We start from the raw sequence: 288,358 nt of genomic DNA, 5'->3' as shown, positions 1-288,358 counted from the left end.
TTCACTGACCTTTGGTGTGGCGGACTTGTGTGGGTGTCTGAATTTTGGCGGATTCCAAAATGTGGGTCATAATAGCTGTGGCGGGATTCCGCGGCCGCGGCGGTGTGCTGGCGGTCTTCTGCACGGCGGTATGCGGCTTTTACCGCTAATGTTGTAATGAGGGCCATAGTTACTTGAAATAACTCAGTCGATAACAGCTGAATTTCTGTGTACTTGAGTGTGTAAATTCTGAACCTAACTATAGCGTCCCTGTAACCTTTGTTTTTTTAGTGAATATATATATATATATATATATATATATATATATATATATATATATATATATATGTGTGTGTGTGTGTGTGTATGTATATGCATCCCATTTAAGGGGCCACACAGCGGCTCTCAGACAAAAAGGTGGCACAATCAGGTGCAGTTCCGTAATTTTATTTTTATTCTTCTTTTTTCATGTCAAAGTGCACAGGTGATGCCATTTACCAAACATGACATATATGTATATGTAATTATACACTTAACATGTTCATAGGTCATTGCATAGTGTGAGAAAACAAGGCTGATTGCAGAAGCCCCCTAACATTTTGCCCTAATTTTTCACTTTTGCTGGTGTTTTCCTGACTCTGATTGTGCCCTGGCTACTGCTAACCAGTCCCAGGGCCTGTGCTCTGTATAAAATAAGTATGCAAATTAGGGTAATTATAATTGGCTAAGTCAACCTACCTTTAAGTCCCTAGTATATGATAGGGCATGTAACTTTAGTGACCCCAGCATAGGTGGTGCACCCATAGCTGCACTGCTGAGGTGCCCAGTGTCATTTTAAAGGCAGGCCTGCCGTGCTGGCTCCTTTTAAATTAAAGTTACATGCAAATTCGACTTTGGAATTAAAAGTAGTTCCAAAGTCTTAAACTACCTTATTTTTACATATAAGTAACCCCTAGAGCTGGGTGCCATATAACTATAAGCAGGGACCTTATACAAATAGTTTTATAAGCCTTGATGAGGTAGAACAGCCAAATTAGTTTTTCCCTCATTGTAGTGAATGGCCTGCATAGGCCAAAATGGGGAGACTGTATTTTAATTTATAAAGTCCCCTTAAGTGTCATATACTTCAAATTTGGTATCAAATTACTTGTTATAATAAATCCCACAACTTACAATTGTTGGATTTAATATAACTTGTTCAGGTAAAGAGTTTTAAACTCTACCTAACATGTTGCCAACTCCAGCCCTGTAATGCTCTGCTCTAATTGGCCAGCCTATGGCAGTGTGGCCAGGCTGCCTTGATGAGGTGTGAAGTAGCCTGGGCTGAGCACAAAGTAATGTGCCTGGGGGATGAGAACTTCCCTCAGCAGATGGAGAGGCTGGAAGTGGGAGGGCTGCCCAACTGGTCTTCAAAGGCAGGGAAGGACATTTAGAGCAACCCAGCACCTCCCTCACATCCTGCAAACCCAGACAATTAGGTAGATTAGATGAGGCCTGATTAGATTAGTAGAGGGCAGGAGAAGAGTGTGTTTAGGATTTTTAGCCACACCCGTGGGTGGGCTCAACCAGCTGTAACCTCCAAAAATCACTTTCAGCCATGATGGATTTTTGAGGAATGTTGCTCCATGGGATTGATTTTTGCCACACTTCCCAGGAAGTGGTCATCACAGGGGGAAGGACCCTGTACCTGATTGGAGAACCAGGAACCCCCCTTTTTTTCACCCAGGAGCAAGGATAAAACTGGCAGACCTGCACCCACACCTCAGATCCCTATCAGATTCCAACAAGGAAGAACTACAGGAGAAGAAGGACTACCCTGCTTGATCCCTGACCTGCACCTGGACACTGCACTCTGGGGGACTGCACCAGCTGCACACTTGGGCTCCACCACAAGAAGGACTTTGCCTGGTTTCAACTGGTTCAAGGAGGAACTCCCTGTTTGCTACAGGTGAAACATTGCTAACCAGAATCCCCTGCACCAACTCCTGAAGAAACTGACCAGCTGACCACTGTTCAGTGGCTGTATTGGAGTTTGTGCCAGGTGCATTCTGGGAGATGTAGTCCGTACCCTCAATGAGCATCTCAGAGCTTCTAGAACCTTGGGGTGAGCTGTGGACCTCAGAAGAACATTAAAGGAACATCTGGGAGAAAATCCAGAAGTTTGGAGAAGTTTGGAGCACTTTTGGAAAAAAGCTCCTTAAAGGGACTGACCCGCCGCAGCAACTCTATCTGGCTTGCCTCAACTGCGACCAGGCCTGACTTGCAGGTTCATCCCAGTAAAGAGAATCTCCCAAAAAGTGACTAAGTCCAAATGTAGAAAGTTGACCAGGGACGTCGGATCAAGATTCAGGTTTGCCCCGGTCGAAGGATTTCCACCTCGAAAAAATTACTAAGTCCGAAGGTAAAAATCTCTACTGAGGGATCCCGCAACGCGTATCTGAGGAAGAGTTCCAGGAGGTCGTATTGGACTGGCGACTTGGTCCCGCAGAAGAAAATCTTCATGAAAACGACTAAGTACGAAGGTAAACTTTTGATGGAGGCTTCCCCGCGGGCTGTAGCCGAGCAGGGCTCCATCGTGGTTGGCCTTAAACTTTGACTTTGCCCCGGTCGAGGTGGGACCAGATGACCAGATTGCCACTAATACCTATATATTTATTACTTTAGTCCTTCTGTAGAAGGAGGTAAAAGGTAAAAAAAAAGAAAAAAAACACTCTCTCCAATGCACTGTTCTGTCTCACCCTATAAATCTATCAATCTATCCTCTATCTTCACTCTCTGACTGATTCCAAATCTTATCCTATTACTATGATCTCCAAAATAACCCTTCCTAGACTCTAACCTCCTCTATTATTCCTGATTCACCCCAAACCTCAGTTCACTACTAAGATCTCCCAAACAGCCCTTCTAAATTCTCCCTCATATATCTCTCTTTTGACTCATCCCAAACTTCATTTTACTACTATGATCTCCCTAATTCCTTTCTACAGACTCTTCCATCCTCTATCTCTCCTTTACTCAGCCCAAACATCATCTTACTACTATGATCTCCTAAATAACACTTCCTGGACTCTTCCCTCTTCCATCCCCCCATTATTCTATTCAATCCAGACTTAAATGTCCACAGCTCAAAATAACTTGCATTTCCCTAGACTAATTCTAATACTATACTCATGTTTCCCTATAATAATCCACCACTAATCCTTATGGGTTCTTGAATAGCATGCTACTTGCCAAAAAGCACTTTGACGCATTGTCAGGGGTAGTAAGTGCTATAAAAATACAATAACAATAAGAACTATCAAAACTGTGACCAAATGGTTTGTGAACATGGTCCCTATATGCAGGAGATAAAGATGCACATAACCATAATTTTGAAAGGCTTGAAGTTGATGAAAATTGAAAGATTTTGAAATGTTTTGATGACACATATCTGTAGGAGGCTGGCCCTCTATGTAGTGTGCAAAGCTAGTCACACCGTGCAGGGTGTCCAGCCAACGACAATTTGGTTTACAGAGACACAAACTAGATCGCCTAATGCTCTCATTTTTATGGTAGCTTGGTCTATTTTGCGGAAGTGCACAGCATTTGTTGTACTCACAGTATCAGTCATGCAACTCACACATTCAAAGGAATAACTCAAGACCAATTTTTAAAAATACCTCAGATTTTTATATAATTTTTAAGACCAAGATTATCAAAATTGGTTAAGTATATTTTGTGATATGGATTTTTGATGGTTAAGAAAAATAGGCCCTCATTATGACATTGGTGGTAAGTCCTGCTTACCGCTTTGCTGACTGCTGACAACATACCGCTGGTGGGGTAGATTACCACTACCCATATTATGACACACACATAGCAATCCGTCACTGTACAGCCACACACACAAGTCCGCCAGCCCAAAGGTCAGTGATAAGCTGGCGGTAGCAAAACCCACACCGTTACGCCAACAGAACTACACCCACAACATTATGACCCATGAATCACCACGTCGGACATTCAACCGCGGTAAACGATTGGCGGTACATACCGTCAAGCTCAAAATACACACACACATACAAAACAACACTACATTGAACAATTCAAACTACGCACACATACACACACCACACCTACACACCCACACACCCACACCACAATAAAACACAAACCCACATTACCCACAACCCCTTATGACTACAAACAATTGCCAACTGAGAGATAGACCAAGAGCACCCACAGAACCAGGAGCTAAGGGTCATGGTGGAGGAAATCATCCGGGTAGAGCCACAGCTATTCGGATCACAGGTGCAGCAGACATCCATCGCTAGGAAGATGGAGCTATGGCAGAGAATCGTGGACAGGGTCAACGCCGTGGGACAGCACCCCAGAACAAGGTATGATATCAGGAAGAGGTGGAACGACCTACGGGGGAAGGTGCATTCCATGGTAGCAAGACACCAAATAGCAGTACAGAGGACTGGCGGTGGACTCCCACCTCCTCCCCCACAACTAACAACATGGGAGGAGCAAGTCTTGGCAATCATGCACCATGCCACCACTACAGGGACCCCAGGACCCCCCACAAACAGAGGACGATCAGGGACCTGGGGTAAGTGGCAGTGGGCACACGGTTCAGGGGACAGAGGCACAGTGCAACAGGGAAGATGGGAGGACTGCTGTGCGACAAGGGGAGGACAGGTCCAGGGAACCGACTCTCCAGGAGGCACTTGCAAGGATCCTGGGAGCATACCACCATTCCCAGGAGACGATGGGCTAGAAACTGGACAAGTTGCAGGAGACCCAGTGGCTGCAGGAGGGACAATACCTGGGGATCAGGGAGGACTTGAAGGACAGCAACACCAACCTGGTGTCCATTGCAGGGGTGCTGGCAGACATGGCCAACACCTTGAGGGAGGCAGTGGCACACCACCGGGCCCCTATCACTAGCCACACTGATGAACAGCCATCCACCTCCGCTCCTACTAGTGGACAGGAGGCCCCGCCACAGGACCAACAGGCCACCAGCACCTCTCCCCCTGCAGAAGGAGAACCACCCAGCAAATGGTCCCTGAGATCCAGGCAGAAGCCAGAGACTATTGCCAAGACCCCGACAGGAAATAAGGCTCTCCTGATTGTCACCCTTGTGTGCCACTCTGTCACCCTGTCCACCTTGAACTGCCAATGCTCCCATTCCTATGCCCCCATTGGACAATGCACCTGTGATACAAACAGACTGAACTCTATCCTGGACATTCCTCCACCATCACCCCAGGCCATTGCACATCCCCCTCTACTTATTGGCACTTAAATAAACACATTTTTTTAAAGTATGGAGTCTGGCAAATGATTGAACTATGTATTTGTTTAACAAGCTTTAAACACTGCAATACAACTGTACAGTAATGAATACATAGGAACGACCTGTAGTTGGCTGCAGTCAACACACCAGGAGCCAGAGTGGGCACAGGTATCTGAAAACAGAGATCCCAAAGGGTACAGTAAGTGGCCATAGAAGTGGGAAAATCAGCCTGCCATGTACAACGTCAAACACAAAACTGTAATTGTAAAGTGAAGTTACAGTGTCTTACCTGTGTGTCACTGGAAGTGTTGTCATATTATTGCACTTCTGTTGTCCTCATCCTCTGCCTCCTCATCTTCACTGTCCACAGGGTCCACTGCTGCCACACGGCCCTCTCCAGCCTCATCCTCCTGCAGTAAAGGCACATGGCGCATCAAGGCAAGGTTATGAAACATACAGCATGCCACGATGATCTGGCAGACCTTGTTGGGTGAGTAGTACAGGTATCTACGTCTTAGATGGAGGCAACAAAACCTGGTCTTCAAGAGGCCAAAGGTCCTCTCGATAATCCTTCTTGTCCACCGATGTGCCTCATTATAGCATTCCTCTGTCCTTGTCCTGGCATTCCTCACAGGGGTCAGTAGCCATGAGAGGCTGGGGTGACCAGAATCACCTGCAAATATCAAGGGACAACTGTTAGACACACTCTAACCCTTAGGGCCCACTCCATACCCATACACCAACACCTACTGGGTAGGAATCAGGGCTCACCTATTAGCCACACCCAGTGCCTCTGGAGTTGAGCCATCACATATGTGTTGCTGCTATTGCTCAGGCTATATGCATCATGCACAGACCCAGTATACTATGTATTGACATGGGAGATGTACTGGTCCGCCAGGCACACCATCTGCACATTCATCGAGTGAAAGCTCTTTCGATTCCTGAACACCTGTTCATTTCTCCGGGGAGGGGGGGAGACAAATGCAATATGTGCACTATCAATAGCCCAATAATGTTGGGGACATGTCCCATTGCATAGAAGTCAGCTTTCACTGTGGCCAAATCCTCCACCTGGCGGAATACGGTGTAGCTGCACATGTGTTTTATCAGGGCAGACAATACTCTAGTCAGCACTATTGAGAACATTGGCTGTGACATTCCTGCTGCCAAGCCCACTGTCACTTGGAAGGATCCAGTTGCCAAGAAATGGAGCACAGATAGGACTTGCACAAGAGGGGGGATCCCGGTGGGCTGACGGATAGCAGATATCAGTTAAGTCTCCAATTGGGCACACAGGTCTGTGATTGTGACCCTGTCAAGTATTTAGGTGAGGATGATGTGCCTGTCCTCCATAGTTGGCAAGTCCACCAGGGGTCTGTACATGGGGGGAGTCTCCATCTCCAATTCATCCGCAGCGGTTGCAATCTAGGGGGCAAAACGGTGAGCAACTGGTCAGTATTTCACATTTCCAAACACTACACTGCATTGCATGTTGTGACTGTAACAGTATCTTGTTGTATAGGCCCAAATGGTGCATATGTGTACTGTGACGCAGTTAAGTGACATGGACTGCCCCCCCTGAAATGGCATCTGCCTGTCCTGAATGGAGGGACATGTGGAAACGAGGTAATTCCACTGACGTTGTGCGCCGTTGCGGGATGTGGTCGAGTACCTCTGTGCAACTCCTCATTGATTAACCTTTGGCCCTATGGGTTACAGTGGCCAATGGTGATGTATGCTGGCGGTGTGGGTATGCACCGCTGCAGAAGTGACCGCCATTTTCTGTTCACTCACTTGCTACCTGACCTTCAACAGGAGAGGACCTACATTGCAAGTGCTGCTGTGACCTGTCTCTAGAACCGATCATGGTTAGTGTCACTGGGGAAAGGGCCCCTGCCTTCAACGCTGCGGAGTTGGAGAGACTGGTGAATGGGGTCCTACCCCAGTACCGAATGCTGTATGGCACTCCAGACCAACAGGTGAGTACACTGTGAGCACGATGCATGGGGCATGAATGCATGGAGTGCTGTGTGTGAGGGCCTCTTGTAAGAGGGGGTTGGTGGAAGGGTCCTGGGCAGCGTGCTGCATGTATGGTGGGCAATGTCTATGCGTAAGGGGATGTGAGGGCTATGGTGGGACATGAGTGTAACAGGCCGGATGGTCTGACTGATACCTTTTTCTACAGGTATATCTCTGCAGGTCAGCACCCATCAGAAAAAGGGTATATGGCGAGCCATCGCCAAGGACGTGTGGACCCTGGGGGTCTATGGCGTGCGGAGCACCCACTGTCGCAAAGGGTGGGAGAACCTGAGCCGATGGGCACAGAAGATGGCAGAGGCCCAGCTGGGGATGGCCTCCTAATGAGGGAGGGGTTCCTGTCGAACCCTGACCCCTCTGATGGCTCGAGTACTGGCAGTGGCCTATCTGGAGATGGATGGGCGCTTTAGGGCATCACAGCAGCCACAAGGGGGTAAGTATAGTTCCCCAATATACTACTTGCTCGTGGTGGGGTGGTCTCTGGGTGGGGGATGTGGGCCTGTGGGTGCCTCTAGGCCAGGCCAGACATTGCAGGGTAGGTCCCATGTTGGGCAAGGTATGATGTGAACCACCTCCAACCAAGCTAGTAGGCATCCATTACTGTGAGTCTCATGTATGATGCTATTGGCATCAGGTATTGCTGTCCATGGCCTGGTGACTAGCATTGTGACTGTTAGTGCATTGTGTAGTGCGTAGGGCTGTTCCCTGTGTGTGTCGTGTACGCCAATGGTGGTGTTGTGTGCGCCATTGACCAAGTGTATCCTTTGTCTCCCCCCCTTTTTTTTTGTCACCCTGTCATTCTGTGCTTTACCATCATCTGGTGGAGGAGCAGAGGCACCGGCGACGGAAGAAGCTACAACACACATGGCCCAGGAGGCCGAATCCGCCGACGGTGAGATCACTAGTGGGACGGAGGGCGAGGGGAGCTCCACAGCAGAGAGGGGAGGGGACAGTTCGGACAGTGATACCTCCTCTGATGGAAGCTCCCTGGTGGTGGTGGACACCTCTGTGGCCACCCCAACTACAGGTACAGCCACCACCCCCGTCCCAGCACCGCCCTCCCAGCAGCCCCTCAGCGTGTTTCCCATGCCCGCTCACCCAGGAGGGTGGGTATCTCCTTTGCCCAGGCACCTCAGGCCCTGCCCCAGTTAACCCTGCTGCCCTGAGTGAGGAGGCTATTGACCTCCTGCGATCCATCCTTGTTGGGCAGTCAACCATTGTGAATGGCATCCAGGGGCTGCCAGCCCATTTGTAACAAACAAATGCATTCCTGGAGGGCATTCACTCTGGCATGGCTGCCCAACAGAGATCAATCCAGGCTCTGGCCTCCTCTCTGATGGCAGCTATTTTCCCTGTTTCTAGCCTCCCCCTCCAATCTTCTCTACCCAGTCCCATTCCCCTCACGCCCAACTGATCCCAAGAACACAGGCAGACCAGCATGCACCCAGGACAACACACAGGAGTGGCTCAGGCAAACACAAGCACCACACATCATCCCACAGGCACTCACAGAAACACCATCCAGATGCAGACATACCAACATCCACTGCCTCCACTGTGGCCCCCTCCTCCTCGTCCTCCATCTCCCACCCAGTACAGTCTCCACTCACACCTGCATGCCCTACATACTCATCCACGACCTCCATCACCAGCACGCCTTTCAGTACACACCCCTCACTGGCAGTCACCACCCCCACATCCATGCACACGTCCCCTGTGTCCTCTCCCACTGTGTCTGTGCCCCCTCCTCCCAAAGTACACAAATGCAAGCACTCAGACACCCAACAGCCATCCACCTCACAACAGCATCCAGCCCATGCACCTGCACCCAAACACAACAGACAGATACCTCCTACAACCACTTCCTCTTCCTCCAATCCCAAAACTTCACCCTCTTTCTGCCCCAATGTCCCTAAGAAGCTTTTCTTCTCCACAGTTGACCTCTTCCCTACCACTCCCCCTCCCCACCCTACATGTTTGGCCAGGGTGGTCAGAACCCAGGCAAGCACCCTAGCCACCTAGTCCTCGGCTACAGTAGTGCTGACTGCTACTGCAGGTGGGAGAGGATCCCGGGTACAAGCTCCCAGGCACTGAAAGTGTGCCTGCACCAGGTGCATCAAGAAAGGCACCACCAGCAGCATCTAGGAAGGGCAAGGAGGCACCAGCAACTGCAACAGGGAAGGGCAAGGAGGTACCATCAGCAGCATCTAGAAAGGACAAGGAGGCACCAGCAGTAGTGTCAAGGAAAGGCAAGGAGGCACCACCAGCTGCAACAGGGAAGGGCAAGGGGCCTGCAGGCAGGAAGGAAAGGAGGCCTGGTGCTGGCACTCATTCGGAGCCCCCATCACCAACCATGGTGTTTCTGCCATCCGAGGCTGCAAGGGAAGGGCTGGAGCCTCCCCCCACCACTGCCAGCACCGCTACCAGCACCACTGCCAGCAGCAACCCCAGTTGGCAGCCATCTGAGGCTGCAGGGGATGGGCTGGAGCATTTCCCCACCACTGCCAGCGCTGCCACCAGCCCCGCCACTGCCACCACTGCAAGCAGCAGCAGCCTATTGGGCAGCCGTCCGAGGCTGCAAGGGATGGGCTGGAGCATCCCCCCACCACTGCCAGCAGAACCACCAGCAGCGCCACCAGCACTGCCACCAGCACCACTGCCAGCAGCAGAAGCCCCAGGGGGCAGCCATCCAAGGCTGCAGGGGATGGGCTGGAGCCTCCCCCCACCACTGCCAGCACCGCCACCAGCCCCGCCACTGCCACCACTGCCAGCAGGAGCAGCCTCAGAGGGCAGCCGTCTGAGGCTGCAGGAGATGGGCCGGAGTCTCCCAACACCATTTCCAGCACCGCCACCAGCACTACTGCCAGCAGCAGCAGCCCCAGGGGGCAGCCATCCAAGGCTGCAGGGGATGGGCTGGAGCCTCCCCCCACCACTGCCAGCACCGCCACCAGCCCCGTCTCTGCCACCACTGCCAGCAGCAGCCCCAGTGGGCAGCCGTCCAAGGCTGCAGGGGATGGGCTGGAGCCTCTCCCCACCACTGCCAGCCCTGCCACCAGCGCCACTGCCGGCAGCAGCAGCCCCGTCCGAGGCTGCAGGGGATGGGCTGGAGCCTCCGCCCACCACTGCCAGCACAGCCACCAGCACCACTGCCACCAGCAGCAGCCCCAGTTGGCAGCCGTCCGAGGCTGCAGGGGATGGGCTGGAGCCTCTCCTCACCACTGCCAGCCCCGACACCAGCCCTGCCACTGCCTCCTCTGAGCAGCCGTCACCGCCGGCGGGCAGTGTGTAGTCCTGCCTCCATGGGCTGTTGTGCATCCTGGCTCCTGCACATCCTGTGGGTGTGACACCCAGGTGAGAGACTGTGACCTTGCACTCCCCAAGATCTGCATCACAGGGCACAATGCCCCCTCCAGAACCTGTGGAAGAAGCCATCCACTCACTCCATCCTTCCTAGGATGAAGCACACTGGGCACAAGGCCCCCTCCAGAACCAGTGGAAGAAACCATCCACTCACCCCATCCTTCCCAGGATGAAGCACACTGGGCCCAAGACCCCCTCCAGAACCAGTGGAAGAAGCCATCCACTCACCCCATCCTTCACAGGTAGAAGCACACTGGGCACGATGCCCCCTCCAGATTCAGTGGATAAGCCATCCACTTGAGAGACTGTGGCTTTGCACTCCCCAGGACCAAGCAGTGGGCGAACCACCCACTTGAGAGACTGTGGCCTTGCACTCCCCAAGACCAAGCAGTGGGCAAACAACCCACTTGAGAGACTGTGGCCTTGCACTCCCCAGGGCCAAGCAGTGGGCAAACCACCCACTTGAGAGTCTGTGGCCTTGCACTCCCCCGGACCAGGCAGTGGGCAAACCACCCACTTTAGAGACTGTGGCCTTGCACTCCCCAGGACATCGCACAGGGCATGTAGCCCCCTACATGACCAGTGGTTTTGTACCATCTTCTGGCTGAGGTGCCCCCCACATTCTCGGTCCCCCTGAGGTGCCTATGTATTTTCGACCTGATGCCCCTGCAGTGCTCTCTCCGTCTTGTTGCAGGAGTGAGGTTGGGCCTTGGCCTATGTGATGTGGCCCTTTGGCCCAGGGACATTGAGAACTGCGCAGTGTCCCTACATTTGTAAATATGTATGTACGTTTTTATTTTGATGCACTTATTCATGTTATTTCATCAAATTACACTCACTTTTTTCCAATCATTTTGTCCTTGCATTATTCCTGAGGGGTACAGGTTCAATATGTTATGTTACTGCATCTGCTTGTGTGTATGGTGTTGGGGGTGGGGGTAATGCGTGTTGCGTGTGTGTGTGTGTCACTCTCTTTTTTCTCCCCCCTCCCTTGTGTGATAGGCGGCAGTACTCACCGTGGTCGTCTTTGCCGGAATTGGTGTTCATAATGCAGGAAAAGGTAAACAAGGATCGAAATAAGTTTGTGGAGGGGAGCCCAAGACAGCCACCTCCATTTTGTGAGCCTCAGCATCTTCCCTGTGTCCTAATACAGCCCAGCGTTCAAGGATTGCAAAAAGACCTAGGTAAGGAGCCCCCAGATTTTTCAGGGTAAATAGTATCATTTGTTCAAAAGTGTTTATTTCAACTACCTGTGTCTGTTTTACTGTGGACTCTCTGTGTTTCAGGCAGCCTGGCCTCTTTTAAAGTGGTGGTTTCTTTTATTCATTTTTGGCGTGACTGTGTGAATTGCCTTGCTAGTTTGTGGCACATAAACCCACCCCCTTTTTTTCTTCTAAGTAAAAAGGCTACATACATCTTGCAAAGTGTGTTTTTAGGAGTCTGTTTTAATCTCTTTCTGTGATTTAAATTGTGTTTAGAAACTGTCTGCCCCCCCTGTTTTTTGCCTTTAAAAAAGCCTGCTTTCAGAGTGTGCGTCCAGCAGTATTCCAGTGTTTGTTTTTTAAACAATCTCTCCCTTACCTGGAAAGTAGACTCTGCTAGCTTGGAAGTGTGGATTCAGCCTGTCTGTATCCAAGGAAGACTCTGAATAGAGCAGCAGCTGCCTTTCTCCCTGCCCACAGGGACTGGACTTCAGATAACCTGCTCCTTATGTAAGTTCCTATTGGTTGTTGCATATGTTGTTGTGATAGGTTGTTGGGAGATGGTCTTTCCATTGGTTGCTGGCTCCAGAGCTGAGGTTATGATTGGTGGATAGGGCTGAGAATCTGATAGGCTGTTGTTCTAGGGCTGAGTCTGATTAGATGTTGATTCTAGGGCTATGATTGGTGGATAGGGCTGAGATTCTGATTGGCTGTTGGTAGTAGGGCTGTGATTGGTGGATAGGGCTTGTAATCTGATTGGTTGTTGGTTTTAGTGCTGGGGCTGTGATTGGTGGTAAGGAATAGGGCTATGATTGGTGATTAGGGTTGGGTCTCCCATTAGTGGTTTGAATCAGGGCTAGAAATTGGATTGGCTAGGGTTAGGACCAGCTTCTTATTGGCCAGTAGGGGTATTTAAGCCTAGGACTCAGGGCGCCTCAGCCCGGGCGTCGAGACGAGGGGCAGAGAGGACAAGGGCAGTTACCTGTTTGGGCCTGTTCGGGACAGCTAGGGACTAGGGACTAGAACCAGAAATGCTGCCCAATTCTCCATTGACCAGGAATGGTTTTAGGCCCAACACATCCCTCAACATGCAAACACATATTCTGCAAAGACATACAACTCATGCATCACAAACTGACCACAGACAGATTGCAATGTCCCATCACCCAACCCAAAACCATTTATACAACACATATACACATTTCCTCCACAACTACAACAGTCAAACACCTTCATTCTCACAGCAAACACTACTCTGTCCACTCCCACTAACACAACCGGCCATCACCCACACAACACAAAACTACAGTATACATTTCTCCCAGTCCCAGCCTTCCAGATACACACTCCCTGTTCATACTAACCAACAACACTATCCGCTGTTTGCTCCACACAGACTACCTGTCATCATAACAATGCCCAAACCCTGCCTTCAAACACATCATCTACAAACACTCTTCCCTTCTCTTCACCAATTACACACAACCATACAATCCCCACATTTCACTCCACCACACATATTACCTCTTCCAGTCATCACATCTAACACTAGCTCCCCTGAGACCCATCCATCACCTTTTACACACCTCGTACATTCATCTCCAAAAGACATCAACACCCCATCTAACACTCAAATTCCACTCACCAGCACTAACTCACATACAAATCCCTCACCAAAAACCATTACACCAATATCCCCTCTCACTATTCCACAAAAACAATACAGACCACACACATCAACACGTCAAATCAACACAAACTTACATTACACTTATCGTCATACCCACTCCCAACCTCAGGACTACACAAAGAATACAAATTCCATCCTATCTTCACCCCTACTTTTTCACTCTTCACAAACACCTACCAGAAGCACCCCAACCCAGCAACGTTCATTCACTCGCCTCTCCCCATTGCACAATTTAGAGCCTTACATCATGATCCACATGCTCCTCCACCACCCCTAACCCATCCACACTAAACAAACGCAAACAAAATAAAAAACATGCCACTCTTAGCTACCTCACATCCCCTTGTCTATTACATAATAAGACTACCCTACAAAAAACAGTACACTCTTCATGGCTCTCTCAGCCACCAAGTCCACCCCCCACACACACAGACTCAACAAAATGCCTCCTCAACCTTCTGGAAGAGGAACACTATATTGAAAAACAAGGCTATTGTGAGCCTCAAACAGTTATCACAACTAGCAACACTCCTGCTTCAAGCTCATATTAAACTACTTACCCTTCTCCTAAACAAAACAACACTACCACTAACACACCTTTTCTAAACTGCCAGCTCATAAATGCTCGATCACTCTCAAAAAACAAGCATCACATCTACGACCTGCTCACAGACACACAACCTGACGTACTATTCATAACTGAATCCTGGTTGGGAGATGACATGGCCACAGTGTTGCACGAAGCCGTTCCTCCAGGCTATCAAACCATCACACAAAACCGTATAGGCAAGAGAAGAGGTGGACTAGCTATTATATTCAAACAGGCAATGAACCTCAATAAAACAGACAACATCTCCATACAAGGTTCTGAAGTCCTCCTTACCAGATGCCACCCCACTCCAACTTCCTCCTGTAACTTTCTCCTCCTTTACAGACCTCCACCTAACAACTCCACATTCCCAGATGTTTTTCTAGACACAGTCTCAAACCTTATTACACTATATTCCAACCTATGCATTCTTGGGAATCTAAACATTTGGTGTGAAAAACCCAATATGCCCCATCCAAAAGCTATCACCACTGGCCTAGTCGCATTGAACCTACATCAGATTGTACACAATACCACACACATCGCTGGATACGTCCTAGATGTTATTTTTGCCAAGCCTCAACTAGTTACTATTCATAGCATCACGCCAATCACTTGCTCAGAGCACCATTTGATAACTTTCCGACATTCAACTCCACAAATCAGTACACCCCACAACTACTTACATACATACACCTATTGACCATGGAGCAAACTCAATTTGGATGACGTAGAAACACAACTAACAGCCAACACAGATCTAGATACAATTAATTATGTGCCAAAACTTTATGAGTAGCTACAGGAAGCTTTTGATATCCTAATACCACTCAGAAAAACTAAACACGACAAAAGAAAACCAACACCTTGGAGAAACACAGAACTTAAAAAGATAAAGCAACAAATCAGAAAGTTGCAGCGGATCTGGCTCAAAACAAACAACAGTCAAGACAAACTGCAGCTACACAAACTTAACAGAATATACCAATCAACAATCAAAAAAGCTAAAAAAAGGTACTACTCAGACAGTATTCAAAATGCTCAATCTACAACCAAGGAATTGTATAAAATTCTCAATGAATTTCGAAAACCTTCATGTATGGAAGGAAGTCATCCCACTACTCAAGATTTCACAAACAAATTGGCAACTCACTACACAACCAAGGCAGACACATTGGACTCCTATTTAAAACAGAAGAAACCCATCAGCACCAACCCCTTTCCTAAAATACCCTCTAAGAATAAATCAACCCAACCTCTGCAGTCCTTCAAATAAATATCCCAAGGTGAATTTATGGACTTGTTCAAAGCAAGCAGACCTTCTGGTTGCCCTTCTGACCCTTGCCCACCACAAATCTTCAAGAACATTCTTCTATCTACTTCTGCTGCCATACCTGTAAGAAGAATCATCAACAACTCTTTAACTACAGGAACTTTTCCTGTAGACCTGAAAAAGGCATACATACGACCGTTATTAAAGAAAACAAACCTAGACCCGCAAGACCCCAACAACTACAGACCAATCACAAATGGACCTTTCCTGGGCAAATTGATAGAAAGAGCAGCATTCGCCCAGATGTCACAATTCAATGAAGACAATTCTATACTTTCAGACTTCCAAACTGGATTCTGCCCAGGAAGAAGCACTGAATCAGCACTTATAGCAATCTGAGATGATCTTAAAAACACAGTCGACCGCAATGGAGTTGCTGCACTACTTCTCTTGGACCTCTCAGCTGCCTTTGATACGGTTGACCATAACACCCTAATTCAAAGACTCCACGAAGCCGGCATACAAGGGATTGCTCTCGACTGGATTACTTCCTATCTTCAAAAAAGATCAAATATCATCCACTTGCCCCCCTTCTCGCGCAAACCCTACCTCACAAAAGCAGGGGTCCCCCAAGGATCAATCATCTCACCTTTGCTTTTCAACATCTACATGATATCTTTACCGGAACTGATCAATGATTTCCATCTCACATGCTACAACTATGCAGATGACACACAAATACTACTTAAATTAGAATGCCCCAAAAACATTGAAAACTCACAAATCTTCAGTTGCCTCAGAGCCGTTGATCAGTGGGGGACCTGGAGCCATCTCAAACTAAATACCTCCAAAACAGAAATACTCATATGTGGTGACTGGAAACGTTATGGCCCTCTGCGCGTCTGGCCTGATGATCTCGGACCACCTCCTCAATTATCCAAGGAAGTTAAAAACCTTGGAATCACCATGGACTCCAAGTTAACTATGAATGCCCAAGTGGACAAATTAGCACGAACAAGCTTCATCACCTTGAAGACTTTACGACGCATCTTCCCCCACCTCGGATTTCCACACAAGGTGCACGCTACTATCTCGCTTGTACTATCCAAACTGGATTATGCCAATGGCCTCTACCATGGATCATCTCTATCTATTATGAAAAAACTACAATGTATCCAGAATTCCGCAGCCAGGCTACTATTACATGTAAAGCTGCAAGCCCACATCTCCCCTGCCTTGAGAGCACTACACTGGCTACCCGTTGTCAGAAGATGCACTTTCAAGCTGCTTTGTGTAGGAGGCTGGACTGGCTTGTAGTGAGTACCAAGGGGTACTTACACCATACACCAGGCCCAGGTATCCCTTATTAGTGTATAGGGTGTCTAGCAGCTTAGGCTGATAGATAATGGTAGCTTAGCAGAGCAGCTTAGGCTGAACTAGGAGACGTGTGAAGCTACTACAGTACCACAAGTGTCACTTGCACAATATCATAAGAAAACACAATACACAGTTATACTAAAAATAAAGGTACTTTATTTTTATGACAATATGCCAAAGTATCTCAGTGTGTACCCTCAGAATGAGGATAGCAAATATACACAAGTTATATGTACACAGTACCAAAAATATGCAGTATAGTCTTAGAAAACAGTGCAAACAATGTATAGTTACAATAGGATGCAATGGAGACACATAGGGATAGGGGCAACACAAACCATATACTCCAAAAGTGGAATGCGAACCACGAATGGACCCCAAACCTATGTGACCTTGTAGAGGGTCGCTGGGACTATTAGAAAATAGTAAGGGTTAGAAAAATAGCCCACCCCAAGACCCTGAAAAGTGAGTGCAAAGTGCACTAAAGTTCCCCCAAAGACAAAGAAGTCGTGATAGAGGAATAATGCAGGAAAGACACAAACCAACAATGCAACAACGGTGGATTTCCAATCTAGGGTACCTGTGGAACAAGGGGACCAAGTCCAAAAGTCACAAGCAAGTCGGAGATGGGCAGATGCCCAGGAAATGCCAGCTGTGGGTGCAAAGAAGCTTCTACTGGACAGAAGAAGCTGAGGATTCTGCAGGAACGAAAAGGGCTAGAGACTTCCCCTTTGGTGGACGGATTCCTCTCGCCGTGGAGAGTCATACAGAAGTGTTTTCCCGCCGAAAGAACGCCAACAAGCTTTGCTAGCTGCAAATCGTGCAGTTAGCATTTTTGGTCTGTGGCCCAGGAGGGACCAGGAGGTCGCAAATTGGACCAGGAGGTAGAGGGGACATCGAGCAAGACAAGGAGCCCCCTCAGCAGCAGGTAGCACCTGGACAAGTGCCAGAAACAGGCACTACGAGGATGTGTGAAATGGTGCTCACCCGAAGTTACACAAAGGAGTCCCACGTCGCCGGAGACCAACTTAGAAAGTCATGCAATGCAGGTTAGAGTGCCGTAGACTCAGGCTTGGCTGTGCACAAAGGATTTCCACCGGAAGTGCACAGGGGCCGGAGAAGTTGCAAAAGTCGCGGTTACCAACAATGCAGTCTGGCGTGGGGAGGCAAGGACTTACCTCCACCAAACTTGGACTGAAGAGTCACTGGACTGTGGGAGTCACTTGGACAGAGTTGCTGGATTCAAGGGACCTCGCTCGTCGTGCTGAGAAGAGACCCAAGGGACCGGTTATGCAGCTTTTTGGTGCCTGCGGTTGCAGGGGGAAGATTCCGTCGACCCACGGGAGATTTCTTCGGAGCTTCTAGTGCAGAGAGGAGGCAGACTACCCCCACAGCATGCACCACCAGGAAAACAGTCAAGAAGGCGGCAGGATCAGCGTTACAGAGTTGCAGTAGTCGTCTTTGCTACTATGTTGCAGTTTTGCCGGCTTCCAGCGCGGTCAGCAGTCGATTCCTTGGCAGAAGGTGAAGAGAGAGATGCAGAGGAACTCTGATGAGCTCTTGCATTCGTTATCTAAAGTTTCCCCAGAGACAGAGACCCTAAATAGCCAGAAAAGAGGGTTTGGCTACCTAGGAGAGAGGATAGGCTAGCAACACCTGAAGGAGCCTATCAGAAGGAGTCTCTGACGTCACCTGGTGGCACTGGCCACTCAGAGCAGTCCAGTGTGCCAGCAGCACCTCTGTTTCCTAGATGGCAGAGGTCTGGAGCACACTGGAGGAGCTCTGGACACCTCCCAGGGGAGGTGCAGGTCAGGGGAGTGGTCACTCCCCTTTCCTTTGTCCAGTTTCGCGCCAGAGCAGGGCTAAGGGGTCCCTGAAACGGTGTAGACTGGCTTATGCAGAAATGGGCACCAAATGTGCCCATGAAAGCATTTCCAGAGGCTGGGGGAGGCTACTCCTCCCCTGCCTTCACACCATTTTCCAAAGGGAGAGGGTGTAACACCCTCTCTCAGAGGAAGTCCTTTGTTCTGCCATCCTGGGACAAGCCTGGCTTGACCCCAGGGGGGCAGAAACCTGTCTGAGGGGTTGGCAGCAGCAGCAGCTGCAGTGAAACCCCAGGAAAGGCAGTTTGGCAGTACTAGGGTCTGTGCTACAGACCACTGGGATCATGGGATTGTGCCAACTATGCCAGGATGGCATAGAGGGGGCAATTCCATGATCATAGACATGTTACATGGCCATATTCGGAGTTACCATTGTGAAGCTACATATAGGTAGTGACCTATATGTAGTGCACGCGTGTAATGGTGTCCCTGCACTCACAAAGTCTGGGGAATTGGCCCTGAACAATGTGGGGGCACCTTGGCTAGTGCCAGGGTGCCCTCACACTAAGTAACTTTGCACCTAACCTTTACCAGGTAAAGGTTAGACATATAGGTGACTTATAAGTTACTTAAGTGCAGTGTAAAATGGCTGTGAAATAACGTGGACGTTATTTCACTCAGGCTGCAGTGGCAGACCTGTGTAAGAATTGTCAGAGCTCCCTATGGGTGGCAAAAGAAATGCTGCAGCCCATAGGGATCTCCTGGAACCCCAATACCCTGGGTACCTCAGTACCATATACTAGGGAATTATAAGGGTGTTCCAGTATGCCAATGTAAATTGGTAAAATTGGTCACTAGCCTGTTAGTGACAATTTAAAAGAAATGAGAGAGCATAACCACTGAGGTTCTGGTTAGCAGAGCCTCAGTGAGACAGTTAGGCACCACACAGGGAACACATACATATAGGCCACAAACTTATGAGGACTGGGGTCCTGACTAGCAGGGTCCCAGTGACACATAACAAACATACTGAAAACATACGGTTTTCACTATGAGCACTGGGCCCTGGCTAGCAGGATCCCAGTGAGACAGTAAAAACACCCTGACATACACTCACAAACAGGCCAAAAGTGGGGGTAACAAGGCTAGAAAGAGGCTACTTTCTCACACTTTGTATCATCCACAAAGCTATACATGGAACAGGACCGCTTTTTATCAGAAACAAAATAACAAAGTACATCCAACAAAGAAACCTCCGCTCAAGATTGGCACCTCGCCTTAGAACACCACCATACAAGAAAAAGACTATAGGTGGTACATCCTTCTCCGTTCAAGCAGCCAAACTATGGAATTCATTACCCCCAACTATAAGAGCCACAGATAACTTTCTTGTCTTCAGAAAACTACTCAAGAGGTGGCTCTTTCCTTCATAACCACCATATTTAAACAACTATGGACTGCATATGCCTATGTTGATAAAATCCTTTTCTGATTATGTGTATATTTCTAATTATGTATAGTTCTTTAGAAAATATGTATCACTACTATGTCATAACAATAAAATACACACACACTCTTTAAACCTGTTTGACTAAGTATATTTACCCATGGTTCTAATTATGTATTGTATGTACATATATGTGTGTGCATATGTGTGTGTAATCATGTGTGTTTGTATATGTGTGTGTATGTATATATGTATATATATATATATATATATATATATATGTATGTATGTATGTATGTGTATATGTTGTTTCTGTGCTTGGCATGTTCGTGGGTCATTGCATGGCACCTGGGTGGGTTGTCATACTAGATATCTATGAATCCCTGCTCTCATCTTATCACACTTATCTACCCATCATCATATGTCATGTCTCTATCAAACTATCCTCCATTCCTACTCTAACTCATCCCAAATCCTTTCTACTACTTACATCTCCTAAACAACTCTGCCTAAACTCTTCCCTCCGCTTCCACATCTAACTCACCAAACCTCACTCTACTACCATGACCTCCCACACAACCCTACTAAATTCTCCCTCATTTATCTCACCCTGCTACTATGCTCTCCCAAACCCTTCCACAGACTCTTCCATCCTCCATCCCCCTTTACTCATCCCAAGCCTTTGGGTTGAGTAAATGAGGGATATACTCCCAATTAACACTTCTGGATTTCTTTCCTCCTCCACCCCTCCATTACTCCAGTCAGTCTAACTAACAAACTCTCATATCCGTGGCTCAAATTAACTCATAATAATACTATAACTGTACTCATATTTCCCGATACTAATCCATCACTAATTCTTGTTGGGTTCCAGAGTAGCATGCTACTCACCGAAAAGCGATTCAACGCCTCGTCAGGGGTAGTAAGCGCTATATAAATACTATTACAATACAATACAATATGTACAACTCGGGCTCCATGGCGGTGTAGTTGTTCCTTGAGTCTCCAGAGGTGAGTCCTTTGACCTCTGTGTTCTGTTTCCACCATGCTTTTGATGTCGTTGGTACCGCCCCGGAAAAGGTGGCAGATAGGCCTGTCATAATAGTGTGGGAGGAACATTGTCTTCCCCCTGGCTGTTGGCAGTTACCGCCGTGGTGCTTGTTGATACTGCTGTGGCGGTCGGTGTGTTAAATTGGCTGTCTGTCTGAGCGGTTTCTGCCGTGGTCATCATTCCATTTTTGTTACCACCTGCCTGTTGGCGGTATTACCGCCGTTTTATCACCGAATGCCAGGGTTGTAATGAGGGCCATAGTCTTTTTGTACGTAATTACGCACCACAGGATTCACAGGATTCACAGGATACAATAGAAAATCACCTTTAAAAATACATATGAAATCACACAGATGCTTTACCAAGTTCTTCTTTTGCAGGGTGGTCGGGGTCGTCGGTGGGCACACTGTGCCAGCTGGAGAAGATCGGGCGGTTCCGGGTTCTGGCAGGAGCAGCGGTGAAAAGTCTCTGGAGCACAGCCCCTAAGGGTGACCACTTAGAAAAGGTCTGTGCAGGTAATTTTAGAGGTGGTCCCTTGGTATCACCTTGAAGTGTCAAGATCGCAAGGGGTAAAGGACCCTTAGGGCACAGCAGGTTTTTTGTTGCAGGGAACAGGGCAGCCGGGTGCAGAGCAGATCAGTGAGTCAGGAGCTATGTGCAAAGATGCCCTCTGGATCTGGAGGTAAGTCACTTCAAGGGTCGTTTGCAGAAAAACAGGGGCACTCTGGCTGGAGGTCCAGGGTGTTCCTGAAATCCCTTGACTGGGTCTTCCTACTGATACTTTTTCAGCCACAGGGGAGCTGGTTTTCCTGGTGTCCAACATCAGCTGACCAGTACCCAGGGTATTGGTACAGTTCGACCACTGGAGGGCAAAGTGCCACCAAACTTGGCACACTTGTAGGATTTTTCCTCACAGTTGTTGGTGTGTTGCCGATTCCAGCTGCAACTTCCATTTTGAGAGTTAATGGCCAGTCAGTGAAGTGACCCTCACTGGGATGCTGGTTTCTTCTTTGCTGCAGAGTGGTACCTCCACTCTGGAGGGAGTTTTTGGGTGATTGGCAAAGCCTGGGGGTTCTCTGGGGTTCTTGAGTTCACTCCAGATGTCCAGCAGCTCCACAGCAGCGATTGTCGGGTCTTGGGTGCAGCTGGCAATGTTTGTCGTCTTTTCTTTGTGCAGCAGGTCCACAGTTCTCATGCCTTGGGTCTTCTTGGTGCTGGTCTTCTTTGTGTCCTTTGAATCTGATTATATGGTCTAGGGGTACCCACTAAGTACTGTATTCAGTGGCCGTTTTAGGGGGAACCTTGTAGTATCCAAAGGGACACCGACCTTTGGATGGCTACACCCACTATAGTGACCACTTCCTGTGGGAAGGGTTACTTCCATAACCCTGACTGGCTATTGTCTTTCCATCTAAGATGGAGGAAAATTAACTGGAGTGTCCACCTCGCAGGCAACATCTTAGGGGTGGTGCATGCCAGGTGGGGCCACTCCCCCTACTCTTTGTGTGGTTTCCCGCCTTTGCTCCATCCAGAAGTGGGGGTATACAAAGGGGCTGACCATATGCTGGTAGCAGTAGGCCTGGGGGTCAAGTTTCAAAGGCAGTAAGCCCTTTGAAGCGCATTGCCAGGACAGTGCTTATTCCTGAGGGAGGGATTGTTAGCACCTTCACAAAGGAAAGGCATTGTTCTTCAAACCAGGGAGACAAGGCTCTCCCCCAAGGTTTTTAGATTAGGTATCTGGAGGTGGCAGGCTGGAAAGAACCAGTCAGCAACCAGGCCAGGATAGTTAGCTTTTGCAGGGGCACCTCTAAGGTGACCCATGGGTACATTTAGGGATAAATCCAAAACTGGTACCAGTTTGGATTTATCATTCTGAGTTGTTTGAAACCAAACAACCCAAGGTTCAGAGTGGCCATTATCTAGCTGGAAAACTCATGTTGACCAGTGTGCAGCACATGTATTAAAATGGCAGCTCTATTCATTCACTAAGTCCCAGGTTTGGCACGGACACAGTGTGGGCATATTGTTCATGCAGTTATGCCCTCACATATAATATGGTGCACACTGCCTTAGGGCAGTAAGGCCTGCCAGAGGAGCGTCTTACCTATGGTAAACTAAGTGTATGGTGGACATGACACACAGATAGTATGCCATGCTGTGTTTGTGTTTTAGGTTTGCACCAGGACACTTAGCCTGCAATGGCAGTGCTGGGCGCATCTGGGTGCATGGCCCCAGAGGGGGGCACAAACAAATTAAATACCCCATGCCCAGGGTACTTAAGTTCCCTTTTACTAGGGACTTATAGTGGTAGCTAAGGGTGTATCCAATTGTGCCAATGCATCACAACAGTTTTAGGGAAAGAGCTCTGGCCCAGGGAACCTTATTAGCATGGGCCCTGGGCACTACAATGTCTAGGCTACATCACATATCAGGCAAAAAGGTGGGACTAACAATGTAAAAAAAGAGGCAATATCTCAAACTACCCTCCCCCGCCCAAAACAAAAGAGGATGTGACTACCCTTTCCCTAGAGAGTCTTCATAATCTAAGCGGAAGAACCTGGAAAGGCCATCAGCATTGGCATGGGCAGTTCTATGTATGTGTCCCACTTGAATGTGCGTCCCCTGTAGGGCACTGGACCACCTAAGCAGTTTGGGGCTTTTTACCCTTCATCTGTTGTAGCCATCTGAGAGGCCTGTGGTCAGTCTGAACTATAAAGTGAGAGCCAAACAGGCCTCAGCTTCTTCAGGGCTAAAATCACAGAAAAGGATTCACTCTCTATGGCACTCCAGTTTTGTTCCCTAGGGAGTAGTCAATTGCTTATAAAAGCAACTGTCTGGTCATGTCTATCATTATTTTTGTGAGGAAGGACCGATCCTATCCCAATTTCAGAAGCATCTGTTTGGACTATGAATTGCCTGGAGTAGTCTGGTACTTGTAGGGCTGGAGCACAGCACATTGCTTCTTTCAAAGTGTCAAAGGCCTGTTGACAACTCACTGTCCAGTTAACCTTTTTGGGCATTTTCTTGGAGGTTAGTTCTGTGAGGGGGCACTATCGTGTGATAATCCTTCACAAATCTCTATAGAACCCAGTCAAGTTAAGGAATGCCCTGACTTGTGTCTAGGTTGTGGGAGCTCCCCAAGCCAGAATTGTCTGAATCTTGAGTTGGAGTGGTTGCACTTTGCCTCCACTAACCTGGTGACCCAAGTAAACAACTTTTCCGTGCCCTATCTGGCACTTACTGGCCTTGATAGTGAGGCCTGACTTCTGCAGAGCTATGTCATCCAGATAAACTGCCCTGGAAGGTTCCAGTCCAGCAAGAACTTGGTTCACCAACCTCTGGAAGGTGGCAAGTGTATTCTTTAGTCCAAAGGGCATAACATTGATCTGATAATATCCACTAGGAGTAGCAAATGCGAACCTCTCTTTTGCTCCTGGTGTCCGACCAATCTGCCAGCACCCAGATGTTAAATCAAATGTACTCAGATAGTTGGCTGCCCCTAGCCTGTCTATGAGCTCATTGACTCTTTGAATTGGGTGTGCATCAGTTTTTGACACAGAGTTGAGGCCCCTGTAGTCCACAGAGAACCTTCTTTCCTTTGTCTCTCCTTTGGACTGAGGCTTGGGGACTAAGACCACTGGGCTAGCCCAGGGACTCTCAGAGGGTTCAATGACACCCAAATTCATATTATTTTTAACTTCTGCCTAGATGCTCTCTCTGACAAGGTCTGACTGTCTATAAATCTTGTTCTTGACAGGCAAGTTGTTACCAGTGTCTTCATCATTGGTACACCAGTTTGTCTTTCCAGGGGTCAGAGAAAACAACTCAGCATACTAGTTGAGGACTTGCGTGTAATCAGCTTGCTGTTGATCTGTGAGGGTGTCTGACAAGACTACTCCATCCAAAGAACCATCTTGTGGGTTGGTGGAGAGGAGATCAGGGAGAGGCTCATTCTCATCCTCCTGTCCCTCATCTGTAACCAGGAGCATGGTCACATCAGCTCTGTCATAGAAGGGTTTTAGGAGGTTTAACATGGATTATTCTTTTGGGATTTTTGCAATTACCCAGGTCAGCTAAATAAGTGACCTCCCTTTTTCTTTCAAGTATGGGATAGGGCCCAGACCATTTGTCCTGGAGGGCCCTTGGAACAATAGGTTTCAACACCCAAACTTTCTGCTCTGGCTGGAACTCTACCATAGCAGCTTTATGGTCATACAAGAGATTTTGAAGCGCCTGGCTGGCCTGAAGATTTTTGCTGGTTTTCTCCATGTACTCAGCCATTCTTGAACGTAGGCCAAGCACATCATCCACAATGTCTTGCTCGGGCTCTTTGAGAGGCTTCTCCCAGCCTTCCCTAACAAGACTTAATGGTCCCCTAAAAGAGTGCCCAAACAAAAGTTCAAATGGAGACAAACCTACTCCCTTTTGTGGATTTTCCCGGTATGCAAACAGCAGGCAAGGAAGCAGGACATCCCATCTCTTTCTGAGCTTTTCAGGGGGTCCTCCAATCATGCCTTTTAGGGTCTGGTTAAATCTCTCAAACAGCCCATTTGTTTGTGGAAGGTATGGGGTGGTGAACTTATAGGTCACCCCACATTCCTGCCACATGCATTTCAAGTATGCAGACATGAAGTTTGAACCTCTGACTGATACTACCTCCTTAGGGAACCCTACCCTGGTGAAGATACCCAGGAGGGCTTTGGCAAATGCAAGTGCACTAATGGTCCTATGAGGTATAGCCTCAGGATACCTAGTGGCATGATCCACTACCACTAGTATATATCTGTGTCCTGGTGCTGTTTGGGGGTCAAGGGGGCCAACAATGTCGACCCCTACCCTTTCAAAGGGTACCCCGACCACTGGTAGTGGCATTAAGGGGCCTTTTTAGTGCCCACCTGCTTTGCCACTGGCCTGGCAGATGGGGCAGGACTAACAAAAGTCCCTCACTTTTTGGGACATTCCTGGCCAATAAAAGTGGTTAACTAACCTACTCTGAGTTTTGTTTTGACCCAGATGCCCTGCTAGGGGGATGTCATAGGCTAGAGTTAGGAGGAATTCTCTGAACTTCTGGGGTACTACCACCCTCTTGGTTACACCAAGCTTAAGGTCTCTGGCCTCAATGTACAGGAACCTTTCCTCCCAATAAAACCTGCGGGTACCCCTGACATTCCCTAACTCTTCCTGTGGAGCTTGCTGCCTCCGGCCTTCAAGAGAGGGTCAGATCCTCTGCCCGTGGCACAGATCTTCCCTGGAGGGTCCCCTAGTCCCAAGAGATCTGGCTGGTAAGGCCCAAGCTCTTCAGGCTCAGTTCCCTCCAAGAAGTTTGACTCTTCCTCCTGAGAAGAGGGGTCCTGATTTGGGATCTGTTTTGAAGCTGGTCCCCCAGTCTTCTTGCCTTTTCTCTTGGGAGGCTGGTCCACTATTTCAGTATCCAGCTCTCCTTTTTCTCTCTGAAGTTTTCTTTGTCCCCTTGTCTTAACACATGTCCACTCAGGGATCCCTAGCATTGCTGCATGGGTCTTCAGATCTACATCAGCCCGGAGGGACTGTTCCAGGACATTTCCAAGCAGGCAATCTACTGGGATGGATGAGGACACAACCACTTCTTTTTGCCCTACTACTTCCCCTCCCCAATCAAAGGTTACCATAGCCATAGGATGGAACTTTGTCTCATTGTCAACATTTTTGACAGGATAAGACACCCTTATCAGGAACTGATTTGAGTGGACCAAGTGCTGAGTTACCATGGCAACACTAGCTCCTGTGTCCTTCTTGGCTTCTACTTTCTCCCCTATAATTTTTCATATTACTTGGCCAGGCAGCACAGGATAATTATACCCCACCCTCAGTGACTAATGTTGCCTCTGTGGGGTCACTGACATGGTAAGGCCACACCTCTAACCGCATCTGGAGATTGGCAACTACATGTACTGTAGATTGACTAGAGGCATTCATTTTGTTCTTACAGCCAGAGTCTCCAGTTTGGTGCCCTTTAGTTTTGTAGTCATGGCACCAAGCCTTGCTGGGACCAAAGTGTGTACCTTTGTACCCACTCCTGAACCGTGAGGAGTCTCTGGGCCCACCCTCCTGTGCAGGTTTTTGGGGGCCTTGAGAAGACTCATTGTTGTTTTATTTTAGCTCCCATCTTTCCCTGGGAGAGGGGGGCTTTTTGGGCTCTTTCTGTTGGTCTCCCCCACCAGTAGTAGTCTTGGTCACGCTTGTTTTGTCCCAGTGGTCTGCCTTCCTTCCAAATTAATGAGGGGAAAAGGGACCTCGGTCTACCAGATGTTGATGTAGTCTATCATTAAAACAATTACTTAGCAGATGCTCTTTCATGAACAGGTTATACAGCGCATCATACTCTTGTACCTTGTTTCCAGCTAACCAACCACCCAGCATTTTTACTAAATAGTCCACAAAGTCTACTCAGGTTTGGCTCTTGGTTTTCCGAGCCTCCCTGAACCTTATTCTGAACTCTTCAGTTGTAAATCCAAAGCCCTCAATCAGGGTACCCTTCATGAGGTCATAGGATTTATAATCTGCCTCATTCAGTGTCAGGAGCCTATCCCTGCACTTTCCTGAGAATAACTCCCACAACAGTGTGCCTCAATGCTTTTTTCTCAATTTCCCACCCAATACAGGCTCTTTCAAAGGCAGAAAACCATTTAACTATATCAGCCCCTTCAGTGAAGGGAGGGCCAACTCCTTTTGGTAGTTTGGTGTTGAAAGATTTCTCCCTCAACACTTGTATGCTGCCACCAGAGATGGGTCCTAGGCCCAACTCTCTTCTCTGTTTCTCTGTTTTCAAGAGCTGACTCTCTAAGGCCAGTCTCTTGGTCAGCCTGGCAATTCCCAGGTCTGTTTCTGTGGGTCCTCCAGGGAGTCTAGTGGAAGAGGAGATACCCTCATCCCCATTATCCACAGGATGTTCTCTCACCCAACACAGATGAATCATCTTCTCTATCATCTGGGGGATTATCTTTTTTATACCGGGCCACCAGAACTTAAGTTTCTCTGCACTGGGGCTTTTTCCAGTATGAATTTTCTACAGCCTGGAGAGAATTCTTAATTGGTCATAGCAATATGCCTCATAAGGTTCCAGGTCGAACTCCTTGGTCTTGGTCTCTGCATCTGTCATTTTTGCTTTACTAAATTTGAGACCTGTTAGAAATTTAGAATCCCCTTTTTGGATAGGCCAACTAAATAAAGAACGTTTAAAACTTTTTGCTAAAGTTGTAGGTACCTAACAAGGGCCCTAACAGTTACTCTAAAAATTTTCAAAAAAATGTTTAGTCAATTAAAAATCTAAAATAATTAACGAAAGGCAATTTGGAGAGTTATCCATGTGCTCACAAAATTGACAAGGTGGTATCCACAAATGCAAATTCTTTATCCCACTGCTCATCTACCAAATGTAGGAAGCTGGCACTCTATGTAGTGTGCAAAGCTAGGCACATTATGTAGGGGGTCCAGGCAACCACACATTGGTTTACAGAGATAAAAACTAGATGATCTAATGCTTTAATTTTTATGGTAGCTTGGTCGAGCAGTTAGGCCAATCTTGGATAAGTGCAAAGCATTTGTGGTACTCACAGTATCAATCATGCAACTCACACATAAGAAGGAATAACTTGAGACCATTTTATAACAATACTTCAGATTTTTATATAATTTTTAAGACCAAGATTTTCAAAATTGGTTAAGTACTTTTTGAGATATGGATTTTTGAAGTTTAAGAAAAATAGTCTTTTTGTGCATGATTGCGCACAATAGGCCTCAATGGAAAGTCACCTTTAAAAATACATATAAAGTCACACAGTTGCTTTACCAAGTTCTTCTTTAGCAGGTTGGTTGAGGTCGTTGGTGGGCACACTGTGCCAACTGGGGAAGTTCAGGCGGCTCCTGGTTCTGGCAGGAGCAGCGGTGAAAAGTCTCTGGAGCTGGAGCAAGGCCCCTGAGGGTCTGTGCAGGTAAGTTTAGAGGTGGTTCCTTGGGGTCCCCTTGGAGTGTCGAGGTTGCAGGGGGTGAAGGACCCTTAGGGCACAGCAGGTTCTTCGTTGCAGGGCACAGGACGGCCAGGTGCAGAGCGAATCGGCGAGCCAGGAGCTGTGCGCAAAGATGCTCTCTGGATCTGGAGGTAAGTCACTTCAAGTGTCATTTGCAGGACAACGGGGACACTCTGGCTGGAGGTCCAGGGTGTTCCTTAAGTCCCTTGACTTGGGCTTCTTCCTGGTTCTTTTTCAGCCCTGAGCAGGCTGGTTTTCCTGGTGCCCGACATCAGCTGACCATTACCAATGGTATTGGTACGCTTCGACCCCTGGAGGATGCAATGCCACCAAACATAACACACTTGCAGGGTTTGTCCTCATGGTCATTGGTGTATCATTGAGACCAGCTGTGATTTCCAGTTCAGGAGTTAGTGGCCAGCCAGGGAAGTGACCCTCACTGGGTTGCTGATTTATTCTTTGTTGCAGAATGGTACCTCCACTCTGGAGGGAATTCTTGGGTGACTGGTGAAGCCTGGAGGTTCTCTGGGGTTGTTGAGGTCAGTGCAGTTGTCCAGCAGCTCTGCAGCCGCAATTGCCGGGTCCTGGGTGCAGCAGGTAGGGTTTGGCACCTTTTCTTTGTGCAGCAGGCCCACAGTTTTTGTGCCTTGGGTCTTCTTGGTGCAGGTCTTTGTGTCATTCAGATCTGATTATCTGGTCCAGGGGTGCCCACTAAATACTGAATTTAGTGGGTGTTTTAGTGGGAAACTGGTAGTTGTCCAAGGGACACTTACCTTTGGGTGGCTACACCCACTATAGTGACCACTTCCTGTGGGAAGGCTCCCTTCCCTGACCCTGATTGGCTATTTTCCTTCCATCTAAGATAGAGGAAAATGAACTGGAGTGTCCACCTCACAGGCAACACCTTAGGGGTGGTGTATGCCAGGTGGGGCCACTCCCCCTACTCTTTGTGTGTTTTCCTACTCTTGCTTCCACCAAAAGTGGGGGTTTGCAAAGGGGCTGACTTTCTGCTGCTAGCAGTAGGCCTGGGGGTCGAGTTTCAAAGGTGATAAGCTCTTTGAAGCTCTCTGCCAGGGCAATGCACATTCCTAAGGGAAGGTTTGATAGCACCTCCACCCAGTAAGGACATTGTTCTACAAACCAGAGAGACAGGGCACTCTCCCAAGGTTTGTAGATTGGGTTTCTGGAGGTGGCAGGCTTGATAGAGCCAGTCAGCAACCATGCCAGGGTAGTTAGCTTTTGCAGGGGACACCTTTAAGTTGACCCCTGGGTACATTTAGGGATACATTCAATACTGGTACCAGTTTGGATTTATCATTCTGAGTTGTTTGATACCAAACAACCCAGGGTTCAGAGTGGCCATCATGTAGCTGGGAAACTCGTGTTGACCAGTGTCTAGCACATGTATTAAAATGGCTCCTCTGTTCACTCACTATGCCCCAGGTTTGGCACGGACACAGTGGGGGCATATTGCTGATGTGGTTATGCCCTCACATATAATATGGCACACCCTGCCTTAGGGCTGTAAGGCCTGCCAGAGGGGTGTCTTACCTATAGTAAATTCAATGTATGGTGGACATAGCACACATGTAGTGTGTCATGTTGTGTTTGTGTTTTAGGTTTGCACCAGGACACTCAGTCTGCAATGGCAGTGCTGTGTGCATCTGCATGCATGGCCTAAGAGGGTGGCACAATCAGTGCTGCTTCCCTCAGGGGCCTCCCAATAGTACTCCATGCCCTGGGTACCTAAGTACCCTTTTACCAGGGACTTATAGTGGTAGCTAAGGGTGTATCCAATTGTGCCAATGCATCACAACCGTTTTAAGGAAAGAGCTCTGCCCCAGGGAACCTGATTAGCAGGGGCCCTGGGCACTACAATTTCTAGGCTACATCATACATCATGCAAGTGTGGGGTAACCATGTCAAAAAGGGGCCATTTCTCAGAACATCATGATCAGTTATATTTATAAATATGCAATAAAACTATTGTATATGTCTTTACAGCATCTTCAAGAGCAGGTGAAGGGGACATTACCCAAGAAGGCAGGGGAGCAGCTGGGCACTCTGTTTCGCATGGTGAAATCTCTGACCCCAAAGGACACAGTGGCATTGAGGGTAACAGGACTAGAATGAAGGCCACCAGCTGCTCATCATCATCTTCAGGTACCTCCACAAGTGATCAGTCCCTAGTGATGGTGGACCCTACAGGAACTGTGCCAATATCATCTGTGTCCCCATACAAAGACAGATCTCTACCCACACTCTTTCTCCCCCTATTGGCCAAACCCAACCCACTAAAAAGGCTGGGTTCTTCTTTGCCACAGGCACCTCACCCCCTACTCCTGTCCCCTTGGCTGCGGTGAGTGAGGAGGCTATTGACCTCTTACACAACATCTATGTAGGCCAGACTGTGATTGTGTATAGCAACCAGGGCCATAGTTGCAAAACGCAACAAATGTTTGCATTTCTGGATGCCATTCACAGCTCAATGTCTAGCAAGCAACATCACTTCCAAAAATAGCCCCCTCACTGACCGCAGCATCCCACCCAACTCAACCTTATGCCCCAACTCTTGGTCCTTTTCTCACCCCAAATCCCAGCTCCCACCCCAATCACAAGCACAATCACTTCTATACAGGTACCCATTCCAACAGACACAAGTAGCACACTCACACACACACACACAAAGGTACATAAAAACAAATACACAAACAAACACAAACAAACACAAAGGGGAGCTTGCATGAGCCCCCTATCCCTGAGCCTGTATAGGCCCCAGGAACCTCATTCCCATGGCTGAAACAATTATACCACTTATAATGAAAGATGGTGTGTGAATGAGGTCCCATGGGCCCATTTTGACATGGGGAGGCGGTTGCACATCCCCTTATCATTTATAATAAAGTAAGGTCCCAAGGGCTAAATGGGATTGCATGCCCACCTTCCTTTTAAAAACATCTTCTGGCCCCAGGGAGAAGGTCCCCGGTGCCCAAAGTATGTTGGGGATGGGGCGGTGTGCCTCTTCCCTTTTATAAAAGGCCCTGGAAGATGGAATTCCCGAGGCCCAAAGTGGTTCGGTAGGGGGCTGCCAGCCCACTTCCCAAAAGAAAGTCCCCTGGGGAAGCAGTTTCTGATGCCTCAAGTGGCTTGGGGTCAGGGGATACACCAACAGATTAGATGCAGGGCCTGGCCTGTGGCTAGGCCCGATGTCCAACCCACCACGACAAATGGCCAATGGCTACGCACAGCATGGGTTTGGCTGGCCATGGGAGTTGGGCTCATGGCCTGGCCACAGGCCAAGTCCTGCAGCCAACTCAACGCCATGCATGGCTGAACGTAACTATAACTTGCACATCTCGATGCACAGCTAATAACCCATTATATTACATCACTTGTGACATTTTACATCACATCATTGATGTCATTACTGAAACATTTAAAATAACATCATTGATGAGAAGACTATGGATGGTGGGGGCACAAATTATAACTACTTTAGGGTAGATTTTACAGTTACTGGGGATACATATAACTGGTAAATATCAGTGTTTTTCTTTAGTTTAAAATGTTTTCAGCAAACTGTGATATCACTTTAACCTTGTAAGCTTTGTTTTTTTAGTGAATATATATCCATATATCTAAATGCACTCTGAAAATACACAGCTATAACTCACTCATGGCTCGGCCTTGCACAGATTTCTCATCATTAATCTCCCTGAAAATGTCGTAGAGATATTATCAATGATGTCATAGAAGAAGTCAAGGGTGATGTAATATGTAGGGTTATTTGCAGTGCATGGCAAGAGTGTGCTATATTTACCCTAGGGTACAAAGTTATAGTTACTTGAGATAACTATAGCTTATGAATTGCAGTGGTTTTGTACATGTAAAATGACATAATGACATTTCATGACTGACATCTTCACCTAACTATAACGTCACTTTAACCTTTATTTTTTTCAGTGAATTTCCAGGTTTCTTTTTAACCTAAAACAATATTTTATTACCATACATAAAGCCAACCTCCCACCAAACAGGCTTAGCTGTGTGCGGCGAGGGGTAGGCTGCAGGGTCCGCACCCAAATCCGCTCTCCGATCACGTCACGTCCTCCTCACTTTCACATCAGACACTAAACCCTGTTTAAAAAGAAAGCTGCTTTATCATCTCTCTTGAGAAATCACCAATAATTTTAGTCAAATGTTTCAATAATGCCCACAACGCCATATATATTAATAATGATTGATTGAAGAATATTTAATAAAGTTTTATTAAAATACATATTTGTGACTCTTTCCTTTTACATAGTTTTTATAATTACATTTTGTGGGTGAAAATGCAAAAATACACTATTTTTAAGGAAGAAATTGTATAAATATGTCCTGGAGTCTGCCTTTTAACATTTTTCAGCCCAAACAATGCAGTCATAAAAACAACCACAAAAGGGCAGTGCATTTTACGTTATTCATCTTCAGACCAAATAAACTGCAACCCTACATCCAGCCCCTAGAAGGTGCTGCATGCCCAGCCACAGAGCAAATGTTCTAGCCTGAGAAGTGATTTAAAAGATAAAACACATCATCCTGTGGTCAAGGTTTCAATGACCCAGGAGACTTACTGTTTTTTTTCCTAATGTTGCTAAGGGGCTGAGGAACTCCCAGTATGAAGAGTTTAATACAAACTCTTCTATCTCTGCCTTTCCTTCACTCTCTGCCCTTTCCCAAACCTTTTAGACTATAAGGGACTCTGAAACATGCTTTCCAAACTCTCCTCTCTTCCTATGTAATTCATCTAACGAGCTGTCACACAAGTCCACCACTTCCAATACCATCACACATCTTTCCTTTACTAATACACTTCAATTAATCTTGTCATGGATATCAACCACTATATAACTACAAGTTACAGTTACAATTGCAAACATAGGGGGTCATTCTGACCTCGGCGGTAAAAGGCGATTACCGCCGGTCAGAAGACCGCCATAACACCGCCGCGGTCGCGGTAAGCCGCCACGGTCATTCTGACCCGCTACTTGAAAACCTCCAAAAACCCGACATCCACAAAAGTCCGCCACACCAAAGCTCAGCGAAAAAATGGCGATGACCAAACCTCCACCGTCACGCCAACAGAAATACGCCCATGTCATTACGACCCACGAATCCACGCGGCGGTCTTTCAACCACGGTATTCCATTGGCGGTACACACCGCCGCGGTCAAAATACACACACCCTTACAAAACACAACCACATTGGACAATTTGAAATACACACACCTGATACACATACAAACAACACTCCCACACACCCAACACAATATAAAACACACACCCACATCACCCACAAACCCCTACGACCACAATTGCGAATCAAGGACAGAGAGAGACAGCACTGCTTAGAGTAGACCATCACACAGAGGCAAATCACAACATCACCCACACAATTACCACGCACAAAACACCATACACCACCACACACATTACACTCATCCACACCACCCCATGGCACCCCAAAGACACCCCAGGTTCTCTGACGCAGAACTCAGGGTCATGGTGGAGGAAATAGTACGTGTAGAGCCCCAGCTCTTCAGGGCACAGGTGCAGCAAACCAGCATTGCCAGGAAGATGGAGCTATGGCAAAGAATAGTGGACAGGGTCAACGCGGTGGGACAGCATCCACGCAATCGGGAGGACATCAGGAAGCGGTGGAACGACCTACGGGGGAAGGTGCGTTTCATGGTATCAAGGCACAACATCGCGGTGAAGAAGACTGGTTGCGGACCCCCACCTACTCCTCCACAATTTACAGCATGGGAGGAGGAAGTCTTGCACATCCTGCATCCTGACGGCCTCGCAGGAGTATCTGGAGGAATGGACTCTGGTAAGTCAAATCTTAACTACTACTTCCCACCCCCATCCCACCTGCATGCCAGCACATACCCCCACCCTCACCCCCACCCCCATCACACCAACTCCTTGCAAATGTCTCACCATCACAACCCACCCATCCCAACACCAAGCCCTGCATGCGACCACAAAGCATGGACACCCATCACCAAAGCATGCCCACTGCACACACACATAACCCCCACAAGCCACCCTCACAAAAGCCCCCACAAGGGAATGCCTGCACTTGGGTACACGGACACCCACCCATCACACGAAATGCCACACACAGAAGCTATAACCATACCTTAATACCCCTGCAGGACCCGAACGCCACCACACCGCCACGGAGGGTCCAGAGATGTCCATCCCACCCCCAGAACAGGCCCCCAGCGATGACAGCAGCTCTGTCTCCCTGGACCCAGATGACCAGCCTGGCCCATCGGGGACCTCTGGACAGTCAGTTCCCCACAGACAGCCACAGGCTACAGCAGACCTAACCCCCTCTGGGAACACCAGCACAGCTCCCACCCAGCGGGCCCATGCCTCTGTCACCAGGACACGTCAATCAGCGGTGTGTCCGCCACTACAGGGCATCCAGGTTGACCCACCACCCCAACAACAACAGGGACCTGGGAGCAGTGGTAGTGGGCACACCGTCCAGGGGACAGAGGCCCAGGGAAACAGGGGAACTGGGAGGGCTGCTGTGCGACAGGGGGGGGACAGGCCCAGGGAACCCACTCTCCAAGAGGCCCTCTCCTCCATCATGGGAGCATACCACCACTCCCAGGAGACGATGGCGACGGTACTGGCCAGGTTCCAGGAGATCCAGGCACAGCAGGAGGAACGGTACATGGGGTTCAGAGATGAACTGAGGAACATTGGTTCCGCAATGGGGACCATCGTCCTGGCCCTTAACCAGATAGTCACCACATTGCGGGACCATGTGGCACCCCAAAGGGCCCCTGTCACTAGCCAGGACCAGGAACGGCCTACCACCTCCGCCGGCGCTAGTGGACAGGAGGCGCCCACACAACGACAGGCCACCAGAACCCCACCTCCTGCTGAAGAACAACCACCCCGCAAGCGAAACCTGAGATCTCACAAGAAGACAGAGTAGGATGCCAAGACCCCCGCCAGCATAAGATACCCCCTGATGTCATCACACTGTCCCACATTGTCACCCTGTCCAACCTTAAACTGCCCCTGCTCCATCCTTCCACAGCCATATGGACAATGCACCTATGAAACTGAGAACTGGACTCTGCCATGGACATTACTCCACCCCCACCCATCACCGTCTTACAATCATGTACCTATATGTAGCACTTGAAATAAATCACTTATTGCACTTAAAATAAAAGGAGTCTGCTTGTATTTTTCACAAATGTATTACACATGACGGTGCAATTATGTTCAGTTACATTGTGATGACAACATACCAATGTCAATAAGCTTTAGTCCATGGCCAAACAAAGCAGTAGTCACGCAGTCGGTCATACAGCTCTGAAAAGGGAAGGGAAAGTCACAATTCAGTTAAAAGGAACTGGGGGGAAACACAGACAGTAGAGACGCAGGAGGCCTTAAGTAAATGTGAAATGGCGTGGCTGATTCTTACCTGTGTGCTACTGAAAATATTGTTGTATGACTGTATCCCTGTTGTCCGTGTCGTCCCCGTCGTCTTCCTCCTCTTCACTCTCCACAGGCTCCACAGCTGATACAACACCACCATCTGGACCATCCTCCTGCACAAAAGGCACCTGGCGTTGCAAAGCAAGATTGTGAAGCATACAGCAGGCCACGATGATATGGCACACCTTCTTCGGTGAGTACATTAGGGATCCACCTGTCATATGCAGGCACCTAAACCTGGCTTTCAGGAGGCCGAAGGTCCTTTCTATGATCCTCCTAGTTCGCCCATGGGCCTCATCGTACCGTTCCTCTGCCCTGGTCCGGGGATTCCTCACTGGGGTCAATAGCCAGGAGAGGTTGGGGTAACCAGAGTCACCCAATAACCACACACGGTGTCTCTGTAGCTGTTCCATCATATAAGGGATGCTGCTATTTCGCATAACATACGCGTCATGCACTGACCCAGGGCACTTGGCATTTACATGGGAGATGTACTGGTCAGCCAAACAGACCACCTGGACATTCATCGAATGATAACTTTTTCTGTTTGTGTACACCTGCTCACTTTCTGTGGGGGGAACCAAAGCCACATGTGTCCCATCAATGGCACCAATGATGTTGGGGATATGTCCAAGGGCATAGAAATCACCCTTCACTGTAGCCAAATCATCCTCCTCAGAGAAAACAATGTAGCTCCGCATGTATTTCATCAGGGCAGACAACACTCTGGATAAAACCTTAGAAAACATAGGCTGAGACATCCCTGATGACATGGCCACTGTTGTCTGAAAAGACCCACTTGCCAAAAAATGGAGTACTGACAGAACCTGCACCAGAGGGGGAATCCCTGTGGGTTGGCAGATGGGGGACATCAGGTCTGGCTCCAGCTGGGCACACAGTTCATGTATAGTGGCTCTGTCAAGTCTGTATCTAAGTATAATATGTCGTTCTTCCATTGTCGACAGGTCCACCAGCGGTCGGTACACGGGAGGATTCATCCTTCTCCTCGCAAGTCCCAGCGGACGGTGCCTAGGAAGGACAACATGGATCAGAAAGTCAAGCAAACCACAGGTTCGTTCACACAGCTTGCACAGTAAAAGAATCGCAATCCATTGAAAGGCTTGTATGAGTGGCAATGCACGGCCTAGGCCTGTGTGACGCAGTTGAAATTATGCCATGTGGGCCCTGGAAATGGCGGCTGCCTGACCTGTGAAGTGTGACAGTGGGATGTTAGGTCAATGCGCTGGCGTGGCACACCGTGGCGGTAGGCGGTCGAAGACCGCGGGACGAAGCCGCATTGGTTAACATTGAACCCTATGGGTTTCAGGAGCCAAAGACGATGTGCGCCGGCGGTCGCGGTACGCACCGCCGCGGTACGCACCGCCGCGGGCGTGACCGCCATTTTCTAACTGCTTAATCACTCGAGACCTGATCATCCACAGGAGAGGACCTATACTGCAAGTGCTGCTGTGACCTCGGTCTGGGAGATACTATGGCTGCTGCGACTGGGGAAAGGGCCCCTGCCTTCACATCTGAGAAATTGGAGAAACTTGTTGATGGTGTCCTCCCCCAGTATGCGCTACTCTACGGTCCTCCAGACCAACAGGTTAATACACAGGGTGCACGTTGAATGGGCTATGCCTGTGTTGAGTGGGGTGGATGTAAGATGGTGGGGAGGGGAGCGAATGAGGAGTGCAATGCACGACAGATGAGAACATGTGCCACATGGCAAGGTTGGGGAGGGGGGGCCACTCACATCGACCATGCAGAAAAGTGATGATATTTCCTTTCCCACCCTGTACATGTCACATAGGTCAGCGCCCATCAGAAGATCGACATTTGGCGTGCCATCGCCAAGGACGTCCGGGCCCTGGGGGTCCACAACAGAAGGGGCACCCACTGCCGAAAGAGGTGGGAGGACAGAGTCTCTGCTGGGGATGGGGTGCCAGCCGCCAATTGACCCCCCTGATGTCCCGGATCCTGGCGGTGGCCTACCCCGATTTGGATGGGCGCGTGAGGACATCACAGCAGACACAAGGGGGTGAGTATCAGCACATTCTGCTATCTTTGCGCTCAGTGGAGGTGTCTGGGTGGGGGAGGAGGGCTGTGGGTAACTCTAGCCCAGAGCGCTTTCTGTAGGCTAGTCCCCTCCGTCAGGCATGGCCCTGTGCCCCCGCCCCCCACCTCTGTAGGGTGCCAGGTACAGCTATCCATGGTCATGCATCACCCATGTGTGCATTTATCGTCCATAGACCTGTAGGCCTTGTCACAAGAACGGAGTAGTGTACCCCGATTGCGCGGCCTAGTGCAGGGGGCTTCTGTGTCTGTCCTCTCCGACAACGGTGTTGCCAATGCATGCACTCAACCTGTCTTCATTTCTCCCCCCCACCCATTTTCTTTTTCTTCCTGGGCATGTGTGCATTAGCATCATCAGGCGGAGGAGAATTGGCATCGGCGCACGAGGGAGCTGCATCTCACATGGCCCCGGAGGGCCATGCAACAGACTCCGAGTACACCAGTGAGACGGAGGGCGAGGGGAGCTCCACAACGGGGACCCGTGGAGATGTCAGCGACACCGACACGTCCTCGGAAGGGAGCTCCCTTGCGGTGGCGGCAACATCCGTGCCCACCACCACAACAGGTACAGCCGCCACCCAGCGCACCAGCCCCGCCCTCCCAGCAGCCCCTCAGCCTTCGCTCCGTGCCCGCTCACCCAGGAAGGTGGGCATCTCCTTCGCCCCATGAACCTCAGGCCCTGCCCCAGTTACCCCTGCTGCCCTCAGTGAGGAGGTCATTGACCTCCTCCAGACCATCATTGTTGGGCAGTCTACCCTTTTGAATGCCATCCAGGGTGTAGAAAGGGAGGTGCATCGGAGCAATGCATACCTGGAGGGCATTCATTCGGGTCAGGCTGCCCATCAGCGATCGTTCAATGCTCTGGCCTCAGCACTGACGGCAGCCATTGTCCCTGTCTCCAGCCTCCCTCTTCTAACTGCCTCCACCCAGTCCCAGTCTCCTGTTCCTCAGCCTATCCCATCCACACCATCTGACCAGCCTGCACACACCTCAACACCCAAGGGCAGCTCATCCAGTCATAAGCACCACAGATCCCACAAGCATTCACCCAAGCAACATCCAGATGCAGACATGGCAACAGTCACTACCACCTCTGTGTCCCCCTCCTCCTCGTCTCCCTCCTCCCTCCCTGTGACATCTCGACTCACACCTGCATGCACACCACCATCAGCCAGTACTTCCATCACCAGCACACCCTCCAGTACAGTCCGCACACGTGCAGTCACCTCCCCCACTGCCATTTACACGTCCCCTGTGTCCTCTCCCAGTGTGTCTGTCACCCCCTCTTCCAAACCACACAAACGCAGGCAGCCACCCACCCAACAGCCATCCACCTCACAACAGCCTCCGTCACAAGCACCTGCACCCAAAGACAGCAAACTTGACTCTCCTACAACCACATCCTCTTCCTCCACTCCCATACCCACTGCACCTACCCTTCCCATTGCTCCTAAAAAACTTTTCCTCTCCAAAATTAACCTCTTTGCATCACCTGACCCACCCCCTCCATCTGGTAAGAGTCCAAAGAGCACCTCAGCCACCACCAGCCCTGCATCTAGTATGACCATAGTGCAGGGCTATTGGAGTCCACCAGCTCCTAGGGCAGGAACATCGGCCAGCACCAAGGGGACAGCCAGCCCACCCCCTGGGAAGAGGACAAAAAAAATTAAGGGCCGGCGCGAGAAGCCTGAGACGGCTGCCACCAAGGACAGTGGCCTTGCCCCGTCACCTGCCACATCATCAAAGGGAGGCAAGGGCCAGAGAGCTGCAGCGAAGGAGGGCAAGGGCAGCAGGGCGGAGAAGTCATGCAGCAGGCGAGCGGATCAGGAGGGCCCCACCAGCCCCATACCGGGTTTGACGGACGACACCCACGGGCCCAAGACTCCATCACAGGAGGGCCCCGCAACCGCAAGGTCGGAGGACGACTAAGCGGGGAGTCTTGGCCAGGTCTGGCTCCCTTGAAAGACAGGACAAGCACAGCTGAACAGGACCCCGCCAAGACAGGCACCGCTGAACAGGCCCCGCCGTGACAAGCACTGCTGAACAGGGCCCTTCAAGACAGGCACCGCTGAACAGGCCCCGCCGTGACAAGCACCGCTGAACAGGCCCCGCCGTGACAAGCACTGCTGAACAGGGCCCTTCAAGACAGGCACCGCTGAACAGGCCCCGCCAAGACAGGCACCGCTGAACAGGGCCCCGCCAAGACAGGCACCGCTGAACAGGCCCCGCCGTGACAAGCACCGCTGAACAGGGCCCATTAAGACAGGTACCGCTGAACAGGCCCCGCCGTGACAAGCACCGCTGAACAGGCCCCGCCAAGACAGGCACCGCTGAACAGGGCCCTGAAAGACAGGCACCGCTGAACAGGCCCGCCGCGACAAGCACCGCTGAACAGGCCCCGCCGTGACAAGCACCGCTGAACAGGGCCCTTCAAGACAGGCACCCCTGAACAGGCCCCGCCGTGACGAGCACCGCTCCGCTGGGCCCTTCCTGTCAAGCACCGCTCCGTTGGGCCTTTCCTGTCAAGCACCGCTCCGCTGGGCCCTTCCTGTCAAGCACCGCTCCGCTGGGCCCCGCCGTCTCAAGCACCGCTCCGCTGGGCCCTTCCTGTCAAGCACCGCTCCACTGGGCCCTTCCTGTCAAGCACCGCTCCGTTGGGCCCTTCCTGTGAAGCACCGCTCCGCTGGGCCCCGCCGTCTCTGAACTGCTCCGTTGGGCCCTTCCTGTCAAGCACCGCTCCGCTGGGCCCTTCCTGTCAAGCACCGCTCAGTTGGGCCCTTCCTGTCAAGCACCGCTCCGCTGGGCCCTTCCTGTCAAGCACCGCTCCGCTGGGCCCTTCCTGTCAAGCACCGCTCCGTTGGGCCTTTCCTGTCAAGCACCGCTCCACTGCGCCCCGCCATCTCTGAACTGCTCCGTTGGGCCCTTCCTGTCAAGCACCGCTCCGCTGGGCCCTTCCTGTCAAGCACCGCTCCGCTGGGCCACGCCGTCTCAAGCACCGCTCCGCTGGGCCCTTCCTGTCAAGCACCGCTCCGCTGGGCCCCGCCGTCTCAAGCACCGCTCCGCTGGGCCCCGCCGTCTCAAGCCCCACTGGTCCATTGACAGTGCCGGTTCTGTGTCGAGCAGGTGTTCACGAAGCACTCTGGGCACCATGCCTCCTCCAATACCAGTGGAGTCGGTTATCCATCTGATGGACTGTGGCTTTGCACTCCCCAGGATGGCACAGTGGGCAACCCTCCCACTGTAGAGACTTGAGAGACTGTGGCTTTGCACTCCCCAGGATGGCACAGTGGGCAACCCTCCCACTGTAGAGACTTGAGAGACTGTGGCTTTGCACTCCCCAGGATGGCACAGTGGGCAACCCTCCCACTTGTGAGACTTGAGAGACTGTGGCTTTGCACTCCCCAGGATTGAACAGTGGGCAACCCTCCCACTGTAGAGACTTGTGAGACTGTGGCTTTGCACTCCCCAGGATGGTACAGTGGGCATGGAGGCCCCTCGTGGATCTGGCGTCATGGACTCATGTGGCTGAGGTGCCCTCCTTTCCCTTCCCCCTGAGGTGCCTGTTGTTTTATCATCTGATGCCCCTGCAGTGTTCTCTCCAATGGTATCCGGTCTCCTGTGTGGGCTTTGCCCATGTATTTGTACACATTGGCCCACGGACTATGGAAATGTAACTACCTGTGCTGGACTTATTGACTATGTTTATAATTTTCACAATGTTCAAAATTTATTTTGTATATTTCATATTGCATATTTACCATGACTTCAATGAACCTATTTTATACATAAATTTTAAAGATCATTTTAATTATGTCTTTGCATTCTCCCGGGGGGTTTGGGGGGTGTCACTTTGACTTGTTGCTCTGCATTGGTGTGTAGATAGTTGGGGGGGTTGGGGGGGGGGGGGGTGTGTCGCGTATGTGTGTGGCCGTAACCTTTTCTCGTCCCCCCTCCCCTGTGTCGTAGGTGCAGTACTCACCGTTGTCGTCTGCGCCGGCGTTCGGACTCGTGGTAGAAGAGCAGGTAGACAATAGCTGGTAGGATGTTTAATTCGGGTTCCATGCTGTCCAGATTCCTCGTGGAGTGTATAGAGGTGAGCGTTTTCCCGTTCGTAGTCTGTTTCTGCCATGTTTTTATCGGCGGGGCTCCCGCCCCGGAAAAGGTGGCGGATTGGTGAGTTGTGATAGGGTGGGCGGTACATTGTCTGCCGCCTGCCTGTTGGCGGTGACCGCCGCGCTGTTTGTCTGTCCCGCCGTGGCGGTCGGAGTGTTAAAGTGGCGGGCTGTGTTGGCGGTTACCGCCAGGGTCAGAATACCATTTTTTTGACTGCCTGCCTGTTGGCAGGTTGGCCGCCGCTTTAGCACCGACCGTCAGGGTTGGAATCACCCCCATAATGTGAAATACATCATGAGAGGATCTCCTTGCCCCCATCCCTACTTCAAGCAGGACATGCTTAAAAAATAAAGCCATCTATGAACTGTCATGCAACTACCAATGGTTGAAGATAAATGCCTCGAAGTCCCTCTCTGTATATTGTGTGTTGTATAGTATATTGTATATTGTTTAATGTATATTGTGGTTAATGATAACAGTGAGTCTTGCGAGAAAGATAAAGCTCTAATTAGCAAAACCTAAAAAAATCCGCCTACATGCAGAGAGAAATAAGTTCCATATCATCTTTTGAAGGGATATTTAGATAGCTAACGATGAAGGGATATTTAGATAGCTAACGAGAGAGAGACGTTCCCTTGCCTTTTGGCAATACCAAATCTCTTCACATTCCTTCGTTCGCTCTCGACTATCTTTCCTTGAGTATTATTTACTGAGATTTTCTTCTTTGTTCTTTCTGAATTCAAAACAAACCTTTATGAGTCAAAGTCAGCATACTTATCCGACGGCCCTAAACTACCTTAGAGTGTTAATTATCCTACCATAGTTTGGAGGGTACAGTGAGACAGGATGGTGGAAGCATTTCTCATGATTTTAGATTAGCAGTGCAAGGTATGCGTCTTTACCACGTGGTTGGAGGCAATATTCTGCTCAATGGCCCCCCAGACCTTACCCAGGCACTCCTGAAAGGCAATTGTAATCAAGGATATGAAGGATTTGGTGTCACTATATTGACAATGTTTTTTATCTGGGTAAAAGACAGGAAGAGTGCTGAAGACTTCATTAACTGACTCAATTATTAAAGCAAAATTCTCAAATATATTCACATGATCTCTAATATTGACTTACCCTTTCTGGATGTCAGGATCTTTGGTAACAATATTCACATTGAAACAGGTGTGTTCTAAAGTGCAACAGATAAACATAGCCTTCTGTCCTTTAACAGTTTTCACCCATGTTCCCTACATAAATAAAAATCTATCGCTCAAACAGTTCCTAAGGTTATCCTGCAAATGTTCTTCGGATGATAATAATGATGAGGCCCTTTTTTAAATGGACCCTTAGGGAAAACAGAGATTGATTGACCTGCATAACAACATACAACACATATCAAACAAAATAATGGAAATTCTGAACAAACATTGGCTAATTCTGGTGTTAAAAAAACTATATTTGGAAAAAATGTATGTTTTGCTTTAAAAAAAGCTTGAATCTACGAGATCTATTAGTGAATATTAGGACTTACAGACAGCATCCTAAAATCAATACAACCTTATGGGACTTACCCCCATGTTACATTACACTATGGGCCTCAATACGACTTTGGCGGTCTCAGGACCGCCATTTTGGCGGGTGTACCACTAACAGGCTGGCAGAGAAGCCTGCCAAATTATGACCATGGCGGTAATTCCAACACGATACAGCCAAAGCACCACCAGCACCGCCACTGCGGTCTGAGCGCAAAGGACGACAGAAGGCACCTGCAGGCCGGTGGATAGCCACATTACAAAGCAGCACACTGCCAACGTTTCCGCCGCAGCAACGTTTCGATGGTGGAGCGCCGGTTGCACCACCACAGAAACCCAGGCAGAAACGAACTGCATAAAAGGAGACACTCACCTTCAGGATGCCATACTTGCCACCATGGAACCAGAACTAGATGTCATCCCGCTGCTCCTGCTCGCACAAAGACTATAGTATCTTCACCGCCACTGACAACAGCAATCATAAGTACACACACTTACCTGTAGCTGTTGTATATTGTCAATGTTTGTAAACACACTCAAAATTCCATCGAAAGGGGGTGCGAGGAAGACAACCACATGCTACTACACACTGACATGCACACACACACAACCACACAAACAACTGCATAGAAACAGTACACACATTACGGCCAACACACACACATTTCAAAAACCCACACGTATGCATGGGAACACAGCACAGCCCCAGTCACACACAATAACACACAACACCACAACACGTCACACCACAACCACACCATTGTCAATAGGATGGCAAGCACTCACAATAGGCACTCTTCAGAGACACATCACACATACAACACAACCTACAAACCAACAGGCAACGAACACACACAATCACAAAACTATACAATTTACCAATTGACAAACAAATCACACATAGTACATCATATCTATCATACCATTCACTAAACACGCACACGCACACAGTCAAAACACACTAAGCCACACAACACAACAACAAGCACATGTCAACACAAACACCACTCAATAGCATGACAACAAAATGTTTGGAATAGACACATGTCCATGACACAACACACACCCTATCACTGGGGAACAAAAACACTGAACACAACCTCACATACTGCCCAAACAATACAGATAGCAGAAGCACCACATGTATACAAATACTGACACACACGCAATGTAAGCCAGAAACAACTTCATACTAGGAAAAGAAATGCATGACAAAGATGTAACTACTAAACCAACAGGTTGGTTTAAAATGTATTAAGCAGTCAGAAATGGAAAACTCAAAGGCCAATCCAGATCCAAAAGTCTGTATGCATACAGTGCACATATGTGTGTCCTGAGCTTGACTCCTGACTGCCATGTAACCTCCACAGATAGGGGCCTCAAGGGGACAGGCAGGCACCTCAGAGATTTTCTAGAGTGGGAGCGTGGGGGGTGGGCTTTGGTTTGGGAGGGGGGCCTTTGGGATGTGGGTTGGGAGGGGGTTTAGATTTAGGGTTAGGGGAGGGTTGGCTTTTTTGAGAGGGGTAGACTTCTTGGCAGAGGGAGGGGCATGGGTACTTGGGGAAGCCTTGGAGGTGAAAAGTAAAGACTTGGGGATGGAAACAGAATGTTTAGGGGTCCCACTGGTGGAGAGGAGTAGGGAAAAGGGCAAACTCCAAAAGCATAGGTTTTTTAACACACGGAGATGGTCATGGCAAAAGGGTTTGGGTGTGGATGGAGAGGGAGTGGTTGTAAGAGGTGTTGGTGTGGATGTCTTGGGTGCATGGTTGTGGGAGTTATGCTTGAGGGTGCTGTGTGTCTGTTAGGTGGGTTAGTGAGGGCGTTTATGTGTCATGGGATGAGGGGGAGTGGATGTTCTAGGGGATGCCGTGGTGGGTGGCTGACTGTCTGTTGGGGTGGAGGCTACAGGTACGGTGGATCTGCTGCATGTAGGAGTGTCAGTGATTGTGATGTCGGCAAGTGTGATGACTGGGGTGGATGTCTGAAGGTCTGCTCTAGTGCTGTCCGTCTGTAGGATAGGTGTAGTGTCTGGATCTGTGAGTGTTGGTGTGGTGTCTGCAGGTGTAGCAGGTGTGCTGTCTGTGATGCTGGGGGTGGTGGGGTGTCAGGGCAGGTTGTGACTGTTGCCATGTGTGCATCTGAATGTTGCTTGTGTGCATGCTGGTGGTGTGTCTTGTGGTGCTCATGTCTGTCTAAGCTACCTTTGGATGTTGAGGTGGATACATGTCTGTCTGTTTTTGTGCTTTAGCTGCGTCTAGGAAGAGGGGTTGGTATTTGGTAGAGGAAGGTGGAGGGAGTATGGTAGACAAAGAGTGACTGGCTGCCATCAGTGTAGCGGCCAGAGCCTGAAAGGATCTCTGTAGGCCAGCCAGTGCACTGTGTATGCCCTCCAGTAACAAATTACTCTGCTGGATTTAAGTTGCCAGTCCCATGATGGCATTCATGATGGTCGACTGACCCACAGAGATGGACCTCAGGAGGTCAATAGCCTCCTCACTGAGGCAGCAAGGCTAACAGGGGCTAGGGCAGCGGTGCCTGTGGCAAAGCAGACGCCCACCCTCTTGGGTGAGTGGGCACGGCCAACTGGGTGGGGAGCTACAGGGAGGGCGGTGGTAGAAAGGGGTGTGGTGGACAGGTATGGTGCTGGGGTGGTCCCAGATGGGCCCACCACCACCAGGGAGTGTCCACTAGAGGAAGATTCTGAAGATGATGATGTGGATCCTTTCTCCCCGGTGGCAGTCCCCTCGTTTTCTGGGCCACTGGGTCCCTTGGTGTCAGTGGTATCATGACTTGAGGTCACGGGGCCAGCAGCGTCTCCACTCAGCTGTGCCCTGTCTCCTTACCTGCTGATGCTGATGCTGGAAAACTGAAAGAGAGGTATGTTCATCTTATTATTTTCAAACACTAAGTTTACACTGTACACATCAATCACATTACAACCAATTGTACTACACCTCCAGATAGAACCAGGTTAGTGACAACATCATGTTACAACTAGATACCATCTACACCCCTACATTACAACAATGTCACAAGCCAGCTAAGCCACCTATTGCACACCTACTATGCCATCATATCAGTAGAGCTCTCACAATAACCATTCCAGGACAACCTGACTTGCCAACATGAACCTGAGTCCCTATCCACAGCACCATAGTCAACCAACAACCAAGCAATGGGAAATAGTGGTAACATTCATTTCAACATATCACATACACAAAATCCACACATACCTAATACTACATTATTAGCTGATGTGATGTACCAGGAAAGGAATCTCGTCATATGCCAGCACATGACAGCATGTTGCATAGAAGCCAAAACCATTTCATGTCACAGAGTCCACAAACTTCACAATTGACATTTGCAAACATGCAAAAACTATATTTGCTTTTTAATAAGTTTGAGTAAGATAGAGTCTAAAAACATGTTACCAACGCATGCCCCAATAGTCATGTAGGAAAGGATGATACATACTTTATGGAGCTACTCACCTTAGTCATTCTTCACCTGTAAACAAAGTCATGTACACTTATAGGGGCCAATTTAGCCCACAGGATTTACCCACAGACAACCCTATGTACCACACCAACACCTTAAATACAGTGTACGCCTATCATGTGCATAAAGGCCACATACATTACGACTAATCATGATGAATGGCAACATCAATAGTCTATCATGCAAGTGGCAACATCACTATTAAAACTTCAGACATGCGGAATCTTACATCTCTACATGATCATTACAATGCCACAACACACTTCTGAGCTTAACATAATAGAGAAATACACCTTGAGGCAAGTCAAATTTCTGACTACAGATACCATTCCAACAACATGTGATGGTGACCTACCACACCTGTAATACAATTAAGTCAGTACAAACAGTAGGATTCCATACAAAAAGCCTTCAAAACATAGCCACAATAGCAAAAGTAAGTATTTTAAGTTGCATCACAATGTTGGTATATGGCTGATCCTAACAATGTACACATGATGTTTGCAAAAGCCAGTGTAGATTGTACCTATTTCTAAGATGCTGTGGCCTATTTAGCATGCCCACAACACATTGGAATAGGAAATTGCTATGTAGCCACTTACCATCCAAAGAACATGTACATGGTACGAATATTCTGAGCTCTCATATCAATGACATGGGTTTCACTAGGAGTATAGTTATACTACCATGGTTTAGTACATGCAGGATGTCCATTCTGATGAAAAATCACAGGTGCCAATGTTTAGTCCTCGCTTACCAATGGGGACACCTCCTAACAGGTCTGTGTAAGTGTAGCACGTGTGGCATGTCAAATGTCAGATTGAGATCACAGCCTCACAGTAAGTTGACACTCATTGGGAACCTCAGGAATAATAGGCATGTTCTCAACTGTCAGACTCACTGTTGCACATAGAGATGGATCAAGGGGCATTTGAATGGACAGAGGGCAAAGACCAGGACAACTTACCATTAGGATATTCGGAGTATGGATCTGTAGGTGGCAAGAAACAACCAGCAAGGTATTAAGAGCAGTATAGAGGTATTCATATGACACAGTCACATGTGCATCATCAATGCTACTGCACAGAAGGGATGACATAGGTGAGCAATGTGTCCTATACACAATACAATGTGCACACCTATGTACCAATGTAGAGGGCTCTACATCTAGGTGTTCCTAGGAGACATTTTACTTTTTGCACTTACCACTTTCCATTGTCACAGATTAAACTCTTTCACATCATACTCAGACCTTGCAGAGGAATGTAAATTCGTGTAGTAAGTATTCACCCATTTGTGGCTGCTGTGCTGCCCTCAAATGCCCATCTAACTCAGGATAGGCCACTGCTAAAATGAAGGCCACTGGGGAGGATCAAGGTTCGATGGGCACCCCTCCTTCCTTGGGAGGACATCCCCAGATGGGCCTCAGCAGTCTAATAGGCCCAGTGTCTCAGGTCCTCCTACCACTTTCTACAGTGGGTGCTCCACCGGCCCTGGACCCCCAGAGTCTGCACTTTCTTGGCGGTGGCACACCAGATCCCATTTTTCTGATGGGTGTTGACCTACATGGATGGCACAGATAAGAGGAGAAAGTCATGTACACATGCTCCACCCCAAAACAAGTATAGTGAGAGATCAAGTTAGTGCAAATAGCCAAACATACCCTTCATCACACTTCAAACTCTTTTTCAAGTCACCCTCTGAAGTCAGGCCCTATGTGAAGTGGAGTTAGGCATACAACATGCATACCCAGTACCAGTATTTTGCTAGAAACATATGACCAGACCACAAGTATGTCCTTAAAATGGCACATCTCTAGTATTTGTCACACCAACATTGATGTTAATGCTTTAATGTTCATATGTGGATCAGGCACATACATCCCACACTACCTACTTTGTATCAGGGGTAACAGTCTTTCTATGCACATGACACATCTCCATCTACCCACACATGATAGCTCAATCCTTCATTCCTGGACATTTCATCTACTTCATCATACACTCTACCTTTCACCCATTGGTATTGCATTGGACTCACCTGCTCCTCTGGTGCACCATATAGCTGTTCATACAGGGGTAGGACCTCTTCCACAAGCTTGTCCAGCTCTTCCGGAGAGAAGGCAGGGGCCATACCTGCTGCAGGACGTGTCATGATGGCTCCCAGAGGCAGTACACAGCAGTTCAGGATGTGGAGGTCTTCCTGGCAGCAGTGTCAGGAGTCAAGTGAGGGATTATGCAGATGTCGGTCACGTCCACCACGTAAAGGACCGTCACTACTGGCAGACATCGCCAATGGCCAAAGTCTGCTAAAGGCAGCAGTGTGTTCCAAAGGCAATGTCCATCGAGGTTGTAATTGCCTACCGCCATGATGACATCGCCCTGCGGAATTAGGTCACTTTCTGATGTCCAGTGTAGCAGGTCAGGCATCTGCCATTTTAGGGCTCATATATGTACAGTATGACAAAGTTATGAAAGTTGCATTATTCACTGAAAATGTAAATCTATGAAAATGTGTTAAGTGCCTGCTTACTGTTTACAACTATCAATGTGCGTGTCATTAGCAGAGGAAGTGAAATGAGGTATTGGGTTATGTTCATAAAACAATGTTGTCATCATACAAATGACAATCTGAAGATCATATAGGTGCAACTAATATGTGGTACATGTCAACTAGGTTGATGTAACTTGCACCGTCAGTGACATGCATCTCCATTTAGAGAACATGCAACGGTTTAGGGGATTTGAATTCAGTACACTTTCACATTTTGCCTAGCTATGTGCTGGATACCACATATTCACTGTTTCTTGTGACATGATTTAGATATATGTGTGACGTAGTTGTGAACATACTTATGATGTATAGATTGAGTCATTCACATACATTGTCGTGTTGTCCCACACAATTATCCTGCCCTGAGGAGAGCAAGACAACCTCCAGTGCACCGTCCATTAACAGACCTGCCCACCATGGAGGAGCGACATGTAATCCAAATATATAGCATGGATAGGCCTACAATTATAGATATATCTCATCAGTTGGAGCCAGATCTGATGCCTGCCATTTGAAATCCCAATTGCATACCTCCCATCGTTCAAGTCATGTCAGTGCTGCTCTTCCTGGACAATGGGTCCTTTCAGAATACAGTGGCCCCAATTGCAGGGATATCTCAGCCCATGTTCAGTCTGGGTTTGAAGGTTGTACTGTCTGCATTGTTAAAACACCTAGACAGCTACGTCAGATTTCCCCAACTTGAGGATTTGGCCCACGTGATGGCAGGTGTCTATGCTTTGGGACACATTCCACATGTGGTTGGAGCCATAGATGGCACCCATGTAGTCTTGGTTCCCTCAGATACTAATGAACAGGTATGTAGGAACAGGAAAAACGTCCAGTCCACAAACATCCAAGTGGTCTGTTTGGCTGACCTATACATTTCACATGTTTGTGCAAGGTATCCAGGATCAGTCCATTATTCCGTCATCATGCGGAACAGCAATATCCCCTTGCATATGACACAACTATACACATACACAGCCTGGCTGATTGGTAAGTCTTGTATGTCATGTGTGTCTGTACCTTTTTTTAGAGCTACCATTTATGTGGATGTCCAAGATTAAAGTTTGGATTGGTGTGACTAAAACTTACAGGGGATTCTGTCTACCCAAGCCGTCCTTGGTTATTGACACCAGTGAGGTACCCAACCACACCTGGAGAAGTCTGCTCAATGAGGCCCACGGAAGGACAAGGCGTGTTGTGGAGCAGACCTTTGGGCTACTGAAGGTAAGGTTTTGCAGCATAGACAAATCTGGAGGAGCCCACCTCTACTCACCCTACAAGGTATGTCAAATAATTGTTGCCTGCTGCATGCTCCACAACCTTGTTGTGAGAGAACAGGGCTGCTTGCAGAGGCCCCCTAACTTTTTGCCCCCATTTTCCAATTTTTGCCGGTGTTTTCCTGACTCTGATCGTGCCCTGGGTACTGCTAACCAGTCCCAGGGCCTGTGCTCTGTGTAAACTCAGTATGCAAATTAGGCTAATTATAATTGGCTAAGTCAACATACCTATAAGTCGCTAGTATATGGTAGGGCATGTAGGTTTAGGGAACCCAGCATAGGTAGTGCACCCATAGGTGCACTGCTGCGGTGCCCAGTGTCATTTTAAAGGCAGGCCTGACTTGCTGACTGCTTTTAAATTAAAGTTACATGCAAATTCGACCGGAATGAAAAGTAGTTCCAAAGTCTTAAACTACCTTATTTTGACATATACCATCACCCCTAAGGTGTGCCCTATGTGCTTCTAGGGATGGGTGCCATGTAACTATAAGCAGGGACCTTATAAAAATAGTTTTATAAGCCCTGGTGAGGTAAAACAGCCAAATTTGTGTTTTCCTCATTGTAGTGAATGGCCTCCATAGGCTAGAATGGGGAGACTTTATTTTAATTTTAAAAGTCCCCTTAAGTAACAGATACCAGAAGTTTGGTATCAAATTAATTTTTATAATAAATCCCACAACTTCAAGTTGTTGGATTTAATATAACTTGTTCAGGTGAAGAGTTTTAAACTTTACCTGAAAAGTTGCCAACTTCAGCCCTGCAGTGTTTTTGCTGCTGTGCTCTGATTGGCCAGCCTCTGGCAGCCTGGCCAGGCTGCCTTGATGAGGTGTGAAGTGGCCTGGCTCCACACAAAGAGATGTGCCTGGGGGAGGAGGTCTCCCCTCAGCAGATGGTGAAGCAGGAAGGGGGAGGGCTGCCAAATTGGTCTTCAAATCAGAAAAGGACATTTGGAGCAACCCAGTAACACCCTCACATCTTGGAAACCCAGACAATTAGGTGCCCCCCTTGATTAGATTAGGAGAGGGCAGGAGAGGGGTGTGTTTAGGATTATTAGCCACACCAGTGGGTGGGCTCAGCCAGATGTAACCACCAATAATCACTTTCAGCAATGATGGATTTGTGGAGGAATGTTGCTCCCTGGGATTGATTTTTGCCACACTTCCCAGGAAGTGGTCATCACAGGGGGAAGGACCCTGCACCTGATTGGAGAACCAGAGCCCCCTGTTTTTCAACCAGGAGCAGGGATACAACTGGCAGACCTGCACCCACACCTCAGATCCCTATCAGATTCCAACAAGGAAGAACTACAGGAGAAGAAGGACTACCCTGCTGGACCCCTGACCTGCACCTGACACTGCACTCTGGAGGACTGCACCAGCTGCACACTTGGGCTTCACCACTAAAAAGACTATACCTGTGTTCTGCTTCTTCAAGAAGGGACTCCTGTTTGCTACAGGTACAAAGCAGCTGCCCAGAGTCCCCTGCATCAAGTCCTGCAGGCAGAGCCCAGCTGACCAGCGTCCAGTGGCCATTTGAGGATTCTGACCAGGTGCATTCTGGGAATTGTAGCCCCAACTCCCAAGGAGCAACTTAGAGCTTCTGGAACCTTGGATCCAGTTGTGGACACTTCAAGGACACAAAAAGGACCTCTGGACGAAGATCCAGAAGTTTGGAGACGTTTGGAGCAACTTCATAAATTGAAGAGGTGCATTGTGGGAGTTGTAGTCCCAGACCCCAGGAGGCACACCAAAGCCTCTGAACCCTTGGCTGGTGCTGTGGACCACTTTCCTGAATCAAACAGTTCTGAAAGTAAGTGTGACAGTGTTACCTCGTGGGTGGCCTGAACTCTGGACTTTGTTCCTTTCCAGTGTGACCTTTTTTAACCCTTTGAACGATAGTTGCTTCTATGTGCTAGAAAGTATTAATTCTTTAAAAATTCATATCTCCGGTTCCCCTTATCCGATTTTATTCGCTTTGGTGTCATTTTAAAGATAAAAATATAATCTATTTTTATAAATTGATTTTGGATTTTTAAACTGTTTCTTGTGTTTTATTTAATTACTGTTTTTTGATTATTTGAATGCTTTACACTTTGTCTCCTAAGTTAAGCCTTGTCGCTCGTTGCCAAGCTACCAAGGGTTGAGCTAGGTTTAATTTACTGAGACCTGACTGGACGTAAGTGGAGGTTGGTGGCCTATTGCTAAGTTTAGGTACCTACCTGCCCTTACCAATAACCCATTTTCCAACACTTGTCCTGAGACATCAGATACCATTCATACCAGATGAGGGGGAGTCAGCAGATTCTGTGGGTGGAAATGCTGATTTGCTAAGTGAGGATGAGCATGATGAAGATGAAGCTGGAGACATCCGGGCAGATGTCATCAATCAGTACTTCAGCTGACTCAATGTGATGTGACGTTGCAATAGAGATTCCATAGGGTATTATTGAGGTTATGCATGCCATGTAATGTTCTTTTTACCACCATCAGTGTGGTCTTAAGTGGCTCCAAAGCCCATGACTCAGATATGCATGCAGAATGTTACTTGGAGTTGTGTACAGAACTGTTATGTATGTAGTCTATTGTTTAGAAAATCCACAATCAAAGTCACGTTTGTAGTTATGAATAAACAATGTGATGTATGTGTTCCTCTCTGGCCTATACCTTATCTTTGTCAATCACAAATTTGCAGATTGGCTGGTTGGCTCATCCTCATTTGGCAATCTCAGACAGTGTCACAGGTAGATGGGATTTCAAGACTGACGTGTGAGAGGATGTTTCTGACCATCTGGTCCACCTTGATTTTTCGCTTTTTGACTGCCTGTTTTTTTACTTTTGACTTTTCACTGTGAGGGAACCTACTAGTTGGGGACCCAACCACAGTAAACTCATGGTAAAATGGATTGTTCATTTTTACCTATGGTGCTGCCTTGCTAAGGAAAGGCCACTGTGGCCCAATAAGAGTAGGAGGCCCCGGGCTGGTTACACGTGATCATGTGTACACATATGTGTGCACCCATGTGAGGGATGCATGGGGAGGATTCCTAACGCGTGCAGCCTAAGAACTGTGCTTAGGTAGCCTGGCTTAGAAGGAACTATGCAGAGTGGGTGGTGACCTGGAGTAGGCCTCATGAGATGGGTGTACACCTGTTAGGTTTAATCAGTGTGCTTACTGTCTTTTTACTGTAGGGACACTCCAGTAAATGTTAACGTCAGGTTGCTTACTGTCTTTTCACTATAGGGACACTCTATTAAGTGTACATGGGAAAGAGTGGCCTAGGGCATAACTCAGGTCCCCTAGGGCCCACAGAGACCAGAGTCACACCAATGTACACTGTACACTGTAACTGTAAAATAATTATGTAGTAGGTTACAAAAGCATAGTTGTACAATTTATGGGTCATCTAAGCATGTCATCTTTCTCTGACTCAGCTCAGCATCAGGGTCAATTACTGCTCTATTCAGCTGCCTAAGCAGGGTGTTGCATCAATTGGACAGCTGTCAGTCCCTGACAGGAAATGGGCAGAGAGGAATGTCAGGGAGGAGGGGCTGAGTTTCAGAGCACATGTGGCCCTAGCTCCTGGACGATGCCATTTTGAGCTGTCCCAGAAGACTGTGCAGAAAGGAGGGGACAGGGGCAAGGAAGTGATGTGGCACATTTATATAGGCCAGAGGTGCAGGCCTGCTAGACACTTCTGCCCCCACTTAACAGGTCCTGCACAGGGGAGAGCTCTCTGTCTTGGCTGTGCTTCACTGCTGGACACTGAGAATGCAGATGGGCATCATGAGCAACTGGAAGGGAGGAATATCCCCCTGACTCACCCCTGGGGCAGGGACTCTGCCCCTGAAGGACTTCAGGCCCAGTGAGGTGCATGCCAGGGCCAGGTTAGCTGCCCCCCTTACTCCGTCTGAGGACTAGTTGGGGGAAAGGCTGGGCTAGTTCAAGGAGAGCGCCCTGCCCAGAAGAAAAGGAGTGCACCCAGAAGAAAGGCTGGTGCAGGGACTGGCTACCTACAATCTGGGACCTTCTAGGCCAAGAGGCCTAACAAAACGGCCCCTGGTGGAAATGTCTCATCACCAGGAGCAAAACGACACCAGAATCATCAAAATCAGCACTTGAGTGCCTGAGATATCCCAAAGAGAATGTAGGTGACCTTTGACCTATTTCTCAGCGAGCAGCAAAGCGCATGAGGCTCCGCCGCTGCTCTGGTCAATGCCCTCGAGGTGGGCCAGGGCCCATGGGCTGCCCCCAAAAAGAAGCAAAGCCAGGGGACTCCATTAAGACCCCGGTGAAGATGAACTGGGAGGGCCACGGATCCCATCTCGGGCCCCATAGAGAAAAAGGTGGAGAGCACCGTAACGCTCCCTGTGAAAATGTCAGACGGGGCCCCAAACCCTATCCCAGGGCCCCGCCAAGAAGAACTGTTGGGGGGCGCCATTGCTTCCCTCGCGATGATGGCCGCAGGCTGAGGGAGAGCAGGCGGCCAAAGACCAACCTGTGGAGCGCCTTAGTGCTCCCATGAAGATCCCGGGCCCCACCAGATGACAAAGTTGGGGGGACACTGTTGTGCCCCCGTGAAAATAGCCAGTGGAACCCCAGACCACATCCCGGAGCCCCGACGATGTAGAGCCGAGGGGGGAGTGTGACGGCCAAACCAGCCACCGCAGCTGCACACATCTGCCCACAGCAGCGAGGAGACCCCTAATGAAGGCCCGGCTCCTGTGGCAGCACCTGGAGGTGCTGGCTGTGCGGAGAGCGGCGGGAGCAGCCGGGGTAGCTCCCCAACATTTCTCACCTGACGGGAGTGTCCAGGTGGGACCGGACCTCCCCCACCACAAAGGCAGTCTGGGTTGGACTCCCCACTCCGCCCTCCATTGAGGAGACCACATGACGGGGTGGCCGAATGGGACTGAACAACCCCCAAACACAAGGGCAGCCGGGGGTTGTCTCCCCGTACTGCTCTCCAATGACGAAACCCCCCCTAGTTACAGCGCTCCAACCGATGTAAACGGACCTCTACCGAGAACAGCAGGAGAGCCACTCATTACTCATGCATATGACCCACAAGGCCTTGCGAGGCCCAACATCTTTCTGAGCTATGTGCTCAGGTCGGGGTGGCCCCAGGAAGATGGGGTCACCACCAACCAAGTGCCTATTGCCAGGGGGAGCTGCAGGGACAGTGCAGCATCCCTGCAACACAAAGGTTGTGTCCCCACCCTAGGTTGGGTGGGACAAAGGAATCATAACCCCCCAAGGGTTCCAACAAAATATAAAGTGCAAGTCTTTCCAAGCTTTTGTTCTTTGCTTGTGGGACTGCATTCTTTAGAGGTGTAGGATGATATTATACCATGTTAATCAAGGATAACCAAAACATAATCTGAGAGTAATCTAAAAGTAGTCTAATCATAATTCTAATTTTTAAATTATTTAAATATGTCTTTATAGATTCCTCATTGATGCTGATTTGAGTAATGAGACTAATAGTTATCTCTTTGCAAAATAGATGCACTTATTTACCAGTTTTAGGTGCTTTCACTCTAAATTACAGTCAAATAATGTATTGGAATACCAGGGATTGTTTTGCCATGGGAGTTGTTGGATTATATTTCCCCTGGGGGAGACAGGAGTAATTGCACGTCATTTAGGAGTAATTCCAAAAATGTGTGTATATTTGTAAACTGTGCATACTATTAAGTAGTGTGTGTGTAATTAATGTACTTTTACTTTATCAAAAGAAAAAGAAAAAGCAGAGACTGGGCACTCATTTATTGAGTGTCATGCTTGTGTCCTCGTGAATGGGGATTACTAACCCACACCACCTCCCTTGAGTAAGCCCTGGACTGCTTTGCAACGCTACCCTATGAGAGTCAAGTGCTACAATGGGGTCTTTGGTTCCCAGTGGTAGTCGTGTGTGGACCCATTGCTTGTGCAGGCCACACAACTAATGACCCACTTTTCAACAACATGAGAAGTGGAAATGGATTAAACCAGGTACTGTTTAGCACGAGCTTTGTGGTGTGTGGGTTCTATGCCCAGACTGTCAAGACAGTGGGTTAGAAGTGTTCTTTTCCACATAAAATACCTGTTTGGTGTAGGAGGTGGCTCAAATGGTGCCATGTGTGTGTCCATTTGTGTCTAACACATGTAATAATATGGTATCCAGAACCTCTGCCATCATTATGGTTTGTGTTGTATGTGACCTAACTTGTGCAAAGCTGGCAGTGTGTTTCCTCATTGCAGGCCAATGTGCATGTGTCTGAAGACTGACATAGGCGTGTGGCAAGCCTACGGATATCTGACCATGGTAAGTGAAAGGTTCCATGACTGAGTAGATTAGTACTGACCTCTGTCTGTTTCTTGGAGTATTGTCATTTGGAAGGATAGGGTATGGGTATGTGATAAGGTTTTAGCTGATGATACATTGAACCAATCTGTCTGCCTCCTGGGATGGTGATAGACTGACATGTACCTAACTTCTGTGTTCTGTGGGTTGGTAGTGAATGACACTAAGCTGAAACACTGAAGTCCACAGCATGACTTCACAATGTGCCAATTGCCATTCTTAAAATAAATATGTAGAGATGTACAATCCAGGTGATTTGTGTCATCTCTATGTTACAGTTCCAATGCAATATGTATCCTGGTTGTCCAGTACATGTGTGATGACCACAACAAAGGAATAAACGTGGAGAGCAACATTTTGGTATAATGGTTGTCATACATGACAGTTGTATATGGTTGATACATCACACTTACATATGATCTATGGTTAAGGGGTATTTATTGGGTAGTACACAACAAAATGAGTGATTTGAAACAGAAATAACAAAAAGTTAACAGTGAAGGGTTCAGTCATGGTGGATGAAATCATTAGGGTGGCTGCCACACCATTTGGAAACACAAGTCCCGTGTCCTTGCACCATAGGGAAATAGAATTAGGTATTAGAACATTGAAGATGGTGTATCAGTGACACACAAGGTAAACCAATCAGTAGAGGTTCACTTCCTGGCAGTGGGTTTAGTCTTGGCATCTGCTCCTCCTGGATGTCTGGGAGGATGTCCACATTTACGGGGAGGTTCTTCTGCTACAGAGGGTGCGGTGTTTGAGGCATTCCCATCCCCTGGCATGGCCTCAATTCCACTAGCAGCCACAGATGTCAAGGGACCTGATGTTGAGTGCCAAACCTATTCGGGGTAGTGTTCATGTCCCTCAGCACCCCAGCAATGGAAGGCAGGATGTCATTTTGGGCCTGCCATTGCTGCATGGCTTCCTGATAGTTGTCCCTCTGCAGCTGTTGGATCTCCCCCTGTGAGAGACTGGCACCTTGTTGCAGTACCCCCTTCTTTTTGCCTGGTTTCTGAAAGCAACTTGGACTGGAGTGCACTAGGATCCTGCTAACAAGGATCCAAGTGCCAGTGTTCTTTCCCTAACACATAGTAAAAGTAATTGGATACACCTTTAGCTACCACTATAAATCCCTAGTAAAAGGTACTTAGGTACCCAGGGCATGGGGTACTATGGGTAAGCCCCTGAGGGCAGCAGCACAGATTATGCCACCGTCAAGGGTCATGCATCCAGATGCACCCGGCACTGCCAGATCAGGCTGAGTGTCCTGATTCAATCCTAAAATACAAACTCGACATGGCACACTCCCTTGGTGTCCTGTCCACCCTACACTGCATATGTTAGGGGTAAGTCACCCCTCTAGCAGGCCTTCCAGCCCTAAGGCAGGGTGCACCATACTATATGCATGAGCAATATACCCCCACTGTGTCCTGGCCAAACCTGGGACATAGTGAGTGAACAGAGCAGCCATTTTTAATATATGTGCTGGACACTGGTCAATACAAGTTTCCCAGCTACATAATGGCTACTCTGAACCCTGGGTTGTTTGGTATCAAACAACTCAGAATGATAAATCCAAACCGGTACCAGTACTGGATTTATTATAAAATGTACCCAGGGGTCACTTCAGAGGTGCCCCCTGCAAAGACTAAGGGGCATATTTATACTCTGTTTGCGCCGGATTTGCGTTGTTTTTTTTTACGCAAATCCGACGCAAAACTAACTCCATATTTATACTTTGGCGTTTGACGCGTCGAGCGCCAAAGATCTTGGAGTTTGCGTCATTTTTTAGCGTGGACACCTTCTTTGCGTTAATGATATGCAAGGTAGGCGTTCCCTACAAAAAAATTACTCTGAGGCATGTGCGCCGAATTTATACTCCCGGGCAAAAATGACGCCCGGGAGTGGGCAGGTAAAAAAAAATGACGTCCAGCCGTGTTTGCGTCATTTTTTAACACCTGCTCAGGGCAGGCGTTAAGGGACCTGTGGGCTCGGAAGGAGCCCAGAGGTGCCCTCTCATGCCCCCAGAGACACCCCCTGCCACCCTTGCCCACCCCAGGAGGACGCCCAAGGATGGAGGGACCCATCCCAGGGAACTTAAGGTAAGTTCAGGTAAGTATTTTATTTTTATTTTTTTGTGGCATAGGGAGGCCTGATTTGTGCCCCCCTACATGCCACTATGCCCAATGACCATGCCCAGGGGACATAAGTCCCCTGGGCATGGCCATTGGGTAAGGGGGCATAACTCCTGTCTTTGCTAAGACAGGAGTCATTTCAATGGGGGTTGGGAGTCAAAAAAAACGGCGCAAATCGGGTTGAGGTGACAATTTTGCCTCAGCCTGACTTGCCCCATTTTTTGACGCCCAAGCTCCATATTCCCCTACGCCGGCGCTGCCTGGTGTAAGTCATTTTTTTTTACGCACACCAGGCAGCTCCGCCGGCTAACGCCGGCTAACGTCATTGAATAAATACGGCGCCCGCATGGCGCTTCAGAATGGCGATAGCCGGCGTTAAGTTTTTTGACGCACAACTGCGTTGGCGCAGTTGTGCGTCGAAAAGTATAAATATGGCCCTAACTATCCTGGCATGGTTGCTGACTGGTTCCAGCAAGCCTGCCACATCCAGACAGCCAATATACAAACCGGTGGGAGAGCCCTGTCTTTCTGGTTTCTAAAAGAATGCCCTTCCTCGGTGAGGGAGCTAACACCCCCTCCCTCAGGAATGTGCACTGACCTGGCAGTGAGCTTCAAAGGGCTACCACCCTTGAAACTCGATCCCGATGCCTGCTGCTAGCAGCAGATGGCCTCCCCCTATTCAAACCCCAACTTTTGGAGTGAGCAAAGATAGGAAACCACACAAAGGATAGGAGGGGTGGCCTCACTGAGCTTGCATCACCCCTGGTGCAAGAATCAACAAGCCAGTGAGAGTCACTTCACTGACTGGCCAATATCTCGGTGACCAGAAGATGAAGCTGGACCCGACAACAAATGAACAACTGCCCGGATATAACCTACAAGTGTGCCAAATTTGGTGGCAATCCACCCTCCAGAAGTTGAGTTACGTTAATACCCTGGGTAGTGGTCAGCTGACATCGGACAACCAGAAAACCAACTCCCTCAGAGCTGAAAGAGTATCGGGAGGAATCCCCAGTCAAGGAACTTCAGTAACACCCCAGATCTTACACCAGAGTGCCTCCATTGTCCTGTAAGCATCCCTCAAAGAGACTCACCTCCAGCTCCAAAGGACTCCATTGTGCACATCTCCAGGATCTCCAACTCGCCCTGCACCTAGCCACTCTGAGCCTTGCCTCATGGGATCTGCTGTGTGCCCCGGCCCTCAACCCCTTGCGACCTCAACAGCCCAAGCGTCCCCCCAGGCACCAACTTTAAATATGCAAACCAGCTCGTTTTCCAAAGTGGCCGATCCAGGTGGCCCTGTGCCTGTGCCAAGAGGTTTTCCAACGCTGCTCCCGTTAGAACTGGGAGCCGCCCGAGGCTCTCCAGCTGGTACACGGCGCCCACCAACTACCTTGACCGCCCTGCCAAAGAAGAGACTGATAACCCAACTGTACGATTTTTAATGCATTTTTAAAAGTGACTGCCTATTGATTCCGATGGTGGGTAATTACGCACAGAAAGACAAACTCTATTAAAACTTTGAAAAATCATATCTCAAAAAGTACTTAACATATCTTAAAGATAGTGGTCTTAAAATGTATGTAAAAGTCTGAAGTATTTTGATAAATTCTGGTCTCGAGCTATTCATTCAGTGTGTGTGTGGTGCATGATTGGATTTTGTGAGTAAAGCAAATACTTAGTACATCTCCTGGATTAGCCTAACTGCTCGACCAGCTACCTTAAAAATTGGAGCATTAGGTGGTCTCATTTTTATCTCTGGAAACCAACGTGCGGTTGCCTAGACCCCTTGCAAAGTCTGTCTACTTTTGCACACTACTTAGAGGGCCAGCCTCTGACATTTGGGGGCATATTTATACTCTGTTTGCACCGAATTAGTGTCATTTTTTTTTACTCTAATTCGGTGCAAAACTAACTCCATATTTATACTTTGGTGCTAGACCCCTCTAGCGCCAAATTTATGGAGTTAAAGTCATTTTTTGAAAGTGGAGACCTACCTTGCCTTAATGAGATGCAAGGTAGGAGTTCCCGTGCAAAAAAATGACTCTGGTCAGAATAATTTATTTTAACTCAAACATGCCTAACGTGATTTTTTTTTAAGCTAGCCTACCCTTTGCACCGGCTTGCACCATTCCATAAATATGGTGACCAGCTAGTGCTAAAAAATGGTGCAAGCCGGTGCAAAACGTTTTGGTGCAAAACTGCGTTAGTGCAGTTTTGCACCAAAAAGTATAAATAAGGCCCTTGGTGTATCAGCTGTAGGATAAAAACTTTGAATTTGCTGATACCACTTTTTCAATTGTGTGAACACATGAATAGCGCTCTAAATTGTCTTTAGGTAAATGTTTTTGATATTTCTAATTGACTACCAGTGTTTACAAATTTTTAAAAGTGATTGTTAGGGCCCTGGTTAGGTCCCTACAACTTTAGAAAAAGTTTAAGGGGGTCATTACAACATTGGCGGTAAAAGCCGCTTACCGCCGTGCAGAAGACCGCCAACACACCGCCGCGGCTGCGGAATTCTGCCACAGCTTTTACGACCCACATCCCGAAATCCGACAAAATTCAGAAACCCACACAAGTCTGCCACACCAAAGGTCAGTGATAAACTGGTGAAAACAAAACCTCCACCGTCACGCCAACATAAATACACCCATGCTATCACGACCCACGAATCCACGCAGCGGTCTTTCAAGCTAGGTATTCCATTGGCGGTACACACCGCCGCGCTCAAAATATACACACTCTTACAAAACACAGCCACATTGGACAATTAAAAATACACACACCTGATACACATGCACACACCACTCCCACACACCCAATACAATATAAAACACACACCCACATCTCCCACAAACCCCTACGACCAAAAATTCAGAAAGAAGGCCAGAGAGAGACACCACCATCCACAAACTAGCAGCCACAGGCACACAACACCATCAACCACACTACTTCCACGCACAAAACACCACACACCACTACATATCACCACATGTATCACCACATACACCACCCCACACATCACCTACACCACCCCATGGCACGGCAAAGACACCCCAGGTTCTCTGAGGAGGAGCTCAGGGTCATGGTGAAGGAAATCGTACGGGTAGAGCCACAGCTATTTGGATCACAGGTGCAGCACACCTCCATAGCTAGGAAGATGGAGCTATGGCGAAGAATTGTCGACAGGGTCAACGCAGTGGGACAGCACCCAAGAAATCGGGACAACATCAGGAAGAGGGGGAACGACCTATGGGGGAAGGTGCGTTCCGTGGTCTCAAGACACAACATCGCGGTACAGCGGACTGGCGGCGGACCCCCACCCCCTCCCCCACAACTAACAACATGGGAGGAGCAAGTCTTGACTATTCTGCATCCTGAGGGCCTCGCAGTAGTCGGTGGAGGAATGGACTCTGGTAAGTCAAATCTTAACTATCATATCCCCCACCCTACCTGCATGGTATCACAGACCCCCACCCTCGCCCCCTCCCCTATCACTCCAACTCCTCACAAATATACTAATAACACAAACCACCTATCCCAACACCAAGCCCTGCATGACACAACAAAGCATGGACACCCATCACTAAAGCATGCCCACTGCACATACCCATAACACCCTCCTCAACCATCATCACACAAGCCCCCACACAGGAATGCTAGCACTGGGGTACACGCTCACCCACCCATTACCCACCATGACACACACAGATGCAATAATCATGCTTTTTTACCCCTGCAGGACCACTACCCAGCGTCACTAGACAGGAGGGTCCAGACATCTCCACCCCACGCCTCGGGACAGTCGGTTCCCCACACCCAGTCACAGGTCACCACAGACCTTCCACCCTCTGGTAACACCAGCACAGCACCCACCCAGCGGGCCCATACCTCCGTCCCCAGGACACGTCAATCAGCTGTGTGTCCACCACTACAGGGAACCCAGGATAACCCACCACCCCAACAACAACAGGGACCTGGGGGCAGTAGTAGTGGGCACCCGGTCCAGGGGACGGAGGCACAGGAACACAGGGGAACTCGGAGGGCTGCTGTGCGACAGGGGGCGGACAGGCCTAGGGAACCCACTCTCCATGAGGCCCTCTCCTCCATCATGGGGGCATACCACCACTCCCAGGAGACGATGGCAACGGTACTGGCCAAGTTTCAGGAGACCCTGCGGCTGCAGGAGGAACAGTATTTGGGGTTCAGGGAGGAACTCAGAACCATCAGCTCTGCCCTGGGCACCATCGTAGGGGTGCTGAAGGAGATACTTAACACCAGGAGGGACACTGTGGCACTGCAAGGGGCCCCTGACACTAGCATGGACGATGAAGTGCCCACCACCTCAGCCGGCGCTAGTGGACAGGACGCCCCGCCACAGGACCACCACACCAGCACCCCACCCCCTGCAGACGGAGAACCACCCCGCAAACGGTCCCTGAGATCCAGGAACAAGACAGAGCACAATGCCAAGACCCCCACCAAGAAATGAGACCACCCTGATTGTCATCCTACTGTGCCACTTTGTAACCCTGTCCATATTGGAACTGCCCCAGCTCCACTTCCTATGCCCATATGGGCAATGCACCTGTGAGACTAATAGACTGGACTCTGCCATGGACATTCCTCCACCATCCCCCTCACCATTTTACAACCCCCCTCCAATATTGAGCACTTCAATAAACACCCTTGAACCAGAAAACAATCTGGAGTCAGTCTGTGATTTTGAAAATGTGTATTAGCAATGACAGTGACAAAATGTGTTTTCAAATGTAATGTCAACATACCTATGCCACACATCTCAAGTCCATGAGGAATCTAAGCAGATGACACACGTTGTAAACCACACCTGTGAAACCGTAAGGGAAATGTACAACTCAGTTACCATATACTGGCTGAAATCGACAGACAGGATAGAGGTAGAAGTGTGAAAGTACTTGTAGTAGGCAGGAATGTGTTCTCACCTGTGTGTCACTGGAAATATTGCTGGATAGCTGGGTCCCTGTTGTCAATGTCTTCTTCCTCTGCTTCCTCCTCATCACTGTCCACAGGCTCCACAGCTGCCACAACACCGTCATCTGGACCATCCTCCTGCAGAAAAGGCACCTGCCGTCGCAAAGCCAAGTTGTGAAGCATACAGCAGGCCACGATGATCTTGCCCACCTTCCTTGGTGAGTAGAATAGGGAACCACCTGTCATATGGAGTCACCTGAACCTGGCCTTCAGGAGGCCGAAGGTGCGTTCGATCACCCTCCTAGTCTGCCCATGGGCCTCATTGTAGCGTTCCTCTGTTCTGGTCCTGGGATTCCTCACTGGGGTCAGTAGCAGTGACAGGTTGGGGTATCCAGAGTCCCCTAATAGCCACACCCGGTGCCTCTGGAGTTGACCCATCACATAAGGGATGCTGCTATTCCGCAGGATGTAGGCGTCATGCACAGAGCCTGGGAACATAGCATTTACCTGGGAGATGTACTGGTCTGCCAAACATACCATCTGTACATTCATCGAATGATAACTCTTCCGGTTCCTGTACACCTGTTCACTCCTGTGGGGGGGGACCAGAGCTACATGGGTCCCATCAATGGCACCTATGATGTTGGGGATATGTCCAAGGGCATAGAAGTCACCTTTAACTGTAGGCAAATCCTCCACCTGATGGAAAACAATGTAGCTCCGCATGTGTTTCAGCAGGGCAGACAACACTCTGGACAACACGTTGGAAAACATAGGCTGGGACATCCCTGATGCCATGGCCACTGTTGTTTGAAATGACCTACTTGCAAGGAAATGGAGCACTTATAGCACCTGCACTTGAGGGGGATTCCTGTGGGATGGTGGATTGCTGACATCAGGTCTGGCTCCAACTGGACATACAGTTCCTGGATTGTGGCACGGTCAAACCTGTAGGTGATGATCAAATGTCTTTCCTCCATTGTTGACAGGTCCACCAGCAGTCGGTACACTGGAGGATTCCGCCATCTCCTCACATGTCCCAGCGGACGGTGCCTAGGAATGACAACAGCGACCACACAGTCAAACAACTCAGAGGTATGTACCCACAGTCTACACAGAACACCATTCATACACAAAATCTGGCCTGTATTTGTGTTGTGCGACAAGGCCTAGGTCTGTGTGACGCAGTTGGTAATGAGGCCATGTGGGCCCCTGAAATGGCAGCTGCCTGACCTCTAAAGTGGGACAATGGGATGTGAGGTAACTGTGCTGGCGTTGTACACCGTTGCGGTAGGCGGTCGAAGACTACGGCGCAATGCTGCATTGGTTAACATTGGACCCTATGGGTCCCAGGGGCCAATGACGATGTACGCCGGCGGTGATGGTACACACCGCCGCGGACGTGACCGCCATTTTCTATCTGTTCAATCACTCGATACCTGATCTTCGACAGGAGAGGACCTACACTGCAAGTGCTGCTGTGACCTCGGTCTGGAAGCGACAATGGCTCATGCGTCTGGGGAAAGGGCCCCTGCCTTCACTGCAGAGGAGTTGGAGAAGCTCGTGGACGGGGTCCTCCCCCAGTACACGCTACTCTACGGTCGTCCAGACCAACAGGTAAGTACACAGGGAGCACGTTGTATGGGCTATGCCTGTGTGGAGAGGGCTGGTTGTAAGAATGAAGGGGGCACAGTTCTGGGTGCATGAAGGACTGTGAATGCATGTGCCACATGGCAAGGGTAGGGATGTGGGCCACTCACTTCGACGGTGCAGTTGGTAATGACTTCTCTTCTTCCTCTATACATGTCATGTAGGTCAGCGACCACCAGAAGAAGGATATTTGGCGTGCCATTGCCAAGGACGTCCGAACCCTTGGGGTCCACCACTGATGGAGCACCCACTGCCGGAAAAGATGGGAGGACATTCGCCGCTGGAGCAAGAAGATGGCGGAGGCTCAGCTGGGGATGGCCTCCCAACGTGGGAGGGTGCCCGTCGAACCTTGACCCCACTGATGTTCCGGATCCTGGCGGTGGCCTACCCTGAGTTGGATGGGCACTTGAGGGCATCACAGTAGACACAGGTGGGTGAGTACAACATCATTCAGCGGACTTTGCGCGCAGTGAAGGTGTCTGGGTGTGGGAGGAGGGCTGTGGGTTTCCCTAGGCCAGGGCGAGTTCCGTAGGCTAGGCCCCTCCGTAATGCAGGCCATGTGGCACCCCGCCCCACCTCTGTAGAGTGCCAAGTACAGGTATACATGCCCCTGTGTCATCTATGTGTGCAGATGTCGACCATAGCCATGTAGGACATATCCCAAGAATTGCATCTGTAGAGCCCAACAGCGCGACGTAGTGCAGGGGGCTGCTGTGTCTGTATTGTCCGCTAACAGTAACCCATGCACTCAACCTGTCTTTCTTCTGTTATCCCCCCCTTTTTGTGGTCTCCCTGTTCTTGTGTGCATCAGCATCATCAGGCGAAGGTACAGTGGCACCGGAGCACGAGGGAGCTGCATCCCACATGGCCATGGAGGGCCACACCACAGACTCGGATCACACTAGTGGGACGGAGGGCGAGGGGAGCTTCACGGAAGGGACAGGATCAGCAACCAGCGACACGGACTCGTCCTCCGATGGGAGCCCCCCCTACCAGCACCGCCCTCCCAGCAGCCCCTCAGCCTTCGCCCCGTGCCCGCTCACCCAGGAGGGTGGGCATCACCTTCGCCCCAGGCACCTCAGCCCCTGCCCCTGTCACCTCTGCTGCCCTCAGTGAGGAGGCCATTTACCTCCTCAGGTCCCTCACTGTTGGGCAGTCTACCATTTTGAATGCCATCCAGGGTGTAGAAAGGGAATTGCAAAACACAAATGCATTCCTGGAGGGCATTCATTCTGGTCAGGCTGCCCTTCATCGAACCCTGCAAACTCTGGCCGCAGCACTGATGGCAGCCATTGTCCCTGTGTCTAGCCTCCCCCTCCAACTTCCTCCACCCAGACCAAATCCCCTGTACCCCAGCCTATCTCAAGCACACCATCAGACCAGCCTGCACACACCTCACCACACAAGGGAAGCTCATGCAAACATAAGCACCACACATCCCACAGGCACTCATGCAAGCATCACACACATACAGACACACCAACACCACTGTGTCCCCCTCCTCCTCGTCTCCCTCCTCCCTCCCAGTCTTGTCTACACTCTCACGTGCAGTCACCACCCCCACTCCCATTTACACGTCCCCTGTGTCCTCTCCCAATGTGTCTGTGATGCCCCCTCCGAAGATACACAAACGCAGGCACACACCCACCCAACAGCCATCCACCTCACAACAGCCTTCAGCACATGCACCTTCACCCAAAGTCACCAAACGTACACCTCCTACAACCACTACCTCTTCCTCCACTCCCAAACCCCCTCCAGCTGCCCGTCCCAGTGTTCCTCAGAAACTTTTCCTGGCCAACCTTGACCTCTTTCCCACCCCCCTCCAACTCATAGGTCCCGTACTAGCACCTCAGCCAAAAAATCACTGGGACCAGTGGTGCCTGTTACACGTATGTGGAGTGCACCAGCCACCAGGCCAGCCAGTGTGACACGGAGACACAGCACAGCCAGTCCCCCCGTGAAGCACCAGAAGTTGGACAGTGCCCGGCGGGGGAGGGGGAAGACTCCAGCCAGCAAAGCCCCTCACAAGGGTCCCGGGGGTAGTGTCGACTCAGCTGTGACTCCTCCCAAGGTGGGGAAGGGGCAGAAGAAATCTCCAAAGTCTGGGAGGCGCAGCACGACGGAGAAGACCGCCATCATCCCCGCTGCCTAGGAGGCCACCGCCAGCCCAATCGTCACTGGCCAGGAGGCCACCGCCGGAGTCACTGTCCAGGAGGCCAGCCCAATCGTCACTGGCCAGGAGGCCACCGCCAGAGTCACTGCCCAGGAGGCCAGCCCAATCGTCACTGACCAGGAGGCCACCGCCAGAGTCACTGCCCAGGAGGCCAGCCCAATCCTCACTGGCCAGGAGGCCACCGCCAGAGTCACTGCCCAGGAGGCCAGCCCAATCCTCACTGGCCAGGAGGCCACCGCCAGAGTCACTGCCCAGGAGGCCAGCCCAATCGTCACTGCCCAGGAGGCCAGCCCAATCGTCACTGGCCAGGAGGCCACCACCAGAGTCACTGCCCAGGAGGCCAGCCCAATCGTCACTGGCCAGGAGGCTACCACCAGAGTCTCTGCCCAGGAGGCCAGCCCAATCGTCACTGGCCAGGAGGGCCCCGCAAGCCACAGCCCAGCTGACCCATGAAAGACCGCCAGCCACAGGCCTGCTGGGCAATGAAGGACCGCCTTAGCAAGCACCGCTGAACAGGCCGGGGACCGCTGAACAAGTCAAAGGCCGCCATGGCAAGCACCGCTGAACAGGGCAAGCACCGCTGAACAAGGCAAAGACCGCCATGGCAAGCACCGCTGAACAGGGCAAGCACCGCTGAACAGGGCAAAGACCGCCATGGAATGCACCGCTGAACACGGCAAGCACCGGTGAACAGGTCAGAAACTGCCAACTCAAGCACCGCTGAACAGGGCAAAGACCGCCATGGAATGCACCGCTGAACAGGGCAAGGACTGCTGAACAGGGCAAAGACCACCATGGAATGCACTGCTGAACAGGGCAAGCACCGCTGAACAGGTCAGAAACTGCCAACTCAAGCACCGCTGAACAGGGCAAAGACCGCCATGGAATGCACCGCTGAACAGGGCAAGCACCGCTGAACAGGTCAGAAACTGCCAACTCAAGCACCGCTGAACAGGGCAAAGACTGCCAAGGCAAGCACTGATAGCCCATTAGTGGCATGGTCAGTGACACAACTGGGATCGTCACGGGTGAGTGCTGCACTCTGGGCACCAGTCCCCCTCCAGAACCAGTGGAGACATGCATCCACTCCGTCTGTCCTGCACAGGATGAAGCACTCTGGGCACCAGTCCCCCTCCAGAACCAGTGGAGACATGCATCCACTCCATCTGTCCTGCACAGGATGAAGCACTCTGGGCACCAGTCCCCCTCCAGAACCAGTGGAGACTGTTATCCACTTGAGAGACTGTGGCTTTGCACTCCCCAGGATGGTACAGTGGGCAACCCACCCACTGTAGAGACTTGAGAGACTGTGGCTTTGCACTCCCCAGGGTGGTACAGTGGGCAACCCACCCACTGTAGAGACTTGAGAGACTGTGGCTTTTGCACTCCCCAGGAAGGTACAGTGGGCAAACCACCCACTGTAGAGACTTGAGAAACTGTGGCTTTGCACTCCCCAGGATACATCAATGGGCATGGAGCTCCCTCGTGGATCTGGCGTGGTGCATCCTCCGGCTGAGGCCTTCCCTTCCCCCTGAGGTGCCTGTTGTATTTCTATCTGATGCCCCTGCAGTGTTCTCTCCGTTTTGATCAGGTATCTAGTGTGGGCCTCGCCCATGCATTTTGGGCCCAGTGGTCCACGGACAATGAATGGTGCACTACCTGCACTACTAATCGTGGTGTATATTTTGTTTAATGTGTATATATATATGTATATATTTGGTTACTGTATTTTGATATATTACAATGGTTCAACTCATTTCCTTTTGTCTTTGCATTCTTCCGGGGGGGTCGGGGGTTGTAATGACCACCTAAGTCTTTACTTTAGTTGGTTGTCCAAAAAGGGGAATTCTAAATTCTAAAAAAGGTCCCAACTTTAGTAAGATAAAAATGGCTGATACAGGGGTCAGAACCCAGGAGCTCAAACTGGAACCTTATGAGGCAAATACCTATGACCAATTAAGGGGCTCTTCAGACTGTACAAGATTCAAAATGGAAACAGCCACAAAACAGAGAAACGTAGGTTTCTGGTGGCCCAGTATGAAAAAGATCATCCCCAGCTGAGAATGATGATGCATCTGAGGATGAGGAAGATCCTGTGGAGAATGGGGATGAGGGTAGCTCCTCTTCACGCAGCAGCTCTAGAGCACCCACAGACACAGACCTGGATATTGCCAGGCTGACCAAGAGACTGGCATTAATGAGGCAGCTCTTAGAAATAGAGAAACAAAGAAAAGAGTTGGGCCTAAGACCCATCTCTGGGCGCAGCATACTAATAAATAGGGAGGAAGAGAAACCTTTCAACCTAAGACTCCCAAAATGTCTTGTTCCCCCTACCAAGAAGGAGATGATATCCAAAAATGGTTCATTGCCTTTGAGAGAGTCTGCATAGGGAGGGTTGTCCAAAAGAAGCACTGGAACACTCTATTATTGGAATTATTCTCAGGAAAGTGCAGGGATAGACTCCTGATACTGAGTGAAACAGGTGCTAAATCCTATGACCTCATGAAGGGTATCCTAATTGAGGGATTTGGATTCACCACTGAGGAATACCGCATAAAATTTAGGGGGACTCAAAAATCCTAGAGTCAGTCCTGGGTAGAATTTGTGGACTTCTCAGTAAAGATGCTACGTGGTTGGTTAGAAGGCAACAAGGTACATGATTTTGAAGGGCTGTACAATTTAATGATGAAAGAACACCTTTTGAGTAATTGTGTCCCTGAAACGTTGCACCAGTACCTAGCAGATTTGGGGCCAGTCTCCCCCCAAGAGTTTGGGAGGAAGGCTGACCATTGGGAGAGAACTAGGGTGTCTAAAACTAGAACCTGAGGGGATGACCAAAAGAAAGAGTCAGAGAAGCCCCCCCCCCCCAAAAGAAAAAATGGAGCACCCTAGAAATAAAGAGAAGAAGTCCTTAGGCCCCCAAACATCTGTCCAGGAGGGTGGCCCAAAGACACCACTCAAAACAAAGGTGGGTACCAGGGAAAAAACTGGGATGCCACTAAGGCATGGTGCCACAACTGTCAAAAGACAGGGCACCACATCAAGGACACTTCTTGTCCCAAAAACAGCTCCACTAGTAAACCCCAAGGGGTAACCATTGTAGCCATTTGGGATGCCTCCTCAGATGACGAGGTCCTCATAGCCTTTAACTTGACAGTGGATCTACAGGTGAGTTGCAGATTCCGGAGGGGAGAAGCCACTTCTATCACCTACTGGTGAATGGAATCCCAACCACTGCCCTGAGAGACACCTGTGCCAGTCACACAATTGTGCATGAGAGGCTGGTGCTCTCAAACCAGTATGTCCCAGGAGAGACTTCCAGGGTAGGGGTTATCCCAGGGAAAGTCACTGATAGGCCAGTAGCGGTAGTGCCTATAGAGATAGATAGGTCCCTTAGTTGGAGAAGGGTGGTTGTCAGTACAGACCTCCCCCTTGACTGTCTCCTTGGAAATGAGCACCCAGAGTCTGGTCACAGCCCAAAAGAGAAACTGGTCCAGTGGTAGTCCTCTTCCAAGTATTCTGGAGGTGCTTCCCCTGCAGTGAGTGCTAGTAGGCCCCACAAGAAAAAGGCAAGGCAAAAGAAAAGGAAAGGTGGGCAACCTTTAACTAAGGCACCAGAGAGCCAAGGGGTTTCTACTCCATTAGGGAAGAACTCCACTGTTGGAACTGGTGAAGCCCAGCTTTAACCTCAACAAAACCTGACTAGCCTGAGGTGGTAGCTCCTCAGCTGGCAGAAAAGAGATCGGAAGTAGGGTGTTCTCTGCAGAATGTAGAGATCCCCCACTCCCTTACAGCAGATAGGCACCCTGAACCCAAAGAAGCCCGTAAGTTAGCCCTGTCCAATTTAGATATGGCGCTAAAGGTGTGGTTCCGGGCACTGACAGCTGTCAGTTGCCTCTGCTGGGTGTTAGCCTTTAGGGCTGCACTGTCCTTGGCATGGTGGTCTGACCCCATACCAAATAGTAAGTTAGGCCCCCTGTCCCAGTTGGTCATGGTGGGGTTACTCCAGTTATGGGTAGCCTCTTTGGGTAAGCTAGGGGTTGCCCTGGCTAAGATAGGGATAGCAGAGTGGACACCTCTGACCCCAAGACAGAAGGGAAAAGTGCAGACACTGGTGGTACAGGTATAACACATTTCAGATTGGGTCCTATAGCTGATGAGGTGAGTCAGTTCCCCAGAGGGAATGACCTGGACAGAAGGATGTAAGGCAGAGTAGGCCCTGCAACTAACCAGCCTTTGTCCCTTCTCTTCCTCACCTGACAGACTAGGAAGCCTCTCCCAGATGTTGGCTGAGTCTCCTGGCCTGTGGGCTCCGGGGGGGGGGGGGGGGAGTTGTGTGAGAGACTGGCACCTTGTTGCAGTACCCCCTTCCACACTTTTTGCCTGGTTTCTGAATGATACTTGGACTGGAGTGCACTGGGATCCTGCTAACCAGGTTCCCAGTGCCTGTGTGCTTTGCCTAAAACATTGTAAAAGTAATTGGATACACCTTTACGTACAACTATAAGTCCCTAGTAAAAGGTACTTAGGTACCCAGGGCATGGGGTACTATGGGTAAGCCCCTGGGACCAGCAGCACTGATTGTGCCACCCTCAAGGGCCATGCATTTAGATGCACCCCGCACTGCAATAGCAGGCTGAGTGTCCTGGTTCAAACCTAAAATACAAACTCAACATGGCACACTCCCTGTGTGACCTGTCCACCCTACACTGCATATGTTATGGGTAAGTCACCCCTCTGGCAGACCTTCCAGCCTTACGGCAGGGTGTACATACTATATGTACGGGCATAATTGCATGAACAATATACCCCCACTGTGTCCTTGCCAAACCTGGGACATAGTGAGTGAACAGAGCAGCCATTTTTAATATACGTGCTGGACACTGCTCAATACGAGTTTCCCAGCTATATAATGGCTACTCTGAACTCTAGGTTGTTTGGTAACAAACAACTCAGAATGATAAATCCAAACCAGTACCAGTACTGGATTTATTATAAAATGTACCCAGGGGTCACCTAGGAGGTGACCCCTGCAAAAACAAACTATCCTGGAATGGTTGCTGACTGGTCCCAGCAAGCCTGCCACATCCAGCCAGCCAATATACAAACCTGGGGTAGAGCCCTCTCTCTCTGGTTTGTAAAACAATGCCCTTCAAGGAGGAGGAGTTAACACCCCCTCCCTTAGGAATGTGCACTGCCCTGGCAGTGAGCTTCATAGGGCTACCACCCTTGAAACTCGATCCCCATGCCTGCTGCTAGCAGCAGATGGCCTCTCCCTTTGCAAGCCCCCACTTTTGGAGGGATCAAAGGTGAGAAACCACACAAAGAGTAGGAGGGATGGCCTCACTGAGCATGCACCACCCCTAGGGGCCTGCAGGCAAAGTGGACCCTCCATTTCATTTTCCTCCATGTTGAATGGCAGGAAAATAGCCAATAAGGTTTAGAGAAGTGACCATTCCCACAGGAAGTGGTCACTGTAGTGGGTGTAGCCACCCAAAGGTAAGTGTCCCATTGGACACCACCAGGTTCCCCCTAAAACGCCCACTAAATTCAATATTTAGTGGGCTCTCCTAGACCAAGAAATTGGATTTGAAAAGACAAAGAAGACCAGCACCAAAGAAGATTCAAAGCAAGAGAACTGTGGACCTGCTGCACAAGAAAAGGCATCAAACCCTGCCTGCTGCACCCAGGACCCGAAAATCACTGCTGCAGAGGATCTGGACACTAGACCAACCCCAAGAAACCCAGTGGGCCTCCAGGCTTCAAAAATCACCCCATATCTCCCTTCTGAGTGGAGGCATCAATCACAACCCAGGCAAGAACCAACAAGCCAGTAAGGGTTACTGCACTGACAGGTTGATATCTCTGTGACTGGAAGTTGCAGCCAGACCGAACAACACACCGACAACTTCCCCGATGTAACCTACAAGTGTGCCAAGTTTGGTAGCACTGCGCCTTCTAGTGGCCGAGGTACATTAATACCCTGGGAACTGGTCAGCTGACATCAGACAATTCCCTTGGAGCTGAAAAAGAATCAGGAGGAAGCCCCAGTCAAGGGACTTCAGTAACACCCTGGATCTCCCACCAGTGGGGCCCCATTGTCCTGTAAGCAGCCCTCAAAGAGACTCACCTCCAGCTCCAAAGGACGCCTTTGTGCACAGCTCCTGGATCTCCAGCATTAGGTGGTCTAATTTTTATATCTGGAAAATCAACATGCAGTTGCCTGGATCACGTGCATAGTGTGGCTAGTTTTGCATACTACATAGAGGGCCAGCCTCTGACATCCCCATCATGGTCAGTACCTAGACCATCATGCCTTGGGAATTTTGTTAGGCTCCCGAGACTTGGGAAGTGGTGTCCTGGTCAGCTGTATACCTTGGAGCCCCCATCCTCTGGCCCACAACATCCCTCCCTTGCACCCTACCCCCACATACCTGTGCCCCTGGCACTCTGTGCCCACACCCATTGGTGGCAGGACCATCATTGTCAGTTGTGACATTAGAAGACTCAGGTACCTGTTCTGGGGGGCACACACTAGAAGAGACTGTCCTTGGGACACAGGTTTGGGGGTGAATGGTTGAATGTGATGTAGTTGCAGGGTGAGGCTGACAGTTGTTGACTGACCAGGTATCCCTGATGGGCCTGCTTTGTCCTCAATGTATAGACATTTAGGGATGTTTTCCTCACTGAGGCCTTCATCCAGAGGGGTAGTGTCAGTATCTGGTGTCATTTCCATGTTGGGGATGACAAGGTTACCTGTAGGAGAAGTGGAACACACATTTGCTGTAAGTGATGCAACAAGTGATATATACATTACACAACTAAACATGGTATGTGAAATGCACACATTGCCTTTACATGATCCCCTGAAATAACAATGCCATCTGCTATTTAAACTGGGTTAGCGCAATGTGGGACACAGCGATTTGCAATTGCATACAGGGTGCTCCAAGCTCTTGGAGTATGTTGGAGTTTAGATGGCTGCTAATACCCTCATATATTGTCTAGATAAAAGCATGACAATGTACATTTATCTCCTAGTAAGGTGTATGGCATCACTGAGTCAACTAGAAGCTGAACAATGCACAATAGTGTGAGAGCTGACATACAATATAGGAGTTACTATTTGACCTGGGCCTTTGACTGGATGTACTGCAAGTGCATCCAGTTTGCCATTTAGTTGTCCCCAACAGGTGAGTATGCAAATTATTAGGGAGGTTTTCCCACAGGCCAGTTAGGTATGGGGCACAGCTGTAGCTGTGATTTGCTTGTAATGGTACTGGTAGTGAGACATTGTATAGCTGTCATTTCCATGAACTGTTAAATGGTGGACCATTCAGGATGGATTAGTTTGATTGTTAGTTTCATATGCAAGATATTTCAAATTTAGTGCACTGTTCTGATTTTGTTAATGGTGGAACAGTGCCTTCTGGTAGTGGTAGGGTTGTTAGTTCCCAGGACCTCACATGTCCTTCTCAAATACTATGGCCCAAGGTGAGCTTGCTTGACATTTAGACAGAGGAGTGGTGGGTGGTTTGGTCATTGGGGTGGGAAAAGGTGATGAGTGAGCATGCAAGACAAAACTGTTTAGAGAGATGAATTTAATTGTTTCTTACCCAACTCCACTCCCCTAGGTATTCCTGTCAGACCCTCGGATGTAGGATTTCCAAGACCTTCTCCTTCCATGATGTGAACTGTGAGGGAAGAGGTGGGGGCCCACCGTCAGTCTTCAGGACAGCCAGCTGGTGTCTGGATGCAATGGAACATGTCTTCCCCCTGAATGTCGTTCCACCTCTTTCTGATGTCCTCCCTTGTGCCTGGGTAACTGCCTACAGCATTCACCCTGTTGACTATCCTTTGCCACAACTCAATTTTCCTGGCTACTTATGTTTGCTGGACCTGTGATCCGAATAGATATCACTCTACCCTGAGAATTTCGTCCACCATGACCCTCAACTCATCATCAGTGATGGACATGGTAGTGGTGCTATAGATGGTGAGGTAGTGAAAAAAGGTTGAAAAATGTTAGTGATGAGGTGTGGGTGCTGTGATGTGAGTGAGTGACAGTTGTTGTGTTTTGAGTGGGCTGGAAAATTGTGTGTTGTGTATGTTGTGCAAGTGTGGGATGAGTGCTGAATGAACTGTGTAGGGGTGCCTATTGTTTGTTTTACTAGTTACAAATTTTGGGGCTACTCTGTGGCTGTGAGTGTCATTCTGGTTGTAAATGATTGTGGGTTGTGTAGGGGTGTGTTTTATAGTGTAGTATGTGGGTGTGTCGGGTGTGTGAATGTGTGTCAGGTGTGGGTTATTCAAACTATCCAATGTGTTGTAGTTTTCTGACTGATTTGAGTTCAGACCGCCGTGGTTCGAACTGCCAGTGGTTTCCGCCATGGGGGAACCGCTCTCGTGATTTGTGGATCATAATTAGATCGGTTGATTGGTGGTGCTGGTGGTCGAACTATCTTTTTTCAGTCCAACAGTGTTCTGGCGGTTTTGGGAAATTGGCTGTTTTTTGGCAGTCTGAGGTGTGTGCCTCCTAATACTGCGGTCTGATGACGGCCAACATGGCGGTCGCAACGCGGTGCTCTTACTGTCAGAACGCCAGCGTCATAATGAGGCCCTATCTGTAGGCAATTGCAGTTTGTTACTTGACAAAGTGAATAGAAATGGTTATGTGGATCTAGCGGCACCATGGACACTAGATGTAATTTCACAAATGCTATTTGTTTAGTCACATGGCATTGAGTTTAAGGTATATAGGGATTAATAGCGAAAATATGATGAGTGAAAATAAAAGGATTTTGAGATACAGGAAAACCACAACATGACTTGTAAATCACTCCCTAGAAATACAACACACTGATAATGACCTGCACTGGACAGTAATCGACAAATCATCGACATAAACCTATAAATTACTCCTAAACCTGCTCTCAGGTAGAGAACAAAGAGGGATGAATAGATTAGGAACCCGTACCAGCTCTAAATGTGGGCATACTTTGAAATTTACTGAACTCACAAAGGCGTTGATATTAACACAACCCACAACAACTAACCCACTTTAAGAAAGTGACTATGGGATACATGTATCTATCTCATCTCTGATGCTGAAAAATTGGATTAATTGTCTTAAGCAATGAAAATGCAACTATTGTCCACCCATGGTCATTAAATGACCCCTGCATGTTTCAAATATATATTAAATACATAGCATATCCTGCTCAAAATCTCATACTTGATTTACCTGATTAAGTATAATTTTGCCACTTTGAAGAGTCTAAAACCTAGAAACTCAGCTTTGGCAAGATACTAGTAAAAATAATTGTTTACACATTCGTCTACCTGACAGGGTAATGAAATCTGAACTTTTCTGATCTTCAGAAATTGATGTTTGGAGGACTTTTGCTCTCTATACTGCTGCCACACTGGTTCCCTCAAAATATGCCTGAGTACTTACAGAGCTCCAAATCACATTCACCATTGGTTATCAACACATCACCACGGGAACTGAGCCATGGAAATTCATGACGCTTCATTCTTGAGTCTTGATGTCTAAAAGTCACTTTCATAAGCCAGCAGCTTGCTGCACCACTTACCTTTAACACCTCAGCATCTTTTCATACTCAGTATCTTTAGGAGGCACAGAAACAAACAGAATTAAGAGACCCCTACTTACTTTCATCACTTGATGATGTAAGTATAGGAATTAATTAATTTTGATTGGTATTATAATGGTTACTAAGTCTGGCAAGAAGCGTTCAAGCCAAACAAAAGTGCTTGGTCCATTTTGCTGCTACATTCTACTGCCCTTCATGCTCTGTTGGGCTGCAACTGCTCCTCCTGCCTACCCCATGTGGTCTGTTGTAAAGTTCCTTCCTCTGCTTTCTCTTGTCTGTGTCCAGCTCCTACCTATCCCTTCTGTCCACTATGGTTCTTTGTGCATGCCTCTGCTCCCTCCCTCTTGCCCACCATGGTCGCTGTGCTGTCACTAACTCCCTCCCGCTTGCCATGCATGGCCTTCCGTGCTGCCACAGCCTCTCCCACCTTCCCTGTGTGGTCAGCTTGCTGCCATTGACCCCCTTCTACCTTCCCTCCATTGTCTGGGTGTATGCCATTGGGTCTCACTGTTGCCCTCCATGGTGTGTATTGCTTCCAATGACTATCCAGTTTGCCCTCCATGGTCAGCTTGCTTTTTCAGCCCTGCTCCACTGCACCCTGCTCTCCATTTTCCATGCACAGGCCTCTATCCCCTCCCTTATCTGGTCTGTTTTTGTGCCCCTCCCTCATGTCCTTCATGGTCCGTTATGCTGCAACTGTCCCTCCTTTCTGTCCGTTACAGTCAGCTTGTCACCCTTGCCTCTTTTTCCTCTGCTCTCTGTTGTGTATGTGCATGGCCATGTCCTCTCCCTATTGCTTTCCATGGTCTGTTGTGCTGTACTTCTGTCCCATTTGCACCATGTAGTATATTTGTGCTGCTGTAACTCCTAACGCTTGTCCTGTAAGGTCAGTTTTGTGCCCCTGCCCATATCTCTCCTACCCTCTGTTATCCGAGTCCATATCCCTAACCCATTCCTTCTGCCCTCAGTGGTGCAATGTACCATACTTTTCAACATTTTGAACTTGGTAAGAGGGAGATGTAAAAAAAAAAACCTGGGGAATTGATTTTCCCTATTGACTTACACTGAAAAAGATTTCAGGCAGGAAACAGATAAAATAAAGACAATTTGGGCCTAAAAGAATTGGGGGTCTCCTGCCTCAATTGTGTCTGTTGGTATGTATGGTTGAACTGCCACTGCCTCTGCTTTCTACCCTCGATGGTCTATCATATTGCCACAGTCTCTCTTGCAGGGTTGGTTTGTTTCTACTACTCCCCTTTCTCTACCCTCTGTGGTCTGTTTTGCTGCCACTGCCCCTCCCACCTACGCAGCGTGGTCAACTTGTTGCCTCTGCACCTTCTTCCCCTGCCCTCAATTATCCAAGTCCATGCCCTAACACCGGCCTCCACACATTATTGTAATGAACAACTCGATAATTATAATTCTATATTTATTACAAAGGTGTTGCACGCCTGACATCATCTTGATGTCATCAAAACTGTAATACCTAAACCATTTTCTTTAGGAATTATAAGAATGGGACAGTCTTATTCCCATAGCAATAATGGTTAGTCCACTAAAAAACTAACATGAGGACATATTTTCTGAGTTCTCTAATAGCAAAAAAGCACTTTTACATTATTTGCTATCTTGATTTTGTTTATCCAGCTGATCATTTGATTATGTATTACACATAAGGGGAGAGAATGTGGCGTTATGGCCAGAGCTGCAGAATTTACAAGTGGGGAACCAGGTGTGAGCTTTGGCATCAGTTTTATATCCAATGATGCTGGGTAAATCACTTAGGCCCTCATTATGACATTAGTGGTGACTGTTAAAGTGGCGTTAATACCGCCAACAGGCTGGCAGTAATCACCGTCAAACCATGACCATGGTGGTGATAACTCCCATAGACAGCCAATGTAGCACATCGACCACCAGGGCATTAACACCATGCACCACGGTGGTAGCCACCAACAGCCAGACGGAAGACAAGCTACAGCCCACCATATTAAGACACAGGAAACCGCCACGATTTCCAGGGTGATACCAACCCAACGCCATCAAAAGCCTGGCAGAAACAGAAGATGAAAGACTCACCAACAGGTACACAGAGGAGACCACTGCCGCCATGGAACTGGAACTGCAAGTCTTTTCAATGCTCATCTATACCATACTCCACCTGGAACACCAACGCAGATGAAGATGACGACGGTGAGTACAGCCGCCTAGCACACAAATGAGGGAGGGAGGAAAAGGACTGTGACACACACACGTATAACTCACACCAGACACACGCACACCATACACACAACCAGATGCAGGCATAAACCAATGTCACATGACACACATCATAATAATGCAAGGACAACAGTAATGAAGTACGGAGAATGTATTGTATGGGAATAGAAAGAACTGAACCAATTGGTAAACAAGAGATATGTACAAATGTACACAAAGGGCCAATGCCCAGTCCAAAGTACTAAGGGCTCACATGGGCACATGGCCAAAGGGCACAGTCCAAGCCCCAACTCGTTTCCTGACGACATCCTAATAGAACTGTGCAGGGACATCATTATTTAAGTGGGCAGGCACCTCATGGGGAAGGTGGGCATGGGGCACCGCAGCCGAATACGGGAACTCGCCCACTGGTTCTGGAGGGGGCTCCATGCCCATTCCTCTCTGCTGGGGAGTGTAAGTTCACAGTCTCTCAGGTGGGTGACTTGCCCACTGCTTCTGGAGGGGGCCCCATGCCCATTTCTCACTGCTGGGGAGTGCAAGGTCACAGTCTCTCAGGTGGGTTACATGCCCACTGGTACTGGAGGGGGCTCCATGCCCATTCCTCTCTGCTGGGGAGTGCAAGGTCACAGTCTCTCAGGTGGGTGACATGCCCACTGGTTCTGGAGGGGGCTCCATGCCCATTTCTCTCTGCTGGAGAGTGCAAGGTCACAGTCTCTCAGGTGGGTGACATGCCCACTGGTACTGGAGGGGGCTCCATGCCCATTCCTCTCTGCTGGGGGAGTGCAAGGTCACAGTCTCTCAGGTGGGTGACTTGTCCACTGCTTCTGGAGGGGCCTCCATGCCCATTTCTCTCTGCTGGGGAGTGCAAGGTCACAGTCTCTCAGGTGGGTTACATGCCCACTGGTACTGGAGGGGGTCCATGCCCTTTCCTCTCTGCTGGGGAGTGCAAGTTCACAGTCTCTCAGGTGGGTGAATTGCCCACTGCTTCTGGAGGGGGCCCAATGCCCATTTCTCTCTGCTGGGGAGTGCAAGGTCACAGTCTCTCAGGTGGGTGACTTGCCCACTGATTCTGGAGGGGGCCCTTTGTACAGCAGTCCCTGGAGGGTGGCCTACATGATCTCTGCACTGTCTCATCTGGAGGTGAGGGCTGCACTGTGTCAGCAGGTGAAGGTGCCTCCTGGGCAGCCTCTGCTAGACGTGAGGGCTGCACTGTCTCAGCAGGTGAAGGTGCCTCCTGGGCAGCCTCTGAAGGAGGAGTGGGCTGCCCTGCCTCAGCTGGCGGTGAGGGCAACGTGACCACTGGTGGTGGTGGTGTCACCCTGACAGCTTCTGCTGGAGTTGACGGCTTCTTCCCCTTCATGGCAGGAATTGAGGGCTTCTTCCCCTTCATGGCAGGAGGTGTGGGATCCTTACCCTTCCTGGCAGGAGTCGAGGGCTTCTTCCCTATCATGGCAGGAGGTGCGGGCACCTTCCCCTTCCTGGCAGGAGTCAAGGGCTTCTTCCCCATCATGGCATGAGGTGTGGGTTCCTTTCCCTTCATGGCAGGAGTTGAGGACTTCTTCCCCTTCATGGCAGGAGGTGTGGGATCCTTACCCTTCCTGGCTGGTGGAGTGGTATCCCTCACAGTCTTGCCTATACGACTAGGAGGTGCCTCCACTGTCGGCGTGGACTGTTTGGCTGAGGTGCTGGGCTGGGTCATTGGGACCCTGCTCTTACGGGCAGGATGGGGGGAGGGGAAGGGAGAGGGAAGAGGTCAAGTTGGGAAAGGAAAAGCTTCTTAGGGACAATGGGGCGGAAAGAAGGAGGAGGGATGGGAGTGGAGGTTAAGGGAGTGCTTGTTGGAGGTGTATGTCTGCTGGACTTAGGTGCAGGTGCATGGGCAGTGTGCGTGTGTGAGGTAGATGGCTGTTGGGTGTCTGAGTGCTTGCGTTTGTGTCCTTTCGGAGAGGGGACAGACAAGGTGGGAGAGGACACAGGGGACGCGTGGATGGATGTTGTGGAGGTGTCTGCTAGTGAGGTGTGTGTGCTGCTTGATGTGGTGATGCTGGTGGTGGATGTTGATGCAGTGCATGCAGGTGTGAGTGTAGACGTGACTAGGAGGGAGGTGGAGGAGGAGGAGGAGTGGGAGACAGTGGAGGTGGTGGATGTGGTTGTGTCTGCAACTGTCTGGTGATTGCATGAGTGCTTGTGGGATGAAGTGTGGTGCCTGTGTTTGATTGTGCCACTCATGTGTGTTGTCTTGTGTACATGATCGTCTGTATGTGTGCATGGGATGGGTTGGGGTTCAGTAGACTGGGACTGGGAAGTGGTAGTTGGAGGGGGATCAGTAGGAACAGGGACAATGGCTGCCATCAGAGAGGAGGCCAGAGCCTGAATCGATCTCGGTTGGGGTGCTAATCCACTGTAGATGCCCTCCAGGAATGCATTGCATTGCTGAATCTGGGATGTCAGCCCCTGCATGGCATTCACAATGGTTGACTGCCCTACAGAGATGGATCTCAGGAGGTCAATAGCCTCCTCACTCAGGGCAGCAGGGCTCACTTGGCAGGGCCTGAGGTGCCTGGAGCAAAGGAGATCCCCACCCTCCTGGACGAGCGGGCACAGGCAACTCCCTGAGAGGCTACTGGGAGGGCGGTGCTGGTACAGGGGTGGTGACTGTACCTGCAGCTGGGGTGGTCACAGAGGTGTCCGCCACCACGAGAAAGTTTCTATCGGAGGAGGAATCCGAGTCTGTGTTGTCACTTCCTGTCTCTGCTGCGGTGCTCTCCTCGCCCTCCGTCCCACTGGTTCCTTCGGCGTCGGTGGACTCTGCTTCCTGGGTCCTGTGGGATGCAGCTCCCTCTGTCGCTGGTGCCCCTGCTCCTCTGCCAAATTATGCTAATGAACACATGGACAGGATGACAGAAGAAAAAGGGGGAGAGAGAGAAAGGAAACACTGGGTCAATTACTGCACCAACACCACAGTTGGCATAAAGAGCACCGTCACACACAGGGCTCAGGATTGAGCACTATGCATTGCACTGCCATTGATTTGGCTTAATGCCACAGATAGATGAGGGCCAAACACTGCCAACTGCACACCTCCTGGGACCCACAAATCCCTGAATGACATGGAATGCTAACAAGCTAGGTTACCTCCATTTGCCATACACCCATTACCGTTGATCTGGATCACGCTGCAATGTCTGACCTGGAATTAAAGGACACCCACTAACTCACACCCACCACCCGGATCCCATGCCACCTACCAATCATTGTTGTAATGGCCACTGTACTCACCCCTTTGTGGCTGCTGTGATGCCCTCAAGCTCTCATCCAGCTTTGGGTAGGCCACTGCCAGTATGCGGGCCATCAGGGGGGTCAGTTTCCGACGGACACCCCTTCCTTCTTGGGAGGCCATCCCCAGCTGGGCCTCCGTGGTCTTCCGTGCCCAGCGGCTCAGGTCCTCCCACTGTTTCCGACAGTGGGTGCTCTGTCTGCCATAGACCCCCAGGGTCCACACGTCCTTGGCGATGGCACGCCATAATCCTTTCTTTTGATGGGCGCTGACCTGCAGAGGTAACAGACAGGAGGACACCATTATAAATACAATCTAACCTGTCACACATATGGCCCACAAATCTGGTTTCTAACGCCATTGGCACACACATCGCCTGGTGCCCACCATGAGACATTTCCACCCCTCCCCGATGACACGATGCTTGCACACACAACTCCATGCATCTTTCCCATATGCACCGTGACGAAGGTGTACTCACCTGTTGGTCTGGAGGCCCATACTGCAGTCCATACTGGGGTAGGACCCCATCCACCAATCGCTTCAACTCCTCTGCATTGAAGGCAGAGGCCATTTCCCTGGTCACACGGGTTATGGTAGGTTCCAGACACAGGTCACAGCAGCACAGGCAGAGTAGGTGTTCTCCTGTTGAAGGTCAGGAAACAAGTAAGGAATCTGATGGAAAATGGTCATCATATCTGCGGCGGTGTACACCTTCACCACTGGCGCTGATCCCCATTGGCCACTGTACTCCTTAGAGCCCCATATTAGCCAATGAGGAATTACACGGTGGTGCAAGACCGCCTTCCCCGACAATGCCCAGCGTCTGCGGAGTTACCTCACTTCCACCTGTTCCTACATACAGGACAGGCGGTTGCCATTTCATTGTGGTGGACAATGATCATATCAACGTTAACTGCGTCACTGCCTAGATTTGCACATACCTCGCCAATCCCACTGTCCCATCACATAAATGCACTATGTGCACTGAGGTGGTGGTTCCATTGTTCTAATTGTGACAGCCTACTCACTCTTGTGTCCCTTAGATACCTACCGCTGCGGATGAATAGGAGGAGGAGACAACCCTCCTGTGTACAGACCCCTTGTGGACTTGGCTACACTGGATGACAGGCACATTATACTCACCTATAGCCTGGGCATGGCCACAATCACAGAGCTGTGTGCCCAATTGGAGCCTGACCTGATCTCAGCTATCCGTCATCCTACTGGGATCCCCCCTCTTGAGCAAAAGCTATGAGTGCTCCATTTCCTGGCAAATGGTTCTTTCCAAGTGACAGTGGACTTGGCAGCAGGAATGTCATAGCCAATGTTTTCAATCATGCTGGCAAGAGTTTTGTCTGCCCTGGTGAAATACATGTGCAGCTACATAGCTTTCCCCCAGGTGGGAGATTTGGCCACTGTGAAGGCCGGATTCTATGCAATGGTACAGATCCCCAATATTATTGGGGAGATTGACGGGACACATATAGCGTTTGTCCCCCCCCCCCCCACCAGAATGAGCAGGTGTTCAGGAATCAGAAGAGATTCTACTCAATGAATGTGCAAATGGTGTGCCTGGCGGACCAGTACATCTCCCATGTCACTGCCAAGTATCATGGGTCGGTGCATGACACCTTTGTCCTGAGGAATAGCAGCATCCCAAATGTGATGGCCCTACTACAGAGGCTTATAGGTAAGCCAGGGTCCCCACCCCCGTGTGTCAGTGTATGCCTTCAGGTGCCATCCCCATAGCATTATGTAAGGCTAAATGTTGTCCCTCAAAACTTGCAGGTGACTCTGGCTACCCAAACCTATCATGGCTCTTGACCCCTGTGAGGAATGCCAGAACAGGGGCTGAGAATCGCTACAATGAGGCACATGGGCGAACCAGAAGAATCATTGAGAGGACCTTCGGCCTCCTGAATGCCAGGTTAAGGTGCCTCCATCTGACAGGTGGATCCCTGTGCTACTCATCCGGGAAGGTCTGCCAGATTGTACTGGCATGCTGCATTTGCACAACCTGGCCCTCAGACGGCATGTAACTTTTCTGTAGGGGGAGGAGACTGGAGATGCCCCTGTGGCAGCAGTGGATCCTGAGGACACTGAGGATGAGGAGGCATAGGATGAGGATGAGGACAACAGAACATCAGTTATACGTCAATACTTCCAATGGCACACAGGTGAGACAGTGCAACTGACCATTCCTCTGACTATTGATGTTTTCTGTGTGGCTGTAGTATGATGGCATTAACTTTCATTGTATCTCAACTTACTGTCACCTATGGCTTGTCATTTTACAGATGTTGGTGATATGACAACAGTGTCCTGTTCAGATGTCTACAGACAGCTACAGGTCATTATTTGTATGCTCTCACAGTGTTCAGATCATCTGCACTAGATGTGACTGTTTCCATAAATGCACATTTTCAACACATAAAATACTAGTAGTCAAGTTGTGTTCAAGGGTGTTTATTGTACTGCTATAAAATTGAGAGAAAAGTGCAATGGAATGGGGCGATGGCACAGGAAAGTCCAGGGTATTGTTCCAGTCTGTTTGAAGCACAGGTCCAGTGTCCACGGGGCCATAGGAAGGGGAGCAAAGGCAGTTCGGAGTGGACAAGGTGACACTGTGGGACACAAGGGGGAGAGTCTAATTTCCTGGCGGTGGTCTCGGTCTTCGCAAGTGTCTCTGGCTTCTGTCTGGTTCGCAGACAACCTTTGTGGGGAGGTTCACCTTCTGCAGGGGGAGGGGTGCTGGTGGCCTGTGGCAGGCCTCCTGTCCACTAGCTGAAGTGGAAGTGGAGAGCTGGTCAATGGACTTGCTATTGGTAGAGACCCGCTGCTCTGCTGTTGCTTCCCTCATAAGGTTGGCCATGCCTGCCAGCACCCCTGCTATGGAGACCAAGGTGGTGTTGATGGCCTGCAAGTCCTCCCTGATCCCCTAATACTGTTCCTCCTGCAGCCGCAGGTTCTCCCGCACATTGTCAAGGATCTGGGCCATCGTGTCCTGGGAATGTTGGTAGGCTCCCATGATCATGGTAAGTGCCTCCTTGAGAGTCCCAGTGCCCCTCTTGCCCTGTGCCTATGCCCCCTGAACAGTGTGCCCACTGCCACTGACCCCAGGTCCCTGATTGTCTTGCGCTTGAGGTGTAGACTGTGATCCCTGTACAGGTGGGCACACTGCTGATTGACGTGTTCTGGGGACAGAGGTGTGGGGACGCTGGGTGGGTGCTGTGGTGTTGGATAGTGATGGGAGAGGCTCTGTTGTGGACTATGAGTGGGCTGGGGTGACCGACTGCCTAGTGGTCCCTGATGGGTCAGGTTGTTGATTGAGATCTAGAAGTCTAGAGTCACTGTCATCACTGGGGGCATCTTCTGTTGGGGGACTGGATAGTTGTGGCGCCTCCTCTCTGGGGCACATGCGGGGATGAAAGTGATGTATTATGCTTCATGTGACATATTGTACACCCCTATCTTCCCCTTTTTTGTTGCTGTTGCCCTGCCACCTTTGATTGTGTATGTTGATGTATTGTGGGATTATTAGTTACCCCATGCTGTGCATGATTCAGTGATGGATGTCCATGCAGGGCTGGGAGGGCTGTCCATGCATTGGTGTGGCATGCAGGATTTGGCATTGGGGTTAGTCAGATGTGTAGGTGCAGTGTGTGGGATGGAGTGAAGTGATGGGAGTGAGGGTGTGGGGGTGGGATGGCATGCAGGTATGGGGGGTGATAAGTAGTAAATGTTGACTCACCAGTGTCCAGTCCTCCGACTACTCCAGTGAGTCCCTCAGGATACAGGATTGCCAAGACTTGCTCCTCCCATGCTGTGAGCTGTGGGGGAGGAGGTGTGGGTCCACCGCCAGTTCTCTATATGACGAGCTGGTACCTTGCTGCCACAGAACGCACCTTCCCCCGTAGGTCATTCCATCTCTTCCTGATGTCGTCCCTTGTTCTTGGGTGCTGACCCACGGCGTTCACCCTGTCCACGATTCTCCTCCATAACTCCTTCTTCCTGGCAATGGATATTTGCTCTACCTGTGCTCCAAACAGCTGTGGCTCTACCCTGACTATTTTCGCCACCATGACCCTTAACTCCTCGTCTGTGAAACGGGGGTGCTTTAGTAGGGACATGGGTGTTGTGTGGTGTGTGTTTTTAAGAGTTTGTTGAGTAATGTGGTGGGGTGTGTGATGTGGGGTGTGTGAGGGATGTACGGGTGTATGTGGTGTGTGTGTCCAGTTGTCTCAGTGGTCTTGGTTTCAGTCTGGTGGCAATAATTGGTGTTCGTAAAGGGTTGTGGGTAATGTGGGAGTGTGTTTTATAGCGCTACGGGTGGATGGGTGTAGTGGGTGTATGAGTGTCAGGTGTGTGTTTTTGTATTGGCCAATGAAGTGTTGTTTTGTATTTGGGTGTCCATTCTGTGCACGGCGGTATGTACCGCCAATGATTTAGTGCCATTGAATGTCCCCCATGGTGATTCGTTGGTCATAATGTGGTAGGTGTTGTTTTGTTGGCATAACGGTATGGGTATTGGTACCACCACTTTAATACTGACCTCTGGGCTGGCGGATTTGTGTATGTAGTGCTATTCTGTTGGATTGGTGTGCGTGCATTCTAGTTGCTCATAAGAATACTGTAGTAAACTGCTGATCATCAGATAGTTAACTGGCAGTCTGCTGTTGGTGTTGAAAATGTATGTTTCAGTCTACATGTCAAAACATTTTAATGAAATAGAAGAGGAAGATAATTGAGAGCTCACTTAAAACGCATCCTAATTTTTCTTTCTATACCACTAATACCTAATTTCTATAACAAAATGAAACCCTTCATTTTGTTCCTATCTAAATTAAATGTTTTAAATTTTACTAGTTTGATTCAATCAAGATGGCTACCGGTGTGTCACACTTTTGTCATAAGCAAGACTGTTAGTGCTCTAGTTGTTCTTTGAAACACTGCAGTCGACTGCAGTAGAACGCAAGGCAATCAGCTGACATGGTGCTTTTGTTGGATGTACATGTTTAACTGAGAACGTCAGACTTCATTCTCATATGGCTGAGAACGATAGTGTGAAAAATATGCTCTCATTTTAGCTTCTGGAGCACTTTCCATCACCTCTCTGGGAGAGTCATGAAAAAAACAAGTTTTCTCTCAAACATGGTTCATGAAATCCCAGCAGGGTAAAATCACCATAGAACACACCACAATTCCTAAAATGAATAAGGTACCATCAACAAAGGATTTAAAATGTAATTAAAATGTGTTATCACCCCTTATATATTCTCCTGTTTGTGACTCTCAGAACCTGCCATTCACTAAAATGCATTTCAAAGGGATGCTATCATGTATATTGGTCCAGAGATGGCTGCCAGCACTTCCTGTTTAAAGTGCTGACAGCCAATCAGATCTCACCATGAGATCTGTGCTTAGGCTCAGCCCAGATATGCAAATTTGGATTTCCTTGGGGGGTAATGTAATAATGACCTCCACTTTTTCTTGGCCTCCGCTTGACAGATCACCCCAAAGCTTTCCATGCACAAGAATTACAGGTACACTTTTTGGGAACATTTTGAGAAGATTTGTCAAATGATGCCGAAGATATAGGCAGTCTTGGAACTGCCATGTTGGCGGAGGTCATACCGCCAGCGGCCTGGCGGTAAACCCGCCATATTATGACTATGGTGGTCTTCCCAAAAGAATACAACCAATACACCTCCAGTACCGCTAGTGTGGTCAGGCCATTGAGGACTGCGGTAGGCACCTTTAGACCGGCGGGGACCATGTATCTGCCAGACATCTTACTAGATTGCACACCACCAGGGTTTCCACAGCGGGCGCACCCCCACCAAAAGCCCGGCGGAAACGAATACTATAAAAGGAAACTCTCATCTTCAGGAACATAGAGCTGACCGGAGCCGCCATGGAACCAGAACTCAAAGTCCTCCCACTTCTCGTACAACGACTCCAGATCAAGCAACAAAGACAACAACTGTAAGTACACACACCTAGCACACACTGGAGGGAAATGCATTAGTACACACCCACACACAACACACACAGCCGGGATGCCTTAAGACGGGCACACATACACGTACCCGCACACCAATACAAACACACAGACCTCAACCCACACACATTCTACACACATGCACACACAACGGCCAATACACATGTGACATACACAGACCAACCCGCACACACACAACACTGTCAAACTCATGCATAAACAACACCACCGACTCACACAACCACATCCAACCACAACAAATGCTTCGCCAACCACTTCCACTGCACACCTCCACATCACAACACATAAACAAAGCAACAGGTACCAATACCACACAACCAACACTAACACGCATCCATTCAAGGAATGTGTTGTCACACCACGTCCACACCACACACAATGCATAGGGCATAACCAACACCACACACATGAACGCACACACAACAACTACACAATGGCACACAACACCAACATAACACATTGTACTATGAACAATACATAATGTAGCTACACACGTGCATGTGACTACACAATCATATCACACACACAATACACACCCATCACAGTGGGACTGATGCCAGGTCCTCACACACACATGAAGGCCATGCACAACAGAACGCACAACCAACACACATACATGTCACATACACAAACTAAGGATCACAAACAGAAATCCGACATGGAAAAAGAAAGGTAGGACAAGTACTGTTCGATGGATCTCAACATCTAGTTGGCTCAGATGTATTCAATATTCAAAATAAATAGTAATATATTACTATATTCAATAATAGGCCATTGACCAGTCCAATGTTTGAGGTGCCAAAGACACATTAGTCACCTCACTGCTCCCCAATTTGACTCCTAGCAGCAAAATGACCTCCACAGGGTAAGGGAATCAAGGAGGCAGCAAGGCACCTCTGTGGTGAGGGGGGAGGGGTTGGAGGGTGTGTTTGGGCTTGGGAGGGGGTTCCTTGGGTTTGGCCTTCCAAGGGGGGTCCTTGGGTTTGGGTTTGGCCGTGGGGTCCTTGGGACTTCCTTGGGAGGGGGGCTTTGGCCTTGGGAGGGTTGAATTTTTAGCAAGGGGAGGCAGGAGAGGACTTTGAGGTGGAATGGTTGGACTTGGAGAGGGACACAATGCTCTCCGCGGTCTCATGGGGTAGGAGAGGGTAGGGAACAGGGAAAACTCAAAGAGGAAACATTTCTTAGGCACACAGGGGCTGTCAAGGGAAAAGGGTTTGAGAGTGGAGGGAGTAGGAGTGGTGGTAAGATGTGTCTTTGTGGTTGTCATGGGTGAAGGTGCGTGCGTGGAATGCTTTTGTGTGCTGGGTGTCTGTTGGGTGGGTGAGTGTGGGGGTTTATGTGTCTTGGGAAGGGGGAGGAGGTGCTGGGAGATGCCATGATGGATGGGTGAGTGTCTGTTGGAGTGGTGTCTGTAGGTATGGTACGTGTGCTGCATGTGGGGGTGTCAGTGGTTGTGGTGAGTGTGGATGTGGTGACTGGGGTGGATGTCTGAGGGTCTGCTATTGTGGTGACTGTTGGTAAGATAGGACTGGTGACTGGATCTGCAAATGATGATGTGCTCCCTCAGGAGTGTCAGGTGTACTGTCTGTGAAGGGGGGCACTGGGGGAGTCTGCGCAGGGAGTGGATGTTGTTGTGTATGCAGGTGGTGTCTGTGTGCATGCCTGAGGTGGGTCTTGTGGTGCTTGTGTTTGTCAGTGCCAACCATGTCTGTTGAGGTGGATGTATGCCTGTGTGAATGTGTGCTCTGGATGGGTGTGGGGAGAGGGGTTTGGGATTGGGATTGGGAAGAGGTAGTGGAAGGGTGATGGTTGACAAAGGGACACTGGCTGCCTTCAGTGAGGTCAGAGCCTGAAATGGTCTCTGCAGGCCAGCCATGGCACTGTGAATGGCTTCCAGGAACACATTGCTCTGTTGCAATTGAGGTGCCAGTCCCTGATGGCATTCACAATGGTTGACTGACCCACAGAGATGAACATCAGGAGGTCAATAACCTCCTCACTGATAGCAGAAGGGCTGACTGGAGAAGGGGCAGAGGTGCCTGCGGCGAAAGAGATGCCCACCCTCCTGGGTGAGCGGGCACAGGCAACTGGGTGGGGAGCTATATAGGGGGCAGTTGTAATAAGGGGGGGTGGTGGACAAAGATAGTGCAAGGGTGTTCCCAGATGGGTCCACCACCGCCAGGGAGTGTCCACTGGAGGAGGACTCCAAAGAAGAGGTTTTGGATTCGGTCTCCCCGGCGGCACTCCCCTCACCCTCCATCCCACTGGGTCCCTCTTTGTTGGTGCCACCTTCCTGGGTCCTGTGGGCTGCTGCTGCACCACTCGTCTGTGTTCCTTCTCCTCTGCCAGACGATTCTGATGCAAACAATGAGAGAGAGCGAGAGAGAGCGAGAGAGAGTGAGAGAGAGAGAGAGGGGGGGGGGGAGGGAGAGAGTGAGCTAGGCGGCAAAATGGTTAACATACACCTCCCATTGACACAGCTAAACATGTACATCTGTCACAATACATATCATGGCTAGGTAATCTCATTTGCAAATACAAATTACCTACATCATGTCATGACATGTCACTACCACCCACACCTGTCTGCCAACCCTCACACCTACAGCAATACCTAATTAGGACTAATTTACTAGACTCATCCCCCTGATGCCAACCTATGCCCTCTTAAGCTGGCACAACATGCCCTGGATGCACTATAATCACCATGCCTGATTACACACCTTACCTTTCCATAGCTCTAGCACCCATTGGATGTGCAGCTGACACAACAATACACTGCAGTCCCCTACAGTGACAACCACTGATTACTCCATGTCCACTGTCTAATGTCCAGTACAGTGAAGACAACTCCAAACACTGAACACACAACACCTACTTGACCTTACACATGGTTGCCCACTCAGTATAGTGAGGCCATCATAGAGGACAACGCAGATTTGGCCTATACCAGTCAGAAACCCAAACACTTCAAATCAGATGTGTCATGCAATACCCAAACCACTCCCAAAATGCTACAACCTAATATCCAAGCCAAGGTGGAAGAGTCACAGGCCTCAGAAGTGCCCCCAACTATCCATGTCAACATGATGTAGACAGTCAGTCAGCAATACAGCAGAGGACAAGCTAGGTCTTTGTTATACATTCCATATACACACCATGGAGACACATCAGGGATCTCCCAGGGCATTTACCACCACCAGTACCAACCCATACTTTGGAAGGACACATCCCCACAAGTATGACCCCCAGGAATGTTAGAACTGTACAATCAGACCTCATCAAATCTACATGTAGCAGTGCCCCAGGTTACCTACCTACACATACCCTACAGTCTGCAGTTCACCTATATGCATAGTCAGCTCTTAGGCCAGTACTCCTGTCCCATGAAGGGCAGTGCAGTGGTGGAACTGTAATGGTTTCCCCACAATCTATTTATACCAGTTACAGTACATGATCTACACAGTCCCAAGGATTGAAGGAGAGACGCACAGTCACATATACAGGTTGGCTACACAGATGGGACTGGACTGATACCTCGCAGCCACTGATGGAGATGGCTGGAGCTGGTCATACACAATGCTTAGGATACTACAGACACACGCATCCATCGTAGGGCCAGGATGGAGTCACACATATCCATGTCATTTGTGCATCTCCACATTACAGACTTGGAGAGGTATGGAACAGGGATATGAAAATCCACTGACAGTAGAGCATGGGAATACAACTAAGATACTCAGCAAAGGTGCCTATTGCCCATTTCCAAATTTTGATGCACATGTAGCATTTGGCAGCACTTAGGTACCCAATCCCAATTAAGGCCAGCCAAGTCACAGGATACAGTCAGTGCTCACCACCTTGTGGCTGCTGTGCTGCCCTCAAACACCAATCCACCTCAGGGTAGGCCATCACCAAAATGCAGGCCATAGGGGGGTCAGGGTCCAACGAGCACCCATCCCTCATTGGAAGAGACATCCCCAGCTGGGCCTCCTCTGTCTTCCTGGCCTAGTGTCTCAGGACTTCCCACCGCTTGTGACAATGGGTGCTCCGATAGACATGGACCCCCAGGGTCTGCCCTTGCTTGGCAATGGCATACCATATCCCCTTCTTTTGTTGGATGTTGACCTGCATGAGTGACAAAGACAGAAGGGAAAAGTCATGCATACTGCCACCATACCAACAGCAGTGGACTATAAACATCAGACCACCTAAATGCCCACACATACCCATGCTCACACATACCCATGCTCACGGTTCACACTCCTAAACTCCATGCTCCCTGCATGCATCTACTCCCTGACGGCACACGTACGCCATTCACACACCCCTATCACACATGACTATGGCATTGTCTCACTTGCTCCTCTGGTGCCCCAAAAATCTGTCCATACAGGGGGAGGACCTCATCCACCAGCCTCTCTAGTTCTTCCGGTGTGAAGGCGGGGGCCGATCTCCTGCAAGACATGGCATGATGGCTCTCAGAGACAGTACACAGCAGCTCAGCTCGTGGAGGTCTTGCTTGCTAGAGTGTCAGAAGTCAAGTGAGCTAGGTTATGGAAAATGGTGGTCATGGCTGCCGCATACAGGACTGTCACCGCCGGTGGTGATCGCCATTGGCCCCAGTTTCCCATAGGCAGCAATGTTACCCAATGAGAAGTTGCACGCCGGTTGAGACCGCCTACCGCCATGATGACATACGCCGGTGGAATTAGGTCACTACGACCTGTCCAGTGCTGCAGGCCAGGCGGCTCCATTTTAGGCACATATCATGCCATTAGGCAGAAAAATAAGTGTGCCATACACCTTATACGGTAGGCCAAAGTGGTTTCATCATGTTTTGGCACATACGTGTGAGATGCATGACACATTGACCTTATGTGGCTGGTTGTCTAATGACCAGCATGTCCAGATACTCGTTGCCTGATTGGCGGTGTCACCATCTAGGAACATAGCATGACTACATACATGCTCAGTGCAGGACAGGGCAGTGATGTCATGTATATCAGACACTACTGATCAGGGCAGCAATGTGCATGAAGGGAGAAGACCATACTGCTTCAGCATGCCCAATATAGTCCCTATATTGTATGTGCCAGTAGTGTGCACCATGTCGACAGTGTTAGGTGCATGTAGTTTTGATATTTTCTGCTAACATGTGGTGTGCATATCACATTGTACAATCTCTCCTATCCATCCTAGATACCATGTCCTGAGGAGAATGGGACATGCACCAGTGTACCGTCCACAAGTGGACCTTGCAACCCTGAAGGAGAGGCACATAATTCAGACCTATCATCTGAATTATCAGACCATCATGGAACTGTGTACATAGTTGGAGCCAGATCTATTGCCTGCCGTACGTAATCCTTATGCCATCCCTCACACAGTTCAAGTCCTGTCAGTGCTACGTTTTCTTACCACAGGTGTCCTTTCAGATTACAGTGGGCTTGGCAGCAGGGATGTGACAGCCCATGTTCAGTCTTGTGTTGAAGGATGTACTGTGGGCTTTATTGAAACACATAGACAGCTACATCAGCTTCCCCCAACAAGGGGATTTGGCCTATGTGAAGTCAGACTTCTATGATATGGGACACATACCTCATGTGATAGAGGCCATAAATGGCACCCATATAGCCTTGGTCCCTCCCATTGTCAATGAAAAGGTGTATAGGAACCGGCAAAAACTACCACTCCATCAATGTGCAGGTGGTATGTCTGGCAGACAAGTACATTTCAAAAGTGAGAGCCAAGTTTCCTGGATCTGTGCATGACTTCTACATTCTGAGAAACAGCAATGTCCCCCACATGATGGCAGGTCTACAGAGGGAGAGGGTTTGGCTCATAGGTAAGTATGCATTTGGATGGATGTCCCAGTTATGGCACCTGTCATCACATTCTTGCCTGTGGCTTTACCTATCCTGTAACAGGTTCTATTTCTGTGCACACAGGTGACTCTGGCCATCCTAACCTTCCCTGGCTGTTGACACCAGTCAGGTACCCTGCCACTGAAGGGAAACACCGTTTCAATGAGGCCCATGTTAGAACAAGGCACGTTATAGAAAGGACATTTGGCCTCCTGAAGGTCAGATTCAGCTGCCTGCACATATCTGAGGTGCTCTACTCTACACTCCCCAAAAGGTATGCCAGATCATAGTAGCCTGCTGCATGTTCCACAATATAGCCCTGAGATGTCAGATACCTTTACTATCTGATGAAGAGGAGGCAGCTGGACCAATGGCTGGTGATGCTGGAATGGAAAGTTATGAGGAGGCAGATGAGGTAGGTGCATCGGACCCAAGGGTTGAGCTCATCACTCAGTACTTCCAGTAACATAAAGGTATGCTGTCTGTGTATTACCATGCCTAGTATTTTAAGCTAGTGTTGTATCAATGGTCCTCCTGATCTGAACTATCAGTGGTGCTGCAATGTGTTCCTATCACTATCTGTGTGTTGTAGGAGGTGACTGACTGCATCTAAGGTGCAGAGTTGAAATGTATCCTCTCTAACATGTGTACTCCATGTAGCTTGCAAGAATAACATATCATATAGAAAGGCCTGTGTTGTGCTATGTGTCCTGCATCATCCTGTTCTTATGCTAAACTAGCAAAGGATTGTGCACCGCTCATCTTTGTCAGTCCTACCTATTGCTTGAGGCATTCATGTTCAGTATACATTGGTTACTGTGCACAGAGTGGAGTTTGGCACAGGAGAGGTGCCATTTACTGTGTTTTGTGATGCATTTCATACGACTGGTGATGTAGAAGTGTTATCTGTTGTGGCCTGTTTAGTTGCCTACTGCAATGGTAATGCCCACTATGGACTACATTTGTGCTTTGTGGGGCACCATGCCTACTATCACAATGGTTATCTCTGTCATGGTATTTTTTCAGGTTGGATGAGGGGATTTACTCTCCAGTGTGGCAAGACTAGCATTGGAAAGTGGATTATTGGTAAGGGCAGGTGAATAACTTCACCTAGCAATAGGCCACTAACCCCCACTTAGAGCCAGTTAGGCCTCAATAAATTAAACCCAGCTCAACCCTTGGTAGCTTGGCAATAAGCAACAAGGTTTAACTTATGAAATAAATGTGTTAAGCATTTAAAAATCACAAAACAGTAAATAAGTAAAACACAAAACACAATAAAAGTCAAACACCAATTGATAAAAATAGATTATCAAATAACACCGAAATGATTAAAATCGGATAGGGGTAACTATAGATTTGAATTGTTAAAGAATTAAGGTTTTCTAGCGCATAGAAGCAGCTAGCGCTCAAAGGGTTAAAAAAAAGTCACACTGGAAAGGGCCAAAGTCCAGAGTTCATGGCACCCATGTGGTAACACTGTCACACTTACTTTAGGAAATGTTTCTTGATCCAGACAAGTGGTCCACAGCAATAGCCAAGGGTTCAGAGGCCCTGGTTTGCCTCTTGGGGCCTGAGACTACAACTCCCACAGTGCATCTCTTCAACCTATGGAGTTGTTCCAAATGTCTCCAAACTTCTGGATCTTCTTCCAGAGGTCCTTTTTGGGTCCTTGAAGTGTTCACAACTTGATCCAAGATTCCAGAAGTTCTAAGTTGCTCCTTGGGAGTTGGGGATTACAATTCCCAGAATGCACCTGGTCAGAATCTTCCAATGGCCACTGGACACTGGTCAACTGGGCTCTGCTTGCAGGACTTGATGCAGTGGACTCTGGGCAGCTCCTTTGTACCTGTAGCAAACAGGGAGTCCCTTCTCGAAGCAGTAGAAGACAGGCAAAGTCCTTTTAGTGGTGCAGTTCAAGTGTGCAGTGTCCAGGTGCAGGTCAGGGGTCCAGCATGGCAGACCTTTTCTTCTTTGTCTTGTTCCTTGTAGGAATATGAGGTGTGGATGCAGCTCTGCCATATTTATCCGTGTGCCTGGAGTTGAAAGCAGGGGGGTCCAGGTTGTCCAAGCACAGGCAGGCTCCTTCCCCCTTTTGTTGATGGCCACTTCCTAGGAAGTGTGGCATAAATCAATCCCAGGGAGCAACATTCTTCAAATATCCATCATGGCTGAAAGTGATTTTTGGAGGTAAGATCTATATGAGCCCACCCACTGGTGTGGCTAAAAATCCTAAACACACCCCTCTCCTGCCCTCTCCTAATCTAGTCAAGAGTGCACCTAATTGTCTGGAGTTGCAGGAAGTGAGGAAGGTCCTGAGCTTCTCCAAATATACTTCCCTAGCTTTGAAGACCAGTTGGCTGCTCTCTCCCCAACCTGCACTATCTGTAGAGGCAGATCTCCCCCAGGCACATCTTTTGTGTACAGCACAGGCCACTTCACACCTCATCAAGGCAGCCAGGCCAGGCTGCCAAAGGCTGGCCAATCAAGCTATGGGTGCACTACCTATGCTGGGGTCCCTAAACCTGCATGACCTACCATATACTAGGGACTTATAGGTAGGTTGACATAGGAAATTATATTTAGCCTAATTTGCATACTCGTTTTATACAGAGCACAGGCCCTGGGACTGGTTAGCAGTTTCCAGGGCACCATCAGAGTCAGGACATCACCAGCAAAAAGTGAAAAATGGGGGCAAAAAGTTAGGGGGGCTCTGCAGTCCCCTGTTTTCTCATAACTAGTGATACCTTCACATCAGTCCTGGCACATATCTGTTGTACTTTGTCTCTGCAGTCCATTACACTGCCTGTTGGCTTAGGGGGCCACACCCACATAACATTTTGCGGACCAAACATTTTTATATGTTCAAATAAAGACACATATGCAGTTGCTGTGATCTATAGGGTTTATTATGCATACAGTAACAAACAGATGGTGAGGGGGGTCATGGTAGATGAAATCCTGAGTGTAGGTGGCACAGCTGTAGGTAGCACAGGTCCAGTGTCCATGGGCCATAGGAAAATGGATGAATATCATTGAACAGTCAACAGGGTATCTCAGTGGCACACAAGGGAGAATAATCAGGAGAGGGTCACTTCCTGGAAGTGGATTTGGTCTTGACATCTGCTCCAGCCAGATGTCTGGGTGGATGACCATGATTGTGTGTGGGGGGATCTTCAGCTACAGAGGGAGGGGTGCCTAAGGCCTGTGCCGCCTCTGGCAGGGCCTCCATTCCACTAGCAGCCACAGATGTTGAGGGCTCAGAGGTTGGAATGCTAGTGGAAAGGCCCTGCTGGTGGGTGGAGGAGGCACACAGGGTGATGTTAATGTCCCTGCAATGGAGGCCATGGTGGCATTGTGTGCCTTCCACTGTTGCATGACCTTCTAGTGGTATTCCCTTTGCAGTCTCTGGTTTTACCCCAAGATTGATATTACCTGACCTATCCTGTCCTGGGATAGTTGATATGCTCCCTGGCCTTGGGAGATAGCTGCCTGGTCAGATGTCTCCCTTGGCTGCCCTGTCCTCTGGCCCACAGTTCCCTCTCACGCACCTGTCCCCATGTGCCTGTGCCCCTGGCTCGGTGTGCCCACTCACAGTTTCACCAGGACCTTCATTGTCTTAGGTGTGAGTGTCGACTCAGGTCGCTGTACTGTGTGGCACACAACTGTTTGAGTGCTTGGGGCACAGGTTTGGGGATGAAGGGCTGGCTGTGCTGTTGATGCCACAGGGTGGGGGGGTTGATGTGGGCAGGGAGTGGTAGACTGAACAGGTGTTCCAGATGGGCCAGGTAGGTGGTCTTCGTCCAGACATTCAGCAGCGTTGTCCTCACTGGGGCCTTCATCCTGAGAAGAGCTGTCAGTTTCTGGTACCCTCTCCGTTGTTGCTGTGGCAGCGGCACCTGTGGATTGAGTGAGAGAGAGTTAAAAGTTGTAGGTGTGTATGGTTGTCTGTTAGTCTGATGCATACAGTGGCTTGACTTGATTCCCAGCAATGGCATTGACAGGTGCAGCACAGCTTGCACTGTTTGTGGATGGTGGAATGAGACATGTGTACCATGCTCCTTAGGCTTGTTTACATCAGGCACTTTAGCTCATTGGGTTGGTTGTGTTCCTGTGTGATGGTTCGCATGACAGGTTTGACCTGTTAGCTGATGGGCATTCTGGCTTGTTAAATGTGAGCGGGAATGGTTGTACATTGCAGCATTGTGTCCAAATGTGAGGTGTGTGTGTGTGTATGCAAGGTTGTTTTTGCTGTCTGTGGCTGTTGTGCATGAAGTACACCTCCTTACATTCAAGACCAGGATTAGTCCATTTCATGGTAGTGGGCCTTGATTAGTGGCCCTTAGGATTGGTGACAGTGCTGTGGCATTGTTTGGGCTACTTTGTTATTGAGTTGATCCACTGCATTGCTGTCATTGCCATGTAGTGGTCCTCAGTCAAAGCATTCAGTTCTTGTAGCTGGTGCAATTGTCATACATGCAAGAGGTGTGATGTGACGTGCACAATGCAGGTTTTGTGGTGGATGGGCTAGTGCACTGTGGTTGCACTGTGGTACTGGTAGTGTTTGTTATTGGCAGTGCTATCCGTGCACTAGGTAGGAAGTGTGTGGGCAATGGGGGTGGGTAGCTGTGTGACATGCAGAAGGAGGGTATTAGGTGAGTAGGTGAGAGGTGTAGTGGGAGGTGGAGCGAATTGGGGAGTGATTGGGTGGTGAGGAAGCATGCTAGACAGGACAAATTAGTGCCAGGGGAGTGTTAGTTACTCACCAGAGTCTAGTCCTCTGAGAAAATGTACATAAACTTAATCATACACCATAGCTGCTAGGCATCTGTTTATCTTTATTATGTTGCCATGTGCTCGACAAATCTCCTGAACTTTGATGATTGACCTTGTGCTCGCAGCCTTGGGCTGCAATCTGCTTATCGCTGTAATTTACTTGTTCTAACCGTAGTTCTGAGAATTTGTGTGCTTAAACAGTAACTGCCAGAACAGGTTTGTACAGGTCGTTGCCACCTCCTGCCAGCTGCATCTGTACCTTCTCCCACCACACGTGTATCCCTGAAATATTCAGAAGGCCGCAGAGGACCTTGAATACGCTAGGGGTGGAGTTGTCCTCTGACTAAGCAGTTTTGTGTGTATATAAGGTTGGGCGCCCCAGAGTGAAGGGGCAGCCTCCGTAGGATAGTCACTTGACTGTCCTGGGACTCTGTTTTGGCTCGAGCTATAATCGATGTAATAAACTTCTCTTTATTCATCCAGTTGGTGACTCCGCTTGATTTGTGTACTCTCTGCTGAACGGACCCTGAGGACTAGGGTGTCCCTCCACCGCTGGGAAGAAGACCCCGGGTGGGGATTCTATCTTTCCTGGTTCCTCAGTTGGCGCCCGAACAGGGACCCGAGTCAGGCATCCAGGGGACCGACCAGGTGACGGAGGACTCACGATTGGACTTCCAAGGGAGGTGCCCAACACCAGATTCTGAGCTTCGTTATCTGTCGTGGACCTGCAGATCTCCACTGTGTGTCTTCCAGCCGGCTCGACTTCTCCTGGCGCTGTTTGAATTTGGGTTTCTGTTTTCCATGAACTACTGGAGTCCCCAACTGTCGGACTATAACAGAAGTGTCAGGTAAGGACGGGAGTTGAAAGATTCCTGTCTAAAAATGGGTCTGTGAGTATTGTACGGTTTCTATCGCTCTTTGCAAAGATCGACATCAGTGGTAAGACTGACCTCAGTTGTCATTTAAGTATATAGGAAGCAAAGGGCATATTTGCCATTCATTTGGTGTATTCAAACCACTGGTGTAAGATGTTTTTTTAAAAAAATACTGGAAGAATGCCGGCGTTCAGTTGTTTTAGGAAATTGTGTTGTTGTCTTTGCAGTACGGACTCCCACCTGGAGGAAACATGCCCCGCTCCTCCGGCGAGGACTCCGAATCATGTTATATATGTTAAATGGCATAGGTCCGATTATCTGGTCTGATATATGGAGAAAAAGGACCAAAGGTAGTTCTGATTTACAATGGCCTATTCACGGGACATTTGATAAAGATAAATTAGACTATTTACAGGAACGTTTGTTTGTGACAAAAAGTAGACCAGGGATGTTTGATTCACTACGGACTTGGCAGAAAGAAGCAGACCAAAGACGTAGGAAGGCAGAGAAAGAATTACAGAGAAATAAGACCAGGCCGGTGACTGAAAAGGTATATGACTCTGACGTAGCTGAACATCAACAGAAAATTTTAGAACATGACCGAAGGCTTCACTTACAAACTGATAAGTGTTACCCTTCCAGGACGGTAGTGGATAAGCCACAAGAGGAAGACCCCCTTTTAAACGATATGTTAGATAAACCCCCGTTATATACTCCACCAATATATCCTACACTACATCCTCAACCTGCACCAGGTGACCCTATTGTGCCACCCCCGGTTGGATCTCAGGCGAGTGCTCCGCCACCCACCACCACCCCTCCTGTCACCAGACCAATAGAGGATACACCCCACCCGACTGTACCCACCCCTCGACTGGCCCCCGTTTGGCCCACCCCTGACTCCTGTTTAGACACCACACATACCCCCGTCCCATGACCCCGCGAAAGCGCACCCTCCGTGGACACTTGTTCTCTAATTCACAAGAGGAAGATGTCATTGAAGAAATGACACAGAGGTGGACGACTAATTGGAATGACTATGGGGTCAGGGACATTGTCCACACTATGAAACAATGGGATAGTTTAGTTCAGTTACATGCAGCTACCCGTATGTGCAACATTAAAAAACAAGTATATGAGGATGATGGTTCCTCAGCTCCCGCGGGACTGGTGGACCTCCGAAAACGCGCCTCTACTGGACTGCCGTTTGGTTCTGGTCTACATGATTATGTTGTTACTCTTCTCGTATATAGGGACCGCCTGTGGACATGTAGCCCTTCTATAAGGGCATCCATGTTTCCCATGAGAGAGGTTCCGCTGGTTTGGCGAGAGCCGGTGATGGATAACGCTGGCCAAGTTATTACCGCAGGGCATTTTCAACAAATGTGGGTACACACCCCATGGAAAAGATCTGAAACATATAACCCAAGAGCCGCCTTACCTGACCCCCGTAAGAATCCTGCAGGATATTATAAAGAACTGCAACAAATTCTTGAATCCTGGACTATGACGTTGTCTGATATTGACATGTTAATGGCAGCAGTAGTCCCGCAGGAAGTATGGTCAAAAGTACGGAGGCACAACCATGCTGAACTAGGGGGCACGTGGGACCAATTGCAAGCAGCATAAAGGGACAGGGTTGGGGGAGCGAAACCAGACCCACTTATATTGGCTCTCCCACTGCGTATTTTGGATTTAATGAAGACCATACGTGCACCACACAGGATAAATTGGGATAAATTGGCCGCCTGTAAACCGAAAAAGGACGAGGGTGTTTCTGACTTTTATACAAGGTGTGAGGGTGTCTTTTCTGATTACAGCGGCCAAGACATGACTACTGAAGGGGGGATAAGACTCTTTGTTGACAAATTCGTGGACAATTTATTACCAGACATAAAGGGAAAATTGAAATTGTGTGAAAGTACGTGGCCAGTCTCTACTGCCACTGGAATACTGACAATGGCCCAATATTATGAGGACAGGGAGATAGAAGAACAAGAAAAGAATGAGAAAAACATGAAGGAGTTGAAAACGAAGGTGTTATTTCAGCAGGCCTACCCTCAGCCCCGTCAACAGCAGTCCAGATCAAGGTCACAAGGGCCTCCCAATGACAGAAAGCAGTCCCAACGCCCTCCCGGTTCTTCCCTCTCCTACAATCAGTGCACGTATTGCAAGCAGGAGGGCCACTGGAAGAATGACTGCCCCAATAAGGAAAAATCCACAGGCTGCCCCATGCCCCCACCGCAACAGGACAACAGACCACGCGGTAGGTCTGGTCCTGCAGACAGACCCCACCAGCAGGCCCCTTCACGGTCCCACAGTACCCCCCGCCCGAATTATTTTGATGCTTCATCCCAGCGTCAATATTTTAATAACGACCATGATGCGTATGAAGGTCAGGGGTCCTCCTTTGACTAGGACAGCCTTCGACAGAGGGGGGTGGGACCAGTTTCTATTCCTGTAAGGCAGAATGGCCCTCACGTTGAGGTACAATTAGACGGTACTCCACATGATTTTGTGGTAGATACTGGGGCCACCAAAAGTTCTGTTAAACAGGAAGAGGTCCAAGGGGTCCCTCTGTCTGGCAATATTAACGTCTCTATGGGTTTTTCTGGTGTTCCAGTGGCTAACCCTGTCTCCCAGCCGCTGCATGTTGCTATAGGTCTTTACACCATTAGCTCCCCTCTCATTCTTACTTCGGCCTGTAGTGAGAATTTATTGGGTTTGGACCTATTAAAGAAATTGTACGCCACCATTTATTGCTCTCCGGATGGAGTTCATGTCACTTTAGGTCCAAATATTTCCCCGTCACAATTTCTGTCAAAACCACTTCCATCCGAACTTCGAGATTTGCCAGACATTTTATGGGCCACACATCAGGACGATGTTGGATGTCTGGACATACCACCGTATGTCATACGCTTGAAAGCCAATGCCAAATTACCTTGTCTTCCCCAATACAAATTATCCCAACACATTGAACAACAATTACAAAATATTGTGACCCAGTTGATTGATTTGGGTGTCATTGAAGAAACAAGTGATAATGATTGTAACAGTCCTGTCCTTCCTGTTCATTACAAATTATCTGACGGCACTGCGTCTCCAGGACTCCGATTTGGTATTGATTTACAGGCGGTCAATAAGATTGTAATACCCCAGTTCCCTGTTGTTCCTGACATTACGACATTATTAACAATGATACCTGCCTCCGCTACTTGGTTCTCTGTTATCGATCTTAAAAATGCATTCTTTAGCATTCCCATTCATCCAGATAGCAGACACATCTTTGGGTTTTCACTGGGTGGTCGCAGTTTCCGTTTCTGTCGCGCTCCACAAGGCTATACTGAATCGCCTAGCATTTTTAGCCAGGCCCTCAAGGGTCAATTAGATACCCTTGTTTTTCCTTGCTCCTCAACGCTGGTTCAATATGTGGATGACCTTTTAATAGCATCCACTTCAGAACAAAATTGTAAAACAGATACTGTAGCCTTATTGAAACATCTTGCACACCATCACCATAAGGTCTCCCTCTCCAAATTGCAATATTGTAGTCAGGAGGTTATATACCTAGGACACCTCCTGTCTAAGGAGGGACGTACGTTGACGGCTGATAGAATACAAGATATACGAGACATACCGGTTCCGAGGACACAGAGAGAGGTTAGGGCCTTTATATGTATTATCTCCTTCTGTCGTCAATGGATTCCTAATTATTCTCTTTTGATAAAACCGTTTTTGCATCTCACCACAAAGATTGTCCTCAAACAATTGAATGGAATGAGGATTTTCAGTTTGGTTTTGATGAATTGAAAAATACACTCTGCACAGCACCTGAACTGGGTACGCCTGATTATCGTAAAGATTTTCAGTTATATGTGAGCGAGAGAAATGGATGTTCACTATCAGTGTTAACCCAAGAGCATGGCGACAAACAACGCCCCTGTGCTTATTTTTCAGCCCTACTTGATCCAGTGGCCCGTGCACTCCCGAACTGTCTACGGGCAGTAGCCACTGCAGCGGTCGCAGTGCGCCAGTCGGCCGGGATAGTCATGGATTCACCCTTCACCCTGTTGGTCCCACACACTGTTGACACACTATTAAACAAAACAAAAACATAGCATCTTACTAATGCACGATTAACTACTTATGAACTGACACTTTTAGCTAGTCATATAACATTAAAAAGGTGCAACACCCTCAATCCTGCCACTTTATTGCCAATTACTGAAAAAACAGAAGATTCTTATGATGACATACATGACTGCATTCTCAGGACGGAGGATGAAACAAAAGGGAGAGTGGACTTACAGGACACTCCACTGAACGACCCTGATGGCATATTATACGTAGATGGCTCATGCATCAAGCTACCCGATGGCACTACCTCTGCAGCCTATGCAGTTACAACAGCTACCACTGTAGTTGAAACAGCTAGAATACCACATAACTCTGCTCAGGCCTCAGAATTAATAGCTCTAACACGAGCCTGTGAGTTAAGTAAAGGACTTAATGTGAATGTTTACACGGACAGTCAGTATGCATTTGGCGTAGCACACAAGTTTGGTAGCTTGTGAGCAGAACGAGGATTCTTCACCTCACATGGGACATGTATTCAACATTGGACCCTTATAACTAACTTACTTTCTGCCCTGGCATTGCCCAAAACAATGGCTATCATGAAGTGTAGTGCACACAAAAAGGTGACAGATGAAACTGGACGGGGCAACGCCCTAGCCGATCAGACAGCAAAAGATACAGCGTATGCAAAGACAGGACACATGTATGTGGTAGATAGTACAGAGAAGGTTCGTCCCCATGAAATATTTGGGAACACAGTAGAGAGTGTCAGGAAGATACAGGATGAGGCAACTGAACAGGAGAAAAAGGAATGGGAAGAAGGGAAGGCAAAGTTAGATGAAAATACGCTGTGCTGGACAGATCTGTCACAGAGGGAAAGATGGATGTTACCCGATGCATTCGTTCTGCCAGTAGTGACTATGGCCCATGGTCCTGCACACGTTAGTGCAAAAAGCATCTGTGATTTGCTTGATCCGGTTTGGTCTAATAAAAATATCAGAAGAGTAGCTGACCAACTGGTTCAATCCTGCATGATTTGTTTACAACATAACATAGGGAAGGGTGCCTCAGTCCCCGCTGGGCATTTTTCACCATCAACGTATCCCTTTGAAGTACTACAAATGGATTATATTGAGATGGAAAGGTGTAACAACTTGAAATATGTCCTAGTTGTGGTCTGTATGTTTAGTAAGTGGGTAGAAGCTTACCCTACTAAAGATAATACTGCCCTTACTACCGCAAAGGTACTTCTGAAGGAGTTCTTCCCACGGTTTGGGGTCCCAAGGTGTGTCTGGTCAGATAATGGGAGTCATTTTGTAGGGCAGGTGATGAAAAGGGTGTGTGAAGGGATGGGCCTCCGCCAGAAGTTTCATGCAGCTAACCACCCCCAGTCAGCAGTACTAGTTGAAAAATATAATGGCACACTTAAATTGAAGATATCAAAGATATGTGCAGAACGCAGTATACGGTGGCCGGACGTGTTGCCCCTGGCTTTAATGTCTGTCAGGATGACGCCTCACTCTAGATCAGGGTTGTCACCCCATGAAATAGTGATGGGAAGGCCAGCAAATGTCTGGGGGGTCCCTCGACCTCACAAGTACTCAGAACTAGAACATCTGGTTTTGATGGACTATTTAAATGAACTCACTAATTCTTTGCGTTCTATTCACCAACAGGTGCGTGAAGCACTCCCATCTGTATCCACTGATCCAGATCACAAGATACTACCTGGCGACTGGGTTCTCACAAAGAATTTCCAGTGGAAAAAGAGTCTCGAACCTCGATGGAAAGGTCCGCGACAGGTCCTTCTTGCTACTCGAAGAGCAGTTAAAGTCGAGGGAGCTAAGAATTGGATACATGCATCCCACTGTAAGAAAGTACCCCTACTCGTACCCTCTGATGAAATAAAAAGTGGTGACCACCCGACGACTGAGGACCATTTCAGCAACACTAAGCGGAGTGATAAAAAACAGAACAACAGTGTGCTGCAGGAGGTTCCCTCAGATTTAGGTCACACTGAACAATTGTTTCCTGACCATACCATACCACAGTCCACAAGATACCATTTCCGCCCACGAAAATAAGAAAATGAACAATAAACTGATTGCTTGTCCCCTGTACTAAGTCTGACGATAGCTGCAGGGCCGTGAATTTGTCTGTCGGGGTGGACCAGAGTGTGTCAATAGGACTGCTGGTATCACACCACAGTGAAGCAACCACCAGTCAAGGGCAGCACTTAGGTCGGACTGAACTGCTAGTGGGACAAGCAATAAAGAGAAATGGGTGTTATACAAGAAGACAAGAGGAAAAAGAAGAAAATAAGTAATTTAAAAAGACTATTAGGCCCACGTATCGCTTGTCTCACCATAACAATACTATTTTTGGTACTTCTGTCCTGCATTGGGTGGGTACTACATGATTCTGATTCAGAGGTCTCACCAACTACGCCACCGTTCAGCATTCAAGCGGAGCCGGGTGCCACTGTATCTAGTTGAAAGTGGCTCTCAGTTTGTTTTGGATAGTAATTCGTGATCAAAGGAAATAAATCAACTTATAAGGATGGCCAGCAAGATACAAAGTGCATATGATAATCGGAAAAAGAGAGTTGAAATGATATTTGCCAAACCAATATATAATGAAAGGAGACAACAAGGATGTCAAGAGACTAATAATGAAGGAGACATTTATGGCACGTTTAAAGAACTTGAAAGGTTGAAGAAAAGACAACTGAATAAATGGTGGGAATGTGAATCATTAACAAGATATTTGGATGCTGAAGGAGTCCTTAGAGGACTGAGAATTATGATTATTCCAACATATGATAATCCTAATCCTAAATTATTAAAGGAATGGATGATCCACAATGCTCAAAGTTCAATGGGAATGATGAGAATATTGAACAAGTATGCTCAAATTGATAGAGATGCAGTACTTGAGGAGATTGAGTCAGTGAGCCAAAAAATGTAATCGTTTACAGATAAGAAACTGATGGTAACCTTAAATCAAACAATGGAAGATCGATTGAAGAAAATGGAAGAAGACATTATTCAAAATAAGGCACGAAAATGTAATAAAGATAAAATTGATTATGAAACAGGACAAATTTATAAATTTGCGAGGAAATTTGACCATTGGAGAAGACAAAAATTAAATGGTTTCCATGTAAATAAAACAATGGGAGAAAGCAATATTTTGATAAGTGAAAGCTCAGACACAGATGTAGATGAAACGGCAAGAGTTAAATCACATACCACTCTGCAAGAAGAATTAGATTTTTTAAGGTGGGATCGGAGAACCAATCACAGACCATTGCAAGGAAGAGGCAGATCAAAAGGACGAAGCAGAGGAAAAAGAAATGAGGTGGTAAGAGAAGGGCACACAGACGAACAAGAAAAGATGACTCGGAGTAGCAAGCGATATTGATGGACAATAAAACAGTTTTGAATTTATCCAAATGCTGGGAAGCCTGAGGGCAGCTATGCACTATATAAATTTCACACAAGATAGCATCCACAATTAGATTGGAAGATAAAGATGAACAGAATTTGCCATTGGGTCTAACATTTTGTGAGGTTACTAAGTTTGACTATGTGCAAAGTAGAATAGATCTTTTCCTTTTTGTGAGAAAATTGAAATTGATGAAAATCCACAAACTGAAGAGTGATAAACCAAAGTTAGTGGCTTCATGTGACGTGACTAGTAAGCAACAAAATTGATTGATAGTGGATATTTCTCTAATGAAAGAATTGTGCGAGTTGGAAGAAAATGCTATGGTATCCATTGATGAGGGAAATTGTAGATAAATTGAAATTTGAAGGTGTAAAAATTGATGAAGAAGGAGGATCATGTTTAAAACCAAAATCTAAGACAATTCCAGTTTACTGTAGGGATTTTATAGACCAATTTGCGGTAATGTTGTGATTTGGTCACTATAAGACTATATGGATGAAGCATATAAACAACTCAATGATGATACTTGTTATGAGCGAGTTGATATGGAAGATGTAAATAACATAAAATTAGAATTTGATGGAAATCTTATGTTATGGAAAGAGCAAGGCTTAATCAGTAGTGAGAAATATAGGGGGTCAGTATAACACTGACGGACGGTGTTAAAGTTGGAGTAATACCGCAAACAGGCCGGCGAAAAAAAAAGGGAATTATGACCGTGGCGGAAACCGCCAACATAGACAGCCACTTTAACACTCCGACCGCCACGGCGGTACAGACAAGCAGCGTGGCGGTCACCGCCAACAGCCAGATGGAGGACAATCTCCCGTCCACACGATTACAACCCACCAATCTGCCACCTTTTCCGGGGCGGATTCACCATGGATAAAAACACGGCGGAAACAGCTTTTGCAATGGGAAAACGCTCACCTTAACACACTCCACGAGGAAGGAGGCCACCATGGAGCCGGAACTCCAAATACTCCCTGCTCCTCTACGAACACCAGCAACGGCGGCGCCGAAGACAACGGTGAGTACTGCACCTACGACATAGGGGAGGGGGGAGGCAAAAGTCAGGGGGACACACACGCAACACCCCCAACCCGACCCTCGCACACTACAACACACACACCAATGCAATTCCAAACATCACAGTAACAACCCCCAACCCCCCGGAAGAATGCAAAGACAAAACCAAATTAGTTGAACCATTGTAATGTATCCAAATACAGTAAGATCATATATGCAGAAATATATACACATTCCAAATATATAGATCACGATTAGTAGTGCAGGTATGCACAATTCAATGCCCGTGGGCCACTGGGCCCACAAAGCATGGGCGAGGCCCACACTAGATACCTGTCCACAAACAGAGAGAACACTGCAGGGGCATCAGATAGAAATACAACAGGCACCTCAGGGGGAAGGGAGGGGGGGACCTCAGCCGGATTACAGCACCACGCCAGATCCACAACGGGGCTCCATGCCCATTGATGTATCCTGGGGAGTGCAAAGCCACAGTCTCTCAAGTCTCTACAGTGGGTGGCTTGCCCACTGTACCACCCTGGGGAGTGCAAAGCCAGTCTCTCAAGTTTCTACAGTGGGTGGCTTGCCCACTGTACCATCCTGGGGAGTGCAAAGCCAGTCTCTCAAGTCTCTACAGTGGGTGGCTTGCCCACTGTACCATCCTAGGGAGTGCAAAGCCACAGTCTCTCAAGTCTCTACAGTGGGTGGCTTGCCCACTGTACCATCCTGGGGAATGCAAAGCCACAGTCTCTCAAGTCCCTACAGTGGGTGGCTTGCCCACTGTTCAATCCTGGGGAGTGCAAAGCCACAGTCTCTCAAGTGGATAACAGTCTCCACTGGTTCTGGAGGGGGACTGGTGCCCAGAGTGCTTCATCCTGTGAAGGACAGAGGTAGTGGATGCAGTTCTCCACTGGTTCTGGAGGGGGACTGGTGCCCAGAGTGCTTCATCCTGTGAAGGACAGAGGTAGTGGATGGATCTCTCCGCTGGTTCTGGAGGGGGACTGGTGCCCAGAGTGCTTCATCCTGTGAAGGACAGACGGAGTGGATGCAGTTCTCCACTGGTTCTGGAGGGGGACTGGTGCCCAGAGTGCTTCATCCTGTGAAGGACAGACGGAGTGGATGCAGTTCTCTACTGGTTCTGGAGGGGGACTGATGCCCAGAGTGCTTCATCCTGTGAAGGACAGATGGAGTGGATGGATCTCTCCACTGGTTCTGGAGGGGGACTGGTGCCCAGAGTGCTTCATCCTGTGAAGGACAGACGGAGTGGATGCAGTTCTCCACTGGTTCTGGAGGGGGACTGGTGCCCAGAGTGCTTCATCCTGTGAAGGACAGAGGTAGTGGATGCAGTTCTCCACTGGTTCTGGAGGGGGACTGGTGCCCAGAGTGCTTCATCCTTTGAAGGACAGACGGAGTGGATGGATCTCTCCACTGGTTCTGGAGGGGGACTAGTGCCCAGAGTGCTTCATCCTGTGAAGGACAGATGGAGTGGATGCAGTTCTCCACTGGTTCTGGAGGGGGATTGGTGCCCAGAGTGCTTCATCCTGTGAAGGACAGAGGTAGTGGATGCAGTTCTACACTGGTTCTGGAGGGGGACTGGTGCCCAGAGTGCATCATGCTTCCCGGTAAGGTCCCAGTTCCGTCACGCCCGCGGCGGTGTGTACCGCGGCGGTGCGTACCTCGACCGCCGGCGCACTTCCTCATTGGCTCCTGAAACCCATAGGGTTCAATGTTAACCATTGTGGCTTTGCACCGCGGTCTTCGACCGCCTACCACCACGGTGTGCCACGCCAGCGCATTGACCTCACATCCCATTGTCACACTTCACAGGTCAGGCAGCCGCCATTTCAAGGGCCGACATGGCTTAATTTCTACTGCGTCACACAGGCCTAGGCCTTGCATTGGCACTCATACAAGCCATTCAATGCATAGAGAATCGTGTACTGTGCAAGCTGTGGGAACGTACCTGTGGGTTGCTTGACTCTGTGCTCCATGTTGTCCTTCCTAGGCACCGTCCGCTGGGACTTGCGAGGAGATGGAGGAATGTTCCCATGTACAGACCGCTGGTGTACCTGTCGACAATGGAAGAAAGACATGTCATACTGACATACAGACTTGACCGAGCCACTATACAGGAACTGTGTGCCCAGCTGGAGCCAGACCTGATGTCACCCATCCGCCAACCCACAGGGATCCCCCCTCTAGTGCAGGTTCTGTCAGTACTCCATTTGTTGGCAAGTGGGTCATTTCAATCTACAGTGGCCATTTCATCAGGGATGTCTCAGCCTATGTTTTCAAAGGTGTTGTCCAGAGTGCTGTCTGCCCTGATGAAATACATGAGGTGGGCGATTTGGCTACAGTGAAGGGTGATTTCTATGCCCTTGGACATATTCCCAACATCATTGGTGCCATTTATGGGACCCATGTGGCTTTGGTTCCCCCCAGAGAAAGTGAACAGGTGTACAGGAACAGAAAAAGTTATAATTCGATGAATGTCCAGATGGTCTGTTTGGCTGACCAGTACATCTCCCATGTAAATGCCAAGTTCCCTGGGTCAGTGCATGACGCGTACATCATGCGAAATAGCAGCATCCCTTATGTGATGGAACAGCTACGGAGACACCGTGTGTGGCTAATAGGTGACTCTGGTTACCCCAACCTGTCCTGGCTACTGACCCCAGTAAGGAATCCCAGGACCAGGGCAGAGGAACGGTACAATGAGGCCCATGGGCGTACTAGGAGGGTGATCGAGCGGACCTTTGGCCTCCTGAAGGCCAGGTTTAGGTGCCTGCATTTGACAGGTGGATCCCTAATGTACTCACCGAAGAAGGTGTGTCATATCATCGTGGCCTGCTGTATGCTTCACAACCTGGCTTTGCGACGCCAGGTGCCTTTCCTGCAGGAGGATGGTCCAGATGGTGGTGTTGTGGCAGCGGTGGAACCTGTGGAGAGTGAAGAGGAGGAAGACAACGGGGACGACACAGACAACAGGGATAGAGTGATACTACAGTATTTTCAATAACACACAGGTTAGAATCAACACCAGCATTTTACAATTACTTACAGTCTCCTGCCTCTCTACTGTCTGGCCTATTCCCCCAGTGTATGTTAACTGAGTTGTGACTTTCCCTTCAAATTTCAGAGATGTGGGCCCCACTGCGTGACCTCTGCTTTGTTTCCCCATGGACTACAGCTGTGTGACAGTGGTATGTTCTCATCACTATGTAACTGGACATTTTGGCAGCGTTATGTCTAATACATTTGTTCACAATACAGGCAGACTCCTGATTATTTTTGTGCAATAAGTGATTTTATTAAAGTGCTGAATTTAGGGACATGGTTGAAAATCGGTGATGGGTGATGGTGGAGGAATGTCCATGGCAGAGTCCATATTTTCAGTCTCACAGGTGCATTGTCCATATGCGTGTGGAAGGATGGAGCAGGGGCAGTTTAAGGTTGGACAGGGTGACAATGTGGGACAGTGGGATGACATCAGGGGGTATCCTTTGCTGGCGGGTGTCTTGGCATCCTACTCTGTCTTCTTCCGAGATCTCAGGCCCCGCTTGCGGGGTGGTTCTTCTTCTGCAGGGGGTGGGGTTCTGGTGGCCTGTTGTTGTGTGGGGGCCTCCTGTCCACTAGCACCTGCGGAGGTGGTAGCCTGTTCTTGGTCCATGCTAGTGACAGGGGCCCTTTGTGGTGCCACATGGTCCCGCAATGTGGTGACAATGTGGTTGAGTGCCCCGACGATGGTGCCCATTGCGGAACTGATGCTTCGGAGTTCTTCCCTGAACCCCATGTACTGTTGCTCCTGCATGACCTGGATCTCCTGGAATCTGGCCAGTACCGTCGCCATCGTCTCCTGGGAGTGGTGGTATGCTCCCATGATGGAGGAGAGGGCCTCGTGGAGAGTGGGTTCCCTGGGCCTGTCCACCCCCTGCCGCACAGCAGCCCTCCCAGTTCCCCTGTTTCCCTGGGCCTCTGTCCCCTGGACTGTGTGCCCACTACCACTGTCCCCAGGTCCCTGTTGTTGTTGGGGTGGTGTGTTAACCTGGGTGCCCTGTAGTGGTGGACACACCGCTGATTGATGTGTCCTGGAGACAGAGGCATGGGCCCGCTGGGTGGGAGCTGTGCTGGTGTTCCCAGAGGGGGTTGGGTCTGCTGTGGCCTGTGGCTGTGTGAGGGGAACCGACTGTTCCGAGGTCCCCGATGGGCCGGGCTGGTCATCTGGGTCCAGGGAGACAGAGCTGCTGTCATCACTGGTGGCCTCTTCTGGGGGTGGGATGGACATTTCTGGACCCTCCTGGGCGGTGTGGTGGCGTTCGGGTCCTGCAGGGGTATAGAGGTATGGTTATTGCTTCAGTGTGTGCCATATCGTGCAATGGGTGGGTGCCCGTGTACCCCAGGGCTGGCATTCCTGTGTGGGGGCTTTTGTGAGGGTGGCTTGTGGGGGAGATGTGTATGTGCAGTGGGCATGCTTTGGTGATGGGTGTCCATGCATTGTGGACGCATGCAGGGCTAGGCATTGGGATGGGTGGGTTGTGATGGTGAGCCATTTGCAAGGATTTGGGGTGATGGGGGTGGGGGTGAGGGTGAGGGTATGATTTGGGATGCAGGTGGGGTGGGGGGGATGAAGTAGTGAAGATGAGACTTACCAGAGTCCATTCCTCCAGCTACTCCTGCGAGGCCTTCAGGATGCAGGATGTGCAAGACTTCCTCCTCCCATGCTGTAAATTCTGGGGGAGTAGGGGGGGGTCCGCCGCCAGTCTTCTGCACCGCGATGTTGTGCCTTGATACCATGGAACGCACCTTCCTCCGTAGGTTGTTCCACCGCTTTCTGATGTCGTCCCGATTTCGTGGATGCTGTCCCACAGCGTTGACCCTGTCGACTATTCTTTGCCATAGCTCCATCTTCCTGGCAATGCTGGTGTGCTGCACCTGTGTCCCGAAGAGCTGGGGCTCTACCCGAACTATTTCCTCCACCATGACCCTGAGTACAGCGTCTGAAAACCGGGGGGTGTCTTTGGGGTGCCATGGGGTGGTGTGAATGAGGTGTGGGGTGGTGTATGTGTTGTAGAGTGTGGTGAGTGTGGTGATGTGTGGTGTTTTGTGCGTGCATATTGTGTGGGTGATGGTGTGGTTTGCCTATGTGTGATGTGTTCTCTATTCTGTGCTGTCTCTCTCTGGCTTTCTGTCGTTTTTTTTGGTCGTAAGGGTTTGTGGGTGATGTGGGTGTGTGTTTTATATAGTTTTGGGTGTGGGGGAGTGTTGTGTGTATGTGTATCAGGTGTGTGTATTTTGAATTGTCCAATGTGGCTGTGTTTTGAAAATGTGTGTGTATTTTGACCGCGGCGGTGTGTACCGCCAATGGAATACCGCGGTTGAAAGACCGCCGCGTGGTTTTGTGGGTCGGAATGGTATGGGCGTATTTCTGTTGGCATGACGGTGGAGGTTTGGTCATCGCCAGTTTTACGCTGGCCTTTGGTGTGGCGGACTTTTGTGGATGTCGGGTTTTTGGCGGTTTGCCAGTTGCGGGTCAGAATGACCGTGGCGGTTTACCGCGCCCGCGGCGGTGTTATGGCGGTCTTCTGACCGGCGGTAAGCGCCTTTTACCGCCGAGGTCAGAATGACCCCCTATATCTTCTACCCAAAATAAATAAGGGTGGTCAGCCTCCCAAAGGGCTACCCATCATCTTTGGCATCAATTCCATCTGCTCCAATATGGGCATATTCTCATTGACTCTGAATTACAACCCTTCATGAAAAATTGCCCTTCGTTTAGCTAAGACACTAAAGACATCCTGCAGAAATTGCAAAATATAGATTGGCAACCAGACTACATACTAGCAACCATTGATGTAGTCAGTCTGTACACTTCCATTAAACATCATGATGGGATTGAAGCTGTACAGAGCTGTCTATCAACACAATCAGCACACCTACTTGAAAGAAATAAAATGATTATTGAAATGCTATCTTTTTGCCTTACCAACAACTTCTTCCTTTTTAAAGGACAATACTTTCTCCAACTACAAGGTACAGCGATGGGAGCAAAATTTGTGCCGCCATATGCATGTATCTTCATGGGCGCAGTTGAACGTTATTGGCTTTGGAATGACGATCTAGAATATCTCTCACAACACATCATATTCTGGGGCCGCTATATTGACAACATTCTTCTTATCTGGCAGGGCCAAGAGTCACTCCTCCAACTCTTTCTCAATTCTCTCACTCCGAACAGATGGAAAATTGAAATAAAATATCAGATTTCCAAAAACACACTTGAATATTTGGATCTTACACTATACATTGACAACAACAGATTATACACCAGACTCCATAGAAAAAGTACAGTAGCCAACTCTATTTTACACACATCAAGCTGTCATCCACATAGCATAATTCGCAATGTACCAGCAGGTGAATTTAGATGGGCCAGACTTAATTGCAAAATTGAAGTTAACTACGAGATAACATCCAGGGAAATTGCTGAATGTCTCTCCACTAGAGGCTACAATACTTCCAGCGTAAACAACACCAAGCAACACTTTTCCAAAACAGACCGGAACACAATTCTTAACAAGACTAAACCATTGACCCAGAAGACTCCCATCTGTTTCATCACACAATTTCACAATAGCCAACAATAAATTCGCAAACTCCTTCAAAAACACTGATACCTACTTTACAATAATCCTTCCATTACTCAACATATCTCTCCTTTTCCACAGATGGGTTTCAAAAGAGCTCCTAATTTCCGAGACAAACTATGCTCCTCCTTCTATCAAGACAAAACACCCACTCAATCATTTTTGCAATCTCCATCTGGAATCTATACTTGAACTAAGTGCTCCATTTGTAAACTTGGTTTGACCAAATCCAAAAGAATCCTGATCAATGGTCAACCATTTGCAATATGTGACTTCATCAGTTGCAAAAGTACTAACATAATATATCTTATCACCTGTCCATGCAATAAGGCCTATATAGGTAGCACTACTAGACAATTGAAAATCTGCATAAAGGAACACTTTCACAATATTCAGAAGGATGACACAAAATATCCAATGGTTGAACACTTTATCAATTGTCACCCACATACTCATTCCTTCAAATTTTGTGGTTTAATGTTACTTAAACAACACCCTCAGGGAGGTAACCTTGAACTCCAACTGCGACAGAATCAAAGAAAACTCATTATTTGCTTAGACACTGTACAACAAGGCCTCAATAAGGTCCCGGAATGGCATTATTGGCTTCACTAATGTATCACCTCTACAATACTAAGTGGCGACAATATCTGCTTCGATGTGGCGTGATACAGTTTGATACAATATCAGCTTTCTAGTACTTTGGATTGTGATTCTTTAAGGTCTAAAATGTAAATCCCACGGTCAAATACCTTTGACTATCTATATAAACTCATAACTGCTATGATACTTTGTTTACCAAACTTTGCTTCTTTTCCCAGACTTACATTACAATGGTTTTTAATTCATGCCATTTGGTCTGAGAATATATTATATAATCTCTTCATTTAGATACCTTTTGTCTCCGGATTAATCATCACTTTCTTTGGTTCCCATATTCATAATCATCCGTAGACTTATATGTCTGATGTGAAATAATGGACAAAGACAGGTTCTTGCTAATTTCCCTGCTGTTCCCCAAACTAGGGTTTAGATATCCTAAATAAGGTTTTATTTTGGTTTACTTTCCATTATCAATATGATAATTAACATTGTCTATACCCTTCTAAGTAGCCAGAATCAGCATTTGACAATTTGTATTAAGAGCTATCCAATATGGCCGACCCCACTACCGAGTTATCGTTTGGGATAGTTTGACCGAGATAAAAGTAGGACTCCTTTCAGAATAGCTTTATTGCAAAAATAGTTGAGGGACTCAGGATGCCGCCATCTTTCCCAAAACAGCATGTGAATAAAAGTAGGACCACCAGAACCTCTGGTCCTACAATATAAATAGCCACAGAACCGATGTTGGCGTTTCTTCCCAATCCAACATGGCGCCCGCACGGGATGGTGCAATCACAATCTCAGGATCGTTTTGAGGATTTTTCTACCGTAAATAAGGTAAGGGACTAAAGTCCCATGGAATAATTAATAATATCAATCCACAATACATGTTTTTAGCTGTCCAGATTTACTCCTTTTGTGATTTTTGTTGCAATATTCGATTGCACAACCTAACCATCAAAAAACAAGTGTAACATATCAGGTGAATGCCATTTCGGGGGGGAGGCTATGGCACAGTACACATAGGCACCATTTGGGCCTATCCAACAACATACTGTTTCAGTCACAACATGCAATGCAGTGTACAGTGTGGAAATGTGGAATACTGACCAGATGCTCATCGTTTTGCCCCCTAAATTGCAACTGCTGCGGCTGAATAGGAGATGGAGACATCCCCCGTGTACAGACCCCTGGTGGACTTGGCAATAAAGGAGAACAGGCCCATTATCCTTACCTACAGACTTGATAGGGTGAGAGCTATATGCCCAATTGGAGCCAGACCTGATCTCAGCTATCTGTCACTCCACTGGGATCCCCCCTCTTGTGCAAGTCCTATCTGTGCTCCATTTCTTGGCAACTGGCTCCTTCCAAGTGACAGTGGGCTTGGCAGCAGGAATGTCACAGCCAATGTTCTCAAAGGTGTTGACCAGAGTGTTGTCTGCCCTGATTAAACACATGAGCAGCTACATCGTTTTACCCCAGGTGAAGGATTTGGCCACAGTGAAAGCTGACTTCTATGCAATGGGACACCCCCCCAACATTATTGGGGCAATTGATGGAACACATATTGCATTCGTCCCCCCAGAGAAATTAATAGGTGTTCAGAAATCAAAAGAGTTTTCACTCCATGAATGTCCAGATGGTGTGCCTGGTGGACCAGTATATCTCCCACGTCGATGCAAAAGTATCCTGTGTCTGTGCATGATGCCTTTAGCCTGAGGAATAGCAGCATCCCAAATGTGATGGCCCAACTCCAGAGGCACAGGGTGTGGCTAATAGGTGAGCCCTGGTTCCCACCCAGTGGATGTTGGTGTATGGGCATGGTGTGGGCCCTAAGGGTGAGTGTGTGGCTAACAGTTGTCCCTCGATATTTGCAGGTGAATCTGGTTACCCTAACCTCTCATGGCTACTGACCCGTGTGAGGAATGCCAGGACAAGGGCAGAGGAACGTTACAATGAGGCACATGGGTGAATAAGAAGGATTATAGAAAGGACCTTCAGCCTTCCGAAGGCCAGATTTTGTTGTCTCCATCTAACAGGTGGATCCCTGTGCTACTCACCCAAGAAGGTCTGCCAGATCATCGTGGCATGCTGTATGTTGCACAACCTTGCCTTGCGACGCCATGTGCCTTTTCTGCAGGAGGAGGAGGCTGGAGATGGCCATGTGGCAGCAGTGGATCCTGTGGACAGTGAAGATGAGGAGGCAGAGGATGAGGGCAACAGAAGTGCAACTATTCGTCAATACTTCCAATTAGACACAGGTAAGACAGTGTTAATACACATATAATTGACAGTTTGATTTGTGACATTGTCACTGACAGACTGTGTATTCCTACTTCTATGCCCACTCACTGTACCCTTTGGCATCTCTTTTTGCAGATGTTGGTGCCCCACTATTGCTCCTGGTGTGTTCAGTGCAGCCAAGTACAGGTCTTTCCTATGTAAACATTACTGTAGTTGAATTGCAAAGTTTGAACCTGGTTAAACAAATACATTTTGAAAACATTTGACATACACCATAATTGCATTTTATCAATGTGTGTTTATTGCAGTGCTCTGAAGAAGAGGGGTAGAGCAATGGGCTGGGGTGATGATGGAGGAAAGTCCAGGTTGGAGTCCAGCCTATTTGTATCACAGGTGCATTGTCTACGGAAGGGGAGCATTGGCAGTTCAAGGTGGACAGGGTGACAGAGTGGGAAACAAGAATGACAATCAGGAGAGTCTTAGTTCCTGGCGGGGGTCTTGGCAATGGCCTCTGGCTTCTGTCTGCACCGCAGGGAACGTCTGCAGGGTGGTTCTTCTTCTGAAGGGGGAGGGGTGCTGGTGGCCTGTTGGTCCTGTGGCAGGGCCTCCTGTCCACTAACTGCAGTGGAGGTGGAGGGCTTTTCAGTGGTTTGACTAGTGTTAGGGGCCCGGTGGTGTGCCACTGCCTCCCTCATATTGTTTGCCATGTCTGCCAGCACCCCTGCAATGGAGACCATGGTGGTGTTGATGGCCTTCAAGTCCTCCCTGATCCCCAGGTACTGTCTCTCCTGCAGCCGCATGTTCTCCTGCAACTTGTCCAGGATCTGGCCCAGCGTATCCTGGGAATGTTGGTATGCTCCCAGGATCGCGGTGAGTGGCTCCTGGAGGGTCGGTTCCCTGGGCCTGTCCTCCCCCTGTCGCACAGCAGTCATCCCATCTTTCCTGTTGTCCTGTGCCTCTGTCCCCTGAACCATGTGCCCACTGCCACTGACCCCAGGTCCCTTATTGTCCTGTGTTTGTGGAGTGGCCTGGCGTCCCTGTAGTGGTGGACACACTGCTGATTGATGTGTCCTTGGGACAGAGGTATGGGCCCACTGGGTGGGTGCTTTGGTGGTGTTTCCTGAGGGGGAGGCTCTGTGGTTGTGTGAGTGTGCCTGGGTGACAGACTGTCCGGAGGTCCCTGATGGGCCAGGTTGGTCATCCAGATCCAGGCGACCAGAGCTGCTGTCATCAGTGTGGGCCTCTTCCGGGGGCGGGGACTGGATGCTGCTGGCACCTCTTCACCGGTGACATTGGCTGGGTTACCTGTGAGGATGTAAATGCAGTGTTATTGTTTCTGCATGTGACATATTGTGCATGGGTGTGTTGCCCTCTATGGTTGTTATTGCCCTGGCAGCTTTGCCTTGTGTGAGTTATTTGGTGGCTAGGTGATTCTCTCTAGTGTGCTGGGTGTCCATGCAGGTCTTAGAGGGGTGTCCATGCCTTGGTGTTGCATGCAGGGCTTGGCATTGGGATGAGTGGGTTGTGATGGTGAGTGGGAATTGGTAGAGTAATGGGAGTGAGGGTGAGGGTATGTGATGACATGCAGGTAGGGCTGTGATAGTAATACAGAATTGACTTACCAGTCCTCCTGCTACTCCTGCGAGGCCGTCAGGATGCAGTATTGCCAAGACTTGCTCCTCCCATGTTGTTAGTTGTGGGGGAGAAGGTGGGGGTCTACCGCCAGTCCTCTGTACAGAGAGTCGATGTCTTGCTGCAATGGAATGCACCTCCCCCTGTAGGTCGTTCCACCTCTTCCTGATTTCATCCCTTGTTCTGTGGTGCTGTCCCACAGCGTTGACCCTGTCCATGATTCTCCGTCATAGCTCCATCTTCCTTGCAATGGGTATCTGCTGCACCTGTGATCCGAATAGCTGTGGCTCTACCCAGATGATTTCACCCACCATGACCATTAGCTCCTCCTCAGATAACCTGGGGTGTCTTCGTGGTGCCATGAGTGTGGTGGTAGTTGTGTGGGTGAGGGTATGTAGGGTGATGTGTTGGGGTGTGTGTTGTGAGGTGCGTGGGTGGTGTATTGGTGATGGTGGTATGTGGCTCTGGTTGAATGAGTGGTCTTGCTGTCTCTCTCTGTTGGTAATTGTTTGTATTTATAAAGGGTTGTGGGTACTGTGGGTGCGTGTTTTATAGTTGTGTGGGTGTGTGGTGTGTGTATGTGTGTCAGGTGTGTGTAGTTTGAATTGACCAATGTAGTGTTGTTTTGTTAGGTTGTGTGTATTTTGAGCGCAGCGGTATGTACCGCCAATGGTTTACCGCCATTGAATATCCGCAGTGGTGATTCGTGGGTCATAGTGTTGTGGGTGATGTTCTGTTGGTATAATGGTGTGGGTTTGGATTCTGCCACTTTATCACTGACCTTTGGGCTGGCGGACTTGTGTGTGTGGCTGTATAGTGGTGGATTGGTATGTGTGTGTCATAATATGGTTGGCAGATATCTGCCGCGGAGTCGGTATGTTGGCAGCAGTCGGCATAGCGGTAAGTGGGATTTACCACCAATGTCATAATGTGGGCCTCAGTGTTACCAAAATAAAGGTACTTTATTTTAGTGAAATGTCTTAGAGGCAATACTCCTTCTGGAGTTAGGTATTATACACAATATATACACTAGTAACCAAAATCAGGTAAGTAAACAGTCATAAAATAGTGCAAACAATGAAAGACACAATAGAGTGCAATGGGCCTAGGGGCACCACAAACCATATACTAAAATAGTGGAATGCGAAAGTCGGATTCTCCCCTAGGCAAGTGTAGTGTGTAGAGGGGCGCTGGGAATGTAAGAAAACACCAAAGGTAAGTAAAGTACCCCACCCCAGAGGAAAACAGGAGTAAAGTTCAGCAAGTTTCCTCAGAACACACTAGAAGTTGTAAAGGGTTATGTAAGAACCAAGCAAGATTGCAAGAAACCAACAATGGATTCCCGGACCTGAAGACCAGTGGAGAGAGGAGACCAAGTCCAGAAGTCATTGAAGAGTCCAGGAAGAACAGGAGCCCCTGCCAACCTAGATGAAGGTGCAAAAGTGTATTCTCTGGTTGGAACAAAAATACAGAAATGCACCAAAGACAATAGCTGCAGGTTCCTGCTTGGTGCAAGAGATGTCCCACATTTAGTTGTTGAAAGTAGGCTGTTTGCATCACTGGATTCCGCCAACAAGCCTTGGTTCACGCAATAATGTGTTTTGTGTCAAAGAGGTGCTGCCCAGGCCCAGGAGGGACCCGGGGACTGAGGAGACAGAGGGGGCTCTCAGTACTTTAGAGAGCCCTCAGAAGACCAGCCAGCACCCACAGGAGTCCCAGGACATGGGGACAAAGGAGTTGCAAAGTGCAGTCATTGCAGCACTACACAAAGGGATCCAACGCCGCCGAGGAACAACTCAGGGAGCTGAGCATCGCAGGATAGAGTGCTGGGGACCAGAGCTACACTGTACACAAAGAACTTTTGGAAAAAATGCACAGAAGCTCAATGAGCTGCAGAAGGTGCGATGCACAGGGGTACTGTATGGCACGAGGAAGCAAGCCCTTATCTCCACCAAATTTGGACAGCTGGACCTTTGGATAGTCAGGATCACTTCGGTCCACCGCCTGTGTTCCAGGGATCGTGCTCATCGACAGGCGAGGAGTCCCTGAGTACCAGTCATTGTTACAGAGAGGTGCCTGCTAAAGCAGGGAAGTGACTCTGTCACTCCACGGGAGATTCCTTTGGTTCTTCTTGTGCAGGGTGAAGACAGGCAGTCCTCAGAGTGTGCACAACCTGGAAACTGTTGTTGCTGGCTGGAGCTGAAATGCAGGTCACACTAGCCTTCCTGGATACTTTGTTGCAGTTACAGCGGTTCCTGGAGCAGTCTGCGGTTGATTCGACAGTCAAAAGCTGAAGCAGAAGATGAAGAGGAGTCCTGCAGGAGTCTTGCAAACCGAATCTGAGAAAACACCCAGAGGAGAGACCCTAAATAGCCCTGAGATGGGGGATTGGCTACCTACTCAGGTAAGCACCGATCAGGAGGGGTCTTTGACGTCACCTGCTGGCACTGGCCACTGAGATGCTCCCAGAGGGTCCCCACACCTTGGAATCCAAGATGGCTAGTTCCATGGATACTCTAGAGGAGCTCTGGGCACCACCCCTGGGTTGGTGATGGGCAGGGGAGTGGTCATTCCCCTTTCCTTTGTCCAGTTTCACGCCAGAGCAGGGACTGGGGGTTAATGAACCAGTGTACACTGTATTATGCAAGTAGGGCACTGGTTGTGTCCTTCAAAGCATTTCTAGAGGCTCTGGGAGGATACCCTTCCCATGCCTGTAAAACCTATTTCCAATGGGAGAGGGTGTAACACCCCTCTCCTAAAGGAAATGCATTGTTCTGCCTTCCTGGGATTGAGCTGCTCAATCCTCAGGAGGGCAGAAACCTGTTTGTGAGGTGGCAGTAGCTGGGGCTGCTGTGGAAACCTCAGAGAGCTGGGTTGGCAATGCTGGGGACCTATGGTGGAGCGCTCAGGGTGCATGGACTTGGTTCCCCAATACCAGATTTGAATTGGGGGGTTTAGTTTCATAATCTTAGATGCCTCACATAGCCATATTCGGAGTTACCATTGTGAAGCTACATATATGTATTGACATATAGGTAGTGCACGCTTATAATGGTGTCCCCGCACCCAGGAAGTCTGGGAAATTGGTTCTGGACAATGTGGAGGTACCTTTGCTAATGCAAGGGTGCCCTCACACACAGTAACTTTGCACCTAGCCTTCAGTAACTGAAGGTTAGACATATAGGTGACTTATAAGTTTCCTGATGCAGTGCAAATGGCTGTAACATAGTGTGTGCACTATTTCACTCAGGCTGCAGTGGCAGTCCTGAAGGATCGTTTTTATGAACTCCTTATGGGTGGCAGAAAAAATGCTGCACCCCATAAGAATCTCCTGGAACACCAATGCCCTTGGTACCTAGGTACCATATACTAGGGATGTATAAGGGGGTTCCAGTATGCCAATCTGAATTGGAATATGGAGTCACTAGACTATAGTGACAAATTTGGTAAACAGAGAGAGCATAAGCACTGAAGTTCTGGTTAGCAGAACTCCAGTGACAAATTCAAGCATACTGACAACACATATAGGCCACAAACTATGAGCACTGGGGTCCTGACTAGCACGATCCCAGTGAGACAGTAAAAACATACTGACAAACAGGCAGAAATTGAGGGCAACATGCCAAGAAAGATGGTACTTTCCTACACTAAGCCCCCTTTGTGTTACTGTCTAGAATAAATGCACAAACAGTCCAACTGTCATCCTGACAAAGATGTGTATTCAGCAGACAGACAGAGTCACAGAATGGTTAAGCAAGTCAAAACACAACTTCATCAAAAGATGACGTTTTAAATTGTGAGTTCACAGAAACCAAACTCCATATCTCCATCTGTTCCCAATGGGAAACTACACTTCAAAGATATTTCAAGGTAATTCCCATGTTATGGGAGAGATAGTATAGTGGGAAATATATTTAACAGTATTTCACTATCAGAGCATGTAAAACACACCAGTATGTGTCCTAACTTTTAAATACACTGCATCCTGCCGGTGGGGCTGCCTTGGGCTCACTTTAGGGGTGACTTACATGTACTAAAAGGGATGATTTGGGCCTGGCAAGTGGGTGTACTTGCCAGGTCAAAATGGCAGTTTAAAACTGCACACACAGACACAGCACTGGCAGGTCTGAGTCACTTTTACAGGACTACTCATGTGGTGGCACAATCAGTGCTGCAGGCCCACTAGTAGCACTTGAGGTACAGCCTCTGGGCACACATAGTGCACTTTGCTGTGAACTTACTAGTAACGAAAATATCCCAATCAGAGATAAACCAATCACCAATGCAATTTATACAGGAAACACTTGCACTTTAGCACAGGTCAGTACCCAGAATCCTAAAGCCAGCATGTTGGAAAATGGGTTATTGGTAAGGGCAGGTAAGTACCTACACTTAGCAATAGGCCACTAACCTCCACTTAGGTCCAGTTAGGTCTCAGTAAATGAAACCCAGCTCAACCCTTGATAGCTTGCCAACAAGCGTCAAAGCTTAACTTAGGAGACAGAGTGTAAAGCATTCAAATATCACAAAATAGTAATTAAATAAAACACAGGAAACAGTTTAAAAATCCAAAACCAATTTATAAAAATAGATTATATTTTTATCTTTAATATGACACAAAAACGAATAAAATTGGATAAGGGGAACCGGAGATATGAATTTTTAAAGAATTATTGTTTTCTAGCGCCTAGAAACAAAAAGTGCCAATCTGGTCATCTGGTCATCTGGTCCAACCTCGACCGGGGCAAAGTCAAAGTTTAAGGCTGACCACGATGGAGCCCAGCTCGGCTACAGCCCGCGGGAGTCCTCGGTCAAAAGTTTTACCTTCGCACTTAGTCGTTTTTCTGAAGATTTCCTTCAGCGGGACGAACCTGCCAGTCCAATCATACCTCTTGGAACTCTTCTCTGGATACGCATCGCGGGAGCCCTCGTGGAGATTTTTACCTTCGGACTTAGTCATTTTTTCGAGATGAAAATCCTTCGACCGGGGTAAACCTGGATCTTGATCCGATGTCCTTGGAGCCCTCCTCGGATACGCTGGCTGGGAGGTCCCGGTCAAATTTCTACGTTCGGAATTAGGCCCTCATTACAACATTGGCGGTAAATCCTGCTTGCCGCCATGCAGAAGACCACCAACACACCGCAGCAGCTGCGGAATCCCGCCACAGTTATTACGACCCACAGCTCAGAATCTGCCAAAATTTTGACACCCACACAAGTCCGCCACACCAAATGTCAGTGATAAACTGGCAATAAAAAAACCTCCACTGTCACGCCAACAGGAATACGCCCACACTATCACGACCCACAAATCCATGTGGCGGTCTTTCAACCGTGGTATTCCATGGGCGGTACACACCGCCGCGCTCAAAATACACACACATTTTCAAAACACAACCACATTGGACAAATCGAAATACACACACTTGATAAACATACACACACCACTCCCACACACCCAATACAATATAAAACACACACCCACATTACCCACAAACCCTTACAACGAACAATTTGGAAGAAGCAGAGAGACAGCAAAGCAAAGACCACACCAGCATACAGAGACACACAACACCATCACTCATACACATCCAAGCACAAAACAACACACACCCCTAAACATCACCCCACACATCACAACACACACCACCTCACACATGACTCACACCACCCCATGACACTGCAAAGACATCCCAGGTTTTCTGAGGAGGAGCTCAGGGTCATGGTGGAGGAAATCATCTGGGTAGAGCCACAGCTATTCGGATCCGAGGTGCAGCACACCTCCATAGCTAGGAAGATGGAACTATTGCGCAGAATCGTGGACAGGGTCAACGCAGTGGGACAGCACCCAAGAACATGGGATGACATCAGGAAGAGGTGGAACGACCTACGAAGGAAGGTGCATTCCGTGGTCTCAAGACACCACATTGCGGTTCAGAGGACTGGCGGCGGACCCCCACCTCCTTCCCCACAACTAACAACATGGGAAGAACAGGTCTTGGCTATACTGCATCCTGAGGGCCTCGCAGGAGTAGCTAGAGGAATGGTCTCTGGTAAGTCAAATCTTTCACTACTTCATCCCCCACCCTACCTGCATGCTGTCACATACCCCCACCCTCGTCCTCACCCCCATCACTCCAACTCCTCACATATGTCCCACTATCACAAACCACACATCCCAACACCAAGCCCTGCATGCAACAACAAAGCATGGACACCCATCACCAATGCATGTCCACTACAGATACCCACAGAGACCCCTAAACAATTATCACACAAGGTCCTACGCAAGAATGTAAGCACTGGGGTACATGGTCACCCACCCATTGCACACCATGGCACACACAGATGCAATAATCATGCCTTTACACCCCTGAGGGACCCTTACCCAACGTCAACAGACAGGAGGTTCCAGACATGTCCACTCCCCGCACAGAAGAGGCCCACAGTGATGACAGCAGCTCTGTCCAACTGGATCTAGATGACCAGCCTGGCCCATCTGGGACCTCGGGACAGTTGGTTCCCCTCACACAGTCACAGGACACTACAGAGCCTCCTCCCTCAGGAAACACCCGCACAGCACCCACCCAGCGGGCCCATACCTCTGTCCCCAGGACACGTCAAGCAGCAGTGTGTCCACCACTACAGGGAACCCAGGCTAACCCACCACCCCAAGAACATCAGGGACCTGGGGGCAGTGGCAGTGGGCACACGGTTCAGGGGACAGAGGCCCAGGAAAACCGGGGAACTGGGAGGTCTGCTGTGCGACAGGGGGAGGACAGGCCCAGGGAACCCACTCTCCACAATGCCCTCTCCAACATCATGGGACCGTACCATCATTCCCAGAAGATGATGGCAACGGTACTGGACAAGTTTCAGGAGACCCAGTGGCTGCAGGAGGAACAGTATTTGGGGTTCAGGGAGGAACTCAAGTCCATCAACACCACCCTGGGCACCATTGTAGGGGTGCTGAAGGACCTCATGAACACAAGGAGGGACACTGTGGCACAACAAGGGGCCCCTGACACTAGCCTGGACGATGAACTGCCCACCACCTCCGCTAGTGGACAGGAGGCACCGCCACAGGACCACAACACCAGCACCCCACCCCCTGCAGATGGAGAACCACCCCGCAAGCGGTCCCTGAGATCCAGGAGAAAGACAGAGAACAATGCCAAGACCCCACCAAGAAATAAGACCACCCTGAGTGTCATCCTTCTGTCCCACTTTGTCACCCTGTCCATCCTTAAACTGCCCTAGCTCCATTTCCTATGCCCCTTTGGACAATGCACCGGTGAGACAAATAACTGGACTCTGCCATGGACATTCCTCCACCATCACCCCTAACCATTTTACAACCCCTCCACTATTTAGCACTTAAATTAACACCCTTGAATCACAAATCTGGAGCCAGTCTGTGCTTTCACAAATGAGTATTTGCAATAACTGAGGGAAATAGCAATGTCCATTGTATTGTCAACATACCTATGTCACATAGCTCTAGTCCATGAGGTAACATAACAGAGGTCACACAGTGGGACCCACATCTGTGAAATCAAAAGGGAAAGTGACAAATTAGGGTCCATACACTGGCTGAATGTGACAGACAGATGATAGGTCGAACAATTTTATCAGATGTACAAGGCAGTGATGTCTTCTTATCTGTGTCTCACTGGAAGTATTGCTGGATCACTGTGTTTCTGTTGTCTATGTCCTCTTCTTCTGCCTCCTCTTCTTCACTGTCCACAGGCTCCACAGCTGCCAGAAGACCTCCTTCTGGACCATCCTCCTGCAGAAAAGGCACCTGTCATTGCAAAGCCAAGTTGTGCAGCATACAGCAGACCACGATGATCTGGCACACCTTCTTTGGTGAGTAGCATAGGGAACCACCTGTCATATGGAGGCACCAGAACATGGCCTTCAGGAGGCTGAAGGTCCTCTTTTTACCCTCCTAGTTCGCCCATGTGCCTTATTGTAGTGTTCCTCTGCCCTTCTCCTGGGATTCCTCACTGGGGTCAGTAGCCATGATAGGTTGGGGTAGCCAGAGTCCCTGCAAATGTTGAGGGACATCTGTTAGACACACACTAACCATTAGGGACAACCCCAGACCCAAACAATTATTCACACTGTATAGGGTCCTTTCCTCACCTAATAGCCACACACGGTGCCTCGGGAGTTGCCCCATCACATAAGGAATGCTGCTATTCCTCAGAATGTAAGCGTCATGCACTGAGCCAGGAAATTTGGCATTCACATGGGAGATGTACTGTTCGGCCAAACACACCATCTGCACATTCATAGAATGGTAGCTCTTCCGGTTTCTGTACACCTGTTCACTCCTGCAGGGGGGTAACAAGGCCACATGTGTCCCATCAATGGCACCTATGATGTTGGGGATATGTCCCAGGGCATAGAAGTCACCTTTCACTGTAGGCAAATCCTCCACCTGAGGGAAAACGATGTAGCTGCACATGTTTTTCAGCAGGGCAGACAACACTCTGGACAACACGTTTGAGAACATAGGCTGGGACATCCCTCATGCTATGGCCACTGTTGTTTGAAAAGACTCACTTGCCAGGAAATGGAGTACTGGCAGGACCTGCACTAGAGGGGGGATTCCTGTTGGATGACGGATATCTGACATCAGGTCTGGCTCCAACTGGGCACACAGTTCCTTGATTGTGGTACGATCAAGTCTGTAGGTGACAATTACATGTCGCTCTTCCATTGTCGGCAGGTCCACCAGCAGTCTGTACACCGGAGGAGGCCGCCATCTCATCACCTGCCCCAGCGGACGTGCTCTATGGATGAGAACAGTGAGCAGAGGGTCAGCCAACACTGAGGTACTAAAACAACAACTTTATTGCACACATTTGTCAATCCACTATGTGCCTGTCTTAGTGTGTATGCAAGGCCTAAATATGTGTGACGCATTTAAAAATAATGCCATGTGGCCCCCTGAAATGGCGGCTGCCTGACCTGTAATGTGGGACAAGGGGATATGAGGTAACTGCGCTGGCGTTGTACACCGTCACAGTAGGCGGTCGAAGACCGCAGCGCAATCCTGTATTGGTTAACATTGCACCCTATGGGTCCCAGAAGCCAATGACGATGTACGCTGGCGGTGACGGTGTCTGGGGAAAGGGCCCCTGCCTTCACATCGGAGGAGTAGGATAAACTAGTGGATAGGGTCCTCCCCCAGTACATGCTACTCTACGGTCCTCCAGACAAACAGGTAAGTACACTGTGAGCATGCTGTATGGGCAATACCTGTTTGGAGCGGTGTGGATGGGAGACGGGGGGTGAGGCTTGCATGATCCGACTATGAGTGTATGTGCGTCAGGGCAAGGGTGGGAAGATGGGCCAATGACTGTGACGGTCAGGACGATTAATGTTGTACCTTTTCCCCAGTACTATTCCTTTAGGTCAGCGCCCAACAGAAGAAGGATATTTGGCATGCCATCGCCAAGGACGTCCTTGCCCTGGGGGTCCACCACAGATGGAGCACCCACTGCCGTAATAGATGGGAGGAAATTCGCCACTGGAACAAAAAGACGGTGGAGGCCCAGCTGGGGATAGCCTCCCATAGTGGGAGGGGTGACCATCGCACCATGATCCCCCTGATGTTCCGGATCCTGGCGGTGGTGTATCCGGAGTTGGATGGGTGCTTGAGGGCATCACAGCAGCCACAAGGGGGTGAGTATAGTCACATCCATCTGACTCTGCGCGCATTGGAGGTGTCTGGGTGTGGTAGGTGGGCTGTGGATTCCCCTAGGCTAGGGCGAACCTTGTAGGCAAGGACCCTTTGTGAGGCAGGCTAAGTGGCACCCCATCCCCACCAGTAGAAAGAGCCATATACACCTAGTCAGGCTCCTGTGACTTCTATGTGTGCAGCAATCGGGCATAGGCCATGTACCCCATGTCCCTGTGAGGAATTAGGGAACTCTAAGTGCATGGCGTTGTGCAGAGGGCTGCTGTGTCTGTAGTGTCTGCCAAAGGTAGCGGTATTTCATGTACTGAACATGTCATTCTACTTTTTTCTCCCCCCTTTTTGTGGTCTCCCTGTTCTTGTGTGCATTAGCATCATCAGACGGAGGAGCTGTGCCACCGGAGCAGGAGGGAGCTGCATCCCACATGGCCCTGGAGGGCAACACTACAGAGTCAGAATTCACCAGTGGGACGGAGGGCGAGGGGAGCTCCATGGCGGGGACTGGAGCAGAGACCAGCGACACCGACTCCTCCTCTGATGGGAGCTCCCTTGCGGTGCCAGGCCCCTCTGTGCCCCCTGCATCTACAGGTACAGCCGCCACCCCCCCTACCAGCACCGCCCTCCCAGCAGCCCCTCAGCATGTGCCCTGTGGTCGCTCACCCAGGAGGGTGGGCATCTCCTTCACCCCAGGCACCTCAGCCTCTGCCCCAGTCAGCCCTGCTGCCATCAGTGAGGAGGCCATCCACCTCCTGAGATACCTCACTGTTGGGCAGTCTACCATTCTAAATGCCATCCAGGGTGTAGAGAGGCAGTTGCAACAGACAAATGCATACCTGGAGGACATTCACTCTGGCCAGACAGCCCAACAGCAAGCATTTCAGACTCTGGCCTCAGCACTGATGGCAGCCATTGTCCCTGTTTCCAACCTCCCCCCTCCAACTTCCTCCACCCAGACCCAATCATCAGTACCTCAACCTATCCCAAGCACACCATCAGACCAGCATGCACACACCTCAACACACAAGGGTAGATCAGGCATACATAAGCATCACACATCCCACAGGCACTCACACAAGCATCATACCCATGTACACATACCAACATCCACTCCCTCCCTGTCACGTCTCCACTCACACCTGCATGCACTACATCCTCAGCCACTACCTCCATCACCAGCTCGCCCATCACCACACACCGCTCACGTGCAATCACCACCCCCACTACCATTCACACATCCCCTGTGTCTTCTATCAGTGTGTCTGTGAGCCCTCCTCCCAAAGTACACAAACGCAGTCACACACCCACCCATCAGCCATCTACCTCACGACAGCCTCCAGCCCATGCACCTTCACCCAAAGCCAGCAAACAAACACTTCCTACAACCACTACCTCTTCCTCCACTCCCAAACCCTCTCCATCTACCTGTCCCAGTGTGTCTAAAAAACCTTTCCTGTCAAACCTTGACCTCTTCCCTTCACCTCCCCCACCCCTTCCATCCCCTAGGGCCCGCCTTTCAAGGTCCCAACCCAGCATCTCAGCCACCACATCACTGGACACAGTGGTGCCAGCAGTAACCGGATTCTGGAGTGCGCCAAGCTGCAGGGCTGCCAGTGTCCCAAGGAGCGAGGCCAAGGACATTACCCCACCTCCAAAACAGAAGAAGTTGCCCACATCCTGGAGGGAGAAGGCCAAAACACCTGCCACCAAGGGCTCAGCCAGGACAACAGTTGGGAGTAGCAAGACAGCTGTGCCACCATCCAAGGTGGGGAAGGGCCTGAAAAAGAAAAGCAAGTCAACGTTGCCGCCAACCTGCACGGCAGACAGGACTGCCACCGGCACCGCCACATGCACTACCGCCACGGGCACTGCCACCAGCACCAAGGTCAGTGAGCCCCCCACCAGCACCGCCGCTCAGGACACCACCGCCAGCACCAAGGTCAGTGAGCCCCCCACCAGCACTGCCGCTCATGACAGAGTCGCCAGCACCAAGGTCAGTGAGCCCCACACCAGCACCGCCGCTCATGACAAAGTCGCCAGCACCACGGTCAGTGAGCCCCCCACCAGCACCACGGGCCAATGAGCACCGCAAGCATCGCCGCTACTGAGCCCGCCGCCAGCACCACCAGCGGCCACGCCACATCCTGAGCCAGTGGCACCACTCCAGACATGGCTGCTATCCCCAGTGGTCATTCGTACGAGGCTGGTGGTCAGTTCCAGTGGCCTGGCCAGGTTGCATGTTGCACCACCATCAATGGAGTCTCACATCCACTACCTCAGTCCTTGGCAGGATGAAGCACTCTGGGCACAAACCCCCCTCCAGAACCAGTGGACAAAGGCATCCACTACCTCTGTCCTTGGCAGGATGAAGCAGTCTGGGCACAAAGCCCCCTCCAGAACAAGTGGAGAAAGGCATCCACTACCTCAGTCCTTGGCAGGATGAAGCACTCTGGAAGCCCCCCCAAGAACCAGTGGAGAAAGGCATCTACTACCTCTGTCCTTGGCAGGATGAAGCACTCTGGGCACAAAGCCCCCTCCAGAACCAGTGGAGAAAGGCATCCACTACCTCTGTCCTTGGCAGGATGAAGCACTCTGGGCACAAAGCCCCCTCCAGAACCAGTGGAGACTGTTATCCACTTGAGAGACTGTGACTTTGCAATCCCTAAGATAAAGCAGTGGGCAACCCACCCACTGGAGAGACTTGAGAGACTGTGGCTTTGCACTCCCTAGGATAAAGCAGTGGGCAAAACACCCACTGGAAAGACTTAAGAGACTGTGGCTTTGCATTCCCCAGGATAAAGCAGTGGGCAACCCACCCACTGGAGAGACTTGAGAGACTGTGGCTTTGCACTCCCCAGGATAAAGCAGTGGGCAAACCACCCACTGGACAGACGTGAGAGACTGTGGCTTTGCACTACCCAGGTCAAAGCAGTGAGCAACCCACCCACTGGAGAGACTTGAGAGACTGTGGCTTTGCACTCCCCAGGATAAAGCAGTGGGCAACCCACCCACTGGAGATACTTGAGAGACTGTGGCTTTGCACTCCCCAGGATACATCAGTGGGCATGGAGCCCCCTCGTGGATCTGGCGTCGTGCACTCATCCGGCTGAGGTGCCCCCCCTTCCTTCCCCCTGAGGTACCTGTGTTTATTTCGATCTGATGCCCCTGCAGTGTTCTCTCCATTTCGATCGGGTATCTTGTGTGGGCCTCGCCCATGCATTTTGGGCCCAGTGGTCCACGGACTATATTGGTGCATACCTGGACTTTAATTCTTGGTGTACATGTTTGTTTATAGTGTATATACATTTTTGATTAATGGATTTTACATGATTACAATCGTTCAACTCATTTCCTTTTGTCATTGCGTTCTTCCAGGGGGCGTTGGCGGGTGTAAATATAATGTTTCAGCATATATTGGTGTGTGTGTTGTTGTGGGTGAGGGTGGGGGTGTTGTGTGTTGCGTGTGTGTGTGTCACTCTGTTTTCCCTCCCCTGTGTCGTAGGTGCAGTACTCACTGTGGTCGTCGCCGCCGTCGGTTGTGCTCCTGGTAGAGGAGCAGGAAGACAATCGTAGGGAGTATTTGGAGTTCAGGCTCCATGGCGTCCTGGTTCCTCGTGGAATGTGTAGAGGTGAGTGTTTCCCCTTCCAAGTCCTGTTTCCGCCATGTTTTTGTTCGCGTTGAATCCGCCCCGGAAAAGGTGGCAGATTGGCCTGTCATAAAAGTGTGGGCGGTACATTGCCTTCCGCCTGTCTGTTGGCGGTGACCGCCATGCTGTTTGTTTTTACCACCATGGCGGTCGGAGTGTTAAAGTGGCTGTCTTTGTTGGCGGTTTCCGCCACGGTCATAATTCCATTTTGTTTACCGCCGGCCTGTTGGCGTTTTACCGCCGCTTTACCACCGACCACCAGGGTTGTAATGAGAGCCTTAGTCTCTTTTTTGGATATGTTCTCCACCGGGACGAACCTGCAAATCAGGCCGGGTCGCGGTTGAAGCAAGCTGGCTAGAGTTGCCGCGGCGGGTCGGTCCCTCTATAGAGCTTTTTTTCCAAAAGTTCTCCAAACTTCTGGATCTTCTCCCAGATGTTCCTTTAAGGTTCTTTTGGGGTCCACAACTCACCCCAAGGTTCCAGAAGCTCTGAGATGATCCTTGGGGGTGTGGACTACAACTCCCAGAATGCACCTGGCGCAAACTCCTTTTTGGCCACTGGAGAGTGGTCAGCTGGTTGATTTCTTCAGGGGACTCTGGTTAGCAATTTTTCACCTGTAGCAAACAGGGAGTCCCTCCTTGAACCAGTTGAAGCCAGGCAAAGTCCTTCTTGTGGTGAAGCCCAAGTTTGCAGCTGTTGCAGTCCTTCAGAGTGAAGGGTACAGGTGCAGGTCAGGGGTCCAGCAGGGCAGTCCTTCTTCTTCTGTAGTTCTTCCTGGTAGGGATGTGATAGGGAACTGAGGTGTGGGTGCAGGTCTGCCAGTTTTATCCTTGCTCCTGGGTGAACAACAGGGGAGTCCTGATTCTCCAATCAGGTGCAGGGTCCTTCCCCCTGTGATGACCACTTCCTGGGAAGTGTGGCAAAAATCAATCCCAGGAGGCAACATTCCTCAAAAATCTATCATGGCTGAAAATGATGTTTGGAGGTTACATCTGGCTCAGCCCACCCACTGGTGTGGCTAAAAATCATAAACACACCCCTCTCCTAATCTAATCAAGGGGGCACCTAGTTGTCTGGGGTTGCAGGGTGTGGGGGTGTTGCTGGGTTGCTCCAAATGTCCTTCTCTGCCTTTGAAGACCAGTTTGGCAGCCCTTCCTGCCTCACCATCTGCTGAGGGGAGATCCCCTCCCACAGGCACATCTCTTTGTGTGAGGTCAGGCCACTTCACACCTCATCAATGCAGCCTGGCCAGGCTGCCAGAGGCTGGCCAATCAAAGCACAACAGCAAAAACAATGCATGGCTGAAATTGGCAACTTTTCATGTAAAGTTTAGAACTCTTTACCTGAACAAGTTATATTAAATCCCACAACTGGAAGTTGTGGGATTTATTATAACAATTAATTTGATGCTAAACTCTTTGTATCTGTCACTTAAGGGGACTTTTAAAATTACAAAAAATCTCCCCATTCTAGCCTATGAAGGCCATTCACTCCAATGAGGGAAAACAAATGTGGCTGTTTTTACCTCACCAGGGCTTATAAAACTATTTTTATAAGGTCCCTTCCTATAGTTACATGGCACCCAGCCCTAGGGGCACATAGGGCACACCATAGGGGTGACTTATATGTAAAAATAAGGTAGTTTAAGACTTTGAAACTACTTTTAATTCCAAAGTTGAATTTGCATATAACTTTAATTTAAAAGCAGCCAGCAAGGCAAATGACACTGGGCACCTCAGCAGTGCACCTATAGGTGCACTACCTATGCTGTGGTCCCTAAACCTTACTATAGGTAGGTTGACTTAGCTAATTATTATTAGCCTAATTTGCATACTGATTTTACACAGAGCACATGCCCTGGGACTGGTTAGCAGTACCCAGGGCACCATCAGAGTCAGGAAAACACCAGCAAAAAGTGGAAAATGGGGGCAAAAGGTTAGGGGGCCTCTGCAATCAGCCCTGTTTTCTCACACAGCAAAACAAAATTCAGCACAGGAGCAGAAACGGGAGGTCTTAAGCACTGAGCAAAAAAACAGGAGAAACCATGCCAAGAGCTGACAGGTCAAACAAGCACCAAGTCTTAATTTATCCTGCTCGTGTCTTTACGCCCTATCAACGTTGGTTGTAGTAACTCAACCAAATAACCAAGGTTAATGACGAAAAGTTCAATGCAAAATGACATTCAGAATTTCCCCCTTTTTGATTGTTCCTACAAACAGCTTACAGTTTGATAAGGGACAAATTGTGTCCAATATAGAATTGAATTGTGCTTTTTGTCTACCCTTTACTTGTTACTAGGTGGATTTCTTCTCTGAGTTTCCTTCTCCTGACTATACATTTTTTCTCTATATTCTAGTGTATGTCCCACCCGAGGAGCATTTTGGATGCCCGTTTTTTGATTGGATGGATTGTTTCCTTTCACTACTAATGCCAGGATCTTACATTGCAGTGCATGAAGGACTATTTCTCTCCTTCACTCTTCTCTCTCCTTTCTCTGCCTGCCTCCTCTTTCCTAAACTATCCCTCTTTATTTAATATTCCTTGTGATCTCTTAAACCCTGGCTACCGCCAGCATCTGTCTGCCACCTGCTGCTAATATGGCGTTATGTGATTGTTTTTAAAACCATCTCAAGATGTCAAGCTGTGCACGCACATGTGTAGACTGAAACCATCATATAAGGATTTTCTCATGTTTTATGAACAGCCATTACAAAATGGTTGCTGACCATATGTCATGTGCCAGCATGTGGAGATGGGGTGATGGTGGCCATCTTCCGTCAGTCATTCAGTAATCTTTATTTGGTTTGATCATAAATCCATAAATGCATACAAGTAATAATGTTCATCAAGTTGTAAAAAATGGTGTCGGTTTCCGTAAAGTGAAAAAGAAAGTGCAATTTACCAAAGTACAATGATATTAAAGCACCTTATTTAAGACAAATATGCAAAAATGCTCAAATTCTAATATTTCATGTAAGTTCGGATACCATTAGATAACTCAAATATAGGTAATTAGACACAAGTAAAAATCAGTCACAAAATCCATCTGGAAAACAACTGAAAGATAATGCGTAACTGCAACGGGGTTCTATTTCTGTCTCAAGTACTCCCTAATTCATCAACATTGCCATCATCATCAATGTTTCTCTTATCAATCAGTAAAACCGTAAAGCACATCACATGCATAGGGTACTCAAAATAAAACTGATGTTAACTGTAAATATATCTCATTATGAATTGAAATATTATAAAAGGCTGAAAGAGAGGGTTGTCCCACTTCTTCAGCATCAGAGGCATTTTTTCATCATTCTAAGCATTTCCGACAAAAAGCTGGCCACATTAAAACAGGCTACAGGGGCTGCAATATTTTCGGGTAAATCAAGGCAAGTTATTCCTGCCAAAATCCTTTGCCACTGATTAATGGTAAAAGGTAATGCTGTCTCAAAATACTATAATAATCACAGAAAAAGATAAAATGTGTAGTTTCTTGGATCAAAAAATTGTCACAGGAACATGGCCCCTGATTTTCCACTTTATAATGACCCTGAGGTTCTGCTAAAAGCCAATGTGAAAGGTTTAATCTAAAATGCATTAATTGAGATAGTTATGGGGTGAAGTCAGTATGTGCAGGTAGGGCTCCACACTTAAATCTGTTTTCAAAGACATGGATGCCCTAACTGTAGATTGTTTAAGTTCCCTTTTTTCTCTGTCAATTTGGCTCTTTTCATAAATAGCTTTTTGATCCAGAGCACATCTTTTTTTCTTAACTTGATCGGGTGCCCTAGAAAGGGCTGCACAGCCCAATTGTTCCAGAGGCTTTATTATAATGCAACCACATATTAGTAAGGTATTTATCCAAAGCAAGACCATCTCTTAAAATGGCCTGGTTCAACTCCACTTCAGTACTCTATCTAACTATACGGGAAAAGTCCAACTTGTCTCAAGTATACTCAAGAACCAATTCTTCATGTACTAAAAAAGTAGCAACTGACTGTGGGAGGGACAGCAATCTTCCTATAAAGTCATTCTCAACACTCTGTATCTCACCACAGTTCTTATAGCCCCGTATATCGCTTTCATCACTGGCAATTGACAGGCATTTGTCTAGTTAAGCTTTTACCAGCGCCCGTTTCGGTGTGGTCCCAAATCTACTCCCAAGGTTGAATACTGAGGTTACTGACGTGGCCAACAAATTTCTCTTAACCCTTCTTTGTGGGGTCCAAGATCCTCTCTCAAGAAAAATAACCCATATGTTTGGGAAGGTAGTAACTCTTATCATTGCCTGATTACCTGTGAAAATTCTCTTTTGAGGTTATTTGATTGACCAATAACCATGGTATGCGATTTGGAATAGTTTATATCCATATCAAAATAGGCCATAAACTCGTAAAATAGTGAGAAGTCTTTGAAGGCCCACCGCAGTTATGGCTAACAGCTGCATATAGGAGTGGTGGAATTAGCAGCAATCGAATTTGGGGAAGATCTTTAGTAGCAATACAGAAGAAATGGCTCAGATTGGTAATATACAGAGTAAACAATAGCATGGCCAAAATACAACCTTGCCTCACCCCTTTCTGTATTTTTATTGCCACCGTCAGGGACCCTTCATAATTAAATCTAACAATAGCTGCTAAATTCTGATGAAGGTTGTGTAGGAAACTATAATGCTACAGTCAAAGTCTATGTCAATTAACATCAACCATAATTTGGTTCTATTTACTCGGTCAAAGGCCGATGACAGATCCATAAAGGCTAGGTGTATCTGCTCTGTTTTAGCCACTGTATATTTTCAAATGATCAAGTGCAGGGTAAGGCACTGGTCAAGTGTTCCTTTTCCCTGCCTAAACCCGGACTAGAGGCAAGAGATTGCATTTCTTTGTTCCAACCAATTAGCTAGCCTGGCCAAAATCACCCTGCCCAAGATCTTAACAGAGAAGTCAATTAGAAAAATTGGACTATAACACCTGGGGTTCGACCTGTCTCCCTTCTTAAACACAGGGACAATAACCGAACATCACCATGAAGTGAGGGGACGTGTGCTCCAACCTGTGTTACATGCATGTGTTAAAAGTTTTACCAAAACCGGGGTGTCATGGTTAAATAAATCAGCAGTGACCCCATCAGGACAAGGGTCCTTGTTCTTGAACATAGTTGCAATGGCAGTGCCAACCTTCACCTCTGTAAAACATGAAACAGCATCCTCCCTGGGTGAACCCCAGATTAGGTATACAGAGCCACCTCTAGTTTACTATAAATCCCTGAAAACTGATTTACTCATGCATCTGAAGGGATCTTGCAGTCTACCACTCTGTTTGCTTCACCAGAGAAAAAGGGGCGATTAATAATTTCTCAAAATATGGAACTGTTACTTAAGGTGAAAGGGTTCACAATGTCCCCCCAAACTATCTCCCTGATCTCTCGCTTGCTGGCTAGTATAGCAAGCTTATAATCCTTCCGTCTCCTTGCTATCTCTGTCCTGTCTCTGGAGGATTTATTTAAAGCCATTTTCAGAGCATGGTGAGCCTTAGAGCAGTTAGAATTAAACCATCTGTGCATTGGCCACGACTGCTGGTGGCCAGATGTAGCAAACAAAAATTTTGCGACTCGCATTTTGCGAGTTGATGCGACTTGCAAAATGCGAGTCGCAAATTGGAATGCAGGGAAAAAATCGGTGCAGAAATAGCGACTCGCACCCGGACTCGCAACGCAGTGTGCGAGTCCGCTGATAGCGAGGTCGCTTTTTGCAAGTGTGCAAAAAACGAACTCGCAATTAGCGAGTACATGTCGCAAATTGCGATTAACTTGTAAATTGCTATCAGGTGCAGCAGAACACTCCGAAACCACTCCAGAACATTCTGGAAACACTTCCTGGCACATGATGATGACATCACAGCCAGGAAGTTTACTAATACACCTGGGAGGAGGGAGGACCACACCCTTTTATAACTGCCAAACTACACAGAGAACAAACAGCAGCTGCCATGGAGGGAACACCAAGGAAGAGGAAGCTGAAATTCTCTGAGAGGGAGCTGGAGGTGCTGACAGAGGAATGCTGTCAGCACTATGATGACTTGTTTGGGAGATCAGCCCTCAATGTTCCTGAAGCCACCAAGAAACAGCTGTGGCAGGACATACAGGACAAGATTAATTCCCTGGGGGTGAGCCATAGGACCATCAACGACATCAAGAAAAGGTGGTATGACCTCCGCTCCCGGACCAAGGAGAGGGTGGCTGAAAGGCTCCGGGAGATGAGAGGCACAGGAGGGGGACCATCGTCTGTGCCACCACCCACACCCCTGGAAGAAAGGGTTGAGGAAACCTTGGAGCAGGAGGCAGTGTCTGGATTTGGGGACCTGGACACCTCAGAGCCCAGCACATCAACAGGTGAGTACCATGTGATATGCCTGTACCCCTATCAATGCCATACCCCCACCCACCATGTACACAGGGGCATGCACAACCAAGATAGCTCCATTTCAGGGTAGCAAATGCCAGAATGATGCATTATGGGAAATGTAGTCTAGTAGGCAGTTCATAGGCAAATGTTTATTATGAAGTGTGCAATAGATAGTAGACACTGACAGTCTGTTCCCCATGTCCCACAGGTCTCCAACAAGACACCACCAACACTCCAAGCAGCCAGGCCCATGAGGACACCTCAGGACCCGCCAGCACCCCCACCTGCACGGTCATCAGCATCCCTGCAGTAGCCACACCTGCTGCAACAATTCCACAAGAGGCTGCCCCAGCAACAGGCAGGGATGAGACAGGTGGAAGCACAGGGCAGCCACCGCTGCGCAGGCGTCGCAGGTCCATACCATCAGGGCTGCAGTCTGCATCCGGGCTACTTCCTCCCAGCACCAGTGAGGCACATCTGCTGCGTGGTCAGCGCCTACAAAATAGAATTTTGGGGAGGATTAGTGGTGTGCTGCTCCGCTTCGTGCGCAATAACCATGCCAGCATGCAGCACCTCAACACAAGGATGGACATGATTTGCAATAACACTGGGGACCTTGCCCTTGCCATGAGGGAACTGGCGGGAGGACTACTGGCCCAGGCCGAGGCTGGGCGGCGCAGGGATCGTCAGCTCATGCACAGACTGGACAGGATGGCCACATCCATCGGCAGGCTCGCCATGAACACCACAGGCCTGTCGAGGAGGACAGTTGGGCTGCAAGTGGAGATGGGCTATTTCGCTGGGGATGTGGCTAGGGGCCTGGGACGTCTGACCCACATTATAGAAATGATGGAGACACGGGAAATGTCGAGGGGCACAGGGGAAACACCCCAAGACAGTGAGGAGGGCTCGACAGTGAGCAGTGTCTCTGTCACTGACAACAGGGTGCTCAGGAGTGGCAGGCAGAGCACCACGGAAGCACCAGGGACCAGCCAGGCTGGCAGGAGGGGCAGAAGGTCTTAGAGATCACCCTGGACCATAAAATGTGGCACATGACGTGAATGTGCCACATGCCTGGTTAGCATTTTCATGCCCATGGACAATCAGTACTTGTGAATAGTTTCATTAATGCACTAATAAAACAGTTATTTTTGTTCCACTTAACAAATGGTGTTTTTGGTCAATAGGTGAGTATGGTGGGAGTTGACACGTACCTTCCAAAGTATTGTGTTGCGATGTGTTCCCGTCTCAGTCTGCCTTGATTAGCTATACTCCTATCCCCATGATGGCGATGTGGTTGCTCTTGCTCTTCATCATCAGGATCTGGGTCTGCAGGGGTGAGGGGTAGCCCACGTCGGGTGGCTATGTTGTGGAGGATGGCGCATGCGACCGCAATTTTGAATGCGGTAATGGGGGAATATTGGAGGGCACCTCCACTGCGGTGGAGGCATCTGAATCTTGCCTTCAGGAGTCCGAAGGTGCGCTCGATGAGGTTCCTGGTCCTCTTATGTGCACTGTTGTATTGCCTCTCTGAATCATTGCTGGGTGTTAAAAACGGAGTCATGATCCAAGGCCTAAGAGCATATGCACTGTCACCTGTTGGGCACAAAAAGTACACTGTTAGGAAGTCCATATTGTCGTGCACAGTGACCTGTGTGTATGTCTGCAAGTGTCTGTGGCTCTACCTAGGAGGTAACCGTCTCCGAATTCCCCACGTTCCAGGCGTTGATGTATCCCACTATGCCTAAAAATATATGAGTCATGGGTACTGCCTGGAAACTTAGCTACAATGTCCGTGATGACATAATGGGCGTCACAAACAACCTGAATATTGAGTGAGTGGGTACACTTTCTGTTGCGGAAAAGGTGTTCTAGATTAGCAGGGGGGCATATTTGAATGTGTGTCCCATCTACACACCCTATGACATGGAGAAAGTGGGCAATGCGGTAAAAGTCCAGCTTGGTGCTGTTCATTTCTGCCTCATTCCTTGGTAAGTATATGAAGTGGGACATGTGCGTGACTAAGGCATCTAGGAAGGCCCTGAGGAATCTTGACACTGCACTTTGGGATACCTCACCTGCCACAGCAATGACCCCCTGATAGCTCCCTGAGGCCAAGAGGTGCAGTGAGCATAGCACTTGCACATGCGTAGGGATGGCGCAGCCACGCAGAGTCTGGTGTTCTAGCTGTGGTTTGAGTAAATCTATTAATTCTAGTATGGCTGCGCTGCTAAGGTGGTATTTGTCATAGATTTCTTCCTCAGTTTGCTGAAAAAGAGTCTGCCTTGTTCTATATATCTTCTCCTGTCTGTGGCCCCTCCTCCTCCTCTGCTGGGCTGCGTGGACTCTCCTTCTCACTGCTATCAGGTATATCTCCGCCATCTTGTGTAACCCAGATGCCTTCTGGGTCTCCTTTTATACTTTGGTAATGGTTATCACCTGCTCTGAGTTAGTGGTAAATGGGACATGCAAACTGGGCTTTTTGCGACTAATCGCAATTTGCGAGTTGCAATTGCATAAGGTTTGCGACTCGCAAATTGCGACTTGGTATTTGCGAGTCGCAAAATGGGGTCGCAACGGATGCGACTCGCAAACGGGTCCCATCGCTTTTTACAAGTCGGAAATGGGCTTTTTGCATCCCATTTCCGAAATTGCGAATCGGCCCGTTTGCGACTCGCAAAACTTTGCTACATCTGGCCCATTGTTATTATTTTGTTTATAAATTCTTCCAAATGCATCCATAAGTATCTCATTGTTCCCAGAGTCTTTCAAACACAGTTGAAAATCAGTGACTCACATCTTAGGGAGAATTAAGGAAGGTGTCATGTGGGACCTTACTCCATTTTAACCTGCACCCTTGGCCATTTGGTGTAATCTCTTAATCAATAGGGCCGGTATTTGTCATTGCAACCTTTGGAATTTTGGATGCACTGATGTTTGATTGGATGGATTGTTTCTGTTCACTACTAATGCCAGTGTCTTACATTGCAGTGCATGAAGGACTATTTACTATCATCTCTTTTCTCTCCTTTCTCTGCCTAGCTCCTCTTTTCAAAACTATCTCTCTTTATTTAGTATTCCCTTGTGACCTCTTAAACCCTGGCTACCTCCAGCATCTGTCTGCCGTCTGCTACTGATATAGCAGTACGTGGTCATCTTTAAAACCATTTCAAGATGGCAGGCTGTGCATGAATGTGTGTAGACTACAGCCATCATGTAATGATTTTCTCATGTTTTATACACAACCATTACAAAATGTTCGCCGACCATGTGCACACATTCATGGCCATGGTGGCCATTTTCTAATGTCATAAAAAGGAGTGCACGCTGGCACAGCAGTAGCCTTGTAATGATTTGCTTATGCTTTATAAAAAGCATTACAGGTGCCTGGACGAATGTGAGCCATTTGATTTTAGGTCTCGCCTAACCAGCACATGTGTTGTCTCTTTTGGGACACGCTGAGTCTAAGGGCTTTCATCACACCCATCAATTTTCACTGGTTCCTTTGTCTGCCTTTCTAAATACCTTTCTTTTCATTGGTAAAAATTGCTATTTGTCCCACCTGTGAGTGTGCTATTCGCTTTCATTGCTACCACCCCTGTTACATGTCCCCCTACTCCTTTGTTCACTTATGGTTTGTTCAGTGCATTCTTTATGTCTTTTATTTGGTCCCAGGCAGTTTATTGCACACTTTCACCCTATCCTATAGGCGTTCACTTGAAGGAAGTTCAACCTTTGATGTAGTACAATCTGCATTTGTAAGGTATTTTGTTTCGATTCACCAAGTTTAATTTAATTTATTCCAATCAGCATTTTTTTGTTGGCACGGGAAAGCCGACACAAAGAAGCAAACCCGGTTCCTCAGGCCCAAACACAGCAGCTCAGGCAATTACGTCACATACTCTCACACCACTAACTTGAAATGCAAAATTGTTTCACTTGTGATCAACTCACTCCCAGCACCACCCCACCTCCGTCCTTACCCTTTGGTTGCCTTCTTCATTGCTTCAGTTTGTAGGTTTTGTGTGGAAAGTGCACTGGTTTCTTTTTGACTCATTCCCCTTGTGGGCAGCAGGGAGCTAGCCCTCTCCCCGTTCGCCCCCCTGCGTGTGCTCAGCTGGCACAAGACTATTATCAGCCTGTCTGCATCCATGGTGCTTTCCAAGCAGTGCTTAATTTGTGTTTGTTGTTACCGGTGCGGAGCACCGGCACTTATTTTTGAGGTCCAACACCTAGTTTTCTGCCTCAAGCATTTACTACAAGCAAAAGACATATATAAAAGGCAAAGGAAGAGACAAACGAAAAAACGTCACAATGGGAGAAGGTAAAAGCTGCAAGAGTGAGTTGAAGGGGCAGGGAGTGACTTTAAATGGATTGAAGAGGCCCGAGATGGCTTCAGGATTACGCTGCCTTAGTATTCCGTGTTCGCACATTTAATTGCAGCAGACGCATGTTTAAAAGGAGGGCTTTTGGCACTGGCACGTTTTTATTTGCAAATTAAGCACTGTTTCCAGGGCTGGAGTCTTTGTAAGCCACGCCAAGGAGGCCTGCTCAGCAGCACACAGCAGAGAGACTGGTGCCTGGCATCCCCCTTTGTTTACCTGACAGCAACATATCAAGCCCCCTGGCGTCCCGGCCTCTAACCCCCAGCGCTAAGACAAACAGCTTGCCTCAAAATAAGGGCAGTAAAGTGAGAGGCGCCGCACTTCCAGGCAGTAAACAGATAGTTTAGATAAATTGAATATGAGTAAAGTCTGGTGCAAATCGGCCAGGTGCCTTACTGCCCGGTAGGCACCAATTGGGTACTAGGAGTACCCTAGAGCGACAATGGGAAAAACGGCCACAGCACACAGAGAGTAATGTCCAACAATTAAACCAGCAGTATGGTGACGAAGTATCTCTGTATTGGTACAATACACGCTCGTACGAATACTGGAGTGCTCACCGCTTCGCTTCTTACTGGTTACTTTTCAGGCTTATCAGGGCCTCCCCAATCTTCATTACCAAACAAGCCTCTTACCTACGTACCTGTAGCTGCTTGGCGCAGCCATTCTAATTACATTTCTGTACCATCCAACTCAGCCCTATTCATTAAGTACAGAGATACTTCGTCACCATACACCACCACTTACCTACTCTAAAACCAACGGCCCCAGCCTTGATAAAGTCACCTGTGTGACGAAACACGTGTTGGCTGTTTCTACACGATGATTTAATGCTTTCTAAGCATCTACAAATAAAGACAACATCTACAAACCGGATTTGAGACTCATTTCAACACAATTCCTCTCCGAACCTACAGTACCACACCAGCAATATCTTTGCTGGTTTAATTGTTGGACATTACTCTCTGTGTGCTGTGGCCGTTTTTCCCATTGCCTCAAAATAATGCTGTTGTTATCACAGTCTCCTATCACGCCCTCCAATGCCTCGGACTCAACCTATGAAACAACTTGAGGGGGGTTCTACAAACTGCACCCCTGCCCCCCCAGCAGAACAAAATATATATATCAGTTGTTTGCTTCATAAACGCGTCAGATTATTGCATACATCGATGTTTTTTCTGTGGTTTCTGGTACATTCTGGCTCTTGCTGTTTCGATTTTTTCCTCACAGCTGGTGGATATTAAGAGGAATGTTACAAACTGTTGCAAAAAATCGGGACTGGCGAGCTATATCCAGGTGGCACAAGCAACTTGGGCCCATATTTATACTTTTTTAGCGCTGCATTTGCATCGTTGTTTGACGCAAAAACTGCGCAAACTTACAAAATACAATTGTATTTTGTAAGTTTGCGCCGATTTTGCGTAAAAAAAAGTCGCAAACGCGGTGCTAAAAAAGTTTAAATAAGGGCCTTGGGGGCATATTTATACTCTGTTTGCGACTAATTTGCGTCGTTTTTTTGGACGCAAATTCGACGCAAAACTAACTCCATATTTATACTTTGGCGTTAGACGCGTCTAGCGCCAAAGTTCATGGAGTTAGCGTAATTTTTTGGCGTGAACACCTTCCTTGCGTTAATGAGATGCAAGGGAGGCGTTCCCGTCTTAAAAAATGACTCCGATGCATATGCGTCGTATTTATACTCCCGGGCAAAAATGACGCCCGGGAGTGGGCGGGGCAAAAAAACCCGCAATTGCGCCTCTTTTTAACGCCTGGGTCAGGGCAGGCGTTAAGGGACCTGTGGGCTCTGAAGGAGCCCAGAGGTGCCCTCCCCTGCCCCCAGGGACACCCCCTGCTACCCTTGCCCACCCCAGGAGGACACCCAAGGATGGAGGGACCCACCCCAGGGACATTAAGGTAAGTTCAGGTAAGTATTTTTTTTTTATTTTTTTGGGTGGCCTGATTTGTGCCCCCCTACATGCCACTATGCCCAATGACCATGCCCAGGGGACATAAGTCCCCTGGGCATGGCCATTGGGCAAGGGGGCATGACTCCTGTCTTTGCTAAGACAGGAGTCATTTCAATGGGGGTTGGGAGTGAGAAAAAAAATGGCGAAAATCGGGTTGAGGCGATTTTTTTGCCTCAGCCTGATTTGCACCATTTCTGGACGCCCATACTCCATTTTCCCCCTACGCCGGCGCTGCCTGGTGTACGTCGTTTTTTTTCACACACACCAGGCAGCGCCGGCGGCTTACGCCGGCTAACGTCATTGGATAAATACGGCGCCCGCATGGTGCTTCAGAATGGCGTTAGCCGGCGCTAATTTTTTTGACGCAAAACTGCGTTAGCGAAGTTTTGCGTCAAAAAGTATAAATATGGCCCTTGATGTCTCTGTTTGCTCCGTTACTTCGCAGGCGGGAACTTTATTTCCTGCTTCTCCTAATGACCGGACTCATGTGATTCAGGGCAACTTGTGATCTCCCTGGGCCTCGGCTCTTAAATGCTTAAATGCAATCATTGCAGTGAAATAATTAGTTTACACACTGTGCAGTCAGTGCTTAATTTGTAAACAAAAAGGTGCCGTGCTCAAAGCTATCCTCTAAAAAACGTGGTTGCTGAAATTAAATGTGCGAACACGGAATACCGAGGCAGAGTAACCCTGAAGACATCTCGGGCCTCTTTCTTCTATTTAAAGACACTCCGGCTCACTCTCGCAGCTTTCTGCTTTCTAACTTTGTGACGTTTTTTCGCTTTTCTCTTCCTCCATCTTTCACATGTGTCTTTTGCTACAAGAGCTCGCAGCGAATGCGTGAGGCAGAAGAATAAGCCCAGGCCCGCAAAAATAAGTTCCGGTGCTCAGTACCGGAAACAAGCACAAATTAAGCACTGTGTGCAGTAAGCCAGTACGCCCCTAACCCGTACAACATATACATTATTAGTGTGTTCATACGTTTCTGTGTATCGCCTCATCGCTGTTTTGGTGCTCTCTAAATATATCATTAGGTCCTTCTATTAACTGAATGCACAGTACTCAGTTTACCGAACTCGGAGTTATACAGCTTTGGCTCAATTTTAAAGTGCAGGACGCACACGGAACGTTGGAACTGGTGCATAGGCTGCTGGGCTTTCTGTTCTCTGACGGTCTTACTGAAAAAGTCTAAAGTCCCAGCAAAATTGTTATGGGCCTGAGTGCAAGCAGCGGAAATGGATCCCCTTGACCTCCGGGTACTCAGTTAAACGTTTTCGTAATTGGTGTGCAGGTGAGCCTGAAAAAGCGTGGGCCCCACTGCAATTCCACCTGCTGGAGCAATGCTAGTTAGTGGCGACCCCACACAACAGAATAAATAAAGCTTGCACGCACGTACACGTGTATCATGACGCGAACACGTTTCGAGTATGGCAGAATGCTGTTCATGATTGAAGCAAACACACAGGAAACGTGTTAGTTTGAAAGTTCCTATAGCACGTTGGATTTCAGATTACTTGCAGTAGGCGCAGCGACTTATCCCTTTTGTTGTACGAAAGAGATTCTGAAAAGCACCTAGAAGCAACTCAGTTATATACTATGCAGTGTACGAATAATATCGATAACACAAATACAAATCCACATTTTATAGGTCTTGACAATGCGTTCAGTTTCTTTACAAAGTCAATAATGGAGATGTGCTGCTCAGATAGGCAGAGATAGCATTTCCAGGGAATGGCACTGGACGCAGGGCTCACTTCAGGATCTCCACTAGGCACCCCCGGCTTCAAAGGCACATTCCAAAATGCAATCCGTCGGGGTTCTTCAAAACTGTATTCAACGTCCTTTTGTGGTAATGAATATTTGGAGGTAAAGTGGATTCCCAGATGTGAAGCTAACAAATGCAGGTTTGTGGAAAAAAGTGTGCACGTGTAAAGTGTGAGTGTGTATTTGAAGTGTGTGTGCGTGTGTATGTGCGCATGTGTGTCTGAGAGCGAGAGAACCAACAGTGTACACATTTGTGTCTATTAAGAATGCATTTTCTGGGCGCATCAGTAGACTACATGCATCTGCAGACCCCTCAAGTAGTCCCATGCCAGCTATCAGAAGCCTCTCATAGCTTGTTTTGCTTTTTGCCTTCTGGTATTTGTCATGGTGTGCCTGTATTTTTTTTTTTTAAATATGACAACCTCCACATTTTTAGGTTGAGCATAGCAGCCTGCAAGTGTTGCATTTCCGACGTGTTGGTATGTATCGGGGCTTTTAACCACGCCCACTGTACGCCAATCACTATCACTCGTTCATTGGCTTGCCTTTCAAAAAATCCTTTGTTTTCGTTGGTAACTGCTTAATGTTTGTCCCTCCTCAGGGCGGTTTTGTTACCGCCTTGGCCATCGACCCTGTTACATGGATAATTGCACTTTTGCAGATAACTTTGACTGCCAGCGAACTTCCTTTTCCTTTTGAATCTCTCCTTTGCACTCACAACGGCGCTTTGAATCAGCTTGCTCTAATAGCTATAACTTGAGCAAACACGAGACCCATTGCATTGTAAATGCTTGTCTATCTTTCCCTTGCCCCTGTTCGGCGCGTGCGTGTCTTGTAATGAGTTGACTGGAAGTGGAGTGTGCTTCTTTGGGACTGAAGGTTTGTAACCTAATCTTAACCCTTGCCAGAGTGCTCTCTCACTAGTTTAATCCCTATCCTTAGAGCGATGTGATATTCGTCTGTTCGTGTTGTTGAGATCTTGTACATGGTCAATTGTTCTTAGACTCAATATCTGTGTGTTTCCTGGCACTTCTAGTAACTTTTAGCTATAGGCTGTCTGCAAGGAATATAGGGCCAAATGTCCAAAGGCTTTTAGTGGTTGCAAAGGGTCTGATTCATCCTAATTATGGGCAGCGCACATGGGTTCGCTGTGGTGACCCCAGTGCCCCAATCCCGAACAATTATACACATTACGAGTCCATCACGCTCTTCCTTAACTACTAGCATCTATTCAGCCATCAGAATGGCTACAATAGCTCCTCTGTGACCTGGAAGTTGACGCTATGAGCACTCAGACATTACAGTTGTGATTGACTCAGTGCCAGGACAATGTGCTGCATCGCTTAATACTTACAGGGGCATATTTATAAGCCCCTAGCACCACCTTGCACTACATTAGCATCATTTTTGTACGCTAATGTGGCCCAACGTGGCCAAAATGCTAGTGCCATACTTACAAAGTGACGCAAAGCATGCATTGCGCCACTTTGTAACCCTTTGCCCTACATGATGCCTATGCCAGGCATAATGTATGCAAAGGTGGTGTTCCCCCGTTGGGAGTGGTGGGGGCAAAAAAATGGCACAAGGAAATATAACAGATTTCCTTGCTTCATTTTGTACGGCACCTTTAACGCCTGCTCACAGCAGGCATAAAAGGGGGCTTCCATTATTCCATTATTTATAATGGGCCCCTAAATACTATGCAGGAGTAGCACCAATATTTTGGTGCTACTACTCCTGCAGAGTACATCAATAGCGTCATGAAAAATTACGCTGTTGCCCCCTACCCTGCTCCATGGTGCGCCGTATTTTAAATACAGTACACACATGATGGCGGTATCAGGGCGATAAGGGGTGCAGGGAAAGTGGCTCTGCACTCAGCGCCACTCTCGATAAATCTTCCCCACAAGGTTCAAAAGGCAAGATCTATTTGCTGTGCCAGTGCTTATTGCTTTTTTGACTCCTTATTTTTATTTATTAAGTTACACTTTGAAAATTGTCTCCTTCTGCATCATGTCACTCTCCTTACTGATAGAGGGTGCGCGTCTCTGTATACTGTTTCACACATGTATCCATTTATTTGGTCGCCCTGTAAACTTTGTATTTACCATTGAAGACGTGACTACAACTTATTCACTAAGAACATAATTAAATGTGAAAATTCTTTCCACATTTCAAACCAAAATACAAAGTTCTAAACTCAATTTATTTTCAGAAAATAAACTTTTATTTACTGAATGCTTTTATGCACCATTGATTCGTGTAAGCAGAGATAAAAGAGAACCACCATTCGAATTTCCCCCAAAAATAGTCATGAACACGAGGACGTTTACATGAAGACGATGCCTGATGACTGCCTAATGTCTTTTGTGATTTATCCATTTGTCCCCTGATGAAGACAAATGCCTTTCTTTGATCAAAAAAATAGCCAAGGGACTGGTGATATCAAACTATCTGAGTGAAAACGCAATTAACTTGTTCTCTCTGGGAATGGATACATTTAATGGCAGATTTCCCCATTTAAAAGCACAATAAAAAGTCTAAAGTAGACAAACGTTCGCCAAGCAATAATTTTAAAACTAAAAAGAGTTCTTATAAGTAGTATAAATTATTTATGTTGGTACAAAGCTATCAAGGATATCAGAAGACGTAACATCCATAGCAATGTAAATTTCCAACTAGCGCAAGTTACGGTCTTGGTTTACCAAAAATTGCACAATCTGCAGCATTACACTGAGCAATCAGTAAAACGACGTGCTGTATCTGTGTTACAAATTGTTGTGCATCAGTGAAGCCGGTCAATTAGCATACTCAAAAATGCCATATTGTGGTGACTCTGAAAACGATTTCAAAATAGCGCAATGGAGAGACAGAGACCTCCCGGCTCCACCCTCCAGTACAAATCTCTCCAGCCAGATGGCGTCTCAGTGGTAAAATTTATAATATGTTTGCACTGTTCCACCTCCAAGTAGACCCACTACACATGGATTATCAAGGATTCCACACTATGTGTTGCAGTTACATTTAACGATGTGTTTGTGTCAACCTTCAGTGAAAGAATTCTTTGACTAGCACTTTGTGTTGAGTTGAGTTACCAAAGTGACACAAACCAGTGGAAACTAGGGTGACCACCTGGCACTGAGGCAAATTCTGGACAGGACTGTAAAAAATTCAGGACAAAGGGTGAAACTTCAGGACAAAAATTCAGGACAAAGGGCCAAAATTCAGGACAAAAATTCAAGAACAAACGTCAGTTTTACAGACACACGCAAGAGAGGCCATGCCTCACTATGTTGTCAGTGCATTAATTTACTCTTTTTTAACATAGCACTATTTATTCACTGTGGACCTTTTGTGATTGCCTCCTGGTATGCTACATTCAGGTGTCACATTACGTCCTTGTTCAGTAGTAAATTAATGCCCTTCACAGCAAGGCCATCACCCCTACCCAAATCTACCCGATCTTTCCTGAAGAGAAAGTAACAGCAACATTTTGATTATGTTTCTGAACATTTTAAAACTCCTGGCAAACAGTTTGGGAAACATTAAGGTAATTACCTTATGCTAGTTTAAACACATTGAACAAAAACATCTGGCTTACCCCAACCGCCCATGGACTTTCAACCTAATTTATTTTTTAAGAAGCAGGGCAGATGGTGTGGGTGACAGTCTCACACCTAATGACAGGATGTGATGTACCCATAACTTGTCTGTAGTCTCACTGCACTAGAGTGTATGTTTGGGACTCTACATTTATCTCAGAAATGGGAGCCCGGACTACCAATCAAAGATAATAAAACAGTAGGATGAAATCGAGATCAAATGGGAGATCCACGACAAGTAATTCAAAGGGTTGTTGCTAAAAACTGGATAAATAAAGAAGAGAAGAACAAGGTGGAACAATTCCTAAAATCAGACAAGATGGGTCCACCAAGACTATTTGAAGGTATTGGGTACCTGGGGAGTTGTCTCTGCACACAAGAGCGGAACAGAAGGGGCACTGTCAAGTGGTTGAACAATCAACACCCATCCACCTTGGCAAACTCTTCTGGCGCAATGGTCCGCTGTTAGTGCTTGTGAAGGTTGAGCAGGGGCCAGATCCCTTGCAAGGTTGTGCAAGGCAATTGCCCGCTTTGTCCATGTCTTTATATGGTTTTGAAATTGAGCAAAAGCCAAACTAAGATCTGGGTTATCCCTAAGTGTCAAGTACATAGATTCTTCAAAATATTTGGGATGTAAATTGCACAAACAAAATTTACAAATTTTAAAATTTAATTAGTGTTTCTTTAACATATGGCACTGTTTTCGCCTTCATATACAATTGGATCTCAGATTGAACTGGGAACCAGTTGCCTTTTGATACCTAGTGATTAATATCTACCATTCTTACACTGATTTCCAGGATGAAAATCTCGGCAGAGCGAACGGTCCCTCCAAGCCCAGTTTGCTTTTTGGTCTTCTCTTCTGCTTTCTGTAGAGGCCATGTGGCACTAGTGAAGATGGTGTGCTACCCCAATGATAGTATTATTTTGCAAACCTTCCCCTGCTCGTCCTTCATTCCTTCTTCAGACATGCAACACTTCTGATGTGGTCGCTGCCGCGCCATCGAGAGCTCTTTCCACTCTAAAGCTAACTGTGACTGCGGGTGGATTAGATCTTCTGGACTTAGAATGCAATTATTCAGCTGCAGAGGTCCAATGGGTGGCTCTCTGGCTTTCTGCCCACCTCCCTGCATGAGATGGGGATTACCAGTAAAGACTTTTAAGGAAGGCTTAATGAACTGCTCATTGTTTCCTACTGACCATTCTACGGATCACCATCCAGGGTTATCATGCATGGCTTTCTCTTGCCTTGCCAGAACCTGTAAACTCACTGACACAAAGACACCCTATGCTCCTGCACTACCTTTGCTACGCCTTCCCACTCGCACAGGATGGCTGTGCTCAGAGTAACTCCATCAGTGGCATGTTGCAGGTGTCTTAAAATTGGGGACTTTGTTTCTGAACAGTGAGCTACTAAATTTCCAAACCCTTGTGGCAGACTACCATCTTCACCCCGGTCAACTCCTTACGTACAACCACCTTAAATAATCATTAAATGCCCTATTTCATGTCTGCCACCTAGCTTTAACCCTACAAGAGGTGTGCCAGAAGCTCTGTACCATAGGAAATGGTGGCAAACTGATAGAATGGGTGTACAGACCTATCCTGCAACATGGAAACCACTCCAGGTCTTCTTGTCATACTACCTGGGTGATTGATGTAGCCAAACCTCTTCAAGATATGGACCAAAATACTGGACTTTCCCCACAAAGTATCCCACAGCTGTCACTTTAAGTAAATTCATAGTGCTTCCTTGTGAATGCATTCTGCCCATTGCTTGCCATTGGCCTTGTGGTTTGCAACTCACAATTTGTTGCTGTCAATTTGCTGGCTTTATTTGTTTTAGGCTATGCAGCTTGAATTTGTCCCTTCCCTTGCCAAAACCTTATTTACAGTATCCTGCCGAGTGCTCCCTTTCTGTAAACAGGCCTGTAAATCTCATTCTTATCTTATCATATTTGCTGTGCATTCAAAGAACAAAGTCAAATGTCAGGCTCTGTCTTCGGTGGGAACTTAGGGCCAGATGTAGGAAGCACTTTGCGAGTCGCAAACGGCAAAATTTGCCGTTTGCGACTCGCAAATGCGTGATTCCTATGCAGAAATGCATTTTGCGAGTCGGGACCGCATTTCCGAATCGCAAATAGGAAGGGGTGTTCCCTTCCTATTTGCGATTCGCAATGGTATGCAATTCCATTTGCGACCGCGTATGCGGTCGCAAATGGAGTCGCAGTTACCATCCACTTGAAGTGGATGGTAACCCATTCGCAAACGGGAAGGGGTCCCCATGTGAATGGACCCCATATTATTTTTTTCAGGGCAGGGAGTGGTCCAAGGGACCACTCCCTGCCCTGAAAATTCCGAAACTAAAGGTTTCGGAATTTTTTGAAATGCAGCTCGTTTTCCTGTGAGGAAAACGGGCTGCACTTCAAAAAAAAAAAAAACCTTTATTTAAAAGGCAGGTCGCTAACATGGAGGCCTGCTGACGTCAGCAGGCCTCCATGTTAGCGAGTGCCTATACTCGCAATGGGGTCGCAAACTGCGACCCACCTCATAAATATTTATGAGGTGGGTCTTTGCGACCCCATTGCGAGTTGCAGAAGGTGTCTGAGACACCTTTCTGCATGTCAAATTGCGACTTGCAATTTGCGAGTCGCAATTTGATTTTTTCCTACATCTGGCCCTTAGTGTTTACTTTCCTTTCTCTGACTTCAAAATGAGAGGATTTATGCGACAATCTTGCTGGATACTGGGGTTAGGAAAGAGTTTTTTCTATCACATGACAACATATAAATAGACTTCAGAATATATCAGAATTAGAAGTACAAATCAAGCACATTTTTGTTAATTCTGAACTGTGCTGGAAACTAATACCTTTACATGATTAAAACAAATCATTGCATTAGGTGATGCAATTTCCACACATCATCGTCTGTGCACAGTATAGTTTGATTTGAAAAACTGTATATCTGTGCAAATGTAATGGTCATTTCAATCACAAATGTGTTGTCTGTAATGACAGTGTGTTACCACACCATGCATGCTCCACTCCACTCTGCTCTCCACCACTCCACACCACTGCACCCTACTCTGTATCACTCCACTTTACGCCACTCCATGCCACTGCACTCTTCTTCATTCGGAACCGCTCCACTTTATGCCACTTCTCTCTATGCTACTTCACACTATGCCTCTCTACTCTACTCTGTACTACTCTACTCTAAGCCACCGCACTTTACGCCTCTCTACACCACTGCGCTCTGCTCGTCTGCACGCCATACCACTCCAGTCTTTGCAACACCAATCTAATCCGCACAACTCCACTCTCTGCCACTCTGCAACGCTGCACTGTACGCCACTGCACTCTAAGCTAATACATTCTATGCTAATGCACTTTACTCTGTAACACTCAACTCTATGCCCCTGCACTCTACATCAATACACTGTACATCACTCTAATCTACTCTGCACCTCTGCACTCTATGCCACGGCACTCTACACTACTTTACTCTATGTCATCACACTCTATGCCACTTTATGCCACTCCACTCTAACCTGCACTTCTCCACTCTAAGCCACCTCACTCTACTGTGAAATAATCTACTTTATGCCACTGCACTCTGTGCCACTGCATTCTATGCCACTGCACTCTACCCTGCACCTCTCCACTCTATGCAACTGCACTCTACTCTGAAACAATCTATTCTATGCCACTGTTCTCTATACCACTCTGACCACTGCACTCTAGGTCAATGAACTCTACACCACTGCAAGCTGACGCTCTGCAACACTGCACTGGCCGCCACTATACTCTACACCACTCTGCTCTGTACTACTGCATTCTGCACCAATATACTCTATTCCACTGCATCCTATGCCACTCTACTCTGCCCAATGCCACTCTATGCAACTGAACTCTACACCAGTGCACTCTAAACAACTGCACTGTATGCCACTGCCCTTTACTCTGCACCACTGTACTCTATGCCACTGATCTCTTTACCACTCTACACCACTGCACTGACACTCTACTCTGTAACTCTGCACTCTACACCACTCTACTCTATGCCACTGCACTCTAGGCACTATACTCTACTCTACACCACTCTACAATACTCCACTCTGCACCACACTACACCACTGCACTCTATGCCACATGAGTCTACTCTGCACTCTATGACACTGCACCACTCTGCATTACTGCACTCTCTGCTACTCTATTGTATGCCACTCTACTCCACTGCACTCTATGTAACTCTACCCCATGCCATTCTATGCCACTGCACTCTGCGCCAATGCACTCTAAACAACTGCACTGTACGCCACTGCCCTCTACTCTGTACAACTGTACTCTACGCCACTGCTCTGTGCCACTGTACTCCACTCTACATCACTACACTGACACGCTACTGTACTATACACCAATGTACTATGTACTACTCTATTCTATGCCACTGCAGTCTATGCCACTCTACTTTTACAACACTCCATTAAAACCACACACTCCACAGCTCACCTTGGAACACCATTACAATACCTCTCTAAAAGAAATATATTTGCCACTGGAAAACTTCAAGTGACTCCTCTCAGTAAAGTCAATGCAGGTTTTCAAGCCCGTTTGTATTTGCAGATTTACCAGTTGCCCACATTTGCATGTCTTTAGGGAAGGAGACCCCCTGGCAAGAAGGCCTTTTCTTATCTGCCTGCCCCTCCCTCCCTCAGAGCACAGGAGACTCCCTGCCTTCCAGCCCAGCTGGGGAAACTCATCTGCCCCTAATTTCACCCTGCCTCCGTTGCCCTTTAGGTGAAAGGCTAAAATGACGGACAACTGCCGTCCGTTAAAGCTTTCATCACGGACAACGGACAGCAGGTCGAAATTACGGACAGTCCGTGAAATTTACGGACGGGTGGTCACCCTAGTGGAAACTGAGCAAGTGGTTTGCACAAGTACAAATCTTTTTTCAAGGGCACCCCTTGTGCACGATTAAGAAAAGTTACTGATTTTTCCCTATTCACAAAGGCATTTTACCAGTAGTATCGTAGCTGAGACTCGACACATAAAAAGATAGGAAAGTCCTATATTTTTATTTGCAGAGTCTCTGCCATGAGCGCAAAAACCCCACTGTTGTAAAATACCTTCGTGAATAGGAAACAATCAGAAACGTACTCAAAAGTGTACATTTACCTTTGTGAATGAGGTCCTATAGGTAGGACATGTATGTTCCCATGCAACTAACCACTAATTTTGAGGCAAACCCCAATTTTTTTAGGGGGGGGGGAACCCTATATCAAGGCCTTGAGGAAACATAATTTTGCTTTTCTCCAAACTTTGCAATCTTCACATGTGTGCTGTACCTTAGAGCAGAATTACAAACTTGGAAAAGTTTTAAAGTATGTCCATGAAAAGTATTTTGTACTGGAACGGTAACCTGCCAGTGCAAACCTATTCTAGAGATCACACACACAAACCTGCAAGGGTGTAAGGTTGGTTCAAGCTGCTTAAAGTGCTTTGGTGCAAGGAGAGAGAAAAAAGCACAATTTCTCAGCATATTTTGTGCCTATTTTGCTCTTTCCCTGATGCAGTGTGTGAAATGTAAGTCATATAAGTAAATCTAAGTTAATTGCGACTGTTGTTTAAAACGCTTTGCATTGCTTAGCATAACATTGTGTCGCATAATCGCCCGTGCAAAAGCCAACATTTCCAGATTACAAGGATTTATGTAGTGTGGGAGAACGTTTGCAGTCATTTTTGCACCTGCACATAATTTTAGAAACATTTTGCTACATCCAGTCAGCCCACAGGTCAAATACAATGTTGGTGCAAAATACCATCAGCATCACTGCGATCCATGTAATTTCACAATATCAAGTACTAGTGGCACCAGCGCTTTCTATGGAATTCGAATCTGGTAAATGACTAAAAACAATCAGCAAGTTCTTGCAAATAACATTTTCAATCCTTCTAAAAATCTCACGTGCCCATATTTAAAAGTGAGCATTATTCAATGTTCTACAATGAATAAATTATATCAATTTACTACCATTTCCTACTGGAGTAATGCTCTTGAAGTATTAAAAGTGGGGCCATTCTGTAATTTAAGCAAACTCACCCCAGGGAAATATATTTCTTTTCAGGATTTTTTTTTTCGATCATGCTATTGTGTTCTTGAATCCCAAGAACAGAAAAACATAAAATAAAGAATCACTATTCACATTTCTAAGCTTTTACAAGCGCATGTAATTTGCATTTTCACTCCGTGAATTCATTGCATATTAATTTCCTAATGCACTTAAAGATAAATGACAATACCATCCAGCCACCTGCAATTTTATTGTATTTTTATTTTTCCTGATATTTCTTGGCCAAAGTCACTTACTTTTTTAAAGAACTACTTGTGTTGCATGCCATAGTCTTTGTAGTCTAGGTTATATTACAATTTTCTACATAATATTGCGTTGCAATTAAAGTTTCATATACTGTTTTGGAGTGATTTAAAGCATACAATCTCTCACCTATCTCATTTTGTACTCTCTCTTACTTTCTTACATTTCTGCCGAACCATAATAGTAGCAAAAACATGCTCACATTACATTCTCTGTTTATATAGCATTATTTCTTAAAAAATCAAGTAGATTTATTAACCACTGTTAAACCTGACAGCTTTAGGGTAGTCACACCCAACTTTTTGCCTGTCTCCCTCCACTTTTTGACACTCTTCTTGCTGGTTTTACGACTGTGCACACTTTACCACTGCTAACCTGTGCTAAAGTGCATTTGCTCTCCCCCTTAAATCATGGTAACATTGGCTCATACCCAATTGGCATATTTAATTTACTTGTAAGCCCCTAGTAAAGTGCACTGCATGTGCCCAGGGCCTGTAAATTAAATGCTACTAGCGGGCCTGTAGCACTGATTGTACCACCCACATATGTAGCCCCTTAACCATGTCTCAGGCCTGCCATTGCAAGGCCTGGGCGTGCAGTTTCACTGCCACTTCGACTTGGCATTTAAAAGGACTTGCCAAGTCTTAAACTCCCCTTTTTCTACATATGTCACCCCTAAGGTAGGCCCTAGGTAACCCATAGGGCAGGGTGCTGTGTAGGTAAAAGACAGGACCGATACCTGGGTGTTTTTATATGTCATGGTAGTGGAAAACTCCTATATTCATTTTCCACTGCTGTGAGGCCTGCTCCTTTCCTAGACTAACATTAGGGCTACCCTCATACACTGTTTGAGTGGTAGATTCTGATCAGAAAGGGGTAGACAGGTCATATTTAGTATGGCCAGAATGGTAATACGAAATCCTAGTTAGTGGTGAGGTTGGATTGTATATTACTATTTTAGAAATGCCACTTTTAGAAAGTGAGCATTTCTCTGTCTTACAATCCACATCTGGGCTGGGCTGGTTGACAGCTCCCTTGTGCATTTCACCAAGACAACCACAAAAAAGGAATGCTCAGTCACACCTGCACACATCTGCATACTGAATGTGTGTTCCTGGGCTGTCAGGGTCCACCCTGACAGCCCAGGGCCTGACACGTACATTTCAAAGGACAGTGGCCTGCCCTCACACAATGGACTGCCAAACCCCTACTGGAACCCTGGCAGACAGGGTTGTACTGAAAGGACACCCTGCACACTTCAAAACCACTCTTTAAAGTCTTCCCCACTTCAAAAGCACCTCTGGGTATATAAGCTGGGTCTCTGACCCTACCAATTTAGACACTTCAGCCCCTGTGATTTCGTCCTGCGTGCCCAGGATTTCTCTGCATCGTCCCTGGGCATCAAAAGACCCTGCATCGCAAAGAGTATTCAAGCCTGCATGCCGTAATTCGACACAAAGCCCTTGCCACGTGGATATGAATCAAACGCATTGTCTGTGTGTACCCAGAAATTTGACACACACCCTTCATTTTCCACGCATCTCCGAGTGTGTAATTTTGACACAAACCAGGTACTTTGTGCTTGCAAGAGACAATTGTTGCTTTTAAGAACTGAAGACTATTCTCATTGATAACAAAAGTGATATTTTCAATTTGGGATTATACAATCTTGCTTGTTTTTTACCTTGAATCAATCAGATAAATATCTTATATTTTTCTAAATCTCTGTGGTGGCTTTTTTTGGCGTTTCCACTGTGTTCTTGCATGATTTATTGCACAAATACTTTACACATTGCCTACTATGTTACGCCTGACTGCTCAGTACCAAGCTACCAGAGGATGGGCACAGGATCATTTGGACTGTGTGTGACTTACCCTGACTAGAGAGACTAGAGAGAGGGTCCTTGCTTGGACAGTGGGTAACCTGACTGCCAACCAAAGACCCCATTCCTAACAACTACTGTATTTGATGTATCGATCAGAGTGATGGGAAGATGAATTAATCGTGCCAGGAATTGAGGTCCTAACCTGCACAACATCATACTAGGCTCTTCTTTCGGAGCAAATCTGCTGTCTGTAGAGATTTGGGGCAATCTTTGTCAAATCCCGTTTCATCCAGGTATGATGCAAAATAAGAAACATATTATTGGTTCTGTTGTCATAATTGAATCAGCCCTGGGTTCTGGTAAAGTCATTTGTGCAAACTGTCAACAAATACCCTGAAACTTGCAATCACTGAGCAGACACTCAGAGACCTTTAAAGGTTGCTGGATGAAAATGAGAGAAAACACCGAAGGGGATTTTGTTTAACTGAACAAATAATGAACAGATCAACCATAACTAGGGTTTTCGGTGAAATTCAGGAATTTTTGTTAATGTGCTAAATCCGTCTGCTTTGAAAGGTACCCTCACTAAGCCTAACTTTCCATGTTACGGTACCCCTGTTGTACGTGGCTTTTGGCTACACACAGCCTCTCTACTGTATGCAGGAGCCCAACCTCCCAATGCAAATAGCCATCACACAATAGGGATTGGCCGAAGGTCTTGGCCTTTAACTATGTCCTGCTCCCAACCCTCCACTGGCTGTAATGCCCAGATGCACACAACCTTTGGCCATGAACATTGGGAATGGCAATGGGGCCTGACTCTCAACCATGGGCTGCGATCAAAGCTCTGCAGGCTCCCAAACCCTGCTGCACACTGACCTCTGCTATGTACATCAGGGGTTCTGTGGTTTTGCATTCGCTGCAGTTGTATGCATTTATAATCTTGCATTAATTCCCCACTAATTGACTTAAATCCTAAAAAATAACAGTATGGTTTTATTGTGAGAGTGTGCACTTGTAGTAAAAAGTCACAGTAACTCCCAACAATAAATGAAAACATCTGGCAGTCTCTGACAATTTTCTACATGGCCAATACGTTTTGTTTGTGAGATTTGCATGTTCACTACTTATCCCTTCCTTCAGCTCAAGCTGATAAGATGATAAATAATTGTGCTTGCTTAAGGGCTTAGAAGGAATGATCTGGATTGTGTTTACAAATCTTTGCAAAAATGTAACATATCGACCTCGTATTCCTCCAAGAAATGGAATGCACCTATCTTATTTTAAAAGACTCTGCAATATAAGAGCCTGTAGACCTGGACAGACCTCTCTGAGAAGATGCACCATGGCAAAATTGATACATTTGAGTTGAAATGTATTATTGGTTTCATAAACATGTCCAACACCACAAAACCATACTTCCTATCATCAATTTCTAGACTCCTCACTAAATATGGTTACATGCAAGGGGTAATTTGAGACTAGAACCTTCTAATATATGGGGGACGTGGCTAGGTGTGTGGCAGGATGGCGGCTCTGCCTTAAGCTCTACAGTACCCCCGGTGTGCTTGCCGGCCCGGGCTGCCTGCTGGAACATAAAAAAAGACAAACAGTTGCGTCAGAATACGTCAGTAACATGAGGAAGTGATTACTGTATCTGAACACCTTATTAAGCAGTGTTTTCTTGGCCTGACATTTCTGATTAACAGACACAAAATGGCGGTGCAGAGTCATCGCCCCATCATAGAGAACCATGCATACTACAGATCATTGCAAAACCAACTGAGAGATTAGCACACACTCATAAGGATCTCCAAAAAGTTTCCAAGAGGGCTTTGCTTTTTATGTGGCTGTAATAACAGTGGTGACTAACTTAATCTATGCACACCATACTCCTTTACCGCTCTCTCTTCACACTTTAGCCCGATGTGAAGTCTGACAGTGCTGGAACCCATTGAAACCAAGCTTCAGAACTGCTTCCTAACCAAAGGTATCTGCTGCCCGAGAGGGCACAGAAGTTACTTTCCTGCACGCAGGTTCTCCACATCTGGTGCACAGCTAATTCCATTAACCGATAGGCTCTACTGAGGCTCACATTCATAAACTCTTATTAGTATGGTGCCATAGGTAAGAACAGAGAAATAAACCTGTGAGGGTTGACGCTGTCCCCATGCCGTACCACCATGCAATAATCTGTACCCAGTTTCTCAACAAGTGGCACCCTTACCTGCTCTCAACCTCAGGCATCACAGCTGATTACTAAATCATAGGTCCTATGTTTGCAACAAGTTCTCTTTATTAAAGCAGAGTGTCAGAGAAGGACTACATACCTACGCCTGTACAACCATACATGAGCTGTGGCATAATATATAGGGCTCAGGACTCCCACAACTGCAGGGAGCATTATTACTTATGAGTAACCCTAATAGCCCAAGAGATTAAGTATTTCTCATGTACAAATTGGGTACTTCTCGTCGGCGATCCCATACCTCTATCTAGAATCCAGAGTTTTCCTGCCACAATATTTCAGACACTGGAAATGGAAACATGTAAGAAAGGGACACTAAAGCAAACTTGAAATGCTCTAAGTATTCACCACCCAACCCGGAGTCACCTGTGAAAGACAGCTCTGAATCTTCCTCTGCCTTAAAGACAATGCTGATTAAAATCAACTTTGTACATGAGATAGCCGAGAGCACCAAAACAAACACAGACTTGCTTCAGGTTGAAGTGGCTGCAATCCGCAAAGACCTTGAAGACTTATCAATAAGTACAGTGGAAGACTATACAAATGCCCAATCCAAACATATACAAACCTTGAGCACTCAATCACCTCTCTGAAGAGAGAACTCACAGATCAGGAGGACTGCAACAGAAGGAGCAACCTTCGCATCTTTGGTCTACCGGAAGGCACTGAAAACTTTGTCCCCTCGGTGACCGATTTCCTAACTACCTGGATCCCAGAAACACTTCAGCTCACCTTCAAGAAAGACTTCGAGCTTGAAAGAGCCCATATGGTTCCAACATTTAAACCCAAAAACATGTTAATTCCAAGACCCTTGATATTCAAACCTCCACGCCATCAGCATATGGAGCAAATCTTAGCGCATATGAAGAAGGCCAGGATGATCCAGGGGAAAGGTCACAGAATTTCCATTGCTTAGGGCCAGGCTAGTGAAACTATTATTCATCGAAAGAGCTTCCTGAACATATGTAAATGACTCATAGACATGGAGATTCCATTTTCTTTCTTGGGCTCATCGAAATTTCATATTTCCTTCAAAGGACAAATCAAAATCTTCACTCAACCGGCAGACCTTTCAGACTTCCTTGACAACATATCAGAGTCACAGAAGGACTCGGAATCCCATCCTGGCACTAATCTAAGAGGTTCTTGTGCTGAACCTAACACTACAGACATATCCTTTTTTACCAAACAGATTTCACCTGATTATTGCTGTCTGTTCTTTATTTCAAGTTCCCAGCTCCTATTTTACACAAATATGCTCTTGATTAGTTTGCATGATTTAGGTTTCTGTAGCTCACTGTTAGGTCTGTGCCATGCTCAGCTGTTATACGATTTTGTTAGTCTTTCAGAGATGATTACTGTCAACACTTAACTACACTCTGTGGTTCATATATGCAATACTAAGATAGCCCTGTCCACGTAGCTATTTTCCAGTACCCTCTCTATTATACATGGCCTAGCAGGGTTTGTGTTGATCCCCCAAGTAAGTGCCCAAAATCCAGATCAACAGCAATCTTACATGTTGTGACACTATTACTCTGTCACCTGGGGTGGACAACACACTTACTCCGATGACCCTATCATAAGATATTCCTTGCAATAATTAAAAGGTAATAGTACCAAGCAACAATGATATATATATAATTTGACTGCTGATAGAAGTTGCAAAACTATAATACCCACATACAGGTGTATATTTCAGGTAGAGGCACACATCTGCATTCACATTGTGAAACAGAGAATACATCTCCCAATTTCATACACATGGGTAAGTAATGCCAGATACAAAGGTGTGTGTTCTGCTGTACACAAAGCTGATATTCCTATTGACTGCTACACTCTTCTCCCATATGATTACATATGGGTGCTACCACTAGGCTTTATTCTATTAATGCAGTTTGATATTCTGTTGATTCCTCTTCATGTGGAATCATTGCATGTTGTATCTTACATTCATCATCCAACATGGAATCTACTCTCATCCGGACTAAATTGCTAAGTTCCAGACTGTCAACGTTAGGTATTCTCTCCATTCACAATAGTATGTTTAAGCTGTCTAAATAACAGCACACAGACTGCCTTACTTTGATCCGGATTGATTATCCTATATGTTCCTTCTCTACACAATTGTATGTTGGAAAAATTTAAATTTTGAATACCATGTATTACCTAGCATGAGACCTCCTCCGGTCTCAAATTGACATCTTCCTTTCCTCACAGGATTCCTTGCCTGGCAGACCCCTCCCCCTCCTCACACCAGATGCACCTGCTGCTCCCGCACTCCACTATGACTTTCATCATGCACCTCATCTCCTGCAGACACCCCTGGTAGGAAGAGGCACTTGGGCACTTGCTGGCCTCTGGGTTACTCTGGAGCCCATTGGGGCCCTCTAGTTGTTTGTTATCTCATCCTCTCTCTTCCCTAATAACTTTCCCTAGTGGGTTTTCTGCTCCCATGTTGAGCTGCATACATACTCCTAGAGCCTGTTCAGACCCCCCTACATCCAGATGCCATCTATTACTCAACGAAATATCCAATGTCCTCCATAAATGTTGTCTGCTTAAACACCAAGGGGCTGAACCACGCTATTGAGAGATCCAAAATACTAAATTATTGTAAGGAACTTGTAAGCGACATAGTACTTCTCCAAGAGACCAGGCTAGGCTTCAAAGAAGCCCTTTTATTGAGGAAAGGCCGGGTATCAGACGTGACCTGCTCTGAAGCATGTGGTAAAAAATTGAGTTATTACCCTACTCTCCAAGAAGTCTGGTTTAAATGTATTTGCATCTGAGCACGAAACTAATGGCAGAGGGCTACTTACAAGACTAAACAATGGAGAACATGACCTATTTGTCATGAATATTTATGCCCGCCAAAGGAGACAATCCAAATTTCTGGTGCACTAATAATAAAAAAATAGCAGATGTTACAAAAGACTCCAAAACAATTGTAGGAGGGGATTTTCACGTCCCAATGGACCGTATCATAGATCGACACTTGGCATTCAAATACAGAATCCCTAAGTCCCATAAACAGCTGCTCAATCTGTACTGATTTCACTGCCTCCTACATGTTTGAAGATTACACAACCCTAAGGGCAGCAACGTTACTTTTTTCTCCCCAGCACACTCTAGTTTCTCTGGTATTGATAATCTCCTTGTATATTCTTCACTTCTAAAGACCACTTTCAGTGCTAAAATCCATCCAACCCTCATCTCTGATCACACTGCAATCTCAGTGTGCTTACTTCAGCTTCCTGACAAATGATGAAATCAAACCTGGCACCTAAACACAGAAATTCTAGAACATGCACTAGAGATTGCAGACTTACAGAACAAAATTGAAATCTTTTTAAAAGAAAACGAAAATTCGGATAAAACCCAGGTAATTCTGTGGGATGTGTTTCAATTTAAATGCACAATAAGAGGCCAAATCATAAAATGACTGTCCAAAAAATGTCAAAATCGAGTGTACTTTTGCTACGTGCTGAAATCAAGAACAAAGAGGAAGTGTTTAGGCACTCTAATGATAAGACCCTACTTAATGATATCAAACAATTAAAATATACCTTTAACTCCATAGCTCGCAAAAGGGCCTACATTGGCATACATACCCAAAATTCCAGGCAAGTCCTACTTTACAACAGAGCTGGCGAAAGGCTTGCCTCTACTCTTAAATGTAACAACCTCAATAGTTAAATTACTCACATTAAGGACCGAGATGGTTCCCAAACATTTGACAAAGAATTCTATAGAAAGCTCTACACCATGCAATAGTCAGGAAATAAAAAGAAGGTCTATGATTCTTCAGTTCCCTTCCTATCTCCTAAGTTTCTGATGATGACAGGGTTTACTTGAACAAACCAATAGAAATGGAGGAGATTGTTAAGGTTTTAAAATCTACTTGCTCTGGGAAGAAATTGTTTTTTATAAATCTTTTACAACATCGTTCAGCAGATACCTTAAAAAATATCCTCGATGATTTAGTACTACATGGTAAGGTATGGGAAACGGCCACTGAGGCCACTGTTGTGGTCATCCTCAAAGAGGCTAAAGATCATTCAAACCAAAGAACTTTTGCCCCGCCTCTCTTCTAAATATGGAAGTTAAAATGTATGCCAAAATTCTAGCCAACAAACTAGAAAAATACATTCCCAATCTGAATCACAACTCACAAACATGATCCACCTTGCCAGAGACAACACTCGCACATTCTGCCATATAGTAGAGAAGGTACGCATTTCCTCACTACCAACAGCTGGAATTACACTGAACATCAAAAAGGCTTTCAATGAAGTCTCCTTGTCCTTTTTCTATGCTGTGCTTGAGTCCATAAACTTGGTGACTGATTTATTAATATGGTGTTGGCACTATACGTGAATCCCAAAGCAAAAAGCAGGATTAACAGCACCACGTCCACTTTTTTGATTTACACCAAGGTACAAGACCAGGAGGCCCTCTCTCCCCCCTGTTCTTTTCACTTACCATTGATCCTCTACTTAAACTACTTAACACAGCTCCTAGCATAAAAGGTCTCCAATTTGGCACTAGTATGTTTAAAACAGAGCAGCATAGGCGGATGCTATTCTTATCTTCTCAGAGGACATTACATGCACTATCCCATGCATTATCAACATCATTCAAAAGTTTTCAGAGCTATCCGGATATACTTTAAATGAAGACAAAGCTGAGGTATTCCTTTGAAACCCATTTTGCCTCCCTTCACAGCTAGGTGACTCTGGAATGAAGTGGCAATCCAAATGACTTAAATCTCTGGGAATTTGGGGCCAGATGTAGCAAAGGTTTTTACCCATTCTGTGTCTATGGGAAAAAGTGTTCGTACATATGGCCCTTGGTTCTGTAAAAATTTAACGGATACACTACTCTATAATGAATCACAGACAATCACCAAGGTCAGAGATCTCCTTACCGCGTGGTCACTTAATCTATCGTGTGGTGGGGTAGACTTCAAACCCTCAAAATTATAATCACACCAATAGCAAATGTTCTGTCATCCATGCTACCCCTGAAACTTCCCCCCTCCTTTTTCAGGAAATAGTTAAAATTACATCAACTTTTCTGTGTAATGATAAACGAGGGAGGATTTCATATAAGTCCCTTAGAATGAGCCCATCTCATGGTGGCGGCTCAGGGTTCTGTCTGGCTATTCCCAGAAATGCCAAACTCCCCACCTTGGGTACATATTGAATGTAATATATACTACCCTTCAGCGCGATCTCTTTCATAACAATGTCGAAATTTAGGCCACTTCGCTGCCACAGCATACTTACTGATACTGCGAATGCACTAAAACTGATAGACAAACGTCTGCCGGATTCTATCTGAGACTCCAGATGGGCGTCACTGTGGCTCAACCTCAAAATTAATGGTGAAATTACTCCACACATTGCACTTTCATGGGCTTCTAAAGGAATCAGACAAATCATGGACATTTACGACAACAACAATGATCCGCTCCCCTTTGCAACTCTTGCTAAAAAGTGCAACCTACCCAACTTAAATTTCTACAGTTTCTTAAAGATTAAAGTTAAACTCTCCAAACTCAACCTCTCTAACCACCCTACTCTTAAGACTCAACTCGCTCTATGACAACAGTCTGGACACATTGCCTCTAAAATCTACAAGTTCTCAACTGAACCACAACCAGTACAGAACTCAATTTTACATTACAAATGGACCAACTATTTAGGCACTGGGATTTTGACCACATTACTGTTGATTGCTGGCAGAAGATTGGCAAACTTTGTCTATGCAATAAGATTGTTCTCTGTCTTATTCAGTCCAAATTCTTTACAATGTACCTCCTGCACTGGGCCCCATCCAAATTACATAAACTAAACCTGTGAGTAGACAATAAATGCTGGATTGTAACCAAGATTCAGGCTCATTTCAACACCTGTTTTTGAATGTCAAATTCTTGACTACCATATTTAACACAACCACAACTCTAACCTTCCCCATTGTGACTTTGGATCCTGGGCCTCAGAGTTTGCCTTTTACCTTAGGCTTAATGATATGGCTCTACTAGATCTCCTCCTGACCAATGAAATTAAGGTCATTTTTTCTGAGTGGAAATCATTCCACTGACCATTACACCACACATGGTTCTCATGCCTCCAAGGGGCACATTGCTCAACAGCCCGAAATCAGTATGCCACCCCAATCTCTAGTGTTGTATGACATTCCTTAGACAAATACAGAAATTAAACACATAAGCCCTTGCAACGCAACACATATAAACACTCATTCACTCTAAGATACCACATAGCCTACACTTCAACTCACCTCTCCTCCCCCACTAGTTCCTGGTTTCACTTTTGACTTGTACTGACTACCAAGGGGATACACCATAATGACATATGCCTCGGAACAGCATATGCTTCCCCAGTACTAATCACACAGAGATAATATTTCAGATAACAGCTACCCACCTATATTGCTCGATGTATTATATTGAGGGTTGATTTTGTGGGACTCACAGATCCTCAATGTTTTTCTCAAACCTGTGACCATTATATGCAATACCCAGCTTAAATATCTTGTTGACCAATCATAACTCAATACAGTAGCAACAAGTATGTATAAACAATCAATCCCTCCTTTCTAACTCGTTTATCACATGCTAATACTATCGTTATTGTTGCTTACCATTTTTCAGTATCGCAGTGATAACTGATCAGATCATGTTTTCCTTCTTAAAATACATAAACCATTTTAGAAAAGATCCTCCTAATATATACTTTTTTCAATAGGTTTGGACAAATATACTAGGTAAATACCAATGACCGAGTTCAATTAAGATATGACAAAAAACTTGATGACATGCATTATCCATGGCACCTATCCCATCCTAGGGCCAAATAATATACTTCTGTATCATGTGAATCCTGTCCTGTGACTGACTACTATTTTACTTAAAAGTCAGCTCTGCCAAAGATAAGCCACTGCTCAATTTGTCAGGGTGGGACTTCAGATCGTGCACTGGTATGACTAAGAGTGGACTTTGGTCATATTGTTCCACAGTCTAAACAATGGAGGCTATAAATAACTAGATAAGACAACCAATGGAAAAGTGCACTCTAAAAATCACTGCTATATGTACAATGACTGGAAAAGGGATTCTGTATCCTACATACAAACACTACGAATAGACGTTAAATCCCATGTTTATACCCCTCCTCTATAGGGGAACAGAAGGGAGACACAATCATAGCAAGGCATAGAAGAAAGGAAATCCAGAATATCATAGAAAGTGATTCAAAGAGACAGTAGAATGGTGTAATAAATGCCCATCACCAGGGCTTCTGAAAATGAAAGAATACAAGAAATTAGTGATATCCTATGGATGTCAAAAGTGAAATACACATTAATAAAATAACTGCCATTCCTGCCATCCCAGACAATTCCCATAAACACATCTCAGATCCAGTCAAACCCACTAAGATATCTGCCTCTTTTCCATCATGTACATGAATGTATTTATATCTATACACATGGATTGGAAAAGGAGTTTATATCAAGAATTTCTCTTCCCACATTATTTGATGCAGGCAGAATTCCACTAGAGGGGGAACCTATCAGGAATTATTTCTGATCTGTCATATATATGAAAGCACCAGGAGGTGACAGTTTACATGGTATATTTTACAGGATTTACAAAAAATGGGATTACCTCAATGATGCAATAAGCCTTTAAAGAAGCAGAAACCACTGGCAGGGTTTATAAAGAAGGTATCAAGATTCCAGTGAAACCTGCCCCTAAACCTGGAAATAACCTCTTAGTCTTTACTTGTTACAAGCCCATCACTCTCATAAATACAGAAATAAATGAATTAGCTTTTTGAGAAAAATAATCCCAAGCCTTATTCATAACTCTCAAGTTGTCTCTGTACCAAGTCAACCATTCAGAAACCAATTATGATACTTGCCAACACTGGCTAGCAGGTGAAGGAAAATTCATAGTCACAATGGTAATCTTGTGAGACACAGAGAAAGACTTCAATTGTGTTGAATGTGGGGTCCTTTTCAGAACCTGGGAAATGGCAGGCATTGCCCCAGACTTTGCGACCAAAATAAAGCAGCTGCATGTTGATCAACTGCCCAAATAGACCGCAGAGGTATTAAGGTCTAATATTTTCCTTCTACTAAAAGGCATAAGACAGGGGGCTATTATTCCTACTTGATGACAGTATGAGGCCACCAAAGGATGGAGATGGTAAGTGTCACCTCAAAAATCATCTTTTACACAGATGATATTATTTTTCCTCCAGGAGCACAAACCACAGATTTCCAATCTGAAAACAATGCTTAACTCCTTTTCATCCATTTTAGGATATAAGATTAACTGGGTTAGGAGTGAATCACTCCCACTATCCGGGGTTATTAATAGAGTAGTAGAAGGTTATGTTTTTATTTGGCTGTTGTCAAAACTAAAATATCTGGGTATCTTCATCAACAGAGGATTAAAGAGTATGGTCTCTGACAATCTGCAACTAAACATCACAAAGCCATCTAACAATTTTGTCTGCTGATCACCTTTAAACTTATCATTGTGGGGATAGATATAAATCTTTCAAATGTTAGCACTGAGATATAATTACATACTAGACCTCTTACCAGTACCCATACCTATTCCACAGATCATGCTACAAACTATTGATAAATGTATCAAAGTCTTTCTTGTCATCACTAACTCGAGGGGCCTCTATCTACCAAACATGGGTCTCTACCTTCTACCATATTAATTTTCCCAATTGAAATGCATGGATCTGAGACCTTCCCTATAAGGACTACCATTGAATCTACCCACATTAAAATTCCTCTCCTGCTTTGTTGTTCCATATTACAAGCTACTCCTGCAAGATATGAAACTCCACCCAGCAGTCATGAGAGATTTCCATAGCTCAGCCCATAGAAAACAAAAATAAAATATTTTCATAGATCCATCCTGGGGCATTTCCTTGGAAAAATACAGCTTTCATGTATGAGAATGAGATATTTTATTGGCAGCCTGGGTAATCTCGAGGGTCCTACTCTAGAGTATATATTTTTTGAAGGATCTCTAAAGACCTTTACTGCCCCTGAAACTGAATTTCAACTACTACTCTAACATTAATTCAGATATCAGCTGCTAGAACATTCCATTAGAGCTAGGACCAGACTCAGGTTCTTCACACTACCGTACTCTACCTACACTACAAATTGGAGCAAAGATAAATGAGCGATATTGGATATTTATGGTATTCTGAAATCAAACCTTATTTCTAAACACATAGAAGAAGAAACAAGACATTATTGGCAAATTCAGTTGCCAGTCACACAGCCATCACACAGAGGAAGAATAGGCAACTATACTGTACCCTCGACAAGAAGATTGGTGAAATGTGCGTACTTTAAGATCCTATATAATTGGAACAGGATGGCATTCACACTATATGTTGCAAAGCTGAGAATAAACAGCTGTTATTGGAGATACAGAAGCCCAAATTGTAACCTATTACACTTGCTTTGGTCAAGCACTACGACCGCCCTCAATGCTGGGAAGAAATAGGCCTGAGACTAGCCAAACCCAATGACTACATATTAAATCTATTGGCCAAATTAGGTATTCTTCATGACACCTCAGACTTTGAAAAAACTTCACTGTGGCGAAAGTTGACAGCTACTTCTCTATCCCCAGCAAAAAAAAAAATCGAACTTCAGACAATGGTTGCCAAACAGGTACAGACACTTAATGAATGGTTCACAAAACTCCTCAAATTAGCATCACTTAAACATATAATTTACAGGACCAGCAGTAATATTTGATCCTGTTTGTGGTTCTTGTCTAGAGCTTTGCCTGATGCAATGGGACTTAAATGCTCTTGGCCGTCATCCACAACCATCCCTGTAGCATGTCACTTCATTTTGCTTCCCTCTATGTTTGCCCTGCAAATACAATACATGTCACACACCAGAGGAATGATAGACACACTAGGAAAAATGAAAGAAGTTAATAAAGGTGGGACCCTAAACCTGTTCCACTACCTATTTTCAACTGTCTACAAGAACAAGAACAAATAATCATTTGAAATATACCCCCTTACTTAAAGACTTAACTGACACCAGCAGCACTTCTCCTGATTTATCAGCATTCAATGATCTGCATTCTATATATGATCAACCAATTTCTAGGTTTTAGCTATTGCAATGTTATGAGTATATAAATGGTAAATTTATACTGAAGAAAACAAACATTACAGGGAGGTTATAGTTAGGTTCTGAGTTTACTGGTACAAAACCATATAAATTCAGCAGTTATAATTAGAGTTATTTCAAGTAACTATAACTTGTGCCCAAAGGTAACTATAACTCACACCCTTACCATGCCCAGTTTTCTTATCAATTAATTTATTGCAAATGTTGCAGTGATAATATCAAAGATGCCATTGAAGGTTTAATCAGTGATATAATATGTGGAGTAATTAGCTGTGCATGGTTAAGGCGTGAGTTATAGTTACCTTCGGGCACTAGTTATAGTTGCTTGAAATAACTAACTATACTTGCTGAATTTCTATAGTTTTGTACAAGTAAATTCAGAACCTAACTGTAACCTCCCTGTAACCTTTGCTTTTTTCAGCAAATTTCTATGGTTTATTAATGTAAAGTCATTTTATTTACTATACAATAATCCAACCACCGCCGTGCATGGCCAAAGGCCGTGAGCAGTGGGGGTTGGCAGCAGGGCCTGGCCTCAGCCCAGGCCCCAGAGCCAAACCCTTATAACCACCCAACCTCAGATATGGCCTTTGGCCTTGCACAGCGTGGGTTGGCCACAGTGACTGTCTATGTCAGTGGATCTCTGGTTAGGTGTGTGAGTGTCTGAGTGGGTCTGATAGTGGGTGTGTGAATCTATGAGTGGGTCTGAGTGGGTGGGTGAGTGGGCACACGAGTCTCTGAGTGCATGTGTGAGTTAATTAATTAGTGTATGAATGAGTCTGTGAATTTTTTTATGTGCATATTTTCAAATATCCTCGAATATTCTTGAATATCCTTGATTATCCTTGAATATTCATGGAATTTGTGAATATCGCACACAGTGAAGATAAATAATTTTGAACCCATAATTTGGCGCTAAAACACCCCTATAACACACCCCTAGGATCAGAGTACCTCCACCCTGACCCCTTAAACCACTTATAATTTCTAAATTCAGCCCCAGGGATCCTCCCCAATAACAGAAAATGGCGTCTGCAACTTTCAAGTCAGGTTGTGGCCAATCAGTTACATCGCTTCTATTCGTGCACACAATTGCAAATATTTGTGACTTATTCATGGACAGAGATATACAAATTTGTTTTTTCCTTATTTCTCATAAATGAGTTAATGGATTTACACCAAATAACCAGAAGCACAATCTGTAGAGAGAGAGAGACAGATAGGTGATAGATAGATAGATAGATAGATAGATAGATAGATAGATAGATAGATAGATAGATAGATAGATAGATAGATAGATAAATATATTTTGTTACAGGGATGTAATAGGTTTTGAGTTTACACGCTCAAAACCAGAAAACTTCTACATTATAGTTAGAATTATTTCAAGGAACTATAACTCGATGGCCTAAGGTAACTATAACTTACACCCACTGAGCCCCCGGGAGATGGTGATCCACCGGACCCCCCTACTTATTTTACATACTTTGCCCCGGTGGATGGTGGTTCCTGGGGCTGTGAGGGTGGCTGTGCGGCCCCCTGCATATCAGAAATATTAGCTCCGGGGAGGTGGCGGTCCCTAGAGCTGTGGGGGTCCACAGGACCCCCCCAGCACATTTTACACACTATACCCCAGGGACGTGGTACTCTCTGGGGTGCTGGGGAATGCATGACCCCCCCACATACCATTGAAATGAAGCCCCGGTGGAGGAGGTGGGCCCCAGGCCATAAAAAAGTTGAGGAGCAGACCCTGTTCGCCCCTCCTGTGCGCCCCTCCTTTATTTTTTATGTACCCCTGGGACCTGACCCACCTACGGGCTTTATTGAAACAAGAGCGGAGACCATGATTGTTTTTAAAAAATATATATATATTGCCACACATTTACAATGTTGTCGCAAATTTGCGGCAATTTGTTTTTAAACTGCTTTTTTGCTCTGGCAGGGTCCCTTTGGGACCCTAGCACCATCGCTAAGGGATCAGGGTCTTCCTACCCTGGTCCCTTTTCTTTTTTCCACTTTTTTTAGGGACTTGCCTGCAGCCCCAAGATGGCTGCCAACACTTCCTCATTGAAGTGTTGGCAGCCAATCAGAGGACTGCAGATCTCTGCACAATCTCTTGTTATTCACAAAGTCATCGAGCAAGATCCGTGGCCCTAGAGATACAAATGTGGATTTCTTTTAATTGATCTTAAACCTCTGAACGGATTTACACCAAATAACAGAAAGTGTATTCTGTGTACCGAAAGCTACCTTTCTGCCAGTGAAGTGTAACTACATCAAGTGGTTTGGGCTGTGGTCATGTTGAAAACTACTATGGGAATTAACATGGGTAACACACATTTTTGAGCCGCCTTTTTCTTGGCCCCTGCTCGAAAGAATCACCAGCGCTCTTTTTTTGTCAAACTGTGCCAAAGCTACAGTATAGGCAAGTCAAATAATGGAAACACGGTCCTAACTGTAAATGCCGAAAAGTGAAGAAAAACAGAACATATGAACATAGTCTTTCTGGGAAAGGGAGAGAGTGTTTATGCTGCTCTCTTCAAGGTGGACCTAACAGTTGGCACTGATTTAGAAAAAAATAGGATCATTAAAAGTTTTCTGATAAAACAATGAGCAATAGTCAAGCAAATTGTATTATATGTCATTTGGCTGCTACATTTAAGAGATCGTTATGAATTTACAGCATTTATCACCTCATTTTCCACAGAATTTGCTGAATTAATAAAAAAATTTATCAAATTAATACAGTAAGTGAATGTGCTGCATTATTTGCTTTTCTTGCAGTATTGCAAATAATCCCCACTTAATTTGGTCTTCCATTGCCACATAATCCGAATGTCCCTGACAATGATAATGTTATGCTGAGTGATTTTGGAAATGTAATTATGATCATGAAAAACTTCAGGAAAGTGATGTCTGTTTCCTGATGCAAAATAGCAGCAGCAAAATCACCACTTTCAGTAAAATTGCAGCAAGTTTTATTCTTTTTCAAATCTACCCCTCTTTTCCATGTGTCTTAGTGCCTTCCAGGACTTCACTGGAGCCAGGTATCTCCCAATGTGCCCCTTTGATTTAGATTTGCTTTCAGCTGCATCAAACTCACTTTTTCGTCCAAATCCTCAATTTTCAAAATTGCAGGAAAAGCAATTTCCTGAACGTCATCAACCAATTACATTCTTGAAGAAAATTCAAAAGTGACTGATGGAAATCGGAATGTTGGAATTTCTGAATTTAACAGGCCAAAATATATAAAGGTGTATATATTTGGCTGAAGACAGTGCTCAGCAGGGTTTACTACATGCAGTTTAGGTGGCCTGAACCTGCAGCCAACTCCAATTGTGAATGGTGCAGGCTGTGTACTGCATGGGTTGACTGCTGAGGCTGGGTTGTAGGGCCTGGCTGAAGACCAGGCCCAATGGCCAACCCCAGCTCAGGGTTGGACCCATGAAACTCTTGGATATGGTATATGTAGGAAATTGGGTATCAATTGAGAGGGGTGAGTTCCCCACTCAAATGATAAGCACAATCCTTGCCAGGTAGAACCAAAGAAAGTCCCTATATAAAGGTTTTCTTAACGCTCTTGTAGCTTAGACAAAAAGCAGTCAGACTTAACTTAGAGGCAATGTGTGAAGCATTTATTAGGCCTGGGCAGAACTCATGCAGTTTCATTCAATGGAATTCCATGAAATTACATAAAAACACTGTGAGATTTCATAGAGTTCCATGAGCGGGCACAATACGCACACAATGTGCTGCTCACACTGATTTCTAGTGCCAGGAGCTTGTTCCTCACTGTAAAATCAGCATGCATGGCACTAAGTGGTGTGCCAGAGGGTACTGCTTCCTTCTGCTGCTCGAGTAGATTTTTTATCCAAGTGGCAGCTTTCTAAACGCAAACGGTGAGGACCTGCCGCGACTGCCTGCATTGAGAAATCTTGCCTGGAGGTTTTTTAGTGCTTAAAAATCACACTAGGGAATGCAAATTCTTGTTAGGTCTCACCAACCTAATGTTGGACCGCTGCACACAAGAAAAAAAGTGCACCATGCAGAGGTTGGCAGAGTTTTGCCAGAACTCAGCACTCCAACTGGAACGCGGAGTCAGCAGAAATCTGAGAACTCCACAGGTAGAGGGGAATTGTTCACCCACCGTAGTATTAATGCAGCACTGAAAGAGTAATAAAGTGAAAACACAACACAGGAAGAATACCAAACCATTTTAGAAAGATAGAGCACATTTTAATGAAAAACTACTACAAAACAACAAAAATACAATAAGTAGAATGGAGTTATGAGTTTTTTAAAGTTTTAGGTAAAAATAGCAGATAGAAATACCAAGCAAAATCACAATTAACTGGTCAAGGTGGACCAGGTAAAAATCATAAGTTAAGACTCACTGTGATGGAGTGGGGGTCAGATGCAGAGACCACGCTCATCCTGGTGAAAGTTTACCTCCTAGGTTAGTCCAGTTCTACGCAAGGAGCCTCAATAGGAGCTTTGTGTTGGTTGGAGACTGTGAGGACGTCGTTGTTGGAGAGAAGGGTTACCAGATGGAACTTTATGGTAGCAGGAAATGTGGGCAGTTATTGCTTATGTGAAGAGCACCATGCAGGTGAGGTTTGGAGTATGAGGCCGAGAAGGTCACATCATTAGTCAGATGCAGGTCTATCACTGGACTTGGTGAAAACCACTTGCAATTGTGAGGAGACCAGGCATGGTTCTTTTATGATGCGAAGAGCCGAGAACCTCTGGATTTTCTTCTTGATGCCAGTTCTTTCAGGTTTTAGGTTGAAGCAATACACTCTGACAGAGAAGGACCTAGGACCTGGGGGTTACCTCTTGACAGTCAGGACTCACTCCAGCAGAGGCAAGCAACATGGTTCAGGCAGGTATGGTTGATACTGGGCAGCCGGTCAGTTGAAGGAAAGGCCAATTTAAGTTTGTTGTCTCCCTGTAGCTCAAACTAGCCAACTGACTCTTGGAGCCACTCCTGAGGTCTGACAGCAGGACAGTCCTTCTCCTTACCCTCCCCAGGTCCAGGAGTGTCCTAATGAGAGTTTTTGAGGGTGCCACTTTTATACCATGTGCCAGCCTATGTTTAGGGATCACCGCCTTTGCTTCCCCCTAACTTGTTCTAGTCAGTTCTTCCCCTTTCCCTGGGTTTGTCTCCAAGCAGTCTGGGGGGAGGCTGAAGGGAAGCCAGGTGTGGGGTGCATTTGCAGGTGACATGGGAGTCATCTTCAGACATCAGAAAGGGAAGGGGCAGCCTTTGAAGTGAAGCTCAGGAAGGGCTGACTAAAACTCCCAGGCTGTTCTGCTCAGGAAAGGAATACCCTTCCCCACACCCACAACCCTTTGGTCCCCTGCCTGGAAGTAATACACATCATATCACAGGAAATCTATTATCACGTGACACTGGACACTGGCAGATAGGCACATTTGGTTTCGGCAGAAATACCAACTTTCTAAAAGTGGCATTATCAGGATAGAAATGCAAAATCCATCTTTACTAATAAAGAGGATTTAAAATTATAATCCAAATGAGTGGAAGAAGTCTTTGTCTACCTGCTCCCAACTGACTTTATCATTTTTGGTTAATAAGAAAATCCAGTGTTAGGCTGCAGGAGATATAGACTTGCAACAGTGAAGCATGACGTTGGGAGTCTTTCACTGCTAGGACATGTACAAATTAAGTACATATGTCCTACTTTTTAAATACCACTCACCCTGCCCTTTGAGCCTTTAGGGCCTGCCCTAGCGGTGACTAATAAGTATTAAAAAGGAATGTTTATTCCTCACAAAAGGTTTATTTCACCATCTCAAATGGCACTGTAAATCTGTACTACAGGCTGCAGAGGCAGGTCTGTCTTGTCTTCAGTGCTAATGTAGTAGGTGGCATAATGAGTGCTGCAGCCCACTTGTAGAATTTAATTTACAGGCCCTGGGTACGTGTAGTAACATTTGCTGGGGACTTAGTAAATTGAATGTGCCAATTGGGTGTATACCAATTTTACCGTGTTTGGAAGGAACAGCAGAGGTATGTTGCCACTGGTTAACAGGATAACATGTGCAGAGTCCTAATATTAACAAAACTGCATAAGCTAAAATATAAAGAAGTAAGGAAAATGTGAAGTAAAACCATGAAAATGATGGTCATGAAGTTTGTGCAAGACATAACCACTAGAGGTGGGCAGAACTCGCAAAGGTTTACTTTGCAGAATTTCACTGTTACGTAAAAAAAATCTGTGGAGTTCTGCCCACCCTTAAATTTCACAATTAGATGAAGATTACATGCGGAAATGGAATGTGGGCTACCAGCACAGAATCAATTAATTCCTGGCACCCCCCATAGATTTATGGGTCTGCAACACTAAGCAGCATTTCCTTAAGCAGTAGTGGCCTCTCTGGCCTTCAGATGCATCTCAAGAGGCCATAAAATTGGCTCTAGAAAGCCAGCAGAGAAAGCATTGTCCCAGGCACGGATACTACGCAAACAAGCGGCCTCACTCCATCAGTCTGAAGAGAGCAGTGTGTTGCATTGGCTCCTCCCACTACTCCTGGGGGCTATCAGTTTTATTAACTGCACCTTTATTTTGTGTGCTTACTGCTTTTCTGATACATTATGGCTGGGAGTGTTGCCTCATACAGATTCCTGAGCAGTGGTGTATCAAGCTTGGCCCCAGATGAGACCCACAGTTTAAAAAAATATTTGACCTGCTGACATGAGAAACAGTTGCCATAATCAAAAGATGAATATAAGCAGAGAAAGTTGCGTACATCAAACCATATAAAGAGTCTGGAAAAAGGGATCAGACATTAAATATCACTTCATATACAGGATTACAAATGTTTCTAAGTGCAAAGTTAGTCCTGTACTGGGGCACTTCAGAACCACTTTCCTAGCCTTTAAAGAACATCTTGCCAATGGGTGTCTGCAAAAATTACTGGATAATTATTTTAGGTAACAGGTGGCAGCCTTGCTATTAGAACAAACGTGTATGGCATGAAATTGAGTGTATGACCTGCAGAACATTTAGAAAGAGAGCCATGAATGAAGACATAAATAGTTAATAAATGCAAACTCAGATCTTGCAGGGTGTTTCCTGCAAAACCCTACAACTGTTTTAAGCAGTATGTGCTTATGTGCAACCTAGTAAATAGGACAGGAATTTTCACATCACTGGCTTTTAACAAACGCCTTCAAGCCTGGCACTGGAGGAGTGCATAAAATGTCAGAGGCTTGATCAACTTCACTGTATGAAATTGTTACTCTAAAACTTATTTTTCGAAATGTGAGCCCTGCATTGTATTGTTTTGCATTGTATTGCATTGTACTGTAGTGCACATTTAGTGCTTTATACCACTGTCCTGACTGACCTTGTGGCTGCATTTGACTATGAAACACATGGAAGAGAAGCTGCATTGTACGTTATGCATAACACATTTAGCACAAGGGGATCTGTGGTGTATGCACACAGAGAAGTAGCAAAATCCAACCACCCTGATGATACTTTCTGACAAGAATACAGACAAAACCAACCCCCACCCGTGTGCAGCACATATATTGGAACTAAATGGCCCCTCCAAAGATTGCCTTGATCAACAAGTTCCTAAACCGTGGTTGTCTGCACCTGTGGGGAGTTTTTGCCACTCTCCACACTTCAACAGGCGTGCAGTGGCAAAACTCCACAAACTCTGCCAAAAGAGCAGAGTTTACCCCCCACCCCTTGTAACCACTTGCTCTGCTCTACCCTTACGTGTTGAATGTTTCAATGCAAAGAGTCTGGTCACTTAGGGTCAGGTGTACGACCTTCTGTTTTGCGACTTGCAATTTGCAATCATTTTGGAAATCCCAAATTGCAAGGTGCAAAACAAAATGTACACTAGTGTTAAGCAGACTGTTTACGATTCCCAATTCACCTACCTCATCAATATTCATGAGGTTGGTCATAATTTCTCACCCCATTGGGAATGGCCGCTCTCAAAGGGATGGTGGTTGCTGGGGCATTAGACCACCATGTCTGCTTTTTAAATAAAGCTGTTTTTTGTTTTTTAAATGCAGCTTGTTTTTTAAATGCAGCTTGTTTATGAAAACAGGATGCATTTCAAAAAGAGAAATTAAACATTTTTTTGTTATTTATTCAGAGCAAAGTTTTTTTGTTATTTTTTCAGAGCAGGCAGTGGTCCTTAGGACCACTGCCTGCTCTGAAAAAATAATTTTGCTACCATTTACAAAGGGGAAAGGGTCCCTTTGCGAATGGGTTAACACCAGTTTGAAATTGGTGTTAACTGTGATTGTTTTGCGTCCGCATTCACAATCTAAATCCACTAATTTCTAACCACTAACCTCTGCCCCTTTCAATCATTCTGCAGTAAGGCACTTACTAACTCCATCAGAATTATGAGTACTGTTAACTTCATTTCATATGCTAAAGTTTTGTGAAGGAATAGCAAATTTAGCATCCCTGAATCTCAAACCCTTTCCCTAGTGTAGATAAGCTTGAAGTGGGAATCCTAAATCTACCCTCCTCAAAGTCCAGTGCTTTCGCCCGTGTGGTTACATTTGCAATAGTAACCATAAATCTAACACTTGTAAACTCTCATGAGCTCCCCAACATCCATAGGTTTGGAGTAGGAATAGTAAATCTACCCTTCCCAAAGGTCCAACACTTTCTTCAGTGTGGATAAGTTCTGAGTGGGCTTAGTAAATGTTACCCCACACCCAAAATATCACTTTCCCCAATGTTGCTAAGTTTGGGGAGGGAATAGTAAATCAAACCCCTCCAAAGTCCAATGCTGTTCTGAATATGGCTACCTATGTTTGGAATGGGAACCATAAATCCACCCCCCACCCAAAACCACTGCTTTCCTTAATATGTCTAAGTTTGGAGTAGGAAGAGTAAGTCTAACAGAAATCCAGCGCTTTCCCCAGAGTGGCTAAATTTGGGATTGGAATAGTTAATCTAAGCCCCCCAAAATCTGACGCTTTCCTCAATGTTGCTAAGTTTGAACAGGGATTGGAAATCTATACATCCATCCAAGTCCAACTCTTTCCTTAATATGACTATGGGTCTGATTTTCATCTTGGCAGATGGGATAGATATCCTGTCTGTTGTATCACCACTGCCATATATACCTATGGCACTTGTAATAGGTTACTTGTCACATTTCTGAAGGAGTGTTCTATCTGCCAAGATCTAATCAGGCCCTAAGTTTGGAGTGGGAAAAGTAAACCCAATTCCCTGAACCCCTGCCAAAGTCCAACTTTTCCCCCAAATTGGCTTATTTTGGTGAGGTAATAATAAATCTACCCTGCCCAAAGTCCAACACTTTTGTGAGCAATTTTGGAGTGGAAACAGTGGAGATAAACCTCATCTACAAGTCCAACATTTTTCTTAATGTGACTATGTTGGAGTGGAAATAGTAAATGTAAGCCCCACAAATTCAAACACTTTCCCAGTGTAGTTAAGTTAGGAATGTGAATAGTAAATATGACATCCTCCAAATTCAACACTTTCTGCAACATTGCTAAGTTCGGAGTGGGAATAGTAAATGCAATGCCCCTAAAAGACCTACACTTTCACAATGTAATTAAGTTTGGAGTGAGAATAGTATACATAAAGCCCACACAGTTCAAAGCATTCTCCAGTGTGATTAGTTTGGAATGGGAATGGTACATCTAACCTGCCAAAAATCCAACCATAAGGAATTGGGTGATTAGTTGTGATGGATGTAGGCCCTTCACAAGTAATAAGTCTATATTTGTCTCCTTACTGGGAACAAGTACCACATTGTAGTACTTGACTCTCTCAAGGTGGCAAAGCAGAATAGTCCAAAACCTACTCATAGGAGGTGGTGTTGCGTAGTCATTTTAGTTATAGCTCCATGCACATTATTTTAGCACACTAGGCCTGCCGCTGTGCACTTTAACCTAAATATATTTTATTCAACTTTGTTTAATATTTTAACAATAGCCACTTTTGCGGTATTGTTTTAGTTCTCTCTATCTAGCTGTTCTTGCTTAGGCCAGCACTACGTTCTCAAACGAGACATTCTTGTTCAATCTGTGCTTCTTTCAAGGCTGCAGTAGGATAGGTTGCCGGTGAAAGTGGTAAAAGTTTTGTCCCTCGTATTCATAGAAAAACACACATCCTTACGTAGGGACATTTTCCCACAATATCAGCTGTTTTATTATATAAACACATCGCTGTCCCTTACAAGTTAGAGGGAGATTCCAGCCAGAGGACCATGACTGCATGCTGATTGCTGAATGCTTCACTACAGCTGCTTATGCAGACTTCAGGCCTTTGCTCAGGTATGGGGGATGATGTCTTCCCAGGGGAACCTGAAGGGCAGAATTAGAGCTTAACATGCTGTGCTCTATTATAGCCTAGGTAGGAATTAGTCTGTTGACTCCAGTGACAACATGCTTCACTCTCCTTGTCACAATTCTAATTCTGTCATGCTGTATCATCCTGGTTATTGCAGTATATGCTTTGTTATCTAAGATGCAGTTGCTTCATTAAAACCTTATTGAAACATATACTGCCTCTGCTTGTCACTGAGAGAAAACGGATGAGAACTGAGTCACCACGACTTCCTTGAGAAGTCAATTGTAACATGCGCTCAGCTGCCCAATCATCCCTGCTCTTGGGTAGAGATGAGGCACTGCTAGTTAGCCGGAGTAAAACCCAGATTGGGGTGACTGGTGTCACCTGTAGTGGGTTAAGACTCAGTCTCCCACACCGCAGGCAATTCTGCTGCTCAAATCCAGTAGTCTCATTAGAATAATGAGAGCCTACGTGACATGGCACTGCCAACGTTTGGTCAGGCTCTAATTTTCGGGTCCTCCTGAGTATCTCTGTCTCATTATACACAAGGACACCTCGGTACTGTAGGCAGAGACATCCGTGGTATTGAGAATTTCCTCCTCAGCTAAGTAGGGAACACCTGCCTGATGCTGGAGGTTGTTCAAGCTTGTTCTCTAAAAGGATAATCCCCATTTGGTGTGCTTATTTCAGAACAAATTTACCATTTAATATGGCGAATCCGCAACAGGTAGCAATTGCATTCAATATGAGACCACCCCTCACAGCACATTTACTGGCAAATGGCCTAACGGTCCAGGGTTTTTCCAGTCACATTTGTTGTTGACGCACATTCAGCTCATAGAACAGAACTCTTTTATTCTTGGGTCACATTTCCAGCAGTTGATGGGAACACAAATAAATTTCACCACTATACACTTGCAAACACACCTGGACAATACAGAGCATATGCATATTTAAAAATACCACTATCTTATCAAGAACATAATAATTGGCTTGATACACCCCACCCTGCTACAGCAAATTTAACAGCAGCAGAAGTCCGTCGCTTTTATGCTGAGCTGACGGCAATATACAGACAATTAGTACAGTTTGAAATGGAAACGTTAAACACAAACCCAGCACGTGCTGCACCAGCACAACCACATGCAGTAATGCCAGGCGTTAATCCTGCGACTGTACATACGATTATGGGTAAAGTACCCGCCAAACGAGAAGAAATTCCGTTTTAGTTAGCTCAAAAAATAAATGCGCTGGAAGCAGTATTCCCCCATACGGGACCTCAGGATAAACACAGAATACTAACAATGTGCTTGCCGTTTGGGATGATTCCCACAATAGAAAACTGTAATACATGTGGCACGGTATTTGCCACGCTCTATACTACCGCACACTGTACAGCGGCTCTTGCCAATTTAACAAAAGTGTTGAAACAAATTCATGATGAATACAGGACTGCCCCGGCCCTAGATTTGGGAATGCAATTAATGGGCAACTTTGCCACAGTATCCTCAATTATTTTAAGTAACCTTAAAGGGGAAGCAGCAGCACTAGCAGTGCGTATGCAGCTTCGGGACGTTCTTCCACAGAACCAAAAACCCGAGCTGCCAAAGATTATCAAGGAGACCTACTCTAGCATTGGTCGAGATAGTCTGGGGACCAGACCAACAAAAACACAATTCCAAGGTAAATCTAATAAAGATTTTACCAAGCAAGCTCCTGAGGGTTATAAGAAACGTTGGGACAAAAAACAACAGACTCCCAAAAAAGAAAGGGGAGAGTCTCCACACACGGGGACCCAACAGAATAGATATAATCTCAGAAATAGAGATAATATAAAAACGCCTGACAGATATCAATATACTGATACCCGCCAATCTCGTTCCTTTCAGGACTCATTGGAAAAACACAGTGAGAGAGGTAGGTGGTCAGAGCGAAGAACTGAGTATGTGAAAATGAGACAGGAATCACAACGTTCAACAGACGTTTCTGTTAAAAAGGAAGAGAAAACTCCTCAACAAAACCCCAATTTGCAAAGAAAAAAGTGGCAGCAGTTGTGATTCAACATGCCACTCAAGAAGAGAGTTCTCTTGAAGAACAAGGAGTGGGCACTAGCGCTTCTAGACAGCGCAACAGAGGTCAAAATCGTGAGCCAGAATCTTCTGGAAGTGAAAGCAACTGACGACTTCCTACAAGTGGAAACTGCGGACACGCGTATCTCCATGCCTAACAGGGTGTACAAAGTAACGTTACAGTTAGAAGGACACATTGAACGCACAATGGACACAATCTTTTGGGATCGTGTGGTAAACATAGATGATATTTTGTTGGCCGAACAAGATTGGCCACCTGAATTTGTCTGTACCTGCCCATATGGGGAAGATGTTATTAAACCCTCTTTCTCGCCCCTTGTTCCCGAAGAGTTCGCAGAATCCTATGCCGTTGATTGGGCATTGCCGCAGGCACCCACGTTATATCGCAACCATGTAGGATGGGAGAAAGATTTCCCCTACCATGTAATTCTGATTAAAAATCCAGCCCAACCTCAACCCCAATATCCAATAAACATGATGCTAAAGCACCCGTGAGGGAAATCCTCACACAATTGAAGTACCAGGGTGTAATTGAACCCTGTGTCTCACCTATGAATAATCCTCTATTTCCAGTAACTAAACTGGACCATTCGTACAGAATAGTCTTAGACTATAGACATTTAAACAGTTATACACGCATATATGCTATACAAAACTCACATAGCACAGCAATCATGAACAACATAGTGCACAAAAAATATGAAACAACACTGGACATCTCCAATGGTTTTTTCTGCCAATATATAGCACCTGAGAGTAGAGACTTAACAAATTTCAGCGCACTAGGCTCCCAAAAACAATTCTGTCATTTACCCCAGGGGTACAAGAATAGTCCAGGACTATTCACGGCTCATGTGACTTCAATATTGCGCGACACAGACCCTGAAGTATTGTCCTATGTAGATGATATCCACCTCATGGATGATGAATTACTGCAACATTTAAGACAGTAAATTTTGGACTGTCAAACACACACGCATTCTCAGAGCTTTGCAAACAGACATGCTTGCAGCACAACACTTACACACAAGGGACAACAAAACACATTTAGTCATCAGAGTAAATGCTGGTGCCATTGGTTTCACCTATGTAACTTTAAAGAGGGTGAGACAGTCCCGATAGCATACAAATTACATTTGTACTCAGCAGCAGAACAAGGCTTTGCTCCCACTGAGAAAATTCTCACTGCTGTACATTAAAGAAAGACCTCTAGCCCAAGGCAAACTCATTATTGTCATCTCTCCCATTCCGGGCTTTGAGGCTGTCACCAAAGCCAGCATTCCAAATGCTAAAGCATTACATCCACGTTGGATACAATCGGCAACGTCTTTGACAGCCACTGATGTGGACTATATTTTTGACCCAAAATTACAAACTCAAGAATTTTTGCAATGTGAACTAGAATACCCAGTTCCTGCAAATACACTGCCTATTGATCAGTATCAAAGAGTCATATACACCGATGGCTCAGCACAACCTGCAATTGGCATAAAGCATCAATACTCCACTGCTTGCGCAGTTGTAAGTGGCTACCTGGAGGATATTACATTTTGTCTCCAGCATACATTCACGCAAACCCTAGGTGATTGCACAGCACAACGTGCAGAGCTAAAGGCTCTGGCGATGGCACTGGAACATACGGATCCTGCACAGTTAACACTGATTGTTTGTGATTCGTACTACTGTGTCCAGTCCTTTAATGAATACCTGCATTACTGGCGCCAGAATGGGTTCAGAGATTCTAAAGGCAACACCATCAAACACAGAATGCTGTGGAGGAAAGTAGCATATCTGAAGGAAACGCTACCAAATGTCCATATTGTACATACAATTGGACATCAGCGCGTTGGAATACACGTAGCTGGGAATAAACTGGCTGATGAAGCTGCAAAGTCAGCAGTAGCTTTGGCCACTGTTGCTGCAGTAACCTGCTAAGGTGCGAAACCGGACAATGACATATGGGCTGCCATGAAAGCATCGGCTGAAGGTACAAGCTACCCAAAAGTATTTCCTGCTAAATATTCCTACAAATGGGAGGCTGCCTAAATGCTGAGGATACCAGGCGTAGAGGTTCGAGAAATTCCCAACAGAGACTTAAGATCTGAGTTGATTAAAGCAGCGCATGAGGGGGTAGCATCTGCCCATGCTGTTGTGGCGGCTACAATATCATTGTTACAAGCATGTTATTGGTGGCCAGGTCTGTACAAAGACGCCAAGCAGTATGTCCTTTGTTGTGACATCTGCCAACAAATTAAGGTTTCCAATGCTAAACACCCACTGCAGACACCACTCCTAATTTCAAACAAACCATTACAATGCGTGTACTTGCACCATTGTGGTCCTCTAACACCGGATAGTGCATACAAATACATTTTAGTCGCTGTTGACTCCTACTCCAGATTTCTATGGGTGTGGCGCTTAACAATCTGCCTAGAAGGTCCCTGGGGGGTCGTACTTCATATGAGTGCCTGTTCGGAACTCAAATGTATGTTCCAGATCTTGATGTTCCTGGTGTGGAGGCGGCAGAAACATCCTTTGACATAAATGAACGTGTCACTGTCTTACAGGAATTGCAACAGTTCTGTGATGACAACGCTTCTGCCAGTGCTGCATTCACAGGAATTAAGGATGTACCTGTAACACCTACAGGCTGGATTTCTAAAGTTGGGGATATAGTAGGTGAAAAGGTTGCTGTGAAAAAAGAGTTTGGTCCTTCTTATTGTGCACCAGTCCGAGTCTTGGGAATACACAGTACTAGAACTGTCATTCTACCACCGTTGGCTGGTGCTAAAGAAAAACGCTTAGTATCTATCGACGACGTCAAGTTAGTCCCTTTTAAGTACCAACTTTCCGAGACACTTTGGTGAACTCGCAGGTGAATATTTAATGCATCAGTACTACTGGAATTGCAAATTTCTTTAAGGCTGTTGGTTCTGGTTTCGTTCACACCTTCTCCTCCATATTCGGTTTAATACCATCAACCATCCACTCAATATTCTCCAGTATTTTCGGGGGATTATTATTATTTTTTTTTTTGTTAAATACATTTCATTATTGAAGAGATATTATTTCTCCATACAGTTACATAATGATCCCCAGAAGGGAATAAAAACCATAGTGACAAACAATCCAGCATTACAATGCATATGTTCTTGAGAGAAGAAATGTGTGGGGGCAAAGGGAGGAAAGTTTAAGAATAGCTAAGGAGGGTATGGGAAAAACTACGGAGTCTGTTCCTGTAGGAGCTGTGTGTTCTTATTCAGGTCCTTATCTGGAGACTCATATCTCAGGTCCCCCTTTACGTAGAGAGATCAGCTCCTGGTTGGATTATAAAAGAGGGGGGCGGTGGGAGTTTCCGTCACAGGGTAGATCCCATGGGGGGGTGGTAGCTAATGGGATAATGAGTTAGTTTACTAGGGGCATGTCAATTTAGGTGGGATTGGGGTTTACGGGTAGCTGCAGGGTGCGTATGTCTTGATGAAGCCCCTTAGGGCTAGCAGTGAGGAGGATGTTACAGCAGACGGTGTGGATACTAAGGTTGCTATTCCACATGGAGGCTTGTAGTAGGTGCTCTTTTGATTCTTAATCAGTAGCTACTCACTCTATGCAGTCATGCATGCAAGCAGGTTATGGAAGCAAGAGGTATGATGAGATTGAGGGGGTATTGAAAGCGGTGAGGGGTAAAGCTGAATATGAATAGTCGTTATTTTTTTTCCCCTTGCTGATCGGTGGCAAGGGAAATCTATTCGGCCTTTCTTGGATTCAGAGGGTCTCTCTAACAAAAGGTGACCATATCTGGGTAAAGAGGGCCACTTGATCTTGAAGAGCATACAGGACTCATTTGTGGGCTGCGGTACATATAATTGCTACCAGCCATCCCGACAGGGACGGGGGCGGAGGGGATCTCCAATGTCATAGGATACAAGCTTTAGCCATGTGTAGGAGTCGGCGTTGAGCACCCAACAGTTCTGGCGTGTCTCCAGTTTCATGAAGGAAGGCAAGTGGGAGTGTCAGTGGCGTTCGGATAGGCACCGTCTTTCTCAGTGTGTTGCCAATTTCCTCCCAGAGGGTCTGAACAGAGGGGCAGTCCCAGAATATGTGTATAATGTCACATCAGTGATCCGGACATCTCCAGCAGTTCGCGTGCGGTAGCAGTCCCGCACTGTGTAACTTCACGGGTGTCCAATGGCAATCATGTAAGTTCTGAAATAGACATAATTTCAGCCTTGCTTCTTGCATCCCTTTGTCTAGTGTCTCTAGTAGGTCTGGCCATCCTTCCTCCTCTATGTCTACATTTAGTTGTGTGGACCATTTGGTTCGTAGATTGACTAGGAGGGGTTTCGAGAAGACATGGTTGGTAAGGACTTCATAGAGACCCAACATCATCCTCTTAGATTGTCCCTAGGTCATAAGGTAGGACACGACTGGGCAAGGTGCCAGGGGCCCCGGGGACGTTCTGAGGCTGCGGCGTAGACAGCACTGTATCTGTAGGTATCGCCATTGTTGTTGGGGAGGTAGGCTGTATGTCGCTCGGAGGTGTTCAAAGTGCACAATTCCGTTCTCCGTTATTACTTGGTCAAGGATTAATATACCGGCTGCTTCCCACTGTGGGCATCTGAAGGACAACCCACCGATTACGAGAGTGGCATTGCCCAACAGAGGAGCCTGTTGGTGCAGGCGGTGTTGGACCCCCAAAAGCTTGTGCACCCTGTTCCAGGCCATCTGCATTGCCTGTATCCTGGGATTAGAAGATCGAGATTGGGTTGGTTGGTCCTAGTACAGCAAAGTGAGCCCCTTGCCCGTCGAGTGGTGCATTAGGTACTTTTCGGTCATGACCCACTGAGATGGGTCTGGTATTCCAGGAAGCAGAAACACCAATTGGGATATTTGTAAGGATAAGGCATAATGTTCCACTGATGGGAGTCCTAGGCCTCCAGTGGTCCGTTGTGCCATGAGTTTAGTGGAGGTCAATCAGGGATGGGAGGCACCCCATACGAAGCTGCAGATCTCTTATCCACCAGTCGGAGAGTCGGCAAGGGCACTCGTACTGGTAGCATGCCCAGGACATAGCTGAATCCTGGGAGTGTCACCATTCGCACGGCTTGCATTCTGACCCAAAGGGTGAGCTGGAGCTGTGACCATTTGGCAAAGTCTAATCGCATACTTGTGAGAAGTGGGTCTAGGTTGTCGGCTACCATGCTATCAATACCTCTGTTTATAAAAGCCCTCAGGTATTTCAGACGCGAAGGTGTCCATCGAAATGGAAAACCATGAACCGCCGCTTTGGTAGTAGAGATGGAGAGGGGCAGTGCCTCACTTTTGTACCAATTGACCCTGTAGCCAGAGAGGAGTGCAAAGCCATCTATAATCTCCAGTAAGGCTGGGAGCGATCGGGACAGGACTGTTAATGTCAGCAGTATATCATCTGCGTTAAGATAAATTCTTGACTACCCCCAGGACTCGAATCCCTGTAAGGAGTGATGATTGTCAGAGCGTAGGCGCTAGGGGTTCAAAGGCAAAAAGGAAGAGGAGGGGCGAGAGTGGGCAACCTTGCCTCATCCACTTTTGTATCGGGACAGGGTCAGAGAGGAAACCACCACAGTTTACTTTGCGCCGTCGGTTTTTCATATAGAAGATGGACCATTGCTATAAATTGGTCCCCCAACCCAAATTTCTGAAGGACATTAACCAAATAATTCCATTCTATTCGGTCAAACACTTTTTCTGCATCCAATGATAAGGCTATGGCTTCCCACCGGTCTACCTCTTGCTTCCCATAAGGCGTGGGTTAGATTCCTAAGGTGATTCCTGGAGGTTCATCCCGGGACGAACCCCACTTGTGTATGATGGATCAGGGAGGGTATGACTTTGCGGAGGAGGGTCACTAGGATACTGGCTAATATTTTAACGTCACTATTCAAGAGGGATAAGGGTCTATAGCTACCGCAGTGGAGAGGGTCTCTCCCCGGTTTTGGTATTACCGCTATCACAGCTCTGTTAGAGAGGGGTCCTAGTGAGCTTGCTTCACAGGCCTCTTGGAGGCCCCCATGAAGGGTATCAGTTGCCTCTTCCCCTCCCATTTGAAGAATTCCACTGGGAGTCCATCCTCCCCCGGGGATTTATGGTAGGGGAGATTGGTTATTGCCTTTCATATCTCGTCTTTGGTAATCTATCCCTCCAATAGGACTTGCCCTGCATCCAACAATATAGGCAGTTGCGCTTCATCCAGGAAGGACTGTTGGGTACTAGCCACTGATTCTGGGGTGTATAGTAATTTGTAAAAGTCAGCAAATTTGTTTATTATTTCCTGTAGTTTTGTAAGAATCTTCCCTTTGGAGGAAGTAATGGTAGGTATTGCCTGTGCTTGTTCAAGCTGTCGGAGCTGTGCTGCCAGTAGGCACCAAGATTTTTTGCCCTGTTCATAATGTCGAGTTTTGAGCCGTTGCAATGCGTATTCTGCTTTTGTTGTATGTAGCTCATTCAGAGCTGCGCATGCTTGTTCTAGCCTACGGCGAGTGGTTGTTGTGGGACTAGTTGCACAAAGACGGGTGGGAGATGAGATCTTATTCTCGTGTTCTCGATGTCGGCTCATTGCCAGTTTGTTCGCCTGAGCTGAGTCCTGCATCATGCGTCCCCTAATGGTAGCCTTCGCTGCTGTCCAGAGTATTCTCTGGGATGAAACGGAGCCTTTGTTATCTTGCATATATTTGGAGACATGGGATTCGAGTTATTCCTTACCCTGCGGTGTTCAGTAGCGATGTGTAGTTTGTCGCCAGGGTTTGAGGCCCGGAGATGTGAGGCCTAGAGTCAGTGACAGTATGACAGGGGCATGATCTGAGAGCACTGTCTCAAGGATCCGCGATTCCACCACTGTGGCTATCAATGATTGTGAGGTGAGGAAGTAGTCCAGTCGGGACTGGGTACCATGGACCAGGGATAGATAAGTATATTCCTTGTCTGTAGAATATGTAAGCCTCCAATGGTCAACCAGTCCGTGGTCCGATATGATTTCCCTCAATAGTGCCCTGTCGGAGTTGTTGCAAGTGTCTATGTGTCCTGTCGTGTCTAGGATGGCGTCAGGAGCTAGGTTCCAATCTCCACCTATCACATAGCTTGAGGCTCCGATCTCTACAAGGAGCAGGTTGAGGTGGAGTAAGAATGGACGTTTAAAACCTGTTGGGGCATAGATGGTACCTACGCAGAGTGAGTTGTCCCCTATCTTTAGTTTCGCAAAGGAGTACCGTCCCTCCTGGTCAGCCAATGTCTGGACTACAGTTATGGGCAGTGTTTTTTGCAGCAATAGCATCACTCTGAATTTTCTGATCATCTCGGTCTTCAACTGAGAGGGGTTGAGTTAGCTACTGTATATGACTTTCCCAGCCCACTCATTTTGCAGCTTTTCGGATTCCAGGTTATCCAAGGGCATCTCCTGAAGGAGTGCCATATTAACATGTTTCAACTGGAGATAGAACACTTTTTTGCACTTCACATAGGGGTGAGCCCATGTACATTCCATGTCATAACTTCGAGTGGGTGGGCAGTGCATGATATAGGGGGGGCATTGATGTCTGGGCTTGACCGTGAGTCGAAGGGGAAGGCATAGGGCTATGATTTTCAAATGTAAGGAGGCAATTTGTATGTGGGGGAAGGATCAAGAGCGAGGATATTTGCAATGGGGGTGAATATGTGCGAAGGTGGGGTCCTACCGGATACTGTAGGGGAGATACTGGTGGGAATGTCCCCACGAGGCACAGAAGAAGTGGGTGGGTGCCCACCCTGAGGTGGAGTTAGTGGTATAGAAGGACGAGGTTGATGGAGCTACCAGATGGGAGGGAAGTAGGAATGGGAAGTTCAACACTAGTCGAAGTCAGGCCCCTAGGGCTCGGCTCTGTAGTCTACAGGTCTAAACTTGGATGGCATCAGCACCGCCGTCCGTTCCTGCCCGGCAGGGGGGCACCCCAAGAGTGTTTATTGGCTGAGTTTGGTGTTTCAGAAGGAGTAGGAGGTGCGAGTAGGAGGAGGGCAGGCATTGCCCGTTGATGAGGACAAGGATCAGAGTGAGAATGGGGGTTAGGACTAAGGAATAAGGAGGGAGGAAGAGGCACAGGGTAATAGCTGCCTTACAATAAAGAGAACTGTAAACAATTAAATAGCAAACATTAGAGGTCAACAGAGCCACAGAAGATGTTAACATGCATAATGTCCACATTGAATTATCCCCGGAAGTCAATCTTATATGGCTATACCTCACAAAAGACCATTGTCTCGAATGGGGTATGTGATGTCAAACGTTCTGTAGGGTGCGGATTGTATCCCCTTGGGACATGGATTAGTGGCATAGAACTTGGTAGAAGTGTTTTCTAAGTCATAAGCAGTACCCTTAGATGTCACTATATGGCGGGTCTGCCTCGTAGCTCTATTTAGGAGAGATGTGTCAGGCCTTCATTCTGACCCTGCAGTGTCTAGATAACTTGTGAGTAATAGTGGCGTATGTTCTGATGTCGGCCAGTGCATGCATACGTGTCGTAGAGTATAACTCTTCAATGGAGTTATTATTGGTCTTAGACCTACCCCTGCATTGTTAGGCTTTAGTATTTAGTATGCGAGCAGTAAGAAGGACATTGTTTGTCATAAGTTTTGCGGTGAGCTCGAGGTGATGAGCATGAGTTTTGGGGTATAGAAAACATTAAGGAAGTGGGTCTGTGGCCCTTATTGTAGGTTTCATGATACTTATCCATGTACTCGAGCGTTGTTCCCGGATATTGCCTGATCTCCTTGGAGTGGAGTGCTGTGTAGGTCTGGGAGGGCAGTTTTATAGTACTGCTGCCTCAGTCGAGGGGAGGATTGGGTTTCAGCGGCGAGCGGGATTTGTCCCTTTCTTGGAGCTGGGTGAGGTTGGCCACTGCCAGTAGTGCCTGATCCCTGTCCTCCTAAGGTCGAGAGAGTTTGCTGTGATCTCTTCCCCTGTGGTGAGAGGCAAGCTTGTCTTGTTGGTGGGTCTCCTGGGGTACCGAGTGAGATATAGGTGGTGTGGAGGTTGTATTTGGGGATGCTGTTCTGGAGGTCACATCTGTGTCCATATGTTGTGTCACAAGCGTGTCCAGGAAAAGAAACAGATCATCTGGGTCAAAAAAGTCTCTGGACTTACCCTGGCTGGTGATCTACATCCTTGCTGGTTCAAAGACGCTGTATTTTATGTCCAAGTGTCGAAGCTGGGGTAGGAAGGAGAGGAACATTTGTGTTGATCGTTAGTTTCTTTGGAGAAGTCCGCTGCCATGCACATCTCGTACCCCTCGTGACTATATGGTCCATGTGTGCGGGCTTTAGTGAGGAGCTGGTGTACCTGTTCGTGTCTCAGGAAGCAAGCAATGATGGGGTGCGGCCTTGCCGATTCTTTCGGATCCTTTAGGCTCATTCTGTGTGCTCTTTGGAACTCCAATGGAGTGTCAAACGTGAGACCTGTGATCGCTGGGAGGGTTTGGCAAAGGAACAATGCAATGTTTGTATCCCCTTGTTGTTCCGGGAAGCCAAAAAAATGGACGTTGTTTCTTCGGCTCTGATCCTCTAAGGTTATTACTTTACTGCGTAAGTGGAGAAGTTCTTGGCCACAGTCTGGCACCACATTGAGGTGGTCCTCCATTGTTGCAACTCTCTATTCTAGCCCCTGGACTCTGTGTTGGAATTTGTCAATGTCCTGTCATATGGTCTTGGTCTCAGTCGCTAGGGCTGAGATGCTAGCGTCCAATCCCTCTAATCTATGACCCACTGTCATTATTTCCTGCAGGATTCGTTCCATAATGGGCCCCTGTATCAGATCGGATGAGACTGTTGTGTGGTCTGGTGATGGTGTACCTCCTGGTTCAGCCATGGTGCAGGGCTGTTGTATGACTTCAGAGAATAGGAATTGTTGTGTGGACTTGTTGGCAGGTTTATGTGATTTTCCTGAGGGCATCTCCTAACTGTTCGCCAGTGCTCCAGTGTTCCAACGGTAGCTATGCCTTGATGGTAGGTTGCAGCACCTATGAGGGACCGCAAGACCAGGGACTTAGGTATGAGGACCCCTTTGCGCTGGGGTTGGCCTCTGCCGCAGTTCCTGGGCCTGACTCAAGCAGGTGATCTCCCCTTCTGTGGTTCCTGATAGCAGGTGTAATTATGTGCTGTCACCCAGGCCTATTCCGGCCCACTGGGTGGATAAACGGGGCCAAGAACCACCTTCAGGCTTCACTCAGGTAGTGTCAATGGGGCAGGTCCCTCCCGATCCCTGTCCTTCCAGGCCTGAAGGATAGGCATGCACACAGGTACGGTGAGTGGGAGGGGGTGGAGCAAGGCATCGGTTCTGTGTGATGTCTCCCCTGTGTCCGGCTCCCCAATTACTGACCGTGTGCTCTCTGAGGCTGCGTCAGGTTCCCAGTTGAGCTGATTCCGCCATCCGAGGGCCCTCCCGTTGCATCATTCCGCTGTCCGGAGGGTCAGACCATTCCGGATGATGTTGTATGGCCCCCGTCTCTCTTGGATGCTATCCCCTGCTGTTTATACCCGCCTGCGAGTGGAGCTCCTGCTTCAAGCAGCCATCTTGAGCCGAGGCCAGACCACGCCCCATTTTCAGGGGATTTCCAATAACTTTGGCTGTAATAGTTGGCATCTTGCTGTTGCTACTTTTCAAGCGCAATGGCTGTCCCGCCGCAACAAGGAGGAATGATGGCGCTCCCACCAGCGCAGCTGTGTCGTGAACGCATGATGCAGTATTTTGGAGCAACACTCCTGGAGCAATTGGAGTGTGACTGGTCCCTGTCATTCAGACCAGTTTTGCATTGTGTGCAGTCCATGTTTCAGTACCTCTGGTGCTCGTTCGAACATGCACTGAAAGTTTGTCTTTCTACTCAGCGATTGCTTTCATTGGACGCTGATCTGTTGATGTTCTCTCTGAGGGTTCAGTACCGGACATGCGCGTTGAGAGTGCGTTTGCTACGGGAAGCTGCTTACGAGTTGCCCTTCCTGGAGGATCCGGCTCTGAACTCATTACAGGGCACACCACGGAACGCTGCTGCCTAGGCTGAGGCTCAGGCTATGGAACACGACTCCTCCTTGGTCCTTCTCGGCGATGCTTTTCCAACTTTAACACCTGCCGAAGTGGAAGATTTCCTATCATCCATTGTCCCGGAATCGATTGGCAAATATCAAAATGACTCTGACTCTTGAATTTCGGCTCCTTTTTACGAGACATGTTAACATTTTAAATTGTCCTTTCATATATGCTCATGTGTCCTTTAAACTTGTCATTATTGACACTTTTTACACATAGATCTTAGGTTGAGTTTTAGTAGCTTTTATACACATTAAGGCTTTGAACCACCTTCAAACGACAAGGTGAGAGTGTTGTGTAGTCATTTTAGTTATAGCTCCATGCACGTTATTTAAGCACACTAGGCCTGCCGTTGTTCACTTTAACCTAGATATATTTAATTAAGCTTTAACAATAGCCACATTTTTGGTCTTCTTTTATTTCTCTCACTCTGTGCTTCTTTCAAGGCTGCAGTGAGGTAAAAGTTTTTTCTCTGATATTCATAGAAAAACAGACATCCTTACATAGGGACATTTCCCAGAACATCAGCTGTTTTATTATGTAAACACTTCCCTGTCCCTTACAAGTTAGAGGGAGATTCCAGCCAGAGGACCACAACTGTATGCTGATTGCTGAATGCTTCGCTACAGCTGCTTATGCAGACTTCAGGCCTTTGCTCAGGTATGAGGGATGATGTCTTCCCAGGGGAACCTGAACGGCAGAATTAGAGCTTAATATGCTGTGCTCTATTATAGCCTATGTAGGAATTAGTCTGTTGACTCTTGTGACAACATAGTAGTGTTATTTCTATGCTTCACTCTCCTTGTCACATTACTAATTCTGTCATGCTGTATCATCCTTGTTATTGCAGTACATTTGCTTGTTAAGATGCAGTCTCTTCATTAAAACCTTATTGAAACATATACTGCCTATGTTTGTCATTGTGTATGTGAGACTAATGTAACTGAGAGAAAACGGATTAGACCTGAGTCACCACGATTCTCTTAAGAAGTTAATTGTTTCATGCGCTGGGCTTCCCAATAATCCCTGCTCTTGGGTAGAGATGAGGCACTGCTAGTTAGCCGGAGCAAAACCCGGATTGGGGTGACAGGGGTCACCTGTAGTTGGTTAAGACTCAGTCTCCCACACTGCAGACGATTCTGCAGCTCAAATCCAATAGTCTCATTAGAATAAGGAGAGGCTACGCAACAGTGGTGTGAACTAGTAATCCCAATTCACTGGCACACAAAACAACACTTCAGAAATTATTTTGGAGTCAGCGCTTTTTCCTTTAAAAATGAAACATACATGTATTACACACACTAATAATTTAACTACTCATTAGATTACACATATATATATATCAGGTGGACGAACATTAAATGCGGCCTCATAATATAGGGAATGTCATTTTAAAAAAGACAATCCTACTGCTTTGTCAGGAGGTCATCACATCAATATGTAAGGTAGGTCTATTGACTTTGTCAATGGGCTACATTATTTCAATAATGAAATGGCATAGTTCAGCATTTAAAGCAATGGATCCAATTACCACATTTAAATGCATTTACTTTTATTGTAAATATTGTAGTGTTCCTCAAAAATCATTTTCAATAAATTATTTTCAATTCAATTAGAAAGGATGCCTGAGTCTTCCTTCAAGGTCTCCAAACCACTTAATGCCACCTAGCTCCAGCTCCAGGAGTGCTTAAATCACTACTCAGTCTTTTCTAGGGGCAAGCATTATAGTTTGCTGGGAAACTTAGGACAAGTTTTAGAACTAACATTCCAGAGGGGCTGGTGCACCTCCTGCAGCCCTCCGCAGCACATTTAGTCAATGGTGGTAGTGCTCTAGCCCATTTTGGTTCACCATAATATCAAGAAAGACATCCAAATAACCCTAGGTGGAAATTATGCGCGACATAGGACCCAGTGCTATGAATAAGTAATGGTACACAGGTAGGCTTTTATTTTCTTTTATTTATGGGCTTTTGATCCTAGGTGCCCCTGCCCTCCAGAGTGTTGCCCCACCAGATGAGTTGCAGCAGTGCTGACTGCCCATGCCCATGCTGCCAGCGCCCCACCAGGCTGAGGTGATTCAATGTCAGTGCAGGATTTGGTGTGTGCAATCTCCCACCCGTGTCCTTGTGAGAGGGTTGTGGTCTTGCTGCACCCCCATGATCCGTCCATTCGCAAACACCGGAGCGAGAGGCATTGCAGCATGTGGTAGGGGTGGGTTCAGAGGCACCACCTCACTCTCCTTTAATATCCCAAGGATGAGATATCTAAAACAGTGTTTATTTCTGGCAGGTCCTGGGAAATTTGGTCCCTGTGATCAAAAGTGACTTGGGGATGGGGACCACAAGCATTGCAATAGGTTGACAAAATATTGTTGTGAACCCCCCGGGGCATGGCCGACCAAGGGGAGAAATACAGAAAGTTGGCAGTTGATCCTCACGCACTCCGATTCTCATGCCTTTCAGGGATCAAAGGTCAACTTTTTAACTGTGCATATCTCTTCTGGGCTGACTTTGAAGATCTTTGGCTCCTTGTACCCCTGATGGTGAGCTCCTGTAACCAAGAACATTTTCAAAGACCTCCTTGCCTTTAACACGGTGCACTTTGCATGGAGCCGGACTTACTAGCAAGCTGAGCTAGGCTTCTCCTCTTGTGACTTCTGCTACTCCTCTCATACGGGTAAGGGCATTTTGGGCAGCCCCCATGCAACCAGCCAGTTAAGCATCCTCCTGGTTGCATTCCGAAGCCTCAGAGCCTCCTGGCTGATTTTCTTGCAAAACATTTAAAGTGGCAGTAGAGTTCGGATCATCCCTCAACTGATCTTTAGGTGGCGTAAGGGGAGCAACACAACTGACCCCTGAGAGACAAATCTAGTCCTGGGGTCAAATTGCGACAAAGTCCTGAGGTGGTTTCTCTTTCCAGCTGTCCATTATTATCCTGTTGTCGCCTTACATGTCCAGTGTTTTTTTTTCTCTGTCTCTGCTTTGTGTAGGGGGTTATAAGTGGGGGTGGAAAGTACTATATGCCAATCCCGGGATGCCACTTTATCCTTGTAGCCCATCCCAACCCTCTTGCACAGTATTCTGGGACAATCCAATACGGTGCTATCAGGTTTTCTCAGTCAAGAGCTCCTCTCAGGGTCTCAGCTCTACCCTAGCTGTCAAGACTGCTAGATCCCTTCCCGCCAAAACGTCAGAGGGGGTCTCCTTCTGCCTCACTTCGTTCAGTGGGCCTGGCCTGACCCAGTCCAAGTGCAGTGTGACAGCTAAATATGAGATGCAGATTTCCTCCATGCCTTCCTTCCCAGTCAATCACTGATAATTGCTCCCTTAGTGTGGGGAGTCCTTTGTTCCCTCTGCTGGAGAAAAGAGTAGTTAACTTGGCCCAGCAAGTGTGACTAAGTCGTGGAGTCTGATTATGAGCTGAGCCAAAGAAATACATCAACCATTGATGTCCCATAAGATTTATATGTGGTTTATTGGATCCTGCAAAATCAAATGAAGTGTGGATCTTTTACTCCATTTTGACACGTTGCTGGACCATGTAGGCCTAAGTGGAGCAAAACTGCACTCTAAGGCAGATTTCACCTCTATGTATAATACAGTGAATGAAAACACTACAGATTTTCCTATAAACCCTACTGACCGATCTACGAATGCCCGCTAATGTTATAAGACCTACCTTAGTCAGCACCTATCCTTGCAGTGTCCCTTCTGAGCCACACTACCTGTTTTCAATTACTGGGCGGTGCATGATGGTAATCTCACATGAGTAGGCCACACACGTGCACCCGTGTTCGCACCTGTGTTCATGTGTAACCAGCCCAGTGACCTAATCCTTGTTGAGCAACAGTGGCTTTGCCTTAAAAGGCAGACACTAGCATTAAATAAGCACAGTCCAATTAACATGAAATTACTGTGAGTGAGACTCAGGTAGTGATACTAACACACAGTAAAGGTCCAAAAGTTGGGTGATCAAAAGCAAAAAATCCTGGTGGGCTACATCGGCAGAACCCATTTTCAACACTAACACGTTTCCCAATGTGGTTAAGTTTGTATCGGGGATAGTACATTCAGCCTCTTTCTTCCTCTCCAAAGCCCAAAATGTTCCCAATGTGGGAACATTTGGAGGGAGATAAGCAAATATAACATGACACTCAAAGTCCAAAACATTCCCCAATGTAGTTGTTTGGTGTTGAAATAGTAAATATATCTCTCTCATCTTTCAACACTTTCTACAAAGTGGGTTAGTTTGGAGTCAGAATGGTAAATCCAACACTCCTCCTTTCTCCCAAACGTTTGACACGTTTCCCACTGTTGTTAAATCTGGAGTGGGGAGATGTGGCACAATGGAGAAGTGTGGCACAATGGTTAGAGCAGCAGCCCCAGATGCAGAGATCTGGCCTGGGAGCAGGGTTCAATTCCTACCACAGCAGGTCTTGGGCTCAATTCCCTTTGACCTTATAATTCTCGCCTCTGTGCCTAATCTAATAAATGGGTGTTTAACTGGGCAGTAGCTTGCTTAGTCTTCACAGCATCCCTAAGAGTGCTTAAATGCCTGGCTTCACCCTGGGGGTTTTCCCAGGAGTGGGTTCCTTGCTGGGAGGGGTTCCTTAGCAGTATGCATACAGTGCCTTGAGAACCTAATGTTAGATATATTTTAAAATACTATTTACATTTATTTGCAATCTTTAAGCATTTTGTATTTTTTTTTACAAAATATACTCAATCCTTTCACTTATTAATTGGCCTGATTGTCTTTTTGTTTTAATTATTCCACAACCTTTTTTTATCTTTTGTTTTATTTTGTAGTCTGTTTTCTTTTTTTTGTGACTCTGCTTGTTAGGGCTTCCTTAATACTGTTCTCCAGTAAATTTATTTTTTAAGTTAAGTTATTTTGTGAGGTGAGGTTGTAGAGTTTTAATAAGATTACTATTTATATGTTACCATGTTTTTAAGTTACAGTTTGTTTCAGGGCTTTCCTGTAGTTTTTTGAGGCACACGTGGAAGGCCTAAATATGTATTATTTTCTAGGCATTTTTGTAGCAAAAAAAAATGCTGTCTTTTTTAGGACACCTTACTTGTGCAACTAATTATGTCAGGTACGTTTTATAGGATGGGGTTTGGTCTGGTTTCTTTTTCAGGTATTTTTTCACTTTTACTTTTTGATGCTGGATGCATTTGCTTTTTACAAAGAAAAGTAGCTGTACTTTTTAACAACTATTTATGTAATTTTTTTTTTACTTTTAATATTAATTTTCCTTGTTTTATGCATTTTTTATTGAGTGTTTTAAAGATTTTAATTTTTTCAGATTTTTGAGGAATTTTATATATTTGAAACTGTTATTGGTTGGATTGGATTAATTTATTAGGTTGTGTTTGAGTGATAAAAAGTAAGAAATATTTTATTATTTAGGAAATTGCTTAGGTTTTTCATTTATGTTTCTAAGGCAGCTTTTAGTTTGAGTTATTTTTTACTGTAGTGTTCTGGCTGCTGTTTTGAAACAGGTAGTTTCTTGGGTATTATTAAATGAATGTTGCTTGCTAGCATTATGTGAACTTCTGTGGGTTGTTTTGATATTTTGGTGCTATTGTGGACATTCCACCATAGAATTATAAATTTGAGTTGGCATCTGTGTCCTGATCGGTGCATGCCACTCTCCAATTGTCTTCAAAATAATTACACTATGAATGTCTAGGCTCTGTAGTAATATTTCTTAAGCAATCATTTTTCAATGGAATATGCAAGTACATGTATGCCCTCTCCTCTGTACATGTAATTGTGTTCCTTGCTTGCACAGGGCCAGACTGACAAGGCTTTTTCTATGAGTAGGTGAGTCTTAACCTGATACTTGAGTATGGCTTACTCAAGAATTTCCAGAGTTCATAGTTTCTGAAATTTAGATTGTCTTACTCATAAAACCACACACAGAAAAACATTTGAGAATCAATCATGCATAATCAGGTGTAATGTCAAAGACAGGAGGAAGATGTAGATATGTATTGAAAGACTTTGAAAATAAGCCCCATAAAACTATGCCTCAACATTTACTACATAAAGGTACATGTGTGAGTTTCCAATGCTTTGAGGTAAAAAACTTTTCAGATAACTGCTCAATAAATGGGAGCAAAAAGGGGCAAATCAATAAGGGCAATACAAATCACTTGACGCAGCCATAAGTGAGGATGTTAGTCAATAAGAATGCTAATTCATAGAAATATATGTGCACACCTACTCGGGGAGTGCACAAATTAAGGACAAATATCCAGCCTTGGAGTAAGTAATACACCACACAAAGACTACAGAATGAATTGAAAAAGATACAGACAAATTGCAACATCTTCAAGGATTTACAGCTGTAAATATCATGTGTGGACATAGTAAAAGATTTCCACTTCTTAAGCAGAAACCCTGATTCACAGAATCATATTTACCACACATAAATCCATATGTACGTAAAGTCCGCCTTTTTATGTAGTTTTTTGCAAGAGAGTATATCAAAGACATAATAATAATAATAAAGGGAAATAATAATGTTGGACTAGGTGTGGTAGCCATTCAAACATCTCAAAGTCAGACATTGTAAAGAATCACAAATGTGTGCACTGTAATTGCCAACCAGGAAACTCTTTTTGAAGTACTCTTGCAGAGGGTGGAAAAGGGGAAAGAGCAGAAGAATATTTCAAGGGGTTCAGGGAAAATATTTTCTTCACTGGTTAAAATGTCTTTTTTTGTAAAGAAACAAACATTGTTAAAAAAATCTACACCTTACAGGGTCCAGAAGTACAGGATACGCTTTAATATAGGTCTACACTATAAGGCAGATGCATTAAGGTCTATATCCATTGTAAAACACTACTTCAGACTTTTTCTTTGCTCTCCCCCTAACAGTGGTGGAATCTCATCCCTCACAGAGGCCCAAGAAGTCATTGTTAAAAACAAACTTTTAACATGGGAGGGGCAAAACACGCAGCATTTCACTCTGTGAAATTCTGCGGAATTGTTTAAAAACTCTGCAAGATTCCAAGGAGTTACACCAACAGGAGGAAAATATGTGTTTCATGCTGCTTGCACAGCGATTTAGCAGAAATCAATGTGAACAGCACCATGCAGTGCATCAGAGCACACGCCCATTCAAGTTGATTTTGGTGACACTTGAGTAGAAAATGTATTTGAGCTGCAGCAAATCTAGTTGAGGAGCAGTCCTCTGACTGCCTCCATTAGAAAATCTCAATAGGAGAAGCAAAACCTCACCGGCTAGCTCACATTTCTGGAGCCTCTTGGGAAAAAATTCCACCACACGGTGATTGGTGACATTTGCTTAGAACTCAGCATTACAAGAGTAATGTGGAGTCACCAAATTTAGCCAATTCCATGGGCAGAATGAAACATTCCACCAACCCCTGCTTTTAACTCTCTCATTCCCAGAAGTAATAAAAGGAGACATCGCCTTTGTCCTTACTTTTTCCAGTCTCTGGTAGAGGCAGACCCCTCTTTACTCTTTGCTGTCCTGAGTTTTTTGTCAGAGTTCTGCAGTGTTCAACGATGCTGCTCAGCAGTTACCTCTCCATGGGAAATGAGAATCCTGATATAGAAAACTCCATACTATGCAGAAACATTTATACATACCATAAACTAATCAACAGGGGATATTACACTACTCCATTCTTCTGTTTTGTACAATTTCCAACTCCTATTGTTTTTTAGTTTGCAGTACTAGGGCAAGAGAGGTTTAGGTGTGTCGCTCACTGTGCGGATGCTAAAGATGATTTTCCTTCTGAAGCCGGAGTTGAAAGCGGGACTTTCAAAAGAAGTAGTGAGGTGCACTGGAGTCACTTATGGAGATGAGCAGACTCATAATGTAAGAATGGCTATTCTGGCATTTACTGAATTTACCTAATGGTGTACTGTCTTGAAATGAGCAACCAGAGCCCTTCTAGAAAATGCTTCACAAAATATCACTATGTTCATAAGGGACCATGTTCACGCTCTCATAAGTGCAAGCAAAGAAAATAGATCTTCTCTTAGAAAGATTATTGAAGAACCTGTCAGTGCTGTTTACATTTTACCTATTTTGCACCTTTGCCTCCTCTCCAGCCTTTTGCTCTAGAGGTATCATGGCTTGCTTTAATTGATGTTGATGCTGGATATTTGAGCCTTTGTTGAGGGAGTTAATTATGTTCATGTTGAGGCTAGGAGAAGGTACATTAGTTGGTATCAAACTCTTTTTTCTAAAGAAAGTGAAACAGTTTCTCCCAGAAAGCAACTTCAGAACTGCTGTTCAAGCACTCCTGCTCTAGAATCTGGATGGTGTTAATACGCTACTCCATTGCCTTCCAGACTCCACAAAGGCATCTCTTAGAGGAATCCCAAAGGCCACATCTCTTGCCAAACCCTACCATCTTCATAAATAACATGACATTCAGCACCCCTGCTTATTTTGCAATTGTGCATTTTAATCTTTAAGTGGACCTCTGGGAGATGTCCAGAAGTTATAAATATATAATAGCTCATGGAAGCAGTTGAGCCCACCCCTCCGGTATTGTCCTACTAGGGTGAGAAAAAACTCCAATGGTGAAGTATGCAACAATTTGGTGGTGAGACGTTTTTCATAATTTCTTGAGATTCCTATAGGATACAGCATTAAATAAACATAGGCATAAAAATTCTTAAGCCATTGCATTATTTGAGTATTTTGGATTGCATTGGGAGGTGTTCAAAGGGCTCATTACCTCTCACTCTCCTTTGATTGTGTTTGAGTATCCTCAAACCAGATGATCTCTGACCATGGCAATCTGACTACAGGCCTGATTACGAGTTGGACGCTTGGCCTCAACACCGTCATATTGCAATGTTTCCACTGGGCTGACTAACAGAAACCGTTGTATTATGACGTTTCCACCGGTCAGCCTGGTGGAAACAGTGTAGTGGCATTGGCCTCAACTCCCTTAGGGAGCCAAGGCTAATGCCATAGCACACAGCATCCTCGGAATGCAGACTGTCTGCCATAGCATTCCGAGGGTGCTGGCAGGGGTCCCCCTGCACTGCCCACGACATGGTTGTGGCCAGTGCAGGGGCCCCCTGTGGCCCCCAGCACTGCCTTTCATCCACTTTTTTATGGCTATTGGAAGGCAAAGTTGTAATCAGCACAGCATTGACAAACTTGGCACTGCCGTGGCTGACCACGACTTTGACTGCCACCATTCCTTGTAATCCCTAATCCCAGGGGTGGCGGCAGTCTCTTAGCAGTCTGACCGCTAGGATCATAACCTGACGGTCGGACCACCAGGAATATGGTGGTCCGACTGCCATCACAGGTTTGGTGATCCATGAACTGCCAAACCCCTAATTAGGCCCTATGTTCTGCCTGTTTTAAGTCTCGGCAGGAGTCTGGTGGCTGATGTTCTCCATTGGTCAGCACACTACCTTGGTACATCTAAATAAATAGGTATTCTGGTATTACCAACTAAGTAAAGTGCTTTTTCCTTCACCAGATATTGGTGCTATGTAATCAGAGGAGCAGTCACTGGCATGTTGAGGGCTGCACAGCAGATGATACTCCCCTAAGCAACCTGAACAACGCACAAATCCACATCCTACAACTGCAGGTGACTCAGGTTGCCATAATACACATTGGAAAGAGGGTAAGGACATGTTATGGTAAGACTGTTTGTAAATACAACGCAGGTTCTAGGCTCCAAGGTCCAAGGTCTAGGTTCTAAGTGCTTGGTTCAAAGCACACAGTTCAAAGAGCTATGTTCAAAGTGCTAAGTTGAACTCATTAGGTTCAAAGTGCTAGGTTTAAAGCACTTGGTTTGAAGCATTTGGTTCAAAGTGCCATTGCCAAGGGTCTTGAGGATCGCCCATAGCAACACCCATTGCACGCCCGTTCCACACAAAGGGCTGTGTGCGAAGGGGCTGTATTTACAAGGTGAGGTTAAAAGCCACTTTTTGTGGCTTAACCCCACCTTGTAAATACGATGCAGGGCATTGCACCACCAGAGCATCAGGAAAAGTGACTCTCCGGTGGCAATAGGGGCTCTTAAATATGCCCCTATATTTCCTTTAGCAGTCTGATATTAGTATAGCTTTAAATTGTCCAGACCAAAAATTCATGTTTTAGTTCCTTCCTGGGACTACTTCTTGTAGCAATTTTCCGAACCTTTCCTTTGTTTCTTTCCTGAGGGTTGTTTCTGTAATGTCTCCTGTTTTTTTAGGTCTTGCCTTGTGACAGACCATGTGCTGTTCACTGAGATAGGTATTGTTTATCATAAAGGGCTTGGAGCCCAACCATTACTTACCATTTATTGACATCATTGTAACTCTTCTTTGCTGTCTTTTAACTGCCCAGCAGCTGCCAGGTGTCACTCTTTCTCTTTGTATGGAGCATGGACCAACCACAGATGGATTCATCTTAGTCAGTGTCCTTCCGCTGCTTGTGCTGTGATTCTGGTACTATTTCTTTCACTGCTATACTTATTACATATTTTATATATATTTTGTACACAAACATGCTTCCAGTTCCTGTGCTGCTTTTTCCATTCATTCTGCTTTTAACACATTTTTTTACATTGTTTATTTACGTCTGCATCTTTTTGCTTACTCATACAACTAAAATGACTTTTTACATAGGTTGGATTAAGCTGTAGTAATGCATAAATGCAACACTAGAAGCACATTTACACCTTCATGATGCTTGTCACAGCCACTCATCTCCTTTATGCCTCATACCTTTGCACTGATTTTAAGTTTGGTTCCTTCTTTAACCTACTGACACCCACAATTGTACTACTCTATGCCACTCTACTCTATTCCATACTACACCACTCCACTATATGCCACCCCATGCCACTCCTCTCCACTCTATGCCACTTCAATCTTCACCATTCCACTCTATGCTATTCAATTCTATTTTATGACACGCCACCCTATGATACGCCATGCCACTCTATGCCACTCCACTGCATGCCACTCCATGCCACTTCACTTCACTCTACGCCACTCCACTCTATGCCAGTCACTCCCCTCTACACAACTCCACACTATGTTACTGTATGCCACCATACTCTATGACACTCCACTATATGCCACTCTACTCTATGTCACACTGCTGTATGCCACTTCACTCTATGCCACTACACTCTACTTTACATCACTCCACTCTTTGCAAGTTCAAACTACGCCACTCTACTCTGTGTGAATCTACTGTGTGCCAGTCCATTCCACTCTACACTTCTCCACACCACTTAACGCCAGTCCATTCTACTCTACATCACTCTACTCTACATTACTCTGTTCTATGCCACTCTACTCTTCACCCTTCCACTCTGTTCTTCACCACTCCATGGAACTCTACCCCACTCTACTCTATGGCCCTCTATAACTCTCATCTCCACTCTACACCACTCTATGTCACTCTTATCTACATCACTGTGTGCCACTCTAATCCACTCCACTCAATGTGACTCTACGCCACTCCATTCTACTCACCCACTCTACGCAAATACACTCCACTGTACGCACTCTATGCCACTCTACTCTATATCATGCTACTCTATGCCACTCCATTCAATTACATGCTAGGCTACTCTATGCCAATCTGTGGTACTCTACTCCACTCTACGCCACTCCACGCCACTCTACACAACTGCACTCTATGCAATACCACTGTACAGCACTTCACTCTATGTCACTTCACTCTACTTTACATCACTCCACTCTATACCAGTTCACTCTATACCACTCTACTATATGCCACTCTCCTTTGTGCCATCCCATTCCACTTTTCACCACTCCACATCGGTCTTTGCCAATCCACTTCACTCTACTGTACATCACTCTACTCCACACCACTCAATTGCACTCTAGCCCACTCTACTCTATACCACTCTATGACAATCTATGCCACTCTACTCCACTCCAATCAATGCCATTCTATGTTGCTCCACACCACTTTACCCCACTCTATGGCTTCCTGCCACTGTATGCCCCTTCAAACTATGCCAGGCTACTCTATACCACTCCACGCCACTCCATAAGATTCTAAGCCACACGATCCCACTCTTTGCCACTTTATCTGTCCCCAATCAACTCTTCTCCACTGCACTCTACTTTATGGTATTGCACTCTACACCTCTCCAATCTACTCTATGCCACTCCACGACACAGTTTGCCACTCTGCTCTATGCCAGTCCATGCCACTTTATGCCCACTACTCTACACCACTCTACACCACTCTACTTCACTCTATACCACTTCATGCCACATGATGCCATGCCACTCTAATATATGTGATTCCACTCTACTCTACATGACTACTCCAGGTCACTCCTTTCTACTCTATGCCACTTTACTCTAACCTTTGTATGCCACTTCATGCTACCTCATGCCATTTTACACCCTTTACTGTATGCCACTTGACTCCATTCTTCTGTACTCTACACCACTCTGCTGTACAACACTCTACTCTAAGCAACTCTACTCTGTGCCTCTCTATTGTACGCCACTCTACTCCATGCTAAGTAACTCCACTCCACTCCACTGAACTCTGCTCCGCTCCACTCCCCTCCATTCCATTCCACTCCACTCCATTGTACTCCAATCCACTCCGCTCCAGTCCATTGTACTCCAATCCACTCAGTTGTAAGCCACTTTACTCTATGCTACTCCACACCACTCCACTCCACACTATGCCTCTCTAATCTATGCTACTCTATTCTGCGCCACTATATGCCACTCCAATCCACTCTCCACCACTCTCTACAACTTCACAACTGTAGGAAATCACCTTTTTTGCCTGGTATCTGATGCGATTTCGAATGAAAGTGCATTGGGTTTCTGCTAACCAGGTCTCCAGTGCCAGATCTCTTTACCAAAATGATACAGTTGTTTTCCCCAAATGGCAAAACCTTAAGCGCCCTCTATAAGTCCCTAGTAAATGGTTCCCCTTGTACCTGAGGCCTGGGGTACTAAAGAAGGTCCCTAAGGGCTGCAGCACAAACTGTGCCACATTCAGGTACCCCTTACCAAACACACACAGTGCTGACATCGCATGCTGCATGTCTTGGTGCAGACAAAAGTGAAAACTTGACCTGTCACACATCCACTACCCCTGCATCTGATATTTGTAAATCACCCCTACCGCAGGCCTTCCAGCCCTAAGGCAGGGTGCATTATATCATGTGTGAGGTCATATCTGCATGAGCAGATATGCCCCTGATATGTTGTTGTTGATTCTTAGACATAATAAGTGGACAGGGAGGCCATTTTAGATGCATGTGCTGAACACTGGTCACTACCAGTTCCCCAGGTACATGATGGCTTATCTGAAACTAGGGATGTTTCTTATCAAATATCTCATATTAATAAACCCTCACTGATTACAGTGATGGATTTATTCATGCATGCCCCCAGAAGGCACCTTAGAGGTGCCCAGTGGAAACCTAACTAACAACTAGAGGATTGACTGACTGGTTCGAACCAGCGGAGCCACCTTAGACAGATTTCGGGCCTTCTCAATCAATCTATCAATCAATCACTTGTTAAGCGCGCTACTCACTGTTAGAGTCTGAAGGCGCTGGGGGGAGGGTTGCTACTGCTCGAATAGGTCTTGAGTCGCTTCCTGAAGGTCAAGAGGTCCTGGGTCAGATGTAGGTCGACGGGGAGGGAGTTCCAGGTTTTGGCGAGGTGAGAGAAGGATCTGCCGCCTGCTATGGTACGATGGATGCGGGGAAGGTGGCGAGGGCGAGGTTGGTGGAGCGGAGCTGGCGGGTGGGTGAGTGGAAGCTGAGACGCTCGTTGAGGTAGGCAGGTCCTGCATCGTGGAGAGTCTTGTGGGCATGGATGAGGAGTTTGAAGGTGATCCTCTTGTTGATGGGGAGCCAGTGTAGGTCTCTGAGGTGGGTTGAGATGTGTTTGTGGCGTGAGATGTTGAAGAAGAGGCGTGCGGAGGCGTTCTGAATACGTTGAAGTTTCCTCTGGAGCTTGGCCATTGTTTCTGCGTAGAGTGCGTTGCCGTAGTCCAGTCTGCTGCTGATGAGGGCGTGGGTGACTGTTCTTCTGGTTTTGATGGGGATCCATCTGAAGGTCTTGCGAAGCATGTGGAGGGTGTTGAAGCATGAGGATGAGACGGCGTTGACTTGCTCGGTCATGGTGGGCAATGAGTCTAGGATGAAACCAAGGTTGCGTGCGTGGATGGCAGGAGTTGGTGTGGTTCCTAGGGTGGCTGGCCACCAGAAGTCATCCCATGTGGAGTGGTTGGAGCCGAGGATGAGGATCTCAGTCTTGTCTGAGTTCAGTTTGCGGCGGCTCATCTCCATCCAGTTGGTGATGGCATGCAGTCCGTTGTGGAGATTGATCTTAGCTATGGCGGGGGACTTGGTGAGTGAGAGGATCAGCTGGGTGTCATCTGCGTAGGAGACGATGTTGAGGCTGTGAGATCGGACGATGTTGGCAAGCGGCGCCATGTAAATGTTAAAAAGGGTTGGGCTGAGAGAGGATCCTTGGAGGACTCCGCAGATGATTTTGGTGGCTTTCGACAGGAACGGAGGAAGGTGGACTCTCTGAGTTCTACCGGAGAGGAAGGATGTGATCCAGTCCAGGGCCTTGTGGAGGATCCTTGCATCGTAGAGGCGTGTGCAGAGGGTGTGGTGACAGACAGTGTCGAAGGCTGCAGAGAGGTTAAGGAGGATGAGGGCAGCGGTTTCACCTTCGTTGAGCATGATCCTGATGTCATCGGTTGCGACGATGAGAGCGGTCTCTGTGCTGTGGATCTTGTGGCAGCTGGATTGGGAGCTGTCTAGTGTGCTGTTGTACTCCAGGAAGCAGGTCAGTTGGCTGCTGACTATCTTCTCGATGACCTTCACTGGAAAGGGAAGGAGGGAGATGGGCCGGTAGTTCTTGAGGTCTTCGGGGTCTGCCTTGGGTTTTTGAGCAGGGCATTGACTTCGACATGTTTCCAGTTCTCCGGGAAGGTGGCAGTCTCGAAGGAGCTGTTGATGATAGTACAGAGTTGGGGGGCGATGATTTGGCTGGCTTTTTTGAAGACATAATGAGGGCAAGGGTCGGAGGGTGATCCGGAGTGGATGATGCTCATGGTCTTGGTGGTGTCCTTGCCGTTGGTTTGGGTCCAGGTGCTCAAGAGGTTGGTGTGGCTGGGTGCGTTGGGGTTAGTGGTGGTCACGGTGGTCGTGGGGATCGGGGAGGTGAAGCTGCCGTGGATGTCCATGATCTTGCGGTGAAAAAAGATGGCGAGGGAGTCGCAGAGGTCTTGCGAGGGGGGGTGTCGACAGAGCAGGACTTGGGTTGGCGAGTTCTTTGATGATGCTGAAGAGCTCTTTGCTGTTGTGCGCATTGTTGTCAATTCGGTCTTTGTAGGAGGATCTTTTGGTAGTTTGGTGGAGCTGGTGATGCTTGCAAATGGCTGTCTTGAGGGCATCCTGGTTACTCTCTGTTTGTTCGAGGCGCCACATCTTCTCAATTTTCCGCCACTCCCGCTTGGAGACCTGAAGGTCGGCGTTGAACTAGAGTGCTTTCGTGCTGGTGCAGTTGTTGGATGGTTTCCTGAGTGGGGTGAGGGTGTTGGTGCAGTCGTTCAACCACTGTTTGAGGTTGAGGGCGGCAGTGTTGGGGTCGCTGGTGCTGGGTGGCGGGGCACGGGAGAGGGTGAAGATCAGCTGGTCTTCCGAGATCTTGTTCCAGCTGCGGTGAGGGATCTGTTGTGGGTGGTGGTGAGAGGTGGGTTTCTGGAAGGTGAAGTGGACACAGCGGTGGCTGGTCCAGTGGAGTTCGGTGGTATGGGTGAAGGTGATGTGGCTGCTGGTGGAGAAGATGGGGTCGAGCGTGTGGCTGGCTGAGTGGGTGGGCGTCATGACGAGTTGTTTGAGACCGAGGTTGGTGAGGTTGTCAATCAAGGCAGATGAGTTGCTGTTGGTGGCGTTCTCTAGGTGAAAATTCAGGTCGCCAAGAAGCATGTAGTCCGTAGAGGCGAGGGCATGGGCGCTGATTGTGTCTGTGATGGTATTGCAGAACTGTGGTTTGGGGCCTGGGGGTCCGTAGACAAGGGTTCCTCTAAAAGTGGTGTTGGCGTTGACGTGAATCTGGAAGTGTAAGTGTTTGGCCGCATCAATGGTGTCATTGGTGTTGGTTGAGATCCTGATGGTGCTCCTGTGGACTATGGCGATTCCTTCTCCCGGTTTGTTGGTTCGGTCTCTGCGGGTAATCCTATAGCCTTCAGGCATGGCTGTGGTGATGTCGGGTTCCGAGGAGGGGTTCCTCCAGGTTTTGGTTCGGAAGGCGATGTCTTGGGAAGCTGAGGAAAGTAGGTCCCAGAGTTCGACGGCGTGCTTGTGGACAGAGCGGGTGTTGAGGAGGATGCAGCTGAGGTGGTTGTGTGTTGGAGCTGCTGTGGTGCTTGATGGCTTGGGTGCAGGTGAAGCTGCACATCTGACAGGAGAGGGGTCTATGGGTGTGCCTCGGGGTGGCTTGGACGCAGGCGGAGGAATGGCCTGGGTTGAGGGCATAGAGTTCTTTAGACCTGTAGCAGCGTCTAGCAATGTGGGGGGAGCGAGGGCCAGGGGGGCTGGTGCTGGGCGCGGTCCAGGTGTGGATGGGCGCAGACAGGCTTGTCTCTGGTGCACCTCTGGTATGCCAGCGGCACGCCTGCTGCGTACAGCCGCCATTAAGAAGGGGAGGTGGGAGGGAGGAGCAGCTGGGAGGCGGGAGCTGAGGGCGAATGGGGGCTCAAAGGGGGTGGGCCGCATGGACCCAGCGGTGAGAACAAATGGCTCAGAAGAGCCGAAAACAGGCGGGAAGGGGAGCGCAAAGCAGAGGAAGCAGAAAAAGGCTCAAAAGCACAGAAAAACACAGAAATGGCAACATTCATAACAGGATACGAGCAGAAACAAAAACACACTCAGAGCACTTACGGACCCCACTAGACACCAGGGATGAGGCGCAGGCGGGTGCCTGCGGGTGGTGGAGGGCCTCAAACTGGGCACAGACTGGAGGAGCTGCGTGGCGTGGGGGGTGAGCCCAGACCCTAAAAGCAGGTCAGGGGTGGTGAGTCTCAGTGCTCTTGGAGGTCAGGAACAAAGCCTGCTCAGGGCAAAGGTGTTATCACCTCTTCCAGGCAGGATGGACATTCCTGGGTGGGAAGCTTCAAAGGACCAGCCACCTTTGTTATGTGTCCCAAGTCTCTCCAGATGGAGGAGATGACCACCCCACTGTCTGGACCCCACTTCTTGGTGGCAAGACAGGCGGGAAAATGAGTAAGATTAGGAGGTGTGCCCAGGCCCAGTCAGTCCCACCCCTAAAGTGGAACAGCTGATGTGGACACCACTTTTCAAATTCCTCCATCTTGTCCTGGATGGAATTTGTATTCTAGGGTCAGGGTTAAGCCCACTTTCCAGCGGAAGTAGTCATATAGAGGCTGTAGTCACCATAATGGCAGGTAACCTATTGGCTGATACATGTCACTTCCAGTAATGCCCCTAAATTGAGAATTTAGGTGGCACCCCTGATCCCGAGAACTCAGATTCTACTGATCAAGAGAGAAAGGACGAAGAAGAGTCACTGCCTGGCAAGAACAGCAGAAGAGTTATAGACTTCTTGGTACAAAACCCTGCCTGCCAGCAACTCTCTCAACAATTGTGTCAGTGACTTGTCCTGCAAATCTGGAGACCTACCAAAACCTTGGGTAGCCTGCCAGCATCTTGAAAATCACTGCCAGTCTCCCTTGGAGTAGAGGAGCTTCTTCCCTGCAGACAGCAGGCACCAACAAGCAGAGCCCTGTCCAACGCCTTGCAGCTCCCCAGCGCAACCGATGCTGCAGATAACCAGGAGATGTTGCTTGTGCTCTAGAGGACCAGATCTGCCTCTCCACCAGGTGTGAAGACACCTGGACCAACCAGAGTTGTGCATCACCAACACTAGGGGTAACAAACACCCTGCAACAAGTACCAACAGTGAGAGTCCATTCCAGATTCCCACTGCACCAGGACCAAGCAGCATCAGCACCACTGAGATCCGCTTCATGAGTGGCCCAGCAGTCTTGAAGTTGCCACTGCCAGTTGTTGACCCCTAATCGCGAGGAGCATCTTCATGCACCAGCCCAGATGACTCTCTACATCCGAGCCACTTGGCCCGGGTACCGAAGATCTGTCTGTGTCCCCTTGTCCTAAGACTCCTTGTGACCCAAAACCCCATTTGGGAGCTCTCAGACTTGTCCCCAAGTCCCCCTGTGCAACCTGTTTATAGGTGGCTCCCCCTTCACCATAGTGTTCCCAGCTATATCCTCACCAGTACCCCGCTCCCAGTGAAATCTGGGCACCTCCTAAAGAATTGCTGGTAGTCCTTTGGACCATGGCCCACTATCACTCCAAACCCTGAAGTTGAATCCCTGAAACTGACTGTACCTATCTTTATGCATCGCTGTATTTTCCTTTCGTAAGATTACATTGTGTGTAAAGGTGCACAGGTTTGACCATTTTGCTTTCCTGTGAAAATTCATAACTAAAACAGTACTTACTTTCAAGTGAAGTTCTTGGTTTCAAAACATATGTAAATAGAGGTGTTTTTTTTCTAAGTTGGTCCCAGATTTATTCTTTGAGTGTGTGTCTCATTTATGGCCTCTGTGAGTACAACAAATGCTTAGCACTGCCCTTTGATAAGCCTTACCGCTCGCCCATGAAACAACAAAAGAGAGTATTAATATAATCTACTTTTGCCTCTATAAACCAATTGGGGATCCATTGGACTCTCTGCACGGTGTACTTCTTTTTAGTGCACCATATAGAGAGCCAGCTTCCTACAACACCACTCTATGCACTGTGCATTATGCCACTCTGCTCTATTCCACTCCTCTCAACTTCAGGCCACTCCACATCACTCTACTCTCTGTCACTCTATGTAAAGCCATGTCACTCTGTGTCACGTTAGTCCACTCCATGCAACTGAACTCTGCACCATTCTTCTCTTGGCCACTCCGCTCAGGCCACTTTATCCTATTCCATGCCACTCTATACCACTGCCACTCGATTCTATGCCACTCTACTTCACAACACTCTGATCAATGCCATACCACTTTACTCTATGCCACTCTACTTTCCATTACTTCATGGTATGCCACTCTACTCTACTCTATGCCACTCCACTCTGCGCCAGTTCTGTCTATGCCACTCTAATCTATGCCACTTTATTGTATGCAAACCCATTCCACTCTACATCACTCAACACCATTCTACTCTACATCTTTAAAATACCACTCTATTCCATGCGATTACATGCTACTCTAAACAACTCTACTCTGTGCCACTACTCTACGTCACTCCACTCTACTCTATGCCACCCCACTCTACTCTATGCTTTCCACTCTACACTACTCCACTCTACTTTATGCCACTCTACTCTACACTACTCCAGTCTACTTTACACCACTCCACAGCATTGTATGCCACTCCATTACACTCTGAGCCACTCCACACCACACCACGCCACTCCACGCCACTCTGTGAAACTCCTTTTTATGCCACTCCACTGTGTTCCACTCAATGCCACATGACTCCACGCATGCTATACCACTCTACTCTACATGACTCCACTCTAATCCATACCATTCTGCTCTACTCTATGTCACACTGCACCACCCAATGCCTCTCTGTGCCACTTCACTCTGTGACACTCCACTCTACACCACTCTCCTCTGCTCCACTCCACTCTACACCACTCCACTCTACACTATGCCACTCTACTCTACACCACTTCATTCCACGGCATTCTACGCCACTCCACTCCACTCCACTCCACTCTACACCTCTCTATGCTACTCCACTTTATGCAACTATTCTCTACGCCACTCCACATCTTCCACTGTATGCCACTCCACTGCACTCTACACACTCTAAGCCATTCTACTCTACTCAACTCCACTCTGCACCACTCAACTCTATGCAACTTTACACCACTCCATTCTATGTCATGACACTCCACTCTACTCTATGCAACTCTTCTCTATGCCATTCTACTCTGTCCCTCCACTCCACTACTCCACCCCACTCCACTCCACACTACTCCACTCTACTCCAATCTCCCCTATGCCACTCTACTAAATTCCACTCTACTTTAGACCACTCTACACCACATCGACAAGTTTTAGTCATGTTGAACTGCAGCCATGCTGTTGTACAACATGGCTTAAAGACTGGCAAAGCCAATAGCTCTGCCATTGGTGAACCCCATTGGCTTTGACTATGCTTGTTCATCTAGGGTTGTATCTAATTTTTATTGACAGCAAGATTTTTGTCTCCCTTTTGTGTGCCCTTACTCATCATCAGAGGAGGAGTTTGTGTTGCACACTGTGGATGTTATACATGTTTATTTACAGAGATTTTCAGACTTTAAAGAACTTGGTTCCCTTTATATTACTTTTGGTTTGAACAGACAAAGTAAAAAAAAAACTTTTGGCTCTACTTTAAGCAGACAGGCCAGGTTTTTATCATAACATAATGTTATTTGTGAAGCTGTGCAGTTTCTTTGGCCTTTGAGGTTTTAAAGGTTTCTTTGCCTGACTTAATTTTGAGCTGTATCATGAGGGAAACGGCTGCTTCTTGGCCTGTTGTTAGAGATGTTTCCATTTTCAATGTCGCACAGAGCAACATCAGCTTCACTTAACACATTCATAAATCATTAAAGTATCCTGGTATTAGGTTCTGGTGCTGCTTTCAGTTCTACATTTTTTGGTGTTGCAAAAGCATAATGTTTTCTATTTCTTTTTTTATTTTGGTTCTGGTGGATAAATCATAATATTTTTCCATCATTTTATGACATACTTGTATTTATATTCAATTCCATAATTATAAGTGAATCCCTAAGGCACAAAACGTGAGAAATGTTCATGACAGCGGGTACATAGGAATGTGCAAATAGGCATCCAGAAGATCACACCGGCATGAACATGCCAGGGCCAATTAAAGAGATAATATTTTGAAGACTTACCATCTTGAATCTCTGATGAGGAAGAAAGAGGTTCACATTTTTGAGATCCAAGATGGGTCGGTATTCCTCTGATAATTTTGCACTAAAAACATAAGCAAGTAACAACCCTGGGCCTGCCCGTACTCTGTAACAGGAATTATTGCCCTCTTGTTGAGAAGATATTGAATGCTTTTCTCCACTGCTTGTATTTTTTTCTGCTTTGTGAGGAATTTTATCTGCATTGAATGAAGATGTCCAGTGGAGGGGATTTTAATTTTCTTCTGTAACCCTCATACATCATGTAGGTCACCCAAGTGTCTGTTACATTTGCCTCTCAAGATGAAAAAAAAGAAAGATATTCAAGCTCCCAATACCCCTGGATAGTCATGTTGAAGGGGTGGCTAGAGCTAATGGGGTGACAGGATTCAGACACCAGGATTTGTCTTGGGAGGGAGTAAAACAGTTACCTTCTCTGCCACTAAAGGTCATCATTCCCCGAAAAGGCTTCACCAAAGGCTTGGCAAAACCCAAGTCCTCTTCCCCTTAACAAGAGCTTTCACCAGAGTAGTCTTCCCCTAAAAGGGGTTTTCATCTGGGTTAATAGCTTACAGTCTTAAGCTGCCTTCTTCACCATCTCCTCCAGCTGTCTGCAGAATAACTTGGATCCATTGAAAAGCTGATGAGACTGGAGACCCTTCTGAGAGAGATCCGCCTTCCAGGTTGTCGTCCAATATAGGGCCTTGAGCTGAAATTGCTAAACTAGCAGCTGGCAAGGGCTGTGCAAAGGGAAAGTAATATTAAGTCAGAGAGGAACCTTACCTCCTGTTCCATCATTGCTAATCTGGAGAAAGTATCACCTCCAAATTGGAGTACCTCTGCTGGGCTTGAAAGTCATTTAGTAAAGACTGAACTGCTTAAGTTGCGTAGCAGCCAACCCTAATAGCAAAGTTCACAGAAAAATAAGCACGCCTGATAGCCACTCCTACCTTTTTATCAGCTTGATTTGGGGACAAGGCACCCTCAGAAATAAAGGTGTCACTGGACCCCAGGCTTTCCTTCAAAGAGTCTACATTTACAGCAGCAGGAAACTCTTCTGCAAATTTTGAAGCGGTTATCTCTTGGCTAGAAATATAGGGAAACCATTTTTCATACGTCTGACTATTCACTTTGAAAAAAAGCCTCAGAATAGCCTTACGGATTGTCAGATTTTGAGGTTCTTTTCTTCTATACTGATTAAAACAAAATCATAATCTTCTGCCAATGATCCAGGGTCAGGGAAGGCAGGATTCTCCTTGATATGATTCAGGACCTTCTTTAAATCTCAACCCAGAACATAGTGGCCCCTCCCTCTTCTTCCCTTGAAATGTCTGAGTCAGGGTCAGCATAAGTTGAAGTTTTATGGATCTTTGATGGAGAAGGTGCTTCTCTGGCTCCGAAGGACACCTCTGCAGCCTTGTTTGAGGTTCAGCATGCTCTCCTTCAGTAGTTGGGGAATCTTGGTGGTTTCTCTTGGCAGCATAGTTCCTCTTCATTGTAACACTATGCTACTGTAGCAAAAACCCTTTAAAAAGGGAAAGAGACAATTTCCTGAGACCATTGTTGCCTAACAACATGAGCCCTGTGATAATGAAACTAACTACCACTGATTAAATTAAACAGAACAGTTGGCATTGCCCCACGGTGCCACAGTCTGCTGAAAGCTCTGCCATTTGCCTGGCAGGCAGCAAAATATGCTCTGATTGCACCCAAAAAGTGCATGTGCCTCCATTACAGAGGGGAAGAACACACTGCTAATCTCAATAAGTGTCATGATGTAACTGGTATGTGCACAGCGTACACTGCCTCCGGACTCTTACAGTGGGAGAGGCCACATGAAAGGAAAAGCAAGCATTTGCATTTGCAATGCACTGGGCCTCGTGTTTTCTTGAGTTAGAGCTATTAGCATTGTAAATTCCTAACTGGACTTTTCTTGCTACATAAACTGAAAATGAAAAGTAAAACAGTTGACATAAGGAAGTCAATTCAAAGTGCCACAGCCGCCAGAAACGTGAGGGTGAGAGTTATTGTCTCTGCGTGAATGTCCAGAAAGGATCGCGGCTGGGATGAAAGGCAAACTGAAACTGCGGGAGGGACCATCAAATGATATGCTGTAACAGGAGGAAGCGTGACATAGTGTGACGGCCAACAAAAAATGTTCATCTAGTGAAATTGCCTGGGCGGGAATTCAGCACACAAAGGAGGGATATTTCACAAAATGCACCAATAAAAATGAAGCATTTAAGACAAGCACAACAAAGAATGAACAGCAAGAGTGTGCGTGGTTAAAAGCCCACAGAGAGATTAACAACAGGCCAGAGCGCTCGTACGCTCATCCTTAAAAACAAGTGTCCCACTTTAAAGAAGCTGACTATATTAAGCTACCTCTTATTTGCACTACGTGGAAGGCAGCTCCTCAAAATGGCAAAATGGTGCAGAAACTGCGTCCCAATAGCTCATTGGGGTAGGCAGCATGCTGTTAGATAGGAAAACAGCTGCTAAAGCAAACTGCCATTATATACATAAAATCACGGAATGTGGAAATTATTGAAATTATACTTAATTGTCATTACCAGAGGGAGCAAATATCAAAAGGAAACTGCATCAGAGCTCCGCCTACATGGAGTGATCAAAGATCACTGACAGTAAGGCCATTTTGGGAGTTCTTTACTTTGGAGGAATAAATTCTGTGTGTGAGTCAGTGATGAGTTAATTGAATGATGACTGTGGCGAGAAAGACAGAGGAGATAGTTATGTAAAACTTACTTCTAGGGTGACCAGACGTACCGGATTTCCATGGACAGTCCCGGTTTTCAGAGGACTGTCCTGGTGTCCCGAAGCTTTTGTCAATTTTACGTACATGTCCCAGTCTTTCGGATAGAAGCCAGGTCATCCTGGGAAACAGAATTTAAAGGTATGCTCCCCTTTCAGACACCTATGTAGTTTAAAACAATGTATCTGCTTCTGCCAGGCAGCACAGGAGGCGGTCACTACCTGCTCCCAGCAGAGCGACAGTGGGAAGTAAGGGGCAGGTGGGCGCAGGGTGGAGGTCCTGCCACATTGTTAAGGTTATGTAAATGTAGCTGAAAAGTGCAAGGTAATTAACAATTTGTTCGGAAGCAGAAAGAGGTTAAACTTTTAATTAAAGTTTATTCTTACTGAAAATAGAAGCCCACAGCGTAACGACCTCTTCCTGTGCCCTCTGAGTGAAAACTGTAATTTCACGTTCGGAACGCACAGGGAGTTAAACACCACGAGCCAGAACACATATTCAAACAATTACAAACATGAAGGATAACACCAGGAAATTCTTAACATGCACGTGCAAGTGTACATGACCTCATACGAACCCTCACTGTGTATTACATTACAGTAGCCTTGCTGGTTTACAATATTTACAAGCCTTGCGTATATACACACACATATATATGTACATTTACATAACCTTGTAAGTGTGTGTGTGTGTATATACATTTACAAGGTTACGTAAAAAACGGGGTAGGCCAGGTGTAGAAATAAGACTAAAGCTACTTTTATATCTGACCTGTCCTGGTTTTTGCTTCTCAATATCTGGTCACCCTACTCACTCTTCTTTTTCAGGAGTAGTTTTAAATGCGATTCAAGGGAGAAAAGGACCTGTAAAAGCCTAATATTTTGTGAAAATGTTATGTATTTTGCATTACTTCCTCTCTAGTAGACCACTTCTATCTATTCCCTTCTCTTCTGGCAATAGTTAGACAGAAGAAATCCCTCTACACTGGAAGAATTTCTGTCATACAAAATTCAAATGGCAGGCACAGGTGTTCGCAGATACATATTCTGTGAAACGGGATCTCAATAAAATATAGACTCACAGGTTAATGTTGAGCCCTTAAATTCATATCAGTACAGTAAAAACGTCTGCAACAGGGAAAAATAAAAAGTAATTTATAGTGAATTCATATTTCATAGATTTAAAAAAAAATGATGGATACTATTTCTGGCCACTGTTGATTAGAGGGAAAGTCTAACGTTCTACTAATGCATTAATTAATTATTTGGAGATTATGTAAAGAGCAATGTTCATGCTTAGCACTAAACTAGGCTCCTGGGAAAACGAACAGTTCCGTTACGCTTAATATAGATATGGATATGCAAATGCACCTGGGCCGCACTGATTGACAAGACAAAGTTATGTTTCTTTGGCCCAAATAAAAATCAAACTACGTTAAATTTGATTGTTATATATTTCTAAACACAAGTAAACATTTTATAGTCGTGATATACTGTTACATAACAGGTATTGATAGGGAGCTGAAATGTTGAACTCGCTCTTTTCCAGACAGTTACAAAAGGTGTAGCGCTGAGAATTCAATTATTACAAGTTGAGAATACTTTATAACCTTCTTGAAACTTTCTTGATGACAGTATGTGTACATTAGACACATAAAAAGTGATTGGAGTAAAGCTTTCATCCCAACCCATTGTTCTTTTGCCCATGATGCCACCTCAGTTTTGACCCAGCCGTTAGCAAATCAGCCTTAGTCCTGCTCCATTTGGAACAGTCCAGCCCGAATTGCCAAGGCAGACAATCTCTGAACCAGAACACAAGCAACCCAAGACTGACTTGGGCCTAGTTAATCCTCTTCAGTTGGGAGCAGCTTGGATTAAATTGCAAAGTGAGCGCTGGACCCACAGTCGGCCTATTAACTCCAACAGGGTGAAACCGGCCCTGGACTGCACTTCAGGCAGTACCTACCTTGCAGTTCATGCTGAAATGTTCCTATTAAAGAAGGGTTAAGACTGATTTGCAATTGGCTGGTTCAAAATTGAGGTGGCATGGTGTACAAAATAATGATAGACTGGGATGTGGCTCCAAGTAATTAACACAACTGCGATTAATTCAAGCATTCCTCCCATCACTTTTTGTATATTTCAGTGATATGCACTAAGTGGGACGGATTTGCCCAGGTGTGGGTACCGTGCTCATTGTGCTATAGGAGCCAAAGTAGATCTGGCTGATTGACCTCAATCAGGGCGAAACAGGACTTGGGTTATTTCTGTGCTGTTTCAGGGAGGACCTGGTCTAGCAGTTTTTGGAGAAGGGTCAAGAGTGATTTGGATATGGCTGGCACCAAACTGAGATGGAATGGTGGGGGAAGTACTGATGAAGTCAGATACAACCCAAGTAATTACCCGTAGCTGAGATTGATTCATGCATTTCACCCATCACTTTTTTGTACCTTTCACTGTAACTCCCTAAGTATTATGGCTATGCCCAAATGTGTGCCCCATGGTCATTCTGCACTGGGACCAAGCTCCACCCACCTGATGAGCCTCAATCAGGGTGAAACTGGTCTTGGGCTGCTCATGTTGTGTTTTCAAGAAGTCCTGGCTTAGCAGTTTGGACTGGACTGTTCCTATTGGAGCAGGGTCATGACCGATTTGCATATGGTTGGATGCAAAATGAGATAGTGCTGTGGGCAAAAAGATGTTGGGAATCGGCCCTGAGTAATTATCAGTGGCTGTGCTTAATTCAACCATTCTAACCAATACATTTTTTTATATACTTCAGTGTGACGTTCTAAGTGTGTCGCGTCTACACAGACATGAGTCTCATCCTCACTCTCCCACTGAAGACAAGTTGTGCCCAGCTGTCACTCAGTGCAAAATCATTTTGGTTTCTTATGTTCTGTTTCAGGGAGAACCTGGCTTGGCAGTTCAAGCTAGACTTTTTCTATTGGATCAACACTGATTTGTATATGGCTTGGATCAAATTGAGGAGGCATGGTGTACATAATAGATGATGCACTGAGATGTGGCCCCGAAGTAATTACTGGTACTGAGATTAATTCAAGCATTCCACCCATCCTGTTTTTGTATCCTACGGTGTTTATATGTTGACACTTTAAAGTAGTCCCTGCTATTATTTATGCTGGGTGTATAAACAAACCAAATGTTTTTTGCAAACGCTACCAAAGAGTCACGTCTGTGATATATGAATGCTCTGTCACAATACGGAGACAAAGTTGAAAGAGGATGGATCAGGATGAGATTGGTACCTAAGCCAAAATCTTACAATTAATCACACATGCATGAACCCCTAAGTGCCTATACGAGATGCCATAGAAAGCATTGGCATCCTAAAGACAGACACAATATTAGTTTTCATACAAAACATCCCTTTTCCAAAGGACCTAAGTCTGGCTTCTCCCTGTTCTAAAGCATCACAGTGCATCAAACAACACGTTGCTGTGATGTCGTCATTCACACTATGGGGTAGACACATTTTTGCATCAATCTGAGCTCCTTCGGCTCCTTCATAGGCCAAAATGTCAAGAGGGGAACACATACAATCCGGGAAGGGGCCCCATGCCATCCTTCAGGCAAGTTTTTTCTCTCTCTTCCTTCTTGGCACATCGTCAGTAGCCCTCAGTAACTACTGATTCTTTTGGATGCATCTCGAAGGACTCATAACGGAGTGCCTAAAACCAACTTGTAAACTAAAGTTCTCCCTCCGAACAGCAGCTAAATTCAGGTAAGAATTTAGCCAACGTTTCATGTAACTGAGATTCACAGGGGAAAGAGGGTCAACAAACTACCCTCTTCCTTTGTGTTTTCTGATTTCTTAAAACACGTTATTTCTCGATGTGGAAGGAATGAAGGAGGGATAATTATTTTTCAATTTTCCGAATGGCGCCTAACGAGTAAATTACTTCTTTTTAGAAACCCATCTGGTACCTTTGAGATCCAGTTAGCAACTGATTCCTACTTCACTAGACATACTAAATCTGAGCCATCCATTTATAACCATATAATCCTAAATATTGTGGAGATAGCTGCTTTTTTCTAGTGAATTCCCCAGTTATTGACCTTTCATGCTTTCCCAATAAACACACCATGAGCACTGACCTGTTAGGCCATGATGAACGAGGACCCACTTTCACAATTTCACACGTTGCCAATGGTAGATTTTCATAAGTGAAGACCAATTTTCAAAACTACTATATTGCATTGAATAATATCGAAGTACATGGAAAAAGGAAGAGCTTGTATATTTTCTTTTCAGATTAACCCAAAACTGTTACGGAAGAAACCAAGTGATACCTCTCCATTAGTCCACCATTAGCTTGTATTGTGCCCTCTCCCTTTTGGTAGTAAACTAAGGGCCCAACTCAGGTGTTTTGTTCATCAAAACAGACTGGTTCATTTCAAATGGGATGCTTCAGTTTTTAGCGTGCTTTGGTTTAGTGAGTACTTCTGTGAGTTCTTGCTAATTTCTTCTTCAGGCTTATTAAAATCCCATTAAAAATAATAAAGAAATACTTCATTGAGATGTTCTCTTTTGTTTCCTCAGTAGGATGATGGCCCACTGATCTCTAGATGGCAACACTGCTTCAGAGCGCCCAAGAACAGAATGGATCAAACTTAATCTAGCTGGTAGAAGACCTTTTCCCATGTTTGACGTACTTCTGTTCCAATGAGTGTGTGGTCGTTTAGACACGACCTGCAAAGATTTCGCCTGTTTCTCTTGAAAGACCAACAACTGATACTATGGACCCCTACTTAAGAGGCTGGAGCTAGGGCAACAGTAGAGAGCTTTGCTCTATGCTAAGGTAGGAAGGTAGCACGTGAGTTCTGTTCTGCTGGGTGGGAAACCAGTGACCCTAGTTCTGCCCCCACCCCCAACAGGCACCCTCATTTGGACCTATTTGGAAACTACCAAAAAGGCTGCCTTAGGTGTTATGTCAGAATATCTCAGACTGACCACACCCCCACCTCCGTAGAGGCTACCTCCTGTGCCGCAGAGCTTACAACAGGTTCCAAAGGAGGTGTCTTGTGACCCTAAGGATAAAAGGGGATTCCCTAAGGACTGCAAACATCTGATCTATTCCATGTACCATGGCCTACGGCAGAGACATATCAGGCATTTAGTTCTCTTGCCCTTAGCTTCAGGCTTAGGGAAGATAACTAAATGTGCATAGACCAAAGTGTCCCCCAGAAAAGTGGGGCAATGAATGATTTAAAAGGAGCACAGAAACGGTGATCACTTGCTAAATCTTGATAACCTATCAGGGCCGAAATAGTGACAAGTATGTTTTTTGCCCTGCGAGCTGAACGCTGCACTAAGCCAATTGATGACATTTCTGACAGGTCTCAAGAACCAACCAGCGAACTCTCAACCAAAGAAATTAAACAGGCATGAAGCTGCACAAGATTACAAAGTTCTATGAGAAAGTTATACTACTAAGGGACGTAAAAATAAACCTCAAATAAAAAATTGCACTCCCGTTGGCTTTCACCTAATAGTTTGAAATACAAGAGTAGCAGTCTAGTTGCTGGGGTTTGCATTATCCAGTTCACAGAAAATAGGGAGAATAAGATGCAAGCTTATCGCCGTGCATGTCCACTGCACTAGCCAATCTACGGCTCAGCACACCGAACCACAGAGCAGATTTGGGATGCAGTAGGAGAGGAGTGAAAAAAGGAGACTCTGATGTGGTATGATGGGCTGGGAGGCGACAAGGTGCACCGGTTGTAGGGCAGCTGCAGGAGAAGAGAGGGGTTGCCTGTGTTTTTGAGGTTTGAACATCTTAGACCTCATCCCCATCTTTAATGAATGCAACTTTCACCAGTATCTCAATTGGTGGTTTTGTCATTGTGCCACCACCTGCCCTATGTGCGCTATTCTATATAAAGGGGGGTTTGTCCTGCAGCTGCAGCACTACCATCTGACTAAAGATGCTTGAGATTTTATTTTTTAATATGGCGAATCAAGCATATTTCCCTTGTAAAAAAAGTGACATTATCTTTTTTAAATGGGCTGTTTAAACTACATGTAAAATATACGTATTTGGGAATTGTAGTAGATTTGCAAACAGTAAAATTGTACCAGTAATTTTCTACAATCACTTCAATTAGAAGAATCATTATGGAATAAGAATTCAAATCAAAAGGTGTGTACATAATGATGAATCTCTTATGGAACAATTTTGACACAAATAAAGAGTATTTATTCATTAACAGATTTATAATTATTTAATTTCACGAATGTGTACCAATTGCAAAAGCGCATTTATTTTCAATGCAAATTATATCTCAGAATACAACTGTTTTAACATAGATTTTACTGCTATTTATACAGATATTTCATTTTTGCAATTTGCTTCCCTCTTAACACCCCCCCTAAAGCTACCATGTGTGCGCCTTATAAAAGATACAGTGCATCATGGCAATAGTTAGGGAACTAGGGTCAAAATGTTTGACGCTAGTTTGGAGCTTTGCAGGATTAGCGTACAAAATGTGGATGCTAATCCTGCAAAGCCCATTGAGGCCCATTATAAACATTGGTGTGCCTCCTTTTAATGCCTGCTCTGAGCAGGGGTTCAAAGTGCAGAAAAAAATAATGCAAAGAAATCTCTCAGATTTCTTTGCACCATTTTTTCGGCCCCCCTAACGGGGGAATGCCCCTTTGCATACATTATGCCTTGCACAGGCATAATGTAGCGCAATGGGTTACAAAGTGGCACAGTGCATGCATTGAACCACTTTGTAAATTTGGCACAGCGATTTTGGCCTTGTTGAGCCACATTAGCATAAAGAAAATGATGCTAATGTGGTGCAAGGAAGCGCTAGCGGCTCTTAAATCTGCCCCCATATTTCTACTTTTCCGTTTTAAAAATGTTCACTTTCTATTCAAGGCTGCTTATTTTATGCAAAGGTCGACATATGTGCACAACGTTTTCATCATTGTCTAGTTGTTTGTGCTCAGTGTTTATCCAGTAAGGAAATCACACTGTTTCACCACATCATCCAATGTGCTACTCAAAGGTCTTTTGGATTTTAATGTAAACCATATTGCTTTGGGGGGCGTGGCTAACTGAGCCAACATGGCGGACGCTTAACTCAAGAGCTCCGTCGAGGACCTAATTAATCCTGCTGTAATTAACTGCCCCCGGGGGCCAAGATCGCAATCCAGGGGCTGAGAACCTAGAATACCCGCGGAGATCACCCAACCGAGTTTATTTGAGCTGAGGAAAGACGCCAAGAGGCACCTGGGAGCCGGCCCGAGCGAGGACCTAGGCCCGACTGGGACGGGCCTGCACTGCGCAAGTAGCGCTCTGCCGAGGTGAGGAGGGCCTGGCAGCGGGGAGTAATTCGAGCCCCTGGGCTCTGCCACACTGCGGGCTGCCGGAGAGGTGGAGGGCTTCCCCCGCTCCCTTCTGGGAACAGCGACCCGCCTTCGTGGGACTCTGGGCGAAGTCCTGTCGGGCGGCCCAGTTGTGGACTGGGCCCTGAACCGTACGAGGCAGTGGAGCGCCGGAGTGCTCTGCAGCTGGACAGCGCTGTGGCCTTGACGCGTGGGCGGGCCTGGTCCTGTGGGCTCCACGGACCTACCACGAGGAACTACTGGGCTGAGGGGGCTCGCCTCACTTACTTTGTCGCCGGCCAGCTGTGACTCCACCGGCGGCCTGGAGGAGAGGAGCTGAGCCACAGACTCGGGCTCTGCAAATGAACAGCGACGTCCGGCCCGGCGGTGACTGCGGAACTGCCTTTCCGCCCATCTGTGAAGTGTGGATTGAGCCAGGACCCTTGGCTAAGGAGAGGAATAGTGGCCCAGAGGAGGGTCTCTCACCAGCCCCGTGTGGGGGTCGACGGCGGTAACACTTCGTTTGCTCGGTGAGCAGGATCCAGGTGACAGCGACAGACTGCTTGAGCTGCCCTGAGCGGTGCTGTGTGGCCACCCCGGTTCTAATGGAACTCACAATCGCCATGACCGGTCCAGTGCACTAAGGCTGGGTACCCAGGTACATAAGCTGGTGACCTGAAGTGAACTATTAGAAGTGGTCCTGCTGTGGTTTGCAGCCTGTGAGTACCTGTCACCCTTTGGTGGTCATTCAGTGCTTTGTGATCGGTGTAGGAACACTGTTGCTCTCAGCGGTGGCAGCAGCTGAAGCCGCTGTGATAGTTGCCTACCTTATAAACGCCAGGCCTGGAAACCGTCCCCGAGGAGGCCACTGCACATAAGAGGGTACCTGCGGGGAATTGAGCACTGAGAATCCTTAGGCATTGAGCATGGTTGGAACCTAGGGGGAACCGTGAGGAATCCTGTAGTCAGAGCTTAACGCAGGGACTGCCTGCACTCCAAAATCTGCTTGGGTACCATTGCCTGAGTGAACTGACTAAAGCCAAATCTTGCACAGCTCAACACAACGCTGTCCACTCCCTCGGATTCATGTGCCTTCCCAGATGCTTGCCCTTGTAAAGTACCTCATCCTAGCCTGACCGAGGACGGACCCGTTGTAGCAGCACCGACGAGCTGTGCCTAACTAGGATAGCAGTAAGGCTCATGAAGTAGGATCAACCTAACCCAAGAATAAGGGGGCAGACGTCGTTCCTCAGACAAAACCGTGCTCAGAGGTGAGAACGGGCACACCTGCACAGCAACGGTGAATAGCCCACCACCCTGTTTGACACCTGGCTCATAGCGCTGCAGGTCCCGGATGTCTTCCAAGGGCAAGACCAGAAGTAAAACACTGCACCGCAACCCTACTAGTAATTACCAAAAAGAGGCCATGGGGGATCTTACACAGTCAACAGTACAGGCAACCCTCGAGAAGATCCTGGGTGCCATCGAAGACACAAAAAACACTTTAAGGCATGACATTAACCAAGTGGCAGTGGAGTTGGGGTTGCTGAGGGCGGACCACCACAAACTGGTGGACAGAGTGAAAGAAACAGAAACAACAATATCAGAACTTACTCCGAAGCACAATAGCCTCGCAGCCTCGGTCTCATATCTGTCAGACCGCGTACAGCGCCTGGAACGTCGGGTTGAAGATGCAGAAAGTAGGAACCACAGGAACAACATACGGGTAGTGGGCCTCCCGGAGGGCGCGGAGGGGTCCAACATGGTGGAGTTCCTTGAAGGATGGCTGCGCACAGTCATGGCGCCAGATCACCTCACGCCCTTTTTCTCATGTGCCAGGACTTCTGTAAAAAAAAAAAATGCCTTTTTGCTCTGTGGCGGTCCCTCTGGGCCCCCCCCCCCACTAGAGCTAAGGCGTCAGGGTGACCCTACCCTGGCCCCTTCTGTTTTTTTCATATTTTGTTCTGGGACTCGGCTGAAGCTGAGTCCCAAGTTGGCTGCCAGCACTTCCTTGTTGAAGTATTGGCAGCCAATCAGATCTCAGCACGGGATGGAGAGGGTTTGCAAAGCCTTTGCATACCCATACACACAAATTTGATTTTCTTTAATTACTAAAAAACTACTGAACAGATTTAACACCAAATAACAAAAAGGTTGCTTTCTGGATCAAGAGATACCTTTCTGCCAAATTTGGTGTAATTCTGTTGCTATCGCTGTTCAAAATCCCTGTGGAAAAATGAATTGGGAAAAATTGTTTTAGAACCCTCCCTTTTTCCCATTGCCCACTTGATGGATCACCCTAAAAACTTTAGAAGCACACAAGTGTAAATTTTTTTGTGAAAGCATTGTGAAGATTCATCAACTGGCGCCAAAGATATAGGCAAGTAAAAAAACTGCTTTTTCTATAGAAACTTGATCCTAACTATAACAATCGCCACCAGGTAAAATAAATATATATATTCACCAATCATCTGATTCACTTTAGACACTTTAGATACTTTAGACAAAACATGTTCTCTGTTTTCAACAAAATTAATAAGGAATGTGCCGTTTTTTTTTATTCAAATAAAGGGTTCAAGGGGTGTGTCATGTATAAGATTTGCATTAATTAGTCTACCTACAAATTCAGTCACTTAGGATCAATGCTTTAAATCAGCAGCTATTTTCCAGTACTGAGTACTTGCAATTCTTTAATTTGAAAGACAGAGTGCCTGTGCTTCTCAGTACTGCTGCAATACATTTTATTGGAAAGTACCATCACATCTCAGGAGCAAAAAGGTACGCTAGATAGTGAGTACCTGCACATCCGTATTTAATTTAAAGCACTGTATAGGATCCCTGCTTTTTCTTTTCCAGAATTTCCACCAGTCTTAGATTTAAACTACTTTTATGGGTTTTCTAACTGTTCATGTTTCAGCTTTATAGATGACTGTTACTTATTAATTGCAAATGCCTGCAACTGTACTTGGACATGGGTATTTTATCCCTAATACTATTATTTTTTTGTGCAGCTAAGGATGAGAAAAATACATCTTGGAATCAATGCTTTCAAACTTAGCATAGATAAATACGGTTGTTGCAGCTTGTATACCTCAGACCTTTAGAACTTGTAGGACAGTGGTCCTTAACCTTTTGACTTCTGTGGATCCTCACTTAATCATTATTTGCAACCAGGGACCTCCAATGAATCATTATTGGAACCCTGGGTCCATCACTGAGTCATTGTTGAAACCTGGAGACCCCGGCCTAAGCAATTTTGATGATTTGAACTGCAAAACAATGCAGACAAACAAGGAAACAAGCGTTCATCCAATAAACAAAAGATACATTTTTATTTAATTTAAAAACAAATAAAAAAACCTGTATTTTAATTTTATTGGGAAGGTTAGTATCTTTCTAGATTTAATTGAGCCCTCCTATTGTCCATGCCATATTCTGCTTGAATACTTCCATAAATCAATCTGAGGGTACCAACTTCATTTTTAGTCTCCATTTTCAAATTCCTTCATATTTACAGAACATTTTAAAAGTTGTAATGTACAAATGTACATTCTGTTTCTTTATTTTCTTATAGCTTATTTATATTTTATTACTGTTATTATTGTTTAATTTTCTAAGAAGTCACATATTTCCTGAACCACAAGTTAAGAACCACTGATCTGGAACATATTGGTGCAACAGTTTTAGTATTGAGGTTTTAATGAGAATGTTATTTTGACAATCAAGCCAACAAATCTTCTTTATTGTCTGCACTATGTCTTCAGTAGTATCTATTGGGGTTTTGTCAGGCTGGCTGTTGCAAATAGTTATGAGCTGAATACCAGCTTCAGTACATCATCTATTTTTCAAGGAGAATCCTTTTCAGGTAGAGCTGTAAGATTCTGCACACTGGGCTCTGCATACATAGTTGAATTCCCTTCCTTCATTGTACTTCAATACCATACTATGAAAACAATACAATAGGCTGCTATGGGCTCCCATGCTTTCCTTGGACATGGGGCCAGCAAACTATTACCTGACCATTTCTGACCTTCGTCTTACCTCTGATGGGAGACTATGGTGACATCTTTGAAAGACTGGATATTAATTGGTAGGAATTAGAAAATTAGTATGACACCAGGGGTCTCTAATATTTTGTGTAGCCACTGCAAACATAGAATATTGACACATTAGCTGAGCTTTAGCTGCTTTGGTAGTGGGTTCAGACTGCCCTTCAAAGGGTTACCCTAAAGCATCCTTTGATATTGTCGGGATTGTTGTGAAGGTATATCATTAGTTATTGTGCCCCTCTGATTGTGGACAGTGGTTTAGGAATGTTAGCAAAGCACATACCTCGATGTTTGATCAAATTTCTTCCTACAATGTGGGGCTCATGTTTATATTTTTCTGTGCCGCAACACAAGGTCTTTCGGACCTGAACCGAAAAGTAGTAGTATATCAGCATATCGCCCCCTAAATAGTGACAGTCTGATATACTTACATCAATAGTCACAATTCCATTGGGCCTTCTGTGTAATACTTTTGCTGGCAGAGCCAGCAAGGGAACTGCTGGCAGAAACCTGGCAGTCCACAAACTTCTAAATATAATTCTATAATTCATTAGGGTTTAGGGTGAGGGTTTTTTGGGGAACAATATTTTCCATGTAGAGAAAAGAATCAAAGAAAAGACATTGACATTTTTACATTTCAGCATGTGTACTTAAGTGGATTTTCCACTATGCAGATAATCCACTGGTACATGCATATAGAATAAGCAGTGCACATGAAAATCTGCAATTTTTGTAGATTTCATGCATAAGCTTATAAGAGGTTGTGAATCAATAAAAATGCTTGAACTTGCAATGGTAAATAAAATCATCGGTCTAGCACTAAATTGAGAGCAAACATTATGTGTGTGCATCTTGACAGGGGCATATAGATGTAGCGTTGTGAGACTTTGTGCTAGGACCCTTGCAGTTCTGGATTGTTAATGGTTAGGATGTAATCAGAGTGGAGTGTGTGATTGTATGCTGAGGAATAAAGACATCTGCTATAGAGCTCCATGTGTGGGGCGGGCATTGCTATGCTCCCGGCTGGGGAGGACGCCACAACTGGTGATTACTGTGGGATCCGTGCCCAAAGAAATGAGATTGCTCTCCCTGAGAGTTTGCAACAATACAGCAAATTGCTTGTACATGCCACATGCACCCAATTTGATATAAAGTAGTGCAAAGCTGGCATGTGTGGAGTTGAAAACCAGCTCCAGCCCATATGTAGCCCTCAAAGAAGTTAAAGGCCCTGTGTAGGAGCACATTTGAAAAGCCCACCTGAATCCATTGGTAAGGCAGAAAAAATAAATTCTGTGTCGCACCGTAACACAGACCCACCATCAATGCATAGTGAAAAGCTAAAGGCAGTGACAACCAGATGAAATGCAAATAGCGAAATGCAACAATGATCAGGTGCGAGAAAGTGAACCGTCCCACCATTAAAAATGAAAACGATGATCTACAACCTTAGATACAGTGTGATGACACAAGTGCAAGCACATAGCCAGTGCCTGCAGAAGTCACATGTTTAGGTGAAAAGTGGCCGCCATTCTGAAATGGACATGCTCTCAACTGTTGTAGAAAAGAGCACAAAGTACGATGCATCTATGTTTCTGAAACCACCACCGACATTCAAGACTTCCAAGAAGCAAAATAATGGCATGGATCGAGATGTTAGATGACTTCATAGCTGCCCTAGTTGAAGTAAATGATAAGAAATTCATTAAGTATTTAAAGAAACTTGCCAGTGATGGAGTGAAAGATGTGCTAAAGAAAATCTTGCAGACTGATGCAATATTGTACAATGAGATCAAAGAAACACTGGGTACCAAGTTCAATCTTATGCCGAATATAAAATATGAAAGACACATTTTCTATTAAGTGAGACAGCATGCTGGGGAAACAGTGGATACATTAGTTGAAAGACTTGATGTGCTTATCAAACACTGTAAGTTTAGTTAATTTAATTTGATGAAGAAGCTATATGCCTCAGAGTCATCAATGGATGTGTTTCAGACTCTTTCAGAAGATGATGCTCAGTTTAGACGAAATACTAATGGCTGCAAGATCAGATGAAAGAGCAGATTGACAAGCTGCTGATATGGAACTTGGAACAGCAAAAATTGAATTATCACTGGCCATGAAAAGCAAACACAAGTATGAGGTACATTTTGTATTTCCTATGTCAGGTTTCATTTCTCCATGAAGGTAAATTTCCAGCCATAGGACAAACGTTGTGGGAAAGAAAACCAATTCATAATGGTTTGCAAAGTAAAAGAGAATCCAAATGCATCAAAGTGGGAAGAGAAAATCGATACCAGAAAGTTCCAGAAGCATTTTTGCCACACCCACCAGGCCAAAAAGGAACATCAGTTACAACAAGTAGAAACCAGACAAAATTGAACATCGTCTAGCTCATCCTACAAAGGCTCTTCAATGTCATTATCAAGCACCAGTGATGAAGATGGATGTGCGATGATGGTATCAACCAAGGAGCCACAGGCATATGTCGACGAGAATGCTTGCAAGAAAGAACAAATGAAAAAGGCAAACTATCAAATGAAACAAAATTCATTTGGACACTACCCATAGATTACAATAAAGGTCAACCGTTATCCCACAACATTTATCATAGATAGTGGTGCGTTGATTAACATCATGCCAGTTGAAAAGTTCAATAGCTTGTCTCCTGTGCCATTTCTCAACCTCTAAAACACAAAGCTATACATGTGGGCTGCTTCTAAACCACTGCAGAGTCAAGGGTCCTTCACAGTGACAATGCAACATAAAGCAGTATCAGTGCAAGAGCCAATTCACATTCTTCAAGGAGCTTTGTCCAGTGCATGCCTGCTCAGTTTTGCCACTGCTGCTGACATGGGACTGATATCTCTCTATTACAACTTGCACACTCAGCCTAAAATTGTGAGTCAGTTTCAATTGTTGTTTCATGGCAAAGGAAGACTCAAAACAGTGAAAGTGCAACTTCATATTAATGAGGATATTCACACTGCTCCCCAGTAGCACCACCGAGTTACTTTTCACTTGCAAGAATCCAGTGAGACAGAACTAGAAACGCTGTTGAAACTTGAAATTATTGAGTGCTCCACTGGTCCTATGCCATCGGTCTCGCCCATAGTTGTGGTGACAAAAAAGGACAGTGAAAGTGCAGCGTACATTTGTCTTGATTTGGGCTAGGCCAACAAAGCAATTGAGAGAGAAAGACGTCCTGGTCCACACTCACCGGAAGTTTTCTCCCAGCTTGACCTGAACCAGGGACACCATCAACTCGAGTTGGAAGAGAACTATAGATACATCACTACTTTTTCGACTCATGTTGGTTTGTTCAGATACAAAAGCTTGAGTTTTGGAATGTCATCAGCTGCAGAAATATTTCAGGATATTATACGTCGAATAATTCAACCTGTCAAGCATGCTTCTAATTAAGCTGATAACATACTGGTATTTGAAGCAACACAAAAGCAGAATGACAAGATTCTTACAAAAGTGCACCAATTACTTGCTGATGCAAGTCTCACTCTGAATGCAGCAAAGTGTGAGTTTCAGAAGACCAAACTTATTTTCTTTGTGCACACATTTTACTGTGGAGGAATGACTCCTGACCCGGATAAAGTGCAAGCACTGTCAGCTACTTGCCCCCAACAAAGTGTCTCCATGCTGCGATTCTTTTTAGGCAATGCCAGTTACTGTTCTAGGTACATTCATGACTTTGCCACAGTGAGTGCCCCATTCAGAGACTTGACAAAACAAAATGCCCCATCCCAGGGGTCTGCTGAATGTGATCAAAGCTTCACAAAAATTAAAAAATGCAATTGGTAATGCAACTGAGATGTCCTATATTGACCACAATTTACATACAGAGATCACAGTAGATTTGAGCCCACTGGGTCTGGTGGCTAACATTGCTCAACACAATGGTCATCCAGATGCTAAGAGACACATTGTGGCCTATGCTAGTCGAAGCCTGTCTGACACAGGACATACTGATTCCCAGTCAGAGAAGGAGAGTCTTGATGTAGTGTGGGCCTGCAAACATTTTCATGTGTTTCTATATGGAAAATGTTTCAAATCATCACAGACCACCGAGCACTGCTCACTATTTTTTAAAACCCAAACATCATAATACCCCCTTGCATTGAGAGGTGGGGGATGTGACTGCAAGAGTATGACTTTGCATTTGGACACAAGCCAGGTAAAGATCAGAACCCTGCTGATTACTTTTCACGAGCTTCATTACATTGTCACAGTACGACATCCAAAAGGACTGAGGAGTACATTAACTTCATTGTGAGGTCCAGCATGCCAGCATCCCTATCCGTTGAACAGATTATTGCTGCTACCAATGCTAAGAACATGCTCGCATGGGCGCTGATTCACCAAAATATCAAGGGTGACATCATAATAGGTTTAACCTTAATGTTGTCACGGGAAGTAATGTCAAATTACCTTAATCATAAATACAAAACAGGGACAGGGAGATTACTGGTCCAGTGTACGGTCTCCCAAAGTAACCTGTTATATAGAAAGGTACACTGTTCCAAAGAAACGATTAATAGATGCAGGAACGGAGAGTGTCAGGGATATCTATGATGTCAGGAGACCCCTCAAGCACCCAAGGGGTGACAAGTATCATCACTGGGCTGTCTCCTCGTCAGACCGGTGCTGCAATGTCTGGCGGACCACCCCGGCAATGGGGATGGTGCTAAACCAGAGGCAATTTGCCAGGAAGAGGTCTGAAACGAATACTGACTAAGAAGATAGAAAAGGTGTAAGTGTGTAGGAGAGAGTAAAAAAGTAAAAATTAGCTCTGTACCTCAAACACCACTTTAATGAAACAGGGAAAAAGGCACAGGCCAAGATTAAAAATAATCTGGAGTATAGGTGGGAATAATGTCCCACTGAAATCTATGCGGAAGAAAAGGTAGTGTGACTAATCCTGTTAGTTTGTGGTCAACATGTTTTGCGTCTTTTATGGGTCAATAAATGATCCTGCTACGCTTCGTCAGGACCCGGAAAACTACTTCTCCTATTCAAAACAAGAAATACTAGAATGTCACTTACAAACTGCAGACAAGTTGTCAATGTCAGTTGGTCAATTAGTAGCCCATCCCACATTCGAGATTGAGCTTCCTAGGACCGCGCTAGCCACAACCAAGGAGGTATTATTCTTTTGGCTCCCTGGTCCAACTGGGAACCTGCCCATATGCCGCGCCTATGCGCGGTCCTAGGAAGCTCAATCTCGAATGTGGGATGGGCGACTAATTGACCATGGGCTCTCCTGATATCATAGATATCCCTGACACTCTCCGTTCCTGCATCTATTAATCATTTCTTTCGAACAGTGTACCTTTCTATATAACAAATTACACATCCTCACTCTTTTGCTCACTCTTACTCTGACCCATCTATATATTCATACTCACTCATCTTCACACACTGACTATCCCACACATTTACATATATGCATACATGCACTCTTTCACTCTCTCTCTCATCCACATGCGTGCATATAAAATATACTGAAAAGTATTTTAATTTGCTTACCTAGGATGCCAATGGAGGTTCAGTTTCAGGTCCTGCTGTTCCACTTTTTTATTACATTTATAGTGAATGATAGATTATTAATCACTATTAATGCAAAAAAAAAAATAGCAGAAAGGGGCTAAAGCCTGATGCTGGTAATGTGAGTTACCCCTGTGTTCTTAGCACTAATTTTGCCACCTCTAAGGCCAGGGGTCACAAAGGGAAATCCAGGGGTCACAGCTGGAAACCCTGGTAATCTCTAAATTACATCCATGCATGCTTATCCTCAAAGACATAATTTCAATTCAATCATGAAGTAGGAACACTCAACCTTTTTCTGGCAACGTTGAATTTAAATAATTCAAAAATGTACAGGATGAACTGTCCATCACCAGGGAAGATGTTGGATTGAGATTCTTGAGAATCATCATACCTGAGAGCCTAAGACAGTAAGGGCCTGATTCAGATATTTGTGGAGGGGTTACTCCGTCACAACAGTGACAGACATCTCTGCCAAAATCTAAGTCCCATTTGACATAATGGTATTAGATGGGACATCCCTCACCATTGTGCTGGAGTAAACCCTCCTATCTAAATCAGGCCCTAAGTCATTGAACTAGCCCATTTAGGTCATCGTAGTGTTGCAGCCACCAAAAAGCCCTATGAGACCAAGTGTGGTTCCTGTGCCTAGACGAGCGAGTTCAGAGTAACTAAAAGAGTGTCATCTTTGCAACTGTCTTTCCCACAAAGTGACCCAGCATCCATTGACAATGGCTGACCTTCCTGCACAGGGTTAGGAAAGAATTGCAGTTGATTTCTTTGGGCCTTTGGGCCCTTAGCACCCTTAACGGACATCATCTCATGGTAGTCATTGATGAGTATTCACGCTTTTCTTTAATAGAGGAGGTATGAACAACCCATGACACAGTCATCGAGCAGCTGGAAGACAGCTTTGTAGCGTAGGGCATCTCCACCATTCTAAAATCTAACAGTGGTCCAACATTCAATAGCGAATAATTCAAGGAGTTTAGTGAGACTAAAGCCCATATTTATACTCGGTTTGCGCTGAATTAGCGTCATTGTTTTTACCCTAATTCAGTGCAAACCTAACTCCATATTTATACTTTGGCACTAGTCACGTCTAGCCCCAAAGTTATGGAGTTAAAGTCATTTTCTGGATGTGAAAACCTGCCTTGCGTCAATGAGATGCAAGGTAGGCGTTCCCATTCAGAAAAGAATAATATGGCCATAGCGCCAAATTTATCCCCTGTGCTAAAATCCAGCACTGGGATGGGGGCCTTAAATAATGGTGCTAAGCTTGCTTAGCGCCATTATTTAAAGGCTGGGTATGGGCAGGAATAAGGGGACCTGTAGGCATATTTCCATGGTCAGAGACCATGGAAAGTGCCCACAGGTGCCCTTCCCTGGCCCCAGGGACACACCCACCCACACCAGAGGGACACAACAGGATGGGTGACCCATCCCAGGTAAGTCCCGGTGAGTATTTATTTTAATTCCCCCACTCGTGGGCTCTGACTTGGAGCCTCCCTGCACGGCACTGGCCCCTGGGCATGGCCATTGAGGTGGTAGGCATGGCTCCTGTCTTTACTAAGACAGGAGCCATGTCCATGGGGGTTGTGTGTCAGAAAATGGCACTGCACTGCTTTGAGGCAATTTTTCTGCCTCTAAACAGTGTAGCACCATAATTCAGTGCACAAGCCCCGGTTTCCCGTATGCCTCCCCTGTTAGCGACCTTTCCAAGTACGCTAACAGGGCATTAGCACCGGCTAGTGCCATTCCATAAATATTGCGCCCGGCCGGAGTCTTGGAATGGCGCTAGCCGGCGCTATACTTTTTCACTCAAACTGCGCTAACGCAGTTATGCGTGAAAAAGTATAATTCTGGTCCTAAATGTCAAGTATCAGAAGACTACACCTCTGTGGCCACAAACGGTCATCAAACACCTGGATGACATCTTTGTTGCGTTGGTTATCTCCACCATTCACAAATCTGATAATGGTCGACCATTCAATAGCAAAAAATTCAAGGAGTTTCTAGTCAAACTAAGGGTCTGATTTATACTTTTTTAGCACTGCATTTGTGTCATTTTTTGATGCAAAAGTGGCGCAAATTATGTAAATGCAGTGCTAAAAAAGTATAAATCAGGCCCTAAATGTCAAGTATTAGAAGACTACACCTCTGTGGCCCTAAGCCAGTGCTGTTGTGGAACAGTTCATGGGTACCCTCAAAAGGGAAGTCAGTGAGTATTGATGGAGGGGGTCGAGCTAAACCAGGCCCTGTGTCAAGCTTTCTGTGCTTATCGTTCAACTCCTCACTCCACAACTGGTGGGAGGCTTGCCACCTTGCTATTTGGGAGAGCCATCGGAACCAAGCTGCCACAGTGGACACTGGCCTGACACTTGAATGCTGATAAGGTTCGTGTCACAGACACTTCTCGAAAGTGCAAAATGAAAACATATGCCAATCAGCATTGACAAGCTCAGGAAACAGTCTTTGATGAAAGTGACTGGATCCTGTTTAAGCAGAAACAAAAGCGGAAAACAGACACTCCATTAGCTGTCGGTTCTCTGAGGGTTATGATGTGTAAAGGACACATGGGGATGGGGCAACGTCCTGAAAATGGGACTTGTCACACTTTAAATATCTACCTCGACATTCATCAGCTTCTTCAGTTATGAACGAGGTGAGCATGCCCAACAGTCCAGATAAAGCATCAGAACCTGTGCCGTCAGTGCACAACCAGAGTGCATCTCAATCACCTCACCACTTGATGCGAGCACCTCGATGACTTATTGAAGAAACATAATGTGCCTGTTGTTTGTATTTTTTTATTTAACAAAGGGAGGGATGTAGTGTCATGAGGCTATGTGTGCTATGAACCTTGCGGTTCTGGGCAGACTCAACAGAGAAATTACATAACTTTCCGGGAGGTGCTAAGGTATGGCTATTAATAGTTATGATGTAATGAGAGTGGACTGTGCGGTTGCATGCTGAGAAATAAAGACATCTGTTATAGAGCTCCGGGTCTTGGGGGGGTATTGGCATGCGCCTGGGCTGGGAAGGATGCTACCACAATCTCTAAAAAAGGCAATATTTGCCCTCTTCTGCTTTATGTGCCTTGATACACTCAGAGGCTTGCTTACAAGCCCGCTGCACCGCCAGTGCTTCATTTTTTATGATGTTGCAGACGTAGAGAGTGAAGACACATAGCTACAAGGCCACACAAAGCCACTTAGTGTGGCTTTTCATAGACTCATATATAAGGTGTAAGGTAACGCAGCACAAGTTGCTGCGTTGCCTAACACTGTGACGGGGGTGTTCCATGGGCATTGTGGTGGGTTTTCCATGCAACACCTATGGGTTTTAATGCATTCTCAGATTTACAAGGATCTGTAAACCTGTGAATGTGTCAGAACTGTACCCCTCCCCAGGTGAGAGTAATGAGTAGAAATATCTTAATTTCTCCAAGTTTTTTCTCCTTTCTATTCTTGCTGTATTCTGCAGCACACATAGAAAGAGGCAAAAGCCTCCATGGATTGTTTTTGTGCTGGAAGTTGTCCTCTCCTGCACAAAAACAATCCTGCCAACAATGCAGACACCCTTGCACACCAGTGCAAGGGTGCCTGCGTTAGTGCTAGGCAGCATATTGTGTGATACCACTTGCTGAAAGGACACAAATGCATGGTATCTAGTACATATCGTGCATTTCTGCCCTTTTGAATTGATGTAGGACAGCACAGCAAAAATACTTGTGGCGCTGCCCTACACCAATTCATTGTAAATATGCCCCTCTGTGTCTGTGAATCTCTTTACCAATGAACCTCAACATTCTTTCATGTATTATGGTGTGCTTTTGTAATCTGCCTGGAAATGTCCAAAGCCCCTTTTAGTAAAAGTGCAAAGAGAGCATGGTCCTTTCAATTTTTAATATTTGCTTTAACAAATGTTATTGCATTTTTCATTGCCACATTCAAGCATGGTACTGTATTGTGCCGTGTAGCAGTAGCCTGATAATATTCTTCATTACAAACCAAATCTAAGCATCATAGAATAATAGCAGTCCTCTGTTGTCCCAAATTTTGTAGTTGCCTATAGGCTCTCTAGGCTGTGCTCGATAAGTGCCACCACGCACTCAAAACATTCATAATATCCGAACCCCATAACTCCCTCCTCCCTCCTATAGAATGTGTCCTGAGATTAGCTTTATCTAAATGAAGCATATGAGGTGATAGTATGTGGGGGATGGTAGTTCTAGTAATATGCACAGGAGGAAAGCCTCTGGTTGTTGTGAATGTGGTCTGCTGTTACCTATCAGACATACATGAGACAATCCTCTGGAGGATTTCACTTGGAGCTAGGATTTGGTTTATGTTTGAGAACCATCGTACAACTCCCAGAACTCAGCCTTCCAACTCCCTCAATGCATTAGACAGGGCCGGCCACACCCTCAACAGCTCAATGGAGCTCCGCCCACTCTTAGCTTTGTGAAGTCTAACATCTGATTCATAGCTCGCCCATTTACTAAATTCTTTCCTCCAATTAGGTATGCAGGGGCCCTCTGATTCTTCCAGTTCTGGGATAATTCCCGCTTTCCAATGACAAAAGCCAAATCCTGAAAATGACTAGTGACCTTATTCTTAGTTGTATGAGGGAACCAGCTCAGGAGACAGTAATCCACCGAGCACGGGACCTCCCTCTCTATAATGTTCAACACTGTCTCTGTGATCATGTCCCAGATGCCAGCTAGCTCTGGGCAGTCCCAAAACATATGGAAAATGTCAGCACTTCCTTCACCACAGTGAGGGCATTGAGCAGGAGTCGTCCGATACATCCTATTCACCCTTCCCGGCTTAAGATATGCTCTGTGCAACACATAGAAGTTAATCAGCTTAAGTCTAGTATTCCTAGTGGCCTTTGCCGTTGTGCAGGATGTCGTTCTAGTCCTTGTGTCCAATAGTTTTGCCTCCCATCGGTCCTTCAGCCCAGTCAGTGGACCTGTAGTTCCCCTCACAGTCGCCTTTAGAGGCAGGCCTTAAACATCCCCAGTGCAATTAGTAGATATTGGCTGCTTGCTAGATGGTGGGGTTCCGCCAGGCCAGCACCCCATTGTCTCTGAATGGCCACAGTGATTGCACTATGCAGGAGAAAGTGACCTAGAGGCAGATCGTGTTGGGCGCTAAATTCCTCAAAAGGGAGGAGCGACCCATTTTCATAGAACATTCCTATTGTGGTTGCATTCGCATCCCACCACGTTGTCAATCCACTCCAGGACCCACCATGGAAGAGCTCTTCCAGGAATCTGATTGGGATGTCTGGGGAATACGAGGGCTTTATTTGCACCTTCCGAAGGTATCGCACCCAACAGTGCTGCAAGACCTGAAATTCAGGATTCTCAATGGGACCAGTGATTGGGACCCTAAGTACAGCTCTAGTTAGCCAATTGAGCTCAGGAATGAAGAGAGGGATCGCCCTGCTTAGTGATTGTCTCCCTACTATCCATTGTGTGAGCCATTGTAACTGGGCTGCTAAGTCGTATGCTTCGAAATCGGGGACCGCTAAGCCCCCATCCATTGTCGATCTCCGAAGCGTCGCTAAAGCCACTTAAATCCAGCCCAAGCCCCAAATGAAATTCATTCCTATTTTGCCAATGTCCCTAAAGTATGACTTGGGAACGCAGAGGGAAGCATCATAAAATAGTATATTAGTATGGAGAGTGCCACTATTTTTCAGAGGGCCACTCTCCCCTCCACAGATATCACTCTTAGAGCTCTGTTGGCCCTTCCCATATTCCCATCAAGCAGGTCCATTGTATGTGATATATGTGGACCCCCAGATATGGAAGGGAGCTGGGCTGCCAGACTGAAGGCCCCAGTTCAACTGGGTGTGCCCTGCTGGCCTGCAAAGGGAATAAACAAGATTCACACCAATTAACTTGGAGTCTGGAAGTGGAATCAAAGGGTTGCAACAAAGCCAGAGCGCACATTAGGTTACTCTGGATATTGAGGAGGACAATAGCAGATTGTCTGCGTTAAGTGCAATATACTGTACTTTGCCATCTACTTCCAGTCTCTGGTATGCTGTCCTCATTGGGGCTTGGCACACAAGTGGCTCCGTGGCTAGAGCGAACAACAGGGATTGGGGGGCACCCCTGTCTGGTGCTCCTCTCCATCTGATAGGCTGCAGAGATCAGCCGTCCCATGCGGACACTCGCTGTCGGCTCTGTGTAGAGTAGATGAGTCCAGGATATGCATTTACTGCCTATCCCCAAGCGCCCCATAGCGACACATGGGAAGGGCCATTCTAGGCTATCAAAGGCCTTCTCTATACCCACTACTAGGATTCCATCTGGCTCCTTGGTACTGGCACTCAGTATAGCGCAGAGGCACCGGATATTATCGGCTGTGCTTCTCCCTGGGATAAATCCTGCTTGATCCGTATGGATCAGGAAAGGCACATGGGGCAGAAGACGTGTGGCCAGGACCTTACTTAATATTTTATAATCAGTATTCAACCTTCATAGCAGCCAACAGACTCACTTGTGGCAGGGCTCTTTGCCTGGTTTCAGTAAAGGTACAATCAAGTCTTCCTGAGTGAATTGAGGTAATGAGCTGGTGTCTTTAGCAGAGTTAAAGACGGTAGCCAGTTTAGGGGCTAAGGTCCCCGTATATGTGGCATAAAACGCTATGTGATTTCCGTCAGTTTCCAGTGTCTTATTCCAGGCAATGGTTTTATTTGCTGCCTTAATTTCCTGAACTGAAAGTTTGGCCCCCCAAAGGCCTCCACTTGTTCCAATGAAAATCGCAGCAATTGCAGAGGGGCTAGATAGTCCCATATGTTACCATGGGGAGATCTACCCTTTCCTTGTAGAGCTGAGCATAGTACTCATAGAATTCACTATTTATGTCTTTCTGATGGTATCACCTCATTTTCTCCTTGGCGACCATCTCCATTATAACCGATCCATGTTTGCAGGGTTCGCCAGCCATACTAACAGCGGACCTATGCGATCCCTCTTGGCGTGTGTGCGTACCATATAGTTTCGGTAATCAAAACAACCCAACTGCTCAACTTTGACAGCTACTGCTTCTTTGGCATCTAAAATCTTAAAGCTCCTGCTGCAGCTCCGGGTGGCCAGAGCGTTGCATCTCACACTCACATAATAGGTCCTCAGCCACTAGAACCTCCTACGACAAGATCCCCCTGATTCACACTGCTTCTGAGATGCACCACCCCCTTATCATGACTTTTAATAATCCCATTTTGACATTGGGAACTCAGTCGTTCCCGTGCTGTCTACAAAATATTGGGTTATGTCTAGGCCAATGGTGTCTCGGAAAAACGGATCCTCTAAAGCCTCTGGTCACAGCCGCCATGTTGGTAGGCTGGGGCGCTCACTCCCCCACACAAGCAGTAGCAACAAGGGATTATGATCTGATGTAGTGTTGGAGAGATACTCAGTTATATGAATTTGTGCATGAACATCTGGGGAGCAGAGGAAGGTATCCAGTCTCACCTGGAGATCATATAGGGTGGAAGGAAAAGAATAGTCACGGTCACGGGGATGGTGGAGCTTCCAGGAGTCCATAAGCCCCCACTCAGAGTGCCAGCTCATGAAAAAGCGAGCCACTCGCCCGGTTAGTGTGCCTGGGAGGGGTGGGTGTAATCAGTCCAGTATCAAATCTGCCACACATTTATAATCTTCCCCAATATGATGGAGCCTGTTAAGTGGGGAGCTAGTACTCAGAATAGCTCTGCAAAAAATGCAGACAACCCATCATGACCACATATCGGCCAGCCAGGTCAATAATATGGCTCGCGTGCTGAAAAGAAACTCCTGCCTGGACCCAAACCAGCAGCCCACATGCATAGGCGTAGTACGTGGTGTAATAGACTTGACTCCACCATCTGCTGTGTAATGCTAGTCCTTCTTTGGCAGTTGTATGCATTTTCTGTAGGAGAGTGATCTGTGCCCCTCACGGCTGCAGGTAGGAGTGGACTTTATATCACTTTGCCATCCCCCTAATACTCCAGGTGACTATTCTGTATGCTGTAGGGGTTGTCATAGGTAAGCTTGCCTTTAGAGATCTTGCCTTCATCTAAGAAGGACCCAACCCAACTCATGGTTCCTACATCCCTAAATTAGCAAGGTTGCAGAACAATAAACTAGGACACCCAACTTCTCTGTACTCCATAATTGAAAATACAAATCCCAACAAATCCCCCTCCTCAGGACAAGTAGGTCTTCCCCCTCATTCAAACATTATTTCTTTTTTTCAAATATTAGTGGGAGTACTCACCAATAGACAAATTAAGGATGATTGTGGATAGCAGGTTGTGCCTTACCCGGCTCCCCCCCACCCGCTAGCACCAGTGTGGTATTGTATCCGGGCAGACTAGCCCCATTAGCTGTGGTTAACACAATTCAGTCAGGCAAAATGTACATATTGTTAACTGACAGGTGAAAACTGTAAATCTCTAGTTGTGACCTGCAATTGAACAAATGAATATCATGACATCACCTCACAGCTCGGCCGGTGATGGAAACCCCTTCCCAAGGTATTCAAACTTCATACTACTAACACTACATTCTTGATTGGTCTTAAAATAACTCACCTGCTGTCCTTGGGGTAACCCTGGGCAGGTCTTCAGCTGAGTGAGCAGAAGAACTGTCATTACTGGACAAGGCAGTATCACTAGCTTTGTGCGCCGCTATCTTAACAGCTTCTTCTCCTCTCCTCATACTCATCGCCGCTACTGTCCCAACTGCTCCCTGTAAGTCCCTCATAGCTTCCATCTCGGATGGTGTGCCTCCTCAGGGGCCTTGCTTGTCTATCTTCTTTTTCTGCGGTCTAGCTTTGTGAGGAGGCTCTCGGCTGGGCCCAGCTTGCACATGCTAGTTCCACACCTCCTGGGGCATCAGAAAAAAGTGTGCCCATCAGAGGTGGAGACCCAGAAATGGGCAGGAAACATCATGGCAAATTTCATGTTCCGCTGCTGTAGTTTCATCTTTGCTTCAGCAGATGATGCCCTCTGCTTCTGTATGGTTTTGGTAAATTCTTGGAAAATCACCACCTTGTGATTATCCACTGTGATTTCAACCTTCACTCGTCCACTCACCAATATGTGGTCAGGATCTCAGAAGTGAAGGAGCAGAGCCAAGATAGGTCTTGGGGGCATCCAAAGCATAAAATGGGGAGAGCCTCTCTGGAGCTATCTCCTCTCCCAACCATTTCTCCAGGAAGGTCACCACGTTCCTCCTCTCCATCCAATATGGCAGGCCAACTATGCGGATGTTGTTCCTCTGCGATCTGGTTTTGTTGTCTTCTGCACAAAGTTCCAGAGTGCGCACTTTAGTTTCCATATCGGTCATCCTGACCTGCATTAAAGTTACATCTGGATGGAGCTTCATTAGTGTTCTTTCTATTGTGGAGACTCTTTCTGACAACCGCCTGTGGCCATCCTTTAGGATGCTGAGTTCCACACCTATCACAACTATCTTAGTTTCAAACGCTTCCCTGGTGGCTGTAATAGCTTGTAGGCTGTCCTTCAGAGTAGGGCCCCGCATGGGCTCTTCAATCGGGAGCACCATCCCTTCTGAGATTAGCTCCCTGTGCTCAGTGGCTCCTGCATTACAGTCTTTTTTCTTCGATGCTTTACCCATTGTGAAGGGTGTTCCTCTCTCAGGCACGAGAAGCTTGGTAATGGACTTCTAAAGAGCGATTATCCGGGGTCTCTTCCCATCACTTCTGCTCCCCCATTAGGTCTGGCTCCCAGTTTGCCGGTTGTGGTGGAAGCTACTGCATTTCTCTCCTCTTCCTCCTGGGGGAGAGGTTGCCAAGTGATTCCACTTAACTCCACAGAGGTCGCTCTCAGGGTGTCTTTATTCAAAGCAAGTCTTTGTGCTTCTTATTCTTCGTCCAGTCTGCAGTAGCAATTGTTAAAGCATCAGAAGCAAATTTTCATGCTGGGAGATGCTGTTGCTCAGTTCCAGTTACAACTATGAGGTCAGTACGTCAGGCAACCTATTCCCAAGTATGGCTGTCTCACACAAAAGCACCGGCAGAGCGTTCTTTTTGGATGCCTACCACATGCATGCAGTAGGGAGGTTCAGCAATCCAATTCCCCTTCGTCTATGGCAGCATCCGTCAGTCCCTGATGGCTGCTCCCCTTCAAGTGGTCAGCCCCTCAGTGTGCACTGCAGCAGGGGTCTTAGAGATACAGGTCAAATGCGTTCCTGTGTGCCTTGGGTCATCACAGTGCGCCAGGCTTGGGTCTCAAAGTCAGGCTCTGTGTTCCTTTGTAGCCGTTCGCTGTCCAGCTTGGTGTGCTAGTCCTTCGGCCTCTCCAGCATGCCTCTCACATAGTAATATGCCCGCTTCAGTCCCACACTGTGCCCAGGGCCCACCAGCACCAATCACACTGGGGCCCTGTAAGCATGCATCAGGTAGCACAGTCACTTCAGCCGTATGGAAGGGTCCGCATTTTGAAAACACAGAGACAGTACGGGCTCACCTCTTGTTATGAGCCAGTTGCCTCTTCAGTCCCAGGGTAGGAGGTCCAGTCCTTCCCACATTCCCAGAGCTCAGAAAAGCAGATCAGTGCCAGTGGCGATAGTCCCAGGTGCCCGTTCTACTCACACCATGCGGCCAGACTGCCAGGGTGCCACCATCTTGAAACCGCTCTGTGTCCGCTGCGAGGCCTCTATGTGATACTCGGGCCGCCACCATAGCGCCATGATGAAGGGCAGGATGCAGCGAGAGGACGTCATCCTTAGGCCATTGAGGTGCCTCTACCACTCCAGTAAGACATACAGCAATTCTTAAGTTGGGTGGGGATTCACAGAGCTGGCAGCACAAGGAGCTAGGCTCTCCTCTCCAGCCTGGGCATGTTTTGTTTGCACCTCTCCTCCCTCAGGGTGACCCACACGCCCTCAGCCTGGGCATGGCCATCTTGTAGCAGCCCTCATCTCCGCTGCCAGACAATTAAAGACGGAGTCTTCTTAATTGCACTGCGTCCAGGAGGGCCAGTCAGGTGCCATTCGAGTTGAGAGGTAAACTGGCATTCAGGGGGCTGGTAGGGCTATCAAGGGGTCAGGATGGCCAGGGATGGGGGATCGCCGGGCGGGAGATGGTAGAGCCATGTCTCACCGCATCAGCCGCTAGCCACGCCCCTCTCCAGTTTTACTAATTCTTTTTGAATATTCCATAAATATTCAAATTTGACTTGTTTTGGGGCAATTTGCAAAGGAATGTAAGAGTTCATAAAGGGGTTCTACAGCAGTACTACTTTCCAAATTCCAGAATGCCTCAGTGAATAGGTTCCTCTGTGTTTAAGACAATGGCCGATCCAAAGATACAATACTAGCTCCATTTTCCAAGTGTTTTGGGGAGGGTGAATGTCCACCCTTTCATTCCTTTTTTCTTCTTGTGAACTGGTGGTTAAATATTATTTAACAGAAGCCTAGGCAATAGTTAGACTAGGGCTGATTCCAAAAGAGATTTATGGGTACAGAAAGTAGTACTACGGGAGCATGCTTTCATGTACTCTTACATGTATTTGTGAATCAGCTCAGAGATGTCCAAATCCCTATCAGTAAAAGTACAAAGAGGGCTCAGTCCTTTCTATTCGTAGTTATTATTGATTTGTTAGTGTATTGTATTGCATGTAAATATTTCCATAAACATTCTCATTTTATTTCCATTTTATATGTTTTGGGTCCCCCTCAAAAAGACACATATGAAGCCTTACATTAAGCACACTGCCGTATCTAATCAAATCACTAAACTTGTCTGGTAACCAAAAAAGGCTCTGAAGCAATAGCACCATTCTCTTAGAGAGTAATATAATCAAACATGCACATGCACAGCATCCGTTATTCTCTGGAGATAGCACTCTCCTCTGGAAATCTATGCCTGGAGATCTAAGGGCCCAAGCCTTACTTCTATCCTTCGGGCATGAAATGAAATCTCGTCTTTTCAGACTTTATCTAACCATGAGTCAATAAATACATTCTCACGCTATATAACTGATATTGCCGACTCGCACTTATTCAGCGTCTCTTTCAAACCGTTTGCTTGCTAACCCCAGTTTTCTGAATTTCCAGCACTTTAGGTTGTGGCCTTGCTTTCTCGCAATCGTTACTCTTGTTGGATATCTCTTTCCGTATATGCTGTTTCCCACCTTTAAACCTGATCTCATGTGATGCTTAGCAGTGCAGTAAAATGTATTGTTGCACTATCTGAATATGTCCTCATCTTATTCCACCAAGAAGCTACTCATTAACTTGATCCTTCTGGTCACCCTGTCATCTTCTCTGTAGCAAATATCTTCTGTCTCCTCAAAGAAGTGAACTAGCAAAGGATGATTTTTAAAGTGAGAGGAAAATAGTCCACCCAATGAGAATCCACTGTTTACCGACCTAGGAAAAGAGGAACTACCCAACACAATGAGAGCCACTGTTAACTGCCACTCTACAGGTAGAGGTGTTGGGTCACGGGTAACTGCCACAGTCCGCCATGTCTGCCATAATATGAACCTTTCATGCATACATAGATGAGTCCTTGGCTAACGTGTTGTGCCTTTAATAAAGTTATTTCAGTCCCCCAAGCAACAGCATTATTCTTATACTGTAGCCACTTCAGCTCCATGAGAAATGCTATAGTACATGCACAGGCCAGTGCCTTGGATGGTAGAGTTTTCTTTGTTTTATTGTGATTGTATCAGCCCATTGAGCCATCTTTCTGCATTTGTTTCACTGCGCTTGTCAACCGTTTTGGGGTTTGCCAGTAAGAATTGCTACAGTTTTGTGAGAGTTTGGGCACAGTCAGTATTTAAAGTATGTCCATGCTTTGTCTCATGCTTTGCCTTGAGTCTATTGAACAGAGAGCATCTCCACTCCTTTGTGTCTTTTCTTCAGCTTTGGAGTCCCTCACAGAATCTGGCCTGCATTCTGCTACCGATTGTCAACTACCTGTAAAGAAAAGTAGCAGTTAGCGTGTGACTCATGACACAGTCGTCCTTGTTTGATTCTCTCATACATAATATATATATGTGTTGTCCATTCTACTATTCTTTATTTCATATGCCAGTAAGACAGGTCATTGGGCTAAGCACCTGCCATAGAGATGTCCTTAATCAGTGCTGTGACAGGGCATGCCGAGACTTTCATTCCTCTAAGGCTGAAAGACTACCACCATTCAAATACCTGCAGAAGCTTTAGCTAGTGTTGTGTTGAATGAGTGTCCAACTCTGGCCTCTCTGCCCCACTTCAATCCAAAACAATCTTCCCCACTCCAGTTCACCTCACTCCCATCTGTCCCACTTTAATCCAAAACAATCTGCCCCACTCCCATCTGCCCCACTTCAGTGCAAAACAGTCTGTCACACTCCAATCCGCCCCACTCCAATCTGCCCCACTCCAATCCAAAGCAATCTGCCCCCCTTAAATCTATGACCCTCCAGTCTGCCCCACTCCAATTCAAAATAGTATGACCCACTCCAATCTGTCCCACTCCAATCTAATTTAATCCACTTTACCACAATCCAATCCAGCCCACTCCATTCCCAATTCACACCCACTCCAATACACTCCACTCCCATCCAATTCATCCCACCCCATCCCACCCCACTACAATCCAATCCACCACACTCCATTCCACCTGAATACAATCTGCCCTACTCAATCCACCCCACTCCAATCCGCCCCATTCCAATCAAAAGCAATCTGCCCCACTCCAATCTAAAGAAATCTGCCCCACTTCAATCCAAAACAACCTGCCCCACTCCAATCCATTTCAATCTGCCCCACTCCCATCAGCTCCACTTTCATCCAAAATAACCTGCCCCACTCCAACCTGCCCTACTATAATCCCAAATAACCCACTCTAATCTGAAACAATCTGCCCAACTTCACTCCAATCCACCTCACCACAGCCCCAATCCAATCCACCCCACTCCATCCCAATTCATCCCACTCCACTCCATAATCCACCTCACCACAACCCAGTCCACCCCACACCAGTTCAATCCAATCCACCCTGACACAGCCCAGTCTAATCTACCCCATTCCAATCTAATGCACCTTAGCCCACTTCAATCCACCCCACCACACCCCAATCCACTCCAGTCCAATCAACCGCACTCCAGTCAAATCCCCCACCCTACTCCAGTCCAATCCACTCCACTCCAATTCGACCCACCCTACTCCAGTCCATCCCACCCCACTCAATCCATCTCATCCCACTCCACTCCAATCCATCCCACCCCACCCTACTCCAATCCAAGCAACAACACTACAATCAAGTCCACCTCTACCAAATGCACCCCTCTCCAATCAATCCACCCCACACCTTTCCAATCCACCCCAATCCAATCCACTCCACTCCAGCACAATGCATCCCACCCACTCCAGTCCACCTAACACCACCCTACCCCTTTCCAATCCACCCCAATTCAATCCACCACACTCAATCCAATTTACTGCACTCATATCAATCCACCTCACTCCAATCCACTCCACCCTACTGCAATCCAGTCCACCCCAATCTGATACACCCCAATCCAACACACCCCACTCCAGTCCACCCCAAACTGATCCATCACATTATAGTCCAATTCACCCCACCCAATCCAATCCACCTAACCTCAATGCAATCCAAACAAACCCACCCCACTTCAATCCACCCCACTCACAAATAACCCACCCCAATCCAATCCACCTAATCCAATCCACTCCACCCCACTCCAATCCAATTCACTCCTCTGCAATCAACCCCACTACAATCCTCTGCAGCCCAAAAGTTCATTCCACCACACTCCAATCCAATCCAGATACCCCAACACACTCCAATCCACCCCAATTCAGTGCAATCCACCCCACTCCAATCTACTCTAATCCACCACAGTCCAACACACCCCACCCCTATCCAATGCATCCCACCTCAATCTACCCCACAATTCAATCCATCCCATTGAAGCCAACCACACCGCAATCCAGTCCACCCCACCCCACCCCACCCCACTGACTCCAAACCACCCCACACAGTCCAAACAATCATACTCTACTCCAATCCTCCCTTATACCTCAATCCAATCCACCTCATCTCATCCCAATTCAGTTCACCCCACTCAAATCCATCCAGCCCACTCCAATCAATCCCATACCACTCCAATCCAATCCACCCATGTAGGAAAGTACCCTCTTGTTTGGCATGGTTACCTCCATTTTCTGCCTGTTGTCAGTGTGTTTGACTGTGTTCACTGGGATCCTGCTAACCAGGATCCCAGTGATTATGCTCTCTCCCTTCTAACTTGGTTACTTACACCCCACATTTGGCATACTGGTACCCCCATGTAAGTCCCTAGTATATGGTACCAAGGTACCCAGGGCATTGGGGTACCTAGGGATCCACATGGGCTGCAGCATGTATAATGTCACCCATAGGGAGCCCATGCAAAGTGAATCTGCAGGCCTGCCATTGCAGTGTGCATGAAAGGGTGCATGCACACTTTTTCACTATAATCCACTGCACCAGGTCACTGTAAGTCACCCCATGGCTGGCCCTCCTAGCTCATAGAGCGGGGTGCAAGTACCTGTGTGTGAGGGCAACACTGCAATAGCAGAGGTGCCTTCACAAACTCCAGTTCCATTTTCCTGAACTTTGTAAGTGCGGGGACACCATTTTATGCATATACTGGACATAGGTCACTACCAGTGTCCAGTAACAGTATAATGATAACTCCAAACCTAGGCATGTTTGGTATCAAACATGTTGGAATCATACCCCAATACTGTTGCCAGTATTGGAAGTATGATTCCATGCACTCTAGGAGCTCCATAGAGGACCCCCAGCATTGTTCCTATTAGCCTTCTGGGGTTTCCGGGCATCCCAAGCTGCTGCCACCCCCCAGACAGGTTTCTGCCCTCCTGCTGCTTGAACACCTCAAGCCCAGGAAGGCAGAACAAAGGATTTCCTTTGGGAGAGGGGTGTAACACCCTCTCCTCTTGGAAATAGGTGATACATGGCTTACGAGGGGCAGCCTCCCCATGACACTGGCAAGCTTTAAAGGGCACATTTGGTGCCCTCCATGCATAAACCAGTCTGCACCAGTTCAGGGACCTCCAGGCCCTACTATGGTGAAAAACTGGACAATGGAAAGGGAAGTAACCACTCCCCTGTCCATCACCACCCCAGGGGTGGTGCCCTGAGCTACTCCAGAGGGTCCCTGGGTTCTGCCATCTTGAATCCAAGGTTGGCAGGGACCTCTGGGAGCATCTGAGTGGCCAGGAAGGAAGGCGACATCAGAGCCCCCTACTGATAGTTGCTCATCTGGCTAGGTGACCAATCTTCCTTTCTGGGTTATTTAGGGTCTCTCTCTTGGGTGGGTCCTCAGATTTGGCTTGCAAGATTCAATCAGGACTCCCCTTCAACCTATACTTCGACTTCTAGCCACTAGAACTGTGACTGGACTTTTCAGGAACCGACAATCTGCATCCACGATGAAGACTCTGCTTGCAACATTGTTTCCACTGTTCCTACCACCGTCTGCATCATTTCCCCGGCTGTGCATCATATGACGGTGGCAACTCTTCAGTCTGCATGCGAAGGAAGAAGGAATCTCCCTTGGAGTGAAGGAGTCACTGCCCTGCATCTACAGGCACCCACTGCAACAACGACCTGATGTGTGGATCACCTCTCATCCTGAACTGAGTGGATCCTGCATCATATGTGGTGGTCCAAAGTAGTCACCTTGGTCCTCTCTGCCAGCTAACTTTGGTTGAGGTAAGCATTTACCTTCCCACGCAGGACAGTACCCTTGTGCACCACGTCTCAGGCAGCTACAAAGGCGTGTTGGCATCTCCAACAAGGTATCTTAAGGGTCTGTGTAGCCCTAGCCCCCTGCACTCTTTCCTGCAAAGCACATCCCTCTGCGTGCTTCTCCTGTGGTGGGGGACTCTTCTCTAGTTGTGCTGCATGGGCTCCTCTGGGACTCCTGGTTCCTCATCCTATGGGTCTCCTGTGGGAGCTGCCTCTTCTTCTGTAGACTCTCTGCCTTGCTGAGTGTCCCCCTAGAAATCCACACATGGGTTGAGTCCTCTTGGACCTTGCTCATCCCCAGCAGCTACACTTTTGATTCACCACAACTTCTGCCTTTTCCAAGGCTTGTTGGTTGCTCTTCCACGCCACTGATTGACTGCAGTCATCCATCCGGCATGGGACGTTGACTGCATCCTCCAGGAACTCTTCACCTCTTCCAGGGATGCATTCCTGACCGTCTTCGTCCTACTGTTAACCAACTCCTGCATCCACGGCTGGGTGGGTAGTAGCTCCTGCTTCTCCTGGGTGCTTCTGTGACCTCTGGACTTGGTCCCCTTCCTCGACTGGGTCTTCCTTTTCAGGAATTCACTGCACTGCTGGTTTCTTGCAGTCTTGTCTGGGTGTTACATTTTCTTCATTTTCTTTTTTTTGGGTAGTTTAGGGAAAATCCAGTAACTTACTCCTTTCTTCTTGATCTCTAGGGGGCACTGTGGTACTTACCTTTGGGGTTTCATAGTACCCCCAGCTCCCCTCTACACACTCCACTTACCTAGGTGGGGGTGCTGTCTTTGCATTCCATTTTTTTAAATAAATGGTTTGGGCTTCCACTAGGGTCACCATTCTCTGTTTGCATTTGCACTGTTTTCTATCACTTTTTATGCCTATTTCTGATAACTATTGTACATAATTAGTGTGTTTACTTACCTCCTATTGGAGGGTTGCCTATCTAGTGTTTTAGTACTCTGTTACTGTAATAAAGACCCTTTATTTTCGTAACACTGATTGTTTTATTTTGTGTGTGTAAGTGCTGTGTGACTACAGTGGTATTGCATGAGCTTTGCATGTTTTCTATATAAGCCTTGGATGCTCATCCACAGCTACCTCTAGAGAACCTGGCTTGGAGACACTGCCTACACTACACTAATATGGAATACCTGGACCTGTATAAGGTGTAAGTACCTTAGGTACCCAACCCACACCATGCAGCTTACTACAACCCCATTCCACTCCAATCCACCCCACTTCAATCCAATCCACCCCTTTACAGTCAAATCTAATCTACCCTACTCCAGTCCAATCTAATCCACGCAATCCAATCCAATCCACCCCACCCCTACCCAGTCCACCCCACCCCAGCCTTATCACTCCAATCCAAACACCCCACCCCAGCCTTATCACTCCAATCTAATTCTTCCAATCCCATCAACCTCACCCCATCTCAGTCCACCCCACTCCACTCATTGACCACACTCTAACCCAATCCAATCCTCCCCATTCTAGTCAAATCCACCCCACTACCTCAATCTGCTCCAAACCACTTCACCCTATTCTGCCCCATTACCCTCTATGATACTCTCTGCCACTGGACCACTTATTCTACTCCCCTCTACTCAACTCTGACACTCTACTCCCCTTACTCCACTCTATGACACTCTTCTCCCCACTCCACTCTGGCACTCCAGGCCACTAACTTTTAGGCATGCTGAACAGCAGCCACACTGGTTTACAACATAGCAAAACATGTTGCCAATGCCAATAGCTCTTGTATAGGCAAGACAAATTGCTCGCCAATGTTATGTGTACTGTCCGGATTAGATGTATGCTTTGCTGGTTGATTGTCGTTTTTTTATTAGTGGTGCACCATAGTAATTCTCCACTTTTTTAATGTTTATGCATGTTATGTTTTCGATTTATATTTTATAATTGAATAAAGTTTTTATTGATTGTTTGATTGATCGATTAAATAAGTTGCATCAACAGAACTCCAGTCGCGGAGACAAATGGGTTGCAAACAAAATGGAAATTAATTATGCAAGTTTCTATTTGCGACCCCTTATATTTGGTTATGATCAAAGGGATGGTGACATAGTCGGGAACAGATGACCACCATCCCTATGTTTGTGTGCCTAAATGGGAAATGTTTTGCTTTAGCAGCCCATGTTATTTACAGGGTTCTGTTCTGCTGTTCAAAAAGGTGCCACGTTTGGGAAAACAGGGGAGAGAATACAGTTATCCAGGATCCAGGTACCACTGCCTGCTTCCCTTCAAGGCGAACAACACCTTTCACAAATAGGAAGGAGTCCCAAGAGGACAGCGTCCACTCTAAAATCAGTTGCTACCTTCTTTCAGGTTTCAGTAACACATAGATTTTTGCAAAAGCTATCTCGGCTGCAAACCACCGATAAGTGCCATGGTGGATGGCCCTTTCGCGTCCTTCCCTAACTGCAATTCAGTACTGGTCACAAAGCCATTTTCCGAGTCGGAAATAATTTTCCAGCTCGCATAATGAGTTTAATACATGTCAAAAAGGCATCTTGCAGTTGCAAATTTTGTGAGTTTCAATTGTTCAATTGTAAAATGGCTTTGCACAACTTGTCCATTTTTCCTTAGCATGGTCTCCAACAAGTATACCAAACATGGTAGAACAAATAAATTCATAATATGAGCAGTGCTGGTCTCGACAGAAAGCACACGTTTCCATTAAAGCACTGGAAGTAAATGATGTCCGAGTTTGTCCCAGTTCAGCTTCCATAAGCTCAAAATCTCTCCTCGATCCTCCAGAGAATAGCGATTTATATTCTATGTTATGGCCATCAGCAGTATTGGCATTTAAGCCACAACAGAGGGTCAGGTGAAAATAATGTGAAGAAACAATTCACAACTAATGTCAGAGAAAATGAAATTTCAACACTGCTGTCACATTCCTTATTGAGTGGAAGGGCAGGGGCGAGGGACTTTTTTTTTTATCTGTGATTGGCCTGCCAGCGCGGATTTGCGTTGTCACTCGAAGGACCTGACTAATGGCTCCAAACCTGCAGGGGGCTCGTGGTTGATGGATGGCTACATCAATTTTATTATCTGTTGCATATTTCTTCCCTGACACATGCAAGCAGGAAGCAATTCTAGGAAGAGCCTTGACATAATCTGATTTGACTGGGCCTCTGTAACCAGCTGCACTGGCTTCTTTGAATCGCAAGACAGTAGCCCCGTGGGTCAGCCAGCTTCAGACAAGATGTCTTGGGCCCAACAGTCGTAGATGTAAGTTACAGACAGAGAGGCGGATGAAATGTTTGCTTTTCAGAAGTGCCAAGTGCTGAGAATAAACAATGCGCACGAGGGCAGAGGGGTCAACAGCTCGTCTGAGCTAACTCTTTCCCAAAAGACCAGTGCTGTCAGGTACCAGTAAGCCATGTATGAATGGAGAAAAGGTGAGCAGGTATTTTGTCACCTCCGTTGACGATCCTCAAGTGCAAAGGGCTTCAGATGAAAGCGGAGTGGGGTCCAGCAACTGTGCATTATGTTCTTTGTCAGTTTTTCGGCAAACTCTGCACTGCTTTTCCATCTAAGGTTATAAGAATAAGTTGAATCTTGAGCAATCTGTACATGATGTGAAATTGAGATGGGTGTCTAGGTAGGGACCTTATCGACAGACCGAAAGCGAAACAGACATGCATTTATATAGACAGACAAACAGACATCCGGAAAGAAAGATAGATAGATAGATAGATAGATAGATAGATAGATAGATAGATAGATAGATAGATAGATAGATAGATAGATAGATTTCCAAGTTGTTTACTTTTTTCAATGCGCTCGCAACAAAAAAGAGAGAACTGTTTTATGTGTTTGCCACTATTGAAATCCGTTGAACATTCTAAAGTGGTAGAGACGGCTGGAATATAGAACCCTCAATAAAATATATACAGAGCTTCACATTTTTGACATTTCTACAATTTAGTTGAGAACGTGTGCCCCAGAATATCAGACAATGCACAGATAAACAACAGTTTCATTTCTCTCACATCTGTGTTGACAGGGCTTCACATGAGGGAAGCCAAGGTAAGCACGTAATCGTGCATGCATGCTGTGCTCAAAATGTCTCTTCTAGAGCCAAGACTCCCCCAGACAGCTGAAAGAATCAACTGTCTAAAATACTGTAAGCAACAGCGTCCATGATGCCACGCCCACGACAGCAGGGTGCCGAAAGAAAGGAATGCGAAAATAATCTGTACTTGGGAAAGACCAGACATAATCCTATGAAATGATTTCAGTGAAATCACACAGGTAAGGATCATTCAAAATTGAATTGTAGCACGCGATTTCAAGATAGGTTTTCATAATAAAGAAAAAACAGGACCAGATTAAAAATGGCCTCTTGTGTTTCCTTTTTAACAATACTTTTGTTGTCTTTTCTATTCTGGTTGTACTTTGTCAGCAAACTTTACTCAATTTTGGAATTTAAAATCCAAAATCCCCATTTCGACCATGTGCTCTATTATTAATTGTCTACAAAGTTATTTTTGTCTTTTCTTTTATATTTCATCCTACATCGAAGTGTCCCGTCATGAAATAATCGATTGCAACTGGTTTTGTGCAAAGATGTGATTTAGTAACCAGTTCCACGAGCATCTTTTTTCAGTAATTTTTCTGCTGGATCTTGAGATATATTAAAGAGGAGTTGTTGAATAAATGAAGACATTTGATTGTTGCATTGCTTTTTCAACGCAAACATTTTGAAATGTAGTATTAGAAATTAAATTTAAAAAAATGACTCATGCTTTTGTTAGATATCGGTGCAATTATGCCCGACATATCTAACACAGCACAGATTTCATAGCATTTTCACTGAACTGTGAGAAGTTGCACATCAAAGGTAAACAACGTCAAATTTTCTCCTCATAATTATTCATGCTCCACGTTATATAGTTGTATGGTGTGACGAGGTGTAATTGGATTGCGCAAAAAGCGTCTTGAAAGGCAGTTAAGCGTGCTCTTTTTTGACTATTTTTTTCTATTTTCTATGATTGCTTTAACCTCATTCTAATCAACGCACTGTAATTACAATTTGAGATGAATAAAGGACTTTTGGTTGAGACTTCCATGTATTCATCATGTAAATTATGACACAAGCAACATAGTTATGTAATAGCCTTTTTAATTGCATCCTTTAGCGGTGCATCTTTTCGCCCTAGCCCTATTTATCAATAAGTAATTAATTTAAGGAACAATGCAACAATATGTAGTAAAAAATCATCAGAAGCACTAGTGGCAAAACGTTACCATTACAGAAAGAGAATGACAATTTTGTCATGAATTCACATAACACCGGAACTGGTGTCCATAGATTCTTGACGACTTGAATATAGCAGTCGTGGTACACTGTAATATTTTTAATTTTTAGGTTATAATTTCTCTGTGGGCTTTTAACCATGCCCATAAGTTTGGTTGGTTTGTGGGCTTTCCTTTTAAAATTTGCTTGATTTCATTAGTGAAAGGCATTCATTCGTCATGCCTTTTCTGGTGTTTAGCCCTCCTTGAGAGCACCGGTAAACTCCTGAAAACATACAAGACTCCCTGTTTTCTGTATAGTTTCTGGTCTACTTTTTCACTTTATTTCCTATGCAGCGTGATCTCGCTGGGCAGTATTTGAGCGCTTTGCATGATATTGACCCTGTTACATGGATAATTGCACTTTTGTCAGTTACATGAATAATTGCACTTCTGGCGATATGTTTGACTGTGAGCAAACTTTTGTTTCCTTTTGTGTGTCTCCTTCATGCTCAAGGTGGCCGTCATTCCACTTATGTGAAACCGTTTTAGTTTTCATTTTCAGTTTATGTGGCAAGAAAAGTCCGGCTAGAAGTTTACAACACTAATAGCTCTAACTCGAGCAAATGCAAGACCCATTGCATTCGAAAGCTTATTTACATTGTTGTTTGCTTGGAGAGATTCTCTCTGAAAAGGAGCCATCTTGAATGTGCTTTCTGAATTGTAGTGATGAGGTCCAGTTTTTACGACTCTTTAGATCATATACAGGTGTATTGTCATCTACTTACACATCAACACTGGGCAGCCAACCCACCGGTGTGCCAAAGGTTAGCCTCTGTCTACATGCATTCTGGGTCATCATCAGTCACCAAGGACTGAACATTAAGCAAGCCACTACATGTTGCTCTCCAAAGCAGTTTCTATCGGTTTACACATTCTGAACTATCCCCATCAGTGACTCATAGTTACAACCCTTTATTTAAAGCCTAACAGAGAAATTAACATGAAATATAAAAATGTGCATGTTTGAATCATGGTGGACATTGTGACCTCATTTTATTTTTGACATCGCGTTTTGCCATGAAAGATGCTGTGCATTTACATTTGAGTGAATTACTGACATGAATTAATATTAAAAGTATTATTCTTAGAAGAATAGTAGAAGTGAAAGTATATTATGAATATTAAAGGAACATGAATTAATCATACTTATTTTGATTTAAATGAATTTATTAACGTGAGTTACATGTGTGCAGAGAAATAGATGCATCTTTAAACTGTTTCTAATGTCATAAATAATGTTTGAAATAAAATAATTTGCTAAGCATATTTGATTCAAGTTGTAAGGTGTGCAATAGGATTTATATGTACTAGTTGCAATAATATATGTTTAGGCTTTCTTAACTAGACGAGGCCTGAAGACCCATTTTTGCAGAAATAAAGGAAAATATTGATTCATTCTGTTCCCTTTAACCTGAATTAATTGGGTTGCTGATGTATTGGTGAATGCCTTATTGTATTAAAGGCAGTGAGCAAGTTTTGATTGCTAGAAAATGTAACAGTATTTGTTGTAACTGTCAAACAAGACAGGAAGTTTTGTTAAATTCACACGAGAACTGCTAGAATCATCTTGTGTGCTGTGGGAAAAATTTCAAAGTTGCAACTGATGAACACGTGTAATAATTTGGTGGAACTGAATGAAATCATCGAGATGACAATGCATACTGCCTGAGAAAATCCAGAACAGTTGCAAACTTTATATCATCAACAATTTTCCATTGGATATTGATTAATTAGTGCAAGATGGGCCCACAGTCAACTAATCAGAACTTCATGGACATTTCTAGTTATTGAGAGAGATTTTGAAACATAGAGTTCTCCTTAGGTGTTCGTGCTGTCACCTTCTGTTCCTCTCCAAGTCTTCTGCCACAATTTTAGCCTTTATGTTGTGAGTTTCTTTACAGTCTTATATGTCCCATTACTTATGCTGTTCAGTACTAACATGCCCAATACATTCTGAACTTCTGACTTGCTGTATGTGCAGCTCGTGTTCTGCACTGCCCTTGATGCTGCTGTCTACTGATACTGAGAAGCTGTGAATGCTTGCTGACTCTGCAAATCTTTCCTGTCTGTTGTTCGATGAGGAGAGGTATAACTTAAATGTGGTTTCTTGTTTCCTTTTCAGCTTAGATGATTACTCCAGTGTATTTTATAGCAAGTTACCATAGTTAGATGCTTTTGCAAAATATTTTTGTCTCCTCTTTTGTTTGCCTGCATGTTCGTATTAGAAATAAGGATCACCCAGCCCTGGAAACTGATTGTTATTAATTGAATTTTGATGATTTACTGATGTCGCTAATTATCTGCTTCAAAATCTGATCTTAATTTGCATATTATAATTCTGTCAATTTGTGCTATCCTCTTCGGGTATTTAATAGCATTGATGTTCAGTAGGCTTAATCTTTTGAGATGTTTTGGTCAACCTATGGTTTTTATGTATGTTTTATAACTTAGTTCTGTGCACTTGGTGGTTGTAACAATGCTTTGAAACTTTGTTCAGTTTGGAGTTTTGGTTTGGTAGTCAAATTGGTCATGGTGTTTAAATTTGTTTATATTCCTCATGTTATTGATCTGTGTTAAATTAATCAAATTACCACACTCCTCACTGAGTCCAAAGATCCGTTTAACTTCTGGTGTAGGTACAATAAGTTATGTTGTCTTACCTGAGGGCGTGCGGTTTCTGAACCAGAGGCAGGTAGAAGACCTCCATGTGCGCTCCAGCAATTGTGACTGTCTCTAATGTACTGGACATTTTGGTCCCTCATATGTTTTGTATGCGGTCCCATTCATTAGTTCATATACACTGGTCTTGTCCCGATCTTGCCAAATTGAAGCAAGCTATACGCAAGCTTGAAAGAGTTGCACCTAAATAAAATAAAGTAGCAGGAGTATACCTCTGCCACAAAAAAAAATCCTACTGCAAAGCACAGATCTCTCAGTTTAATAGTATCTCCAAAGTCCTCTTTGGATCGGTTTTAGATCTCACCAATCACAAAATAATCCTGTCCCTACTCTTGCCCAAACATGAGTTATATGGGAATCATCCCAGATTTGGGGTAAAACGTATCAACCATTAAATAATATGGGCAGAAAACACCTTATTTCCTTGATGTACTGCTTGTCAGTCACCCTGTTTGAGACATCTAACCTTATCAAACATCGGCAAATCATTAATCATGTGCTCTTTTTGATTCCTGGCCAACACTTCTAGTGAAGGCTGCAACACAAGTTACCTTACTATTTCACAATTGTGTTGGAGTGATCTCAATTACCTGGGAGAGACCTGTTGTCTCTGTGGCTAAAGAAGCTCTCACTAATGTACATCTGTTTATTGCCTTTACTAGTAAATAATATGGAAGAAAACATAAAACTCCAGCTTCAATGCTATGCAGAACCTACGTAGAAGATCATGGCTTTTTGACGATGTCCTGGATGGGGTTTAGCCCTCGCAGGAGTACAGAATTGCATTCTGTTCTGGAGGGCCTTCAACTTGAGGTAGATGGCTACGGTGCTAGAGCACTGATTTTGCTTGATAATTGAGCAGCTTTCATCATCATCCACCATCACCTTCTGGTCTAAAGCCTGTATGTAATTGGGTGCTGGGGCAGTTATGAAGTAGTTGATTTCTTTTTAGACAGGTAAAACCCAGATGGTGGCTCTAGCTAATATTACTCCCATCTCTTGTGATTTGTAATGTATCCTTCATAGGTCAATGCTCGTGGAACTGTAATCTCTTGATGAAAAAAATGAACCACATATCTCCTACTCTTCACTTACTTCATTGGCTGCTAGTTCCTGAGAAAATTAAATTCATGTCTCTATCCATTATTATTATTATGTATATACACAGTCAACATATTGATTTCTAAAAGCTAATGACATGCTTCCAGTTGCTTTCATAAGTGAGCTAGCCTTCCTCGCCTTCAAATCATTATTCAAAGCCAAAAGATGCTGGTGTAGTAGAAACCTACCCTTAACCTGCTAAACACATCTCCTAAAGGAGTATTAGCAACCAAAGGCTTCAGCTATATAAGAGAATAGGCAACAGACTTCTATATGTTTTGGGATTTGAGTAACACAGTCCACTAGCAGAGAAAACTACTACATGACATGTCTGAGAATAAGAGCCCGAATTGTACTCAGCTATGATCCCTTGCTTTAGAGACTTCCTTCAGGGACATCAGAAGAATTATGTTATCACTGGGAAACCTGAAGGCTTAATAAGAATGTATTGGTTACACAACAAAGGTATATGGTCATTACCTATCAAATTAAATGAGACAATTTAGAACTTTTTTTCCTTTATAAAACCATTCACTAAAAGGTATCACATATTTACATATTCAAAAAGCCCACACAATATTAGAGTTTGTCCAGACATGTGAAAATGCAAACCTTGTTATTTAATTTTCAGCTTGACTTACTCAGACTTCTTCAGTTTTCAGAGAAACTTGACTGAGTGATTGATCTTCAGTTTTAACAGTACATGGTGGATTGTATTCACAATGTATTGTAAAAGAACAAGGGTAACACACTGAACACTGAAACATGTAAATGAAGAATTCATATGTCAAGTATTTAACAAGAATGATAAATTCTATCTTTCTTGCATTTTATGTCTAAAATCTCCTTGCAGGAAGAACATCACATCATTCTTCCCAAGATTAGGGTGAGACATGCGGCCTTTATTGATGATATGTCCATTGATGAAAATTCTTTAAGCTCAGCAAAGACTTTTAGTTTTTCTGGCTCACTAAATTCTGTCACTCTGTGGCATATTATGACTGCAATCAACTTGATTCAAGTAGGTCAAAAGACTCATTCAAATTGCTCTTCTCTGGTATAAACTCATGTAACTACATCCGGCCAGGGTTCTTGGGCCTTATTTCTGGGAACAAACATGTTAGAGCCTTCATAGAGAAATAAATCACCCTTTTTATTGGCTACTTACCAGATCTGTGCGATTGTGTCTTGTAGAATAAGATTGAATGGACAATAGGAATCATTTGAACTTTTACCTTTAGGCCTAACGCTGTGTGGAGGGGGAGTGGCCAAGTCATGGTGCGAGATGGCCGCTAAACTCTGCAACTCAGCTCCGACAGGAGTGAAAACTGGCATTTTATGTTGGTCCAGGAGCTTGAACCACAGCCAAACACAGAGAGGGAGCAGCAGAATGTAAGAGCCACTGAATCTACAGAGGTGTAGCTACTACACATTGGAGATCACCTTCTAACCAATATTGAGGGCCACAGGAAAAGATAGACCCTCTTCACGAGGATGCAAAGGAGGGAGGACAGGATACGTGGAGTAGTGGGCGGCGGACGTGAGGGTAATCAGGAAAGTACTTAAGGAGTCGCAAAGAAAAGTGACACTCTTTCCAGTTCCCTCATGGACCTCATGCGGCTGCAGAGCTTCGTTGAGGAGAATTTGCAGTTTTTGCAGTGGTGAGCTTCAAAGGTGGAAAGTTGGAATTATCAGAGCGTGCGGTGCTCAAAGTTATTGTTGGGCCAATCATGCACAGTTGGAGTATCCTCCTGAAAATACACTGCCGCTTTTTTCTTTGGGTCCTCCAGAGCCCGCAAGGTGCTTAGCTAATTGAAGGGGCTTTTTTAGGCTGGGTGCTCACCGGGAGGTAGAGAGATGGCATGGGGGGCAAAGTGGAGGCAGTGAGGGTAGCTCTGCATGTTTTAGGGGAAGCAGGGCATGCAGACCTACTCACGCCTAGGGTGCTGGACCAGGCCTGGGTGGGGCTGGAGCATCAACCTAGGCCAGCATCCAGTGGTGTGGCAGCAGCAGTGGCTACATGTGTCACCCCCAAAGGCAAGAGGCGAGGGAAGTGTAGTGCAGGTAGGGGCAGGAGCACAGACTAGACTAGACTATGATGAGGTGGAGGATGAATGGGAGGCTGGTGAAGTGCAAGAGGAGGCACAAGTAACCCAGAAATCAGCTGGAGGCCATGAGTGTAGAGCCATAATGGAGGAAAGAGTTGGTGTTTTGCAGGAGTCAGGATGGCGATTCCACTAAGACTTGAGAGACCAAATCAGGAAACGGCAGGCAACAGAAGAAGGTTGCTGGAACTCCAGCAGGTAAGAAAGACTGGTAGGGGCTCTTAGACACACCATGCAAATCAGTTGGAGTTGGGGATGATGATGTGGAAGGGGCAGAAGTGATGCCCATGGTAATTAAGGACTCAACAGCAGAGTCGGGATCCAGATGGATTCTCCTAAGACAAGTGAGGTGGAAAGTGAGGACTCAAAAGAGGGAAGTGGACCTAAAAAGAGGTTCCCGTATATGAGGCTGGCTATGTCGCTGGGTTCTCATTTCTTGGAGAAAACCAAGAGCAGAATATGTAAACACAAATATGTGGACATTATTAAATTGTTACACAAGGACATTCAGGCTAAGGAGGGGTTCAAAGAGGAAGAGTGGGAATTGCCATGGAGGCCCCGGGTTCAGATTATGATAGAGAACTGAAAGTCAACATTTTTAATTTATGTCAGCGTTTATTGCAATAAATATCCGAACAGGGCAATATCACTTTTTAAATATATGATATTAGTAGAAAGGCCAAAATGCATTTTGAGGACTTTGCCTGGCTTAGCTATGATAAGGAAGAATTCAGAGCCAGGGTTGGCCTTAACCCTGAGAAGCCCTGGGGGGACGTTGATGCAGAATTATGGATTCGCTGGATGTCCTCCTACCACTCCACAGCTCCTACCCACACAGCTAGTGGCCTGGCCATTACGTATACGTCTTTTCACCTGCTTCCTGCTCAACAGAGAGCAGGTACTGGAGTCAGTAACGTTTCCACTGGAGACAACACCGGGGCATGCTGGTATCTCAACAGGATTTTCTGCAAAAAGGAACCCTTGTAATTTTAAACATAAATATTTTAAATGTGGGGGACGACATGCTATCAAACATTGCTTCATACTGGCAAGCCCTTAAGAACAGTGGAGTGCAGGCAGGGGCAGAGGACAAGAGGGCACTGTTGGTCCAAAAGACACATCCCCAGTTAGGCTTGCCACATTATTACCATGGCTGAGGCACTACCCGGACAAGGAACTGGCCTTGAAGGAGGAATGGGGTTTTCAGGAAGGTTTAGAGTAGGCTATCAAGGTCAGAGGGGGTGACAGTTGGCTAATAATTTGAATTCAGTGAAAGAATTGCCTGTGGTGGTGGATTTAAAGCTGTGCTGCAGAAGGAGGTTGGAGAAGGCAGGATTTTGGATCCATTCTATGAATGGCTCATACCAGACTTGATAATATCTCCCTTAGGAGTGGTCCCCAATAACAGGAGGGGGAGTACAGGTTGATTCATCATTTATCCTGGGCCAAAGGGTCTTCTGTCAACAATTTCATAGCCTTGGAGGATACCAAGATGGTATGCGCATCAGTGTACGATGCTGTCAGGCTGGTGAGGTTGTGTGGGGAGGGACAAAGCTGGTGAATTGTGACATCAAATCAGCCTTCCCCTTGTTGCCAATTCACCCTGAGGTTTCCTGTTGCTTGGAATGCAGTTTTGTTGATAGGGTCTTACTGATGCGTTGTGTGAGCTCATGCACTTTCTTTGAAGCATTCAGCTGCCTCCTGAAATGGTATTTCACTACGGGCAGTGGGTACAGAGAGGACACACACTATTTGAATGACTTTTTGCTTGTAGGTAGACTGTGTTCTGAAAACACTTGGACCAATTTAAAGACATTGCAGAGAGATTCGGAGTGCCTTTAACACTCGAGAAGATGGAAGGCCCTAGTGAAGTTTTGACTTTCTTGGATATTGAACTTGATACGGTCAACATGGTGGTGAGGTTACCAGAGAAGAAGCAAGAAAGTGCAGAAATTATTGTGTCTGTTGAATTTTGCTTGCAGAGTGGTGCACAGGGGGGTGAACCTTTGTTAGTCATCTTGCATGGCCAGGTCTGAACCTACGCTGCCTCATCACAGAGTGCGGGTGATTATGGCTGTCAGGGCAAATTTGGCAGTGTGGCATTCTTTTCTTGATGAGTTCAATGGTGTGTCCATGTGGTTTGAAGAGGACAGAATGGTGTGGCAGGTGCAAATATTTTCAGATGCCGACGGTGCACATGGTTTTGGACTGTTTGAGGTGGAAGGTTTTGTGTGGAGAGATGGCTACCTCAGTGGCTACAACAGGGGCAGAGCATAGCCTTTTTGGAGTTTTTCCCCTTGCTGGTTGCCCTGGCTGTGTGGGGTGATGAGTTCCCTAACAGGACAGTACTGTTTCATGTGGATAACATGTCTACTGTGAAGTTGGTGAATAGTCAGAGGACAAGAGATTTGAGGGCTCTGAGGCTGCTGTGCTGCTTTATGTTGATATTTCTAGAGAAACAAAATTGTCTTTACTGCTTAGCATGTGCCTGGTGTGAACAATGAAATAGCTGACTCATAGTCTTGTTCCCAGTGGCACCGATTTCGCAGTTTGGCACCGGGAACAGAGGGTGAGAAAACTTAGGTCCCCATGGAAGTCTGGGAGTGGGGTGCATGAGGGTGCTTAGGCTAGTGGAGTTGTCCTTTGCAGAATCTACCAAGAAGAGGTATCCGCTAGTATGGCAGGAATTCCAGGCATTTTACGGGAAGAATGAAGGATCTTTGAGACAGGAGCAAAGTGACAGGGAAGGAAGGTCTGTCCGTTTTGTGCTGTCCCTAATGGACAAGGGTTTGTCCCATACCACAATTGCAGGAACATTGGCTGGTTTGTCAATCTATGGCAAGCTTTTTTGGGGTTTTGACTCAACAGGGAGTGAAATGCTGACAAGGATGCTCAGGGGTGGTACAGAGAGAAGGGGGGTCAAAGAGACAGAGAGGGAAGTAATTATGTTTATCTGCTGGGTGAGATTCTGGTTTTTGCAAGACTGTTGTCGGAGGGGTTTGAAATGCAGTGTTTCGCCTGTGTATGATATAGATGTTTTTTGAGGCATTCAGGGTGTCTGAGATGTTGGGTGTGGGTCATAAGAATGGGTTACATCATGATGACATACACCTTGAATCTGGGAGGTTGAGCATTTGGTTGAGGAAATTGAAAACAGACCAAGCAGGGAAGGGGAGGTGGATCTGGTTGTTAGAGGGATGGGATACATCAATTTGCCCAGTGAAGGAGTGGCAGAAGTTTCAAGTGTGACCAGGATGAAGGCAGGAGGTGGTCTTTTGCCAGTACGATGGAGTCAAGGTCACAGCTTTTCAGCTGTTGTCAGTTCTACGTAAAGCCTTGGGGCAGCTGGGGCCAGACCCTGCTAGTTTTGGGATGCACTCTTTCAGAATTCGGGCCGCTGTGCCAGCTGCTCATTTGGGTGGGGGATGCCACAAAATCGGGCTATTGGAAGATAGAAGTCAAAATGCTTTGAATGGTATATGCGTAAATGAATGGTGCTTGAATGGGGGGCGGTTCAAGGGACGGGTTGTGCTATAATCTTGGCAAAGCTGATTTCTCTTTCTTCCTTAGGGTGCGTGAGAGGCCCATGGAGTCACAAAGCAGTGTTGTGGATACTGGGTAATTCGTTCATCCACTGGCCAGACAAATTTGTTGAGCAGCATATCTATGGAAGGAATCTTGGATTGCCTAGCAGCAGACATGAGGAACTGTGATGGAGAAAAAGTGGGATGCAATGGGGGGGGGGGTCAGCCGCAGTTCTTGCTACCATGGTGCCCCAAACGGGGTTGCCCAGACTTGGTGGTGGTACATTAGTGGGAGAATGACTGGGTACAAGTGTCCTGTGTGGCGCCTCTGCAAGATATGCAGAGGCATGTGGAGATTCTGAAGCACAATCTGGCTGGGACACGTTTGGTATGGACAGAATTTGTGCAGCTTAGGAACTGGAGGGGGTCAATGACGCATGTGCCATTGATAGGGCGAGAAGGAAACCCAATAGGGCAATGAGGGTTTTTGCTTGGGGAAAGGCATCAATATGGCAGCCCCTAGAGGCATAAAGGAAGAAGAAAGGGGACTTTTCCGCTCAAATGGGGTGCATTTGCCAGACTTGGGTTATTCATATTACATGGTCAAATTGAGGGATTTTGTGGGTAGCTATGGAATGAGATGGAGTGGTGCGGAAGAAGTGTTTGGGCATGAATGTTCTTTTGGGATATCTATCTAGCTATCTATCTATATATATATATAAATATATATATATATATATATATATACTGTATATATATATATATATATATATATATATATATACACAAAGTTACAGGGATGTTATAGTTAGGCTCACATTTCACTCGTACAAAATCAGTGAAATTTAGCAGTTATAGTTACCTGAGGTAGCTATCGATTGCACTCCCGTAATGCACTGCTTATGACCTCACATATTACATCACTCATGACATGGTCAGTGACATCACTCATGACATCACCAATTACATCACTGATCACATCACTGATGTCATAATCCAGTAAGTCTTAGTTATTTTAGAGATGTGTTTGTGGGGATGTAAGTACATGTATGGGTAAGTGAGTGGATGAGTCTGTTCCTGTATGGGAGAGTGAGTGGATGTGTAATTAGATGCATTGGTGAGTGAGTGGGTGTGTGAGTGGCTGTACAAGTGAGTCGGTATGTGTGCTTGTATGGGTGAGCGACTGGGTATGTAAGTAATGGTGAGGGAGTGAGTCAGTGAGTGTACAAGTGAGTGAAAGGATGTATAAGTGGCTGTATGCATAAGTAAGTGGCTTCGTCAGTGACTGAATGGGATAGTGATTGGATCTGTGAGTAGCTGTATCTGTGAGCGAGTTGGTATGTGAGTGCCTGCCTGAGTGACTGAGTGGGTGTGTCATTGGCTTTGTGGATCTGTAAGTGGCTATGTGAGTGGTTGTATGGGTGTATGAGTGGGTGTGTTAGTGGTTGTATGGGTCTGTAAGTGGGTATGTGAGTAGTTGTGCAGGTCTCTAAATAGATGAATGAGTGCTGTATGGATGAGTGAGTAGATGTGTCAGTGCATGTGTGAGCAATTAGATGCATTGGTGAGTGAGTGGGTGTGTGAGTGGCTGTTCAAGTGAGTGGGTATGTGTGCTTGTATGGGTGAGTGACTGGGTATGTAAGTAATGGTGAAGGAGTGAGTCAGTAAGTGTACGAGTGAGTAAAAGGATGTAAGAGTGGCTGTATGCATAAGTAAGTGGCTTGGTCAGTGACTGAATGGGATAGTGAATGGATCTGTGAGTAGCTGTATCTGTGAGCAACTCGGTATGTGAGTGCCTGCCTGAGTGACTGAGTGGGTGTGTCATTGGCTCTGTGGATCTGTAAGTGGCTATGTGAGTAGTTGCATGGGTGTATGAGTGGGTGTGTGAGTGGTTTTATGGGTCTGTAAGTGGGTATGTGAGTAGTTGTGCAGGTCTCTAAATAGATGAATGAGTGCTGTATGGATGAGTGAGTAGATGTGTCAGTGCATGTGTGAGCAAATGAGTGTGTGTGTGTGTCAGTAGTTTTATGGGTGTGTGAATTGGTATGTGAATATTTGTGTGTGAGTGCATATGTGTGAGCTTGTATTGGGGTGTGAGTGGGTGTTTGAGTGGGTCTGTGGATGATGTCATCAGTGATGTCACTGACCATGTCACAAGTGATGTAATATGTAAGGTCGTAAGCAATGCACTTTGGGAGCGCAAGTTGTAGTTAGCTCAAGTAACTTTAATTGCTGAATTTCACTGGATTTGTACGAGTAAATGTAAGCTTAACTATAACGTCTCTGTAACCTTTATATTTTTCAGTGAATTTCTAAGGTTTTCTAACTTCTATTTCCTAACTACAAAGTCCATTTAACATTTTGTTTTCAGTGAATTTCAAAGGTTTTTTTAATTCTATTTTCTAACTACAACGCCCCTGTAACCTTTGTTTTGTTCATGCAATTTCTAGGGTTTTTTAAATTTTATTTCGTAACTGTAACATACCTGTAACTGTTGATTTTTTCAGAGAATTTCTAGGTTTTTTTTAAATTTTATATCTGAAATATAACCTGTAACCTTTTAAAGTGAGTATGTGAGTGGGTCCATGAGTGTCTAGGTGGGTGTGTGAGCAAGTGTGTGTGTGTCTCAATGAGTCTTTGAGTGGGTGTGTGACTGCCTATGTGGTTCTGTGAGTTGTTGTGTCAGTGTATGTCAGTGAGTGGCTGAGTGAGTGCTGCTATGGGTCTGTAGGTGGGTGTGTCAGTGGCTGCATAGGTCTGTGTGTATGCTTGTTTGAGTGGTGGAATGTATTTTTGGCATTTGCATACATAGAGTATTTAAAAGGGAGAACCATACACTCTTCTCTAACAAGTATACATCAATGAAGGAATGACTCATCACAGTCACCCAAGTTCTGATTGCGCTCCAATACATTAACTATGCATTCAGTTCTGTTAAGGATTTCAGTTTATTTTTCAAAGTACAGTATTAGAGGAAACATATTTGCTTTGTATTCTCCAAGACCAAGAACTTAGGATTGTTTCCATTTTATTGAAGTGGACCTTCACCTGGAGCTATTGGGATGTTTAATCTTCTAAGTGGTTCACATTAAAATTCAATTGATCTGAAATAAGCATTAGGGTGGCAACGGAAGCTCATTTTTTCATGAAGAGGGTGCAGTTTTGCCTAAAAGATGTATACCAAACTGAGTTATTTTCAATTGGCAAATCAGTAAATGCTTTTCATTGTGTAATTGGCTAGTATATATTGTGGATGACAATTGTGTAATGGACCACCTATTTTCACACTTGGCTGTGTGTCTTATTGCCATTTCTTTCAATGTGTTGATAACTGTGTATTTTTTTTTTAAATGTTGTATTTGTTGCAAATTCATTGAAATGATTGCAGGACATGCTGGCCAGTTTCACAGAAAAGTGTGAAGATAGCATGTTCTTGAAAAGAGTAAAGCACATATATACATAATATATTGTAATTAATGTTCAACAACAGCTGTTTACTACAATAGTGTTTAAACTTGTATTTTTTTAAAATTAATATTGACTACTTTTTAATTGTATTTCATGTCATTGCAATGACGCCGGTTGTCATGAACATCTCTCTCTGGAGGAGATAGTTTTCATTAGTCTTCTAAGGAAGTTCACGTCCATTTTTTCTTCTTGAATCTTACAACTGATATCTGGATCATTCATTGGAGTTGTTGTGTACTGCTAGTGCAGAACTTTAAAGAGGATATACTGTTTTGTGATTTTTTCACATTCAAAGCAGTAGGAATATCATGAGGGATCCAGTGATGAATGTCCAGGCTTGAAACGCAAAGTATTGCGTGGATTTTCTTGACAATTCCATCAGGGGAATGCAAAACTGTTGCCAGGTTTGTTAAATGCAGCCTGTGTAATAAGACCCTTTTAAAGGCAGCACCAAAAAGTATTTTTGTGGTTCAACTAGTATGTTGCACCACCTTAAAACGTACCACAAGAGGAATCTGAAGAGGGTACACAAGGAGAGAGATTGAGAGGGACCATTCACTTCCATGGCGGCATCACCTGCTCCTGAAGAGAGAGTGCCACCAGAAGTCATGATAAGTCACCCATAAATTTCACCTGAGTTAAGGCACATTAGGGCCTATTGCCTTGACTGCATCACCACCCTCGCAGCAGACGAGAAATCTGTTGACATACTTTTGGAGACAGCAAGGCAACATACCTGTAAATTTCTTTTCACATTTTACTGCTCTTTTTCTCTTTGCTGTTACAATATTTTTCCTCTTGTTGCCATTTTGTTTGAAAACAATACATAAAAATACAAAATAAGAAAAAAAATAAGAAAAAAGAAAAAAGGAAGAAAAGGAAAAGGTCCTTGTCAGAACCGCATTTCATGGTTAAAAAAGGATAAGCTGTATGTGTATGTATATATGTAAGAAAGAGTCCGTGTGTGGGTGACTATATAAGTGTATGACTGTGTACAGGTTAGTGAGTGAGTGCATGAGTGGTGTATGAGTGAGTAACTGAGTGTGTGACTGGTGTATGGGAGAGTGAATAAGTGTTTGAGTTGTGTGCGGCTGACTCAGTGAGTGGAAGGGTAGTCTATGGTGACTGAGTGTGTTCATGAGTGTATTTGGCAGTAAGTGAATGAATGCATGAGTGGGTGTTTTGGTGAGCGAGATGGTGCATGAGCGGCTGTAAGGGTGAGTGAGTGCATGTGTGGTGCATGGGTGACTGAACAAGTGTATGATGCATGTATGGGTGAGTGAGTGCCAGGGTGCATGTATGGGCAAATGAGTGAGTGCATGACTGCTGTATGGTAGATTGACTCAGTGCATGAGTGCATGTATGGGTAAGTGAGTGCATGAGTGCATGTATGAGTGAGTGGATGCATGAATGGCTCTATGGGTGAGGGGGTACATGAATGCATGTATGGGTGAGTAAGTGTGTGAGTGGTGCATGGGTGACTGAAAGAGTGTATGAGTACATATATGGGTGAGTGAGTGAGTGAGTGTATGAATGCATTTATGGATAAGTGAGTGAGCACAATAGTGCATGTATGAGTGAGTGAGTGCATACGTGATGTATGGGGGATTGAGTGAGTGAATGAGTAGCTTATGAAGGATTTACTGAGTATATGAGTGCATGTATGTGTGAGTAAGTGAGTGCATGAGTAGTGTATGGGTGATTCAGTGAGTGTGTGAGTGCATGTATGAGTAAGTGAGTGAGTGTATGAGTGCAAATATGGGTGAGTGAGTGAATGCATGAGTGACGCATGGGTGATTGATGCAGTGCATGAGTGCATGTATGAGTGAGTGAGTGAGTGAGTGAGTGGTGCACAGGTGACTGAAAGAGTATGGGTGTGTGTATAGGTGAGTAAGTGTATGAATGAATGCATGGGATGGGTGAATGAATGCAAGAGTGCGTGTATGGGTGATTGACAGAATACATGAGTGGTGAACGGGTCAGTGGATGTGTGTGTAAGTGGTGTATGGGTGATTGATTGAGTGTATGAATGCATGTATGAGAGAGTGAGTAAGTGAGTGAATGAGTGCTGTATGGGCGATTGCCAGAGTATATGAGTGCATGTATGTTCAAGTGAGTGTGTGAGTGGTGCATGGGTGACTGAATGACTGTATGAGTGCATGTTTGGGTGAGTGAGTGTATGCGTGCATGAATGGGTGAATAAGTGAGTGCAGGAGTTGGTGTAAGTTGGGTGAGTGTATGAGTAGTATATGGGTAAATGAGTGAGTGTGTGAGTGCATTCATGTGTAATTGACTGAGTGTATGAGTGTATATATGTGTGAGTAAGTGAGTGCATGAGATGTGGATGGGTGATTGATTGAGGGTATGAGAGCATGAATTGGCAAGTGAGTGCATGAGTGCTGCATGGGTGACTGAATGAGTGCATGAGTGCAGGTATGGGCAAGCCACTGAGTGCATGAGTGCATGTATAGATAAGTGAGTGCAAGAGTGTGTGTATGTGCGATTGAGTGCATGAGTGGTGCTTGGGTGATTGAGTGAATGCATGAGTGCATGGACGGGTAATTGACTGAGTGTATGAGTGCATGTATGTGTAAGTAAGTGAGTGTATGAATGATTGACTGAATGTATGAGTGCATGTATGGCTGAGTGAGTGCCCAAGTGCTGTATGAGAGATTGAGTGAATGAGTGTGTGTATGGGTGAGTGACAGTGCATGAGTGCTTGTATGGGTAAGTGACTGAGTACATGAGTGGTGCATGGATGATTGAATGAGTGTATGAGTGCATGAGTGCATGTGTGGGTGAGTTAGTGGGTGTATGAATGGCTCAATAGGTGAGTGGGTACATGAGGGGCTGTATGGATATGTAAGTGTGTGAGTGGTGCATAGGTGACTGAAAGAGTGTTTGAGTACATGCATGGGTGAGTGAGTGCATCAATAAACAAGTGCCCGAATGATTGAGTAAGCAGTTGTGCGAATACATACAAATCTGTTGTATTACATGGACAGTTTAGGAAATAGGCAAAATGAACTAATGGAAAGTTATGGCAAGAGCAGTTTATGTTTAAAGATACTCTCCATGGATAGCTCTGAGCAATATGACTGTGGTTCAAGAACTGTTTTGAGACATGTAACATAGTTCAACTGCAATACAATTGGTAAAACAAAAAGAAGATAAAGATATGTTAGTATTTAATCTTCATTGTTATACAAATATAAAAATACACATTGCATATACTGTAAAACTATATTACAATGTAGTAAAAATATAATTTTTACCATTTACCTGCTCTCAGCTTTTACACTTCTTCCCCGTAAAGAATGGCTTGTATAAAGCATCATCTTCCAACAGTGGGGTAATACTGAGTAGAGAAATATTCATAATTGACAACAGTGCTAGATGTGAAAGAGAAGACTTCTTAGTCATGGTTCAGTTTGTAACTGACCCCAAATAAATCATCAACCTTTACTTTTTCTTTTTTTTAAGTCTCAAAGGATGATCATTATAAATTCTTGTGCATCTTGTTAAGTGCTGAGAATAAATGTTACTCATCTGGTACGTATATCCAAAACATGTCAGATTCCAGGAGCAGATTGTATTACATTTTTGTCACCCATTAAACATTGCAACAAATGATATAGTACAGAACACATTCTGTTCTCTAAATTGTGTTTAATTTAATTTACTAGATGTAATAAATGGAACAGTACAATGAGAACAAAATTTGCATGGCAGTTGACACCTGAACTGTTTTCCTAGTGTTAACACACAATTTCACTGTCATTTTCTAATTTCCTCTAATTAGCACCTTTTTTGTTCTCTTTCTGTGATGTGTTTTCTTAATGGACTGTAAATTGTTTTGTAATCTTCTGCTTTGGACAGATTATCCGTTTCTCATAAACAGGGTCCTGGCCTAAAGGTGGAGCGTATAGACTTCTTAACCGATTGTACTTTTTTATACAGATTGCATCAGCACTAACTTTCTTTTCATAAAAGTTCATCCAAAACAAACTGGACAATGCTCTATTTTGTGACAACGCTACATATGACATTCCTTCTTTGAATACAGAATTTCCAGTATTAACTAAAGCTGCATCTACATTTAAACCCTGGGATTTATGGATGGTAACAGCATATGCTAGAGAGAGTGGGAACGATTGCTGCCAGATATATGTCTTTTACAAGTAAAAACAGCACAATACATCGGGCAATCTTATTTATATCAGCTATATGATCAAGCTTTGTAGCCAAATAAACTACCTCAACTCTATTTGGAAATTGATGAAATCAATAACTTTACCCATTGTACCATTTACTAAGACTTCGTCAAAATTTAAATTATGTCACCAAATAGCTTGAGTTTTTACAGACATGTAAACACTTTTTTAATCCTGCTGTCTTGGATATTGTTTTCTCTAAAGAATCCAATTTTGATTGCAGTTTATCTGTTAATAGTATTGTAACTCCCTGATGTTACATTTGTTTGATAGCTGTAATTTCCCAAATCTCTTCTTTCTCCAGCTGTAGCATTTCTTCATTAATGTTAGAGCACTCATGAAGGGTTGGAATTAAACAAACTATATATTTCTAAACTTTAATGAAATTGAACATTAGTTCTGGTGGTGTAATGTCAGATGGGAATAGTCTTGATGAGGCAGTTTTGCAAAGCACATTTTCCCTCTTTTGTGAGCTTTATATCTTTCAGTATATCGCCATATTCTAGATCAGATGTTTGGCACATGTTTTTTACTAATTCTTTGTATTCAAAGTTTAACCAAATATTTATGTTGTCAATACATCCAAGGGAATTTCTTGTTTCATTATACAAAAGTGTTTTGAAAACAGGTTGTCCCTTTAAAGGGGTAAGTTGGAGTAGGCCACCAAACATAATAAAATATTTTCCTCCAAGAAGTACATCATAGTTTGTTCTCAAAATCTTCTGCATCTTCAAGTATATGAATGCAAGCATTATGTCCGATACCATGCTGACTACATCAATGATTGAAATCTTCAGCTTTTCCAACACTCTTGATACCACTTGGCAAGCATCACCAGATAACTTCTGATATTCCAATTTATTGTCATGTTCAACAGGTAGCATTAGTAGTTGATGTAGAGTAATTTATTTAATGTTATGTACAGTAATATTGGTTTATACACAGAACATTCACATTGTTTCTTCTTATGGAGAAATCCATGCTCTATTTTATCTTTAACTTCATTGTACATTTTTATCTGTTCATTGTTCAGCAGTCCCAATAATTGTTTGAAATCCACAGTTTCCTCTCTTGCCTGTTGCATTGTAAGTTCCACCTCATGTATAGCTATAACTTCTTCATTTGTAATTACTGGTTCTCAAAGAGGATATTGACTTCCTGGTGCAGAAGTATGGCTGTTTTGTGAGCCCACCCTGGCTATCTCAGCAACAATGTTCAGTCTCATTTTTCAACATCTGTAAGTATGTTGGACACACAGAACACTGAATACTGTATTTTACAGAGTTGAATGAGTCTTCATAATTGTTATAGTGTCCAAGTAAATCTGAGTCAGTATTCCATAGCTCAAACAAACATGCCAATTAGAAAAACTCGCTTCTCTCTGTGGTTTGGCAAGCTTTCTGTGGTTAATTAGATTTCCTTTGTTGTGTCTCACCAAACAACCGTCACATCCAATGACTTCACATCTTCTTTCTTCTATGTTTTCAGGTGCACTAGTTCTATATGTAAAATGCTGACGTACTTCATTGAGACACATATTTTCAAGATTGGGGCTCCTTCTTGGGTAGTATGTATACAGCATGTGAGTCTTCAGAAAGTGTGTACTGTTGGGATCAAATTCTATGGGGACAGCTTCAATACTCTAGTATGACTGCATGCAAGGCCTAGGCCTACCCACATAATTCCTCCATGTTTGGAGAACAAACATGCCAAGCTTAACCTATTTTTGCATTCATTAGATCCAATTACCAACTGAAACTGTACAATTCGTGGTAAGATTCTTTTCTGCGGAATCCTCCTCCCATACCTCTTTTATCTCTGTCTTCTCTGACTTTGTTATATAGGAAGACACATTGCGAGAAAAAGCTATTGAGTTATCTGCAACAAATTGTACATCCATATTTGCCTTCCAAATCTTCAGAATAACAGGGTTGTAGTCATTTATATATTTAGATGCTTCTGTTCTTTTGAGGTTGTATGTATTTTTGGGTGATTACCGTGTTAGGGTGTGTCTGACTGCTGACAAAAAGGTGTTCACTCTTCCTTCTGAAATGACAGGTCGTGGGACTCCAAAACAACATCTTGTGTAAAATATTGTTTTGATCTGTACCTTCAACAGCATTATTTACCACACCTATGATTTTGAACTTGTTGTCTCAATCCCTTGTCAGCAGTTTATTTTGGGATGGATCATGTTACATACTATTCTATGAAAGACAAGACAGATTCATAAGTGTCTGTTCCAAACTTTGGGCATGTTTTACCCAGAACAACATGAGAAAATGTGGAGCACTTCTAGCTTGGTAATCTTTGAGCTAAAAGAAATCAGTCACTTCGCCAAGAGGAGGATTAGGCTTGTTGTAAATAATAGCCATAATTTCTGGAAATCTGTGGTTAAAATATGTGCAAATGTTTGCTGGGTCCAATGAGCGGAGTTCTCCTGGTGTCTTGAAATTGATGTATTCTATGCTTGAATTTGCTTCTAGTAAGAAATCAAGGAGGCTATCCCACGCACACTGAGCACAACTAAGTGACAGAAACCAGGTGAGTTTTCCTGGGTTTCTCAACATGCATTTCAGCTCGCCATGACGTTGATACCTATACTCGTTGGTACAATGTTGAAATATCATCAAATTAATCAAGTTGTATTCCAGATTTTCCTCTTTTCCATGAACTAGTTCAACAAACTCCCTTGCTGACAGATTCTGGATATTCACCCATTTTCAAATGTGATTAACTGCCTAAGGTAAGCCAGATAGCAGATGAAACATATAGGGAATACACTGGCAAAATTGTGAGTCCTCTGAGTAAAATCTAGTTGTTCTGTACTCTGCTGCTGGTATTTGTATAGGCCAGTCATCATATCTACCACCTACTGCAATCGGAAACAGTTGTGGAAAACAGTGAGCTTCTAAGCTTTCCTTCCACACACTTAAGGGAGCACCTTTTGCTTTTTTCATCTTAAAGAAATCAATATCATCTCCAATGATCTGTTTGGAATGTAGAAGATGAATACTGTAGTGTTCATAAATGTCTTCAGATCTTGATCGAACCATCTTTTTAATTTGACCTCTTGGTGGAAGTGTGACCTCCTCCATGTGAATAATATCTTGAAGATCACCTACAGTTTTGCAGTAAATATTATTTTGTACCATGTATAAAAAATGTTTTACATTTACTGACACCTACTAACTCTTGCCACATCTTTTTGCTCTTGGTAGAGACACCAGTGACTAGAATTACAAGTCCTTCTTCCAAATCTCTCTGCACCCCTACAGTTGCAATATTCTCCTTAAACTCTAATGGCAAATACACAACTCTATCTTTGAGACCTTTCTGGAGCTCAATTGGGATAATTGTCCAGTCTTTGGCTCCATAGGGACTATGGCTTGAAATAAAAGTGCACATTGTATATGTATAGATTCATAAACATTCAAATCTTGAAGTTCCTATGGCATTGCAACTAGTTCTACTTTACTGTGCACTGCTCTAGCTGGCATTGTATTGTCCTCTAACTTAGTATAATAATACTTACAAATAGCTTGATGTGTGAAACAATAAAAGCATACCTCTGCACATATATAAACAACATTCTTGCAATGTATCTGTGTTGTCTTCTTCAGTTCTTGACGACACAATAACATAGCGAGTTTGACTTTTGTAGTGAGTGTGTTGACAACATACACAATCAAAGTCCTGTTTCTCTGAACAGACTGTCTTAAACTTTGTAATCTCTTAATGAAAATTATCAACAATAATACTTGTCTCCTGTATAGCTACACCTGCAAATGGGGAACAGCTATCATTATAAAATGATGAAAGGTGCTTTGGCACACTTTCTTTGATAAACATGATAGCAAATGTCCCTGTAGGTTTGTACATATTCCTTACTTTGCATGGATCTAATCCCCGCAAAATTGAAATTTTCTTCTTATGACTTTTGCATGGAAAGATATGTAGGAAATTTCTTAATATGTCAATTGAGTGCTACCGAAGACCACAAATACTGCTACACTTCCTCTAAAATACTGGAGATTTTCTATGCCTTCCATGTACCTCTTCAGCTATGACTTTCTCTGTAATTCTAGGTACCACTACCTCTTTTTTAATAGGAGAACCATCTTCCATCTTATGACATCGTCCAGATTCATCAAATGCATGGACTAATGTTTTCTCTTGCAAGTAGATGTCTTCATTAAAGAAAGGCTCAGTACTAGAAGTATGTCTCCATTCACAACTGAAAACTTTGCAAAAAAATAGTTCTATTGACTGGTCTTTTCTTTTCACATTTCTCCTCAAACACAACTCTATTTTCTCTAGTGTTTTCATTCAGTTTACAGTCAGAGTAAATAGTTTCCTTTTTAGAGTAAAAGCCTTATAAAACACACCGTCAACATGTTCCTTTTGTACGACAGCTTCTCTCCTCCTTTTACACTTCTTCATGTACCTTGTTAGATTCTGAATTACACTGCTACGAAACATTCTAACTCCTATTTCCTTGACATGGCACTGCCTTCTGTTTAGAATATGTCCTTTATAGTAGAATGTATTACTTCTTCTATCACATTCTTTTACTCCTTTTTGAGTTGATCTCACACATTATTTTATTTATGTCATGTTACTGTCTTTCAAGTTGACCACATAATATTTTAAGAAATGCCTTTGTTCTGTTAGCAGCAGCTCTTTTCTCCCTTAGTACTTTTTATATGTTCTGCACCTGTTGTTTCTCAGTTGTTAAGATAGTATTTGTGTCTCTGTTTCTTTCTTTGTTCACTTTTTGATGACATTATACATCTGCATAATTAAGTAAAAGGTTATATCTTAAAAGTAATAAAAAATATATATTTATGTTTTAATCACATAGTTTCACATTCAATATTTTAATTAGTTATCTGTTGATTTACACAGTTGTCAAACTAATTTCTACTAAAACATGGGTTTAAGACTTGACAAAAGGCTTTTAAATACAAACTTGAGTGGACAGTGAGAGTGCACACACAAGCTTTGCAGTAGTATGCTTCAACCATGATTAAAGCAATACTTGTCTGCATACATAACACGATTATGTTGCTACTTCTCCATAGTTCTAACTGAATGTAGGCTAGCACCTACAGAAGTGCTATGAGATGTTACAGTAAATGTGCCAATATGTAACTCTCTGCTTTAGTACCTTTCTGGCTTCCTAAATGGGTATATAAGTGGCTGGAAAATACCTTAGTGCCTGTCTTAGGGGATAGAGGTGTATGTGGGTGTGTCTTGAAGTGCCTTTGATACTGTTGCATACGTAAGTAGTTTCACATTATGTGACTGAATGTTGAAGTCTGTGTGTCACTTTGTAAGTGGGTGAGAAAGAAGATCTATAGTTCAGAAACATGTATGTTACTTCTTTTATGAGTGGTATACTCTATGTAGTGCTTGCATAAGGGCACTACAAGTGCATGAGCAAGTTTATAAAACTGATAGGAGATCCCTCAATCACTGAAGTATAAACCACAATGCTTGATGTAGTACCGCCAGCATATCTTCACAAAGGTTTTTTAGAGACCAGTTGGAGTAGGCAGGGAGGATGCACACACAGGCTTTGCAGTCGTAGGCCTCACCCTTGATTAAAGTAGTATTTGTCTCCATAGATGACAAGATTAGGTCACTATTTAGTTATATTTTTCACTGAAAATAGGAGTTCCCCTTTAGAAGTGCCATGAGATGTTTCAGATAACATGCTGGCATGTGCTTCTTTGATTTAGTACCTTTAGAGCTTTCTATGTTGGTATAAAAGTAGCTGAACTAATACATCAGTGCCTATGTTAGACAATACAGGTGTATATGTGTAGGAGGCTGGCTCTAAATATAGTGTATGAAAAATACATGTACTGTGCAGAGAGTCCAAGGAACCCCACCTTGACATCCAGAGGTAAAAAGCAGACCACTTAATGCTCTGTTTTTGTGGTAGTGTGGGTGAGAAGTTAGGCTTATCTTGGAGATGTGCTAAGCATTTGATGTACTCACAGTATCAATAAATGTGGAAACACACTCAGAAGAATAACTCGAGACCAATTAACAACAATGCTTCAGATTTTTATCAGATTTTTAAGATCAAGATCATCAAGATATGGTAGGTACTTCTTTTTTATAATTTTTCAGTTTAGAAAATGTATGCTTTTTAAGCGTAATTAAGCACCATACGAATGCTTGGGGAAATCTTTAAAAATACATATGACATAAGGCAATGCTCTCACAAGTGTCACCTTCTTTGTTTAAGTCGAGGTCATCTGGATGTTCTGTGGGCCAGCTGAAGACGTTCAGGTGGTTCCCAGTTTAAGCAGGAGCAGTGGCTGAAAGACTTGCAGTTGGTGCATAATGGAGAAGGGGACCACTTGGAAACACACTGCACAGGTGGACTTAAATGTAGGTCTGGTGGTCCCCTTGGAGTGTAGAGTTTGCAAGGGGTTAGGGACCCCAAGAGCACAGCTGATTTGGCATTGCAGAGGCCAGGGAACCCAGGTGAAGTGCAGATAAGTCATCCAAGAGTTGTGCATTAGGGAGTGCTTGGAGCCATAAGCAGGCCACTTGGAGGATAGATTGCAGGTCAGCAGGGCCACTCTGGAAGGTGGTTCTTGGGTGTCAGGAAGTCCTTCAACTGGTGCTTGCCTCTGGTCTCTCGGGAGTTTGGGTGGACTTTGCTTCTGGGTATCCGAATTAGGGGTCCAGTACCCCGGGCAATGGACGTCTCAGGCCCTGAAAAGCCACAGTGCCAAAAAACATAGCAAACTGGTACGTTTTGTCCTCTAGGTCTGTCATGTGGATTTTGGTTGGGCTGATGGGTCCGCTTTGTTGGTCAGCAGCTGGTAAGTGAACTGGACTTCGCTGATCTCCTGCTTGCAGGTTGCAGGAGGGTGATACTTTCACTCTGAGGGAGGTTCTTGGTGATTTGCAGAAGGCCGAAGGTGCTTTGGGGGTTTTTACTGTCCTTCAGGTTTCCAGGCAACACCTCAGCGATTGCTGAGTCCAAGGAGCACCAGGCCGGTTTGATGCCTTTTTTTTCCTGTAGCAGGCCTTCTGTTCTCGTGCCTCGGGTCTTCTTTCTTCCTAGTCTTATTGCGTCCATCAAATCTGATCTGTTGGTCAAGGGATGCCCACTAAATACTACATTTAGTGGGTGTTAGGGGGAGTACCTGGTAGTGGCCAATGGGCCACCTACCTTAAGGTGGCTACACCCACTCAGTGACCGCTTCCTGTGGGAAGGGGTCACATACCTTATACTGATTGGCTATTTTCCTGCCATCCAAGATGGAGGAAAACAAAATTGAGTGTTCACCTCACATGCTGCACCTGAGGGGTTGTGAAGACTGAGGGAGGGCACTCCTTCTACTTTCCTACCGCTGGTTTTCCTACTCAAAGTGGATGAAAAACATTTGCTGGCCTCCTGCTGCTTGCAGCATAGGCGTGGGTCAGATTTCAAAGTTGGTAAGGCCTTTGAAGCTGACCACTGGTGCAGGATGCTTGACTGGGGGAGGAGGTGTAATACCTCTAACCAGGAAAGGCTTTGTGTTCTGCCTCCTGAGAGGAGAGGCTTTCACCCTAGGAGTCCAGTGTGGTGGAAGGCTGGCTAGGACCAGTCAGCAGCCATGCCAGGGCTATTAGGTTTTGCAGGTACTACTTCTAAGGTACCCTCTGGATACATTTGATAATAAATCAACACTGGCTTCAGTGTGGGTTTACTATTCTGAGTTGTTTGATACCAAACAACCCAGAATTCGGAGAGGTCATCATTTTAGCTTGGAAACTTGTACTGACCAGTGTCTAGCACATGTATTTGCTATGTCTTACTTGTACACTTACTATGTCTTTAAGGATTTCCAAAGACACAGTAGGGGCATATTTGCTCATGCACATATATGCTCTCACATGTATTATAGTGTGCCAGAAGGGTGACTTATATATATTGCATGCAGTGTTAGTGGGCATGGCACTGCTGGTGAGTGCCATGTCTAGTTTGCAACTTTTAAGTACACTTTGTCATGTACTTGCAATGGCAGTCTGCATGAGCCTGGTGTGGGGCCTCTCTGAGTAGTACGATTAGTGCTGCAGCTCTGAGAGGCCCTCTTCATTACCCATGCCCTAGGATCCAGGGGTACCATTTGTTAGGGACTTACAAGGGTGGCAGAAGTGCCAAACATAGTACAGGTTTGGGAAAGATATCCGGTCCTGGGACCCTGTTTAGCAGGGGCCCAGGGCACACACAGTTTGAACCCACATCATTTTCTAGGCAAAATGTTTAAGCTACCATGTCAAAAGAGGCCCTTTCTCACAATATGGGTGTGTCTCAAATTGCATTTGATACTGCTGCATATACAAGTACTTTCTGAGTATGTGAGTGAATGTAGAAGTCTCTGTGTCGCTCTCTGACTGGGTGAGACACAGGATCTATGCTTTGAAAATATGCATATCAGTTTCTTTTTGACTGGTATATGCTATATCATACTTTGCTTATGTGTCTGAGAGTGAATGAGTAAGATTCTAAAACTGAAAATGACATCTCTCAATCACTTAAGCACAAAGCACTATGCATGGTGGCATACCCACAGCATGTCGTAGAGATGAATTATTTCTACTAAAATATGAGTTCAAGACTTCACAAAGGGGTTTTAGAGACCAACTTGAGAGGGCAGTGAGAGTGCACACACAAGCTCTGCAGTAGTAGGCCTCACCCATGATTAAAGCAGGACTTGTCTACATACATAACAGTACTACTTCCCTATATTTCTCACTGAATGTAAGAAAGCACTTACAGAAGTGCTGAGATGTTACAGTAAATGTGCTGGTATGTGATTCTCTATTTCAGTACCTCTATGGCTTTCTAATTGGGTATGTAAGTGGTTGAACAAAAACCCTATTGCCTGTGTCTCTAGGAGTGATTGAGTCTCTATGCTTTTGTGAATAGAATGTCACTCGCTTTATGGGTAGTATACTGTATGTAGTACTTGGTGTAGGTTCATGGGTTCTACACTCTAGATTGTACTTGGCATTGGGTCTTGCAACTGCATGATTAACTTATTCGTCTCAAAAACACAACTTTCTTCTTTTAAACACAAAGCACCATAGTTTAGGACATACAAAGAAAATATTTCTGAAATTAGTAATGGCTATGAAAACATGGGTTTCACAGCTAACAAACACCTTGTACATGCCATGCAAAGCTGCATCTATGACACGATAGACAGGATGTGCACTACACGGCCTAACTCATATTTAAACAATGCATATTTACCTATGGTTAGCAGTCTTGTGATACACATGTAACTCACTAATAGTTTAAGGAACATATCTTACCATCTAAGCACATAGAAACCTGCCCTATAATTTACCAACTCCTATACTGAATGGTACCTAATACACTGCTCTGAACTTTTACAAGTTCATGCTTCATATACACCTACAGTGCATGTTAATCTGTTTCAATTTGGAGTCTTGTATTCCGCTTTTAAAATGTAATAAATAGGACTACAACTCCTGGAATTCAAAGGAGAGCAATCTTTCTAAATAGCACATCATGTACTAATACATTATTAACTATAGGTTTAGCACTTAGCGTGTAGTTATTTTTTTAGCAATTAGATATTTAATTATTTTTATATTTGAGAATTAAATGTAATTAAAATACCTGAAGATTGAGTTTGTTGGTGAAATACTTTTTTGTTCAATTGTGAAAACTAAGCATAAGAATGACACACCACTCTCACGCAAAGCAACCATAAATGGCAACCTTTTCAACTTTGTACTATCTCATACTGTGGAAGTCAGGAAATAAAAGTATACCTTTCATATTTTCCAGTTCTAAATGTTATTATGTGTTAACCCTTTAATGCACTTTTCTAAAGAAGCCCAACATGGTGGGCATTTTGTCCATATTGACGCCTTAGTCATGGTTATCACAGTAAATTTGCAGAAAAAGTAGGTCCCTAAAACATATCTAGCTTGATTTATTATGACTTTAGCACTATATCACAATTTATAGCACTCCCTCACTAGGAAATCAAACCCTTCTGAAACAATAATGAGTACAAACACCTTTATTTTTTTAAAGGACAGGCGTCTCTCTTTAACACCTTTTCCTCCAATACACTCTTAGCACATTCTCCATAGCAACTCACTTCAAACATTAGTTAACATGTTCAGAGCACATTCTAGAAGGGGACTACTAATTAACAAATGAGCTGCAGCAGGTGTGGTTTACTGTACAGAATGAAACGCATATCTAAGTCTGTATTGCAATTTCTTGTTTTTACCAGAACCTCTGGGCAGGTTACTAATCCTTTCAAGATACTAACTAATTTTATCCACCAGCACATTCACAGCATCCAATCAAATATGTTTTTTTAAACCGAAGCACACCTTCATTTTAACTGCCTTCCATTTTCAAAGCTACCTCACTCACCCCAGCCTTCTCCTGTCTGCTACTGCTGCTCCACTTCAAAATGGTTAGAGTGTGGATTGTGGGCCTCAGCTATGTCTTTTGGGCTAGGGATGCCTGTAGAAAGAGTGGTATTGACAGAGACTTGGGTTTGACTAATGTGCGCATTAATTGGATTGACCAATGAGGTTAAAGCAGCATCAATTGATACCTTTGGTTCAAAGCATTAGGGATTGCCAACCCCCTTACCTCATCATTGTGCACTTTGGTGGAAATTACCTAGGTACACTGACTGAGGTAGGACTTGAAATTCTAATGAAGGATATCTTTACACATATGATGTCACATTTCCCTCACACTGTCTTGGTGTACTCCAACATTTCCAACATTTGTCAAAGGCAGAAATGAAAGTGGTCAAATCAGTTATTTTCATAGATTGGCAAAGCCAGGAGAAATGTTCATATAACTGTTTCTGTATTCCTCAGAGACAATAACATGGGCTGTATCTACATCAACAACTTGTGCTTTGACATGGATGATATCTATAAAAGTGAGACTGTGTACTTCACAGACGAAGGGAGCAGGGTGTTTCTTTCCAACCTGAAACTATGCATCCAGTCTTACATGTAGCCATCACGTACTCACAATGAACACAAAGGCTCTTCTCAGGGATACCCCATTGCCCAAAATATATATTTTTTCAGTTTTTTTGAATATTTGTGACACATCGTGCTCTTCACTACATAGTAGTGACTAGGCAAACCTAAAGCAGGACTTCAGTAGACACTAACCCATTCAAAATTCATAACTATGTGTATAAGACATTTTCTACATCACACCATGGACATCACTTTGTAAATAACTCTAAATACACATCTATTACTATCTGAATGTGTCTTTGACTGTGTATGTAAGAGTGAGTGTCTGTGAGTGAGCTCATCCCTTTATTAGTGAGAATGGGTACATGAGTGTCTGAGTGGGTCTATGATTGGGTGTGTGACTACATGAGTGGGTCTGGAAGTGGGTTTGTGAGTGTCTAAGAGGGTCTGTGAGAGGGTGC

This window comes from Pleurodeles waltl, chromosome 6, assembly GCF_031143425.1.
Source record: "Pleurodeles waltl isolate 20211129_DDA chromosome 6, aPleWal1.hap1.20221129, whole genome shotgun sequence".
NCBI classification, from domain to species: Eukaryota; Metazoa; Chordata; class Amphibia; order Caudata; family Salamandridae; genus Pleurodeles; species Pleurodeles waltl.
The sequence above is the reverse complement of the archived record's forward strand: the minus strand, read 5'-3'. Positions refer to the sequence as shown.